The sequence below is a fragment of the Vigna umbellata genome, chromosome 2 (assembly GCF_029865625.1).
Source record: "Vigna umbellata cultivar VRB3 chromosome 2, Vumbellata_1.0, whole genome shotgun sequence".
Lineage (NCBI taxonomy): Eukaryota > Viridiplantae > Streptophyta > Magnoliopsida > Fabales > Fabaceae > Vigna > Vigna umbellata.
Window position 1 is genome coordinate 45,940,108 of NC_142166.1, and position 261,346 is coordinate 46,201,453.

At 31.8% G+C, this 261,346-nt stretch overlaps 23 protein-coding genes and 1 pseudogene across 40 annotated transcripts; 12 read left to right on the plus strand and 12 right to left on the minus strand.

Annotated features, from left to right (window-relative positions):
• The first annotated feature begins 12,023 nt into the window (after positions 1 to 12,023).
• LOC124825685 (FCS-Like Zinc finger 10) lies at positions 12,024 to 14,711 on the plus strand. The gene is made up of 3 exons (XM_047298358.2): positions 12,024 to 12,360; positions 12,771 to 13,889; positions 14,151 to 14,711. The coding sequence occupies exons 2-3, from the start codon at positions 12,784 to 12,786 to the stop codon at positions 14,305 to 14,307; spliced, it is 1,263 nt and encodes a 420-aa protein (XP_047154314.1). The 5' UTR covers positions 12,024 to 12,360; positions 12,771 to 12,783; the 3' UTR covers positions 14,308 to 14,711.
• Positions 14,712 to 23,573: 8,862 nt separating this feature from the next.
• Positions 23,574 to 30,203, minus strand: LOC124825684 (CHY-type/CTCHY-type/RING-type Zinc finger protein). 11 transcript variants are annotated; one of them, XM_047298355.2, is made up of 13 exons: positions 30,047 to 30,190; positions 29,819 to 29,926; positions 27,381 to 27,635; positions 27,209 to 27,296; positions 26,708 to 26,767; positions 26,563 to 26,595; positions 25,499 to 25,576; positions 25,178 to 25,221; positions 24,829 to 24,869; positions 24,631 to 24,713; positions 24,439 to 24,530; positions 24,242 to 24,353; positions 23,574 to 23,989 (listed from the first exon to the last, which is right to left on the minus strand). In XM_047298355.2, exons 3-13 carry the CDS (start codon positions 27,572 to 27,574, stop codon positions 23,879 to 23,881), a joined length of 936 nt encoding a protein of 311 aa, XP_047154311.1. In that variant the 5' UTR covers positions 27,575 to 27,635; positions 29,819 to 29,926; positions 30,047 to 30,190; the 3' UTR covers positions 23,574 to 23,878. The 11 variants fall into 11 exon arrangements, with proteins under 11 accessions (XP_047154311.1, XP_087963208.1, XP_087963212.1 ...); XM_088107082.1 differs by having other exon boundaries at positions 27,381 to 29,065; XM_088107086.1 differs by adding an exon at positions 29,020 to 29,065 and having other exon boundaries at positions 29,819 to 30,176.
• A 6,883-nt stretch (positions 30,204 to 37,086) lies between these two features.
• LOC124825682 (uncharacterized) lies at positions 37,087 to 42,133 on the minus strand. Of its 4 annotated transcripts, XM_088107090.1 has the most exons (9): positions 42,063 to 42,133; positions 41,638 to 41,909; positions 40,454 to 41,114; positions 39,937 to 40,136; positions 39,593 to 39,837; positions 38,133 to 39,287; positions 37,954 to 38,032; positions 37,621 to 37,857; positions 37,087 to 37,512 (listed from the first exon to the last, which is right to left on the minus strand). In XM_088107090.1, the coding sequence occupies exons 1-6, from the start codon at positions 42,111 to 42,113 to the stop codon at positions 38,569 to 38,571; spliced, it is 2,148 nt and encodes a 715-aa protein (XP_087963216.1). In that variant the 5' UTR covers positions 42,114 to 42,133; the 3' UTR covers positions 37,087 to 37,512; positions 37,621 to 37,857; positions 37,954 to 38,032; positions 38,133 to 38,568. The 4 variants fall into 4 exon arrangements, with proteins under 4 accessions (XP_087963216.1, XP_087963217.1, XP_047154306.2 ...); XM_088107091.1 differs by lacking the exon at positions 37,954 to 38,032; XM_047298350.2 differs by having other exon boundaries at positions 37,954 to 39,287.
• Positions 42,134 to 45,096: 2,963 nt separating this feature from the next.
• On the plus strand, positions 45,097 to 46,736 carry LOC124825681 (molybdate transporter 1 pseudogene; annotated as a pseudogene).
• A 15,495-nt stretch (positions 46,737 to 62,231) lies between these two features.
• Positions 62,232 to 69,108, minus strand: LOC124825680 (uncharacterized). Its single transcript, XM_047298348.2, has 5 exons — positions 68,875 to 69,108; positions 66,078 to 68,704; positions 64,191 to 65,927; positions 63,387 to 63,642; positions 62,232 to 63,306 (listed from the first exon to the last, which is right to left on the minus strand). Exons 2-5 carry the CDS (start codon positions 68,628 to 68,630, stop codon positions 62,747 to 62,749), a joined length of 5,106 nt encoding a protein of 1,701 aa, XP_047154304.2. The 5' UTR covers positions 68,631 to 68,704; positions 68,875 to 69,108; the 3' UTR covers positions 62,232 to 62,746.
• Positions 69,109 to 75,710: 6,602 nt separating this feature from the next.
• LOC124825679 (syntaxin-32-like) lies at positions 75,711 to 79,728 on the plus strand. The gene is made up of 5 exons (XM_047298347.2): positions 75,711 to 76,249; positions 76,518 to 76,768; positions 76,854 to 77,029; positions 77,878 to 78,075; positions 79,495 to 79,728. Exons 1-5 carry the CDS (start codon positions 76,015 to 76,017, stop codon positions 79,652 to 79,654), a joined length of 1,020 nt encoding a protein of 339 aa, XP_047154303.2. The 5' UTR covers positions 75,711 to 76,014; the 3' UTR covers positions 79,655 to 79,728.
• A 1,263-nt stretch (positions 79,729 to 80,991) lies between these two features.
• LOC124825678 (syntaxin-32-like) lies at positions 80,992 to 86,865 on the plus strand. 2 transcript variants are annotated; one of them, XM_088107094.1, is made up of 6 exons: positions 80,992 to 81,068; positions 81,154 to 81,494; positions 81,563 to 81,813; positions 81,903 to 82,075; positions 84,049 to 84,237; positions 86,493 to 86,865. In XM_088107094.1, exons 2-6 carry the CDS (start codon positions 81,263 to 81,265, stop codon positions 86,650 to 86,652), a joined length of 1,005 nt encoding a protein of 334 aa, XP_087963220.1. In that variant the 5' UTR covers positions 80,992 to 81,068; positions 81,154 to 81,262; the 3' UTR covers positions 86,653 to 86,865. The 2 variants fall into 2 exon arrangements, with proteins under 2 accessions (XP_087963220.1, XP_047154302.1); XM_047298346.2 differs by having other exon boundaries at positions 81,019 to 81,494.
• Positions 86,866 to 90,563: 3,698 nt separating this feature from the next.
• LOC124825677 (uncharacterized) lies at positions 90,564 to 92,877 on the plus strand. The gene is made up of 3 exons (XM_047298345.2): positions 90,564 to 91,348; positions 91,977 to 92,238; positions 92,490 to 92,877. Exons 1-3 carry the CDS (start codon positions 91,028 to 91,030, stop codon positions 92,873 to 92,875), a joined length of 969 nt encoding a protein of 322 aa, XP_047154301.1. The 5' UTR covers positions 90,564 to 91,027; the 3' UTR covers positions 92,876 to 92,877.
• A 2,560-nt stretch (positions 92,878 to 95,437) lies between these two features.
• On the plus strand, positions 95,438 to 130,230 carry LOC124825676 (protein TIC236, chloroplastic). Its single transcript, XM_088107095.1, has 23 exons — positions 95,438 to 97,623; positions 98,195 to 98,393; positions 98,529 to 98,588; positions 99,377 to 99,481; positions 102,666 to 102,806; positions 104,547 to 104,609; positions 107,185 to 107,415; positions 107,507 to 107,590; positions 107,978 to 108,135; positions 108,324 to 108,846; positions 109,822 to 109,992; positions 110,130 to 110,189; positions 116,713 to 116,835; positions 117,272 to 117,544; positions 119,228 to 119,293; positions 119,677 to 119,805; positions 119,888 to 120,712; positions 120,791 to 121,071; positions 121,247 to 121,503; positions 122,403 to 122,644; positions 122,778 to 122,945; positions 123,603 to 123,872; positions 129,731 to 130,230. The coding sequence occupies exons 1-23, from the start codon at positions 95,747 to 95,749 to the stop codon at positions 129,875 to 129,877; spliced, it is 6,453 nt and encodes a 2,150-aa protein (XP_087963221.1). The 5' UTR covers positions 95,438 to 95,746; the 3' UTR covers positions 129,878 to 130,230.
• A 652-nt stretch (positions 130,231 to 130,882) lies between these two features.
• On the minus strand, positions 130,883 to 134,633 carry PPD5 (PsbP domain protein (Mog1/PsbP/DUF1795-like photosystem II reaction center PsbP family protein)). The gene is made up of 11 exons (XM_047298343.2): positions 134,473 to 134,633; positions 134,222 to 134,385; positions 133,975 to 134,083; positions 133,482 to 133,531; positions 133,183 to 133,250; positions 133,013 to 133,111; positions 132,596 to 132,655; positions 132,417 to 132,476; positions 132,274 to 132,328; positions 131,867 to 131,916; positions 130,883 to 131,220 (listed from the first exon to the last, which is right to left on the minus strand). The coding sequence occupies exons 1-11, from the start codon at positions 134,550 to 134,552 to the stop codon at positions 131,122 to 131,124; spliced, it is 894 nt and encodes a 297-aa protein (XP_047154299.1). The 5' UTR covers positions 134,553 to 134,633; the 3' UTR covers positions 130,883 to 131,121.
• Positions 134,634 to 136,681: 2,048 nt separating this feature from the next.
• LOC124825673 (uncharacterized) lies at positions 136,682 to 138,848 on the plus strand. Its single transcript, XM_047298342.2, has 3 exons — positions 136,682 to 136,778; positions 137,069 to 137,870; positions 138,593 to 138,848. The coding sequence occupies exons 2-3, from the start codon at positions 137,082 to 137,084 to the stop codon at positions 138,698 to 138,700; spliced, it is 897 nt and encodes a 298-aa protein (XP_047154298.1). The 5' UTR covers positions 136,682 to 136,778; positions 137,069 to 137,081; the 3' UTR covers positions 138,701 to 138,848.
• An 853-nt stretch (positions 138,849 to 139,701) lies between these two features.
• Positions 139,702 to 142,206, plus strand: LOC124825672 (DNAJ heat shock family protein). The gene is made up of 3 exons (XM_047298340.2): positions 139,702 to 140,382; positions 140,914 to 141,296; positions 141,408 to 142,206. The coding sequence occupies exons 1-3, from the start codon at positions 140,218 to 140,220 to the stop codon at positions 141,844 to 141,846; spliced, it is 987 nt and encodes a 328-aa protein (XP_047154296.1). The 5' UTR covers positions 139,702 to 140,217; the 3' UTR covers positions 141,847 to 142,206.
• A 464-nt stretch (positions 142,207 to 142,670) lies between these two features.
• LOC124825671 (uncharacterized) lies at positions 142,671 to 148,836 on the minus strand. The gene is made up of 5 exons (XM_047298339.2): positions 148,676 to 148,836; positions 145,879 to 148,247; positions 144,802 to 144,922; positions 143,904 to 143,954; positions 142,671 to 143,817 (listed from the first exon to the last, which is right to left on the minus strand). Exons 2-5 carry the CDS (start codon positions 148,200 to 148,202, stop codon positions 142,867 to 142,869), a joined length of 3,447 nt encoding a protein of 1,148 aa, XP_047154295.1. The 5' UTR covers positions 148,203 to 148,247; positions 148,676 to 148,836; the 3' UTR covers positions 142,671 to 142,866.
• A 15,637-nt stretch (positions 148,837 to 164,473) lies between these two features.
• On the plus strand, positions 164,474 to 167,710 carry LOC124844245 (serine/threonine protein phosphatase 2A 57 kDa regulatory subunit B' kappa isoform-like). Its single transcript, XM_047321140.2, has 2 exons — positions 164,474 to 166,239; positions 167,032 to 167,710. The coding sequence occupies exons 1-2, from the start codon at positions 165,085 to 165,087 to the stop codon at positions 167,368 to 167,370; spliced, it is 1,494 nt and encodes a 497-aa protein (XP_047177096.1). The 5' UTR covers positions 164,474 to 165,084; the 3' UTR covers positions 167,371 to 167,710.
• An 856-nt stretch (positions 167,711 to 168,566) lies between these two features.
• On the minus strand, positions 168,567 to 174,394 carry LOC124844250 (cyclin-A2-2-like). 2 transcript variants are annotated; one of them, XM_047321144.2, is made up of 12 exons: positions 174,255 to 174,394; positions 173,227 to 173,562; positions 172,743 to 172,965; positions 172,273 to 172,406; positions 171,828 to 171,920; positions 171,510 to 171,643; positions 171,048 to 171,123; positions 170,870 to 170,946; positions 170,200 to 170,233; positions 169,965 to 170,114; positions 169,732 to 169,866; positions 168,567 to 168,976 (listed from the first exon to the last, which is right to left on the minus strand). In XM_047321144.2, exons 2-12 carry the CDS (start codon positions 173,503 to 173,505, stop codon positions 168,914 to 168,916), a joined length of 1,398 nt encoding a protein of 465 aa, XP_047177100.1. In that variant the 5' UTR covers positions 173,506 to 173,562; positions 174,255 to 174,394; the 3' UTR covers positions 168,567 to 168,913. The 2 variants fall into 2 exon arrangements, with proteins under 2 accessions (XP_047177100.1, XP_087963222.1); XM_088107096.1 differs by having other exon boundaries at positions 172,695 to 172,965.
• Positions 174,395 to 178,185: 3,791 nt separating this feature from the next.
• On the minus strand, positions 178,186 to 180,764 carry LOC124844241 (glucan endo-1,3-beta-glucosidase-like). The gene is made up of 4 exons (XM_047321135.2): positions 180,390 to 180,764; positions 179,226 to 180,300; positions 179,029 to 179,132; positions 178,186 to 178,700 (listed from the first exon to the last, which is right to left on the minus strand). Exons 1-2 carry the CDS (start codon positions 180,463 to 180,465, stop codon positions 179,231 to 179,233), a joined length of 1,146 nt encoding a protein of 381 aa, XP_047177091.1. The 5' UTR covers positions 180,466 to 180,764; the 3' UTR covers positions 178,186 to 178,700; positions 179,029 to 179,132; positions 179,226 to 179,230.
• A 7,373-nt stretch (positions 180,765 to 188,137) lies between these two features.
• Positions 188,138 to 196,172, plus strand: LOC124844244 (protein TIFY 8-like). 2 transcript variants are annotated; one of them, XM_047321137.2, is made up of 6 exons: positions 188,138 to 188,625; positions 189,369 to 189,556; positions 189,674 to 190,110; positions 190,225 to 190,315; positions 195,220 to 195,448; positions 195,763 to 196,172. In XM_047321137.2, exons 1-6 carry the CDS (start codon positions 188,418 to 188,420, stop codon positions 195,849 to 195,851), a joined length of 1,242 nt encoding a protein of 413 aa, XP_047177093.1. In that variant the 5' UTR covers positions 188,138 to 188,417; the 3' UTR covers positions 195,852 to 196,172. The 2 variants fall into 2 exon arrangements, with proteins under 2 accessions (XP_047177093.1, XP_047177094.1); XM_047321138.2 differs by having other exon boundaries at positions 188,141 to 188,625; positions 190,228 to 190,315.
• Positions 196,173 to 203,514: 7,342 nt separating this feature from the next.
• LOC124844240 (gibberellin 3-beta-dioxygenase 1-like) lies at positions 203,515 to 204,767 on the plus strand. The gene is made up of 2 exons (XM_047321134.2): positions 203,515 to 204,007; positions 204,125 to 204,767. Exons 1-2 carry the CDS (start codon positions 203,520 to 203,522, stop codon positions 204,675 to 204,677), a joined length of 1,041 nt encoding a protein of 346 aa, XP_047177090.1. The 5' UTR covers positions 203,515 to 203,519; the 3' UTR covers positions 204,678 to 204,767.
• Positions 204,768 to 207,330: 2,563 nt separating this feature from the next.
• Positions 207,331 to 208,674, plus strand: LOC124844247 (gibberellin 3-beta-dioxygenase 1-like). The gene is made up of 2 exons (XM_047321142.2): positions 207,331 to 207,853; positions 208,019 to 208,674. The coding sequence occupies exons 1-2, from the start codon at positions 207,363 to 207,365 to the stop codon at positions 208,566 to 208,568; spliced, it is 1,041 nt and encodes a 346-aa protein (XP_047177098.1). The 5' UTR covers positions 207,331 to 207,362; the 3' UTR covers positions 208,569 to 208,674.
• A 12,834-nt stretch (positions 208,675 to 221,508) lies between these two features.
• On the minus strand, positions 221,509 to 225,449 carry LOC124844246 (putative 2-oxoglutarate-dependent dioxygenase AOP1.2). The gene is made up of 4 exons (XM_047321141.2): positions 225,205 to 225,449; positions 222,358 to 224,998; positions 221,953 to 222,286; positions 221,509 to 221,861 (listed from the first exon to the last, which is right to left on the minus strand). The coding sequence occupies exons 2-4, from the start codon at positions 222,729 to 222,731 to the stop codon at positions 221,622 to 221,624; spliced, it is 948 nt and encodes a 315-aa protein (XP_047177097.1). The 5' UTR covers positions 222,732 to 224,998; positions 225,205 to 225,449; the 3' UTR covers positions 221,509 to 221,621.
• Positions 225,450 to 233,331: 7,882 nt separating this feature from the next.
• Positions 233,332 to 234,710, minus strand: LOC124844243 (putative 2-oxoglutarate-dependent dioxygenase AOP1). The gene is made up of 3 exons (XM_047321136.2): positions 234,289 to 234,710; positions 233,820 to 234,150; positions 233,332 to 233,729 (listed from the first exon to the last, which is right to left on the minus strand). Exons 1-3 carry the CDS (start codon positions 234,666 to 234,668, stop codon positions 233,496 to 233,498), a joined length of 945 nt encoding a protein of 314 aa, XP_047177092.1. The 5' UTR covers positions 234,669 to 234,710; the 3' UTR covers positions 233,332 to 233,495.
• Positions 234,711 to 237,057: 2,347 nt separating this feature from the next.
• LOC124844248 (putative 2-oxoglutarate-dependent dioxygenase AOP1) lies at positions 237,058 to 238,384 on the minus strand. The gene is made up of 3 exons (XM_047321143.2): positions 237,978 to 238,384; positions 237,491 to 237,824; positions 237,058 to 237,406 (listed from the first exon to the last, which is right to left on the minus strand). The coding sequence occupies exons 1-3, from the start codon at positions 238,355 to 238,357 to the stop codon at positions 237,170 to 237,172; spliced, it is 951 nt and encodes a 316-aa protein (XP_047177099.1). The 5' UTR covers positions 238,358 to 238,384; the 3' UTR covers positions 237,058 to 237,169.
• Positions 238,385 to 245,999: 7,615 nt separating this feature from the next.
• LOC124838631 (paramyosin-like protein) lies at positions 246,000 to 252,262 on the minus strand. Its single transcript, XM_047314281.2, has 11 exons — positions 252,054 to 252,262; positions 251,808 to 251,973; positions 251,166 to 251,246; positions 250,798 to 250,911; positions 250,468 to 250,647; positions 250,093 to 250,172; positions 249,367 to 249,406; positions 249,140 to 249,247; positions 247,635 to 247,715; positions 246,822 to 246,944; positions 246,000 to 246,243 (listed from the first exon to the last, which is right to left on the minus strand). Exons 1-11 carry the CDS (start codon positions 252,197 to 252,199, stop codon positions 246,196 to 246,198), a joined length of 1,167 nt encoding a protein of 388 aa, XP_047170237.1. The 5' UTR covers positions 252,200 to 252,262; the 3' UTR covers positions 246,000 to 246,195.
• Positions 252,263 to 254,129: 1,867 nt separating this feature from the next.
• Positions 254,130 to 258,464, minus strand: LOC124838630 (putative 2-oxoglutarate-dependent dioxygenase AOP1). Of its 2 annotated transcripts, XR_015784400.1 has the most exons (4): positions 258,044 to 258,464; positions 257,514 to 257,844; positions 256,160 to 257,428; positions 254,130 to 254,453 (listed from the first exon to the last, which is right to left on the minus strand). XR_015784400.1 is itself a non-coding variant. In XM_047314280.2 (3 exons), the coding sequence occupies exons 1-3, from the start codon at positions 258,421 to 258,423 to the stop codon at positions 257,189 to 257,191; spliced, it is 951 nt and encodes a 316-aa protein (XP_047170236.1). In that variant the 5' UTR covers positions 258,424 to 258,464; the 3' UTR covers positions 254,130 to 257,188. The 2 variants fall into 2 exon arrangements, 1 of the variants encoding a protein (XP_047170236.1); XM_047314280.2 differs by having other exon boundaries at positions 254,130 to 257,428.
• Positions 258,465 to 261,346: the final 2,882 nt, after the last annotated feature.

Genomic DNA, 261,346 nt, shown 5'->3' on the forward strand with positions numbered 1-261,346 from the left:
TTTATATTAATCAAAAAGTACATTTCTACTTCATTTCTCTTTTACTTTGTTTGTTCTTTTACTTTTTCTATTTATTTCGCTTTTAAACGACCTAAACAACGTACATATACGAGAGAAAGAAAAAAAAATTATGTATTTTGTTATTTAGTTGAAGTAAAAAGAAAATAAACGCTTTAAAATAAATTTTGAATAAGGTCTTTCTTTTCTGAGTTTTTTTTCTTGTTACTAAAGCGTGACAGAGCAATATGTAATGATTTGATAATGTTTTTATTTTATTTTTTGCTGTTGATTTCTTTCGTATTTTTGTTTTATTAAAATGTAAAAAATAAATTAATCTAAAAGTATTTTTTGTTAAATTTGATTTTCACATATTTTAGAAATAATTAATTTTGTAGAAAAAGTATCATTTTAAAAACAATTGATTATAACTATTTGGAAGTACTTTTTTTAATTAATGAACGAACAAATTAATCAATTAGTTTTAATAGCAATGATAATTTTATTAAGTTAACTCAAAAAATCTTTGAAGGAAAAGTGTTTTCACGTTTATAAATATAATTTCATATTTTTCAAATAAAGAAATTTTGGGTAATTTATAACTCTTTTTAAATAGTAATTTTGCACATTTAATTTGTTATGAAAATAAGTTTTCAATATTTAATAATAAAAGGTTAATCACGTTATAAGACAATTCTTTGTAAAATATATCACACACAAGGAATGTTTTTTCTCTCTTACAATTGGATTTGATATATTTGTACCAAGTGTTTGGTATGCTATGTAAGTAATTTAGTTTTTATATTACATTTGTAAATATTTTTGAAGGTGTTTCAAGAAGTAGTTTGCGTATCTTATCTAATTATATATATATATATATTTAAATTCAGATTTCAACTATAAACTCATAAATATAACTTGAATTTTTCTAATTTATTCTTCTATTTCTTTCTTCATTGGCACTGAATCAGACGACATTCCTCCATATGCTCCCGTATGACGAATTATACAATCATCGCACATACACAAATACAAACAAGTAGGGTAAGCTAACATGCAACCAATCATTTATAAAACATGCATAATTACTTTGATACACTCAACAAACCTCATATAATAATCATGTCAGACACCCTCATACCATCATACAACAATCGCATCATAGATACTCATCCATTACTTTGATACAGTCAACAAACCTTATATAATAATTATGTCAGACACCCTCGTACCATCATACAACAATCGCATCATAGATACTCATACCATCATACAACAATCGCATCATAGATACTCATTCCACAATACCACAATTACTAATAAACACTCATCCCACAATACTTAATAGACACTCGTTCCGCAATACTCAATAGACACTCATTCCACAATACCCAATAGACACTCATTCCACAATACCCAACAGACACTCATTCCGATGATATGTTGATGAGCGGTCACGGGAGGTTATGCACTTGTGATGCCTTTTACTTCCTCTTACAAATACACTTCCAAAATACTTCATACCATCCACAAGGTTAGTCCTCAACACTATGTCCAAAACCGGCACATAGACCAGGACCTCGTGCCCCTCTCAGCACATAATTCATCCTTCTCTACTTGAGACTGGATGATTATTAGAGTATCAGGATAACCTCCAACTACATGACCCTCAACATCAACATATACACAAATACCATATCACTACTGAATCTCTCCACGAGACTCATACCATGTTCATATTCCTCAACTCACATTATACCCTTACAAAATCTCCCCATAATACTTATATCATGTTCAGATGCATAAATTCAAATCCAATATAATAAAATATAATCATCACAGAAATCATATAAAATGAATATATCACAAAATAAATTAACAATACTAAAATATCACCATAAATGGTCACCGGAGAAGAATCAAATGTTTGACGAATCAAATTCACCATAAACGTCAGTACATATGACTAGTCACAACTTACTGGATTTGACCAGGGCTGCTCTATGATCAGTGATGTACCAACTTCGATTTTTAAGATTCTTCTATCCTACCATCACAATTACAATTCATAATTCCATATCTACTACAATAACATGAATTCATCAGACATTTTTATTCCAACGAGATATATTGCACAATAATTTAACAGTACATAATCTGTTCAACAAGATTTAAGTTAAAAACTTGTCGAGTAGACTTCTAGGAAAGAGAGGTGCGTCACAAGACAACTTAAGTACCAAGTCTTTCCTTAGCCAAAGTGTTCCTTAACTAGTTTTAACAAATTTCTTATTTACAGATTCAAAACAACAACATATAATATTAAAACATAAATTCAATATAGATAGATATATAACAAGCACATATGCTTTTCATTAACAATATTCACACATTTCAAGACATGAATAGTAATAAAACAATACTAAATCATAATATAAAAGCTTAGAAAGGTTAGCTCGCCTACCTCTATTCCAGACTTAATCTCTTGCTCAAAATTTTTTTCCCCGAAAACCCTCAAGAACCTCTACTCTTCTTGCAACTTAAAATTTCTTCCTAACTCTTTCTTCTCTATTTTTCAAGATTTCTCACTTTATTCTTCATCTCTTTGTGTAGAATAGCATCCGGCTATTTATAGTCCAAAAATTTTACTATTCAACAATTTTTTAATATTATTTATTATTTTAATACTATTTTATTATATTAATATTTTAATCACATAAAAAAGAGTTTGAACCCATGTTCTTGAAATCACCACAATTTTCTACCAGTTAAGCTACCGAAATTTCTTATTTAGCTTTCCACATTTTATTTTTTACATAAACTTATTATATTTTCTATTCACAAATAAATTTATTACTACTAGTAATAAAATTATTACTATTAAGATAAATATTTTTTCATAAGTCTTACACTCGGATATAAAAAAAAGTGAATTAAAGAATAGAGTTTATCAAAGATTTGATTAATGAAATAAATAAAATCAGTTTCAATATATTAAATGTAAGATTACTCTTATAATTAAAATTAATATATTATTATTATTAATAATATTTATCATAATTATTTATTATTATTATTATTATTATTATATATATATATATGTATATATATATAATACATCAACCAATACATACACATGCAGCACACAAGAAAACTATATGGACCACGAAACCGATCCCCATATCAACTAAACTCGAGAATCGATTCCCTAAGGTTGTAAATTATTTTTAGAACTGATTCTTCTCACAATAAAATAATTGCAGTTCGATACAATCATCCCCAAATTTTCTGTGAAAACTTCTCACCCTTCACCTCTCTCGCGATTCATGGAGTGACAGGGAATCGATTTCCTCATGTAACGAATACATAAAAAGTTATAGAAAATAATTTTCTCATGAAGTTGTGTAAGATAATTTCATAAATAATTTGTCATCTCATAACCTTAAACACACATGATATAGACACTCTTTTAAGTATAATTATTCACTCAATGGAAAAATGGAAAAAGAGAAAAAGAAGAAGAAAAGTCTTAAGGAAGACGCCAGTGATATTAGAACACGTGCGCAGAGGGTGGGTCCGGTTTGTTGCAGAAGAAAGCAGCAGAATGAGAGATAAAAAAAATGATTGTAGAAGAATCTTGCAACGAGGACGGTTGGATTATATGGAGATAAGCGAAGAAGCACACACGTGCCTGGTTACTGTTGAACCTCTTTCATAGACACAGTGAGTACTAAATCATGAAAAGTAGAGTGAAGGAAAACGACAAAGAAGCAAGGACTGAGCATCATAAAGTTAGAAAGCCCATAAAATACACTATGCTATTCCTCACTTCATGCCACTTTAATTCTTCACTCACCTCACTTTTCTCTTACCAGTCACCACCACTCCCATTTATCACCACACGGTATAGTCTGAATTCAATAATTATCCTCTCTCTGTTCCTACACCAATTACCCAATCCTCTCTCCCTTTTTTTACCTTCCCATTATTACCAACATCTTAGCCCTAAAACCTCTCATAAGTTGGAGGTTTTATATTTTAAAAAATATAAATAAGATAAATAATATTCTTAAATTTATATTTTTAAGATTTTGAATTATTAGTGAAATCTTAATCTTTTATATTTCTTTGCCGCGAATTTTCAATTAACAGTCAAGTATATTGAAATATATCAGTAGAAGAATATGTTGTTAATTTATACTTCAGCCTGTATTAATAAATAATTACAAGAGTGTTAGTTAAATTTATTCGTGTGAAATTCCTACATAATAATAATGAAAATTTTAATAGTAAAAAGAACTGTTTAAATTTTGAATATATTCAAAATTTAAATTGCATGTTTTCTCACAATTTTACACGCATATGCCTTCCCACACACATATATCTTGTGCTTTGTAACAATGTAAATAGTATTTTTTGGAATTAAATATACTTTTTGTACTTCAAATATTATAAAATTGATCTTTTATTTTTAAATTAAATTATAAATATTTAGTCGTTTTATTTTTTAAAATAATGTAAAAGAAATTTTAACAAACTGTATATAAAGTGCTTTTCAATTTATAAATAGAATTATACAGTAAAATATAATATAATTTTAAAGTTGAAAATACTGTTTTCTATAGTTTTATAAAAATGTATAAATAAAATATTTTATAATTTAATTCAAAAACAAAATATAATCTTTTATAATAATTTGAAAACAAAAAAATATTTAATTTTTTTTACCAAGTTTTCTTTTAACATGTTAGATATATTTGTGGAAAATAAAAACACATGTGCGGAGAGTGGAAACTAATATATGTCTCGCCAATATAAACCTTAACATGATAAATTAAGTTTTTAGCATAATGCGTGGAAGAAGAAGAAAGAAAGAAAAACTCCTAAAAATCTCGTTTTGATGAGAAAGAGAACAAGTCTGAGCATATACAGTATCTGAAATGTTGGTTAACCAATTTATTAACTTCCATCAATTTTTCTGCTACTCCATTCATCTATATAAAAAAAATTTACGTTCATTTTCATGTCTAATTATTTAATTATATGTTAAAAGGTGACGATACATTTATAATATTTATAGTTTTTTTAGGTTAAATATTTCTTAAACACTAAGTCTATATGGATCAAAGGATGAGAATGAGAATGTGAAAAAAAGGAAAAGAAAATAAAAGAAAAGAAAGAACAAGTTTATTTTTATATATTAAAAAATAAGCTTTAAATTTAATTTAATTTTAATATAGTTTGTAAAATAAGATTTATACGATCTATATATTATAATTTTGTAATTTTTTTTTATTTGATACAGGGTATAAAATAAAAGGAGTAATATAATAATTTTTAAAAATTGTAAAAGAAAATATATCGACTAAATATATGATTAATTTATAATTTATAAATGAGCGTATTTACTTCTTGTTTTTATAAAGTTTAATTACTTAAAGTTCATTAATCATCTACCAATATATGAAATTGTATAATTTTAATAAGAGAATGGGTTGAAGTTAGAGTAAAATTAATTTAAAATATATAAATTATTATAAATTCATTTTAAAAGCTTAATTTGAAAGTTAGGTTTAAAGTCATTTTTTAATAAATATTTTTACAAAATAATCAAATTATTTGTATAAATTAACTTTAATTAATTATTAATTTAATTTTTCTTATTACTATTTTTATTTATTCAATATTCAAATTATTTGTATTATTGTTATTATTGTACTTTATTGTTTTTTAATTATTTATTATTAATATCATATTATATATTATCAATTCTTGAATATATATATATATATATATATATATATATATATATATATATATATATATATATATATAATCTACCCCAATTTATGTAATATATTAAATCAGCTTATACATGTCATCCTATTCTTTTTGTTACACCTTTATGATTTTATTCTTCATTACGCCATGTAAGTATTTTGAATATTACTAATTAATTTTTTTTTAAGTAGAATTTAAAATGATTTAATTTTAAGTAATTAAATTATAACATCCAAAAAATACAGTGTAAAACCATATAATAGAATGATTACATATAATAATATTACAGCTCAGTTTTTACAAAAGATAAGACGTACGGTTAAGGCCGAACGACCTTACAAAAAGACTAGAAAATTAAAAACCGAACGTCCTAAGTAATTCTGACCGAACGGTTTACAAAAGCCTATACCGAACGGTCAAACAAAAGCAAAGGGAAAAGGTTATCGAGCGTTCACCTTACTATCAGACTACTATTGACCGAACGGTTCTACAGCTCGATCTTAACTTCTAACCCTACTAAGCTATCTTCCCCTCGTCCATAATCCAACACATTATTCCATCCATATCATATTCTCTTCATCTTTCATTATCAATCATCTTAATTTCATCTTTCATTATCCATCATCTCAATTTCATCTTTCGTTATCAATCATTTCAATATACCGAACGTTCAATCCTCACTCAGAACAAGAACGAACACTTGGAACGAGACAAAGAGGTATCCAGTTCCATAATAGATTAAGACCTAGAGGGTTACTATCGAGTTGAGAAAGAAACCGAGTACAACTATATATTCACAAGAACGAATGGAACGAACATTAATTTCAAAGTGAGCCAATTAAATGAACTGACTCTTGAGAGCTCCAACCGAATACCGAAAAGACCATGCCAAGTACTAAGACTCTAGGCCAGAACCAATGGATACAAACATTTCAAGACATTCAATGAATAATACTTAGAAGAAGTCACATGAAGAAACCGAACGCTTATGAATACTTAACTTATCTGAGTTTAACATCAAGAAAACCGAATGCTAGTCAATGACCGAACAAGGTAGAGAGAAAACTCTATTGAAGTTGGACGAACGCTATTTTCCTCAAGATAGATTATAAAAGAAACGAGTACGAGCGCTTGGTGTAAGACCGAGCGCTACTCAGTAGAGCGCTTGGTGTAAGACCCAGCACTATTCAGTACGAGCGCTTGGTGTAAGACCGTGCACTACTCAGTACGAGCGCTTGGTGTAAGATCGAGCACTACTAAACTTATAGTAGAAGGCTTGGTAAATATAATAAGATACCATTTGGAGTAGTGTTTAAGAATAAAAGAAAATATACAAATACATATATGTATAATTAAGTTTATAACTAAATACCGAAAACCAACTATGTTTGATTGAACGCTCATGCACAATATTTCGAAACGAAGACACTTGTCCTCAACTAGGATTCTTCCCAAATGAAAGAATCTAATTCTAACCAAATTCACTAGAAAAACCAAACGGTCAAGAACCCTTCAGTGACGAACGTACACTTTCATAGGGAATTTCATACTTTGAAATCATTTATCTCAATTAAATTTCTGAACATATATCTTCATAATTTCATATATTCATATCATAGTCACTTTTCATACTTCATACAATCCATATCATAGAAATTTCATATATTTCATACATCAGAACATAGCACATTTATATTTCATTTCCAATCATCAAATCAACGAACGTTCATGCATCACAGAAACATACAAATTAAATTAGATAAGCTTCCCTTACCTCTGAGCGTGAACGAACGTTCCTAGAGACAAAATACGGTTCACCACTACCAGTTCTTCTACCCTCAACGCTCGACAATTATCCAACTAAACCAAGTAAAACCAACACACTCTCAGAACCACTTATTTAGATAATGGTGATCAACATATGAAACCATAACTGGGTTTTCATGTCTAGGAAAACGAACGACAGAGTGAAGAGAAGGACTTACCAGCTCCGCTTCACAAACCGAACGGTTTATCTGGAAGCTCTTGACGCTATAAGTGCTTCTACGGTGTCTGAACGGAGATCGGAGAAGAAACGGTGATGATTTCGTAGAGAGAAGATGAAGGAGATTTAGAGATAAGGAGGAGAAAATGAAGTTCCAGAGTTTGGAGGAGAGGTTGCATGCAGAGAATGGCTTGGATTTCTGAAACTCAAAGTTTTCCTTCCAACGTCAAAACGAGCGTTCGCTCATCTGCCGACACCTGCCTTCCACTATCTGATTTCTGGATCCTCTTCGCTTGACACCTGACGTCCGTCATCTGAGTGTCGAGCCCCCTCTTGACACGTGAATTCCACTAAAACGAATCCTGAGTGCGTTTTAAATGGGTTCTAACATAAATTAATCTTATAAAATTTTAATTAATATACTTTTATAATAGAATATTTCAATTTTTTTTAAATATTTGTTTCCAAACAAACCATAAAAATGTGTACGAAAGAAATATCTTAAAATAATACAAAACTAAAAAATAGTATATATTTTTTAAAAATATTTAAGTTAATGCATTTTGGAGAAAATGTGTACTCATGGAATAAAACGTTTTTCATACACATGTATGTTTCCACTTGTATATATTTAAAGTACTAGATAATATAATATCTAAGATAAATTTAATGTATATACATATTTTTATTAATTGAAAATTTCCATATATTACTACATTTTTAAATAACAGGTCTTTAACGATGGATTTTAATCCATTTAAATTGATAAAATAGGATTAAAAAAATGTATAATATGTTTTCATGGTATAATTAAACGGAACTTAAATATTTTAATAATTCCATTAGATGAAAATATCTAAACATAATAAATTTCATCCCAAATTTATTTCAAACAAAAAAGATGAAGAAAATAATACACCACATACTTATGGATGTTCATAAGTAGCAATCAATGCTAAATTTATCACAAAAAGTGACACCCAGCAACAGTTCTAGCATTTAGCGTTAAACCTTGACACTTCTGACATTCATTGTCATTCTTCTTATGAAAAGTCACACTTGGTAACATCCTCCTACTTGGTAGTGTACTGGAATAAAAATGTTTCACAGTTGCATTAAAAGATGGTATTCAATGGTGTATTTGTTATCGCCCAATGCCAAAACATTCACATATTACTACACTCAACGATGCAAAATTGACACTCAGTAGTCTAAAATGCTCAAAGACCTACACAATGAACTAACGCTCAGCGTCAATTTGTGACCACTCAACATTGTATCAGATATAAGCAAATAAAATTTTGTGATTTAGGAAAAAAGGAATATGTCCAAATTATCAAATTGGTATTCCTTTAATAATACTCGGGTTATAAATAACATTTAATCTCATGACACATACAAACTAGTTTAATTAATCAGATTCAATTTTTTTCAATCAACACCAATTCAATCAAGAAAAACAACATAATAAACATCAAACTCAAACCAGATTCAGTAGATCAAACATCGTCATATTGTTCAATCATGCAAAATAAAATTTCAAGATATATATAACTTAAAAACAAATGCAATTAGTTTTACGCGAGAGACAAGTGAACTTGCTCTAAAGACTTCAAGCTACATCTATCTACAACAACATAAATATGATTGAGATACACTATTAAAATCACTAATCAATACAGTCTCATATAAATAACTAAAACAATACTCACATATAATTCATAACAGAAAAGACAAAAAGAAGAAGATAAAAGTCAACTCATGCACAGAGAAAAAATTGATGGATTCATTACAGAACTGACACCACAATAATTAACCCTGCTATTTGGTTTCTTAAAAAGAAAAACAAAAAGAGAAAAAAATCTTTAAAAACAAGTAAAAGCACTAAAAAATTTATTTAAAAAAAACAATACATATATTTTAAAGTAATTTGTTAATGATAAAACTATGTTAAAATATTTTAATATTAAAATAATCGACTCTTATTTATTTTTAAATTATCATCCTTTTTAAATATCATTTTCTAATTCCTATTACAAATATTTTTCAAGATTAATTGAAATTTATACGTTGTACGAAAAATGAATATTTGAATCTTATTAATATTATAGAGAAAAATTAAACAAAGTTTTTCTTTGATTGAACTTTATAAATAGAAAATAAACAACGAATCTCTATATTAATAACATTGCACAAGAGTACTAGATTATTGCATAAAAAAACAATCTTTATCTATATCTATATACTAAAGATTATTTTCCTTTTAACGTAAACGTTTATTTTTCAAATATTTTTATTTTAAATTAAAATAATTATTTTATAAATTTTATTAGTATTTTTTTTAATTTAACAGTTCTTTTTGGTTTAATCTTTTTCTTTTTAAATTTAATTATTTTATAAATTATAAAAATGCTACAAAATAAATAAATTATTTCTAATAAAATTATAGAAATTGTTTATATTCAATTTTATAGTAATAATAATAATAATAAAAAATATTATCATTAGAAAATACAGTGCATGTGTTTTGTGATGAGTAATGAAAATAGAGATAGAATTTAATTTATTGAGAGAGAAAGGAAACATCGAATTGAAATTGAAGTTTTGGGGATTGGGTTGCCTAGGTAGTAGATAATTGAAACGGTGCGGTTTTGTTTTAGCATCTTTTGCTCTTCTCCTTTAATTGTGTGATGGTTTTGTGGGCCCAGTTTGCCCAGTCAACTGACCAAGACCGTGACGCATTGTCAGTTCTAATTCAATCATCACAAACCCTATTTTGTCGTTTTCTCATCACTCACTCTCTCTAATCTCTCTCTGTTATAACCTTTTTTTTTGTTTTCCTTTTCTGCTGCCAAATGTTTCATCATGTTCTCCCCCACAAACAACAAATACATTTTTCACAAACTAATTAAATCATACCTAACTCACCATTTTAATAATACCACTCTTCAACTTTCTAGGATAATTTTTTTCTTTAATTAGGTGTTCTTTTTTCTTTAACATATTATTTTTGTTAAGCATTTCATTTCAGAATAAACACTATATATTACCACTTTTATTAAATATTATCTTATTTAATATGTTTTTAGTACATTATTATTAATTTCTATTCACTTATTATTAGTTCTTATACTATTTTTACATTTATTGTTTTTTATGCGATTCAAACTAAAAAAAATTAACATTATAAATTAAAGTAACAAAATTTCATTCCATCTTAGATGAAAATTATACATGATAAAAATTACAAAATAAAAGGTCAAGGAAGTACTATTTTTAATTTCATTAAAATTATACATGATTATCGTTTTCCATTACTTTTTTGTTGTTGTAAAAAATAACCTTAATCATGGTTATCATTTTCTGTTACCTTTCATCATGATAGTTTAACTTCTTGTATTTTTTCAAGGATAATTTTAATAAATATTTTCTTAAGAATTGTAAAATTAAAAATACCAACAATATTAAAAAATTGTTAACAAAATTCTTATTTAAAATCAAGATTATATTTTTCAAACAAAACAAAAGTAAGAACAAGTTTATTCCCAGACATCCCACATACTCTCAATACAAAATTAAAACTCCTTTATAAAAACTTACATTAATATTTAAGTAAATATTTAAGTTTTGCTTATAAAATACTAATAACTCAGAAGTTTAGTTGAAATCACACAGTTAAAGTAATTTTTTTTCGTTTTTCTTGATTTCAGTTAAAGTGTTTTTCAACCATCAAGATTTCTCGTTCTGTCTCAGCTTGCTTTTCCCTTTTGATTCGATTTCTTAAAATGATAAACAAAAATCAATTATGATATTAATTAAGATGTAAATTCAGTGACTTAAACGCAGGATTTAAGTAATTGAACATTTTTATTAAACACAGAATCCCAAATTAACGGATAAAGTAATTGTAGAATGAAAATAATAAAAAAGTAAAACTGAAAAGAACATAAGGGCATTGTTATGTAAATTTAATTTATGTACTACAACATATATTTTGGAAATAAAATTCATTGTGAATACTGGAGCAGCAGCCTACAATAAATTTTCAAGATATGTAAATGGAAGGCATCAATTATGTGTGTGCATATTTCTGCATAGAAATTTATGGGTGATTCAGACACTAGAGAGTAAATTGGGCAAAAGAAAAATCTGTTGGCAAGAGAAAGTGCAAACAGTTGTCTTAAACATTAGTTTAATGGGTAGTTAATTTAATTAAGACCATAACCCTTCACCTCATCCATGAATTAGTTTGCTAAGCTCAATTTCATTGCTAATTTAGCAAAAAAAGAAGCACCGCTTTGAAATGAACCATTGAGCAAAAATGGGGAAAGTACAAACGGAAAACAATTCTGTGGGCAGATAGATACAGTATTATTGTATAGTACATTTATTTAGAGAGAGAGAAAGAGAGAGTCTGTGTGAGAGAGAGGAGTATTTCAGAAGCTCACTGCTTCGCTGATTTTGAGGCATGCAAGAAGAGAGAGGATTCGTACTGCACAAGTTTCACATATCTGCTCTCTTTTTTTACTGTATTCGGGACTCAACACTCTTCTTCACACCCTCATCTCTGTCCAGTTTCCATAGCACAGAGAGAGAATAGGGTGGGTGGATTAGTGGTTTTCTTTTCCTTTGCCTTCTTCATTGTTCTTCCTTTTCATTCTCTGGTTTTCTTGATCCATGTCACCGATTGTATTGTTCCCTTTGGCTGTTTTCACTTTGGTTTTGTTAGTGTGGGGTTTTGTTTGTAGCTGGGAAGCTCACTGATCTTTCAATGACATAAAAAAGTTTTGTTCTTTCGGGGTTTTTTAATTCACTTTTTTCGCGATGGGAGTGAAATAGCATAATGATTGTGTTTGGCTTCTTTTACTTTTTTTTTTCTCTTCTGGGTTTTGGGGGAATCTTGCAATTAGTGTGACATTTTTTCAAAGTTGTGATTTTTATTTTATGGGGTGTGGCTACTTCTGTAGCATTGTCCGCTATTTGAAATTGGTTGTGTTTGTGTCGTGTGCAGGTGTTTTGAGATAATGCTGAGGAAGAGGAACAGGTCCGTGCAGAAGGAACAACACCACATGAGTAATCTGACACAGTGTGAAGCCAATTCAGAGCACTATTCGCAGACTCATCATGGCTTGGGACGCAACAACATCAAGCGACACTCAATTTTCAATGTTCCTTGTCTGTTTGTGGGTCTAGGTCCGAAAGGGTTGTTGGATTCTGATTCAGTTAGGAGCCCCACTTCTCCACTTGATGCTAGAGTTCTTTCAAATCTAGGCAACCCTGTTAGGAAGCCAAGATCTTCACCTCATGAAGGGCACCCAAGGAGTTGGGATTGTTGCAAAGTAGGTCTAGGCATTGTGGAGTCTTTGGAAGACTGTTCTAGGTTTTCTGGGAAAATTCTGCAGTCACCAGAGAGCAAGAGGGTTAATCTCAGTCCCCAAATGATGATCAAAGCCCCAAATTGCCAAATCCATAGGGATTTTCTTGAGGGATCCAAGTCTTTGCCCAAAGATTTTTGTAAGGCTCCTTATGCCCCTAAAAATGGATCTGTTACCCACAAGGGTGAATCTGAGTCCACTGTTCTTTTTGAGATTGGAGAAAGTGGCCTTGACCATGAACTGTTTGGGAGAACCAGAACCAGGTCTTGTTCATTGGACTCTTGCAGTCCACTGAAAGAGCTTTCTGGCTTAAACACTTCCTTCTCTGATTCAGACACTGAAAATTTTGCTGTGAAAGATGTGAACATGCAATTGTGCTCTCCTCCTCATTTTATTGGGGGAAGCCAGTACTCAAATACCTTCCCCCCACCTACAAAGTTGAACACAAACCCTCTTTCCATTAGCTCTTCTAATGAATTTATCAACTCTCTGTCTGCTACTGAGATTGAACGCTCTGAGGACTACACATGTGTGATTTCCTACGGCCCTAATCCCAAAACAACTCACATTTTTGGGGATTGCATTCTGGAGACTCATTCCAATGCATTCAAAATCCATGAAGAGAAGGAGAAGGTAGTGAACACTGTTGCTAACAGGTCAGGGACTCCAAACCCATATCCCTCAAGCGACTTCTTGAGTTTCTGCCACCATTGCAACAAGAAACTAGAAGAGGGGAAGGACATTTATATTTATGGGTGAGTTAGTTAGCCCTTCGTATTACAACATCTCTTTTATTTTGACTAACACCGACTCCAGATTCTCTTTTTGGGTTTTTTTGTGCTTTCTTTTGTTGAACATTAATGAACTTATGTTGAATTTTGTAAGTACATTATGTTGAACATCTCACATCATGTTCACATTTCTGATGTAATTTTAAGAAGCTAATACTATGCTATCAGTGTGTGTTATGATGATACTGAATCTGGTTGAGATTGGTATGGTTTGATATGTTGCAGGGGTGAAAAGGCATTCTGCAGTTTAACTTGTCGTGCCATGGAGATCATGATTGATGAGGAGCTAGAGAAATCCAACACCGACCCTCCTTGTGAAAACTCTGCAAAGCCAAAACTTGGTGAGCTACTTTTTGAAACAGGCATTCTCACAGGTTCATAGAAGAATTATCTGCCACATGCACCATTTGCTCCATGAGAATGACACAGGCACCTGATCATCTGTTCAGAAGGAGCTGTTTTATGTGCATCTTGTTAGCAGCCATGGATGATCGTTTTGTACATCATTGTGTCTAAAGCTGGAATTGGTGTTTCAGCTTTGTCATGGTCTTTGGTGAATTGTGACTCTCAATAAGTTAGTTTTGTTTTCCATATAAATAGAGATATATGTTATCAAACCATTGATAGCCTGCAGAAAATTAAAGGGTTGAGGTCTATTTTTCTGGCTTCCCCTTTTGAACTTTTCTTGCATTATCTCTATATTGTGTCAATGTATACAACCCAAAAAAAAAATATTTTTTTTAAACTTCTATGATATATTATGCTATTGTCCTAGTTTACACAAAATCTTACCTTTTCCTGAGCTTTTGGGCTGAAAATCGGAAAGCTGAACCGAGTGTGTTGGTGATAGAAGAAAATGCCTTGATTGAGCCTCCTGCAGCAGAATAAAGAGAGGAATATAGAAAAGGAGAAAACTCATCTCCCTTATTCTTTCATTACTCAGGCAAATACAACAGAGATGTGAAAATAACAAACTCTCAATAGATTCACTAACAAATTGAGAGCTCGTAACAAAATATTCACACGCCCCAAACAATCCCACCCTTCACAATTTATAATCAATTAAATATTTTGATAATCTACGGTTCTTGTTGATATATTTGAGTTAGATTTTTCATTGGGCCTCATGGTATTATTGAAATCTTTTTGTGGGCTTGAATTGTTATCATTACTGCTTTTGGGAGAATCACCTTGTCCGTAACTCATTCCAAATTTCCGAAGTAGTGTCCTTCGGAGTTAATCCCATCCATTGTACTAAAACCAATTCCGTTGGGGGTGATGTAGAGTTGTTCCATTTGGAGTCCAGTATAGCAATAGGACTAATCAATGGGTTGTTTCCATGTGTGGCAATCGGTAGATCAGCTTGTTGAAGAGGAAGGGGACCATGATGGGTCTTGAGCATAGAGCAATGAAAAACTGGGTGGATTTTGGAAGTTGAAGGCAGTTCTAGTCGGTATGCTACAGGTCCTATCTGCCCCAATATGCGAAATGGACCATAGAAGTGCTTACCCAATTTTGGATAAGTGGTTCCCCTTAAAGATTTTTGTCGGTATGATTGAAGGCGAACATACACCCAATCATTCACCTGGTATACAACCAAATGTCTCTTATTATCAGCAATTATCTTCATTTGATCTTACACCTTTTGAAGCTTCCTTCGAAGAGCATCTATCATGTCTTGGCGACTTGATAATAAAGAATCCACTGCTTCAACAGCCATCTAAGTAATGCGGAATGGAGGGAGGTTCCTTCGCGTATGTGACCTAAAAAGGAGACATCCCAATAGCTGAATGAACAGTAGTGTTGTAACATCATTCAGCGACCCCTAAGTATTTTTCCATTCTGTGGGTTTGTTGTGCACCATGGAACGAAGATATTGCTCAAGGATCCTGTTGAGAACTTTTGTCTGTCCGTCAGTTTCTGGATGGAAGGATGTACTCATCCGAAATTTGGTGCCACACAACCGAAATAATTCTCGCCAAAATTTGCTAATGAAAACGGGATCTCGATCAGAAACTAGACTACGGGGAAACCCGTGATGCTTACAAACCATGTCCAAGAAGAGTTGGGCAACCTTAATTGAAGTAAACTGAGTGGGTAATACTCCAAAGTGAGCACATTTGGAGAAACGATCAACCACCACTAAAATGACCGTATTTCCTTGAAAGAGAGGTAAACCTATAATGAAGTCTAAGGACAAATCAACCCACGACTCCAAGGGAATAGATAAAGGTTGGAGTAGGCCAAAGGGTCTTTTGGTTTCATATTTGGTTTGCTGACAGGTTACACATTGAGCCACAAACTTCTGGACGTTGTCACACATGCCCTGCCAATAAAAATTTTGTTGGAGCCACGATAAAGTCTTTGCAATGCCTGTGTGACCACTTAATGGTGTCGTGCAAAATTCTTCCAACAACAATGGAGTGAAAGGATTTTCACTCCAAATCTTTCCTTTATACTGTCGCAACCGGGATCGCGACGGGATGGCGAGTCGAAAAACAAACGGGATTAAGAAAAGATTTTGGAGTCGCCACCATAATTTATTATGGAAAAACTATGGAAAACCAAAAAAATAAGACATGGTCTGCGAAAAGTAGATTTTAGGTTCGGGAATCGGTTACGAGTAAGGAAGGTATTAACACCCTACTACGCCTGCCTAAAAGCAGTATCTTTAATTAAATGTCTTTTAATTAAATGTATAAAGTTGACGTGGTTTTGATAACTGTTTAATTTTTCCTTAAAAAAATAAAGAAACTAATAAGAAACAAAAATATATTTTTTTTGTTTATGAACTCGACAAGGAATGACCTTGCTCATACGTATATCCATTTATGATGGACAATCAAGGATCGCGTAGTTCTTTATGTAGAAAAATGATTTTGAGTTTGTTTTATCACCCATAAGGATTTGTGAGTTTCTGGCAATCTTGCCTTAATTGTGAATTAAATGACAACAAAACAAAATAGGGAAAGAAATGGTCTTGGTTGCCAGAAAACAAATTAAATAATATTCAAAACATTGATTATCAATATTATCAAAAAATTTGTCCATTTTAAAAAAAATCATATTTTCCTTTTTAAAAGCAACTGACGCAACAAATTATATTAATATACTATTTTAATTACTGTTTATAATTATTAGCATAATATTGATTCAAATAATTATCATATTAAACTAACATTTCAAAAATGTTGTGTCCGGTATTATACTTATTATTTTATCCCTTTTTACCCACAATTAATTATTATTCTCTTATTCTTTATTTTTAATTATTTACTTACCCGGACAAAATTGGGTGTTGCCGTATACATCAACAATTCTTGGTGGATACTATAGTTCTCATGACCATCAGGATCCATTTGTACTGCCTTGAATAATTGAGTAAATTCTGAACTCGTGTGTAGAGCTTTGCGGAGCTCCTCTAGGAACACAAAATGAGGCATGGATAGAACTAAAAACTGGCTGTTACCAAGGTCTTGGGGTCGTGAGAGGGCATCAGCTGCCTTATATTGAATGAAATAATCAAATCCTAGCAACTTTTACAAATAAATTTGTTGCTCAGGACTTTGAATAATTTGTGACATTAACTCCTTGAGGCTGCGTTGATCTGTGAGGATTGTGAAAGAGTGTCCAAGAAGATATTGTCGCCACTTCTTGATAGCATAAGTGATTTCATGAAGTTCATGCACATATGTCAAAGATCACATGAGTTTGGAACAAAATGGTTTAGTGTGAAATGCTATAGGATGTCCTTCCTGCATAAGAACTGCACCCATGGCCACACCTGATGCACCCGTCTCCAAAACAAAGAGCAAGTCAAAATTTGGGAGGACTAAAACTGGTGCCTCTGTCATGGCCTTCTTCAAAGTATCAAAGGCAGTTTGAGCTTCTATGGACCACCTAAATGCGTTTTTCCTTAGGAGAGTTTTAAGGGGTGAAGCGATAACAACATATCCCTTTATGAATCGCCTATAAAATCCTGTTAAACCCAAGAAATCACGAAGAGCTTTAATAGTGGTTGGTGTTGGCCAATCCACCATTGCCTGGATTTTTGAATGTTCAGGTGCAACTCCCGCTGAAGAAACTACATGTTCTAGATACTCTAACTGTGTTTGGGCAAACAAGCATTTAGAGTCCCTTAGAAAGAACTCCCCTTGTAACAATTATAGGAATGTTTGTTCTAATTGATGAAGGTGGTCTTCCAATGAGTGACTATAAACCAAGATATCGTAAAAAAAAATGATCACAAATTTGCGCGTGAACGTCTTTAGCAGTTCGTTCATTATGGCTTGAAAGGTAGAGGGGGCATTGCAAAGCCCGAATGGCATGACCGTGTACTCATAATGTCCATGATGAGTTCGAAATGCAATTTTTCTAATGTCTGCAATATTCATTCGGATCTGATGATAGCCTTGGCGTAAATCCAATTTTGAAAACCAAGAAGCTCCACCCAACTCATCTAAAAGTTCATCAATAGTTGGAATTGGAAAGTTGTCCTTAATGGTAATAGCATTAAGAGCACGAAAATCAACACAGAACTGCCAACTACTTCACAAGCAGTACCAGAGAGGAAAACGGACTATGGCTTGGCTGAATCATACCATTAGTTAACGTTTTCTCCACCTGTTTCTCAATTTCAGCCTTTTGAAAATGAGGGTATCTGTAAGGTCGCACCGAGACGGGAGCAGAATTGGGGAGGAGATGGATTTTGTGATCATTAGGGCGTGATGGGGAAGTGAGAGAGGTTTCTGAAAAAGCTTACAGTATTTGTGTAAGAGGGCAGAGATGTCAGGAAGGGGATGAGTAAGGATATTTGGTTGAGATTGTGAAGGTGTAGTAGGAAGTATTCTGATGTGGAAGAAGCCTGCGGCTCCATGTGTTTGTACTATGCGTTTAACTTGGTGGGCTGAAATGTCATTGGGCTTATGGGTGCATTGGCTGTGAATTCAACAAATTTTTCATTCTTGACAAATTTCATAGTGAGTTGAGAATAATCAGTGCAGATGGAGCCCAATTCCTTTAGCCACTGGATGCCAAGAACAACATCTGCACCTTTAATAGGAAGAACGTGAAGGTCTACTGCGAACATATGGCTCTGAATCATCAACTTAACTTTTGGACAAATACTATGGCATTCAAGTTCACTTCCATTGCCTACCATGACCCTCAATATGTTAGTGGGTTGGGTTGCCAAATTCAAGAATTTAACAACTTAAATAAAGTTATGAGTACTTCCCCATCAATTAAAATAGTGATAGGCTGTTTTTTAATGTGGCCCACAATCCTTAGTGCTTCTGGGGCAGGTAAACCAGCTAAAGCATTAAAGCTGATTTAGGCTTCATTACGTGTCATACTTCTTTCTTCTAAAAGAAGGGAATTAGGGTCCAACTCAAGGGCTGATGACTCCCCCTGTATATCGTCATCCTCATTTATGGCAACCAATAAAAAGAAATGACCCTTGCACTTGTGCCCGGGACTGAATTTTTCATCACAATTATAGCATAGTCCTTTCTCACGACGATCCAACATCTCCTCATAAGTCAATTTCTTATAATGTGTTTTAGGCGGTGTGGATAACGTTGCCGACGATCGTGAGTGTGGGGTAGGTAACAATGGAGGACCGGAAGAAGACATAATATGGGGACGTTGACGTAAATGTCAGCGTTGGTCATTAAGCTTATCCTCCTGTAGTTTGGCCAGAGCTATCGCCTGTGTTAATGATTGCGGTTGCAACGCTTGAACCTCATGACGTATATCCGAGTTTAACCCAGAAATAAAATCTCAGTAGAAAAGTAGCAGGAAGACCAATTATATGATTAGCAAACCGTTCAAATTCATTTAGGTAATCTTGAACCGTACCTTTTTACGTTAATTTGAAGAGAGAGCTACGTAGGTTGTCATAATACGAAGGGGCGAAACAAACCTCCAAGGCTTGTAGAAACTCATGCCAAGAAGGAAGCATGTTGTTCCGATGCAACCACTTAAACCAGCTAAGGGCTGGACCCTCCATATAAAAAGAAGTTATTCCTGATGATACTCGAATTGGGAGATATTAAAGATCCAGCCCATAGGATCGATTCCATCAAACTGGAGAACGTCTAATTTTAGAAAAGGTAAACGACGATCTTCAAGTTTTGGAGAGGGAGGGTCGTAAGGTAAGTTGGGATGCAATGGCATCCAAATGGTTGGTGATTTCACTTTGGTTGACGGTGAGCTTCAAGATGACTTCTTCCATATTGGTGATAAATTTGAAACGAGTATTGTGGTCTGTCATGTTCGCGTCGCGTCTCTCAACAAGAGCACCAAATTGATAGAAGAAAATGCCTTGATTCGAGGTCAAGGAACCTCCTGCAGCAATATAAAGAAAGGAATATAGAAAAGAGGAAAACTCATCTCCCTTATTCTTTCATCACTCAGGCAAATATAACAAAGATATGAAAATAATAAACTCTCAACAAATCCACTAACAAACTGACAGCTCATAACAAAATATTTCCTTCCCAAACAACTCCACTCTTCACAATTTATAATCAATTAAATATTTTGATAATCTACAAGTTCTTGTTGTATATTTGTGTTAGATTTTTCATTGGGTTTGATGGTATTATTGTAATCTTCTTGTGGACTTGAATTGTTATGAGTTGGGTATGCTTCATTTAGATGGTTTATGTGACTCCCATTTTGGTAAAAAAGTTTGCAAAGTTTAGAGAAATACATTTTATATAATGTGTAATTTCTTTCCAATATCCTCGTTTTCCTCAAATGTCAAAAGTGGATGTTCCTCATGTTTGAAATTACATTTTACTGATAAAAAACCAAGATCATAATGCAAATATATGTTTTCAAATCCATAATGTCTTGGTCGATATGATGTTAGGTTATAGGTCTCAAGCAAAAGGGTGAGAGTATGGGTTTTCTTGCAAACTAACCTACTTTTAAAATTAACAGAACATATATTTTTATTTTGTTACCTAACAAATTTTTACACACATTTTATAAATACAAAAATTAGCCTTTGTTATTGACTAAAAATATTTCTAAAATTGGATTGTGAATGGTGCAAGTGAAAGTGATGACAAAAAAATAATTTTCTTAATGGAAATGTTAAGAAAATATTAAATATAAAATGTATGTAAAAAATTGTTGGATATGTAAAATAATAGTATATCCTAAAAGAAACACGTTAGAAACAAGATTTGAAGGAGGATAAAGTGTTAAAGTGGCATCAATAGAAGTGCCACTTCTACATTCTGCAACCCCATGCTTTCTTCCCCAATTTCTTTAAGGGTGTTAAAAGTCCACAATACCCTCTCTTTTTATATAGATTGGCATAAAACTTATAGATTAATCATGGGCATGAAAGAAAGCTGAAAAGAAAAAAAATTAGAGATGTGAGGTTGATGATATAAATAGTATTTGTATAAATAAATCTCACCAGTATTTAGATGTGAGGATAATAAAGGCACTAAGTTTCCACACGTGATAAAATTAAGGAACTAGAATCACTGGATTAGAAACATAGGAATAAAAAATTGTATAATGTAAAAGTTGAAGAATCTGCATTGAAACCTTTATAAACAGCACCACCATTATCATGTAAAAGATTATTCTCTTATCCAGATACCAAATATGAGGGGAAAATACGAACTTATTTCACGAAATTTAAGACTAGAAAAGGTTACTGTTTAGTATACACCCCAAAGGTGATAATACAGTAAAGTTTTTTGTTTTAGCTTAAGAATGGATGAACAAGAGCAAATAATATTTTTTAAACTGAAAAACACTTAACCAGGAATCCAAAGACTATCTCGTTTTCATGGTCCTTGATTAAGGAGTTGTTTTGATACATTATTTATAATTTTCTTAAAGATAAAATTATCATTAAACTTCATAATAAAACAGATGTTACCTCAAATATTACCAAATGTTATGATGATTAACTCTATTGATGTTGAGATCAAAATACAAGGATTAATATTATTAATAATTATATTTTATAAAAGGTATATAAAATTAATTAATTAAAATTTATTATGAAGTAAAATAATTTGTTTTATTATACTATTATTTTAAAATATATTTTTATATACTTAAAAATTATAGTAATTGATTATTTTAATTTAAAATTCAATGTAATTTCAATTTCATTTTTCTATAAATTACTGGGTTATTTTTAAACCCATAAATTTTTTCTCTTTCATCCATCAAATCAATTAAAAAAATTTCACCCACTTTTTCTCTATTCAAATCACCTTTATATTAAATTATTTAAAAAATATTTTATAAGTTATTTTCTAAACATATAAATATGCAATTATTATTTTTAATACATTAATTAAATCAGTTAAAAAATATCACCCACTTTCTTCCAATTTAAATAACCTCACTTCATAGTGTTTTGTTTCTTACATCCACCCTCCTTTTAATCTAAAGGAAGCCTGAAAGTCTCTATAACTAATTATGAATCAAAACAACTTTTATTAAAGTTTTACTATTTGAATGCTTTTGATGTAAAAACGTTTAAATATAAATCATGTCATACCCAAATCAATTATTAAAATTAACTTGATTCAAAAGTACTATTATCAAATCCATCACAGTGACTACTGAGACTGAGAAAAAGAAAGTAAATACTCACTGTGTTTAGAAAACTTCTTCTTGCTACTCCATAGATACATTTCAACCTGCATTCCATGTGAAATAACTCATATGTCCTTGTCTACTTCCTCCATCGTCTTCCTCTTTCACATTCAAAAATGTACTTTTCATTTTGTATTTCAAAATACAATTTTTTATTCTGAATATACATTTTAGAATGTATTTTACTTTGTGTACAAAATACAATTTCCATATTTACATTTTAAAATTCAAAATAAAAAATAATTAAAAACTGTATAATTAGAAATATAAAATTTGTATTTCAAAACGTACAATCTAAAATACAAATGTTACATTTCAGATAATTTTCATTTATTTTATATTTTAAAACGTACAAGAATACAAAATTTATAGAGTTGTACATTTCAAAGCACAATCTTTATATTTCAGAATGTAAAACAATGTTTGTATTTCAAATTATGAGGTGCGGTAAGAAGCTGCTCTGTGTTTATATTAAGTGATTTGGGCCTCCGGTCCCCACCATAAAAAAACTCAAAGTATTGGCTGCACCTCTATATTTTCCTCCTACACCCTCAACTTTTTTTGTATCTCTATATCATTTTCTGGTTTTTATAGTTACTAATCTTGTATTTCTCTACATTAGACACGAGACAAGAAAAAGAAAAAGAAATAGTGAATGGACCAGCATCATCAACTAAAAGCACAAAAGAATTGTACAAAGAAAAAGAGAAAAATCATCCTTGAAACTGTTTCTTAAAGAGTGGGATGGAAGTTGATAAAACATTCTTATGACATTTGAAGTTATTTAATTTAAAAAAAAAATCCTTTTACAAGTAGCTTCTTCTTAAAAATAATAATTATAAATTTTCCCACATTCTAATAATAAAAAACTTTATTATGCAATCTAACTAAATCTAAATTAGAACCTATTAAATTATAAACTATTTGAATTCTTTAAAAAAAAATAAGGAACACAAATCACATTTCTTTACTATATAAAACAACTCAAATAAATTACTTCCGCAGATGTTCTAAGAAAACTAGGATAAAATTGACCATAGCTCAACTATTAAGATAAGATTGGCAACATGTTTATCAGTACCTGTAAGAACATATATATAAAGTAATAGCTAATTTGAAAGTTGGCATCACCCCAAACAAACAAGTTACACAATGAAAGACTGTAACACTAAAACTAAAAGGGTAACCGTAACTAGTTTGCCCCCAACCTGAACATGGTAACTGCTGAGCCACATGATAAACTATTTTTTTCTTACATGTAGTTTGGCTTTCGTGCAGTTGAAATAAGAATTCCCACATGTAAAGGCATTTCATCAGCCTCTTATTTGCCGTGTGTTGTAGGATTTGCAGTTCAAGCACTTTTGGGCAACAAGATGGTATTGGACGTGAGAAGTTTTAGTACAATCATTGCAAAGGATCCAAATCTGTTGAGAGAATATCACCTTTAGTTCTTCACAAATCAAAACGTCAGGTAACTTATCTATGTTTTCGATCCACGACAAATTTCTAAAAGTTAACTACTGATTCGTTATGCAACCTTCACCCTCTATCATTCTCCCTCATTTGCCCAGTCACAACAAAGCATCAATAAATCAAGGACTAGATATATTGTTGCACAGTTTATTATCATGAGGTCCTTATTACACGAGAGCAAAAATAAAAATAAAGATACTGACCATTTTGTTTCGATATGCTTCAGGCATTGGTGTAGCAGCAATCTCCATGTCAAACTTCTCCCAAATCATTGACATGTCACAAACTGACTTCGAGCAGAGAGGGCATGCATACCTGATGCAGAATCAAACCCAAAATCAGCTCATATACTGCAATAGGACTTCAAGCTGATAGAGGAGACAAGAGCTGTGATACTCACTGGAAATGTTCCCTCATTTCATTCAGGCAGCTTTTATGTATTGTATGTCCACAGGGCAAAACAAGGACATCATTCACAGATTCAAACAAATACTGTAATCACCAAATTTGTTGCACTTTGTCAATTCCAGTAACTTAACAAATTGGGAATTAGTCGCGGAGCTGCTGAAATAAGAGATTTGTAAAATGTTACCTCGAAACAAACGGGGCAATCGTGATGCATTGCTCCTTCCACACAAGGGTGACTGTTTTTCATTTGAGTTGGATAGCAACAACCTGTGCAAGGAAATCATGAAAGCATTATCAGTATGTAAATCATTTTGACACCATAGTGTTGACATTTAGCGTTTATTAAAACATAAACAACATGGGATAAGAACATATTACATACCACATTTGTAGCAGTGGAAGACATTTTCACATCCTCCAGTTCTGTATCAAAACATATCCGAATCAATCAGTCTGAATCTTGATACTAAATAAAGTCAATCTAACAGTGTACACTGACGAGACCATCGATATATAAAGGACACGCACAAGATGCAGTTTTAACCCTTAAGATATAGCTGAGCGGGTGGGGTGGGGGGTTTCAATATTTCAGATAATTTAACTTGATTCTCATAAACACATCTATAAGAAATAAGAAGCTTATGAAAAAATTAACTTCAATTTTAGTTCATATTTTTCCTTCTAAAATTAATGGTAGAATTTGTCCAAATAGACCCTTGCTCACTTCATACCTGCAAATTCCACAGCCACTGCAATGATATTGCTTCTTAGATACCTGCAGCAGACAAAATAAACAACACAGTTTAATAATGTAACACATTCTATCTAACAAATGTGAAAAGACTTCAGCATTACTGGCGAACATGCAACATAATGGAAATCTGGATAGTTAACAGTTCTTATAATCAGTTCAAATCCATCACTAAACCACTTATCTCAGTAGAGAGAATAGAATCTGGCTATTTAGCAGATAGAATAAATAGACGCATATACATAAAACAAAGTAAAAAAAATTAAATTAAAAATTAAAAAGCCCTGGATTAAGCACTCACATCATCATCAAAGAGCTTACACGTCCCACAGAAGTACTTGCCCATACAAACACCACAGTTAATACAGTTTTGCTGAACCTGGAAGCAGCATATATTGACACAAGAAAAACTACTTTAATGACATATTCTTAATAATGCAATATCAATATTCATAGTGATCTTATCGACGGTTTGACAAACAATGTATGAATAGTTCAGTAGTTTCAACTTAGAGGGGCACATTACCCGGTCATATCTAGAAGATCGTAACAAAACTAGTAATTGTTTACACTTTGCTTAAACCATCTAAAAGATATTTCATACAGTAAAAAGCTATAAAATTCCTTTCAATAATGAATCGTTCTGTTTATTTCTAGGCATATTAGCGCTCTCGCGTACTCACATGCAGAGGTCATCTCCTACCAACACATCTTACTAATACCCTGGTCCCCGGAAACTCAACAGAAGAGGAATAAAGAAGTAAACAAACACCTATTCTTGGTTAAGTACTCTCGAGATACTACTATCACTAAAAAACAATAAGAAATTAAAAGAATAGCTCAATTTTTTTACGACTACACTAGTTATTTTAACTATTAATAAATATGTTACGGTTTTTGTCGTGATAATTATATACTACCTATAGTCCTTAATATCAAGGATACTTTAGCAGAAATCGGTGTTCCTATTGTACAGAGGATTTCATAATTGCTACAAAACATTAAATTTCTTTTCTTTATTTGTCCCTATTAAATATTATGAATGAATGTGTATTCTATTAATATCTATTAATAGTAAAGGTAAGATTGGTACATTGATAAATGAATTAATTATTTTTATTGGTCAATGTGATTGTGTTAGAAGTGTCATTGTATCTTATGTACCATCGTGCCACTGTATCTTATATTTTAGATATTAGTTATGTCCAGGTGCCTGTCACAACAGCTAGTGCTTCATAGGTCATCATTACTCTATTATTTGACAAAACTTATTTAATCGCCTAATAAAGTGTTAAATCTTGCATTACCATTAACATACCATTGTGGAAGATTATACTGAAAGATAGCAAGAAAATCTAAACTCACCTCTTGTTCGGTCTCACAAAGTGAACATATAACCTGCATTTGTCGAGTTACTAATTAGCACTACTTCAACAGTGAAACAACAGAGAGAAATGGAGCACGAAATAGCGGATATCCAAATAAGTTATGTTAAAATAAATAAGGATACCTGTTTAACTTGATGGCGGGGAATATCGTGTCTGTGCTTCTGCTCAATGTTGATATTATTCTAGAAAATAACAAAATAACAGCACCAAAAATTAAAGGAATGCTAAACATAAAGGTTATACACAATGACACATTTCCATTCTATTCTCAGTTTTAAGTTATCATCTGAGTCAGCTTGAACATAATTTATTAGAAAGGACCCCACATTAAAACAGTAGGTCGAATTTACTTTCATTTGCTGTTCAAGTTTACAGAACCTTTTCCCGTAGGCAGTGCCACAAAATGGCCCCAAAATGAACAGGCAAGAAAATTTGAAATCAGTATTCGTTGGTTCTATGCATATTGCCTCAATTACAAGAAAACAAAAGAAAAAGAGAGAAGGGTTTCCTAATTTTAAAATAAGATGGAACCTTGTCATTAATGTCAAAAAGACAACAAGCGTAGATAAAGTATTTGAATAAAAACAACCATAGCGAAATACTAGGATGAGAAATCAACTCACTTTTGCCTCATTGTGACAATGGCGGCAATTAAAAATCTCATTGCAACAGGGGGCCCTAATACGGCATCTTCTCCGGTAATGTTGACATCTGCAGGAGAAACCAATGTCTTTTACAAAAAGAAAAGGGAATGCAAAAATTTAAATAGAAATAGTGTAGGAACATAGACTTTACCCATATTCCATATATCCTCTCTCACGCAAAGTATTGATCTTTTGGTGATCTGTTGATTGACTTGATTCTTCTCCAAGTATGTGCTCTTCGTTTGATGGTAGATGATTATACACGTCTTTCTCAGTCACATGCTTCTTGTCCTTGCAGTCAAGCTGCAGAGACTCAGAAGTGTGCAATACTGCCACCACTCCCATGATGCAAGCTATCTTCAGATAAGATTAAAAGCTATCTAGAAGCAGAAGTAAGCCTGATGATCTGCATGCAAGAAAGTATTTAGAAATAAGCCCAAAACTTCTAGAAGTCATATGTTGTCGCCCCCATCAAACCAGGTAAACACTGAATGCACTGTTGCTTTCTTCTACACTGCTGAAGATCAATTGAAAGCAGCAACAACAAAATTGAATTCAGGTTGGCCAGCTCCAATCAGTAATACTCCAAGAGGGAACACACCAAAACAAGAGCATACACAATAATTCTACATAAACCAATAGATTGCAACCAACACAATGATCACTTGATTTCTTGAAGAACTTCTGGAATCAAGTCCCAGTATACTGGAGCCAAGCAATAGACACCCCAACTATGTTTAGAGCAATATATCACTCGATCAAATATGCCTTCCAAATAATGAAGATGGAGTAATTATGTCTTAATTTTATTCTCCATGGAGGACCGGGCCTTCCATACTTGGCAGTTCTGCAAGACTCCTCCAAGAACTGAAACTTACCAAAAGCAAAAACTTAAAAAGGTTACTTTTTCAATTGGTCCCTAACTTGATAAATTTTTCTGAGTGAGTCCTCCAAAAACTGAAATTTACCATGGTATATTTTACTAATTATCAGGATACATTTGGAAGAACAATTTAATCAAGTTTCTAACACGCTTATTAAATGGGAGCTTAGTTATACAAAACTTAACTGCAAATTTAGGCTAAAAAGCTTATTTTGATAAATTTGCTCGTAAGACCTTTTCAGCTGAAAAAAGAGGCCTCCAAGGTCGCAAGACCAAATAAACCCCTTCAAACACTCACAGATGTTTTCATATAGATTATATTGGCTAACGCCATTTAGACCCCATTGATGCTTGTTTAAAGTCAATGCATGCCTTTTTGCCGTTGCTGCAATCGCCTTTATTATAAAAGTATAAATATCTAATCAAAATTTTACACACCAAAAAAGCTTAATTGAGAATTCAATGAAACTAAAGGACCAATAGTTTAACCTATTATTGAAATTTCATGCAATCTGCAGCTTGATAGATCCCTTTTGGTTAAATTCATTTTTTTTCTCCTTCTTCTTCTTATTTCAGTTAGTTTACTCGACAACGTATTCGTTCAAGGTCGTGACCCCTTTGCAAAAGGATGGTTCGCACTACTAAAAAGACAAATCCATATTAAAGATTCAAAATCATGATGTCCTTGTCCATATTCCAAATAGGTTTGTCTCTAATGGAAACTTCTCAAGGCCGTAGATGAAAAGCGGGACGGAAGAAAAAAGAACACGAAGATCGGTATATTCATAATGAGGAATGCTAACAGTCTCTGACACTCTCTTCCCAAGACTTGGTTAGAATTTATTAGAAAACATAATTTTCAGTGGTTTAATTTCTAAATCAGGAGAGAAAAATGAGTGGAACTCACCAGAAAGTGTTTTTTGAACAGCCGAAGCATCAAGCCAACCCTTTCACTGTTCATATAGGCAAAGAAGCAGATGCATAATCGTCATGAATTATGCAAAAGGAAATTCCATAAATGCTTCAACCAAACCAAATTTCTATCATATATCTTTTGTCGCCGCTAATAGAAGGTATTAAAGACAAACTAAAAAAAAGGTATTGTAGACAAAAGGCAAGGATACGGTAATAAAGATGTGCTTTTCGGGCAACTCTGCCCTTCATAAATACAGGGATAACGTTTTGATAAAGGGAATCCTCTTAAATTACAATACCCTGCAAAATATTTCAACTCAGTCGCATGCTACCGACTATTCTACCTCAAAACATTTGCAGTCACAAATCCTCTATATTATTCGACTGACAAAGAAGAGGTATAGAGATTCTCCACAATAGAACATCTCCATAAGATTAGTACCAAAACGCTTAATAATATTGGGTAGTCCAAGTGTCACCGTAATGCGATTATGCGACTCCACAAACAGAAAAGACGATTATAGTAATCGGAGAAGCAGAATCTACCTCTTACAGTTATAAGACTAAATACACCACTGTAAATAGCTGATTGTGATTCTGCGTTTGAATGCAGAATACACTCACGAGATTAATGGAAGAAATAGCAAAAGCAGAAAACGCTCAGACCCTGAATTTTCATAGATGCACATACATACTATCATACAATCTGAACTATATACAAAACAATAACATAAATGCAACCAATGCTTCTCAAAGCATTTAATAACACACAATTCAAGTCCAAAACTAACCGTCCATAAAATCATCAAACACCACAAAGAAAGCAATCCCACACATTTTGTCAATTGACAGCATCAATTCAACCAAGCTTTCCCGATACTTGAAATGATGCTGCATTTCTAGAAACAAAGCACAGAACAAACTTAAAGAGAATAGAAGAATAAAATAAGCACAATAGCAGGCAAAGGTAGCAAAGAAAGAAGAAGAAATGGTAAAAATTTTGTGACAGTACTACGAACTTTAGAGCCAGAGAGAGTGTTGGGCGATCCAATTCAAAATATAGATACGACGGTGTCCCAAATCGAAAGTAGAGATTGGTATCTCTCCCCTGACCCAGCACAAAAGGATGTGGAGGAGGAACACACAGGGAGAAAGTAAATTAGAATCACAACCCAATTTATAGGTCTGGCATATGCAAGTCCTTCCAGAGCTTTCTCAAACTTCCAAGACTACCCTTTTACATTTTGGATTTTACACATCTGAAATGTTTACATATAAGATAAGATTGGTTTTTCAATGCTCAACTTCACTTTATATTTAACATTATTTTTCTTTCTAATGGGAATGATTAAATTTTAATTTGAGAAAGTAAAATTGTGGATTGTTAAAGTTTCTCTATAAAATATTTATTTATTTATGTACAATGTGTGCCAGGACTTTTATCCCCTTTTAATATTATTATTGGAACAAGTTGAAAGACACAAGCCTATGAATCTACTTAAATGATCTTCTTATACAAAGTATAGAAATTTAAAAGACATAGTAGTTATGAAAATATTCATAATTTAAATTTTTATTTATAATAATTAAAGTATTTATATTATTAACTTATTTTTTAAAGTTGAATATAAATTGTTTAGTAATAATGAGGTAAAAATAGAAATTATAAAATACTTTTAAAATATTTTACTTTTAGATTATGTTAATTAAGTTATAAATTATTTTAAGGTATATATTTAAAATATTTTCTAAGTGAAGGAAGAGAGAGAAAAAGACACGTATAAAACTTAAAGAAGACACGAAGATATTTAGAGAGGACACGTGAACACACCTTGTAATGCGTGATAATGATAACACCGTTATCGCATAACACGACAATAGCACCGTAAATCCTGACATGGTCGGTTTGGATGGTATCCGCCCATAGTTTCCAACAAAATAGTTTTAATAGTTTTTAAATTTGTGCATGAAGATAATCTTTGACAAGACACAAACAATTGAAGTATATTTTTTAACAATTTAATTCAGTTTTCTCGCCGTCAAAATTATTTTATCTAACTATTGACGCGTTTCTCGATAAAAAAAAGTAAAATGTCAAAAAGGTGCATTAAGTAATTCTTATATTCTTCCAATAAGATAAGATATAATTAAAACTGAAATAATAATCCTTCCTTTCTTATTGTATGTACATTAGATCACTTTATCATGTACTTTTGTTTTTATTTTGCTTTTGCTAAGAAAGAAGAAAATGTAAAAAGAAAAGATAGCATTACTAGTTAATGATAGAGTTCATCAATGCAATATCAAACTATCATAATTAGTTAATGAAATAAGAGTAGTTACTGATTGAAGTTATTTAATGTTAGTTTAGTTAATGTTAGAGATAATCAGTAAAATATTATCATAATTAATTATGAAACTAAAAGTAAATCTAAAATTAACTCTAATGAATACAGATATTTATAAAATTAACTCCAATAAATACATATTTTTATAAACCTTCTATAGAGTTTTTTTTTTCGAATTAGTGACATCTAAGGTAACATTTTTTTGTTAAATAAATATTGAATAGTAAAATTTTCATATAAGATAGTTAAACTCAATTTATTTTATCTTCATTTATTTTTGTATTTTATATATATATATATATATATATATATATATATATATATATATATATATATATATATATATTACCTCCATTATGTATCTGATATCATCACATTCTATGCATATAAGATCATCTCAAACTATTACAAATACATATTTGATATCGTTTCAAATTGTGTTATGAATATATGATATCTTTTCGGACAATACTACATCATGTCAGTAAAGACATTTTGATCAAAAACTATTAAACTCAACTACAATAAACAAGAAGTTTAAGACATAAACGTATTTATATAACATTAAGCAAATTTACCAAGATAAATTATCTATAAGATTTATATATGACCAAGTAATAACCCATAAACCTACTATAAATAATATAATTCACAAAATAATTAAGTCACATAATTAAGTTAATTAAGTTACATGTTGATTTATTACAATATTTTTATTATCATCTAACCCACACCCTAACTTGAATATAAAAAAATATCTCAACTTAAAAACTAAAGATGAAGAGAAGAACTTGTAGAATTTTTGGATTATATAAGGACAACAATAATATTTGTAAGTAAAAATTTAAAATCTATAATAATAATAAGTACTACCTTAACAATAATTAATTTTTACTTTAAAACAGTAAATGTTACTTTAAAAGCAGTGATAACTTACTTGAAAAGCATTTTCTAAAAGAAATAATGATGACAGTAGAAATTTAACAGCAATAATAAAAATTATTATTATTAGGGTTAAATATGTTTTTCGTCATTTAAGTATCACACGATTTTAGTTTTAGTCCCTACTTAAAACTTTGATGGTTTTTAGTTCTCGTAGTTTTGAAACTCTTAGTATTAGTCCTTAAGAATGGATGGCGTTAAGTTTTAGTAGATGTGGCAAACGGCGATGCTAGGTTTGATGCCAGCTGTCGTGCCACGTTGATTGTTTCATTTTTCAAGTTGAATCTAACTTCGTCTTCTACGCCACCCAAAAGCTTCTCGTTTCTGCCCCTCGCCCTCCACGCCCTCCAGCAGCACCGTGGCCAGGAAGGTCCACACCTATGTTCTTAGAACACTATATACACTAGTAGTTTTTATGGCAATTTTCAGATGCCATGGCAGAAAGCATGAATTTCCTTCATCACCATGGAGATGAGAGCTAACAGTGCCATTTAGGATGTGCTCGTACACTAGCAGTAAGTCTCGACTGTGACGCAAAGTGCAGCCATAGAGGGACACAAGGTTTCTGTGTCGCAAACGTGTGAGAATATGGATTTCATTGATGAATGACTCCACTGGCCTATAGCTGCGCTCGAACAGGCGCTTCACTGCAACTTCACGACCATCTCTAAGTTATCCTGGTTGTTCAAAACCAAAAGTTATTCTACATAGCAGTTTGAAGTTATAATAGCATATTTTCTTCCTTTCTTTAGAATCACGAAAAAAGGTAATTTTTAAGTTTAATACTAGACGATTTTATATATTATAAAAATTTACTTTATTTGTAGTCTCTAAAGAAAAATTGTGAGAATGTATAGTTCTTACCCAAGTAAACAGTTCCAAAGCCTCCTTCTCCAAGCTTCCTAGCTTCATCAAAATTGTTGGTTGCCTCTCTGAGCTCGTTGAAGGAGAAGACAGAGATCCCAAAGTAGACACCTCCACTTTCCATGGACGTTGTATTTCTGAAGGAAGAAGAATAAACGTTTCTTGATTTGTTTTGGAGGCCTGAACGTTTCTTTCTTCCTTTCAACAACAAAAGAATAACACCAACCAAGGCAAAATCCCCAACCAGGACTGGTATTCCAACACATAACGCTGCAGAAAAAGGGCGAGGCAACAAATGAAACTTAAGTCTAAGAACATAGGTGTGGACCTTCCTAGCCACGGTGCTGCTGGAGGGCGTGGAGGGCGTGGAGGGCGAGGGGCAAAAACGGGAAGCTTCTGGGTCGCCGTAGAGGACGAAGTTAGGTTCAACTTGAAAAATGAAACAATCAACGTGGCACGACAGCTGTCATCACACCTGACCTCGCCGTTTGCCACATCTACTAAAATTTAACGCCATCCATTTTTAAGGACTCATACTAAGAGTTTTAAAACTACGAGGACTAAAAACCATCAAAGTTTTAAGTAGGGACTAAAACCAAAATCATGTGATACTTAAGGGACAAAAAAACATATTTAACCCTTATTATTATTATTATTGTTATTGTTAACTGTCGTAACAATTTACAATACCAATAGTTTAATATTATTAATATTGTAATAAACTCAAAGTAAACAAAGTAATAAAATGTTATTGATATAAAATTTAAATACAATAAATAGTAAATATTTTTTAATATTACAACACAAATTTATTATTTTAAATACAACAAAAATAAATATATGCATATAATACAATTAATCATTTCCAAAACATAAAATATATTAAAATCAAAGTTGATTGTTTGATTAATTAATTTATTAATAAAGAGATAAAATGTATAATAAATCACTTTTTACATTTATTGGAGTTCACTTAAACATAAATAAAATATTGCTTATATACACGTAAATATTAGTAAATGTGTTAAAATTTGATCTTAGCGGTAAAAACTTTGTTTATTTTAGTTGTAAATAAATTTATATTGTTCCTATTAATGAGGATTTCCCATTTATCTCAACAGATATCTTACTTTAATTTTTTATGAATAAAATTCTCGATATAGTTGGTCATTAATACTAACTTGAAAATTTTAGGTATTTATTTTTATACAATGCTTAACTTTTTTAATATTAAATTTATACTTAAATGTTTACTATATCAAAATTTAATGTGTTTGTTGATAATTTTAACTCAATTGCATAAAGTATTAAATTAAGAATCAAATGTCGGTATTCAAATATTTATTTATAATCAAATATAATTTTGTTCTTTAGCTTTACCTATAAATACATATTATGAATATCAAATACAGTTTTCATTCAATACTTAATTATTGTTTACCAAAAGTTCTTACAAACTTCAACATCTCTTCTATCTTTAACAACGAAACTAATAAGAATTTATGCTAAGCAATCCTACAAAATCTAATAAAAAAAATTATTCCTTCACATATAGTTAAAGTAACACTTTTCTTTCTTATAAAAATAGAAAAATATTTTTTTTTTTGAATTTCAAATATTCAAATTTACCAATAGAATACAAAGACTTACTTCACATTTTGAATTGCACCGAAAAGACTATTCATCCCAAAGAGGTTTACGTAAAATTTGGAGAAAAAGACAAAAAATACTGTTTTATTTGTCAAAGAAAGATGAAATATGGTATAAAAAATTAATTAATTAGTTTAATATATGTTAAAAAGTAGACTTTAAACCTAACTCACACACCCCTCACGTCGTGGTATATACATCATCTCAAGGGTGTCACTCGAGTGCAGAAGTAGATATTTTCACTAAGTCTTTATGGATTATATTAGTAACAAGTTTGGTACATACGATTTGTATACACTAAAAAATCCATCGGGCCGCCATTATCGGACCACATGAACTTTAAGCCTAACTCAACCTCACACAACCGACTTATAAGGTGAAATTTGCACTCACTTATATATCATAAATTGACCTTATCTTTAGTCGATATGAAACTTTCAACAAATGTATCATCAAACACAAACTTCATAAACTTTTCATTATTTCTATTCACTGTCTCAGAATTTCCAAATAAGAGTTTTTCAAGGATTGCCTTAGAGAATATTATGTTATAAGAAGACGTAGGTTTCTCCGACTTCCTATAAATAATAAATTTAATAGAAGGCATGGTCCTCAGACATGAATCTTTTCTTTTGCTTTCTGAACATTCATTCTGTTCTAAAGTCAATTTTCTAAGAAGCAATCTTCAACAAGAGAAGATGCACAGAATGAATTTTATCATGTGCACGCAAGAGTGCTACGTGGCAATGGAAAAAAAATCCATTTAGGTTGTTGCATAATTACCTAATCCGTAAGTAAACTATTACTTTAATTGAGTCGAAGCAAAATCTGATTGGTTGGAGTACTTCAAATAAACGTTGTTGCTTTCATGTGTTAACCTCTGAAGTCAAGATTGAGGATCCCGAAAGAGGGAGTGTGTACCTATGTGTATGTGCCATGTGGAAAGATTTGGTTAATCATATTCTCAATAATGCGTTTCATGACAAAGATAGCTTTTTCGAGTGTCAATCATTGAGAGATTTATCTAATAAATTGGTGAAAGCTGAAAAGGACTTTCGCAAACACAGATCAAATTGTAGTGTTGGGGTTTTGATTGCCACTTTGATAAGGTGTACTAGCTAGAAATCACGTAAAAAAAATGTATGAGAAACATGATTATTTTAACTCATACAATGCAAGCATCGTTACATGATTTATATAAGGACTAAGTTATACACGAACAGTTTTATGCAAATGCGTTCAAACTAAGGTTTGTTTATGGAAATTGTTTACCATACGTTATCGACACAAGAAATGTCTTAGTTTTTGGTTTGCGTCAGAGTTATTTCGATTTCGTCTAACTATTTTCTAAAGATTGTGTAACTTATGGAAATTTGTTAAACTTTCTAGTTTTGGTTGTACACTCAGTCATACTTATTGCCATTTGTATCTTAGGATGACGACAAAATATTCGCATGGAAGAAAAAAATATCAATGTAATTTTAGGATATTATTTTGATACTCAACAAAATTTTACCAACACTTTACATCAACTATTTTATCTTTCAATCCCTCTCTTTCTTTACAAATACAAAAATTGACCAGAACATCCTTAAAAATAAGTTGTAAAGTATGTATACAAATATATTGTGTGTGAAAATAATAATACACAAACATTTTCCATAATTTTATTTTCTTTTCACGTTTTACTAAACTTCGTACATGGCAAGAAGGAAATAAACTAGTAGTTTGTCTATACATGTAGGTATGAGATACATTTGTGATTGAAAAATATCTTTTTGACAATTTTTTTCAACCATCTATGTGGTAACTCATAATTAATTCATTTCAAATATACAAACCAATAAAATAATGATACATAGTCTATTATCAAAAAATATTAAAAAAAATTGTTAACATTATCATTTGTGATTTTCACTTAGTAGGTGAAATGAAAATGATGATCACTTATGAAAAACATTTTTTTGATTGCACTAACTGATAACTCACTTTTAAGATATTTTGAATTAATGTTTACATAAAAAAAAGAGATTGAATAGTAAAATAGTGGATGTAAAATATGTGTAAAAATTTGTTGGTGGAAAAATAATAGTACCAGTGACTTATTGTTAGGATATTAACTTTTACCTTTATTGATAAATAATCCATAGAATTACTTTTTTGTTCATTCCATTTACACTTGCTTATTTTCCATGTTAGTTTAATAACGAAGAGAGTATTGTTTTTTTTTTATTGATTTATTTAGGATACAAATGTACTGCTACCCTCTTAAATTTAAGATACCGAAATAATCAACCTTTTCTTACACTTAGATAAATTTCTAACTAAGAAAATGCTTAAACAAGTCAAAAAGCTCCCAAATGAGGATTTCTCCTTGAATAGAGAGAAAAAAGTACCTAGAAATTCAACAGATATGAAACTGTACAAATGGTTGATGCCTCAACCATAGAATCCTAGTTTCGTTTTTGAGATAGTAATATCTCTTTCAATGATGCTATTGTTGAACTTAAGTAGGGTAGATCGGCTAATTGCCAACACATGTCTTTTTCTATAATTTTCTTTCCACCCTTTATTATGTGACATCTAATGATTTGTCACCTGAGTATACTCCACCAAGAGACCATAACCGAAGTTGCGGGGAGCCTGGGAACCACATGAAAATCTACTTCAACAATCACGCCCTGAAAATTATCGAATCAATTTAGACATCAAATCCATAAACATTGTATGGTGAGAATAAAAAATGAAAATGTCTATTCCACTAGTTTACAAGTTGAATGGCTCCATACATGTAGGTGCCAGGGAACCACCACAGAATTGGTGGCGATTGTAGCACAGAAGTCAAAAGATCTCCCGAAAGATTAACAAGAAGACAAGGATGTAGATTTCAAAGCAACTTAAAGCTCAGAAAGAAATGCATCTGGTCACGGAATATCTACAAAGCCCCATCGTCAACCATGAATAACTTCTTTCTCTATTCTGGAGCATGAACTTCAATTCTTGTCTGTAGCTACCTTCAGGGCACACTATACAAAAACAATGGACCAAATTGCCAATTACAGCAGTCAGAAGACCAAGAACATTCCGGTTAGTTAAAAGGAACACCAGAAAGGAGTATTTACCAAGTGATATAGGGTTATAGAGATCATAACCCATTATGCTCAGTCTGGCAGTAGGGGTTTAGGTAGCTTGAATGAGGGTCTAAATTCAAACCTTGTTGTCATTATTGTACACACAAACAATGTATAGTGAATATAAAACAAAACATTAATCTAGTGTTGTTATAGATTTGATTGCTTACACTAACGGCATGATGGTTTGATCTGCAAAACCCCTTGACGTCTGAATGCATGTTAACAACCTCAACAAGACCCTGACTGTTTTGTTCGTTCCTTTTCATTTCTTTTGGCACTCTGGAGTTCATCCTCCCCAAAGTAGGGAAAGCATCTGACAAATATTGAGCCAGCCAGATAACAGACTCAAATATGCATTAGAGAAGCTTCCTCAAACTTCCAACAACCATGGGTCAAACTCCACCCTAAGCTGTATTTGGAAGGTCAATAATCTTTTTGCAAAAAGTCTTCTGGTTTCGTGAACTGAACAGTTCTGGAATGGGTACCTCCTTAAAGGCAATATTACATCATTTTTTTATTCTTGCAAATTCATTGCTTAAGGATAACAAGCCACGACATAGCCTCAAGTGGATAAGCTGAAAATGAGTTTCAACCCTAACATAGTCAATCTATTTTCAATATGGGCCAGTCACTGGATTGTTGAAAAAGCATAGGATTTTCAGCCATTTGAGAACTTAAATCAAGAGATATAGGCTGGAGCAATCCACTGTTGGACAAGTCTTCCAAGGCCTTAATGTCTTGTTGCAAACGGGCCACATGTAGAACGGTATGGTCCAGAACTAAAGGATCATCAGGAGGATTTTGGAGAAGGGTGAGCAAATTCTGTTTATAAACTTGAGCAGTCAATGACGGTTTTGCAACCTGCCGATGTCTACAGAAATTTGACACTTTGATGACATGTTTACAGAGGTTTCCCAACCTAGACCAGGAACAATCACAAAGTGAAAATTCTGAACCAAGATTCCAAACTGTATATACCAAGCTTCTGTCAGTCTGGGATAAAACTTTGGCAATATGGAGATTTTGTTCATCCAGCATCACGTCAACATCAGGAATATGAAGAGCATGATTCCAAGCATTAGGGGAGAAAGAATTGTCGCTTACATTCTCAAAATATCCTGTCTCTAAACTGTACTGATCCAACCAGTATAACGAGTGAAATTTGGTAGTTAAAGCATGGATTAACCAGTCAACTCTTAGCCAGAAATTACCACAATCCTCCTTCAGAAGCATAGATTTTAATGTTAGGTGATAGGATTCTATTGCAGCATGGGACTCAGGGGTTGTCACCGGGAATGATTTTATTGCATCAATCCACATATCTGCATTATAAAACACAGAGCCACGATATTCAAGAAACGGTATTAATTCTAAAAATACTCTCAAACGACTGGATACTCCACTAATTATAATAAAAATAATCAGCCAGTTGTAGAAACACTAACGCAATTATTGCCCCAAAAAACTTAAGGCACCTATCTGGTGGTGAGACTGAGAATGAAATGAATTTGGATATAAAATCTGAATCAGAATGTTTCAGATCAAAACTAATTATGATGTGTGCCTACAGCAGCAAGAGCAGATATTTCTTCGATGAATACAAAATGAATCATCAATTGAGCAATACCTATTCTAGTTTGCCAATGGTTTTTGAAATAGTCCATAAAGGCACACTGGTCAACAAAAATTTGAATAAACTCTTCAACAGAATCCATAGCATTTGGCCCACATTTTGTACAGTACAGAATCCATCCCAAATGCATAAACATCTCACGTTGCACCGCAAAGTTGCAGCATTTCTTGATGAGTTTTTTAATCAAAGTACGACGAACATGCCAGGCACATAATAGGACGCGGCACTGGAAAGCCTCTCTGCAATGAGCAAGATCACACTACATTTGCTATTCAGGTGGGTCTCTTAAAAATACAAAAACGTTTAACGAAACTAAAGAACCACACTAATCTCTTTACCTTATGATAGAAAATTGAAAAGATGGATCATCTAACAAAATAGCATTTGGCCTCCATCTGGGATCCTTCGTTCGTAATCTTTCAGATAGCAATACAATCCACTTATGAATAGATTTACCAACAAAAGATGAGGTGATGATCCAGGCAACCGGAATTGCATTTTGGGATGAATTGAAAACAAGTAAAGAACATACAGGATACTGTCAATGAGAATAAAGAAAAAACGTATGAGACATTCTAAAGTCCTGCAATGTTCTGCTGACGTAACTAATTTTTCCTCGTAACAAAAGATGGCCTGGGTGTGTAATATTCATGATTATATTGATGAAATTGGTTATTACTAATGCCCAAGGCAGATTCAAAAGATGACAATATATGTTTCTTCTAAACATGCACTTTTCCCATCTAAACAAGCTAAAAATCATAGCCTTTAGCCAGTCCTGACTTCATGCATAACTAAGTAATGAAATGTAAGTTCCTCGGTTGAAAAGGTAAACACAAGAGCAATGTGCAATACCTTGAGCTTTTTCAAGCCAAAACCTGAATGAAACGAAATTAAACTATTATTTCCATAACGGAGCATTTGTTGCAGCTGCCAATCTGTTTGTATACCCAACACAAATGGTTCTGAAGCTGAGTTATCTTGAAAATAGAAAACATGCTTCTGATGCCTCTGAACCCACATCTTTACACTGTGTTCATCATTTTCGTGTAGCTCATGTGAAGAATTACGAATAGTCCTTTCCATGTTACGTACATCATTTCGAGTGAGAAAACCATCACGGTTTTGGGGCCCACCTTGCTTCTGCATCTCCTCTGTATGGTGCTGTATTATCTTGTCCAAAGATATTCCAACATAAAGCAAAGACATCACTTTCTGGCGTAACTCATCCGAAATTCGTGGAGCATACATGGCTCTCGTCCCCACGGCATCCCTGTCAAGCAATCCATGACATGGTGCCCCTGATTTATCTACGTGCCTTTTTTGGTTATATATGATTAGTGCAAGGAGAGGCCTGGTGTAAAGTCTTTTAATAGTGAAATGGCAAAGGCACCCTCTCATCATGTGACGCCTCCCCGGCCTGCTCCCCTTCCCTGAAGCAGGCTTGGAGCTCATACCCTCCCCTACACCTGAGTCGCTGTCTCGGTAGTCTTCGGGACCATAAGAACACCAGTATCTAAATATCAATGCATAGTTTCATATTGCCAATTAGCCAAATCTGTTCATATTATAAGTCAACTGAGGCTTGAATCACAAATCCACAATTTGAGGGAAAAATGAATAAATAGTTTACATAGAGAGAAAGTTTTTATAAGAACTTCCAAGAGAAAAAATAAAATAAGTTTTTCCGTAAGCAAATATTAGCTAATGCACGAGTTAAAAATAAAAAATAGAGAAACTATATGAGATAGCCTCTACAAATTACCTTACACATTTTAGCTTAATAAACAAACCAATAAGTGTTTATAGAGAACTTTCTCCCAACAGCCCATATTGTCATTCAATCTCATGTGGCCTCTATGATAAGTTTGTTGATGTCTACAATATCTATCTTCAAATTCATATCAGTAATGGTTCCTTATCGGTTGAAATTAAACCCAATTTTACCTCTACACCAACCATACATAGAAATTAAACTAAGAAAATAGTTAGCATATTTTCGTAACTGTAATTTTGAATTGAAAGAAAACTAATCTTACAGAGTGTATTCAAGGTAACCATCAACCCTTGGTTTGGCAATGCTTCCTTCAGGTCTCTTCCTTCTTGATTCTATGCGAAAACTCGCAGGGCATTCGGGATTGAAAGATTCCCCTTTGACAAAATCATCAACTCTGGCAAAAGGAATGAGAGCAATATCATCACCACCTTGGCGACCACCTTCCAATCTAACCCAATTTATGTGAGCAGCAGAAAACTCTGTACAAAGAGGATCTTGCACAGGAAGGTTCAGAATGTCCTCCATTCTCGGCATCTAACATTCCCCAAACAAAATCAACAACTCAAAACATCACCCATTTTCAATTCCAATTAATGAATCATACATCATTCTCATTCTCCAAAATTAAACCCAAAGAATTCGTGTAACATTAATAGTAAAAATTCTTGAGTGGGAAATTCCGTTTACCTTGGTCGCATTCGCGTCAACGAAGTGGATGCAATGTTTTGAGATTAGCATATGTCAGGATCCGAAAGTGCTTATTTACATTAAAAGAGTTAATAAATTATGTAATTTAAAATATATTTTTTAAAAAAACTTTTGTGATTTGAAAATTATTTTTTATATAAAATAAAACTTTTAGACTGTATAATCTATTTTTCAAAATTTAATTATTCAATATCGAAGGTTTTTATTGAATGTGTTTATGAGGAATGGGTTATACATTTCGTTGTAAAATATCTTGTTATAACTTTTTCACTAATAATAAAATAATAGTATATTTCACTTATTTATTTATTGTAAAAACCTCAGCACAATCTCCTCTACCATTTTACTCTAAAATTTAAATTTTATTTTAATTAGAAAACAACCAACAGTTAAAGAGTAGTAAAAGCAATTACAAAGGAATGTAACACTTTCATATTTTGTGTTATAATTAATTCTACTTAATGGACTAAGAAAAATATAATACAAAATTCACTTCTAAAATGAAATATGAAAGTTAAAATACGAAATGAACTATTTTTGCGTTTTCTCTATCATTTTTCGTCTACGGTGTTCTCTCTCTTTTTCTTTTTTCCTCTACATGTTTAAAATTTTCTATTAGTGGGGTAGTGGAATTAGTAACTGTGGGGTGTAAAAAGCAAGAAGGTTGCCAGTCAACTTATGGGCTGAAAAAACAATGCCCTTTTACGGCCAACAGCGATGTTGGGATTCATGTTTTCAGTTTTGTTTGTAAGAAAACTAAAAGTGAACATTTAGAGAAACTTCTGAATAAGAATCTTTAGGAAAGAAAAAAAAAACTAAAATAAAATTTTCCATAAAAAAATTTGAAGCATAAGTTAAAAATAATGTTTGTCAATATTATACAAAATATTTCTCTAAATTAAATAATACATATATTAATTTTGACTATTTTCATACGAAGAACCATTCACTAAATATTCAAATTCAGTTCTGAAGCTACTTTTCTTATTTGGATACTTTCTCATCGAAAAATCATTACTTTTAGAAACACTGGTTTAAATTCCCGCATAAGCGGTTCGATTATTTTACTTTATTATGAGTTTAATATAAATTATTTTACTTTATTATGAGTTTAATATAAATTGTATGATAATATTTATAAAAAGTTCTTCATCAATAACATAATCAAATGCACGTATAACACAAACTATCAGAATATAAATTTTATATGCATAGTCATAAGTAGGGTAACAAGAATGTATATAAATGGATGAAAAAAAAAAGTGTAAAAGTTATCACAATATATTTTATTTTTTTTATACAAAATGCATATTAGATTTAATATCATTCCAACTACCAACTAGTTCACGGTTTTTTTTTTCTTTTTTGCGTTATTCTCGTTAAATAGCTATTTAAAAAAATGTTTTATTGGTTCTTGTTTTCTTTTTACGAATGAACTAATATACATGCATGCACATTTGTTGTAATTACAAAGAATTTATTTGTAAACATATTTATATAAATTATATAAAGTTTTCGAATACAAATAATTCAAAACGTGTATAATTTTCTTATGATAGATGTCCTGTAATATGATATATATTTAATTTGAGTTAGTTAATTTGAAATATAATAATTTTATTTTAGAATTATCATTCTAAAATATTAAGTATCAGGTGTTACAATTGGAATAAAATTTGAAAGCGCAAGAGAAAATAATATAAGAATTTCCCATATTATATGGATGTGGGATGAAATTTATGAAACGTGAAATAAATTACTTTTCCAAATTGAATAAATAGTAAATTATAAAATTTTCATTTAGGGTTTTAAAAAATATTTATTTTTATTTTTATTTTTAATATGGTATTTTGTTATAACACTTTAACATGTATCACACATTTTAATTTAATCAACAAATTTAGGTTTAATTAATTTATGGTTCACTTTAATATATATATATATATATATATATATATATATATATATATATATATATATATATATATTAAGTCTCAATATTTTTAAATAAAGTCAATTTAATTCCTTTTAAGCATGTTACGTATTAATGAGAAGAATCCCAAAACAAAAAATATTCAAATTTTTACGTATACATCTTTTACGTTAATATCAATTTAATGAAATTATTATTTAAAACATTTTAATATTAATTGAGAAAAAACAATTAAAGTAAATACTAAATATAAGACTAAATTATTAATTAATAAAATAAAATTATAGATAAAATGAGTTACATTAAAGTATTTAATTTATTAAACCTACTTTAAAAAATAATATTAGATAGTCAAATTAAAATCAATCTTAATTGGATAAAAAGGAAAGTTAATTTCAACTTATTTTCATTTATTTATTATAATATCACTTATCAATTACATCTTGTTAGCTCAATATAAGTTTTCTTCATATTCTTTTTTGATACTATATTTTTTTAATTGATTATATATAATTGATATGTTAGTATAAATTCCGATTTTAAATAAGAGTGATATTATTAAAATTAATATTTTTTATCAAAAATATTGTTTGTTTTGAAGTTTATACTTTATCATGATTTTATATTATATGAGAACATTGGAGATGATAAAAATAAATTTTAAAAAATAAAAAATAGGAATTTGTTTTCTAAAGCATTCACATAAACTATACTTTAGATTTGTTTTCAGTGAATTTTGTGATGTTGTTTATAGTAGATTCATAAAAGATATCCAATAATAAGAATTTTTTAGTAAAAATTATTTATAAGATAATCGTTATTTCTAATTTATTTTCAAATTCCAAGACAAAAAAATTTATGAAATTATATGATGAGCTGGATTCAGAGCACTTCAACAGCTTATATATTAACATATGAAATATAGGAAATATTTTTCTCCCTTCCAGAAACTCTCGTAACATAAAAATGGTAAATTAGTGGTGCAGAAAAACATTGATATGAAATGGAAACATGTTTTCGACAGTTACGCGGGTTTGGACAGTATAAAAACAGAGTTCCCTTTCACCCTTCTCATGCTCCATTCTTCTGCTTAACCAACACGCTCTCACTCCATTTCCATGGCAACACCCTCTCCAGCCGCAGACTCAAGTTCCTCCACCGTGCAGAAAGTGAAACGCAACCTCGTCATGCGTTCCACCTGGGCCGAACTAAACGGCGCCATGGGTGACCTAGGCACCTACATACCCATAGTCTTGTCCATAACCCTAGCAAAACACCTCAACCTCGGCACCACATTGATCTTCACCGGCTTCTACAACATCGTCACGGGAGCAATCTACGGCGTCCCCATGCCCGTCCAGCCAATGAAATCAATCGCCGCCGTCGCCCTCGCCGACCCCACCTTCTCCGTTCCCGAGATCATGGCCTCCGGCATCCTCACCGGAGCCACACTCTTGGTGCTCGGCATCACCGGACTCATGCAGCTAGCTTACAAGCTCATTCCTTTATGCGTCGTGAGGGGAATTCAGCTCGCGCAGGGCTTGTCCTTCGCGTTGACCGCGGTCAAATATGTGAGGAAAGTGCAAGACCTCCCCAAATCCACGTCTTTGGAGAAAAGGCACTGGCTCGGGTTTGACGGGCTGATTCTCGCCACACTATGTGTTTGTTTTATTGTCATTATAAACGGTGCTGACGAGGACCATGGTTGCCATCGCCAGGATCCAGATCAAGAAGTAAGCCGCGAAACCGAAGTTAGAAGCAAAATGAGGAAGATGAGAAGGGTTTTTTTCTCCCTTCCTTCTGCTTTTCTGGTTTTTGTGCTGGGTGTGGTTTTGGCTTTTGTAAGAAGGCCAAGGGTTATGCATGAGTTTAGATTTGGACCCTCTTCCATAGAGGTGGTGAAAATGTCTAAACATGCATGGAGGCAAGGATTTATAAAGGGTACTATTCCTCAACTCCCATTGTCAATTTTGAACTCTGTGATAGCTGTCTGTAAGCTTTCATCAGACTTGTTTCCGGGTAAGGATTTCTCAGTGACATCGTTGTCTGTAACTGTGGGGTTGATGAACCTTGTGGGAGGGTGGTTTGGGGCCATGCCATGTTGCCATGGGGCAGGTGGGCTTGCGGGGCAGTACAAGTTTGGAGGGAGGAGTGGTGGGTGTGTGGCACTTCTTGGTGCAGCCAAATTGGTGTTGGGGTTTGTGTTGGGAAGTTCTTTGGCTCACTTTTTCAACCAGTTTCCTGTGGGGATATTAGGGGTGCTGCTATTGTTTGCTGGGATTGAACTAGCCATGGCTTCTAGGGACATGAACACTAAAGAAGATTCCTTTGTTATGCTCATTTGTACTGCAGTTTCTTTGGTGGGTTCCAGTGCTGCTCTTGGTTTTCTGTGTGGGATGATTGTTTTTGTGCTTCTTAAGCTCAGGGATTGGACCAATGGGAAACCACTGAATGCTATTTGGAGGCATGAAGACCCAAATGAACAAGTGTGAAGGAGAAAATTAGGATATTAAATATGTATCTCATTATCTATATATGCTGTTGCTATCAGTGTCTTGTAGTGTAAATAATTGCATGACTTAGAATAAATCGTCTCATGCAAGTTTCTTTTTGTTGCCAATCATTCTAGCTTTTCTGGGATTTGACTGAAGTGTTGAAGTTTTAGTCATGTGTTGTATTTGTAAGGAAAGAATATAAATGTAGCTTCTACTTCAAGTTTAGCTATGGCTCTTATTCTATCTGTGCTTTTACATACATATGTAAAATGATGAGTATGATGTTTTTTTTTTTTTTGTTTTTTTTATTTGACTCTCTTATGTCATTCATTAATTTTTCACCCAATAATTCTTACCTCTGATTCACATCCATGGTTTTGGTTTTTAATATAAAAATATATTCTTTTACTTATTATATTAGTCCTAAAACTAGGTTATGTTTAAGTGTGAAAAGATTGTTTTCGTATCTTATTACTGGTTTCTTGTGAAGGTAACATTTTACTAATTAAGTTTGTTGTATTCTTTTTCTTTCATGATATCTTAATATGCATGAGGGTTGTCTTCATCAATCAAAACCATATCCAAGAAATTGTTGCATAATCCCTTTTTATATTGCTTTTTGGCTGGCATGGTTCAGCTGGTTCATCAAAACACTAATCATATTCTAAAATATCATTAATACAAGATTTCGTATTGAGATGTTATATACAATATCTCACTTTTACAACGACTTTACATTTAAGAAAACATAGAAAAACTCTCATATCAATAAATAATAAATTATGAAAATATTAGATAACAAAGGAAGACTCTATTATAAATATATATTGGTATCAAAGATAATATATTGATTACTATGAGTGATGACATAATGACATGGTAGTCATAATAGAATATGATGAACTCTGTATCCAATATGTTTTTATTATAAGAATATTAATCTCTTCTCAATTGACATTATCATTTTTATATTATTCATAAAATTTTAGAATTTTTTACCTCATGAATAAAAAAAAGTAAGATAAGAATCACATAAAAAAGAATAATAGAAACACAATTAAAAGAATATAATTTTTTAAAATAAATAAAATATTAGAAATTCAATTAAAAATTAATATATATATATATATATATATATATAATTTTCTATAAATGAGTTGACATTTATTATTTAAATATATACTTATTTTTTAAAACAAAAATTTGACCACAATAAAATCAGTTTCCACTTAAGTTAGTGAAATAAAATGAGCGATTAGTTGATCCAACAATAGATATAAACTAATTTACAAACATATCATAAAAATATATTTTGATAAATAAAAAAATATCAATACAATATAATTTTAAAAAATTACATATTTGCTTCAATACAATATATTACAACAATACAAAATACTTTAGAATCATCCTCTTTATGAGCTCTAATAATGTTATCTAAATATAGAGGTAAGTGTTTAAGAAGCTTTCCAAAATTCTCTCAAAAGAACTTCCAAAAAATCTCTCAAAATAGCAACTTTTGTTTTTATAAACTGTTGAGGAATACCTCTACCTCTTACCTCTAACTGCAAAGTTTCTTTCTTAAGGTGTGTTTGCTTATGTGGCTTTAGACTTCATGCTTTGGTGTTGTAACATCTAAGATAATTTATTTGAAAATGAGTCTTCATGTCTTAGTTCACTACTTGAGATTTCCTCGTCATGGAGGTTTTTTTTATGTGGTTCGAGTCTTAACTTTGATGCTTAATTGAATCAATGTCAATTTTTGTCACAAAATTACTTGAATTTCATCAAATTTTTTTCCACTTCGACTAAATTTCACCAATGTCAAGTTTTAATAAATTGTAAATATAAATAAAAATTAAAAAGGAAAAGACAGTATTTAAAGTTTGTTAGTGTTGTAGTACCGGCCGTTGGTCACGTTGGCTTATTAAAAACAAGAATTGATTGCTTTCAATCTCATCTCGTTTGTTGAATGTTTTATGCCGTAAATATTATTTTTAGTTATTTTACTTTTCTCGAAAATTAGTATTAATGATATTGTTCACTCGTGATGTCTCTTGAATATATAATCAATCAAATTCATGTGTATAAATGGAATAATATCAATTGAGAGACATTATAGTTCAAATTTAGGTAGGGTTTTTAAAATGTATCTTTTATTAGATACTTTGGTTTTAGAAAAAGAAAATTAGCATTTTAGCATACTTTTCTTTTTCACATTCTATTCTATATAAGTACCTCATGTAGTGATATGTCTTAAAATAATAATAGTTTCGAAAAGTTTTTGTTGTAGACACTTTATTCTTATTCCATGGAATTTTTTTTTCATATTACTTTTTTATATATTAATATTTTAATTATGTTTTTTTAAACTTAAAGTACCAATGTATATCATTAAAATGGTTGTAAAACGAATATTTTTGTAAAGTGAAAAAAGTATTATTTTTTTTCTAGGTAATATCTATCATGAACATGGATAGTATCTACCTACTATCTAATTTGTAAAAAAAAAATATTTATTACCTATTTTTTATTTATACTAATACTCGATTAAAAAAATATTTATAAATATTTTAAAATTTATGAGTATCCACGTCTTGTAAATATTTAAAAATTATATATATTTTATATTTTTTAAAAAAAATTACAAAAAATATATAAAATATAATATAAATTAAATTTTAGTTTTAATTTTAATTAAATTTAATCTAATAAAATATAAATTAATTTAAATTTTAATAAAATTTAACTTAATAAAATATAATTTTTTATTATTATTTTTTCAATAATAAATACACAGATAATATAATAATCATATCTAATCCGTTCGAATATTAAAATATTTGCTACATAAATGCATGCAAATATCACATTTTATCAGTATGTACTAAAGTTTTTTTTGCCATACGTATTATATATGTATAACATGTGATTTAGTAAGTTTTGCTGATGGAATTTGTTTTTATCAGTAGATTAGTCTATAGCTTACTCATACATATTTCATTCAAAGAAATCACGTTTTAAGGAAAAAAAAAAACATGAAAAAGTACTTCTGATCGAATTCAAAGGTAAAAAGAAAGAGTTGAAGTGGATTTAAGTTCAGGCTTTTGAATTGGGGAAGAAACTGGACTAATGTTTTTAACAAACAAAACATAAATGAAATTTCGATAATTGATTATAGTTTCTGTATCACAATATAAATATATTAAGAATTAAAATATGATTATAAATTATATAATTTCTACTCGTTATCTGATTTTATAATAAAAAATTTAACTCGTTACTCTTCTTCTACCTATCATATACTCACTTAAAAAATATTTACATATTTTAAAACACTAGTAAATATTCATAAATATTTAAAAAAATAATTTATAATTTTTTAAAATAATCTAAATAAAATTAAAGAAATATAAAATAATATAAATTAAATTAAATATAATTTTAATTTTAATTAAACTTTAATATTATAAAATATAAAGTACATTTTAATTTTAATTAATTTTAATTTAATAAAATATAAATTAAATTTTAATTTTAACTTTTTACCTATATGAATACATACGAATAAGATAATATCTGATCTGTTTAAGTATTAAATTATTCCTCACCCGTTTAAAATAGGGTTAAATATGTTTTTAGTCCCTAAACTATTGGCTGTTTCTGGTTTTCGTCCCTCTTTCAAAGTAAGGTACAATTTGGTCCTCATTCTTTTCGAAACGTTCATTTTAGTTCTCGAAATTTTGGTTTTAGTCCTCATTTGTTGCTAAATGAGGACCAAATTTTTAAACAGTGTTTAGTTTTTGAGGACTAAAACGAACGTTTCGAAAAGAATGAGGACCAAATTGTACCTTACTTTGAAAGAGGGACGAAAACCAGAAACGGCCAATAGTTTAGGGACTAAAAACATATTTAACCCTTTAAAATATCTGTTTATTACTCACAATGGAGTTTTTCCACTTATACATTTACTATTTCTAAATCTAAATAACACGATATAAATAACTTAAAATATCAATAAATTTATTATTTTAAATTTTAAATTAGAACCGATACTGATTACATTTTCGTCTAGGAATTTAAATCTCAGTTGGTGTAATATAGGGTCTGAGTTACGCATGCATTTTTATAACTGGTACTAGTGCTGTATTTGACCTATGTTGCTTTTTCTTTTAATTTATATATATATATATATATATATATATATATATATATATATAATCGATTTAATTAATATTAAAAATAAAATTATAAAATATTATTTTTTAATATGATACCTTTTGAATAACAAATATAAATATGTGAACCTTCTTCAAATTCATGTGTGAATAATTCTCACCCGAATACAAACAAAACGTAAAAATCTAGTTATTTGTAAGAAAAATTTCTTTTAACATAGTATTATTTATCCAGTAGATGATAAACATTTCATCTTTGTTATTTCGTGTAATAATGTATTACATTATTTTTGTTATAACACCTGTTCAGTATTATTACTATCATATATAGAACTGTTTGTTATTTTATTTACATGTATTTTATGCGTGTATGTATGATATTTCAGTTAATATGTAATAGTTTTTTTTTTTATGTTTTATATTGCTTGAACATAATGCATATGTGGAAAAAGAGAAGAAAAAAGCTTATACAAATTTGAACATGGGCAACAAATTTGATGTTAAGAAGGTTTATAATAATAAGAAAGGTGAACATTTTTTTTATATAAGAAAGTCAAGATATTATTATTAACTTTAAAAAATGATGAAAAAAAATCATTATTAAAATATGTACTAAGCTTAAATATTTGTAAATGAAGACGTATAAACTTTATTATAGAAAAAACAAGTATCCGTTTATTAATATGACAAATTAATAAGTGTTAAATATGTTTTTCGTCCTTTAAGTATCATTGATTTTTTGTTTTAGTTCCTACTCAAAACTTTGATGGTTTTTAGTCCTCATAGTATTGAAACATGTAATATTAGTCCTTAAAAATGGACGGCGTCAAGTTTTTGTTATCTGGCAAACGGCGAGGCCAGGTCTTCTGCCAGCTTCTGTCTTAAGTATATGACACGTTGTTTGTTTAATTAATGGAATGAGATTAAGTGATTGGCACGTGTGTGTGAGTGATTAAAATCAGATTACGAATTAGGGCTTGAAACCTTCCAATTGGGGAAAACTAGTTTCTGGAAACATTGTACTGGAAACCCTCCACTCGAAGCGGTCCTTGTGGTGGTCCTTGCGTTGGTCAATGAGTTGGGCTAAATTAGTTGACGTGGCAGCCAATAAACTATATTACGTGTTTTTAAATTGGAGCAATTAAATAATTAGGATTTTTAGGTCATAAATTGGGAATTTTTCATTCCTTGTAGGAGATTGACGTTCTCCCTCCCGACGTCCTCCAAATCCCGCATCCCCGCTCAGATTGACCCTCGTTGTATCCTCTCTCCAGGAAGACTCTCCCCCATTGACTCCGATCCTGTAGCCTCTACCTCCGCTAGCTCCCTCCCCCTCTTTGGAACTGTCGCTTCCACGATCTCCAGCATTGGTAGTCGACGACAGGGATGTGAGGATGAGTCTGAGAGGGAAGAACGATGGGTGCATGGTTCTGGAGGTGAACTCCGGGGTTTTGTGCGCGAATTCCAAAGTGTTCGCGGTGTTGGTAGAGGATTACAAGAAAGGGACTGCGTCTTGGAGTGGGAGTAACAAAGTGTGTAGAATAGAGGTTCCTGAAGTTGAGAACTTGGACCTATTCAGAGAGACAATTGAGCTCATGTTTGAAAACGACGATTGCTTCACCAAACGACTTCTTAACATCGGCGATACATTGACGTTTTGGAGGTTCACATTTCACTTTACTTTTCTATATACTGATAAAAAACATTTTCTTTTTTTAAATTAAATTATGGGTCTGTGTTGTTTTCCTTTGGAGGACTTCTCGTACTTATTAGTTATTCGGGTCTTTGATTGTTGGTATCAATCTCTTTTGTTGTTCTTATTTCATGTACTATAGTGCACTTGATGTAATAGTGCAAGAGTTTTTCAAGTAGAAAGCTTAGATGAAATTTTTTAGATCTTGTTTGTTGCTCCTTATACAACAGGAACTAGTTTTCATCTGAATAATTCATGTAGTAAAACTGTGAAATAGATTACTAAGATAAAACTTTCTTCGCTAACAATCTCTTTGAGAACGTCAATCTCTTCGAGAACGTCAATCTTTCGAGACGACAATCTCCTTCGACACTATCTTGCAATTCAACGAATGAAAAATCCCCAATTTATGAACTAAATTTCCTAATGTTTTTATTTCCACGATTAAAAATCCTAATTATTTAATTTCCCCAATTTAAAAACACGTAATATAATCTATTGGCTGCCACCTCAACTAATTTAGGCCAACTCATTGCACAATGACATTTCTTGCACACCTCACATCCACAGTCAATTCACCGTTATCAATTTTAACGACGGTAAACGGATAGGACTGAAGTCATACAATTTTCATAACATAAAAACTCAATGTCTTCATTTTTAAAACCGGATACTAAACTGAAAATTAGTACGGGGACAAAGTAAACATTTAAGCCTAATAATAATAATACTAATAAGACTATATATTTCTTGTTATTGTTTTACAAAATACAATTTAAAGTATTTCAAGAATACATTAATACTTGAAAATGATCAAATCATATTCCAAAATACATTTAAGTGTCAACTAGGATTAAAGATCTTTAACCCCTTAAGAATCTAAGAAAATTGTAATGGAGTTAATTTAACTTTCTCAAAGTGTAAGAACAAGAAAAGATATGGAAAACAAATCTTTGGTAACTTTCCAAAAACAAAGTAAAGAAATCAATCATTTAATGGTTATATATTCCAAGAAAGTTAGTTTATTTAAAGAAATATTTTCTAGAAAGAGGAAGAAATTCTCAATTTTTTTCAATTACATAATTATGTCTATATAGTAAAAAAAGAACAAGAAGAAAAATTAACTTTCCATTCTTAGTTAATAAATGAGTTCACCTTTCCCATTTAGATATGAAAATTTGATATGATTATAGTTTGACAAATAGCTACACCTTGATTTATCTTGCTAAATAATTATTATCCAAAAAATGATGCCATGACGTACACCATTTCCAACAAAAGGACCTTACCATTACTAATAGTATAAATGTTCTCGCTTTTTATAGTTTTTATTATCTCATACATGTCAAAGATAACTAAAAAATAATTGTTTATATGGTATACTGTCGTAACTAAGATTCTTTATTTATTAGGGTTTCTTTGTTAAAATGGACTAATAATTGTAGCCACATTCACCATATCAAATCTTTATATACTTCCTTTTTCTAGTTTAAGGAACTCAATTACTTAATCGTAACATGTATTGTTATTATAGAATAAATATAAATTTTTCATAAGTTTTATTACAATTATATTTTGAATTAATAATTAAATATTTAATAGCATTTATAGTTCCTATATTTATATTAATAACTCAATGTTTTTTTATTGTTTCTTTACTGTTTTCTAAAAAGACTCGGTATGTGATTCTTTATGATATATATAAAGTTATAAGATAATAAACTGACACCTGTTAATATAATTACTTACTATTATTTTTTATATGTTTATTGTTTAATCCCAAAGATAAAATATGTTAAAATGAAAAAAAAAACATCACATTGAACTTTTTTAAATATAAATAAAGTAAAAAAAATCAATTACTACTATAAATATAGAGGTCAAGAAAACTATTGAGTTATAATTAAATGAATTCAAACAAATAGAAAAGATAATTTCAATACACAAAAAACTCACTATAAAAGTAAAACAGTGCTAAATTGTAATATTTTTTATTGGAACTATGAAATTCCTGTGGTGTGAATTATTATAGATGAATGAATAGCCCTTTTTGCTTTCACTCTGAGTGATAATAATGCACTCTAGCAAGGTGAGGAATAAAAGAATAAAGATTATGAGTATATGATATGGTTTAGGGTTTAGGTCAAAATGAAAGATTAACCACTTAAAATGGCCATAATCGTATTAAAAAATTCAGATAGTTAATCTCCTACTCTGCTAGATTACCCTAGACTTCTATTCATCCACTTTCCATAAAAGTTGCAAATTAAGATAAAAATATTAACAAGATATAATACAATATCTTCAAACTAAGGTAAAAGATGAAACTTTAATGTCCCACAACTTATGCAAAAGATCCATCAAAAGCTAACCAAATGTGAAAGAAAAAGTCTTACAAAGATCCTAAATAAAAGGAATTCCTTTTTGGAGATATAAGGTTGGAAAAATATCTTTTTAACAATTTTTTTTAAACTTTATTAAAAAAATTTATGTGAAAATTTGTGATTGGTTGATTTTAAATATACAAAATTAATAAAGTAGTGACAATTTGTTGTTTAAAAAAGTTATTAACATATCATCTTAGTTTATTTTGATAAAAGTTGGAAGTAAATGTCACAGAGTTTAATTTTCTCTATTATAAAAGATTTAAGAAAAAAGAATGAAAAAATTGTGAATTCACTCACATATATATTGTCTTTGATTATTTTATAAAATTTGCCTTAAATTTTTATTTTATTTTTATATATTAAGAAAGAAAACCTGATTCTTTTAATTTCATTAAATAAATGAGCATATAAGAGTATGACAGATATTAATATATAGATAGAATTTCTTAACTCTTAAAATCACAACACAAACCAGTACTTATTTGTTGTGTTGAATATTTATTTTTTACATTACAAAGACCCACTTATATTAATAATTACATTTTTTTCCTTTATTTAAATTATTTTAAAACTTATATTTCTAATCATTACTATTTTTTCCCTTGATTTTAAACTTTAAATAGGAATTGGTATATCGCACTCTGCTAAGTTTATAACAAATTGTTATGTTCACAATGACTCTAATTATTTTTTGAAATATTGATTCTTATTGTATCTAATTTTTTCTTTGAGATTTGATTATTTTATATTTATAAGTAAATTTTATTAAAGAGTAATTAAGATATATTTTTGAATTGAATATATGTAGTTTGATTTTTCTGTTAATTGGGATGATGTGAATGCTATTTTGCATTGTTATTATTTATGTGTCTTCATTAAATATTTTTATTTCAGTCTCTATTTAAAAATATATATATCAAGTGTCTAAATTTTTTATATTTTTTAATTGATTTTCTATCATAATTATGATGATGTGACTATTTAATTTTATAGTTTCATATAACCATAAAAAAATGAAGCTCTAAAATTCTGATTATCTTTACGAAACATCACCATTTTGTGTCTCCACATGTTTCATTTGATTTTTATTTTAATATTTAATTAATAAAATAAAATGATGTTTTTTTATAAAGATAATCAGAATTTTAAAATTATTTTTATTATATATTATCAAAGTTCGTAATATTTTTCTTAAAATTATAAAATCAAACAGTCATGTTATTCTAATTAATAAGAAAAATTCAATTGAAAGTTTTTTAAACTTTACTAGATAGATAACATTAATTACAAAAAAAAAAGTTTGAAACTTAATTAACAATTTTTAGTTAAAACTATTTTTTATTGTTATATTTTTACATTAACTTTTATATATACACTATCATTTTAAAATTTTGTATATTAAAAGTTTCAATAAAATTAATTTAGAATATAAATATGTGCAAATCTTGTAAATGAGTTTTATGAAATTGAATTAAATTTAAAATTAAATTTTTAACATTTTATCATATTTTATTTTTATAATATATTGATGATATGTCATTTGTTTTGTGTATAATATTGATAATAAAATTTATTTATGGTTTAACCATTTCAGTTGTTCCTGTTTTTCGTTAAAAGTTATAGAATGATTTCTCATTTTTTTTGTCTAAACTGAATTTTTACTTTTGAAACAGACAAAAAAAAATTTTGAAAAAAAAAACACAGACGGAACACTTTAATTAATTATGTTAATACTGATAAAAAAATTCTAATCTAAAATAAATAAAAAAACTTTATTTTTTTATTCAAGTTCTCAATAAATACCAATTAACATTTTGGATTATTTTTTTATTAATTTTTTTAATTATTTATCTAATTCTATTTTAAGATAGAAAAATAAAAGTAAGATTCTTGAATAATCTATTAAGAAAAATAAAATAATGTATCTGCATTTGTCTTGAGAATGAATTGGATTTGGAATTGGTCCTTCTCTTCATTATGTTGTTTTAATGGCATAATGTAACGTTTCAATCATGGACACAGCATATGCAAAGAAAATGGCATCAAATAAACATTTGTCTAAAATCAATGATTTCTTACTTCTAATTGAACCGACTTTTGTCAGAATCATTTGTTCAATAGACAAGCACGAATCAAATATGAAAATTTGAGGTTACAGGAACATAAAATAATTGCAAAAACAGCTACACCATAACTTTTCATCACATTGCTGATGTCATCTCATCATTTATCCAGAGAATTAAACCCTTTCACAGACATTCTCCTTCAACCATGTTTTCGAATAGCTATTTCTTCAACTCAGATAAGTTGATGGAGATCCAATTTTAATGAAAATAAAGTGAATTAGTAATATATAAGTAGATATAAATTTTATTCTTATTATTTAATTATTAGTTGAATTATAATAAAATTATTTTAATATTTATTTATATTATAAAATTGATGTGTAAATTGAAATTTGTAGTTATATATATATAATATAAATTTGTCATATGTCAACTCATAGTGTCATTTCTTAAACCAAATCTAAAGTAAACTATTGTTTTAAATCTACGAGTCTATTTGATTACAAAATGTTATTTATATACACGTAAGAATTTGGGAGTAGAGATCATTGATGATTTCACCCATAGTTGAAAAGCAAGTTCAACAAACCATAAAAGTTAAATGTATTAATAGATAAATTTAACATATTAAATCAAACTAAATCAATATTTTAAATTTAACATATTAAATCAAACTAAATTAATACTTTTTTAATTTATTCTAAATCAAATTATTTGATAACACTTGAAAAATTGTTTTAATTTCATTTTTCAGTCTAAGTATGTTTCAACATTTTCTTTTCCATGTATAAATGAGGAAGGTCTATCCTATCTTCTTATGGTGTATGCTCTCTTTTACACTCTCTTCTATTCATTTTAGGTAGAGAAGTTTAATAGTATTGATTAAGAATTCTATTATCATCCTCATAGTGTTGGAGTTTTTGAGCTTCTCCTTAATCGGTTTCTACTTCTAAACTTTTCTTGAATTTTCTCTTCTTTTTGTCTAAGTGTTCTTAGCCCTTCCTCAAAGATGGAAAGATAAGTATCCCTTTTAATTTTCTTTTTTTCTTTTAAGATTGTCTCTTGCTTCCTCCAAAGTTTAAGTGATTTTAGCTCTTGGGCCACATTGTTTAAACTTGGTTAGGCCTCTTCACTAGAATCACTTCCAAGTTGGTAAGGAAGGAGATTTAGACATGCTTAGCTTTTTAGATGATATGCGCAAACAAAACTTGTATTTCAAAAGGAAATTCCCTAAGAGACTTAAAGAGATAAAAGGAGCTCAAGTTCACTTCCAGAAAAAGGAGGTGGATCATAAAGTATTAGTTAACCAAGTCTTTCATAGCAAAATTTACCTCAAGTCCTCTTGCACCAAACTTCTCAAATGGAATTAAGTTTGATACATAAGTGGACACACACTAAACTATAAGCCAATAAACTAAACTATGAATCCTAATGGTAAAGTTACAAGGACTTAGAACCTTCAAACCTTTACCAACTAAAAAAACGTTTTCAATATGGTAAAAAAAATGTTTTAATTAGGAGATGAGATTGAGTACTAAAGACTCTTCCAAGACACCTAATTAGGAGATGAGATTGAGCACCAAAGACTCTTCCAAGACACCTAATTAGGCCATGAGATACAAGATGAAAGAAGAAACAAATATAACTTAAAAGAAATACAAATAAATTGAAGGTCTTCCACCCAAGTGTTTCTCTCTTTTCTTTTCTTATCTCCTTGCAAGACTTCAAGATTCAATTAGGTCTCCACCATCTAGGATGCTACCTCAAGATGTTGATTCACCTCAAAAGGGAACCTACACCACAAAATATTACAAAACTCGGCCAAGAAAAAGCAAGAAAAAGGTCTTAAAACAAGCAAGGCTACCAAAAAGGATTTATAGATGACAAAATTGAGAAGACCAAAGAAGACAAACAAGAAATTAAGTGGTAAGAAATAAAGTTTAAACACACAAAATAAATTACCTAAAGAAAGACACTAGAATAGATGTACAAAACAAAAAAAAAAACTATAATAGAGATGGGTGCTTCTTGTCTTTGCAAGCTATGAACCAATGGTGCACTAAGGACACTCTTTTAGCATCAAAAGCCAAACTCAAGTTGTTGGACAATGTAGTAATATGCACAAAAAACAGAGAGCAAAATGCAGAAAAATTAATTCACCAAACAAGCTAGTAGTTGTGGGCAAATGCACATAATTTCCAACATATTTATATGCTCTTTTGGTATTTCTTTTGTAGCCTTTTCTTTGATCTTTTAACAATTCTTTTTCACTTTTTTTAAGTGCAAACCGATACCACTACACATACAAAACAGATTACATATTTTCATGTGAAAGCTCAAAAAGAACAAGAAACACAAAATGAAAAAAAGCCTACTAGAATAAAAAATAAAACATGAAACTCAACAAAACCTAAGAGAAACTTAACTTTAAGAACTTGCCAACGAACTATATGACAAGTATGAACTCAAACATGCAAAGTAAAAACACTCAAATGGATGTATATGGTGCAATTTTGAATCCAACTTGAACATATACTTTTGTGATTTTTTCAAAAGTTAAACTAAGAAGAAATGACATTAAAATGATTACACATGACTCTAGACAACATGGATGGATTTAAAAGTCAAAATGACCCAATATATCATGATGACCAAAACACATATATGAAAAAAGACTCAACAAAATATAAAAGTACACAAACACAAAAAATATATGAAATCTTAAGCCAGACGTTCGAGTGATTCAAAGAATAGTAAAAACTAGAACCATGAAAAATAAAGATGAAATGATGGACAAACAAGACAAGTGAGGATGATCCAAAGCATGAAGGTGAATGTGCAGAAGCAGTGTGTTTGTATGGTGGGAAAACTCTCAATTGGGATGTTAGAAGGATGGGATTGGTGATGTTTAGTGCTCTTAAGAGAAGTTGGACAACTCTCAAGGAAGGTGGCTAGAGGAAACCACATGGGATGCTCTAGCCATGACTTTGGAAACAAGTAAGATGGAATAATAAATTGCGGCATAACAATACTAATCTCAAAGTTGATTTACCGGGAGACACCTTTATTTATAGCCTTAAGGTGTCTTCAAATTTGTAGTTAAATTATCAACTTGGCTAGCTTGGAAACCAAGGCAAAAATCCTCCAATTAGAAGGAGGTCATGTGGCCACTAACATGAGAGAATCTTTTCCATTCCTAAAATGACACATGTCCATTACCTAAGGGAAACCTCTGCATTGGGAGCATGACAAATGACCACTCTTCCTCAAAGGTGGGACGCCCTTCTCTAGAAAAACGTCTCTCTTGGGTCAACATTGGGTGGTGACCTTTGTTGATCGAAATTGACCAAAACCCTACATTACTTGACCCATTATACAATGCCAAAAAAGGAAATCTTATATTACTTGACTTTTAATATAAGGTCAAGAAATTATTCATGATGGCTTAAGTAAATAACATTTTGCTTGGTCATGCTTCTTGTGATTGGACCCTTGGCTAAGGGTTTGCCATCACGGACCATATGTTCTCCGACCACTCCTTATACCTAAAAACATTAGTGATCCAGTAAAAGGGAAAATTTGGACTTGTTGTTTTTGTGATAAAAATATGATCGACCAACCGGGTTCACCACTACCCTAAAAAATCCATTCTTAAATTTCTTAAATGATTGAGAATATGCATCAACCAAGCAAATAGTTGGGTTACTTATTAGAGAAAACTAGATAATCGGATCCTTTGGTCGAGTAAGGTAAGAATGAAAGTAACATTCAGGTGATGGGAATAGGTAGGACTTAGCATATTAATTTAAACGCTTGAAGGCAACCCCCAAATATTTGTATGAAGTTGTGTTGGCACAACATTTAAAAGACAAAGAACACTCATTGTGAACTAATTGAAAGGTAATCTGGCATGAAGATGCAGGAAAAAATATATATACACATAGAAAAAGTGTTCCTATACTTCTCTCAACCATGACAAACATTATCTATGGCCCTTACTCTCCTAAAGACATTACATCCTCATATACCGTGCTCTCAAACGTATATATATTATTTAGCTAAGAGTTCAATATTCTTAACACCTAAATTAAAAAAAATGACTTTTCAACAAGAAAAGTACTCATTTATACTCATTTCCTCTTCGAGGTAGTTTGGACTTGACATGCTAAGGATCCTTATAAATATTGTTTTTAAGAAAAAAAAATGACATTCAAATCTAAAATCCAAAATAAACAGGGTCTCGTATGCAAATATCTCTATCCAAGCCAACGAATTTGTGGTAAATGATGAGCTAGTTTTCTAAATTTGATCTTGTATTAAACAGTATACCAAGTTGTCATAATTCATACTTGAATAAATGAGTTTAAAACTAATAGCATTTTGGTGAAACAAGTTCTAATACGGAGCATTCTCATCTATATTCAACAATTTGTATGTCTTAATTCATCTATATTCAACTGTCCAACTATGTTGTATCGTGAAGACAACCATCGCAGCTTAGCTTCAACTTCCCCAGCGGGGTACTTTTGCTATTCATGAGTAATTCACTGAGGCTCAATATGCAACAGTAATGCCAAGGCTGCAGTAGAAACAAAAAGGGCAAGAGATGTACATCACAAAGGGCTAAAGGAGCATTAGATAAAAAGAATAAATAATTGATCTAATATAGTATTTTCATATAAGAAAAAATATCAATGAAAACTAGTTTTTTTATTTTATTTTAAGTTGTTAATGATTAAGAGAATTAAACACGTATTTTATGTGTTTAAAATCATTATAAAATTTAAATTTACAATTAATTACATATTAACTTTCAATAAACACATAACATCTACATTTACAAAATTCAAACAAAAATAAAATTTAAAAAAATTGTACTATTTTTTTATTATTATACGTCAATCCCAAAAAAGTTTAGAGGTCTAAGAGTAAAAGGGTGCAGAAAGTAATTATCTACACTTGCTACACAGACAAGGCGAAACTTTGGACCAAATGGTTGCTTCTAACCCAAAAACAATGGTCACATTTCGAGCCGAAGATTTTAACTATCAGTGTAAGCCCGACATTGAATCAGTATCAGGTAATCCTACCTTCGGAATCGGATCTTCAGCATTTCATAAACTGCATTCGGTGCTGTTGCAACTATCATCCATTTAAATTTTTGCATTTATATACCAAATCAATTTTTATGATTCAGATCCATTATGGTTAAATTTCAACAGGATCCTAATCCGTGCAATAAAGTTCTCGCCGTTAACGCATTTGATATACCCAACCAAGATAAAAGACTAGCCATATATGAGAAAGAGGGTTGTAGATTTACAGGACCCTTCTCAAGGCTTAAAAATGAAATATAAGCTGGTTTTTGCTGCAAGACAAATTTCTTTCGATGATCCTTGTGCTGAAAAAAAAGGGCAATTGCGTTACTATTTTCATAACCACCAGCTATCTGGCGAATTATGTGTCCAGTTATGACATAAATAGGACTGCAATTCCATTCAAGGTGGTGTTGTATTATTTGGCCGATTTCTATTTTCATATTTAACATTTGAAACTGAGGTCAAAGGGAAAAAATTCTGTACAAAATATAGGCAGCCAAAATTCCATAGATCCATACCACGCAGATCAGCGCAACAACATTACTGAACTAGGCATAGCTGGGGAAGGTGCCAGCAAACCGTGCAAAAGAGTTGCACTTTGAAGTAACAAAACTACCTCCATCCCATTGATTTCAGCTCTCACGGCTTGAAGTTCAGTATAATGACAATGGGCCACAGCCATTAACAAAGTCAAACCAATGGCTTTGTCTGGTAAACTCACTGCTGAGTCTACTTGCTGCCAGCCCCTGTGCAGCTCAATTGCAAACTGGAGGGATCCATGAAGTTATCAGAGTCAGACATTCTTGTTTTATCTACCCATCACCATTGGAATCTTCAGAAGCTTTCATTGCTTCAGCGGTCACAAGAGCAACCACAGCTTTGTGAATTGCTAGATCCGCTCTGTAAAGCAATCTCTGAGCTCTCTCTCTCTTCATTCTAGCTATGCTAACTGCATGCTGAGCAGCTCCAGAGGCATCACGCACTCTAAGTTCATAGAGATCTGGACCATCAGTTTGATCAATCCCATGTCTCTGAGGACCATCCAACAGGTACTGCCTGTGGCCTGCCAAGTCATAATAACCCACATTCCACCTACCATCCCCATTTTTCTTCCCTGAAGATGAAATTCTCTGATTATAGGAATCATTATGAAACCCAAATGATCCAAATTTCCTTGACTTGTGCCTGTTATATTTGGGTATATGATTTCTGTCATAACGGTTGTTTATAGAATAATATCCCATGCTGCCAACGTCCCGGGGTGAGAATATCGGAGAGATTTGGGGCAATGGGGAATCATCCACCGAATCATAATTATGCCCTGGGAATGCAAACTTTTCATCACCATATGCCAACCCATTGAATCTTCGTCCTGAGGACACACCAAACAGATGTAAGGAGAATTACATAAGTTGTTCAAAATGTTAATCATCTCAAGAATGAAATACTCACCGTAAGGATGGAACCCATCCTGTTCATACAGAACATTGTTTGAATGGCCTGAGACCGAAATTTTCTTTTGTGATCGATGTTTTGATCCTTTGTTTGGTACTTCCAAACCTCTTGGTTTCAAACAGAAAGCAAACATAGCTGGCTTCTCCAAAGCCACACCCTTGTCCAAGCACCCATTAGAAATGGGAATATTATTCTTCGTCACGGCAACTTCCCACTCCCTCAGTTCATGTTGATATCTTTCCCATAGAGGTGGCTGAATAGAGCATAAAAAAATAGAGGTAAATTTCCAACCTTGATAACGTGCCTAAATATCAGGTGTTCAAAAGAAACAGACAATCTTGAAACGAAACAAAAGGTAAATTGCTTAACACCACCATACTTTAAGATAATCAATTGCAAAATCACAACGTTGAATACATTTCAATCAATAGGCAGAAATATAGACCAGAGGCACGAATGGTTTCCACATAGAGACATTCAAGCAATAAAAAGTGCTCACGTCAACCATCATCCTAAATAAACCAACGAATAACAAGTGATTTAGTAACAACTAAAAACACCTAGCATTACATTCGGCAGGCCTTCAGCTTGCTGATAGGTACAATTAGGGCAAATAAGTAAAAAATAATCCACTGCCGCACATATTAAAATCCCTTCCCCTTCACTTCTCTATCCCCCTTCCTATTCATGTGTAACGTTAGTGTATCATTCAAAATGTCATTAATCAGTACCAGCGTGAGTAACATTCCTAAAATAAAATGATAATATCATAAATTACATAGGTTATCATTTAGACAGTACCTGAAAATGTCGTATTAACGGCATTCCCTTCTTCTGCCTTTTCTGCTGCCAATATTCATAAATGATTTTGGTTACACAGAAGGGCCCAACATCAACAGTCAGTTCCTCTATTTCAGTTGGAGTAAAATGATCACGCTGCTGAGCATATGCAGCCTTCTCAAACATGTCCATTGTTTTCTCAAACATCTCATTGGAGATCCCATCCATGAAACCATTATCTTTCTCAGAATTTTGAATAGTCAAAATCCACTGCTCGTCTTCACTATCCAAATCATACAATACATGCAATGGATTCAGAGCCATCTCTACGTCTGTTTCAACTTGTCGAAAATATTTAGAGCCACGAACAAAAGTAGCTTCAGCTTCATTATCATAATTTTCTTCTATCAAGACAACACCAGGAATAGGTATATTTTTAACTGAAGCAGCACGGATGTTCTGATTGTAGCATTCCTCGTGCATCTCCTTGAAAACAGCCCACTGACTCCGATCAGGAAATTCTAAGATCCAATCCTTCCCTCCTTTCCACATCATAGCATGAGTGTAACGATTTGTTGATCCAGTCTGCAGAAACTGATGTGCTTTGTATGAATACCTTGTAATACCTGCAAGTTTTACAGAAAGTTTCCACTCGTTATGATCAAACAATTCTAGTACAACTCGAGCACCGGATTCTCTCCACCCCTTATCACCAAGGGTAATCAACACATTAGCACCACACGATAAGGCCTCCAGATTCTTTTCAGGACTCCTAGCAACATCCAATGATTTCTTCTCATTAGCCTTTCTAATTCGCTTGTGAGGCAACCCTCTCTGTCTCTGATAATGGCTTCTGTGCCTTGAATTGTAATCATACCCAGAAATAGGCACTGAATAATGTACTTGTGTCCTTGGTTTCTTAGGTCCACTGCTTAAACCATTGTGAAGAGAATCACCCTTCACATCAGACCACCCATGAGACTGGAATCCAAAAGATGAGGAATTATTCCTGTTCCGGTGCCAAGAACTTCTGGGAGCTGTTGGGTTGGGGCTGAGACTGACACCTCCATTTGCATTCCAGGAAAAATCAGAAGAGTGTTGAGCATCACGCAAATCACCATCACAAGGTTTCTCAAATTGATCAACAGAAGGTATTTGTACACTCAAATCGCACAGGAAAGAATGAGAATCATCATTGGCTTTAATCTTATCAGATAAAGAATTTGAAGGAAAAGAATGGTCAAAGTGACATGTTTGCCAGTCTGGTAACTGAACATTGCGATGCCTCTCAGAACAATCCAATATGGAAGTTCTATCAGCACTACGATCAATATTCTGGTAATTTTGGGAGAGAACTTGATCACTGCAATTAGATGGACTAATTAATAAATCTGGCTTGGCACAAGTCAATCCATCAGGCACCGCATCCTTTGACAAAGTAATCATATTTTTCTTCACATTAAATTCTGCATTCCGGTTAGAGCAATCATCGATGCTAGAGCAGTCATCTGTCATCGGACCAAAGTCTTCCTCATCATCTACCAGTGCATGATCACAAAAGCTAATATGAGCTACTGACTTTTCCATCAGCAACTTCAGATGTAAACTAATAAAAAATGTAGGTGCAGCAGCAAAAGAAAGTGAAAATGGAGGAATCTTCCTCTTGCCAGAGTCAGAATATTCACTGGTATCGGCCTGAGAAAACTCTCTGGAAACACCCATAATGTTAATCCCTGGCCTAATCCTCTTCTGCATGACCTGTTCATGCAAAATAACCAACAAAACTCAAATAGCAGTGACTGGGGGTTTTGGCAGTATATATTATTAAATATAGTACACATAACCTTGAAATCAGGTGAAGGACACGGAATTACCAATCAGCAAACATAACGAAGTTGGAGAAAGTACCTTCACTAACGGGTTCCCTCTGATGGACTTAATTGGATACTCACTAGATTGATTTTGAAGCGCCTGGATGTTATCATATGTGCATTCGGAGAGATGGAGCTGCTTACCGAGTAAGCAATGTCTCTGAAGTTTTGAATCTAAATACAACCATTTTGAATTCTTCACTCTGGAGAAATTGTAAAATGTGAAAACAAGAGGCTTCCTTATACCATAAACACTAGAAAACCTGAATCGGATCGATGTAGCAGGCAACTGCACGTCAATATACTTCCCCTGTTCAGCAGGTTGATGAAATAACCGAAGGACACAAAAGACAAAGGCTGCAGCCATCATCAAGCAGCCTTCAAATAAGAGAAACCTCAGTCCAGCCACATTATCAACAAAAAGCATCTCCAAATGAACTCTTGGCCACAGGCTCATAACTGTACCATACTTAAGTAGCAGAATAGCACGGAACAACCACAAATTCTCTAATTTGAACGAGCCATTCAACACAGATTGTGTTGGATACTTTAAGCCAAACTTGAACGTTGCTGAACCAGTTTCCAAAAAAATTTTTAAAACCCCCCCATTATGTGTGTAACACAATGGTCCCTCCATCTCACCCCTCACATCATTGGACTCTTTTACATCCATAGGCCCAACAGCCACAGGATCAAAAGAAATGGAACAAGATGCAGTCGTGTTAACATGTTTATTTAGAGAAATATGATGCAACATTGGGGTTGGCTTACGAAACCGCCTTCTAAAATAGACAATAGGTCGTTTGTCATCTTTAGGGCAATTGAAGCTTTGCAATGGAGACTTACCCCCAAAGTTATCACCTAATTTATCTTCTGATAAAGAATCTCTGGAAAAGCTGTTTTTCCCATCCCTCGGGGAACTCTCAACTAAGGGCCTCCCTGTTTTTACAGCTTCGTTGCATAGTGATGAGGCTGTACCTGGAAGTGTAATAGGATTTTTCTTTCTCTTAACCCCATTAAAGGCAGAAGATTTAAACCGATGGGAAGATCGAGCCAACCAAGAGATTATAGGCTCTGTGTCCATACAGCTTTCACCACAGCTATTATTCTCAGTAATCACATCTCTTATTTGCCTTTCTTTGCTGAACAGGCTTCCCTTTTGCTGGCCAGAGCTTTTATTTTTCCTTACTGCTCTTTTTTTCCCTGCTTTTCCAGGAACTTCACTTGGAAGTAGCAGGAGTTTGAACCTCTCCGTTTCGAGATTAATCCATTCTTCTTCTCGATCATCATATTTGACATGATGACACTTTGTTTCTTTGTTATAGTCATCGACAAGACCATGATACCAAATTTGGTCCAAAGGCCAAAACACCTTAATTCTCTGGTTCAGTATCCAATGTTTATCTAAGTCACCTAATGAAATTTCATAAAAGTGCCGCCTCTTGCGGGAACGACCTTTTTCATTGTATTGTTTCCTCGGTCTCAAGACTCTGCCAGCAGTATCAACTGATGCTGATTCTGAGCCTGAATGATACTTAGACGCACAACTATCAATATTCCGACTAGAAGAGATCAAAAAGGACAACCCATTTGATGATGGCAATGTAGAGGGCTTACTACTTGAACAAAAGCCAGCATAATTTGGATCAAATCGTGAAGACAGCATCCTTGCTGCATTCTCTTCAAGATTCTCCTCCTCATCTTCCCGCATATAATCAGATATTTTATTAGCATCAATCAGAGGCTTAACCTCTTTGGCAACTTTATTTCTATCTGGAGCCGAAGACTTTTGCTTGTAGTCAGATGTTTTACCATCATCAATCAGAGGTCGAGCCTCCTTGGCAACCCTGCCCCTATCTGGAGCCACAGCCTTTTGCTTGTAATCAGATGTTTTACTACTATCAATACGAGGCTTAACCTCCGTTGCAACCCTATTTCTATCTGGAGCAAATGCCTTTAGCTTTCTGTCCTTCTTCAGTGACTTCTTTGAGGAGGAATCACCACTCTTTACAGCAGATTTACTCTTAGTTCCCTTAAACTCATCAAAATCTCGTTTGTGTTTGATCTTTGACGACTCAATCCCCTTGTCCAAATCATCACTACTTAACTTAAGTATCTGATCACCATGGTCACCTGTATTACTAGACTCTCCAGCCAACTTCGGAGCCAAGCCAACTTCAATTTTCCTTCTCCCCACAAAATCCCTCCTTCGCTTTGGAATGTAAACATTTTCATCAAAACATAACGAGCCTTTATTCAGCAAAGTATTGGTACCTGATCCCTGCTTTGGCTCCAACTTTTGTTCGCACAATTCCTGCCTGCCAGGACCATGCCCTTTCTGAAATTCTTCATCAATAACCTTCTTGTTGCCAGCATCAGCATTCTCTAAGCTACTTAGAGACACTTCCTTTCTGGCCTTCTTTTTCTTGTTCGTATTCTCATAAACACCCCCAGGATGACTCCCTTTCCTCTTTAAGCCCTTCTCTGGACTCTCTTTTCTCAGTTTTGGTTTATACAAACTCTTCAGATCCAAAGATCTCGATTTTTTGGGAATTGCAGTACCATGGGTGCTCTCCTCTCTATCTTCCATGTACAATAAGCAGAACAGACCGAGACTCTACAATGTTCACATTCCATCATACATGACTGTGCGCTTTTTCAGATCTGTAACAACAACCACATGAAAAATCACAAAAAATCTCTCAAACAACGCAAAAACTAATATCACGATAACCATTCCCACCACGCACTGGACTAATTGCATTATAAAAAAAATTTAAAAAAAACATACCAAACATATTAACTTTAAAATCATAACGAAATAACACACTAACCTAAACCAACAACACAGCACGACACAGTCGATTCCTCCCCAAAACTCGGCGATCACGATCACGAAACATGAATTAGGGTTTGAATCCGACCCAGGCGATTTAAAACCCCCAATGAATCCCCAATTTTGAAATTAAATTCACCGACAAATTCGATTTCTACGTGTTTATATTTTGTTTCAAAACCCGCGAGAGACGCACGAGAAGTAGGGTTTCTTTTGGTTAGGCAAGTAAGGGTTTTTAGATTGAAAAAATACTGAAAATAATAACTAATGGAAATGGTAAATAGCATGAAAACACTCCAACACTGATTTGGCTCGACACGTGGCTCACTAAGGTCCACTTGATGGAAAACCCTTTGCATGGGGCTACTATTACCTGCTCGAGGTGTACAATTAGAAAATGGGACTGACCTTTTTGAAAACGTGCGCTGCTGATAGGAACGGCTAGGATTGAACTTGTTGACCCGAAGGTAACGAAGATTCCATAAGGTTCCAGAGGTTGCACGAGGCATGGGCGATAGGATTTATGCATACCGCCTATTCACGAGAAAATAGAAAGTAAAATAAATTTGAGTGAAATATCGGAAATGCCATCGAGGTTTTTGAAAATAGACCATGCAATCAGTTCAGTTCCACGACGACCCTTCAAGAGGTGTTAAATAAATATGTTTTTGAAAATAAAGAATAAATCATGTTCATTTTATTTTTATATTTTCTACTCTTTTAGTTTTTTATTTATTTTTCCTTACTAATATTCCTATTGGTTTAAAAGTTTTGTGTCCTTTTAGCTCATTTTTAACATCTTCAGGACTATTATAAATTATTGATGACAAAAAATAATAACAAATGTGTAAAATTTTATTGAATCAAAATTATGGTTAATCCAAAAATAATAATAATAAATTTCTAAATAGTGGGATAATAACATTGTAATAACGTTACATAAAAGTTTTGTATGGTAATAGTGAACTAAATCACATGTGTTCAAAAGAATATTTAATAAATAGTGAAAAAATATTATTTTCAACCCAAATATTATAATTGAGAGAATTGGCTGTGACAAATTAGTAACTTTTTTTTAGAAAGTTAGAATACACATAAACACAATGATTAGGTTGAAAATATTCCATTTAAAAGGAACTTTGATTAATCCAAGATAAACATATGTGTGTTAAGATCAATATATGATAGATTTATTGAAAGACAATTCCCCATTAGATAGGCTCCAAGAATGACACGATAGAGCTTGAGAAGATTGTCATTAATGCTTTGTTCACTTGGGAGAGAAGAATTAAGTGAGTGGATGGATTTGAAGAGATTTGAGGATGAATTAATTATTGTTTATTTGAGTGGATTTGGAGGTAAACAAGAGTGAATTTAGAAGTAAAGTTTACCAAGATTAGGGTAGGATTTGATTGATGTGACAAATAAATAAAATTTGTTTAATTGGTAGAAATTGAAGATTACTAAAATGTCCCTAGTTATTAATGTAATATAAAATGATAATTGTTAACGTTATATTTAATTGTAAAAAAGTTTATAAAGATGAAAAAAATAAAAATTATCTTTTAAAATAAATAAATATTATTTAAGTAAAGTGAAATAATTATGTTTAAAAAATTGGTTATAAGTAAATAACAAGTTTTATATAATAAAATATAATTAAAATTGATATAATATAATTAAATTTATGTAATACAAACATCTAATTATAATAAATTGAAAGTTCGACCTTCCTGAACTTACGTGGTAACATTTGTGAGGTGTTAGCATCTTATCAAGCCATGGGTTGGTGTGAAATTACATGCATATGTTCACTATACAGCTCGGGTTATATAATTAGACACGATGCAACATTATATTGAAGAATAAGAAAATGAGGAATTGAAGGAAATTGAAATAGTTGAAGCACCACTTTGAGAATACTATAGCAATTTTGTCAGGGCAAAAAAGAGATTTTCTTTTCATTCCCTCCAAATCGCGACATATTTGAGTGGATACGAAAAACCAACATCCCGCAATTACTCGCTTTCAAATTAATGAAAGCGAACACGAATTTAATTCACAATCTGTTTGACCAAATTTTTGTGCACAGTGAATTCCCTTAATGTGAACATAGCGTAACACCTATTATGACACTTTACTAAGTAACCTAATTTAGAGACAAGAGGTTTAGAAGTTATACAAAAAATTAAATGGTAAAGTATGCTCGACAATAATAAACAAAAGAGTTGTGGTACTTAAATAACCAATCTTCAAGGATGTCAATGTGAGGAAGACGTGGTTGGACATAAACCTTATAGTGAGTGAGATTTAAATACTAAATCATGCAAAGTTTAAGCATCATCACATTGACTATCTAAACTCATTTAATATCTATGAGGAACATCTTGAGGTTCATAAACGTGTTATGAAGCTCAATCAATAATAAGGAGTTGGATTTCACCATTATAGAAAACAAAGTGTTTAATAAGAGTAAGCACAACTATATGTTGCTTTGGTCTAACAAGCTCAAGCTTTGAAAGTCTTTTCAGTGTTGATGATGATTCAAGAAAATAAAATAGGAGGAAGAAAAGGAAAACAAAAGTTGTTTCACCTTAACCTAACTCATACAAAGATCATGAACCAACTAAAATTGACAATCAAGTATTTATAAGGATTAATATTTAACCTTGATGAATTTTGGACCTAACTAGGGTGTGAAAACTCATGTTAGCAAAGAAGTTATATGAACAAATGTGAAACTTGAAGGATGATGTTACCAATGATGAACCCTAAAATTTACAAAATTATGAAATAAAAATTATGACATGAAAAATTACAACTAGACGAAAAAATATATATAAAGGTAAGTTCAAAAAATAATTAAGTCCGACAACTCTTAAGAATAAACACATATAAATCAATAAATCTTTTATAAAATCAAATAGTTTAAGAAAAAACCTTAGTAGAGGAGTTTCGTGCCTCGAATGATAACTTAAAACATTTTGTTTATTCCATTAATTCCTAAATTATTCATATATTTTTTTCAAATAAAAAAAAACACACAACTAAGTTTCTAGATCTTTTATTTTAACAATTGAACATTTTATTCTTATTTTCAACAACAATACACTTAAGTAACACCTTCTTTATATGGGCTTCTAGATGTGGGGTCCCATCATGTAACTGCACCTCTTTTGGATTAGTTATAAACTTTTGCAAAGTTTCCTGGACCAATTTAGCTTTTGCTTTTGTTAAGAACCCACCTTAGTCTTGTATTGATTGTTAGACCTCCATTTGGTTATGGACTTGGATTTCATGGTTGTCACAGGCTTTCGTATGGCCAATGATGTTTTCATCATTCCCTTTTTCTTCAAAAGGTTTTGTCTTCAAATATAATAATACCTCACCTATATCAAAAGAAGAAAGATCAGTGACATTAAACTCACTTGGCCAATTTGGTTTGTAGGCATTATTATTATCTTGACTTTAACTTCTAAGCAACGTAAGACTATTAAATCTACCAAAACATAAACCTTTGAGTGGAGCTATGGAGAGAATAAAAAGTTATGCTTCGATCTTATTTTTTTCCTTAAACCCCATAATTTTTCACCAAAATTTCCATATAATTTTAATTTAATTTAAATTTATAATTCATAAGCATGGTTAATATGTTTTGTGTAATGGGTATATGAATTTCACCATTAATTTTATCCAAACTCATTGTTATAAATATAAAACTTTGAATTTTATATTTTAACACATATAATTATTTTAAGACAAATTTACATGAAAAAAACCACGTCATAGTTAAAACCTAAGAAAAAGTAATAACATTTCCACCGGTAGATTCAACTTGAAATATTATTTATCTCTCTTATTCAAAAATAATTTTATTACAGCTAATTTGTTAACCACTCACTAACTTATAGGGTAAGGTAAACATCCTTGACCCGTGTTTTAATCTTATTCAATATAATAAAAATATTTTGACTAATTTTTTTATTTATAAGTAAAACACTGCTAATCGTGTTTTTTTTTCATATCAAGAGCTTGTTACTAAAAGAAGTTGAGGGATTATTATGTTGCTAAAAAACATTAAAAGCAAAAAAAAAAAAAAGATTGTTGATTGCATCAAGTTGTGTTTTGTTATACTTGTTTATTATAATAAAAATTGTTCTTTGCTACTTTTATTTTTGTTGATGCTATATTATTTTCTAAGCCTTTAAGGGACATATTTAAAAATAATTTTACATTATAGATTTTTTGGTTTTTGTAAGAAACTTAAGTGGAAAATGAGTGGAAAAAGGTAAGAGTGTTGCATTATAGAAAAAACCAAACACGAGGAAAACCATCATTGGAGTGTAAACAGGTGAGTAGAGTGGTAAGGTCCATTACTTTCCTTGGCGATTTATCTTGAAGTGTGACAAGAGTAAGTGGTGATGGGAAGTTCTCAACTTGATGGAACTCAAAAGTTACTTATTGATGTTGTGACTGCTCAAATGCAAAGAATGATGAGACAAAATAATTAATAACTTTTTTGGAAGAATTGAGCAATTGGAGAATCAAGCGAATATTAATGAAAGTAATCCAAATGAAGATAGGAGGTGCGAAATAAGAAGAAGAGATAGTGGAAGGGATCATAGAGATGACAAAATTAAGGGGTGAAACTTACCATTCTTACATTCCAAGGGAAAAGTGGCCCTGAAGCTTACTTGGATTGGGAGAAAAAGATTGAACGATTATTTTTCTATCATGATTACAGAGAACAAAATAGAAGGAAAGAGGTTACAATGAGATTTTATAATTATGCTTTAATTTTGTGGGATAAAGTTTAAAGAGATAGAATAAGGTATTTGAGGTGGATACTTGGGTGGATATGAGAAGGGCTATGAGGAGGCGCTTTGTTCCTTCACATTATCATAGTGATGTGCGAGATAAGTTGGTATGTCTCACTCAAGCAGAAAATAACATTGAGTACTTTAAAGAGATAGAGATGTGATTAGAGCCAATGTGATTGAAAAAAGAGGAATAATTATGGCTCTTTTTATGCAAGGGTTAAATGCTGATATTCAAGGTGTGGTGGAACTACATCGTTGTGTGGAAATGGAGGAAGTTATTCATTTAGTCATTAAGATAGAACAACAACTTAAAAAAATGTGTGAAAAAAAGTTATTATAATCTTAATTCTTTAAGTTGGAAGGAGAGGAATAAGAAAGATGGTGGTGTTTCTTCAAACAGTTCCAGTGTTGTGTTTCAAAAAAAATATGTTGAGCATCATGATAAGCCAAATAAGGTTAATACTAGTGAGATAAAAAATTTCAAGTGTTTGGATAAATGACACATAGCTTCATAACATCCCACCATAAAAATAATGTTTTTTTTAAAGAGAATGGTGACTACACTACTGAATCTTCCAATTTTAAATCATCCAATAAAGAAGATAGTATGAATGAAAAAGAAATTACAAGAGACTTATTTATAATTAGGATGATGCTTTGAGGAATTGTAAGGGAATACGAGGGGATTCAAAGAGAAAATTATCACTAATCATGGATGGAGAATGATGTGGTCAATGCGAGGTTAGTGACAAAAACGAACTTGGACACTAAACCTCATCCTAGACCATATAAACTACAATGATTAAGTGAGAAAGGAAAGTTGAAAATGGACAAACAAGTTGATATTGTATTCTTCATTGGGAAATACGAGGATAACATCCTTTGTGATACAATTCCTATGGAAGCTAGCCATATGTTGCTCAAAATACCATGGTAGTTTGATAAAAAAAAAAAAAGACCAACATGATGGTTACACCAACAAATACACATTTCTTCATTAAGACCCAAAATTCACTCTTATACCTTTGTCACTAAAAAAAGTTTATGAATATCAAAATAAAATGAGAGAAAATAAGTGAGAAAAAAAATAAAAGAAAAGCAAGAAAATGCTAAAAAAAATGAGAGAGAAAAATAATCAAAAGGAGATAAAAAAAAAAGTGAAAAGAGTGGAGAAAGAAAGCACAGAAAACAAACTTTCTTTGTAAAAAAGTGGTGAAGTGAGGAGGACATTTTTGGCCAGAAATCAATGTACATTCTTTATAACATAGAAATTATTGCCATAAATACTAACCAAGATAAATGTATGGGTGCATTTCAGAAAAGAGTGATTCCTAACATAAAGGAAGTTTAAGCTTATGCCAAGAGGGGATAGTCCTTTTCAAGTATTGACCAAGATAAATGGTAAGACCTACAAATTAGATTTGCAGGGTGAGTATGATTTTATTAGCATTTTTTGTTGTTGTAATTTTTATCTTTTAATTAAATATAAAAAATGATGATTCATATGATAAAAACTAAATGCAAATATTAATGGACATCAGAGAATATTTATTAATAATTAATGTGAGATTCGATGGTCTTGTCTAATTTATCATATACAAGGACATACTTGTAATACAAAATTTACATGTATGAATTGAATAGAAAATTGAGTTTTATGATAAGAGTTTTAGAGTGATGTCAATATATTTTTTTTGACCTAAATATCAAAACTATCCTAACCTGATTTATCATTTATCATTATAAAACATTGCAAAATAATGTTTATAGTGATCACATGATGCTAACATCTAGCAAAAACATTTATTATGATATTATAGTGTGTTGAGTTTGAAAGTTAATTCAAAATGGGGTTTTACTCCTTATAACAATTCTTTGAAAAAAACTAAAATTTATATTTTTGGTTTTAAATAAAAATCTAAATAACCAATCTACTTTTGGATTATTTGCTAATAAAACCACTATTTATCCATTTTTTTTAAACAAAATAACAGTTGTAAGTTATAACTCTGGGATATTCAGATGCCAAATTAGACAGTTAGATGTTTGAAGGTCGGAAAGGAACAAAATGAAACTATCAAATTCATTCAATGCAAACAAACCACTATCCGCTACACCAATTTTCCAGATCCCCTTGTCTTCCCCCAACGAATTGCAACATATGATTCATTAACATACACACAATCACCGAAAAAAAATTCCAAATCCAAATTCAGTTTGAGTTTTACCCGTGTTGTTCACGTGTGCCTGATTACTTTCACGGATCTCAGATTCCCGGAGCCAACGGTTCCATTGAATTTCCAGGACGGGAAAAGAAAATGTACGTGAAAGCGGCACAGTCATCGTTCCGGGATCGGACGCATGAATTCCACAACATCACTGAGAGGTTGAAGAAGTCCGGATCAGGGCCCACTGGGCCCAGCAGTAGCAGTCATTCCAGATCGGAGGAACAGCGATCGGCGATCGCAAATCAATCGGATTTCAATAGAAGGGCTTCCAAAATTGGCTTCGGAATTCACCAAACGTCTCAGAAGTTAGCCAAGCTCGCCAAGTGTAAGCAAATGACGATACGTTTAGTTTAATTGAATTTAGGTTATAATCTTGTGATATGAAGTTATAATCCTGTTTTCATTGATTTTAGAACAAAATCATAGAATGTAAAATTACGAACTTATAAAGTTATAAGCCTATTTTTGTTGATTTTAGATTAAAATCATTGGATGCGTGAGGTCATGAAGTTATAAACCTACTTTAATTTATTTTACTATAGTATAATATGATATGAAGTTATTATGAACGTTTCTATTGTTTTGATTCGTAGTGGCGAAAAGGACTTCTGTTTTTGATGACCCTACCATGGAAATCCAAGAGCTTACTGGTGTTATTAAGCAGGATATCACTGCTTTAAACTCAGCGGTGGTGGATCTTCAGTTGCTGTGCAACTCTAGGAATGAGAGTGGAAATGTTTCTGTGGACACAACGAGCCATTCGAGCACCGTGGTGGATGACTTGAAGACGCGGTTGATGAGCGCCACCAAAGAGTTTAAGGATGTTCTCACCATGAGAACTGAGGTACTTTGTGGTGTTGGTGGTTTATTGTGTTTGTTTTTGTGGCTTAATGTCTAGCTACTAAGATCGTATTGTGTTTTGTTTTAAGAACATGAAAATGCACGAGAATAGAAGACAGTTGTTTTCTTCTTCTGCTTCTAAGGATTCAGCTAATCCTTTCATCCGGCAACGGCCCTTGGCTGCTAAGGCGGCAGCTAGTAGTTCTAATGCCCCTGCTGTTCCCTGGGCTAACGAGTCACCATCTTCATCTCAGGTGTTTCCCAAGTAAGTAAATTGTTTTTATTTGTATATTCTTTTAGTCTTGTAGTTAAGCATCTGGTTATTGTTCTCTTGACAATTTTTGTGTAATGCATGTAGACTAATTTGTGTGATGATTTTAATTGATGTTTTCTTATCACATGAATGTGTGTTATTATGTCTGATAATTATTGAGTGTATGATTTTTGTTGGAAGAAAGGAATTGGTGAATCTAAGTAAGACTAGTTGGCTTATTAATTAATATATAGTGTAAGTGTGGTTACAACTTACATGGATTTCATTATTTGTTTTCCTTGAGATGTTATTGAAGTCCAATTGAATTTTGCAGTTTTTTTTGCAACCACTTTAGCAATTTTAACTTCCAACTTGTGAACTTTGGCTATCCCTTTGATGCAATTGCATCAAACAAGCATAAGTTACATCGTATGGACTTCAATTGATTGTTTGGTTACAGTTATACTGGTTAAACAGTTTGGCCCTTTCAGACCTTTGGTGGCCTAAACTGACCCAAGAAAACTCAAGTACTTATAAATTTTGCCTGGCGAAGAGAATTTTGTTGGTCAAAATATAAGTAGGAAAGCAAGCTTGCCATTTTAGCCATTTTCCGTTGTTGGCTTGGCTCAATTCAAGAGATGGGAGTTGAAGTGACACGTATACCCCAAAAGCAGTGGGATCTTGGTCCGAATCAAGAGCATGGTTACTGGGCATGATTTGCGGATCCTTTACATTTAATAATAAAAGCTTTTGCTATGCTCTAATGTTTTAAGGCTGTTTCAGGTTCGGTCAAGTTCTGGCAGGAATTCTGGCTTCTTCCCAAAACTTTTATACTTTTCTCATAGCTTTTAAATCTGTAGGAAGCGAATGGACACGGAGAGTCAACCATTGTTGCAGCAGCAGCAGCAGCAGCAGCAGGATGTAGTTCCATTACAAGACAGCTACATGCAAAGCAGAACCGAAGCTCTTCAGAATGTTGAGTCCACTATTCATGAGCTTAGCAGCATTTTTAATCAGCTAGCGACGCTTGTTTCCCAACAAGGAGAGATTGCCATCAGGTATTTCATATGTCTCAATTGTGTCATGCCTTACTGTTTAAATTGCTTGTTTTGCTGCTTACTAAGTAGAGAAATAGCTTGCATAATAATTTATCTCCTATAAAGTACTAGCAAACTCAGGAGAGTAAAACATAGGTGGATTAGGTTATCTGTCTGCGGGAGATGATTGAGCTGTTTATTTCATGCTGACTCTAATGTTGGATGCCGTGCCATTTAAATTGCTTTCTACTACGCCCATGGTATCTTAGCGTTCCCAAGTCGAAGTGGAGAAGAAAGTCGTGTTAGGCTCTCATCAACGAACATAAAACTACTCTCTCTCTCTCTCTCTCTCTATACACACACATACACACACACACACACCTAACATAGATCCCTAATGAATTTTGTTTGTAAATTTGACCTTTAAACAAATGGCACCAGGTGATCTGTGTAGCTGATCTTACCTAGTAGGGTAAGATTTGTTTTGCCTTTTGTTGATGTTATGTCATGATAACTTTATGAACATTCAGATGCTCTTAGTTACTTAGAGGACTTAAATAATACGGTCTTCCTTCATTTCTTGAATTAATTATATATGAACTTGGACATTCCTCCTCCCTTGCCCCAAAGGGTCTGGTGACAATTAAAAATACTCTCACATCCTTGGTTGGTTGGTTTCGGGGAGGGGGCCTAATTAGTAATTACCAATGGAAGTTTATGTGTTCACTTTGTAGTTTCTTTTCTTGTCCCTCCTTGTTTATGACTTTTTTAAGAATTGTTTTTGGTTTCTTATTTAGTTGTTTATTTCTAGAGTATATTTTGGGATATCTTGGACGTTATTATGCATGGACATTGGAGTTGGACATTGTAGACTAATTAGTCTTTTCCAGATTTGCTTGTTTAATCTTAAACGGAGACTAGTTTCATGATATCAACTGGTGAAAGCACTAGAGGCAGTGACAGCTTAGTTTTTAATACACGTGCCTGCCAGTGCTGCTGGGATTTATCTGGTTACATAATTCAAGTTTTGAATACTTCTTTATCAATTTCTTAGTAATAGTATATGTGATTCCTGCTTAAAAGAAACAAACTAGATCAGCACCCGCTGTTTTGTATGGTAGAACAAAGTAAAAAGAGGGAGAGAGAAAGTAAAAACAGTAGGTGCAAAATCAAAAGAAACAGTGAATGGACAATGCACCATATAAGGACATATGGCAACGGTTGGACAAATTCTATGTTACTATAAATGATATACCAAAGTAGAAGGGAGAGAGAAAGTCATGGAACCATGTGTTCAAACTTGTGAATTTACCTGTAAAACATGTGTTAACTACATGTATACTTCGATTATTAACATGGTGAATTGACTTTTGCTTGATTTTTGTTTTTATATTGACCAATTGGGACATAGTGTGGTTAATAGACTTCATTAATATGCAGGATTGATGAAAACATGGATGATACATTGTCAAACGTAGAGGGAGCACAAGGGGCTTTGTTGAAATATCTGAACAGTATATCTTCTAATCGGTGGTTGATGATCAAAATTTTCTTTGTATTGATATTTTTCCTTATGGTTTTCTTATTTTTTGTGGCATAGACATTGGTATAGCAGAGAAATGAAAACAAACACACGAGTGGCAGCCTTCTGTATTTATTTAATAATTGATTTCATATTTATTTCTCCTAATATATATATATATATATATATATATATATATATAATCAAATTTGTTTCAAATATATTAAATTGTTATAATTTTATATTTTTATTTTTATATTTCTTCTAAAGTAGGATTTCTTAAATAAATTTGAATACTTTTTCTATTTTCAAATTTGTATGAATTTCAATTAAAAATTCTATATTTTTTATATTTTAAAATTTCTATTTTTCTAGTTTTAAAAATATTTAATAATTTTCTATTTTAAAATTTTAATAATTTTCAATTAAAAAAATTGATATTTTGTTATTTTTTAATTTTGTATTCTTCCATTTTTTTTTCTAAACAGAATTTCTATATTTCCATAGTTTTAAATATATTTTTTATATTTTTTCCAAATAGAAATTTATATTATTTTAAATAAAAAATTAATTTACATTTACAATAAAAAGCTATAGTTGAAGAAATAAAATGCTGTGAGTCTAGTGATAATAAAGATGTGAAAGAGTAACAAAAATCAAGTAAGTAATCCAAATAATTGTGTATGATTTATTTATAACGAATGAGGTGTATATTTGATTTATTATTAAAACTTTGTATTTCATTTAAATTAAGGAATTGTTTAAAGTCAACAATTATTTGCAGTTTTTTTAATTCAAATACAACTATACTAGAAATAATTAAGGAAAACATGTCACATATATATTTCAATAACTAATAAAAAACAAGCAAAAAGATATAGACAGATCAGCCACATATTTCAATTGATTTTATAAGGTTGAAGGTCAAAAAGAGAAATATTTTAATAAATGAAAGAGGGAGTTTTGTGAAGGGAAATATGAAAGTTTTTCACTTGTTGACACTGAGGATTTTCCTATGGAGAAGAACCGGAGAGAGTGTTGATAAATTTTGATACTTCATTTTCATTTTTACATAGACACATTAACATGTTAGTTAATTTGTTAAGTGATCTGGTAAGAGTTTTTATAGTCATACAATTTTTAGCAACATTATAATGAAAAGTTAATCAATAAATATTATATATATAAATATAAACTTAGCAAAATGCAATTTTACATTATCTACCTATAAAACTTTATGATTAACATGACTTCTAACATAATTATTGAAAGAAGAGTTATTAAACTTATTTATTATATCTAAATTGTATTGTAATTGTCTTTTTCTTTTTTATATATTTCCCATCAATAAAAATAATTTATTATAAAACTAAAAATAAGTGCATTTTGCAAGTCTATTTCACGTGTTAAAATTAGAAAAGACGAAACAGTTAACAATAACACGAGATCCTATCCCGCGAGGTCAGGGTGAAATGTCCAAACAGAGCTACAGGTTTTGCTGTAACGCAACATTTTCATTTCTAAAACTCTCTACTGCATAACTCTCCCAATTGCTAATACGATCCGATTCCAATTAGATCTAGGGTTTATCTTTCTCTGTAGTTCGCCACCTCTCGCCGGAAACTATAACAGAATTTCCGGCGCCGGCTTCAAGGATCTTGCACTGGTGTCTGATACACTGGCAAAATGCACTCCAAATCGGCGCAGTCATCGTTTAGGGATCGGACGCTTGAATTTCATAGCATTGCGGAGAGGTTGAAGAAGTCGGGATCAGCGCCGAATGGACAAAGCAGCAATTCATCGAGATTGGAGGAGCAGCGATCTGCAATTACAAATCAATCAGAGTTCAACAGAAGAGCTTCCAAGATTGGCTTCGGGATTCACCAAACGTCTCAGAAGCTCGCCAAGCTTGCCAAGTGTAAGCAAATAAAAGCCTATTTTTAATTGATTTTAGAACCCTATGTTTTGATTTTAATTGCTCTGCAGTGGCTAAGAGGACCTCGGTTTTCGATGACCCTACCATGGAAATCCAAGAGCTTACGGGGGTAATTAAGCAAGATATCACTGCGTTAAACTCTGCGGTTGTGGATCTTCAATTGCTTTGCAACTCAAGGAACACGAGTGGGAACGCTTCCACCGACACCACTATGCATTCAACAACGGTGGTTGATGACCTCAAGACGCGGCTGATGGGCGCCACTAAAGAGTTTAAAGATGTTCTCACCATGCGAACTGAGGTACTGTGCTGTGTTTGCGTTGTCGTACTTCTCTGTGTTTTTTTTCTAATTGCGGACGACACTGATGCGATGCTGATGTTTTTGTGAAGAACTTGAAAGGGCACGAGAATAGAAGACAGCTGTTTTCGGCCTCTGGTTCTAAGGATTCTGCAAATCCTTTTGTCCGGCAACGGCCGTTGGCTACCAGATCGGCTGCTAGTAGTTCTAATGCCCCTGCTCCACCATGGGCTAGTGGATCATCTTCATCTCAGTTGTTTGCTAAGTAAGTTATGCTTCCTCACCTGTCCCTTTTTACTTGTGTTGCTTGTGCAATAGTATGTGGTAAAGTAAGGGGCATAACAAAGATAAAAACGTGCTAAAACGAAAAAAGTGTTTGATCTGAATTGAATAGATAAAAATTGTGCATGAGCGGATGGTGGGAAATGGCGGAAAGCCACCATATCATATTGCAGATAACATGAAAGCATCGCTGGCAAATAGCAGAATTTGCATAACTGTTGAACGAAATCAATCATATCTATAAAAAATTGTTGTATGCAAATAACAACAGGCTTCATAAAAATGGTACAATATTAACTCAGAATGTTCAATTGTTAAAGATATAATCATGACTGAAACATTAAAAAGAGTGGGGATCTGGGACTGGACGAGGGTGTAACATGTAGTTCTACTTCCTGGCCTCTAAGCCGCTGTGGCAGTTGAAACCACGGTACCCATTGTGGTTGCCTGAGCCGTTTTTTCAGATGCTGCGCAGTGGAATCGTGGATCAGTGCATTTCTGCAATGTCATAGTGATGCTACAGTAGCTATTAACACCACCGATAGGAAGACAAGAAATTTGTACTTGGTTGTGAAAACAGTCATGTTTACTTCAATTATGCAAGATAAAAGCAAATATAACAGAATGCAAAGCGTATAAAAAATTGAAACTTTTTAAACTATGGTTGACCTCACAAAATTGAATTGGTAAGATAAGATCTACATCTACTTATTATAACTTTGTGATATCTCTAATTGATATGAAATCTTTAACAAGCCTCCTCACACTAAGACTAAACATCTCGAGTGTGGGAATAATAGGAGATCAGATAGTAGATGGCACATTAGGTCCAACAAACTTCATTAAGATAAACTTTGATAGCATCTTATAAAATAGGCTTTAATCCTAACTTAATCTCACAAAATCAACTTGAAATAAGGTTTACATCTACTTATATATTATAGTGTTATCAAATATTTAGTTGATGTGAGATCTTCAACGCAATTCAAATGACATTGATTGTATCGTCTCATTAGGAGCAATACCATTTGCCTGACAATCTTCTCTTATAATATATAATTAGGTATATCTAGACCATTACCCCCTCTCAACTATTGGATTCTATCATGAATCTCCCAAAGTATTAGTTGTAAGATTTTTTTTTTCATACCAATGTTCCGTACCTTCCAAATTCAATATCTCATAATTGAATGTCTGGAACAATTTTAAAAATATCTCCTAAATATGATAGTTTAATTTTCAATTCAAATACCCATAAGTAAAGCTAACTAGGGACCTTCATGCCAAAAGGTTTCTTGCTTGTTGTGCGAAAGTATGAGAGAGGATCATTGTATGCAACATTATCCTTGCAGATTCAAATTCAAACTTGTGACCAACTGATCACTAAGGTGCAACTTTTCCGTTGTGTTAGGGCTCACCCTCTTTAAGAGACCCATAACATAAAAACATGAGTGATTATATGAAATATAAAAGTTTTGTCCGCGATGCATAACATACTAGACATAAAGATAAATGAATATAGTAATCGCAAAAACTACAACATCTTTTCTCTTCTATTAGTATCTGCTCAGTAATATAAATAGAAACTTAACCACTTTATAACAAACAGGATAGTGATGAGAAACCTTGGAGACTTACACCACAAAAATTAGCAGTCTTAGTCAGTGAGCCTGAGCCCAAGGCCTTATAAACCCCATACCAGAATTCCATCCATTTGGATCCTAAGTACAAAACCTTTTCAATTAGAAGTTGAAATGTTAAGAATGGCCCACAAAAATGCTGAGCCTGGTTCTAGCTGAGAAGCGAGAACTACGGTTACAAGGCACAATTTGGACCCTTGTTTGAACAGTGGTCACTATTATTATGCTCCAATATCAAGGCTGTTTTTGGTCTTGATGAATCATATCTGAAACTATGATCTCACACAATTTTCTGGTGGGCCTTTTGAACCTGCAGAAAACAGGTTGATGGGGAGAGTCAACCGTTGCTGCAACAGCAGCAACAAGAGGTAGCCCCATTGCAAGATAGCTACATGCAAAGCAGAGCTGAAGCTCTTCAGAATGTTGAGTCCACTATTCACGAGCTTAGCAACATCTTTAATCAGCTAGCAACACTTGTTTCCCAACAGGGAGAAGTTGCCATCAGGTTTTTATATTTCTCACTCATGCATTGTATAGATGCATATTTATTGTCCTTTGTTGCTTTATTTAAATTGATATATTATATTGAAATTACAAGCTTACTTATTTATTTGTCCATTATGATCAAGTGAGCCTGTCTGTTATATTGACTTGACACTGATAAATTTGGCTTTTGACTTTTAACTTATAATATTCTTTGTAGCAAAGCATCACTTTGTTTTAAAGTATATTGGCTTTCAGATATATGTAGGAATGGATATTATAAACTAATTATTGTTTTTCCTTATTAAACCTGTAACGAGTTTTGTTATGATGATATGTTCTGGTGAAAGAGCTACAGGAAGTGAAAGCTTTGTTTTCATTTTTAGGACTGTTCCATCTTATGCTTGGATCTGTCTTTGATTGCATTCTCCTGATTTTGATGCTGCTGTTTTATTAAATTCTTAATCTATGTTTTTTTCTATTAAAGAAAAAATGATGAGCAGAAAAGTAGAAATGGGGAAAGTCCAGCAATCCATGTTGTCGAGCCTAAGGGGATGCTTGTTTTAAATTTGGGTAGAATTAATTTTGATAAAATGTATTCTGAATTGATAAATGTAGTTGGAATGTGTGTCCAAATTAATTTCAACTACAATTTTTTCTTTGAAATGCTTGTCTTATCACGTTGAGAGAAATTGATGAATTTCTGAAGAAGTTCTGGTAACTGGTTTTAACATGTAATTATATCTGTAAAACGTGCTAACTTATTCGCAAAAGTCCATGTTCAAACTCAAGGTAAAGTTTGTAAAATGTTGAGGATGATGAATATTTTCAATTTTTAAAATCTTGCTTAACTTTTTCACTTTTGGAGTTTATACTCGCTTTCTTTATAATTATGAAGATATTGCTAACTACTTTTTTTAATTTATTGATTTTGACTATGATATCAATTTTTCCCCAGTTAAATCTTTGTAATGAATTTTGGTGATAGATATCAGTCTATTATTATTAGTTCATCATGTCAATTCGCATGTCGGGGTGCTTAATGGGCTATTGCTCAACCTAACTCCAACTGCACCCTAGCCCCTAGGGTTTTAAATCGAACTCCACTAGAATTTAGAAAAATATTAGTAGAATCCGCACTATGCCATACCTGCCCCCTTAAATGGTTGAAGTCAGACAATTAAAATTAATCTACTCTCATAAAGTAATTTCTGTTTACTACTAGGGAACGTTTTGTAGAAGAAAAGTTTGTCTTATTCCGAAAATATAAATTGGGAAAAATATGTTTCGTATGTTTGGTTGACTTTTAAAAAGTAACATTCTTAACGAATGATATTTGGTCAAGTTTTCCATAAAACATTCTGAGGGAAGGAGGCGATATTCTAACTTTCCTGAGTTAAATCATGCATGGAAACAAGTTAAATATTTTAATAACACTACTCTTTAATTTCTATAAAAAAAATATAAATATTTTTGGCAATATTTTTGACAAACCAAATAAAATTTAGTCATTCCTAAGAATCATAATTTCCAGGATTCATGATTTCCAAGAATCATGATTCTTCTGGTGTATGGAAAAAATTCACCGGTATGAAATGTTCTCTTAACGCTGTTTCGTTTTGAAGAGAGAAATACAGGGAATAGAAATAAGTCGAGAGAAGAGAAATAGGTAAGAAACGGAATTGAATGTTTAGTTGTTTGGTAGAGAGCATAAATAAATGAGAGATAGAGATGCTTGTTTTTTAAAAGTTGTGTAATTTTATTTATTGGATAGGAAGTAAGGAGAGAGATAGAGATGGCTAGAAATAGTGGGTCGCACTATTTTTAAAAATTGTTTCTTCTTTATTCCTCCCCACCCTGTGGTTCTTTCTCCACTCAACCGAAGATAGCATTAGTGTTAAAGTAGTAAAGGTGAGTTAATATAATTGACCTTTAATATGTTGATACGGGCTATAGGAACCCTAAGTCCACACCTGACCTGTCCCATGGCAGAGAGGGTTTAAATTCACCAAACCCTCCCAATGCAGGTGGGGCAAATTGGGCACTCACGGGTCAGGGTTGGTTAGCCATTAACTAAGGTAGGGGTGTAAGACATGAGTGTGCCCTTCCGTGAGCTTTCTTGTTTTACGACCTTGCTACAATATTTTGAAACTATTCTAATTTGATGTGAACAATTGCATACGTTCTTTGATTGATGATAAGGTGAACCGACTTTTGCTTGTTTCTTGCTTTTATATGGAGACATTGGTGGGGTTGATAGAGGTACTTAATTTGCAGGATTGATGAAAACATGGATGATACATTGGCAAACGTAGAGGGGGCTCAAGGGGCTTTATTAAAGTATCTGAACAGCATATCTTCTAATAGGTGGCTGATGATCAAGATTTTCTTTGTATTGATATTTTTTCTTATGGTTTTCTTATTTTTTGTGGCATAGTAATCCCGATGACAGAGAAATGAAAACGAGGACACAAATGACGCCTTTCTTACTGGTGATAAGCGTTTTGTATTTCATTAATATTTCTTTCTCCAAATCTATATTCATTCCGGCAGATTTTAGCGTAGGACCAAGTTTGTCAAATGTTATACTTGTACGTATCGAGGTTGAGAACTTGGTGCATTGCATATTGTCGATTTATCTTTTTGTGAAGGATCGTGTTTTTATCACGGTAGATATCTTATTTTTATTTTATATTTATCTTTTAATTTTAGTTAATTTGATATTATTTTTTATTTATGTTTTGAGTTTAGTTTATATTTGTTTTATTATAAATAGAGGACCTATACAGAGAAGATTAATCTCATACTATTTAATATATATATATATATATATATAATAGAGACTTCATGTCACCGTGAGATCACAGCAAAGATGCTGTAAAATCAGCTTGTATAGCTATACGTAGAATAATAGAAAATAACATATCTTGCAATTTCTTTTACAAGTTAGCTTAAGTGGTGATGTCAAACTTTTCTCTTGGTTGTAAATTAATAGACATTTTGGATGGCTTAATGTACACTGTTAAAACTGTTTACACTTTCTTTGGACAAATATACCATAAATCCCATTCTAGTGTCAGCTGATACATGGACTCACCTGCTGAAACGGTTCCAAACACTACCATGAAAGTGTATAAAAGAGTTTAAATGAAGATTGTTTGGATTTAATTGAAGTAATTGTTTTTACCATATATTTTTTTTGTCAAATTGCTGTTTAAATGGAGTGATTCTAGTAATATAGGTGTCCTAATTTTATAAACTTATTTTTTGTATTAAACTCTAAAAACTTTTATAATTCTTTTTTTTATATTAAACTTGAATAACAGCATATACAATTAGAACAGTTGTCTCGTATAGTTTCAATTACTTTTTCAAAACTTTATAAAATAACTATATTATTTAAGATACTTTAATGAAAAGGGGTTATAAGATTCAAATTTTAAATTTGTGAATTTTTATATGATATTTGCAATAAAAATGTTGTAATCGATTTTTTTATATGTAAATAGAAAAGTATAAAGAAGTGAAAAGTGCGTATATAATGAAAATAAACTAAGTATTTAATTTGTTTTTTATTTTTTTTTGGCCTAATTTCTAATTTGGTTATTTAATTTTATTCGAATTTATAAAAAATCTAATTATTAATTTTCTTAATTTAGTTCTTTAGTTTTTAAAAAGAATTACATTTAGTCATTTTTTCAATTTGGTGTTTGTTGGTTTTTGCTTGATCATGAATGTGGTTAAAAAAGAATAAATTTAAGATTATGGAAAATTGAGAACAGAAATAACAAATGATTAGTTGAAAATCAAAAGATCAACAAACAGTCAAAAGAATCAAATTTCATGTCTTTAAAAAACTAAATGACTAAATGTAATGTTTTTAAAGAAATTAAATGATTTGATATTTTTAAAAACTATAGAACTAAATTGGAAAAATCAATAGCTAAACGTCTTTTTTTTAATTTAAATAAATCTGGAGAATCAAATTAGGATTTTTTTTAATGTTTCATAACTATTTTTCGTTATGGTGGATATTGTAATAATTAAATTTCTGAATTACATTAACTGTTTTTTTTTTATAATCATACAAATGTAATAGAGTGTATATTATTGTTAGTATTATGTAAAGGATATCAACAATACTAATTAATGATATTCAACTGCATGTTTTCCTCACAATATATTAACAACGTTATGATTATTTTTAATTTCCCTGAATTAAATACGTTAGTATATAATTTCACATATGTTTAAATTCCTCAAATTAAAAGAAGTTGATTTTAATCCCTGAAACTGCATAATTGTAGATCATAAATACTAAACTCGTTTTACTCCTTTAAACCTAATGGTTAGTAACTAAAAATTTGCTTTTCAATTTGAAGAAACAAAAATTATTTTTCTTTTAACTTTAAGGGCCAAAATCAAAATTATTCTAACTTTGAATGAATAAAAATATAATTAAACCTTAATAACATTACTGCTATTATTAATACAAAATTATCAATAACATTGTCGGTACTAATAATATATATAACTTTTTCAATACTAGTGTGTAAATTTGATGCTCATGATATATATTAATATATATATATATATATATATATATATATATATATATATATATATATATATATATATATATATATATATATATATATATATATATATATATTAATATGATCTAAAATAGTGATAATATATAATGTAATCCATGTGAAATGTGTGTTATTTTTCTATCTTAATAAAAAATGATAAAATTATTATTATTATTATAATTATATAATTAAATAAATTTGTTTAATTTTATTGTAAATAACTTTTATTATTTTTGTAGGTAGTTATATAATTAAAAAAATAATTAAGTTTACAAGACATTCAAGTAAAAAAATATTAAATTTAAAGAAGCGACCATTAAAAGTATAATTAATAAAATAATTATTTAATTTTAAAAATAAATTTATTTAAAGGATAACATTAAGAAACAAACATAAACATAAAATAGAAGAATTTTAGTTAAAAAAAAAATTCCCCATTCATAAAAAAAATACTTTAAACACATATGAATATTTTAATAATTTTTATTTATAAAAAGTTATTCAGATATCTTTAATCTTAAAACTTAGAATCCATAAATATTTTTGTCAACTAAAATTTGGTACAGTAAACATAATATAGATAGGAAGATAAAATTATTTTTTTCTATTTTATTTTTAATAATATTTTTAAATCATAACATAAATTCACAATGAAAATACCAAAATTTAAAATGAAAAATATATAAAATTTGACATAATAAAAATAAAAATAAAAAAAAAATCTGAAAATGACTTCCATGTAGATAAAAAACAATTATTTATATTTTAAGTACATTAAGGGTACGTGTTTCAAATACTTTATTTTACATAATCAATTTTTTTTAATTACAATGTAACTTTAATATATTGTATAATAAATAATATGTTTAATTATTTTAGTGTTATACAATAAATAAAATTATATAAAATAAAATAATTACTTAACAAAGTTAAAAAGCTAAAGTAAGACAGTTTGAGTTATAAAGTGAGTCATGTAATTAAGGATTTCGTCTTATAACTTTTCTTTTATACGTTTTCTTAACGATTTTACCTTTATTTATATGTATTATTTTATTATTTAATCTTTTAAATTTATAATTTAATTGTCTATAATAAAATTATAAAAATTATTTGTTTTATTTATTATATTTTTAATAATTATGATAAAAATTAACTTCCGTTGTTATCATATTATAAAAAAGTAGATATATATACACGTAACCAAAATGTATTTCGATATAGAGAAGATTGGTTCTGTAACCACCTTACACTTATGAGTGTTTATTAGTCATCATTATATAATAATTATTTAGAAAAAAAAAAGTTTTCGTGTACATAATTTTTATTCTTTTAAAAGATTATTTTAAATTAACATAGTTATTTTATCAATTCTATTTAGTTTATTTAATTATTTTTTAAACTAAAATAATTATTTATTATTTTATTCCTTTTGAATGATTATTTATTTAAATTTAACAGTTTTCAAAATTAAGTTAGTTATTTACATTAAAAGAACATACATAATAATAACAATAATAATAATACATGTTAAAAAAACATATTGACCTAGGAGTAATTAACTGCTACTTATCTTATAAAGAAACATTTATTTCATCGAGTATCTTATTGATTCGTAAGTTTAAATAAAATAAATTTAAAAAGTCAAAATTCTATATGAAAAAAGTTACAAGTAATATTAAAAAATACAAAAGTAAAACAAAATTGAAAATAAAAAACCCTATAAAAGCTCCTTTCTGGGGCTTGTTCCCTTCATTTCGTTATCTTCTTGTATTGTTATAACCCTAGCTCGGAAGAAGAAGAAGAAGAACTCGCATTTTTCTTCGTCCTTTGTCTGCGTCTCACTCATCCTCTCTCTTTCTCTCTATATCTTTTCTTCTTCTCTCCAAACCCTAATCTCCCGATTTCAATTCTCACGGTCTTCGCCCACAGCCAGATCTCTAACTGGCACTCTCTTTTCATCGATTAAATAACAAAATTTGGCTAAATTTCATTTTCATATCCTAAGCAACTACTAACGTTTTCCGCTGATTTTAACATTCCAGAGAGAACTTAGTTTCTTCCGTTGCTATTTTTTTTTAATTTTTTGTTGTGATTAAGTTACTATTCTGATTTAAATCGACAAACGGAGTCTGAATTTGGAGCGCGTGAGGAAAATTACAGGTGTTAGGGAAATCGCGTGTTGCGTTGTTGAGGAGTGTTTGATCCGAGAAAGAAACAATGGTGGGAGGTGGAAGCCGGAGGGATGAGGGGTCGTTGGTGTTGAACAACACGAACGTGTTTGCGGCGCTGGATACTCTGAAGAAGAAGAAGAAGTCGGATAAGGAGAAGACGAAGAGCAAGGGCTCGTCGACCAAATCGCAGGGCCAGTCCACCAAAACGGAAGCCCAGGTGTTTTGGGCCCCTGCACCCTTGAACGCCAAATCTTGGGCCGATGTCGATGACGATGACGATTACTATGCCACCACAGCGCCGCCCCAATCGGGGTGGGGCATTTCTGAAACTCATCACAGCAAGGATGATAAACACGGGAATTTTGAGGTCCGATTATTTATTTATTGTTTTGTTTATTATTTATTTCACTGTGTGGTGTGGATGGATGGATGGATGGAAGCACATGTATCGGTTCTCTTGAATTCAATTGGTTGCCTTTGTTGTTACAGGATATACTGGTGTTTAGGTTGTGGATGGTATGGGGGTAGATCACATGCTGAATTTACAATGCGAAAATAGAGTCTGAAACATTTTGTTGTTATCACTAGAATTATTGTGCTAGTTAAATTCTATGTGAATTGAAGAGTTAGAAATCAAGTTTAGGATTTGGAAGCTATGACTAGCTTCCTAGTAAACGTGACAAATTACATCTGGGATGTGGAACCAAACATGTTATGTGTATAAAGGTTTTGTTATAATTATGCTTTATCATTGGGTAGAATACATGATTTGGTTCTTTGTGCAATTTAGTTTGTCCTGGATTACTTGTTTCATTTGTTGGAAAAATAGAGATTCTTTGAACTTTGGAATTTATTGCAGGGTTTTTTTTTTGAGGTCAATGTTAGCATGTAAGTATGCAGTGCTGTGTGTGTATATGTTTGCATTGTATTGTTTATGCATGAATGGATCTGGTCCAGATTTGGTGCTTTATAGTTGATAAGATTTCTGATTACAGGACAGTGAGAGTGAGGAAGATATTTTGGATGAAGGGGATGATGAGGTGGAGGAAGAGCATGATCATGAACAAGAAGAATCGGTGAAATCTGAACCTGAAGTTAAGAAGGATGCTGAAGCTTCTGCGCCTCCACCAAAGGAGGCAGAAAGACAGCTCTCTAAAAAAGAAAGGAAGAAGAAGGAACTTGCAGAGCTTGAGGCTCTTCTAGCTGATTTTGGAGTAGCACCAAAGCAAAGTAATGACGGTCAAGATGAGTCACAAGGTAAACGTGTATACTGCATGCCAAATGGTTTTCAAGATTATAGTTTGCGTTTTTTGTTTAAGCAATTTGCATTCACAGCCTTTTCTATTTAACTACAAAAAGACAACTTTTTATTCAAACCTCTTTAATATATATTTATTTATTTATCTGAGAAAAATAAATTTTATGTGCGTGTTACGATATAAGTACTGAAGGCTGCTTATTTTTTATGAATCTTGCTCAACTAAGATTTTCCGAAATCGCATTGGCAGGTGGTCCTCAGGATAAGAAAGGTGTTGAGACTGATGGAGATGGAGAAAAGAAGGAAACCAATGTAGAGTCCAAAACTTCCAAGAAGAAGAAGAAGAAGGATAAATCTTCCAAGGAAGTGAAAGAATCTCAAGATCAACCCAACAGTTCAGACACAAACAATGGGCCTGATTTGGCCTCGGGCACTGATAATGTGGAGGAGGATACATCTACCGTTGATGTGAAAGAGCGTCTTAAGAAAGTTGCTTCTACAAAGAAGAAGAAATCTAGTAAAGAAATGGATGGTGCTGCACGAGCTGCTGCTCAGGAGGCTGCTGCAAGGAGTGCAAGGCTTGCTGCTGCGAAGAAAAAAGAAAAGAACCATTATAACCAACAGCCTGTGCGGTAAAAGAACCCTGCTCCTTAACATCAATACAGGAATTTGTATTTCTTGTTCATATGATGATGCCGAATAAACTGTGGGCTCTAGGCTCTGGTGAGAGTGGTCATGACTCTAGTCGTATTCCAGTGGACCTGGGAAATTTTCATCTAGTTTTTTCTTTTGGGGGGAAATTAGTGTTGTTCAGTTGTTCTGGACTTGCTATTTTGGCACAGAAAATTTTAGCTTTAAATATTACTGAACTACATTGTTGTGTATTGTAGTTCTTGTATGTCCTTGTGTCTGATCAGTGGTGAATTAGTTATGACTGCGAAGTTTATCTTTTATTATATAGAAAGTGCTGTGTTGTTTTATAGAGGCTATTTAACCCCGTCAAATCGATCTAATTTGTTTAGGTCCTGTTTTGGGTTCAATAAGAATAGTAGTGGAGAATGTGTTGTCTTAGCCACCGATTAAACTGAGGTGTCAAAATTAGAATACAATGTAGTTGGTGCAAAAAGCTTGAAGGTTTGTACTCATTAGATGGTGATGCGTTGCATTAAGTTGTAAGCTAAGCTTGGGTGGAGTGATTTGATTTCTTTCGTCTAGGTAGGGTTCTCTTCCATTCAGGGCATTTGGATTTTATAATCCTAAAGTGTTTTCCCCATAAATACCATATCAGTAACAACTTGTACCAGAACAAGCTATTTAGACCTGTACTTAGTAATCAAGCTTGATTTCAACCAATTTATTTTACGTTTTACTTTGACTAAGGTTAATTTCAGATCTATGAACACATTAAAAAATAGTTTGATATATATTATGTAAATGATGTATCGTTGTATATCATAAGTTACTATAGTAAAATTCTAAACCTAGGATGTACTTTGACGAAATTAAATCCTCAATTAAATATATCACAAACAATTTAGCATTAATAGAAAATGAAGTACCAACTCGTGCATTACTCGTAAGTGATAATTTATTTCTATATTTTTATTGAATGAAATTGAAGTGAAATTAATGAGACGACAGACCCTTTTAGATACGAGTTTTCGGTTACCAATAACATGTTTTTCGGACTGAGGCGTGGTTCCTTTCCTCTAAATTTTCATACAAAAGAAAAACATTGTTAGATAATTTGCTTTATTGTACTTTTAAGAAGATAATATTCAAAACTTATATTTTCCATTGTTAAAGAAGACACCTTGAATACAAAAAAATGTTGAATTATGTAAAAAATTTGTTTTTATCGCAAAATCAAGTAATACCGTTTTTATTTTTACTATTCTACTTAATTAAACATCCTATGAATAAATATAAATAAACTTCATACTTATATGTTGTATTAGAAGAATACAAATCAAGGTCTGGTAGTTAAAATATATTTATATTTTATTGTGTTTGTTACAAGCTTTCAATAATTAATTTTCTACTATAAGAAACTACATATGAACAGGGAAACATTTAGAAAGATGAACAATCACTAGTATTAATCAAACCATCAATTTACAACAGTGTAATAAAAGCAATTAAAATTTTATTTATATGAATCACATTCTTTATTGTAATTCGTAGTTTGAAAATTTATTTTAGGAGATGAAATTCCATGACAAATATGAACTTGACTTCCAAATATAATAAAAACATTTACTGTCTAATAAAATAAATACATAAAATAACACGACTTTTAAAATATTTTAATTATACGAAGTTACGTACAATACATATATTCTAATTTATGGTTTTATTAATAATAAGATAAAAAACACGTATATTTCATTATTAAAATATACAAGTTTTCTCACGATTCAGTGTCTATAGTTTATCAAATTTATCGACATTGTGATTTAAATAATAACCTAGTGAAAACATAGATATTATAGCTTCTGTTTCTAGGCATTTTGTTTTTAGTTTTAAAAAATAATATAAACTATTATTAAATATTGCAATTAAAAAGTTATAAAAGTGTATATATATATATATATATATATATATATATATATAAGATATATATTTGAAAATATTTTTGTTTGTTAGTTCGATATAAGTGATACTGAAAAATAAAATTTGAATAAAATAATGCAGAAACATTATTTATATCCGTCTTGTACGTAGAATAAAATTTTATTTTAAAAATTTGTATACACAAATTGAGAAATTTTATTATATATTGGTACAAACCATAATCAATAATTAGATGTATACACATTTGACACATACATGATTAGATTTAGAATTAAAATATTTGAAAATATAATATTTCTTTATTTTTTTAATCTAAAATTCTTCCTCTTGCTTCTATAAAAGTGGTTGGAATTGTTAGTTTAGAATAACTTTTATTAACTCCGTTTATAGAAGTTTTTACACGTTTATATAAAATACAAAAATGTTAAGTTATTTAATTTGAAGCAAAATTTAAATAGTTTAAGTAAAACCTTAGATTTTAAATTTACCAGTACTACACAAACTATATGTTTTTCCCTTTGCCTTTATTTTAAATATAAGATATAAAATTTTAAACAAAAGGAAAACCTTTGATTCTTTCTACCTACTACTAGTATGAATTTTTTCGTAAACGACAGCGTTAAAGGCAGTTTCTTTCTTTTTCATTTGATTTCCCTCAAGACAAGCAACGTAATATTCTTAGTGTCTCCTTCGATTCTTGTTCCTTCTTCTTACCACCTTACTCTCACACACACACAACTTCATTGTAATGGTTCCAACTCCACAACCCACAATCAAGATCTCTCACTCATTTGAGCCGACAAAGCAAACCACATTGATTACTGTTCGCTTCACTTCTCAAGCTCCATGTTCCATTTGGCATGCGTGTTTGCTACTGAATCCTTAAAGGGGCAGAAAACAACAGCTTCTCTTGGTTTATGAAAGAAGGAGACAATGAACACTTCATTTTTCGGGATTAAGCTTCGTGTTTCTTGGGAAGGTAACAACACTATCAAAATGGTTTTCCCCAGAAGCAAGAGATGCACCGTGTCTGTGATACATGGTTGTTACCCATTGAGGCAAACTTTTAGATTTTGTGGACAAAATGTAGACTTGTTGAGGAAACACCATGTTTCCGCAAGTGGGTGGAGGTTTAGATGTTTCAAGGAAAAGGAGCCACCTTTTTCTTTTAGTGTGAGTTATTTCACATCATTGTGGAAAGAGGGGCTCTTTTTGGTGAGGGCCTCTGTATACACTGTTGTTATCTCTGGTTTGTTATTATTGGTTTGGTTTGGAAGGAACAAAGCCAAGGGTTTCGTTGAAGCTAATATCTTGCCCTCTGTTTGTTCAATGATCAGTGAGTGTATTCAGCATGATGTTTGCTTTGGCAAGGTTACAAAAATCTCGCCATTGAGTGTAACATTGGAGTCGTGTTCGTTTGGGCCACGTGAAGATGAATTCTCCTGTGGCGAGGCTCCCACTGTTAAAGTTCGTTTTCGCCCTCTTTCGAGTCTGTGGAGGGGGAATTTTGTGTTTGATGCAGTTTTGTCACATGCGTGTGTCATGGTGGTGCAGAAGAAGGACTATAGTTGGTTAGGGATACCGTTGTATCAAGAGGGCACTCAGAGGCGGTTGTCAACCGAAGAAGGACTTGATCACCGCACTCGGGTGAGGAGGGTTGCACGTGAGGAGGCGGCAGCAAAACATGTGAACGAAAGGGATGATGCAGCCAGGGATGCTGCAGAGATGGGTTACTTTGTTTCTGAGGAGAATTGTGGTCCATCCAAGGGTGATGATAATTTAAAGGAGATTGGAACTCATTCAGCAGAAGGAACAAACTCCAAGGGTTTTTTCTGCATGAAGGAGGGGGAACATCATGGTCATCGTTGTGTGGACACAGGTGTCGATTATGACATGAAACATGGTGATTTGGAGAAATCATTTAGGGTGAAGTTCCCCGGAAAAGGACTAAAGTTTTGGTCAAGAATCATTAAAGGGCATGAAAAGCAAAAATGTAAAAGAAAGGCTAAAAGGAGTGACATCAGTGCATCTGGTATTGCTCTTAGAAAAAGAATTCTTGAACGTGGTGCATTTGCAGCAAATGCATATTTTCGCAGTTCATATGGGAAGTTTGAGCAGCCTTCATCATCTTCTAGATTTTTTCGTTCTAGAGATCATGATTCGCAGTTGGTAAAAAGTGATGTTGACAAAAAAGCTGTATCTGTTGCCAGTACTGACGATAATAGAAACAACGATAACCAAAATGGAACACAACTCAGAGATCTGGGAATCTGGTCTCCTTCTGCAAATGAAAATACCAATGGTCATTCAAATGATTTAAAATTTTCCAGTGATCTTTCTTCAAAAACAAGTGAGAGTAAACACGAACTTTTACAATCTAGCAAGGATGTCTCAGAACATGCCAATGCAAATATTCGTACAGAGAAAAAGGAGGAGTTGGGACATCACGTTGCACAAAGTCCAATTGATGTTAGTGCAATTAAGGGCCAAAAAGGTTTGGTTTCAGTGAAGCAAATGTCTCAGTTGGCTACATATTTTGAAGTTCCGTTCAAGACTTTGATTAAAAATTTTGGCTTCACCTCTTGTTTAAAAAACATTGAGGGGTTGACATCTTTCTTCCTTTCTGGTCCCATTGAAAAGTTGAAATCTGAAATGGGTCTCAAAGTTGAAGATACTGTTTCAGAATATGTAGATAGGGTAGATGTTCAGCAGTCTGAAGGCCTAAATAAAATTCTTCCTGTTGCATTTGATTCTGTTCATGTTAGAGGTGCAACTGTCATGCTGCTTGCGTACGGGGACAGGGAAGTCAGGTGAGATCTATTATCACTTATTATGAAAATGAAATGATGAACACAACTGTTACTAACTTATAGTTTTAATATGATATAGGTGTTTAGAGAGGTCACGCTAATTAGTAGAAAGAGAGACATTGAGTTAAACTGTGTGTTCTTTGAGACAACACGAATGCTTTATTTATAGTGAGAAAAAAAATCAACATACTAAATAAATGAGATTTGGCATCCTTTTAATAGTAAAGATACGATATAGGAATAAATAAAAAAAGTTCCTAATAATACGTATATAATTTGGATATTCTTAATTATGTAGAATTTGCTCCTTTTTTCTATAATTATAATAGTGTTCCTTGTGCTGAAACATATAAGTTGTCAGTGGCTAACTTACTCCAAATATATCAATCCTTGGTCCTCTTAGAGACTTGGTGAATATGTAACCTTTCACTAGAGTTGATTTTAAGCTTGTGCCTGGGAGGTGAAGTCATAGTTGTAAATATTTAAGAGCTGGTTTAAAATTGGATGTGAAGTCTTATTTTGGATATTATGATCGACATTAATTTAATTGTTCTCTATGCTTTACATTCAGGGTGATAGAGAATGTCAATGGCCATACGAAGTTTAATAACCACTACAACTCTATAAATTTAAAACTTAGTGGAAATTGCAAGACTTGGAGATCAGATGATAAAAGTGAAGGTGATGGCTGGTTGTCTGTTGACGTTTTTGTTGACACTGTTGAGCAGAAATGGCATGCTAATTTGAAAACTGACCATCTTTTTGTCCCGGTAAGGTATATATATATATATATATATATATATATATATATATATAGTTACTTTGAATTAATTTGTCATCTTCCTTAATTTCAATTAATTTGTACGGCTGGCATGTAGTTTATGTCTGGATCATGTTCTATGCAGCTCTTTGAAAGGATACTAGATATTCCAATTACATGGTCTAATGGGAGGGCCAGTGGTGAGGTGTTTCTCTAACCTAAGTTTAGATACTTTGAAATTTTATTTGGAAGTGTTGTAATGTTGATTTCAATTTCAGTTGTGATTAAATTCTAGTGTATTTGCTGAGTAATACTTGTTGCCGATTCTCAGTGCTGCTATAAACCTAAATCTGCCTCCTAAACTAGAATAATTTGTTTGAGTAAGACCTGAACAATGGCTTTGTTTGCTGTGCTTCTTTCCCTCCTTATTAGCTTTTATCAACAAAGTAAAACATAGTGCTTTCAACAACATATTTTGGTTTACCTAGATCCTGAAAGATATGTTCCTCTGCATTAGATTGGAACTATGATTTATCATTGGTGAGGCCAACTGAATCTTCAGTGTCCTTGGTTATTACTCTGGTCATATGGTTATCTAGAAAATAGCTTTCTTTTGGTTATAATCTCTTTCAAGTGTATTAAATATTTAATACTTAAAAGCTTAAGGAGTGTTTTATGCCCTTTTATAGCCTTCTCTAATCAAACATGCCTATATTGTGGGGGTCCTTTATAACTTTTTCCTGGATATGTGAATGGAAGGTGCTTCCCTTGTTAGCTTCACAGATTCAACTACATAGTTGATTATTATATATTGTATTTATGTTGTTTTATAAACACATCCATGTTATATCTTTTGGCTTAGGTTTTGAAAACTCAAGGATCTGATGTTATTACAAGTTCTTCATACTTTTGATTATTATCTTGGCAATGACAGGCTGCTGCTTGCTAATAACTGGATTTCACCTGCTTGATATATTGATTCCCTATATTTAGGTTCACTTGTGCATGTCAAAGGGTGAAGCTTTTCCAAATCTTTATGGACAGCTTGATGTAACGGGGTTGAACTTCCAAGTGTCAGATGCTCCATCTTGTTTTTCTGTATGACTTCCTCTCATCTACACAAGAATATCTTGTGAAATTCTTTTTTACCACTTGAAATTTCTTGTGGTATATTTTTTTATCCTTCGTTACATATTCGTTGTATTATATATTACTTAACAAAAGTATGCTTTATATCAAAGATGCACTTGAGAAAAATAAGGAGAGAGCAAATATATTTTAGAGATCTTATTCAATTTTCTCTTACATACTCATATTTATTTAGAAACTATACATTAATCTGTGATACAATGAAAGAGAGAAAAATGGTAAAGACACTTGTTGGACCCTTGGTACATTTATCTACAAGTGGGACCTTATGTACAATTCAACATTTTAATAAAGCCTATTCTAACACTGTTTCTCAAACTGGAGCACACAAATTTTATATACCAAGCATAAAACAAATAAGTTCAATTCAAGGCTCCCTCTAGGATTTTATTAACACTTTTGCAAGTTGATGATTGGAACAAAGAAAGGGAAGGGTGATAGGTTCTTGTGATCAAGAACCTATGGAAAAACACTCGAGAACACACAAAGACAATTTCTCTGAATTATACAGCCTCCTTTTATTGAAAAGAATCAACAAGAATGGTGATACAACGTAACCCGAGAGCTTAACCTCCCTCCAAAGAACTACAAGAGTTCCCGCCCAACAATAACACTCCAAAACTACTCTCAACCAACCACTAATCCCCCCTTTTATATCACTTACTAACAGCACTAACAGAAACTATTCCTAACTGCCTTGGCAGTTAGGCTCTGTGACTTTACCCCTCCTCCTATATACAATTAACTCCCTAACAAAGGGAGTAAAGAGGTATTACCAAAAATATAACCATAAGCACCTAAGTCAACTATCCATGAACTTTGTCTTTACAAATATTGTAAAATGCAAGCTGTTGACCAACTATGGTTCGTGGATGATTGTGCTAGGTTGTTGGATTTTAACCTCAAATATTATTGATATTCCTCACTAGAAAACTTTGGTTCAACAATCTTAGATTTCAAGATATTGACTGTCTTCCGCAAAGCCATAGAAAGAGTAATAGTTTCTTCAGTATGACCCATTATTTTATAATGTTGAGGACGACTCCTACCACCACCATCAGGTCCTCATCTAATGACATGACCTCCTTTTCCACATGCAGATACCATAGCACAGGATTTAGCAAATTCTTGAAATTTTCTACCTTTGAGAGCTATAACACGAAGAATTCGTGTTCTTAAGCTTTCAATGGTTTAAAGTTCTTGACCTGTTAAGATATGATCCCTAATATAATCAAAATTTGGATTCAATGCATGAAGGATCGTGAACAACTTCCAAGAACATCTTCAATCCTTCAATACCAGATTAACCTTCAACAATAAAAGACATCATATCATGATCTATTTGTTTAAGGGATGCTAGCTTGTGTGCAAAATCACAGAGCCACTGAATGCCATTTGCAAAATTACTCTAAGCTTTTTTCCAAGAGGTTGTGTATGCTTTGATAGTTGAGGGTTCCACAAATTTCCAGAATAGGGCACAAAGTTGAAAGTCCAACTTTTGTCATTATGCAGTATTTTCTTATGAGAACTCGCTAACATCTTTTTCCGAGTGATCATGAAACCAAAAGCCAAAAAACCAAAGTTCGATAGAGGTTGTCCAAGATAAATAATTTTTCCCATTAAGCTTTTCTAGTGTAATGGTTGAAGAACTTGAGAAACAGTGTGTTGCCCATAAGTCATTTATGATAAGAAAAGAGGGGGTAAAGCAGGAACTCTACAAAGAAAAAAGGGGAGTCAAACAATCAATCCGTGAGGAAGGGACAAATAGGGGCTGGAATGGGACATATAGAGGGGACAACGTATCCAGCTGTGCTGCACAATGTGATGGTTGGAAGATGGCACGTGGGCAAAGAGGCTGTGCATGGGAGCGTTTGAGTAATTTACATCTCGAGCGTGGGATTAGACATTTTTAATGTGTGGTCCGATAGGAGGTGGAACAATATGTCCAGGAAACAACAAATATCACTAGGATAGGCTCTAACCATGGCTCTGATATCATGTTAGAAGTGGACTTTAAGCTTAACTCAACACCACAAAACCGGTTTGTAAGATGAGGTTTGCACCCACTTATAAAGTATGAATTGGCCTTATCTCTAGTCGTGTGGGACTTCCAACAGTTTTTGCCTTTGAGACCCATGGGTTTGGCTGTCCCCAAAGAGACTCTCCTGATTCGGTGGTCTTTGGACGAAACTGTGGCAGTTTGAAAACAGTAGACAATAGCAGGCAGTGGTTGGATAACATTTTCTTTGCCGGAAAGACAGACAAGCAAAGTGGGATCAACTTGCTCCAATCCCAACTAAAAAGAGACTATTTTTTATAGAGCTTATCCAAGTCTCTCATAGGTTCTCATATTTATATAGAAATGGTAGATTCATTTGAGATACATTGAAAGATAGAAAGATTAGAAAACAAGCATCTCTGGGCCTAGGCACAACTCAAAACAACTTTTTGATAAAGTCTATTCTAATAGATGCCTAATGAGACTTTTATTTATTATATTCTATATGAATATTAGAAGTGTTGTTTACTTGTTAAATATGTGAAATTGTTGTACCAGAAACAATACTTTAGTTTTGGACAAACAACGATATTAATTGTGAAGACTGGGACGAAAATAACAACATTTGTATGGGTAATTGATCTATCTTATTTGATGTGATGCACTGAATGGATGTCTGAAATTATAATTTACATGGGATGAGGGGTCATGTTTGGTACAAACCCTAGCTGTGTAGGTTTATTTTAGTTTTTGTTTCTGCTAATGAGTAAATAGCCTGCTCCAATTCTTGGTGTGCGACTTTGTATTATCCTAAATGGTTTTAGTTGAAATTTGACATGGTATCAAAGCCTATAGTTAATCTTGGTAAATCATCTGTGGAGGGTTTTTTTTGGGAAGTCTGACGTGTCTGTCTCAATTCTTATAATGTGACATATCTGTTGAGCAACTTCATTCGATACCAATGGGTTTTAGATTAAATCTGACACATACTAGTAACTGTTGATGACTACTGGACCTTTGGTCTCGTATAAAGTGCTTAGGCATATTGATATTCAACAACTACATATTTCTGTTGCTGGCATACTTTAAATTAAAAGATGTTTTCTTCTCTTGTTTATGTTCTTGCACTTGCAGAACACATCAGGAAGTTTATGTTTTCGTGGTCAAAGTATATTTCTACACAATACAAGTGGCTGGTTTGGCAGTATTCCTCTAGAAGCATCTGGAGATTTTGGCATCCATCCTGAGGAAGGAGAATTTCATCTTCTGTGTCAGGTACTCCCGTATGTGTGTGCTTGAGTTCATAATTATTTATTTATTGTTAGAAGATAGCATGGTTACTGATAGAGGGCTTGGTTTTATACTATGACTTGATCCTATCGGTAGTAATATAAATAACTGCATTAGGTTATTGGAAAATGTGAGTAAACTCTGATAACACATTACTAACTGTCATTCTTGCATTTTTCTAGTCTAAAATTTTAAAAGTTGACATGGTATCAAAGCACTAGTATTCACCTTGAAGATTATTTCTCCATTCTGCTGTATTAGGTTTCTAGAACGTAGTTGTATGTTCTCCTTGATGTTTTTGAATTTAGAAAAGAAAAATAAGAAAAAAATGTTGGACAGGAAAAATTACCGTATTTCTTACTTGTGGAACCCTTACAATGAGAGTAAATAAATTGAGATACTAGGCTGATTCTGTACACTGATTTGAACCTAAGAATCAAGTCAAAATGATTCTTGATAAAAATATTGTTCATATAAGAGGAGAGAAATTATAGCATATCCTGATTCTAGCTGCACCAGAAAATTGCCTGGTTCTGTTTGATTGCACAGTCATCTACGCTCTCCCTGTATTTTGGTGATAGATATATCTTAGGGGATTTCATCTTAGAATTTGGACTTAGGACCTATCTCAACCTTACAAAACCTGTTTGTAAGGTGAGAATTGCTAAAGGTATATAAGTTCTATTTAAGCAATATCTCTGGTCAACATGGGACTAAACCACCACCCTTGAGACTACTATTAAAGGATACCCCAAAGTCATTAGTACGGTGGCCTAGGAGTGACTGCAATTAAGACAACTTTCCAACACTTATATTGATGCAAATTGGGTTGAATTTCTTGTGGTAGGAGGTCCACCTCTTGGTAACTCTTTGGAGGAAATCCAAGTTCATTGTAAAGCAAGAACTAGCATGTGCTTACAAAGATCAAGTGCTGAAGCTAATCCTAAGCTATGACTCTCACTAAAGGTGAATTCATATGTTTGAAACAACTTTTAAAAGTTAAAATTGTGTTGTGAGAGTAAACCTATGAAGCCAATTTGTGACAATCAGACATTTCGTCTAACCCAATCTTCCATAAACAAACTGAACATGTAGGAATTCACTGTCACTTTTTTAATGAATACTTTTGGAGAACTTAGCACATACTTCGTCAGGTTCAAGTGGTCTGAGTGATACTGGACTCTATGCTATTAAGCATTGCCTTAGGTTTGAGTCTTATGGATGGAAAAAATGTGGTTAGGAAAAGTAATCCCACAGGTGGCCAGTCAGGTTTTCTGATAAAGTAGTCATTGACAAAGCTGGTAGATACTTCTTATTAATAATATAGTTATAAAAAATTATCAATTGGCTGATTTGTTCTCATGTGGGGGGGGGGGGGCCAAAAATATTTTATATCTGCACTAAGCTGGATGCTTTTGACTATGGGGAAGTGTTGGAATCATAGCTAACTCGATTACAATTAGATTTAGCTCGCTTTAATGCTTATGTTCATTGTAATCTAGGAAACTGAAATAGTTTAATTACCCTTTCTTGTGAACAGTATTCTGTATTAATTATTTCTGTGTAGGTGTATCATTGAACTGAGTATGAAGCGTGCACTCTATAATATTCACTCATAATCAGTCTTCTATTGTTTTTGTCTTCAACTATTCTCACCTCATTGAATTTGAGGAAAAAGTAACAGTTTTTTCATCTTCCCTGATACATTGTTGATCAATTTTCCAGGTTCCTAGTGTTGAAGTGAATGCACTGATGAGAACTTTCAATATGAGATCTCTCTTGTTTCCTGTACGTTTTCTTCAGTTTGATGCATTAACTTAGACATGTTCAAGTTTTCTAGTAGATTGATCATTTCCATTTCTATAATTTTTTTCTTTCTTTATATTGCAGATTTTAAATCTGAAAACAGTACCATTAAAGTTTTATGCAAGTTTGTCTTAAAGTCATTCATAAACTTAGTTCATTGCTTTCAATTTTTCTTTGTTAATATTTTTTAATTGTGGTCCAACTGTACCATTATTTCTTTATACTCACTATATTTCATAGCTAACACATGGCTTTTGATAAAATTTAGGTTAGATTTTCTAAAGACTTTTGTGAAGCAGTAGCTGTCTATGACTTCTCATAGAAGTTAAATAGAATTTCAAAATTTGAGACATAATGTGCGTGATGTCAATTTCCACTGTCTCCTAAAAAAGTAATTGATTAAATTTGGTCCCCAAAAGTGTCTCGTTCTTTTGTTTTAGTCCTTTGTAATTTGGTCTGAACCAGTTTAGTCTCAAAAGCTAGATCATAAGGTGTGAATTGCCTAAGCCTTTATAAGCTTTACTCTACAGGAAAAATGAGATCTCAACAAGCCCCTACTTGAAAACCTTATTGTTAGAGCGGTACAAAGAAATGATTGCGTGTTAATAATAAACTAAGAGGGGTGAATTGGTTTCTTTTCGAAAACGTGTGTTTTTTAAAATTTTCTCTCAAATTAATCTTACTTAGCAGATAATTAAACAAATAAAATAGAGCAAGGGAAGAGAGAAATTTGCACAAATAATTTTTATACTGGTTCGGATCAAAAAAATCCTACATCCAGTTGCCAATCTCTCAAAGGGATTAATGTTCCACTATCACAAAACCAATAAACCTTACAATCACACAAAAAAACATGTTTAAGGTTTAGAAAACATCTCTCTTAAGACCACAAGAGATGATACTCACTTCTCCTGAACACCACAAAGGATGAACACCTCTTCTGAATGCTTCACGAAGGATGACAAACTTCACTTAGCAACAACAACACTCAATCATACCTATAGTGAAAGTTCTCGCTCTTGCCCACACCAAGTTACCAAAATCCCTAGTTTCTTACTTCACTATCGTTCAGAATAGAGTTGTTGTATGTTTGAATGAGAATCTAAAACTTCTATATAAAGACTTCACTCAAAGACACCTTCAAAAATTCGTTGTCAGACTTTTCTCATTGTGATAATCGATTATCTCACCTAGGTAATTGATTATGCATTTAATTAAAGTGCAACGACCAAAAATGTACTAAAAAACTCCAACTGCTAGTCGTGATAATCGATTATTTTAAGTCATAGATTAGCCATAATCGATTATCAATTCCTGATAATCGATTATCCAGATGTCATGTGAGTTTTTAGCATTTTAACAAATTTGCTTCGTGATAATCGATTATCTCTTTAGTTAATCGATTATTGCAGAGCATTTTTGAATCGAAGGAGATTTTAAAACATAAGATACACGGAAACAAAAACTACTCTAAGTCCTACACAAAATTCTACTTATTACAAAACCTTTCCACACACAATAAAAGTCTTCGTATATCTTCTTGCATGTGTGAGTTCAAGACTGGATTTGGACATCATCAACACTTTAATGCTTCATCATTTTGCTAACACTTACAATTTGATCCATATATTTTTATAAAACTGATCCCATAATGCCGTTAGAGTATTCTTGGTGCAAGGACCAAAACAAAAAAGGTATGTGATGTGTAGGGACCAAAATATAGTGTTTCTTGCAAATATGAAACAAAACGGAGTGTTTTTTTTCTGTCTAGAGGTTAAAAGGAAAAATGGTGTTACGATGGACACCATATTTAACACTGTTACAATCTAAATGAACAATAGGAATTGATTCATACATGATTTTCCTTATGGGAACCAACATGTTAGGTTATATTGGGACTAAAAGAAATCTATGATGTGTGGAGATCAACTTTATAATTTAACCAAATTAAGTATTAGCTTATCCAATATCAATTCTTGTATTTCTAATTCTTTTAGGAGTGTTCGTGGGTTGGGATGGGTGCCATTTGGGCAAACCCACTACCGAACCCACTAAAAAGTATTTTGGGTTGGGTTTCTACATTTTTTATGTTAAACCCTATCCAACCCAACCCATTTTTTAGTGGGTTGGGTCCATTGGATTAAGATTTTGAAAAGTTTATTTTCTTTTGTTACAAGTTGTAATTTTCAAGTATCAACCTGATTAAAAAATAACACAATCTTCACAAAAATGAATTCAAGGCTTCGAGTAAGCCAATAAGTCAAGTTATAACAAGCTTATCCAAACTAATTCAAGACATGAAAAGAAAAACATAATGCAATTTGTCCATAACTTAAGTATAAGAGTGAGTCTCGAGTCACCCATACTAAACTCATTATCCAACCCGTATAAGATTAAGTTAGTTTTGGTTGGGTTGGGTTTGATCCAATCATAAATGAAACCCCTAACTTAATTTAATTGGATTGGATTGGGTCAGGCTGGGTCAGGCTGGGTCATCTGGTAACCCGAGCCAATGAACACCCCTAATTTTTTCATAATCAAAGTTTATTGATTGCAGCTTGCAGGATCAATGACTGCTCTATTTAATTGTCAAGGCCCTCTGGATACTCCTATATTTGTGGGAACTGGGATGCTTTCTAGGACATCCTCTTCTTTACATGTGGACACTCCTACAACTGAAGCATCTGAAGTACTTGCTAAAAGTATGGAGGCTGGAGCATTGGCAGTATTTGATCGTGTACCTTTTTCACATGTATCTGCCAATTTCACTTTCAACACTGATAACTGTGTAAGTTGAAAGTGATAATAATTTTGCACTGGGTGGTTTAGAGTTTTGACTCGTTGTTTAGGTTTGGTAACACTTCCACTGCATAGCACAGATTGCTGATTTGTATGGAATCAGGGCAAGCCTTGTGGATGGTGGTGAAATTCAAGGGGCTGGGACAGTGTGGATATGCTCAGAGGTATGTTACTACCTGTAAACTATTTAATAGCATTTTTTTTTCTTTTCTTAGCCATGAAGTAGCATGCTTTTATTTAGCAAATAGTCACCACTTTATTTTCCAGTTTCCTAGAATGTATAGATGTGTTACCATGTTAGTACAATGGTGGATCACCAACGTTTTACCCACTTTACGATGTTATATTTATTTTTTACTTATTTATGTTAGAGGGGACTTCTTGGAATTTCTCACATGAAAGGTATTCACAAATCAGGATACTAATAGGTTTCATTGATTGGCTAAAACAAAATTTCAGAATGCGTGTATCTTGTCCCATGTGTATGCCTCTGCACCAGTTTTCTGTACAGATTTCCCTCACCCTGCTAGTGTATACTATTTTGTTCTCAGGCTTTGGATGATGACACATCAATAGATGCAAACTTCTCAGGAAGTTTTAACCTTGAGAAAATTATGCTTCGCTATGTGCCCAGTTATCATCACTTGATGCCACTCAAATTTGGGGTTTTGAATGAAAACACAAAACTTTCAGGATCTCTTTTAAGACCGTAAGATTATTCCTTTATCAGCTTTGATTGATTAACATTTAGTAAAATTGTTGCTTATTTCATTGATATTATCAATGACTTCTCCATTTCTTTATTATCAATATTTCTTGTTCTTCAAGTTGGCCTGTCCCAACTTGTTAATACTGCTTTCCTTCTCAGTGAGTTGTTATATAATTTTTTTATTGCAGGAGGTTTGATATAAAATGGACTGCACCGACAGCAGAAGGGTCTCTTAATGATGCTAGAGGAGATATCATAATCTCCCATAATTTCATAACTGTTAATTTTGCTTCAGCTGCATTTGATTTGTATGTGAAAGTTCAAACTTCTTATTCTGATGATTGCTCTCTTAGAAGAGAAGAGTTTAATGCATCGAGAGCCATTCCATTTATTGTTGGTGGAGTTGATTTTGATTTGCACATGCATGGATTTGAATTCTTTAGTTTGGTTACTCCTTATATGTTGGATTTTCCAAGACCTTTGGCTTTGAAAGCAGCAGGAAGAGTCAAGTTTCAGGGAAACCTTTTAAAACCTAGTACCACTATTATTGAACAAAATTTTGACAAGAACAAGAAACATTTGTGTATGTTGGAGAAAGGAAATGCATATAGTCTTGTTGGTGAGGTTTCAATCTCTGGTCTCAAAGTTAATCAATTGATGCTTGCACCTCAGTTATCTGGGTCGTTGAGTGTTTCTCCCGAATATATAAAGGTGATGAATAAAAGTTTCTCCTCGTAAAAGTTGTTTCATTTTGAGATATTATGAACTTAACAAACTTCCTGGTATTATCAAATTGTAGTACAGTTCTGTTTTTTTGGGATGGGGAGAGGTGTGTTTACAAAATCATGGACTAGGGTTCTAGTAAAGAGATTTTAATTGAATAAATATGGGTGGGGATGGGGGATATAAGTTCTTAGTGAAGGGTTTTAAATTCATGAGCAGTTAATTGGCTAATGACTAATGTGTTGAAAGAGCTGTTAACAAGTAATTGCTTGTTGACTTAATGAAACAGTTGAATGGTTAACTGTTCCTTATTAGCAATATTTTACCACGATTCCTTTTTGAAATATCTATTGATCATTATGTTTGATATTTTGATGGATGAAATCTCGATATCTATTCCCATACAGTGAATATGTTTCAATTAACTCTCACTCTCCTGTCACAACCAAAATCGTTGAGGATGTTTGGTATATAAAGCCTGGTGATAAGCTTCCTGAACTTGATTTATATGCAAGTGTTAAGTTAATCTGTAGATTTTCGTTGGATCTTGCTTCTTTCGAAAATAAATTTAAAAGGTTGAAGTTGGACTTCAAGGTGAAACTCTTCCAGAGAATTATGCAGGCCCCACCTGCTTATGATTTTTGTCACTTGGTTAAGGAAAGTGATTGATATGAACATAGAGTTTTATGTCTAGGTCAACTCATCCACATATTGATGTGAATTATCTTAAATGGGATATTTCTCCTTTGTACAATTTATAATATAATTTATATTTGTATTTTATTTCAAAAGGATTTTTTCCTCCTCAGATATCCATATTTAAAAATATGTAGTTATTTAGTTAAAGGTATACATCTTTGTGTCTGTAAGTTTCAAATATCCTTATGAGAAACAATTTCAAATTGTCTGGCTTTATTCTACATGTATTAGTTTTTCTAACTTCCATTCTTTATTGGAGTGTAGTTGAATGCCTCTGGTAGGTCTGATGAAAGTCTTGTGGTGGATTTTGTTGGCCCGCTACAGCTTAGTGGTGAAAATGGTCTGAAAAGTGGAACAGTGTTGTCCGTTTCCCTTCATAAGGAACAATTGAGGGCTAATGTAGATTTTCGACCATGTTATTCAGCTAGCTTGGAGGTACCTATATTTAAATATTAGGTCAAATGATTGAATCTAGATATATTTGATTCTATGCTGGCATATTTTCAGGCATGCATTGAGCCCAAACGTTGATGTTGATTTTTTTTTTTTTTTCGTTTTTCTTGTACTTTTAGGTATGTCATTTTCCACTTGATGAGCTGGAAATTGCTTCTCTCAGGGGAACTATACGTAGAGTAAGCCATAATATTACCTATTTGACTTCATAATTATTTATCATTCTTGTCTTTCCTAGACAGTCCTATGCATATTTTTATCATATGAAGTTGACCCAGTTTTCTCAGGGTATTATACGGTTTTCAGTGTTCTGCATGAGTTTTTCATGTGACTCAAGATCTTTTAAAGTAAATGCAAGAGGGCTTTGAGGACAATAAATGACTATTAGTAAGATACCCATCTCCAATGCTAGAAGATCAAGCATGAGTTATTTCTAGTTAATATCTCTAGCATACCTGCTAATGTAAATAAAGTCATTTGGGCTTAAAGGATTTACTCAAAACAGTAGGTTCTAATCAGTGTCATCGATCATCACCCAAAAAGCTCATATTATTTGGATCATCACCCAAAAAGCTCATATTATTTGGAGAAACTGTAATATTTTTATTAATAAGGAGGTATCATTGATGGAGGTAAAAGAAATGTACTTTTATTTAAGTATATAAAGGCATTACAAACTTATAATATTTGAAAATTGACATATACACCATAGTTTGTAAAATTAATTTTAAATTAAAATTCCTAAAAATAGGGAGTGTATCTAACATGGGGTATGTGGTGACTTTAAATTATTTTCTCCTGTTTACAATTAGAATAAAAAGCAAACTGGATTTTTGGAAAAGAAAAATGGACCTCAAATGAAGGAATCCCTTTCTATAGAGGTATGGGTATTTGATAGGTTCCTAATCAGAAACCTATGGAAAACACACTCCACGCACTCAAAACACATCGCCAAGAATGCTGTATAACCTCTTTGTTTTCAATCAAGAATACAAGTACAAAGAGCTTAACCTCCCCCTTCAGGACAAACAAGTTCCTGACAATCTGTTATTATCCAAAACCAATCCCCTCTACAATTAAACCCAAACCTATTTATACAAGTCCTTCCCCGCCTTTCCTAACTGCCAAGGCAGTTAGGCTAACTAATGTCTCTTCCTTCTCTCATAAACCAATAAACTCTTAACATTACCCCCCTCTGCTTCAGCAACCTTGTCCCCAAGGTTGAACTCAGGGTATTGATCCTGAATAGTCCCCACGTCTTCCCACGTAGCCCCATCTCTACCACCTTCTTGCCATTCCACCAAGACCTGCTGCACCATCTCTTCCCCCTGCTGCCTTTGCCTCTTCTCTAGAATTCTCACTGGCCAATAGGTGGGTCCCTCTGCTTGTAGCTCGGCAGGCAGCTCCTTTTCTATTCTCTTCTCCCCCACCGCTTTCTTTAATTGGGATACATGAAAAACTAAATGTATCCTGGCTGTTTCTGGCAACTGTAAGCGATAAACAACCTTTCCAATTTGCTGAATCACCTGGAATGGTCCATAATATCGAGCTGCTAGCTTGGGATGTAACCGCACGGGCATAGAAGATTGTCTATGGGATCTAATTTTCAAGTAGACCCAGTCTCCCACTTTAATATCCACTTCTCTCCTTTTGTTCGCCTGGTTAGCCATCAAATCCCGTGCCCGACGTAGATGGAATTTTAATTGTCTCAGAGCCTCGTCTCTCGTCATTAAGTCTTGAGCCACTGTTTCCACCACTGTCTCCCCTGGAACGAATCTACTCAAGGACGGTGGAGCCCGGCCATACACAATCTCGAACGAGGAGCACCTTGCCGCCCCCTGATAACTGGTATTGTACCAGTATTCAGCCCAAGGCAGCATCATCTTCCAGCTTTTGGGATGCTCTGAGTAGAAACATCTCAAATATCCTTCCTTTAATATCCACTTCTCTCCTTTTGTTCGCCTGGTTAGCCATCAAATCCTGTGCCCGACGTAGATGGAATTTTAATTGTCTCAGAGCCTCGTCTCTCGTCATTAAGTCTTGAGCCACTGTTTCCACCACTGTCTCCCCTGGAACGAATCTACTCAAGGACAGTGGAGCCCGGCCATACACAATCTCGAACGAGGAGCACCTTGCCGCCCCCTGATAACTGGTATTGTACCAGTATTCAGCCCAAGGCAGCATCATCTTCCAGCTTTTGGGATGCTCTGAGCAGAAACATCTCAAATATCCTTCCACAATGCGGTTCAAGACCTCTGTTTGACCATCAGTCTCAGGATGGTAGGCAGTGCTCATTTTAAGCTGGGTTCCTTGCATCTTAAAAAGTTATTTCCAAAACACACTTAGAAATAGGGGATCCCTGACACTAACAATTGACACAGGGATTCCGTGTAACCTGACTATTTCCTGGACGAAGACCTCTGCCACCGTTGTCGCTGAGTAGGGATGTTTCAGTGCTATGAAATGCCCGTACTTGCTCAATCTATCCACCACCACCAATATTGCGTCATAGCTATGAGATTTAGGCAATTTCACAATGAAATCTATACTCACCTCTTCCCACACTGCCTGAGGAATCGGCAGGGACTGTAATAAACCTTGGGGAGATGCAGCCATATATTTATGCTGCTGACATGTCACACACCCAGCCACAAACTCTGTTACAGTGTTCTTCATACCCACCCAGTAGAATAACTGCGCTATCCTTCTATAAGTTCGAAATACCCCTAAGTGTCCCCCTGTGCTTGTCACATGAAATTCCGCTAATAATTTGGGGATCCAGATAGATTTAGCCGAAAGCACCAACCTCCCTTTGTAGTGAAGCATGTCGTTCTCCAAAGTATATGATGCGTGGCAATTCGGGTCCCTCTTGATCTCATCAACTATTTTCTTTAGTGACTCATCCTCTTCTACTTCCTTCAATACTTCTTGGAAATCATGCCAATACGGTCTAGAGATAGCCTGCAATTCTAGTTCCTCAATACCTCTTTCCCCTTTTCTAGATAGGGCGTCAACAACCTTATTCGAGCTCCCTATTTTGTATACAATGTCAAAGTCGTAACCCATGAGCTTGGCTATCCAGTTCTGCTGAGTGTGAGTCGTGATTCTCTGTTCCAACAGGTACTTCAGGCTACGTTGATTTGTATGCACCACAAACCTCCGTCCAAGTAGATATGGCCTCCAATGTTGAATGGCCATTACCAAGGCCATGAGCTCTTTTTCATATATAGATTTACTTAATGATCCCTCTGACATAGCTTTGCTGAAAAATGCAATGGGTTTCCTATTCTGCATTAGCACAGCCCCCACACCAACCCCGGATGCGTCACATTCCACGTGAAATTCCTGATTGAAATCAGGAAGAGTCAAGACTGGTGCAGTGGTAATGGCTGTCTTGAGTGCTGCCATGGTCGTTCTAGCTGTTTCCGACCACACAAACTTCCCCTTTTTAAGCAATTCTGTTAAAGGCTTGGCCATCTTCCCATATCCCTGCACAAACCGCCGATAGTACCCTGTTAGGCCCAAAAAACCTCTCAAGGCCTTCAAATTTTTCGGTTCTTCCCACTCCAACACCGCCTTGATTTAATCCTTGTCCATCTCAACACCCCTTTCAGATATCAGGTGGCCTAGATATCCGATCTGCTGCTTTCCAAACTCACATTTGCTCTGGTTAGCTACCCATCTTTGCTGCTCCAATAACTATAGCACCGTTCCTAGCTGTTCTAAATGATCCTTCCACGTAGGACTGTATACTAGGATGTCATCAAAGAAGACAAGTACACATTTCCTAAGGAAGGGCTGCATCAAGTTATTCATTGCATTTTGGAAGGTGGCCGGCGCGTTAGTGAGTCCAAAGGGAATCACCAGAAATTCAAAGTGGCCTTGGTGTGTGCGGAACGCCGTCTTGGGGATATCTTCTTCTCCCATCCTTATTTGATGATATCCAGCCTTCAAGTCTATCTTGGAGAAGTATTTGGCGTCGTGTAGTTCATCTAGCAGCTCTTCTATCACGGGAATGGGGTATTTATCTGGGACAGTAGCCTTGTTCAGGGCTCTGTAGTCAACACAAAAGCGCCAGCTACGTTCTTCTTCTTCACCAATATCACCGGACTGGACTAGGGGCTCTTGCTTGGCCTGATGATCCCGGCTTTCAACATATCTGCCACTTGTTTTTCTATTTCCTCCTTCATAAGATGGGGGTATCTATAGGGCCGAACGTTGACGGGGTTCACTCCTTCCTTGAGGACAATGTGGTGCTCCATATCACGATGCGGGGGCAGGCTTTCTCTCTCCTGAAACACCCTATAGTGCGCCTGCAACACTGTCTTTAATTCAGCTTGCTGTTCCCCTGTCAAATCCCCAGTCCACTCACCACACCCCTCCTGCTCCACTAGGCCCAAATCCCACACTAGTACCCATGACTCAGCATCCACTAATTTCAACAAGGCCTTGGGTTCCACCAGTTGTCTGGAAAGCGCTGGATCACCCTTTACTGTCACCTTCTTACCCTTCAACATATATTCCATGGACATCTCCCCCCAGTTGAGCATAACCTTTCCAAGTTTCGCTAGCCATGCCACCCCTAAGATTACATCTACTCCCCCCAATTCGAACACGTACAATTCCTTCTCCACAGTGGCTTCCCCCAAATTTATTCGAATTTTCTTGCAACGTCCACGAGATATCCTCTTGTGACCATCCCCAAGGCTCACCGTGTATGGGTTTGTATCAGTTACTGCTAACTTCACTTCCTCCACCACCCTCCGACTAATATAGTTATGGCTGGCCCCACTGTCTATGAGGACCACCACTCTTCTTTCTCCAATTCTTCCTGTTAATTTCATGGTTCTGGGTGGTGTCAACCCCTCTGCTGAGCAAGCAGATAGTTCCATGGGCTTCGCATCCTGGTTCACGCCTTCTGTCCCTTCGTCCTCCTCGTCTTCCGCCAAGAGCAGCACTCACAAGCTCTTCTTCGAACAACGGTGACCTGGTGCAAAAGGACCCCCACACCGAAAACATCGACCTTCTGGATAAGGTAAATTTCTTACCATTCTCCCCCGATTGTCGCCTCCTTCGACGGTTCCACCTCTCATGCTATTCGCCGTCATCGGACCTTCTCTTCGGTTCGACCCACTCGCCTCCATTCCTCCTGAACGGTTCGCTGGTTGTCGCTCGACCTCTCCTCGAATGATGTTTGTCGAGGCTCGCGTACCCACTGGGTTCACCTTTAAGCCGTTCCAACCTCCTGCCCGCGCTCTGGATATTGCGTCTTCCACGTCCCGCGCGATCCTCACTGCAACCTCCAATTCTTGAGGATCTTGGATGCGGACTTGCCCCTTAATTTCTTCCCGTAGCCCAGCCAGGAAAAACCCTAACGCAAGTTCCTTCAATAAGCCTTGGGTCTGACCCAATAATATCTCGAAGCTCCTGGTGAATTCCTCCACCGACCCTTCTTGTCGCAGCGTCGCCAGCTGCTCGTACACAGTTCCTCGAAATCCCCCTCCGAAACGATTTATCAACGCCGCTTTTAAGCCAGACCAAGAACGGTTCTTGGCTTTGTCTTTCCAGATCTTAAACCAATAACTCGCACTACCTTCCATGTTAATGTAGGCGAGCTCTACCTTGTCTTCCTCCACCACTTTCTGTATATCGAAGAAGCGTTCCGCTCTGTTGATCCAGCTGTGTGGTTCTTGCCCTTCAAACCCCGGTAGGTCTACTCTTTTTCTCCAATTCTGTTGTATCCCCCCATTATCACGTCTCTTGTGATTATCGTTCACCGAACTATTACCCCCTTCAGAGTTCCCATCATGATTATTAGTTCCTCCACCCATTAGCCTCATCGATTGCTGCATGTCGTGTCGTATCGCAGCGGTCTCCGCCTTGATCCCTTCCACCGTGATCTCAAGATTCTCCAATTGTCTCTCCGTCTGGCTCCCCATCACTATCTCACGCCCCTCTTGATCCGGCAGGTCGGACCAAATGATAGGTTCCTAATCAGAAACCTATGGAAAACACACTCCACACACTCAAAACACACCGCCAAGAATGCTGTATAACCTCTTTGTATTTATCGTCAATCAAGAATACAAGTACAGAGAGCTTAACCTCCCCCTTCAGGACAAACAAATTCGTGACAATCTGTTATTATCCAAAACCAATCCCCTCTACAATTAAACCCAAACCTATTTATACAAGTCCCTCCCCACCTTTCCTAACTGCCAAGGCAGTTAGGCTAACTAATGTCTCTTCCTTCTCTCATAAACCAATAACCTCCTATCAGTATTTTTAAGATAAAACATAGTAAAGGTGCTCATAGACGAAATATGGATACATTGCATAAAATTTAGAGGAAAGTATTTCTAATATGCAACTTTGTCAATTTCTATCAGATTTGTTGTTTTTTTAACCTTTCGATCTCTCCCTTTTTCTGTTCATTCCTGCCTGAATAATTACATGGTCAAAGCATTATTTAATAATTAATGAAAATAATGTAGTACGTTTTAGCTAGTTGCCTTTTTTCTTTATTTCGGGGAAATATGCAACTTTTGACATTTTTATCTGATATGTTGCTACTTCATTTACCTCTTCACTTCTGCCTTTTTCTGTTCAGTCTTGCCTGAATGATGACTAGGTTGATGCGTTATTAATGGTCATGAAATAAAAGTAATGTGGTTTCTATCTGGTTGCCCTTTTCTTTTTCAGGCAGAAATCCAGCTAAATCTTCCAAAAAGAAGAGGACATGGAGTCATATCTGTACTTTGTCCAAAATTCGGTGGGGTGAACGGTGAAGCACTGGATGTGGCAGCTAGGTGGAGTGGAGATGTTGTGAGTTCCTAAGTTCATTCTCTTAGGTTGAGAAGTGAAAGCAGGCAATGTGACTGAATGCATAGTGTATTTTTATGTGGAGTGGGTAACAATTACAACAAAAATAATTGGCTAATTTCTATAATTCTTTGAATCCTCTAATTGTTTTGTTAACCAAAGATATCTATAATATGTGACACATTCTCTCAAGTTGAAGCATGTATAAATCATACGCATTGAGCTAGATAAAACATAATCAATTATAGTACCCCTCAAAGACTTAGTGAAGTCGTTTGCTGATTGACTATTGAAGTTGGCAAAATTAGTCATTTCATTTTGTCAAATTCAATTTTAATGTAGTAAGAATGGCATTAACTTGTGGTTATGTTGCACTAGTATCTGAACTGCACATTGTGCTTTTTTTTTACTGATTGTCACTTGATGTTCTATTGTTCAGATCACAATTGAAAAAACTGTTTTGAAACAAAGCTACAGTTATTATGAAATACAAGGAGAATATGTATTACCTGGCACTCGAGATTGCCCTGTTGACATAAAAGGAGATGGAATTTTAGAAAGGTTTTTGTCTGAGCATGTTGGTAGTGTTATATCTTCAATGGGTAGGTGGAGAATGAAACTTGAAGTTCCCAGAGCTGAGGTTGCTGAGATGCTTCCTCTTGCAAGGTTTCTATCTCGAAGTATGGATCCTGCTGTTCTTTCAAGATCAAAGGTTGTATATTATGCTTTATAATATATGTCATTAATTGACAGATTCTAAGTCAGTTGATTTAGATACTTTGCTTCTGATTCAATCTTTGTAACATGTAACTTGGTTAATTCAGGAGTCAAGCTGCATGGTTTATTTGTTACTCTTGAAAACCATAGATTACAAAATATTCACATATAAAGGTTTCAAGTTGATTAGAATATACTTTGGCTTCTCTGCTTCACCGGCCCTAACCCACACCAAAAACATTATTTTTCCAGAAAATTGGTAGATATAAAGCTAGAGGAATCCAAATTCAATTTTAGGTTCTTCATGTTGTTGACTTGTTTGTTTATCTTGTGGATTGAATTCAAATCAAGCTCGAGTTTGTCAGTGGTATCTAATTTTTTCTTGTTGAAAAATTTTAAGTCCTTTGAACTTTTTTCCTTGACCTGATAACAAAATATCTCTATTGATTAAAAAATGAATGTTGTTGAAAGGAGTAGTGACAAAATAGGTGACAATTGTACCATTTTGGTGCCATGTTCAGAAGGGAGAAACTGAGGAGTGTAATGAAGGGATACACACATGTATGTTCTAATTTATCATGAAGGGAGACAATAATAAGGAACAATCAATATGTATTTATGAGAAATATTTGGTTAGATATTTCTCTATCAAATCATATCATATCGTATACCTATTTAATGTAATCAAATCATCTCTTACACTCCACTCCCCTTGAGCCAAAGCATAGATTTGTTTCAAATGTCATCAACACAAAGTGGTTTGCGTCTAACAAGTGCAAACCTCATCATATATATGACAATTTTGTAAGGTTAAATTAGACTTAAACTACTTTAGTCAATGTGGAACTTGGGTTAGTGGGGTTAGTTCAGTTCCATCCATATTTAAGAAGTTATTTGATATGACATTTTTAAATCGGATAAAATTTTGGAGAAGTTATTGAAAAACAAAAAGAAACTTGTTCTAAATAGTTTTACTGAAAATTTAATTTTTGATAACCATTAGCATTAAGTATGCCATGTAGCCAACCCAGTTGAGTGGTGTAAGGCGTGGCTATTATTGTTGTTACTGATGCAGTAATGTTGCTAGGACTTTCTTTTCAGTGAGTATTGTAAGTAGTTGAACCCGTTCAGTTAGGATACCAATTCATTGTTGCAATATTGTATTGCTGAAACCTTTGTATGTGAAGTACTGGTTTTTGGAGGTTTAGTGTCATCATATTGTTATTAATTTCAAGAACTAGATGATGGAAGCCAAAATTAAATCTATTTACTTTACTGGACTTTAAGAAAGTAAACCCAAAAGTAAGAAAATGCATACCTAATTCAACTTAGTCATCAAGAATACACTATAGGATTGAAGAACCCCGAGTATATAAGTACTATATCACTATGCTTCTGTTTCTAATCAGCCTCTGTTTTGTTATAATTGTAAATTAGTAGAGCACTCAGGTTCAATAACATATTTGAACTACGTTTTTTCCCTGTAATTGTATGTTATATATATTTTCAGGTATGCATCTGCTGAACACTTTAATGATTGTCAGTCACCCATTACATATCTAGACTTTGTGAAAGATTATATTTTATTGCTTGTCATCTCAAAACCTGCTGTCCATACTGTATACTTATATTTTAAGAAATAGAATTCTGATTGTGCATGTTACAATGTCCCTTGTAGGATCTTTTTATTCAAAGTTTACAGTCAACAGGATTATATTCTATGAGCACACAAGAACTGCTTGAGGTATCATCGAACAATCATTATGTTGTATTTTATTTTCAAAGGGCACAATGCTTCATGCATCCAAGTTTGTATTTCCAACATGAAGGGCACATGTAATGTTTATTTATTGAGGACAGAACTTAGATGTACTTCTTCAGGTGCTTTTGGAGCTATTTTTCAATCCAAATTTGGGTTTTACCTCGGTAATCTATGTATTAAAAGTTTGGAACAAACTTCAATATAAATTACTGAGATAAAACGCCAATTCTAGTTAAAGAATAACACCAAAAGCTCCTAAATTGTATCTAAGTTTTGTACATATTGATTCATAATATTCATGATCCAAATGGCTTTCACTGCAAAATTTGATTTTTTTTTTGTCATTAATGACATTTAACTTGCAGTTAATAAGGGAGCTTCATGTTCCGTTGAATGATGTTGTTGAGCATTTCAGCCTTCCTGGTTTACTTGACCTCAAAGGTTGCTGGCATGGTTCCCTCAATGCCAGTGGTGGAGGGAATGGAGACACCCTTGTAAAAATTTATTTGTTTTTGCATATTGGGAGTTTTGCAAAATCTTCTACTTTTTGAAGATTGCCTTTCTATTCCATTTCAGGCAGAATTTGACTTTCATGGTGAGGATTGGGAGTGGGGAGAATACAGAACTCAGAGTGTCTCAGCAGTTGGTATTTATAGTAACGATGATGGTATACACCTGAAGAAATTTTTTGTCCAGAAGGATAATGCCACAATTCATGCTGATGGAATTTTCTTAGGACCTAAAACCAACCTTCATTTTGCTGTCTTAAATTTTCCTGTTAGTCTGATACCAACACTTGTACAGATCATTGACTCTACAGCAAATAGTGTTGTTCATTCTCTGCGGCAATTGTTAGCACCCATTAAGGGGATCTTGCATATGGAAGGAGACCTTCGAGGAAGTATAGGAAAACCAGAATGTGATGTTCAAATTAGGCTCCTTGATGGTATCATTGGTGGAATTGTTCTTGATCGAGCAGAACTTGTTGCCTCTCTAACCCCAACTAGTCGTTTTCTATTCAATGCCAAATTTGAACCTTTGATCCGAAATGGTCATGTACTAATTCAAGGATCTATTCCTGTTAATTTTTTTCAATGTAAAATGTTACAAAAAGATGTAGAATTAGATAAGAGTAGAGATACTTGGGTTCCTGAATGGATGAAAAAGAACATAGGGACCACAACCACCAACCATGCGAGAAACAAAAAGGTTTCTAGGCAAAGAAATGAAAAGGATTGGAATACTCTATTAGTAGAAAACCTTAAAGGTTTGAATTGGCAAACTTTAGATGTTAGGGAAGTCATGGTTGATGTTGATATCAAAGATGGGGGAATGAAGCTGGTAACAGCTTTAACTCCTTATGCCGACTGGCTTCATGGCAATGCTGATATCATGCTTGAGGTGGGTGCGGTAAATAATTTTTTTTCAAATAATTATTTGTATTTCTCTAAAGTTTTGACTAATCATTTGACCTAACAGGCCAGAGGTACAGTTGATCAACCGGTGCTTAATGGATATGCATCTTTCCGTAGGGCAACTATATCTTCACCTGTGTTCCGAAATTCACTGACCAACTTCGGTGGAACTGTGCACATGAAATCAAACAGGTTATCCATCACCTCACTGGAGAGTAGGCTAGGTAGAAAGGGAAAGCTACTAGTGAAAGGGAACCTTCCTCTAAGAACTAAGGAAGCAGCCCTTGATGACAAGATAGAGTTTAAGTGTGAAGTTCTAGAAGTGCAGGCAAAAAATATTTTAAGGTTGCTTCTTTAACTTATGGCACTAGCGATCTAAATTGTCTTGACTTATTAATGGATGCATCTAGCTGATGTGATCATTAAATCTCAAATATAATAGAATTTTGATAATGTAACTTTTATTTTGTTGTATGTTATTTGCTTATATGATTTTTATTTGAAAAACGTACTTTGTCAGTGGTCAGCTCAACTCCCAGGTGCAAATAACTGGTTCCGTATTGCAACCTAACATTTCTGGAAATATTAAACTTAGTCATGGAGAAGTATATTTGCCACATGATAGGGGTGGTGCTTCTACTAATAGATTCCGATCATATCAATCTGCACTTCCCAGTGGCGGCATTGATAAATCATTTGCTTCAAGATATATTCCACGGTATTTTGGCTCAGAATCTGCTTCTCCAATGGCCAAGATTTCTCAGACTTCCGGCTCTGGTAATACTTTACATGCTTGTTGGCTTAGCATGTAGTCTCTACCATTTCCTTATAATAATTCTCTAAATCAGAATGGACTTGCCTATTATTGCAAATGTATCACTCTCATGCCTCTTTCTATAACATTATAGTTGACTTTGGATTTCTGCACTGTTACATAATCTAATGACTGCATTTATTAAATCTAAATCATGCATATTCTTTTTTTCTCAAATTATTTTGTTGCTGCCAACTATGTGAAGTTAGTATTGTGAATTTGTGATCAATGTAACTAAACAAACACTAGTGAAGCACCACCAAGAAGCTAAGACCATTCTATCCCAGATTAGCAACGTTGGCAAGAAGCTGTCCTCTCTTCTATTGATTTTTCTCCAACCAAAGGCACTGAATTTCTTCATACGTAGCACATTTTGAACAAATTATTAGTATTAGCTCTGCCGATTATTGCAGCTGTCCTCCCTCAATATTCTCACACAGTTGAAATCAGTTTATGCATCTTAACTTTTTCATAAACTTTCTCTTCTAACTTTTCCATAAGCACTCACAAACTTAATTGAACTTGAATATAACTACAGGGTTTACAAGTTAATTTGCTGACTATTTTTTTGCTATGCTGTGTAGTTCATGATGCATTTGGAGATGCCAAGATCAATCATTTATGCAAGATAACAGAGAACAAAATCAAGATTAAAAAATAATCAATCATAGTAAACACCCTATCTTATACTCTAACATATAATATCCTAAAAACATCTAACTCATCACAAATTGATTGCTTTGTCTATACATGTGCTTGTGTTATTTGAAAAATTAATCAAGTTCACTGTGTGTTATTTTTAAGATTGGTTACTTTTTTTGGGTTATGATGATATTTTCCCTTGAAAAAAAACACACGGAAGTCAATGAATCAATTCAGGTGGAAAAGGATACGGAGGAACTGCAGATAAAACCAAATATAGGAATCTGCCTTTCTGATTTGAAGCTTGTGCTTGGACCAGAGCTGAAGATAGTTTATCCTTTGATTCTTAATTTTGCTGTTAGTGGAGAGATTGAGTTGAATGGTCTTGCCCATCCCAAATGTGTAAAACCTACGGGCAAGCTGGTATTTGAGAATGGTGAAGTTGATCTGGTTGCAACACAGGTTTGTGTGATGTTTAATTTCGCAACTTTTATGAACTGTAACCTGCAGTTTCTTCCAGACTAGTTTTGTCTCAGTTTCTTCCCTTACTTTATGGACTCAATTGTTTAGGTTGATAAAATTCATTTGAATGCAGGTGAGGTTAAAACGGGAGCATCTCAACATTGCAAGGTTTGAACCTGATTATGGACTAGATCCAATGCTAGATTTAACCTTGGTTGGTGCTGAGAGGCAATATAGAATTCATCGTCGAGCTAGCAATTGGCAAGACTTTATTGAACAGGATACACTATCACCAATTGAGGTAGATGATAGTGCTCTCTGTCATCTTGTATTAACACATGCAGTAAATCAATTACGAATTTACAAGCATTGTCAATGGCAACACAAAAATTCACTCATCTCACAATGATTAATAAAAAGAATGAAATATCATAATTGTATGAGCCAATTTAGTTATTTTGTGACCAGTTCACTAACTAAGCATTATCAATTAAGAGTTATAAATTGTAATTATATTTGAAGCTTGAGGTCCCATATCCTCCTTATTGGGTTTAGGATTCAGAATCAACTCGTCCATGTTGGTTTTGGAACAGACCCTTGAGTTGATTAAGCTAAAAAATTTCCAGTTGAACTGTCACGAGTTACATTGATTGAGGACCACTGTGTGAACAATAACATTCACTTTCACAGCAAATCTCCATGTGCTGCTAGATCCCAAAGCTTCTCTAATTAATTTAAGTTTTCAAGTTGGTTTATAGTTTCATCTGTGAAAGATCAATACTCATGATCTTTCTTTCTAGCATTTCACAGCAAATCTCCATGTGCTGCCAGATCCCAAATCTTCTCTAATTAAATTAAGTTTTCAAGTTGGTTAATAGTTTTTTCATCTGTGAAAGATCAATACTCATGATCTTTCTTTCTAGCAGCATGGTCTTGTTAATTGTTTCAACCCATGCAGGTTGCCAGAAGACTTGATAGCCAGTTAGCAGAATCCATTTTGGAAAGCAATGGTCAACTTGCCTTTGACAAACTTGCAACTGCTACTCTTGAAAAACTAATGCCACGAATAGAAGGCAAGGGAGAGTTTGGCCAGGCTAAGTTGAAGTGGGTTTATGCCCCTCAGATTCCTACTATACTTTCTGGTGCTACAGTTGATCCTTTCACGTTACTTGCTGATAATTTAACATTTGGTACTGACGTAGAAGTCCAGCTTGGGAAACGTCTTCAGGTAGTTATAATCAAATTACTTCATATTTCAAATCATTGCTTTCCAAGAACTGGATTTATTCTTGTTTCAGCCAAATTCTCTTGTCAATAAATCCATATCAGTGGAGGGAAATTGTTAGTTGTAGTACTTCTTTATTAATAAAGCAACAAATGGCAAACTTTATTTTGAACTTTTTAGATATTGTTAGTCACAATATCTTATATTTATCATATTTATGTGTATTTGCCATATTTCCCTGAATTACTCTTCATTATAATATAGTATTCGGTCTATTTTCTACACAGGGGGAATTACTCCTATGCCTAATTTTCACTATATTTAACAGAACTGATAGTTAAAATTTAATGGATAAGAACAAATAATGTATATATTAAAACACAAATATATAGTATAATTTCTGTGCTCTGTCTAATATATTATCAATCAGTAAAAAGTATGATAGGTGTTGTAAAACAGTAGTAGGATGCTGGAATTAATTATTCTCTCATTCATACTTTTGAAACAATACATAAGTGTTTAAAAAGAAACAAACTATTGTCTAATTAAGGTAAAAAATCTCCTGAAATAAAGTCTCTAAATCAGGAGATATCTACCCAATAATACCTGATCTTAATAAAAGGAAATCTGCCCAATAATTACTAATCCTAATCCCTTAATTTTAGGGATTAGACATAATTGCAGGATTACACATAATTGCTATATTAATTGCACAATAATTCACATATTCTGACACCCCCCCTCAAGCTGAGGAATAGATATTGGTCATTCCCAGTTTGCTTATAAGATCTTGGAAGATAGGGCTATTGAGACCTTTTGTTAACACATCAGCTACTTGTTGCCTGGATGGGACATACGCCATGCATAATAGACCTTCGTCTACTTTTTCTTTGATGAAGTGTCTATCTATTTCAACGTGTTTTGTCCGGTCATGTTGAACCGGATTATGTGCAATTTCTATTGCTGATTTATTATCACAGTACAGTTTCATGGGACCCTTCAAATCAACTTTCAAATCATCCAGAATAATTTTTATCCATAATAATTCACATATTCCTTGAGCAAGTGCTCTGAACTCTGATTCAGCTGATGATCTAGACACTACATTCTGTTTTTTACTTCTCCAAGTTACTAAATTTCCACCCAGGAAAGTACAATATCCAGTAGTCGATCTTCTATCAATTAGAGATCCTGCATAGTCTGCGTCGGTGTAGGCTTCAAGGTTCAATTTTTCATTCTTCTTGAATAGGATTCCCTTTCCAGGAGTGCCTTTTAAGTAATGTAGAATCCTATAGGCAGCTTGAAGGTGAGACTCCTTTGGTTCATGCATAAACTGACTTATTACACTTACCGAATGGGCAATATCTGGTCGGGTATGCGCCAAATATATTAATTTTCCAACCAGCCTCTGGTACATCCTTTTTTCTACTTCTGGTTCATCTCCAGATTTACTCAGTTTGTGATTGGGGTCCATTGGAGTTGTTGCGGGTCTGCATCCAATAGTCTTCGTCTCAGCCAACAAATCGGTTATGTATTTTTGTTGGGATATAAAAATTCCTTGGGTAGAGTATGCTACTTCAATTCCTAGAAAATATTTCAGTTTTCCAAGCTCTTTGAGATCAAATTCTTGGACTAGTCTTTGTTTCAATTTTTCCTTTTCTTTTTCATCATTCCCAGTTACTATAATATCATCCACATACACCAAAAGAACTGTTACCTTCCCCTTTTCTGAATGTTTTATGAACAACGTGTGGTCTCCTTGGCTTTGTTTGTAGCCAAATCCCTTCATAACTTTTGAGAACCTCCCAAACCATGCTCTAGGAGATTGTTTCAGTCCATATAGTGCCTTCTTAAGTCTGCACACCTTATTTTGTCTATCTCCTTCAACCCCCTGTGGGATGTTCATGTAGATTTCTTCCTCTAGGTCTCCATGAAGAAAGGCATTTTTAACATCATACTGTAGTAGTTTCCAATCAAAATGAGCAGCTAAGGATAGAAGAATCCTTAGAGTATTCATTTTAGCAACTGGTGCAAACGTTTCTTCATAGTCTATTCCATATGCTTGAGTGTATCCTTTGGCCACCAATCTTGCTTTGTATCGTTCAAGTGACCCATCAGCATTATATTTTACTGTGAATATCCACTTACAGTCAACAATATTCTTTTCTTTGGGTTTATCCACAATTTCCCAAGTGTTATTCTTCTCTAATGCTGTCATTTCCACTTGCATAGCATCTCTCCACTCTTTCTTTGCTAGTGCTTCAATAATATTATTTGGTATAACCACAGAATTCAAGTTTACAATAAAGCTTTTATGATTAGCTGATAATCTATCATAAGAAACATAATTTGAGAGAGGATAGAGAGGTTTTTTAGTGCAATTTCTAGTACCTTTTCGGATGGCTATTGGAAGGTCAATCTCATTTTCTGGTTCAGGTATTTCTTCATTTTCTGGTGCAGAACTTGGATTGGATTCATGGACTTGCATCATCTCTGGAATTTGCTTTCTCCTGGTGTAAACCTTGTTAAATCTCGGAGGATTGTCAGCTTCTATTCGAGTTGCTTCAATGGGGAAATCTGTATCCATAGCTTCTGATCCTCGTTCAGAATTATGTTGTATAGTTGGAGGCTCAGATCTGTTGGTTGTGATATATGGCAGAGTTAAGAACTCAGTATTTTCATGAGGGTCTTCTAGACATTGTTCTGTAGGATTGGTTTTGTTAAAAAAAGGTTTAGTTTCAAGAAAAGTAACATCAGCTGAGATATACCATTTTTTAATGATAGGATCATAACATTTATACCCTTTTTGTGTGGCTGAATATCCTAAAAAAATACATTTAACAGCCCTGGGATCCAGTTTATCTCTAGCTTGAACAGGGACATGTGCAAAGGCTGTACATCCAAATATTCTAGGAATCAATCCATTTGATTTCTTAAAGTGAGGAAAGAAATTATTTAGGACTTCTATTGGACTCTTATTACTTAGGCCATGAGAGGGAAGTCTATTAATAAGATATGGTGCAGTAAGAACAGCTTCTCCCCAATAATTTTTTGGAACATTCCCTTGAAAAAGAAGAGCCCGAGTTATATTGAGTAAATGCCCATTTTTTCTTTCTGCCACTCCATTTTGTTGTGGGGTATAAACACATGAAGAGTCATGGATGATCCCATTAGATTGGAAATACGAGGATATGGTTTGGTTGAAATAATCTCTAGCATTATCGGTCCTAAACCTTTTAATATTAACTCCAAATTGAGTTGTGATCATTGAGTGAAATATGGGAATGATAGTGCTGACATCAGATTTTTGTTTAAGCAAATAGAGCCAAGTAACCCTAGTGCAATCATCAATAAATGTTACAAACCAGCGGGCCCCAGAAATATTTGGTACTGTAGACGGTCCCCATATATCACTATGAATCAATTGAAAAGGTTGAGAGCTTCTATTATTGCTGTTGGGAAAAAAAGCACGAGTATGCTTCGCTAACTCACAAGTTTCACAATGAAGCTTTGAGATATCTAAGTTTTCATACAAATGAGGAAACATAAATTGTAGCACCTTAAATGATGGATGTCCTAGACGATAGTGATACAACCATAGTTCATCCTTATTTGTTATACTGTGAAGGGATTTTGCTTGGTTGGTTTGGGATTCTTTAGATACTTCCAAGTAGTAAAGACCATCTTTTTCTTTAGCAAGTCCAATCCTCCTCCCCGAGTCCTGTTCCTGAAAAACACATAGAGATGGGGAAAACATTGCAGAACAATTGAGATCAGAGGTTAGTTTCTTTATGGAGAGAAGACTGGCTGAGAGTTTGGGAACATGGAGAACGTTTTTAAGCATAAGGTTCGGGTTTACTTGGATATTACCATATCCTGCAACAGTAGCTACTGACCCATTTGCAACAATAATTTTTCTATTACTTGGTGAGGGTGTATAAGAATGAAACAAGTGGAATAAATGTGTCATATGATCTGTAGCTCCCGAATCCACAATCCAAGAGTTCACATTATATGAGGTATTCATACAAGAAGTTTTACCTGAGAAAACAAGAGAACATGATCCAGAGGGTTCCTCCATATTCCCCAATAGCTTCTTCAATTTCTTTATTTCTTCCATATTGAAACTGTCTACTGCTGGAGATTCTTTAATCTCTGTTTGTGTTATGTGCACTTGGGACTTTTGTTGTCCTCCACGATTCACCCACTCCTTTCCTGGAGGTTTGCCATGCAATTTCCAACATTTCTCCCTTGTGTGTCTCGGTTTCTGACAATAGGTGCACCATAAATTATCTCTATTTCCTTTCCATAGAGAATTAGGAATTTGCTCATTTCCTTTCTGCACCAGTTCAGGTTTGGTAAGTAGAGCAGACCCATCCATTGGTTGAGACTCAAGCATTACACTCCTTCGACTTTCTTCTGCACGAACAATAGAGATGGTTTCTTCTAGTGAAGGAGTATCCTTTCTCCCTAGAATTTGCACTCTAACTTGATCAAATTCAGGATTTAGTCCTGCAAGAAAATCATACACACGATCCTTCTCTATGAAATTCTTCAAGAGGATTGCATCCTCAGCACACTTCATTTCAAAAACTCTGTAGTGATCAAGTTCCTGCCATAGATTCTGCAACAGTGCCGCATATTCTGTGATTCCTCTGCTTCCCTGTTTTGTGGCTGCAGTTTTTATTTTGATTTCATATACTTGGGCAGCATCATTGGCTTTAGAATATGTGCGGTTTATGGAGTCCCAAATATCTTTAGCTGTATTAAGAAACATACAAGTGTCGCTGATGGTAGCTTCCATGGAGTCCCACAACCAAGACATAATCATGGAATCTTTTTCATCCCATGCTGCAAATGCTGGATCCTCCATGCTTGGACCATTTTCAAGGAGATGAACCAGGCATCCTTTTCCCTTGAGATAGGTTCTAACAAACTGGGACCATTTGAGAAAATTTTTTCCATCCAACCTGTATGACGCTCGGAGACCTTGGAGTTCTCCATTTTTGTGTGAAGGACTAGAGACTTCTCTACTTGATGTAGCACCAGACATTGTAATCGGATGTTAGGTTAACACAGCGGAAAGAATAACAGCAGCAATTAAGGCTGCCCCTTTTTTTTTTTTTTTTTTTTGGACGAGAATGGCAATGAAGGCCAGCAATAGTTGAGGAACGGCAATGAAGGCCGTGAGACAAAAAACAAAGACCAGGGCTCCAGGAAAAACCTAGAGCTCTGATACCATGTTGTAAAACAGTAGTAGGATGCTGGAATTAATTATTCTCTCATTCATACTTTTGAAACAATACATAAGTGTTTAAAAAGAAACAAACTATTGTCTAATTAAGGTAAAAAATCTCCTGAAATAAAGTCTCTAAATCAGGAGATATCTACCCAATAATACCTGATCTTAATAAAAGGAAATCTGCCCAATAATTACTAATCCTAATCTCTTAATTTTAGGGATTAGACATAATTGCAGGATTACACATAATTGCTATATTAATTGCACAATAATTCACATATTCTGACAATAGGTATGGCTTTTAAGGTAATTATTGTGAAAGTTAACAAACTCACCAAACAAGACCATTTATAATTAGATATAAAATATCTTTACATGGTCAATGCATGCATTATTTTCTCACGTCTAATGGTATAGGATTATTATTATTGACTCTATTGCATGATATTCCCTGAATTCAGTACTTCTTTGGTTATCATATCTCTGGTTCTTCTTACATCACACGTAGAATCATCCATTATTTGCTAAATTCTTTCAATGTTGGAACTACAGACTCTAATCGCACACTTCACTAGTAAAAGCTTGTTATTATCTAAACCGATTGTTTGTCTTCTTGCAGGCCAGAATCGTTAGGCAAATGAAGGACTCACAGATGGCAATGGAATGGACCTTGACCTATCAACTAACAAGTCGCTTGCATCTGTGTCTAAAGCATGGCTCATCCAAATGCATTCTTTTTGAATATACTGCTACATCCCAGGACTAACTAACATCTGCACCTTCCTTGGGAAAATTAGTCTCTACCTTGGCAAATGCAGCAGCTTAAATACATTCCAATATCAAATTTACCTCATATGTTATGTTCATAGGTTGGGACTTTTGAGGGTACTTTGTATTTGTAGAAGTATTTTGCTAAGGTTGAGCTTGTTAAAGGGTAGCTGCTAATTTAAGTAATAGTATGTCCCACCTTAGTTTCTTTTTGTAAAGAAATTCAATTGATGAAGAAAGGCATAGACAATTAGAATGAGGAATGCAGTGTAAGAGGTTGTTTCTTTCAACCTCACGAGTAAAAAACCATCGTACCATTTCAGAGATTCGAGGCAAGTGTAACATTTTTCATGAAGAAAATTATAAAAAAAAAAAACAATTGTTTTCACATTTAATTTTTTTGACAAAATCTTAAGAGACTAATAATTATAACTTTTTTTCAAGTAAAAAAAAAAAGTTATCCAATTGATAAGTCTAAATTCGATTTTTTCTGCCCAACTATTTTAGGCATGTAAAAAATTGTAGTTTCTCCTGAATCCTCAAATGTGTAGGTCCTTGGATTGTGGACTAATGGTACTCAAGCATGTCAAAGATATTTGGAAAGTATTTTTTTTTTTAAATTTCATTAGTTTAACAATTAATTGTTCGGGTTAAATTGAAACTAATTAATTCTGATTATTTATCTTTAGTTTCAATCATTCCTTTACTTTTATTGTTTCAATTTATTATAAATTCTAAACTACCAAACAGGCGAAGAATACAAAATATAACCGATTCCTTCTTTTTATACTAGTAAATTTCAGAACTTTTATTACGACTTAGTATTACGAAACATTACTTATGAAAAGTCTTGTTGATATTTTAGGTGAATAACAATTAACCTAAAAAGTGCTAAATATGAAATTGAGACGGATTAAATGATAAGACAATTGCTTTTCCCTAAAAAGTTCACATAATATTACAACAGTTTACAGAATATATATATATATAGTAACACAATCAGTTAAAATTAAGATTTTAAAACCTCTGTTTTATTATCTAAATGGGATTGCTAAATAAACGATGTTAAAGTACATTTAGGAATGATAAAAAAGAATAGAAAAAACAGAAATAGAAGGCCTCATGTTCTGCTCATCTCTTTCAGAGAATCTATTTCAATTTGCCTTTTTGGACCAACAATTAAATGAAACATAATTTTCATGCCTAAAAAATCACATGAATACGATAAAATAAAAGGAGTTTTCACCAAAATCTCCAGGGATCTTTGTAGGGAGGAACATAATTTTCCGTTGGACTAAGGAGACGAAATGAACCCACTGCCTTTTCAAGGAAAGGCCCCAGCTGCATTAAATATATTCTATGGTTAGAGCTACACAAAAGATAAATTGCTTTAAGAATTGTAGTAATACTTTGGGCCATTTTGAATAAACTACTCCACAAATAAAATGAGTCATAAAAGTAACATGTATCAAACTTCTTGCCCAAATCACAACTTGGTTCTGATCTCTTTAAGAATTCCTCTGGTAAATTAGAAATCAGAGACTGGTCTTCAAAAGGTGAAAGCTAATAAAAAAGGAACTTTAAGTTTAATTACTACCAGAAAATTATGGAACAGAAGATTTCATATGCATGCATTTAGGTAAAATCAAACCATTTGCATTCTTTTTACCTCTTTTAAACATACTGTTTCTTTTTTTCTAAAAAGAAAACCTTGACATTAATTCTCAGGTTGTATAATCACCTTTGATGGATGAAAAGGAAAAAGTCTGACATGTTCTCAGTCAGACCATTGTCAACTTAAAGAATTAGACATGCTTGATCATTTGACTGAGGCAGTGCAAGAAAAGTTCATTTTATACTGCTTTTATAAAATGTTGAATCTAATTCTGTTTTTATACTGCTTCTACAGGTTCTCATATATCATTTGAATCAATGAACATAAACATACACCAAGACAACAAAAGAGAGTAAGAGAGAGAGAGAGTACCTTTTCCCACCGTGGGCTGATGGTTGAAGCACTGATAGAGTACAAATAACCTGCAAGCAAGTGCTTAGTAGAAAAAGAAGAGAAGTTTTGAAATGCAACACCAAAAGAAAGATATAACTTGAAAACCTTAAAAAGAGAACAAAGAAAAACAACGGCATGTGAATTAGCTAATTGGTAATCCCATAAAAATATAATAAAGAGATATTTCATTTTATCTTGTTTTGTTTTAAGCCTCCATGGTAAGCCGAAACAAGTGTGGCTCTAATTGAATGAGAAATAGAAAATAGAACAAAATCATTTAAAAAGTAGCTTCGAAGCACTTTGTATGAATATACAGAGGACAGTCTCATATTAGATACACCAAGTTAGAAATAATCTATACCAATGAAATAAAATAGAAGATATACCATCTCTTTCAGCTGTTGAAGCAAGATAATGCCGGTAAGTGTTTGATTCATCAGTCTGTACAAGCAGGGTTTATAAATCAAAAGTCATTACACATACCACATCTTTCCATGAAAAAAAACTTCTATCAAAAGGCAGTACTTACTAGTCTCAAAGGTGCTTTACGAACAAGGTATTCATAATACCAGTACTTCTCACCATCAATCTGAGGAGAAGCAAATAAGCTCACTATGCATAAACTTCAACCTAATATATATATATATAGGGAGAGAGAGAGATCAAATATTGGAAACAAAGAAATAAAGATTGTTTTATGACGCTTACTTCACTAGAATGGGTATTGAGAACCGAACTCTCTTCTAAACGCTGAGTTGACGTAACTCGCTGCAAAATCTTGTTATCAGAATATGCAGCAGAGGTAAACTGTATTTTAACATCTTGGAGCACCATTTCTCGTTTGTAGTCAGTGAAAATCCTCAAAACAGAGAAGATTAATTTAATTTATAACAAAGTGTTTTACATACCATCCAACATTTATGACCATATACAACTCCCTGACTTCCAGGTAGGGATAATCCCTATTAACTGGTGAATGATAAATCTCTGAATTTTAATCAATACTCAGAACATTAGTAGTGGCATCTTGTGGTTTGAAATTATTCAAGAAGATTACAATTTTTTGTTTCTAATAAGAATAGTGTTAACACAAAAGCCTTTATTAACAAAGGAGTGGCCAGTTACCAGTGAAGATCTGTCAGCTAACACTGAATCAGCAACATCTTTTGCAGTCCATGTACTCTTATCCTTTGATTTTATATAGCTTGCATTTGGTGGACCTATCTGAATTTAGTATAAAAAACATGAATAGATAACTAAAACTCCTTCAAACAAGTATTAGGTTGAGAGAATACCGTGACAGAAATGATGACATTATCAATAAAGTCTACACGCTCGGACACAATGCGCAGGCGTGCATCAGCTACATGAAATTACACAGAAATTTTTATCCATAAAAGGAAAATTATGAAGCAAGCATCCAGTATCTTTATGCACAAGATCAATATTCACTAGTGAAAATTTCTACCATTCAAACACTTTAATCACAGAGCTGGTGGCAGTTGTTTTGTAACAAGCTCACAATGAAACATGACCTCTATCCTGAATTATTTGATGAGAGATTTTTGCCTAGCAAAGGAAAAGAGAAACTTACGAGAAAGTGGTGCAGCTGATGAATATCGCTCTGGCTTTCGGGATTCTACCCTTTAAATATATGGAAAGAGTTAGCTTATATAATGATTAAGGAAAAATTCCAGACAACTAGTGGAGATGTAAGCCAAATATAGGAATCTTAGATGCACTAGCACTAAGTTCTATCGGATCAAGTTCACTGAACAAATTAATGTCTTACTGACATTATTAAATGTAGTAAAAAACATTAGATAAAGTTGGAAGTTGAAACTACCCTTATCATTTTGCTTACTATAAATAAAGATATATATAAAATATGAGAAGTGCTTGTAACATATTTTCTAACACAACTTCTAACACACTTCTACAGAAAAGTATAAAATCGTAAGATTCCCTAAATAATATGTAAGACTCGCATTTTTTTGTGATTTCTAATTCTAATAAATTGTAGTGAATAGTAGTATGTTGAAAAGAGTGTTGCTAGCATTCTCATAACATGCATTTACTTGGCATACCATTTGAGGGAAATATTGTTGGAAGGCGACTCAACAGGGTACAGATAAGAATAGGCGTTTATTTCATCTAAAAACGAAGCCATTGTGGGCTCTTCTTCAGCAAGAGCCACTGCAAGACATAAAGAACAATGATAAAGCAAATGTGACTCAGTTGCATCACATAATAAAACACATGTCAAATGAAATCACACTAGTTCTCATAATCTCATCAAGCAGAAAATTCTCAGAGAGAATGCAAGAGAGGTACCTGAAAGTGGCCATCTTAGAGAAACCGAAGTCAAGCCTAACAACACCAAATCCCTTCTAAAAACCCTGTTTTGCGAAGTGGGTTTTAGAGCACAACATGAAAAACGTAGTCTTTCCTTTGATAATGGGAAATTGTGTGGGTTAAAGATAGCCCTGTTGTTGTTTCTGATTAACAAAAGCAAATGGGTTTAGAAAAAAGAGAGCAAATATGAACATAAACTAAAATTATTGAAAAGGGTTATGCAGAAGAACCTGAAGATAAGGTTATTAGGAAGAAGTGTAGAAGTGGGCAAGAAGAAGGAAAGGGAGAGAGAAGAAGAAGGTAAAACCATTGGTAGCTCTCAGTTGTGTCATCCACCACCACACTGTAACATTATCTCACTTTCAACACTTCCCTTTTATTACAACTTTTTTCTTCTGACATGTTCTTAGCAACACACGGGGAAATAGTTCACAGTAATATTTATCAGATACTATTATTTAATTTAGTTTGCATTTTTTTTTAAAATAGTGATAAAAATCAATTTAAATTATTATTTTTTCATTGTTTAACTTTATATCAACGTTTGGATACAAATGCTTTTGCCATAAATATTTGGTTTAATAGGTTCGGAGGTCCTTATATTTGTGGGTTCGTTTCAATTGGGTCCTCCAATTTTGAAAGTGATCAATTTGGTCCCTAATTTAACAAAATTGAGTCAATAATACCCTTTCCGTTAAATGTAATGGACGGCGTTAACTTTTTAAACATGTAGCATGTTGAGGCATCCTTTTATTTGCAGGTTGCATAGTTTTATTTGAAGGATGCTTCAACATACCACATGTTTAAAACGTTAATGCCGTCCATTGCATTTAACGGAAAGGGTATTATTGACTCAATTTTGTTAAATTAGGGACCAAATTGATCACTTTCAAAATTGGAGGACCCAATTGAAACGAACCCACAAATATAGGGACCTCCGAACCTATTAAACCTAAATATTTTAACAGTAATGTAATAATTTTATTATGTTATTACTGTGACTATTAAACAGTTTGGAAGTTTAATGATATAATTTTGATGAAACAACTTGGTAAGCAAAACATTGTAACAATATAAGTAATAGTGAAATCTTGTTTGTAATCTCTTTATTTCTGTAAGCGAATTTTTTTTATGATTTAAAATATATATATATATATATATATATATATATATATATATATATATATATAAAGAACTTGTCACTCGTTCACCAAAAATCATTTGTGTCACTAGTACTACCATATATTTTTTAATAAAAATAATTATAAATAGTTTGTTTTTCATTCGAAGCTTCATTCAGAAGTTGTGTTCGCTTCCGCGGATGGCACTGTTTGGGTCAATTTGCTAGCGATGAATAAAAAAAATTTTGTGTTCGCTTTAGTTGATTAGCTCGGATGGAAATGAAGTGATTTACGAGATTCATCCACTGTTCATTCACCCGCACATCTGAAGAGATTTGGAGGGATGATGATTAAATAGTCTGAATTGCCTCTGTTCTAATAATTTTATTACAGTTTAACACATCCACAGTTGATCTGGAGAAGCCGTAATCGGTTACAAAAGTATTGTAACCGGTTACAACTGCATGAACAAATATAAAGTAGAGGAGTAATCGGTTACAAGAGTGGTGTAAACGGTTACAGCTGCATGAACAAATATAAAGTAGAGGAGTAATCGGTTACAAGAATGGTGTAACCGGTGAATAGAGGAGTAATCAGTTACAAGAGTGGTGTAACCGGTTACAACTGCATGACTAGGGGCATTTTGGTAATCTTTAATTTCTATCAATTAAACTAATTTTTAAAATCTATCACATCAATCAAATCCTACACTAATTCTCGCAAATTTTACTTCAAAATTCACTCTCATTTACCCACAAATCCACTCAAAAAAACAACTAAAAATTTATCCTCAAATCCATTCAAATCATCTTTCCGAAATAATCTCCCCCAAATACACTCAAAAGAACAAAGCCTTATGTTAGTCAAAATTTTCCATGACTGATTTTCAATTAGATTGAAAATTATACAATGTTAAAACAAACACATACTAATCTAGAAAATAACAGGACAGAAATATTTTTAGAATTATCTTTATGATTCCTTATCCATTATAAGAAAAATGTATATTTAGCGAACTAACATAAACAAACCATTTCCATGTTAATTCATGCTAATTTTACAAAATTTCCTTTATATATAAACATAAGTATCACCCCAATCGATATGATTTAAAATAATTTAAAAAGTATATTTTTATTATATTAAATGAATTTTATTAGTATTATTTTTAACTAACTTGAAAATAGTCAATTTTGCTTATAAATGGCGGTTTATAAATAAATGTTGTGAAAATAAGTTTTTTATTTCACTCACCACAATTATATTCATTTTAGCTAATTTTAATTTTAATTAAATACGCGTTTCCACGGATGGATTGCCGCCAACACAAAGTCCTTTAAAACCCTTTCCTTCTCCCAAATTTCTTTACACTTCATTTCATTCCCCAATCTCTTTCAGAGTTTCGCGTTCAACTGGTTTGATCTTCTTCCCTTTCATTTCCAATTTCTTTTTCGTCTTTCACGTCGAAGCTAAATTTTTTTTTCACGAATCCGTCTTTTACATGCATTGCCTTGGAAAAAGGAAAAAAAAATAACTTTATTGGGGGTTTTGGGAATGGGTGTGTTATGAAATTTTCAATCTTTTTGGTTTCTTGTTGTGAAAGAACATTGTAACTTAAAGTTCATTCAGGGTTCCGTCGGTAACGACTGAATTTACTAACTTTGTTGCCTGAATTTCCTTGTTTTTGTGCAAATGGGGCTCCTAGAATCAAGTCCACAATGCCAGGAAAGCCTAATTTGAATCCACCTACACTCTCATGTGTTCCAGTCTCCGGGACTGAAGACGAACTAGATTCCAAGAATCACAAAGAAGGTTCCGGTAATCACGAAAAAGAAGGTTCCATGAATCACGAAGAAGAAGGTTCCAGGAAACACGTTGGGAAAGACTCCAAGACTCGCGAAGAAGGTTCCAAAAGTCACGTAGAAGAAGATTCCAAGGATCACGAAGAAGAAGGTTCTAAGAAAGAAGTAGAAGAAAGTTCAGAGAATTATGAAGAAGAAGGTCCTAAGAATCAAGTTGAAGAAGGTTCCAACAATAACGAGGAGGAAAATCCCAAGACTCGCGAAGAAGATTCCAAGAACCATGAAGAGAAAGATTCCAAGAACCTCGTAGAGAAAGACTTCAAGAACCACAAAGAAGAGGATTCCAAGGATCACGAAGAAAATAATTCCAAGAACCCCGAAAAAAAATATTCCAAGAAACAGAAAAAGAGTTCTTCCAAGAAGCTCGAAAAAAAAGATATCAAGAAAAAGCTAAACATTCCGTTGGTTGAGACCCTTATTCAAACTCGTGTCAGAAAACTTACCGAGTCTTTGCGTCAAGAGGAGCTCGACCGACAAGCTTGGGTTTCTTCACAAATGGCAGAGTGGCTTGAGGCAGAAGCTGAAATGGATATTCGATATCTAAAGAAGTCATTTCCTGATATTTCTCAACAATCCCTTACAGATGTATACCTTGTCAACGGTGGTGATCTGGGAGATACCTTGGACATGCTCAGCCTGCTTGAGGTATTTTTTTTTTATATTTCATTATTTTGTTCAGACTTCGTCGTCTCGAAGTTTTGTGGCTTTATGCATTCTTTTTATCTGTGTTGTGTATATTATATGTTGCATGAATAATTGGTTACGGTATGATGCTGAGTGGAAGTTTATATGTGAGATTATTTCTGGGTGGAAATACTTGTTCACAAAAATTACAATTAACTGATACTACACAATCCCATCCCCCTTTATTTTTGAATATTTTTAATTTCTGCGTGAAGGTTTTCACATTCAGTTTCCACTGCATTGACACAAAAATTGTTATTAAAACTCACCTTGTGATTTGATTTTTCAAATTTCTTTCTGTTTTCATTGGAGATATCTTTCTGTGCAAATGCCTAATTCTGTATCCTCTTTTTGTGATCTTGGGTACTTTTGTACACTACTTTAACTTTCTGTATGATTTATTGTGTTTGCATGCATGGCAATGCTTATAACTTGACGCAACGGAAAACTTGTTGTGTTCTGTGCAATACATTCAGATGATCAAGGGAACTAAAATGTTAAGAACATTCGTTAAAACTTCTCTCACCTATATGTGTTGCAGTAATCTGTTTCCCAGTACAATTAATTGCCAGAATTATCACCATATTGGTTAACTTAATTAGTCAAAGTCACTTCTCAATGTAATATATGTTCTACTTTATGTTGTAATTTCTGTCCATTAATTACATCTTTTCACCTTACAGAGTGATGACTTGGGGCCTTCTGAAATACCGGATATCGATGATCCTTCAAAACCTGTGCCAGCAGATGATGATTCTACTTCACCAAAAGAGAAGCAACCTGAAAAATAAGCCAGTGCTTCGCCAAATCTCAATAAAGCAATCAGCAAGTGTAAATGTAGGAAAGTTTATCTTTGACAGCACATTTTTTTTGTTTGTTTACTTCTGAGCTGGTTGAATATTATTTTGCTTTTGGTAGCGAAAGTGTTAAATTTTGCACTTTTCTTTGTGAAATAATTTTGATGTCTCGCATTGAAGATAGTATAATAAAAGTCACGAAGTTGCAATGCAATTCACCTCACTCAATTCTTGATTTTTTTTTAAATCATCTCTTATATGGACATCTGAAAAATACCCTTTAAGTCAAATGTTCAATTACTATCTAAAAATGTTTGTTTGTTAGACTTTTACAAACTTAATCTAGATTACTTTTTGAAAATATATCATGGTGTTGATTGGGGGTTAAAATAAGAATAGTGTCATTTTTTCAACATTTTCTTACTAATTCTTCTACTTTTGCATTTTATTTCCATCTTCCTCAAGAGGTAAATTTTGACACTAAATATGAACTCGTCTTTTCATGGGATTTTTCATTGTGCTCTTTCCATGGGAATTTGAATTTTCCTTTTATATTTTGTCAATAATTTTTTGGGGGTGAGGGCGTATAAATGTAATTTTATATTAGAATTTTGTTTTCGTGTGCATTTCATAGTTTTTATATTTTGAAGACATTTAATTTTATTTATCTTTTTGCTTAATATTTTACTAACTTGTTTTTTAATTAAACTTAATACGGTTGGGATTAAAATAAGAGTTTTTCTTCTTTTTCTGTAATGAAGGTGTTTAAATTCTAGTTGGAGAAGGTGGTATCAGTTGTTAAATATATTCTTTAGCAAAATTATATTGGGATGCAACTAATTATGGGATTTTTTATGCAAGAAATAATATAAAAATTATTTATTCTGGGACTTTTGTTTCATGTTAATTTTTCTTTTATAAATTGGGAATATTTCTTTGATGTTTGTTTATTGCTTGTAAAATGTTTCTACCACTAGATATATATGTATATCAGTTAGCATCCTTAGATATATAATATTTCAGAAAATATAATTTTGGTAAATAAAAAGCATACCATCAAAGAAACATTAACTAAATTACACTAAAACTTTTCAAATGAATGAGGTTTATTTGGAATTTAAGAAAAATGTTTATGGTTTAAAAGATTTGAATGTTTATTTGCCGTGGTTTATTTAGAATTCCCCGTTTAATTTCAATCAGCTCGTTGAAAAGAAAAGAAAGAATACACGTGCACCTCCACCCTTGGAACTGCATCCGAAATTTCCCTTGCAATCGCAAACCGACACATCAATTTCTAGATTTTTTTTAAATTGTTGTCATTTGATTTGATCGAGCTTTTTCTTCTCTTTTCATGTCACCTCGCATATTCAATCAACCCTCCAAGCAAGTTTTAAACTTTGGTGGACGAAGGGTTGTATATCGCAATCGGGTGTCTGTGAAAAGAGTCTTAATTTGAAGGTATTTGTTGCAATAATAGGGAGATATTCAAGTTTTTTGTGGAAAAAGAAAACATGGGTGTGGATTACTATGATGTGTTGAAGGTTAACAGAAATGCTACTGAGGATGATGTGAAGAAATCATACAGAAAGTTGGCCATGAAATGGCACCCTGATAAGAACCCCAACAACAAACAGGAAGCTGAAGCCAATTTCAAACAGATTTCAGAGGCTTACGAGGCAAGAAACCTTTCATGCTGTGTTCTTTTTAATGTCAGTTTTTAGCCATTAGAATTTAACAACTCCTGAAATAATTTGGTTGGTGAGAATAGGGAGGAAAAAAGAGAGAAAGAAAGAAATTAACACACGTTATTTCATTTTTTTTTTTAAATGCTAGTAATGTCATTAGGATTGTGAAAGGCGAATTGGTGATTTTAAATACTAATTGTAGAGAAATGAAATTGATGAAAAGCAAAAGTTAGGGGCATTGCAGGTTGTTCTTTTGTGGATTCTGCATCTAAGTGTGGTCATAAATTTCATGAAAGTGAACGTTTTCTATTAGATTGAGAGCTTTATGGCGCTCAATTGTCAGTTTTTTCATCAATATTACTTGAGATGGAGTTATTTTATCAACATCCACGCTAAAAGAAAAAAAAAATGTCATTGTTTTTGTATGTTGCTGGAATATAATCCAGAAGTAAATCCTTATCAGTTTGATGCATGTTTTTCCTCAAACTGTAGATGTAATGGGGCTGGCTTTGGTGAATTCAGGTGCTGAGTGACCCTCAGAGAAGGTTGGTTTATGATCAGTATGGAGAGGAGGGGTTGAAAGATAAGCCACCGGACGAACCATCAAATGGGTTCAACCCCAGAAATGCAGAGGATATTTTTGCAGAATTCTTTGGAAGTAGCCCTTTTGGATTTGGATCATCTGGGCCAGGGAAATCTAAGAGATTCCCCTCTGATGGAGGGACTACAACATTTGGTGGATTTAGTGCAAAGGATAATAATTTTCGATCATATAGTACTGGACGGGGGAATGTGCTAAAGAAGCCACTGCCTGTGGAATCCAAACTGCCTTGCTCTTTGGAGGAATTGTACACTGGCTCTACTAGGAAAATGAAGATCTCAAGGAAGACCGTGGATGCTAACGGGTATGTTAAAATTATGTCTTCTCCTTAACATTTTAAAATAAAACCATTGTTTGATAGATTTCTCAACACAATCATGCGATGAAAGAATAAAATAAATATGAAAAATTGCAGATGGACAGTTCCGGAAACAGAGATATTGACCATTGATGTGAAGCCGGGTTGGAAGAAAGGGACAAAGATTACGTTCCCTGAGAAAGGGAATCAAGAACCAAATCAACTGCCAGCAGACCTTGTGTTTGTGATTGACGAGAAGCCTCATGATGTGTTCAAGAGAGACGGGAATGACCTTATTGTGAACAAAAGGGTATCATTGGCGGAGGCCATTGGAGGAACCACAATAAACCTCAACACGCTTGATGGACGAAGTTTAAATGTTCAAGTCACTGACATTGTGAGTCCTGGATACGAGATGAATGTTGCAAAAGAAGGGATGCCAATAACAAAGGAGCCTGGTCATAGGGGTGATCTCAAGATCAAATTTGATGTCAGTTTTCCTACAAAGTTGACCCCAGAGCAACGAGCAGGACTCAAGCGAGCACTCACAAGTTGATCATTCTTTTGAATTGAGGCCATTTGGAAGTGTAGTCATCTATTTATCTTCGTACCTGTTCTTCAATGTTTCTCATATTTGCCTACAAAGCTCTTGGTTTTCTTACCATTTGTCTGTTTTTCTCCGTCATTTGTTATAGTTGTCCGTCGTTTTTACTTTTTTTGGGGGAGGGGGAGGGGTGTTCTAAGTGGGTCCTTCCGTTGCTGTACTTCTTTGCTGAAGATGTAAATATAATATAGGTTCTAAATTTCACGTAACGGTGGAAACTTAAGATTTGGGTATCTCTGGAACGAATCATGCCACGTGATGGTGGATTCAGATGCTTAATACTAAATCATAATTCTTTTATACAGAGTAAAATGTTGTTTATTGAGACAGCAATACGGAATCGTAACAAAAAATTAGACAACGAAAGAATATGCGAACCACTTTCGTTACTTCAGAACCCGAGTATACCTTTTCTCTTGTACTTTTAAACGCACACGTATATTCATGTATAATTCGGGTGATTATTTTACGTAAGAGATGCCATAACTCAAATTAAGTCAAATTTATGAAAATATCCCTAAGATCAAGAAAGGTAGCAACTACAAGTAATACACAGACTACGTTCATGTTTATATTCTGTTCAAAACCACGTTCAAAGACGATCCTAAATTTTCTCTCATTTACATTTGAGAATATTCTATATTATGCAAATGGGAAATCAGAATCACCCTGTATGATTGCTATAGCAAGCAGGGATCGAATCGATAGTCTGCAACTTTCGTTGAAGCAGTCAGAGTAATGAAAGCGCCATGAAAATCTAGAAGTAACGTAAAAACTAAAGCATGAAAATTGTTATGTCCCTCGCATTTATTCAGCGGAACACCTGTCGGTAAACAGAAACAGCAGAAAAATGGTCATTTGTTTAATGAGGCTACCAAAAAAAAAGTTGGAGACCTTACAATAAGCTTACATAATACAGATAGGAAAGACATTAAAAAATTAAAAGAGGACTGAAGTTTACTGCGAAAGACACTAAAATCCCCTACTTCTAGACACATTTTGAGGCCAGGTAGTGCCTTGAGAAGGCGCTCCGTAAGGAGGTCCACCTCTTGGCGGTAAATTGCTAGCCTGGGGAGAAGGAACCCATTGAGGGTCAAAATTTCTTTGCGTTTGAGTCACATTCACCGGGGGTTGCAGATATTGTGGTGTCATAATAGGCTGTTGTTGTGAACCCGGTAATGATTGATTCATAATGTGCGGTCGAAGATGAAAGTTATGCATTGTCTGTTGGGGAAGAAACGGATTCTGGGATGTTTGGGGCTGCCATTCAGGTATGTCATCATCATCATCATTCCAGGGTTGAATTGTCCCCCCAAATTTATCCTGCCAGTTTACTGAAGGTGCACTTGGTTTGTTTTGCCCATATTTGTATACAAGTTCTCTCATTTGTTCTACAGGACGTGCAGGTGGTGGGGCTGGGTTAACCGAGTGTGATGTAACCATATTTGATAGTTCCTTTGGTTTTTGGGCTAAGTGTGGTGGAATCGAACTACTGGAGAAATTAAACTCCGGCAGATCATCCTCGACTCGGGCAGCAGGTGGCCCAAATCCAGGAGGAACATCATCATCGTCATCATTCTCATTCTCAATGGTCTTAAGGTCCGTAGAGGGTACTGCTTTATGGGTGGAATTGGCATTCACATTTATATCTTGCTGTCTCCTACTGAAGTATTGTTGTCTTTTAGAGCTGTGTTTGTGGTGAGTAGCAGTGGTGGGTGATATAGACGTTAAATTAGTTTTTCTCCATACAATAATACCAATTAGACCATTATCAATAGAATTAACTGCCTCTATTTGTTCCTTTGGAAGTATGTTGCTCAGCATTTCAACTGTTTTCTTATGAGGTGGGCAAAAGTAAAGTTCTACTCCATGCACAGGCTCTGCAAATCCTACTCTCTCGTCCGAAATATACGAGTCAGCCACCTGCAAGCAAAAGCATCGTCTCATAAATAACAAAACTATATGCGTCTATGTAGAGATGAGAACCAAACCAACAAAACTATCATTACCTCGCGTAGAGTTGATTGCTCGTCCAACTCTTTCGAAAGGAAATGTGAAACCTGCAATAAAATGAAAATTTTTAATTTCACTTTGGCTCAGAAAGAAAGTGACGCGATAAAGTTTCTCATCAGTTACACAGATTTCCTTCAGAAAAAGTATAACATCAAACTGAAAGGAGTCTAACTCAGTCATTCAGCGTATTCAAATCAATTAGTCACGCTGGTGTATATTTATTCGATGTTACGACATCTTTATGGTACCGAGCATCTCATCGAGTCACAGTAAGTTTGGTCTTCCACTAAAAACAATAATTTTTGGGAGACTTTTCGCATTATTTTTAATACAGAATTCTTCCTTCATTTTTTTACCCCCTTTTTTCGTTGCGTCAAAATATTATATATACATACATACATATACATATGCATACATATACATATATATATATATTTATATATATTGAAATTTTCGTAGCATATCGCCCAAAGGAGGACATGAGAAACTTAGTTCCAGCCACTAGAAATCGTATTATAATTACCAAAATCGATTCAATCACGTAATACATATTCTAACAGTGACAAATTTTCAGAAACTACAGAAACACATTTTCATGGTTTAATTACTTGTCACTGCAAAGAAAACCTCAACCTGCCAGTCTCACCAATAAGTCGTCATTTCTCATGCACAATGCCCCACCACTTCACTGCCCCCTTTATCCCATCAGCAAGGAAAAAAAAGCAGAATAATTGTATAACTCAAGATAATTAAATTAAACAAGTGGTATAAAGTAGCATCAAACTGCGGCATATTTCCCCCATTTTTAATCACTTCTTTCTGTATGGATGGTGGTGAGATTAACAGACAATATTCAAACAAAGCTCTAGCACAACAAAAGGAAACTTGTGATACCATGATTGCACGACTCCTAGACAATCGAAGATCTTGAAGAAATTTCTCAAATGCATCTAGTCGAACCCTTCCCTTGATCTCGAGAAACCCAGGCCAGTCTTTAGCAGCAGTTTTCTCGCCACTTCATAGAGAATTATAATGTAGGATCAGTAAAAATCACAGAAAATAAGTATTAATTCTCTTTGAACAGCACAAATAAAGTTCAAAACTATATTTTCCAATATAAATAAATAGTGACAAGTAGTCATCAAACCAAACCCATCCAACTCAAAAGATAATACAGTACATTCATCAAAAGAGTTGTTCATAAACTGAAGTAATACAAACCAAAAACCAAAGCAAACAGACTAAAAATCTATTGAACAAAAAACAAATTTATCTTCTTGGATTGGATTGAGTTTCAAATCTAATTTTAAAAACCAAACTTTTGTAAACTTGCATAATTTTAATTATAAATTTTCCAAATAATTCATACTTGGAGAAATATATTAAATTACTATTTCAATTTATCTTTTCATTAGTTCATTATCACACTTACATCTCATTACAATGTATTTCAACTTTATATTTAAATTAATACTGTGTTTATGATTACTGTGTATTTATTGATTTGTTAATTCAGTACATGTTTAATGGCCACAAAACATGAGAAACTACAAGACTATTTTTCACAAATATATAAACACGAGATTAATTAATTGAACTGAGCTCAACTTGAATATAATTTTTTCTGGTCCAGAGAGAACAACAAATCACATTAACGTATAAAAATTTTAATGCAAAAGTATATGCAGGCTTAAACAAATATGTAAACATTAAGTCCAAACAATCTTGGAAATAATGGAAGATGATTACCGAAATGGGTCCGTTCTTAAATTTCACATCTTTACTACATACACGGTTTAAGAATATTTGTATCATACGCTATAGATTAAAAGAATGACACTATCCAATTCACGATCTTCACTATCTCAGATGACAAAAAGGAACAATAAAAACCCATATTATCCATGCATTAAAGTTCACAGCTATGTAGCAACTTATCATAAAGATATAATCAAACCATTAGTAGACTACCTCTTATAGAAGCTTATGACAGACTGAGTGGTAGACATATTGGGTTGAAGCATTCCCTCCCAGAGGCATTCACCCTTAGTGGGGACTGCATCCTTCGTATATTTATTATCGTTACCGTATCTCCCTTCGGCATGAGACTGATTGCCTTTGAATTCAGTATCGCTGGGTGCAGGCTTCACATTTTCGATTGACCTTTCCTTGGTACGACCATCAGTTGACTTCATGTCAGCTTGACTCCCACTATATCTCGTATCAGAAGAAATGGTCCCAGATTCAGCATCAGCCTTTTTCTCCTTTTCAGCATCTGAATTTACACGTGTGCTTTGAAACTTGTCAGGGGTGACAACAGCTTGCTCATTTGAAGTTAAATCAGAAGATTTTGATTTAGATCCAGCCCCTGAATCATCCTTGTCTAAAGCAGGTGTCACTTTCCCAGATTCTAGTGGTAAATTTTCAAAAGGTGGCTCAGAATGAAGAGATTCCATGAATTCATCAAGAGAGACAATTGGTGGAAGAAAATCAGGGTCCTTCAAGGCATCATCAGTCATAAGGCCCTGCATTGGATCGGTGCCGTCAGTGGATGAAATGGTAATGGAAAATGTATCATCCTTCTGTAAATTGCGCTTATCAGCATTAATGTTCACATCAGGTTTTGAAGAAGTGCCTTCCACATCCTTTTTTTCTGTTTGGCTTCTAGCCACTGAGGTTGTGCCACCGGAAACCACCTCAACGGATACATTGTCTTCATGTTCAACTTCCACTTGAAATTCACCTTTATGAGTCTTCTTGACCAAACGCCTAAAATCAACATCTGAATTAGGTAAAACCACCATTTGAGCAAGCTCCTCAGCCTTGGCTATACGCCACTGAGAGAGCTCTTTTGAAGCAAGTTCCTCTGCAGTCATGGAACATAATTGTTCAGGAGGAATTTGACCAAACATAACCCTTTCTCTAAGTTCAGGGTTATTGCGATCTTTTAAATTAAATAAAAGAGACCTCCCTTTCTCTTTGTACTTCTTATTCACACCTCCAAACAGTTTGAACAGTTCTGCTTCGATTTTTGAAGCCAAAAGTTCAGGTAAAGGGACCTCCTCCTTGCAACCTTCACCTGTTTCCTCAGGTTCTGATCTCTGCTCTATATTAGTTTGACTTTCCTTTTGATTTCCCACGTCAACCATATCAGATAATACCCAGGAAAGACCATTTCCCTGCAAAAGATCATCTTTCATAAAGAAACTGTCACTAAAAGGAACATCATCAGTAGTCAAAGTGTAACATGACTGGAAATCTTGCTTATCACAGTTCAAGACTTGCATAGAAGTCAGTATGCTTTCATTGTTTGATGCATTTGTGGATCCTGCTTCATAGTCCTTGTATTTTTCTGGAAAATCTTCTTTGAATGATGTACTCTGCATGTGCTCTGTCTCCACCCGCCCAACTGAATCAGCCTCAACAAACGAGGAATTCACTGATTGAGAAATACTTTGCTCCAGTGGACCATTGATGGATGTAGGTGTTGATCCAGAACATTGAGAGTTGTTCTCTAATTTACCTTGAGTATTGGTAGCTTCACCAGTTGGTGTATTATTGTTTGGGATCTGAGGTTTACCTTGTTGAGAAACCAAGGCCAGAGCAGCAGCTAATGAATCTCTCATCTTGGACCTAACACTTTCAGATGATTCAGTTTGAACCTTGGAGGACTGCTTTATCTGAGTATTCTGAGTTTTAGAATTCACAGACCGAGGTGTACTGGCTTTACCGGAGGTGCTATCAAACTGTGTTTTTCTCTTGCTAGAAGCTGCCGAATGCTGTATCCTGGAGGCAATTGACGAGGATTGCATCTGCGGAGAACCTCTATTTGATGCATTAGGTACTTGCTGCAACCAAGGTCTGTTTCCCATTTGTACAGCCCGCTTGTTAAAGGAACTACTGGATGATAGTTCCGTTGGTGCCTTGCGCTTGGGAGTTGCTGGCTGCTGCTGCTGCTGAGGCCCTGCGCTATTTGGAAGCCTCCCCATTTGCATGGACTGTTGGTTAGGGGAAAAAATTCGATGCATTCCTGGATTATTCGCTTGTGCTTCTACTCGCCCACTCTGCATGGTGGAAAGGGGCATGCCCTGAGACCTAGATTCACCAGGCACAGCTCTCAATAACCCAACATGCTCATTTGAGGTTCCCATAGGCTGTGAAACAATATCACTGGACACAGGAACCAAAATCCCCATTTCCATCTGTCTACCTGACGAATCAATCTTGTTCATAAGCGGCTCCAAACGAGCCATTTGCATACTGGGCATGGGCTCTGAAACCAGATTGTTAGACATTCCTGACCAGTACCATTAACCATAAATTGACAAACACACCTGAAACTGAAACAGTTTATAACACGTCACACACCCTTAACCAATAGACCATCAAATAAGCCACACAACAAACAAACAACAGATATCTAATCTAACCTAATACTACAGCAACCACAACAACAGTCTCGTTCAACAGAATACACAATACCAGCCCTAGTGTTGAATCAATGAATTACATGGTGGAACCCAGTATCAGAGCACCGATGAAATTAAATTGCGAACCACAATTAATTAATCGATTGATAAAAGCTTTAATTGAATAAAACCTAAAAAGAAAAACAACTCTTATCAATTTTCTCAGAAACGAATTCTTGCAATTCAATTGAATGTCGTACAAGCGAAAGAAGTATTATGAATGGCACAAACAAGTGTTACAAGCGAGAAAAGTAGAAAACCAATCGATAGAAGAAAATGAATAGAGAATTACGACATACCTTGATGAAGCAATGTTGTGATGAAGTGAACGGAAGTGGTATGTATGAGCGGCGCTGAAAGCTGAGTGCAACAGTGAAAACCCTAAGAGGATGTTGAACGGAGAAAGAAAAAAGACGATAACGAAGATACCCAAAGAAATAAACAAGTCACACAATATTAACCGCATCTCAACTTCCTGATTCTTCTAAAGTTTACCCTTAAAACGCATCGTTGCATTGTCTTTTTCATTCATTTTTTAGATTACATTTTAAATAAAAGCCTTCCCGAAGTATTATATATTATTACATTTTAAATTATACCTATATTTAATATAAATAATTTATGCATAGCGTTTAAATTTTTTTAAAGTTTATATCTGAAAACAAACAAAAATAAAGGGTATGATTATATTTTATAAATAAATAAAACTATGTGATAATTTATAAGCATGTAACATTCTTATAAAGTTATAATAATTGTAATATTAATATTTTTGAAGTATCAATAAATACATCAACTCTATAAACTAAATAAAAACATTTCTTTATATATTATAGATTAATTATTATTATAGTATTGTTATTAGCAAAAACGCAAATGGCATGGTACTACGTTACTGTATCTTTTCAATTAAAGTTATGTTACAAAAAAAATTATTAAATAGAATTAATTTCTCTAAACACTTACTATTTAATTTAATTATATTTAAGATGTAGGTAGTTTTTTCTTCAATCTACGTATTACTTTTTATTCCTCTTCTTTTAGTTTACTTTATTTTAGTTTCTTTCATTTTCATTTTCGCTTTTTACATTAGTGAATTTTACATTACAATTAAAATCATTTGTATATATCAAGTTTTAAAATCTCCATTATATATTACTATATTTAATGTTATATTAAAGTTATATCATACAAAAAAAATTATATGAAATCAAAAGAATTAACAATTATTTTTAATTTACATGATTCTCTTAATTTTTATCTGCTCTCTTATGTTCCATAATCTTTTAAATTGCTTTCTTTTTATTTTATTTTTTACGTCAGCACCTCTGATTGTGATTTAAAAATATTTTTATCGTAAAATAAGAAAATAATTTATGTATATGAAAAATATCAATTATATTCATTATATATTATACTCTCTTCAATGTTAATTTAAATAAGGCTTAATACCTCTTTTTGTCCCTCTTTATAAGTGAAATGTTCAAGTTCGTTCTACCTTTTTTTAAAATGTTTAATGTGGTCCCAAGTTGTGAAAAAATGTCCAATTAAATCCTTTTTGGTCACGGCGTTAAATATTTAACGATCCAGCTGACAGCGTGGAGTAATCTGTGCAACGTGGCTGTTTACCTTCATAACGTGGCAGTGGCAGTGATTAAAAATTCTGAGTTAGGGTTTGGGTATTCGAAATCGTGCCACCACCATCAACCCCTTGAGCAGCGCCGTTTTTGCGAGCTCCTTCGTGTCATGGAAGAACCACCAAACACAGCAAATCGCACCACGCGAAAGAACCCAGAGTCGCGAATACCTAATCGCAGAAACCCTCCACGGACAGATCCAACGCGACCCAGAACAGCCACTACTGCTTCTCCTCAGAACCACCATCATCCACCTCATTACCTTCGTCCAATCCAGCACGCGAACCCTAAAATCGCAGAGTGTCAATCCCAAACCGCAAGAACCACGCAAAATGCAAATTGAAACCACTCAGACGCGAGTTCAGAACCCAATTCGGTTCTCCATTCGAAAGCCACAAATCAGAATCGCAATACCTGCAAAACCCCAATTCGTTCATCAAGCTTCTCCAATTGCGTTGCTCAAGTTCGTCCTCCCATCCCAACTCACGATTTCGGATACCCAAACCCTAACTTAGAATTTTTTAATCACTGCCACTACCACGTCAACAGCCACGTTATGAAGGTAAACAGCCACGTTGCACAGATCACTCCACGCTGTCAGCTGGATCGTTAAATATTTAACGCCGTGACCAAAAAGGATTTAATTGGACACTTTTTTCACAATTTGAGACCACATTGAACTTTTTAAAAAAGGTAGGACGAACTTGAACATTTCCCTTATAAAGAGGGACAAAAAGAGGTATTAAGCCTTTAAATAATTTAGGTGTACATAGAGGAGAGAGTGGATGGATTATATATTAGGAAAATAATTTTAATATGTTGTTAATTGTTAATTATTTTATTATAATAATAGTTATCAGTTATGTCATAGTGTACTGCACAATATTCAGAGTAAACTCGATAAAAGTTTTTTCGTATACAATTATATATATATATATATATATATATATATATATATATATATATATATATATATATATATATATATATATATGGGGTTTGCTAACGCGCGTACGCCTGTTTTTCAGTTGGTACATTTTAGCAATGTGTACCGGGTTTTAGTAGACAAAAATATCCTTATATATCATGGATTCTATGTTTTAAGGTTAAGGGTATTTTAATAATTTTCATTCTCAAAACTAAAAAAAAAAAAAAAAAAAACCCCAAACCCTTACTCACCTCTCTAGCCCAATTGAAAAAATCAAAAACACTTGTGGTTAAACAATCTTACAAAAAAATGATTTTATAATGAGTTTTCATCTTATAATTTTTGTCTTATCTAATAATTTCTTACAAAAAATAATTTTATAATGAGTTTTTATTTTATAATTTTTGTCTTTATCTAATTTTATCTAATTTTCACAAGCATAATGACATCAAAGGAATTGGTAATTGGCCTGGAAAAAATCAGAAACACTCGTTGTTAAACAATTTCTTACAAAAAAATGACTTTATAATGAGTTTTCATTTTATAATTTTTGTCGTATATAATTTTATCTATTTTTTACAAGGATAATGACATCCAAAAGAATTGCTAATTGGCCTGGAGGGTTTTTTTAGAGATGTTGATTCAACATATGCAGATGATGAAATTAGAGAGGTTAATGAAGATGGTGAAATTGAAGAGATCTTGAATGAACCTTTGGCTCAAGGTGAATATGTCAATGACTCAACTCTTTACAAAGGCAAATTGTTTAAAAACAAGTGTTTCTGATTTTTTTCAATTGGAGCTACAGTAGGGATGACAGAGAAAAGGTTGAAATGAGAGAGATGAAAGAGAAAGGATTGAAAGGAATGAGAGAGCTGAGTAAGGGTTTGGGGGTTTCTTTTTTTTTTTAAGTTTTGAGAATGAAAATTATTAAAATACCCTTAACCTTAAAACTTAGAATCCATGATATATAAGGGTATTTTTGTCTACTAAAATCCGGTACACATTGCTAAAATGTACCAACTGAAAAACAGGCGTACGCGCGTTAGCAAACCCCTATATATATATATATATATATATATATATATATATATATATATATATATATATATATATATATATATATATATATATATATATATATATATATATATATATATATATATATATATATATATATATATATATATATATATATATATATATATATATATACGTATAACAAAATTTAATTGATTTGTGATAAAAAGTTATTAGCAAATGATTGCTTTCCACGTTACATGCGTTATTTGGTAAACTTATAGCATTCTAAAAATTAATTTATCTTATACTATAAACTTGTTAAAGAATATATACAAAATTTATAATTATATTTCTAAAAGACTGGAGATACTAATATCTTATTTAAGATATAAATTTATAAATGAATTTCTATAAATAATGAATTTAATATAAGTTCTTCCCGACCTAATTCTGTACAACTACACATAGTGTGCGAGAATTCTCACGTGGTTTCTCATTCATGTTATCTTGGTATTTGTTATTTAATGGTATAAGAAAATATTTATTAATATATAACTTACACAACACGAATCACACAAACCATACAACAATCAAATATATTTATACTCATTTTGTATTTTATTAAAAAAAACATATATATTAAATAAGTTAAAGAGATCGAAAAAAAATAGCTTTAATGAAAATTAGACAAAAATTGAGTTGAATTATGGTGTTATTTTAGTTTCAAGAAAAATATTACTTAAAATCAGGTTATTTTTAGCTTTATTTTAAAGGTTAAATATGTTTTTAGTCCCTAAACTATTGGTCGTTTCTGATTTTCGTCCTGTTTCAAAGTAAGGTACAATTTGGTCCTCATCCTTTTCGAAAACGTTCGTTTTAGTCCTCGAAAACTAAACACTGTTTAAAAATTTGGTCCTCATTTAGCAACAAATGAGGACTAAAACCAAAATTCCGAGGACTAAAACGAACGTTTCGAAAAGAATGAGGACCAAGTTGTATTACTTTGAAAGAGGGACGAAAACCAGAAACGGCCAATAATTTAGGGACTAAAAACATATTTAACCCTTATTTTAACTTAAACAAAGAAATATTTCGCTTAAGTAGATATGAAAACGAAAACAAGACCTCTATTATATTTTTTTTTCAAGTAAAATTCTTTTAATCGAAAATATCATAATAATTAATCGCAAAATTAATCACCTTCAAAGCTATTTTAAAAAACATTTTAAATCATATAACTGCTTAATAGTTTAGAAGATAAGTTAAAATCATGATTGACTCATATATCATCTTTTACCATTTGAAATTAATTTTTTTTCCTTAACTCATGATATGCATGTTCACACTATAAGATATGTGAGTGGATGATGAGAACATGCTAGGTGTTTTTTTAAGAAAGAGTACGTTAAAGTATTGTGTAGGTAAGTTGGTGAGAGTTATTTGTTGGACAAATGGTCATGTGTTCATATTCTATGGGGTTCATAAAATGTTTTATTTTTGTTTTATTATGTCATTATTGATGTGTGTCGCGCAAATTGGATGCATATGATGATGTGTGTATGTTGTGTGTTTTAAATTTAGAAGTAGTTATTTGTGTCTATAAGAGGTGGTAGAAGAGACGAGGTTCGAGTGGTGTTCTGTTGTTAAAGTGGAAGAAAGTGAATGATGTCTCACTCGTAGGTTTTCGGCTTGTGCTGAGTATAGTGTCCGTTGTGAGCAATAATAATGTTGTTACTTATAAGTTCTTAAAGAGTAAGAAGATAGGTCCAAAATTGTCGTGAATGACGACTCAAACTGTCTTGTTTTGGTTAAACAATTGTACTATTTTTGTGAACAGGTTTTGTGCGGTAGGATACAAGAGAACGACACATGTGTTTGGAATTGGGTGTTTTAAATTCTTATTTATACGGTTGGCTTATTTTAACACAAATAATTGGCCTTATTACTTTAATACATCCATCTACTTTTAACATGCTATTTTCTGAGTTCTTACATCAATGCTTTCAAATTCAAATTTGAAAAGAAACAAAGATTTAAGATGAAAGATAAGATTTTTTTTTAAAAGGAAAACTCATGTATGTGTGTTTTTTTTTGGGTTATAAAATTTGTATGTTAAAATATATTTTTTTTAAAATAAATAAATAGCGGAAAATATCAATAAATAAATATTCAGCGACTAAAATTTAACAAATTTAATTGTTTTCAAAATAACATTTTCAAGTAGTAATTAATATATTTTCCATAAACAATTATAATATTAAATTTTTATTTAATGTAATTTTTTGTACTTGATAATTAGTATTATTTAGTCTAATTGAATAATGAAGAATTGGTACCTTCTTTTTCTTATTATTATTATTTAAGGGTTTATATTATTTGTAAAATTAATTAAAATATACTAATAGTGAAAAAAATTATTGAAAACTCATAAGAAAGATTCTATTGACTGTGATTAATCAAGCATTAAAATCAAGTTAAACCCCTTTAGTTATTCTTATTTTTGTGAGTTTTTCTCAGTTCAATCTCCTTTTTATTAGAATTTTCAATTTAGTCTTAAAAAATGCTAATTTGAGTTAATTAGACCCCTGCCGTTAAATTGACTTAACGGAGATTAAGTTTTTGATGAGCTGGGACATTGATGTGGCTAGTTTTTCCCACATCACTCTTGCCACGTTAGCATCATCAACCGTAGAAACCCTAATAGGGATTTCGAAATGGGATTTAGGGTGGTTGCGCGATTTGGTGATAGCGGCACTGGAGCACTGTGTGTGGAGGAATCTCGTGATGGAAGAGGAACTCGCGTCTTAGGGTGGCTGCGCGATTTGGTGATAGTGACACTGAAGCGGTTCTGTGTCGCGACGGAGATTAGGGGAGAACTCGCGGTGGAGGTTGAACACCATAGAGGGGATTGCGATTAGGGTTATTGGCATCTAGTTTGGGAGAGGATTGATTGTTTGCAGGTTCCTGGATCGTGGTGGTGTGAGAACACTCACGGTGGCTGCTTGAACATTTGTTGGCCTTGTGATGTTTGAATGACGACGAGGAAGGTTGTGCGATTTTGGATTTCTTGGCTGATTGATTTTCTGACTCTCGGTGGTAGATGGTTTCACGATGGTGAAATTGTTTCAAAGAAGAAACAGTGGTGGAAGGAGATGGAGGCGTTGTGGTGGTCCGAGGATGGCGCGAATCACGACCATGAATCTAGTTCTTTCTAGTTGTTGAAGGTGGTATCAGATAATGGGTTTCTGCGTTGCACAACATATGACAATGGCATATGAATATAGGTTTTTATGTGAACTGGCTAATACTAATAATGACATATGACAATGGCATATGAAAAAGGGGTTTTTGTGTGTTAAAAGGGGGTGTTTCTCTTTCTTTTTGCCTCTACTTCTTCTTCATCATACCAACTTTCTTTTTCTGCATCATAATGATTAATAATTACACTGGATAACGTATGGGTGATTAATGATTGCAAGAAATTCCTTTTAAAACGAAATTATTGGTGTATGCAGAAATGCGACTTGTTGGGGCAAGGCGAACGAAGGGTGATGATATTAGTGAAGATGATGCACCAAGTACTTCAGGAAGGCAGTTTCTGGAAGGTGCAGATGGTAACTTGCTTCATGCAGATGTTCCAAAGGTTGTTGATGGTTTAGTTCCTTGTTTTTATTCTGTTGGAGATTCTCTGGTAGTTTACAATTCAAGCTTGTTGAAACATTATTGATACAAATTTTGGTTTTATTTATTTATTTACTTGGATGTGCAATACATTGGTCAATCTCCCCTTCTGCTTATGAACCAACATTTGATTGGGAAATTGAGAGGGCACTGATATTTGGACAAAGGATACCAGAAACTCCTATATCGCAGTATGACATTCGTTAGATGTTGTTTCTGAGTAGAGTATATTTTGATCTTCATTTGCTGTTGTTTTGACACGGTGCTTTGTTGGTGAGGAAGATGATGCTGACATGGCAGGAGTGATGTGGCAAAAACTAGCCACGGTTCCAGCTCATAAAAAACTTAACTCTGTTAAGCCAGTTTAACGACAGGGATCCAATTGACTCAAATTAGCATTTTTTAGGACTAGATTGAAGATTCTAATAAAATCGAGATTGAACTGGAAAAAATCCAAAAAATAGGAACAACAAAAGATTTAACCTAAAATCAATTATTAATAAATTTGACATATATTAGTGAAATAGTATAATAATAAAATCCTTTTTAACCATTACTAGTGAAAAGATGTGATATAGATATGTATGATTATTTATTTTTTGTTTTAATTATAAACTTAAATATAAATATTTTTTATTTATTTTATTTGTAGCTTTATGATTACAAATTTATTAAATTTTTAAAAACGACTAAATAAAAATAATTAAATTCAAAGAAACAATTACTTAAAATTGATAGTCATCATTTTAGTTTAAAAAATATTTAAAGAGTAAAATTACAAAAAAAAACTGGGACACCAAATATATATATATATATATATATATATATATATATATATATATATATATATATATATATATATAAAAGTTGATTGATTGCAACAGTTATTTTAAAAACCATATATAAAATGCTTTTTATTTGTTGATGGTATATAAATCTTTATATATAATACGCATAAACTAATAGATTTATCCATATCAAATAAAATTAGTAACTGTAAATCGTAATATTAAAAGATATTTTAAGAAAAATGTTATTAAAAATTATAATTCAATTACTCAATTTATCTATGAATATTTGAAAAAAAATATTCCATACCCTACTTCCCATAGTAACAGACACTATAATAACCATAATAAAATAAGAACCAAATTTTTAGTTTAGATTTTATTCGTTTTTTCCAGGTGAAAACTAAACTGTTTAAGTGCTGACCATTCAAAAGACAAATATTTAAGGTTAGATATGCTTCTTCTTATGTCATAAATCCAACGTTTGTAAGGGGATATTCTTATTGGTCTTTATTATATATGTGACTATCCCTGTATGATTATTTACATATATTCTTTTAAGTACAAGCATATAAGAGTATTTATGGATATTTAAAAGAAAATTATTATAAAATTATTTAACAAACTATTTTTGTAAGGTCCTGAAAATTTATGGACTAGGGGCCTATTTTCTGAGGCAGCCAGGCCCAAAGGGCCAAAGGCACCATGACCTTAGAAGGGGTTGCTTCATTTTTCCAACTCTGAACCAATTTTATGTTCTTCTTTCTCTCTCTAAAACTCAGTTCCACTTTCCTCTTCCTTCTCTGCCTTCTCTCTACCCTTAAACTCATTTGAACCGTTGAAATTTCAAATAGGTGGTGTTCTTTCGCTCACGGAATTGAGAGCTTCCATTCTATCCGATTAGATTTTCAATTGGACGGGTAAGTCAAATTCTCCACTCTTCTTGATATTAGGGCATGCAACTTTACTGGTTGCATGGAGCTCATTTTGATTCTCTGTCGATTCTAGCTCTAAGAGATGTTTTCCATCACCCATTAGGTGGTTGTAGGTCACTGTTTGGATTTACGCTGTGAAGACACTGTTAGGACACTATAGTTGGCTGTACTGCTCAACTTCAAGGTAAGGGGAGCTAACTAATTATTCTTCTTTGTGTTGTTGAAACGTATAATGTATGTGTTTGATAAATTAGTTTTCTTGCTGTCTTACTGTTAAGTGTATTTTTATGGTGAGCATGTTGATTGGAATCTGTTGAATATGTGAAAGTGTGTATCCATGGTGTACTGAACCTTGTTTGACTTGGATGAGCATGTGTTCGTTGTACTGGTTTTCTGGATTGGAGTAAGAACTCTGGGAAATAGTTAAAATGGATGGTGAGTGGATACATGTACTGTTTCAGGTTACTGTGAGGGAAGTGGAGTACCAAAATTGGACAATTGGAGTCTAGAGTACCATAGGGCAGTTTGGATGACTTAGATAAATAACTTGGGACTTGTTGAGAGCATTGTGTTGGTAGGATAGAAGAATCTTAAAAACCTGAGTTGGCACATCCCTGATCATAGAGCAGCCCTGGCTTGGTCCAGTCAGTTGTGACTAGTCATATGTGCTGGCGTCGAAGGTGAGACTGATGCGTCCAGACATCTGATTCTTCTCCGGTGACCAATTGGGCAGTTGGGGATAGTTTAGATGAGTCAATGGAACTGGTGAGGGGTCAGAGAACTGAGTAAGTCTTGAGATAATGGTTGAAATGAGATTGGGTCCATAAGTTACAGGGATTGATGTTTTAAAAGGTAAAACTGGATTTAATCACTTTAGATTAGTGCTGGGGAGGATTGGAATCATCTAGACAAGAATAATTACACTTAATAATCGAATTGGAGGTCTTAGGAGTTAGCCAAGAGTCTTAGAACTGGTAAGTATTAGTGTGGGTGAGTGATTATGCAGAATTCGCATTCTGCCAATTATGTAGTGTCTCGCATAGCGAGACTAGAGGGTGCTCACTGTCTTGGAAATTCGCTGTGCGAGTTGGTGCGCCGTGCGAATTACCAAGGGGTGTTGCTCACTGTTTATGGACTCGCCATGGCGAATCCTGTCACTATGCGACTGGTGGTGGTCTGGGATCACTGCCCATTTAATTCGAAGGGCGAGTGAGGCGCATAGCGAGAACTTTAGGGAGGTTGGTCTCTGTTTGGGTTTCCGCATAACGACCTGGGTGCGCTATGCGAGAGGTTGAAGTTTGATGTGTATTGCGACTCAATTCGTGCGAATTGAGGTGTGCGCTGTGCGAAAGTCTCCTATCTTGCCTTGCGAGCATGATGCGCTGTGCGAATTCTTCTAGTGTCAGCCTTCTCTTTTACTCTCTCTTGCTTGATTCTAGTGTGTGAAGTGTTTGGCATATATAAAATGATCTGATCATGTGATTTATGTGGGATGTGTATGGATTCACTGTGAGAATATGATAGTATCTGGATATTCATGTATGGGTTATGTTTCAAAGTGTTCATGAACGTAATTTCATGGTCCTCAAGGAGAGGATACATGGTGGTGCTTGGTGGTGTGTAGAATGATTACATGGTAGCTCAGTCTTGGGGGTTTTCCTGACGCTCCAATGGTCTTTCATTCTCAAGTAGAGAGGATTGATCCATGTGGTGAGGAGTAGCAGGAGGTCCTAGTCTTGGAGGCTTCCAGTATGCTCCAGGGTGCGGAACGGACTAACCTCGTGAGTATGGTAGGGTGGAACCCATTAGCAACGGCTTTGCAAAGCAGTAGAGGCCACCACTAGTGCATAACCCGCCATAGCTCGGTAATCATTCTGGTTCGGACGAGTCGGTCTATAAAACAATGAGTCTTGTGATGTCGATGTATTATGTTTGAATGACTTTTACATGTCGTGTGTGATTGAATAACATGATTTTTTTTATAATTAGCTCACCCTTGCTTGTTTGTGTTGCTTGTGTATGTTTCTTCTTGCGATCATCCATTTAGATGAGAGCAGATGGCGAGGAGGTTCCTTTGAAGACAACTCTGGAAGTTGAGGACAATGTTGCTGCCTAGTCTCCTAGGATGCCCTTAGTTGATCTTATATTCTAAGATACTATTTCCCATTCCAACTTATATTTTATATCTTTTTAGAGTTTAAGCTTATATTCTGAAGCTACTTAGAGGATGACTGTAATCCTATTTACTCTCACTGCTTTCTTATATTATGCATGTGGACGTCTTTATTATATTTTTATTATATATGTTTTCTATATAATTGGATATCACAATTTTGATCATAAAAAATTATTAAAAAAAGAATTCGTATAAAAACATATAAAAATGATACCAAGTTATAAAAAATTAAATAATTATTAAAATCTAAAATAACTTTATAAAAATATATATATAAAACTGAATCTTCAATCAAAGTTTAAATAAATTCAAATAAAATACAATACATTATTATCATAAATTTCAAACAAATTATAAATAAACTTAAATTTATATAAATTCAAATAAAATTAAAAAATTAAATATTAAATCACGTTTAATATAATAAAAGTTTTTCTATTAGGTATTTCGATTAACAACTTCATTTTGTTCCATTGATTCATGAAAAATAAACAAATCAAAAATACTATATTATTATTTATTTTTTAATAAAATATTAAAGAAATTATCAACTTCATCAATGTTCATATTATATAAAGTTCCATGTTATCCATTTTTAATCTTGAAGAACAGGAAAAACATAATAAATTTATTAAAAATACATACGAAAGTATTTTAATAAATTAGATATTAACAAATATTATTATCCGTATTTGTTTTATTAACAAGTGATATAAAAAATACTTTCATTATTTGTGAATATTTATTTATAATATTTATTTCTTATTTATTACTAATTTTATCCACAAATATATACAAGTATCATTTTTTTTTACATTCTTAACCATAATTAAGTCAAGTAGGAAAACTCATTTATCATAAAAAAAAACACAAAGTGAATAATGAATATAGTATCTAATTCAGATAAACTTGGAAATTAAGAATTAACACATTACTAGTGTAGTAAGTAATGAAGTATTATAATAGGTAATATGTAGTGATTAATTCCAAAATTATAGAAAAGAAGATGTTTTCCAAGACAATTCTATTCATGAACAAATTTGAAAAATCCAGTTTTATAAAAAAGATGTTTTTTTGATAGAAATAAAGATTGTTCTCATAGAAATGGTTATCCTGTAGCTAGACATTGGACAAACAATATGTAGCAGTGCTAGAAAATGTTATAAATTTTTTGAAGCATCCAGCATAATACTTATTGCATCTTCTCCAAATATTCTACACTCTTTTTCCTTTCTTACAGTCATAACTCCACCTTCACCAATAATCCTTCAAATATTAAATCCAATATACAACCAAGTTGTTCTTTGAAACTCAAGCAGAAAAATCCTCCAACTCAAGCAAGCCTTCCTGGAATTTTCATCAAGTTGTTTTGGAGCTTTGGTGCACATTCAACTTCTCCTTTATTCAAAGTCACCACCAAAGTGTTAACAAGATAATAGATCATAAGAGAGAAAACTTTTTACTTCTTGAAATTTGATTAATCACTCACTTATCATATAAGAAATAAGTGTTGAGTTCTTATCTTTAGGTTAAAAACATTATCTGATACATTTTATTCGTTTAAAAGCATAATAACCCAACCTTAATACTTTAGATTGAATTGTAACTTGATTCACCCAACTTAAGATATAGACAATTAATATCATTAACAACAATCTCTTCTTTAATAATTGTCCATTTGAGAATCAAATTTATAAGCTTAGTTTTAACACCAATTTTTGAATAAAGTGTTTATTATTAAGCTAAAAGTTATAGTAAAGACAACTTTTTCTATTTAAGAATGATAAATGTACGTTAATTCTTATATCAGTTTAGACATTTATCATGTATTAAATGATTATATTTATAGGAAAAATAACCATTTTACTTTATAATTATAGAATGAGATATTAAGAAGAAGAAAAACAAAAAAATTGATGAATTTTTTATGATTTGCAATAATTTTTCGAAGAATTTAAGGATGATGTAGTTGAATTCTAAAATTTGCAACTGAGCGCTAATAAGTGGCTAAGAACATATATGAAATGTGACTTTTACATCTGAACTACAAGAAAATGGTGCTCAACATTTAAGGCAATGCATGACTGAGTCATAAGAAAGCGGTGTTCAACTAGAAAGACTGCAGAGACAGAAGAAAACCCTCCATGGAAGAAAACATCCGTAGCTGAACCCTAAAAGTTGGACTGAGCATCACCTAAAAATCTTTACAAATAAAGACCCCGTGTTCTCATTTTATAATTGAGATGATGATTAAATAAGTAGTAGTAAAGGAGGAATAGGTCTGTGAGCCTAGAGAGAATGTTCTTATTGTAAATTATGTCTAGATGTTGTTGGAATTGTAATGCAATATTCTATGAGTAGATAAACTTTCTTGTGTCCAGGTTTGATGTAATCAATTCTAATTCTATATACTTCTATTTCTTGGATATTTATCTATGCTTTCATTCAATAGTTTGTAGTTTGATTTATGCTTAATGTTGAATTGACAACTCATTTATTTAACTGGTTTAGATTGATTTGAAAAACTGGTCTCAAATTGCGATTTAATCAAATCATCACACCCATGCTAGAATCTCTCCAAGATATAAAGGGTGTGCTAGATCAAAAAATCCTACATTGCAAGAAATTCATTCAACCAGGAATGAAGGAATCACACTGAAGCTATTAGGTTCTAGTGATTTAGGGATGAACCTGAATTTACCTATAAGAGTACTCCCAAAACATTGAATGATTTGCATATTAAATAGATAAGATAATAGGTACAGTAGAAAAAAGATGAGATGAAGTTCAATAATAACCTTCACTCCACTTAATTTATATAATTTATATCATTGTCTATATTTACATCTACTCTTTATCAAAATCCAAAAAAACCTAAAAGCTTATTATTAATATACTTATTAAATGGATAAGAAATACCACTATGTGAAATTGATTACTAAGAAAACCTCATCAAACAGTGTAACAATCAAAACAATATTATTCAATATTAACTTGACCTATTTAACCTACATCAAGATATTCGATGTCATCTGGACTAATAGATTAAGAAGCGACACTCTGAAAACAAATAAGGAAATGATTCACCACTTAAGATGTGACACTAAAGATAAAAAAGTAACATATATTTTTATTCAATCAAGTTATAAGATTAATACAAGAGTTATATGTACATAGAAAGATTGTGGAGGAAAGGAACTAGCTTTCATTCCCAATCTCATGTCCAAATAATTAGTATTTGAAACAACTAACTTATTCTTGTTAAAATAAACTGTTCTTTTTGGATAGCATCACATAAAAGTTGGTCAAAATACTTACCAGTAGAAAAATATACTAACACTGGTTTGATCTCAAGCAATTCACCTTATACACTTAATTGTTGAAGTTTGTAAGGTATTAGATGATGACGACTTTTAAATTATTTATTTGGATTGCAACATCAACATTAAACTGTCTAAATTGTCTATGATGTATAATTTAAGTTTCTATTAAATTTGAAAATTTTATATTATATTTAAAATGTTTATCTTGCAAGAATCTTATTTCTTTTGTATTTTTTTTCCAGTCTTAGATTTTTCTTTTAACCTAATCTTTATCTTCTTATTTCTCTTTCAGATTTAATTCTTAGCTTTTTTACAATATAATTAAGTAACTTATGATTAAATAAATTTTGTATTTAAATAAGTTTTTCATCATGGAACATTGGCTTGTAACAATAACACAATTATATTTATAACACAGACAAACTCTTTAGCAGAAAATGCAGTATCAGTTCTATAGTAAATGTGTGGTTGGTAGTTTTCTGTGATATAAAAAACCACTCAAAATTCATCTTATTATATATATACTAGTAATGGATTAAAAAGATATTTATTTATTAAGATGAAGCAGATTCAGTTCATTAAATGACTAATAAACATAATTACAAGTGTGTACCCAACTGTGCAATACTTGTGTGTGTTTTTCCTAATTTTGGTTTAACAAGTTCCTAGAAACCAATAATGATAATGCTTAAAAATCACTAATCATAACATTAGGAGGTAGTTATAAGTATTTAGATAACTTAGGAAATTACCTAGAATAATTCATATGATTTGGTGTAAAGAACGAATAATTTGTTAAATAAATGTATATATTTAAGAGATAAAACTTAAAAGCTAATCAGAAACAACATCAGTAAGTGAAATAATTGTTAACAAAGATAATCATTCATGCGTATACTTTCATAGATTTAGACACTCAAATTTACTTTTCTTTCACTCAAATTAGATGTAATCATCACTTTAACAGATGACATATAGCTAAAATTACTATTGTTTTAATCACAAAAATAAGGAGATAATTTATCTCTTAATTATCTCAAACTTAATTAAAATGAATGTAAACTTAAAATGAATTCATATATATATATATATATATATATATATATATATATATATATATATATATCAGTTTTGAGATAAAAACTTATTTATTTGATTTACATGTGAGATTAAAAAAAAATCAAATAGACTAAAATTTGAGTAGATAAACATATATGAATTAGAAAGAGTTTATAAAACAAGATTTACATCAATAATCATGATTTGCTATTATTAGAACCATAATATCCAAACAAATGCCTTTCTGTAATTTTCTCGTCTGCAAGAAACCATGTCAAGTCCCTAGTTTTACAGGCTTTTTTACCTTTTCCTTACATAGACACAGTTACACGTGTTGGTGTCCAAATCCTATTCAAGTTTCTGATTTTTTTTTCCTCCTTCAAACCCTAACAAAATAACTAAACTTATAGATTAAATTAAATACATAAAGTGATTAGAATTATAGAATATTAGAAGAAGTGCCACTACTGTTTGATGATTTGATTAAAGGCCCCTAAACAAGAGAAAAGAAGTTAAAACCAACCATTACCTGTAGTTTTCTTGTTAATTTCCGAGTTCCATGACGGTGGATCACATTATTCAACAACAGAATAAGAAGAAACAGTGAGAGGATTTCATTATCTAAAAAGTTCATGTAACAAAACTTCGTGATCTGCATCTTCTCCACATTCTCTCTAACCATTTGTGCCCTAGAGAGAAATTAGAACCCCCTCTTTTCCCCATTCAGCATTTTACAAATTTTCTTTCTTTCTTTCTTTCTCACATTCCCGAGAAAAAGAAGATCCCATACGCCGAGTTTCTAATGATAAATCGTTAATTATTCCTCACCCTTTTTTGGAAGATGCATTTCATTTGCATTCCTTAACATCTCTCTCTTTCACAATCTTCAAGATTTGATTTTTCTTCAATGCATGCTGCTAAATAGCAAATTTTTTCTGGACCCTTTTGAATTTTTCTTCTCAATTTCATGCAACCCGTCTCACATTGTTTGTAATTTCTCCTACTTTCCTTGACCGAGATCTAGGGTTTCACCGTATGTTTCTCCCTCATTCTTCCCCTCAAGCAGAACTCATTGATTTTCGCGCTACATTGATTTGTCTTCTTTAATGGGTTTCGTCTAAAGTTTCCAAATTTACAGTTTTCACCTTCCGGGTCGCCATGCTGAAGCAATTCCTCAGCAGACTCCCCCGCAAGACACCAAAATCCGACTCGGACGAGTCATACCGAGCCGACCCATCACGCTCGGACGATTCCCCACGCGCCGCCGGCAGACACAATCGCACGCACGGCGTCGCCGCCGCTTCGAATGCTGCGAAACGGACATCCTCGTCCGCAGTTTTTCCGGCGAGCACGGTGTCGGTGATAGAACCTCTGGTGCCTTTCAAAGATGTCCCCAGTTCGGAAAAGATGAACCTTTTCGTGAGCAAGCTGAGCCTGTGTTGCGTGTCCTTTGATTTCACGGACCCTGGTAAGGACACGGTGGAGAAAGAGGTGAAGAGAAGAACCCTTGTTGAACTTGTTGATTTTGTTTCCTCTTGTGGGTCCACGAGGTTCGGTGAACCTGCTATTCTTGCTGTGTGTAGAATGTGTGCTATTAATCTCTTTCGCATTTTCCCGCCAAATTATAGGTCCAATCGTGGTGGTGAGAATGATGATGATGAGCCATCCTTTGATCCCGCATGGCCTCATTTGCAGCTCGTGTATGAGTTGCTGCTCAAGTTTATAACCTCTAACTGTCTTGATGCTAAGGTGGCCAAGAAGTACATCGACCATTCTTTTATCTTGAGATTGTTGGAGTTGTTTGATTCGGAAGATCCTAGGGAGAGGGACTGCTTGAAGACCATTATGCATAGGGTTTATGGCAAGTTCATGGTGCATAGACCCTACATAAGGAAGTCCATTAACAACGTGTTTTTTAAGTTTGTGTTTGAGACTGAGAGGCACAACGGGATTGCTGAGTTGTTGGAGATTTTTGGGAGCATAATTAGTGGGTTCGCTTTGCCATTGAAGGAGGAGCATAAGATCTTCTTGTGGAGGGTTCTGATCCCCTTGCACAAGCCCAAATCTATGGGGGTATACTTCCAGCAGTTGTCTTACTGCGTTACACAGTTTGTCGAGAAGGAGCCTAAGTTGGGGAGCATTGTCATCAGGGGGTTGTTGAAGTATTGGCCGATAACGAATAGTCAGAAAGAGGTGATGTTCCTGGGTGAACTAGAAGAAATTTTGGAAACAATTAACATGGTAGAGTTCCAGAGGGTCATGGTACCGTTGTTTTGGCGGATGGGATGCTGCATTAACAGTATGCACTTTCAGGTACGATTTTTATTCACTTTTTAGCTAATTTAGTTATTTTCATGCTTTTATATAGGAATGAAATCTATGACTTTCAACTATAGTTTGCATGGTGCTATCTATTCTGGCTAAGCACATTAGCAAATACTTCTTTATAGTCTCTACAAGATGTGGAGTAGAACCCTTGCTATAATATAGGGATGCGTTTCACACCCAGCTAATACAGACTCACGCATCAGTGTCATTTTTGCTGTGTTGGAAAGAACAATGGGGGATTGGAGTATGTACCCATTTGCTTTGTGATGACACAGAAATCCTGTCTGAATCAAAGGACACATTGTTTCACTGCCTGGCTTTTAGTATAAGCTACTCAACAGGCTTCAGAGTCTGGTTGATCCATCCTTAATGGGATTGATTCAGGAATATGTACATCATAGAGTAGAGACTAATAATAACAATGCTTAGCTTCAGGTTCAAAGTTCAAAACGTACTGCAACCTTTGTTGGGAGATTTTTCTGCCAAGGTTATTATTGAGTTGATTGCATTAATTTTGTTTTAGAGGTCACTTTATAGGATGTGAAACTGAAGTAGTTTGTATTCATTCTTGTTTGATTAGAGCTGTCCATGTTTTCTTAAAGTATGTTTGGCAACTTTCTTGTCTTTTCAATATAGGGACTGGCAACGGATCTAATTGCTGCAATTCCTCTCCATCTTCATTTGTTTTTGTATCTTCTGAGAATCACTTTGTTTCCTGTGACGTTTTTCTTAACTGCTGAAACATAACCCTTTTCTGTTCAACATGACTTGTTTCAGGTAGCTGAAAGAGCCCTTTTCTTATGGAACAACGATCATATTGTCAATTTGATTGCTCACAACCGACAAGTGATCCTGCCAATCATGTTTCCAGCCTTAGAGAAGAATTCTCAAGGCCACTGGAGCCAAGCAGTGCTCAACCTAACTCATAATGTTAGAAAAATGTTTGCAGAGATGGATGAGAAGCTATTCCTGGCTTGTCATTCTCAGTTTAAGGAAGAAGAAGCAATGCTAAACGCAGCAGAAGAGAAGCGGAAGGAAGCATGGAAACAACTAGAACATGCAGCCAGTCTCCAGCCTGTGATTGGAAATACCGCAGTTTTAGTGTCTCCAATTTGATAACCTGTAACTTATGTATGAATGTATCTATGTCAGAAACTCAATCCCAATCCCTTTCATCCTGATACGGTGGAAAACCGCTAGAAAAGTGGTAAATGGCTGTTATCTTTAAGGTTCCTACATGCATTTGATGCTTATAGCAGCCAGATGTTGTACCTCGTAACATGCTTTTGATTGCCACTGTATGGTAGTAATTTATCTGCCTCCTTCTGATAAGTGATGTGAAGGACTATGCAGTGGATCAAACCATTTTCTGTATAAGCCTATTTCCAAAATCTGCTGTGCTTCTGAGCCTTTCTCCTTAATCACCAGTAATTTCCATACAGGCATTGCATATTAAGATATGTTAATAAACTAATGAATTATATACATTTGATTAAGGTTCCACCTCGTTAGTATTTAAGACTTGTGTTCCAATGTCACGGTGATGTAACAATTTTTTGTGCACTAGGAAGAAGATACTAAAATGGAGATGGAATCTGCACATGGGAATGATATAAATTAAAATATGTTAGTTTTTCTAATGTTCTTGCTTCAAATTGAAAAGTAGAAAACAGTATTTCCATAAAGTGCGACATTTCAATCATTCACTTGTCTTGTCTGGTTCTTCTGATGAAAACTTTTATAAATCTAAAGTTTCTTGAATACACGCTTTTATAATAATGACATGGTTATTGTTTCTGATTTCATTTCTTTAATAAAAAAAGGCTTAATTTATAATGTTAATTACCAGACAATAAGTACAGCAGAAAACATCAAAATTGCTCGAAGATCATTGAAAATAAAGTTTGACTGAAGCCATTAGTTATTCAGAATAAAAGTCGGTCGTAATTTCAGTCAAACTACATTTGCAATTTTGAAAAGAAATTAACCAGCGACCACACTTGTTGGATCAGTATTCACGAAGAGAAAATTATGAATTTTGCAACCCTACCAGCGAAAAGCTTCTTTTTCTTTGGCGTTAAAAGCAAAAGCAGGACTTACATTACAGTGGCTACTTGGGTCCAGTATATTCTTTTTTATGGACCTACACTGGAATAAGGGGGGTCTCAATTCCTGAAACGTGTTTTCAACAATTTGTCCAAATTTCAATACTTAAAAGATTAAAATATAAAGCAAGTGCATGGTTTAAGAGACTCAATGTGGATGAAGTCAGATAATAATTACAATAAAGCTAATGTTGTACGATTTATAAATAGAAAATAAATTGTATGTAATTTAATTTGCATTACATACATAAATGTTTGTTTCGGTACAAAATATTGAGACCAACTATAGGGCTTTGTTGCATCATGACAACCTTAAAATGAAGCCTACTTGGTGTTAGTACATCAACTCACTCTTTGAACTGTATCATCGGCAAAAATTGTTTTACAAAGAAATCTGACCACCTTAAACATGTAACAATTACGGAACAGACAGCAAGTGGGTGATTGATGACAAAAAAGAATGGTAAAATATATGCAACTGATGATGATTATCAAGCATCACTGCCACAAACTGTGAAGTCATCCATTAGTCTTTAGGGAACAGCCAAAAACATTTACACTTGGCCCTGGAAGAGTGACTGCACCGGTTTTGGGGACAAGTTTGCCACACAATTGAACTGTCACATGAAACAAAAGTCACTGTTATTTAATTATCTCAACACCTTTTTTCAGCAACGATAAGGACGTGCATATTATTTTGCCTGTTCAAACGGGGAACAATAAAAAGGTAAAATACAGAATATGAACCCCTTAAACACTCCATTTTCCAAATAATTATGTAACTTGACATGGATTAAGTAATACAGATGAAGACTATAAATTGGTCCTGCCATTACCAAAGCTATACTTTATACATTTTTTTTTTCAGTTGTTACTTGGAAAATTTTAGAATTAATTTATTCACAACATATAGAAAAAAAATCCATGTTTTGATCTACTCAGTAAACATATCTTTTTCGTTTTGATCCCTACGTAAAATTAATTCTAACACTGCTACAACTTCAACAAATGGTATTTACAACATACCCATGAAGATATATTCCATACTGGACATATTTGACAATGACAAAAAAGGTGCCTGGAAAATGAGTACAATAATATTATGTCTCGTGATCTTTAGCAATTTTGGTGAGGCTGAGAAGTGGGGTTAAAAAGTTTAGTCAACTGAAAGAAGAGTGGTTGAGATTTTCCGAAAATATTTACAGAGAATAAAGTAAACTATTAAAATGATTTGAAATTTTCTTGTAAGTTCAAATAAATTTGATTGAACTTCTTCAAAATTGAAAATACACAAGTTGATTTCATTTTAACTACTTTTCTTTCTTCTGTGAGGTTTATCTAAACAGAATTAATTAATGTACAGAATTCCAACCTTCTGTAGTTTATACTTATCGCGAACAGCATTGAGGGGACAGCCTTTGGAATTAAGTTGCAAATCTTGCAGTTCAAGAACAACAGTTTTGAGCTCTGAAGCTTTGTAGTTTGTGTAGTGCTCCAAAGTTGGATTCTGCAAATACATGCGTGAGACTTTTAAAATTTGTTTACTTCTACATAACGGTCAAAGGTGAATATTTAAATTGCAACCAAGCAATCAAGAGTTCATACCCATGGATGTTCTGAATCGTTCAGGGTCCATCTGGCAAGGAACACGGCAGATGCAGCTACAAGGGAAGGAAGAAACTGGAAGAAGCTATATTCAACAAGAGCAAGCTCTGCTAAATAATTTGCCAAAAATTCCAGTTCAACACAAGGAGCCTGTATAATAGAACGAAATCACCAGTTCATGACCTTTTCAATGTTTAATAAATTGTGGATAAATAGTGTATAACAACTCTAGTACCTTGTAAGAAGATTGTGCTGCTTGGATGTATCTCCTGAAAACCAAGAAAAGATAGTCATAATTCAGCCAAGGGAGGTTTTCCAACAAAAAATGGATTGATGAAGCATCTCAAGAGAAAATTGTTATTACAGTAAGATATACCATACTTGAATTACTAAGAGGATAAGATAATTGCACATGACTTTAATTGGTCATGTGGCTAAAGACTAATGATTTCAATTAAACATTTCTACTTTAATTCTTATGAAAAAAATTAAAAAGTCATACGATCTTAATTTTTTCTTAAGAAATGATAAAAAAAATACTCAAAATTAATAATATTCATTATTTAAAAATAAAAAGTTACAGGTACCTTTAACGAAACATACAAATAAACACAAAGTAAAATGCAAGCATTTTAGGAATCATCAATTATCTTTCAGTTTTGTCAGTTCAAGTCTTTCTCTATATCATTCACTACCGTAATCTTCATTTTTTAAAATTGAAATCCCAAAAATAACTCTCAAGAAAATCTTAATGCCTCTGTTTTCTTTCTTTGGAATCAACAAATGAATCGCTATTAAGTTAATTCTACTATTTGATTTGATATGACTACTACAAGAATGCCACTATAGCGGGCTACTTTAAAACCATGTGTATTCCTATGTAAATGTAAATACTGCACACATACCTCAGAAATGTTTTGATTGTGGGAACAGATAACTGAAAATGAATCACATTCAGTACTTCTCTCTCCATTTTCAGTACCTGTCAGATAAAGCCAAGTGTTGTATAAATCAATCATCACGAACACTACACAATAAAGAAAAAAAGATGAAAGATTCAAGCCGTGCTACCAAATACAGTACCTCTTCCTTTGTGTATGTGTTATCTGTGATGAAGCAGAATTCTTCCACTCGAGGTGGGCACATCTCTTCGTACTTTCTTCAAGTCACAAAAGAAAAGAAACACATCTAAGATCAATTTTTTATTTATATAAAAAAAATAACAATAGACATGATATCATAAATTATTATACTTATCAGCATCTCCAAGTACACTCAACCAGAATCAAGTGTTGCATGAATAATATTAGAGCTTCATTATGTATTTATGAATGTCTAAACAAATAATCATTACCAGTATGTTAGCCAAACTATAGAGAGAATAATGAGAATAAATTACACTGTAAAAAACCAGTAAATACTGACATTGTACTTTTTAAGGCATCTCAGTTTTATCAATTTAAGGAGAAGCATGAATATGTATGTATCAGTTTGAGCTTGGAAACTTCAATATTAACCAGAACCATTACAAATTTCGGTACTTACGATGCAATTAGCATGCTAGTAACACCCAGCAACTGTAGTCTTTGCTTCTGAATGAATTTAGTTGATAGATACCGATCAATGAGGTTCACTGTCAGGTAAAGGGCATCTGGAACCAATCTGTATTCCTCAGAAACCTGAAATGAGATAATAATAAAATTACAGATTGTGTATTTCAGGAGCATGATGATGAAATGTAGATATTCATCTTATTCCCAAAGTCCTATAATTCACCACATTTGGATTGAAATGCAGTAGATAAAATCCATCGTATGTACTCAAGTTTACAAATCTACATAATGCTGCAACCATGAAACTAACCTCCACAAGCCAATCTACCAGAATTCCACGCATGCTTGGATTAATATCTGTCTGCAACTTCTCCATGTAGTTGGTCAATGGTTTCCTTTCAAGCTGAAGTCATCCACCAAAACTCACTGTCAATTTTGTTGTGGTCAAAGTATTCTTCTCTTAGCATTATAAGAGTGTTACTTTGTAAAGTTCTTTTATCAACCAATATTAGTTATAATAATACTATTATTTTACTAAGTGCTATCCAATAATACTTGGTAACAGTGGATGTATTCTGGGAAAACAGTATTATAATGCAGTCAGACTGGGACAATAGCGAAAGCAGCAGCTTATGCTTATATAACCATTCATAATATTGTTTAACAGAAGCTACTGAAGTTGTCACCAGTTAGTTACATTAACTAATAGTGGCAACCCATCAGAAAAAAAGCAATTACATCACTACATCACAAACCTCTGAGACTCGAATGTTGTTGTACATGTCAGAGGCATAAGAACTCCAAATTTGAGGATCCCTTAACTCTGAATCAATGTCCACTATATCAAGGGAGTTTGAGGTTCCTGACTTCTCAGAAATCACATCTACATCTGTATAATCCAACAAGAGAAAAAAACAATAATTACAGGATCCTAACTTAGATAACTATTTTTATTCAATATCAAACGAGCAATCATGTAAAATAACACTGTAACTCTTTGAAGTAGAAAATTCTTTATATAAAAATACTATTGTTTCCATTCTCCAACTGTAAGGATAAGAAATGCAGTTCAAATAGTAACCTATGTATACAGTAAATTAAGTCCTTGGTATGTTCAATCAGAGTTATAAAAAAGTCCATTCGTACACTTAGAGATTTAGTCTGTCTTATTACACACCTAAAGTCTGTTGCATACGGGCAGTAACGCTTGAGATTTTGGAAATACCATTTTTTGAAGAGCTCTGGACTTCATCGGACTTCACAGAATCTTGCATTGACGGCTTGGTGCCTGGTATAACACGTTCACTTATGGAGTCATCGGATTCTACCATCCTTATTGTTGATAAATCTTCAACTAACTTTGCTCTAACATTCTCTTGTGTTGATGAGAATTCAGAGGTAATACCTGAAGCTAGTTTTGTGCTTTTCTTTGTATAAACTCCTTTGGCCTACACAATAGATGGTCAACCAGCATCACCAACATAACATAAATGATTTTCATACTTTCGTGTAGATGAACTTACAACTTAATAGAATTATAAATATTATTTTGTCATGAGCAAATAAACGATACTGGATCAAATGTTTCTATTCTTTCTAAGGAGAATAATTCAACAGAAACAAATCTTTACTTCCCATATCACTACAGTTGTAAAATATTCATGATTTGAGCTCTATCTTTGATGACAAAGCGAGTGGTGCATGCTTACCATAAATTTTGATGCATTAGTACACTTATCATGTATATTTGTTACATCTGTCAGAACTGCCCTTCTCTTATTTTGGATAAGAGCAGGAACAACCACAGAAGTTTGATCTCCAGAAGCGGCTGCTCTTTTGGAATTTGCTCGAGACATGTTTTTCTGTTCATTTCCAGAGGAAGGTCTTGAGGGGGGAGGAGGAATTCCTCTCATAGCTCTAGTCTTTGCTCTGGTGATACGGATTGGACGTTCTTCATCTTTGGCACACGCTTTATCTACTTTATCCATTGCTTGTGCCTAGAAGAAGAGCAACCCAATTGTCTCAAATGAAAATCTAGCTCATACCTGCTCTTCAAACACCCATTTAACATCCCTTCGTCAGATAATACCAACATTTAAAAAAAGTACATAAGAATAGCCTAATGTTATAACATGAAGCACAACAAAAGGCTTAATCTTTGACTTGATTTTGTTTAAAACCACAAAATATTGTGAAATGGTAATTGTTCCACTATGACTACACTCCCCTGCTAAGCCACAAGTCAAAGCCGAGAAATTCCCACAAGGTATGCCCCAGATCTTTTTGTCTTAATATTTATTCTTTCTCGTGACACAATTTTCTTCAGCGTTGAATGAAAAATGCTGATGCTGACAAGTTGTTGAGAAAAGGTGTATGAACACATTCACTCAACCCTGACACAAATACAAAAGTAACCACTGAAAACAATTTTCAAACAACACGCGATCAAAAACAAAATCCCTCATCATCTTCATTCTCTTTAGTATTTCACTCGACTCAAATCCGAAAAATTATCAGATAAACACCCACATGCTTAAAATCTCCCCCAAAGGAAAAAAGTAATCAAATTTACGTAAATTTAACAAAGTAATGCAGCTGGAACCAAGATCCATGTGGTGAGACAGAACATCCTTAACAGACTGGAATAAAAACCTCAAAAGAACAATATACTCATAAACATAGTATAGATTGAAGAAAGAGAGAAATAATTATAAATAAATGATACAAGGTTTGTTACCTTTGAATGGGAAGTGAGTGTTGAAGAAAAAAGCATTGTGGTCGAAGGAGAATGAGAATGGTTGATATATTATATGCAGAGGAGCGTCAGTGAGAGCGGGCGGGATAGGGACACAGTTCAAAACTTGAAAAGTGGCGACCTTTCACCTTTTCTCATTACGTCAAATCAACTAAGTAATTGAAATTTCTGAAAAAGACAAGTTTTGTTTGTGTAATAGTTATAATTTTCTACAACATTTATTACACAGCTAAAACTAATAATATTATTAATTGTTAATCACAATACTCTTATGAAATGTTTTTAAATTTAATTAAAATGAATGTATGATGTACAAAAATTATACTTGAAAATGGCTGTGTAAACTGGTTTTATATTATCATTCAACTTCTAATTATTACATATTAAATTTTGTAATCATTACTTTAAAGTCATGTCAAAATTGTTTCCATTAAGTTGGGATGATCGTATCCTAGAACATGAAAATTGAAAATATGGTTTTTATTATGATGTTTACCTAATTCTAAAAGGACAAATGCATAAAATATTAATAAGATATTTGATATTATAAATTGGGGTATTAAAAAATTGAATTAACCAATATTTTTATATCTATTTTAATAATATTTTATTTCTACGTATAATGATTTTTTTTTTATTTGAAGAGTAATGGTAAAAGCCAACACTATTCAATCACGACTAGTTTGTTTATTGTTGATTTTAAGAGTGATTACAAATTAAAATTCAAGTGAACATTTTATATAGATAAATATTTTTTAATAATTGTTTACTCATTTAAGATTTATAATTAATAGGACAATTTAACAAGATTTTCTTTCCAAAAACACTGAAGGAGTTGTTTCTTTAAAAGTTATATAGTTTTAATTTTAAGTTAATATTTTATTATTAATTATTTAGTCAGTGCTATAAATTAACGTTTTTGTTAACGTGCGTGTAAAATTACGTTAATTATTAATTGTATGAAAATGTCTAGTATAATTGGATTTTAATTCTTAAATAATTTATTGAATTATTGAAGTAGTTATTTTTTACATTTTGACTTGTTTTATACAATGAATAGTGGAATTATCCAACTTTTTACGGTAATAAAAAACTAGTTAAAGCAATTATAAAAACAGTTCTAATAAAGTAGTTCTCAATGTGAAATTATAAGAAAATGCGTAAAAAACAGTTACAAAATGTGTATCACACCATGCTCAATTGTTATAAATATTATTAACAAAATAATTTAATTTTGAATTATACTAAGGTCTCACCTGGAAAATTTTGTAAGCTTCAATTTTTTTTTTATAATTTGATATATTTACCCATTATTATACACATTTTTATAATTCAATTTGAGTTTGGACCTAGCAAATGCAAACATTTCTTATAACGAGTTAAAAAATGGATTCTAATTAACAAAAAATATTATGATGTTTTTCTTTTTTTTTTATTATGGATTCTTCAAAGAAAAGTACAAAAAGTTAATATTCATAAATAAACTATACAACAAATTTAAACACTGGTCCCAGACAATCCAAAATTTTAAGTAAATGTGTTTATGAATCCATAACAAGAACTCGAAGATATCCAATCCTTTCATATTTTACTATTTTCTATAACAATATATGTTATATCCTTGTGTTTAGTGTACTCGTATCATCTTATTTAATCATTAATTATATTTTTAACAAAACACGGTTTTAATAATTAACTATTTATTATAAATACTATATATATATATATATATATATATATATATATATATATATATATATATATATATATATATATATATATATATATATTAGATATATAAGTTTTTAGTCAACTTTCTGTTATATATTAGAATATCGCGCTCTCATCTACATTTATATGTCAAAAAACAACAACAAAAAATTAATAAATTACTCATTTTTAAAAAAAGTAATTTACATTGTAAACAAACATATTCAAAAATTCAAATATATATATTAGTAAACAATATTTAGAATATAGTGTTAAGTTTAAATTTAAAGAGTAACACACAAAAACAAACATATGATATATTTTTATATAATAAGAAAGACTAAACGTATATTTTTATATGTTTTTTTAACAATTTTAATATTTTTTTTAACATATTAACTTGGTTATATGCTGCTCTTCGTCGTTGATGATGAACATTAGGTTAGGGAGACAAAGCATCACGTGGTAGAAATTTTTCCTTTTTAGAAATTACTTAAATGTGATATATTTTTAAAAAATTATGAGAGTGAATAAATTGTATAAAAGTGACAAAATTTTGTTATAAACAAGTTGTGTCATGCTATCAAAACTTTAGTTCAATTATTTTTTAAAGTTGAATTTTTGTTAAATTGATACAATTTCAATTGAAAGTATTTTTAACTAAAATCATATTAAATTGACATATTTTTTTATCAAAAATTATTTAAAATTGTATCAGTTGATATGATTTCGTATTTTTTTTTTAAATTTATCTCATTTTGAAAAAGAAAATACACCATTTTACGGTTTTAATATTATTTATTTTTAATTTAACTGATTTTAAAGATTTTAAACATTAAATGATTATATTTAAAAAATTTTATCACAAAAGAGATTATGGCAATAAAAAAAGCTATCACAAAGTGTGAATCCACAATTATACCATTCAATACAAAATAAAATAACCCAAATTTAACAGTTAAAAACAAGTTAAAAAAACCTTGTTACTAATTAGGTACTATAAGATTCAGATAATTTTAAATTAAGATTAAGAGGACGAGAATGTAATATCACCCAAGTCTTTATTATCTCTTGCACAAAGGGATGCCTAATGTCATAACAAAACAGTCATAATAAATTTCTAATTAATTAATTAATGTATCCAATAAGATAAATAAAAATAATATTTATTTTTATATATTATTTTTTTAATTATAATTAATAATTTAAGTTTAATTTATAATAATTATTTATTTAGAATATAATAATATTACTTATTTATATCTTTTAAATAATATAATAAAAATATTTTACTTTTTTAATTAAAAAACGTGAATTTGTGTATCAGTTCGCTTTTAGTTCCTATTTAATACGTTAGTTTAACAAGTTAAGCAGGACTAATCAAAGCAATGATAAACTGAAAACATCTATTCCCTCAAATTTTGACAAGTTAACTTGTGAATTTACATAACAAAAGTTATTTTTCCATTCCTACTTAAAAATCTTTATCAGAAAATCTTAAATTGTTAGGACTTAAATTTAAGTGGTCAATAATTATTACAAAGTGCTAGCTAAAACATTTTTAGAATATTAATTAAAAAATAAAAAATTGTTAAAGATATATGATAACAATTAAAAAAATTATAAAATAGCATACTTTTGTACTATTATTTATTTATTTTGTTATTGTTTCAGAAAAACTCATAGACTTGTGTTTGACCAGTTTATTTTTCTTCTAAAATTAACTTTTAAGTTAAAGCTAAAAGAACTCAAAGATGTTTGTCAAATATTTTTAGCTAAAGTTTTCCTTTTAGTCAAATGTTATCTGGGTATATATCTTTTATACAACTTAAATGTCGATTTATGTAAGATAAAATAATTTGGTAATTAAAACTATATTATAAAATAAAATATTGTGAAAAAAATATAATTTACATAAAAAATTATTTTAATAATAACTGAATAAAAAAATTATATTTTTTTATACATGTCAAAAGTTACTTGAGTTAATACTATTTTATTTTCATGACTAAATAATATATAGCACGAGTCAACGTTTTAGCTCTTTTTCGTTTCTTGTTTTACTGTCTTCGACAGGAGAAATTTGTTAGAAGATTTAACCATAAAAATCAGAATTTATGGAAAGAGTTTGAGTTATAGTAAGACTAATTTCTCACTGCTTTTTCATTAGAGGAACCAAAGAAAACACATAATCAATAAAAAGTAGAAGATCGAATATTTTGAATTTATATAAAAGAATCATCGAATTTCATCAAGAAATACATTATATACTGAATAGCACATCGATGCTATGAGATGGCTAACAAAAAGAGGGAAGGAAAACTAACTAAAAGAAAATACAAAATCCAATGATAACTAAACAGACACTTCAACACTAAGAAATAGTATGTTAAACAAGATTTTACAATGTTAATCAGTAATGAATACTTCATTGCTATCTATGTAACATAATATGTTCTTCATTCTCCAAGAAAAAAAGTAGAGAACCCAGTAAAACTTTGTTTAAAACCTCTCTACTCTTAAATCTTGCACAGTACAATTTTCTAAAGATATGCATTTCAACATGCCTCTGCTGAGAACACAGCTTGTTTGCTGGTTTAGACTGGTGAATCCAATTTGTCTTCCCATAATGAAGAGTTTTGGTTTTGACTTTTATGTCCAAAGGATTCAACCAATCATTCCAAAGGGATATCATAATCTCATCAACAACAAGCAAACCTGTGATAAAAATTATCCTTCAGGCTTTAACATTTATACGAAATACTGTGCAAATTATAATCTAAATCAGTTCTGCTGGAGAAGAAAAAAACTAAAGTAACACTTAATCACTTGGAATCCTAACTCTATGAATTTACAGATTCTTCCCAAGATACTATCATACCATTGTTACAAATGACTCCATATATCTAAAATCATGAAAAAAAGTGTATAATCTCATTTGGGTATGTGAGGAAGTCTGAATCATAAAGAAAGGCGTTTGAATTATCGATTAGAAAGACAAGGATAATAGTAAAAGATATACACTTATGAAAGTAAAAGAAATCACCTCAGAAAGATCAACCACTTCAGTTGCCACAGTTTTGAGATTCGAAAGCTTGAGGGTTGGGTGTCGTTTCAGCAACATTTCCGAATTTCACAGGTTCTAAAAAACTGAAATCAAGCTTTGAGAATTTTAGAGAAACGGAAATAATATTTAAAAGGAAAATTGGGAAACAAGAATCGAAAGGGCAAAAAAGCAATTACCAAATTTAAACCCATGATGTACAAATGAAGTTGAACACGATCATGAATGAGAAAAAAACTTTATAATAATCTCTATCACCAACTACAGCTGCATAGCTCCTCATTATCGGGATATCATAAACTAGAGTCATATTGGGCCAGAAGAGCCCAAAATTCCTCTCACAAGTTGGGCCGGGCTTTAAATTTTCATCAAACAAAGCAAAAATATAGGTATCGAAAGTTCTGTTAGGCATGAGTGGTGTTCCAACCCCAGAATTGACGTGTCGTATGAGATTTCCATTGTACTCAGAAGCAATCTTCGGGCCAACACCAATTTGGGCCGGATCACAGAGGGAGGGCCAGCCCGTTTCGGCAATGACAATCTCAACGTCCTCAAAGCCCAAAACCTTCAGCGCGGAATAAACAGCATCGAGTTGCGCGTCCAGCATGTTGGTGTATCGGAGATTGGTGTTGTCGTCGAATACACCCGAATTGGTCCGAAAGAGTGCATAATCAAGGTTGGTGGCAGAGGATCCGAAGAAAGGGTAAGGGTTAACCATGAAGGGTGCATCGGAATCTTTGAGAAAACTAAGCATGGGTTTGATAATGTGCATGTCGTAGCCTTGTCTGAACTTGGCTGATGAGGGAGGGCTTGAGTTTGACAAAATGCCCAAAGAGTGTGGAGTTGAGACTTTAACGTTGTTGTCCAACGACGCTGTGACGAGGGCCACGTGAAGGGTTTGCATGGCGGGTACGAGGTTGCTGATGAGGAGTTTGTTGGCGGTGGAGAGCACTTCGTTGCCGACGAGGATTCGGATTAGTTTGGTGGCGGGGAGGAACGGTTGGACGTTGGTTTTGAGCCATTGCTGTGCGAAGGTTAAGTTAGTTATTTGGGGGATTTGGTCGTTGGGGACAGTTATGGTTACCTGTATGCCGGTGTTGGCAAAAGCGTGTAGAATTTCATGGTTGGCGTCGAAGATTCTGACCCTGTTGATTGTGGTGGATTTGGAGAGGAATTTTGCTACCTCAGAAGGTGGAGGAAGGTTGTTTGCGACTGTTCCATAATTAACACCGATTTTTGCAGTTGCATGTGCTTCTGTGAGGTGGTTAAAGATGAGATGAAGAATGAGAAAAAAAGTTGAAATAAGGGAATGGAAAATTGATGAATTAACGTGATGGGATTACCTTGGATAAGAGCGAATGCAACGAGAAGCAAAGTTCCATTGAGTATTGAAGCCACCACAAGAGGGGTTTGCTCCATTGCTTCTTAGATGTGATAGAAAAAGTAGTCAAATGGATAATGGTTGGTTAGTTTGAGTCTATGATGAAGTAAACTTGATGAGATGCTTTGCTTTGGGTTCCGGTGAGGGGACATCTTTTTTGTGTTTGCTTCTCTTTTTGCTTTGAATCTTCCCTTTCTTTCATCACATTCTGTTGAAGATTACATAAATATTCATACTGGAACTTAGTAAAATCATTGCAGACATTAAAAGTCTCCTATATGCACTTAGAAATCAAACTTGAAACTTTGAAAAGCTTTGAAAGTAAATCTACTACACATTAAGTTTGAGCCCTTGTAAGAAAATAAGTTATTTTCTATGTTGGTAGAAATGAAAGTAGGGTTAGGGAAACTTGTTATAGAATTCATTATATTTTATATTAACCAATGAGTGTAAGGAAAGTAAAGAGGAAGAGAAGGGAATAATCTTTCCTTGGGAAGATGAAGAAGGTTTTGTGAAATTGTACGTAGAAAGACTCTCCTTCCTAACAAGCAATCTTGCTCTCTTAATAAACATAAACAAAGGGAGAAAGGAAGTAATGGATATACAATCATTCCTTCCATCATTCAGAGCAACCTCGAGAGTGTGTTAATTTCTTCTTCAAAATATAAATAAAATATCACTTCTTTTAAATATTCTTATTTAAGAAATTTTTTTAGCCTATTTAATGATATTTTATTCCTACATGTTTTTAGCCTAAAGTTTATTTTAAGGTTAAATTTCACAAAAGATACAGAGATGACCCCATTTCATTTGTACAATTTTTTTCTTCCTTCTTTCTTTATAAACTAAAGCGCAACCTCCATTGCAACTCCCTTCATCGCTGAATGTCACCGTCCTTGCATCGATTTTGTTATTGAAGCTACGCCACAGTTCATCACTATCTTGCATAAAGTTATGTATGTATAAGAAGTTTAAACAGTATATATGATTTGAGATTTTCAATTTTTATCAGAAAATAATATATATTTACATTCTCATTGATCTCAATTTTTAAATCGTGTATATCATAACAATATATATTTATTGGATATTAATTGATGGTTTGACTTGAGATTTGATCAAATTTCAACAAATGATCGAAAATCAATCTAATGGGGTTTTCTTTAGTGGGCTAAGCAACAACACAACGTATGCACATGTTTCAATAGCCATATTTATCTTAATAATCAATTAGAATTTCAACCTTCACAAAAAATTCAACTGGGGTTCATCATTTCTGATTGTTTTTTAATTATTGAAGAAAACGCAAGAAATTTCACGATCTAACTCATTCCAAAATATTTAAGTGAATAATCTCACCTTTTTTATTTTGTGCTAATTTCATTAATTAATGTTAACCATCAATGCCAAAGCTTACCTTCCCATACCACTCATTTTTTGTTTGTTTGATGGTTTGGGGGTAAACTTCCAAGTTTTTTACTTTTAGTAGTAGATTATAAATTGAATTTAACTAGATTAGCCACAAAACATCTTAAGAGATGTAATGGTAATTATAATATTTAACCAATTTATCTTTTATATATAGAACAAATGGATGAGAGATGAGAGTCACGTATGGTATTATGAGCAGTTGTTCTCAGTTCTTGGAAAACGTACGTAATACTTACTCCTACCTCTTGATTATATATATTCATGAAAATGTTTTCAATGCACACAAAAAAATTAAATATTTATTACTTTACGATGAGAGCCGACCGGTCATGACATCACCCTATAGACGGACACTTATACGAATACACCAAATGTCAAGTCAAGAGAGGATATACTCAGCAAACAGTAAACACACTAAGGCAATTGGGTTGAAGCACTACCGGACGACTATAAGCAGGATGTCCGGCCTCCTACGAAGATTAAGGTAATTAGTACTTAAGGGTATTAGGCTGAGATTTGACCGTGATTAAGATCTTAGGTCAAATGGTGGTAGATGATCGAATTTTACTGTGCATTTATTACTGTTGCATTGAGCTACCGAACGAATAACTTACTGACTTTAGCATCGGAGAACTTTTGGCAAATACATCTCCGAATAGTGAAATGAAGACAAAGATTTGAGTTGGTCATCATACGACTTCATCGAAAAAATTGTATAGGTATTGAAAGTGACTCTGTACCCAAAACAATTACTAAAAATAAAATAAGCCAATATCAATTTAAAAAGATCTTAAAAAGTTAACCGGCCTTTTTTTACCACATATAATTCAAATGATGATGTCTTAGAATAACTGATAGAGGATTACTGAATATGGATATAAACCTGTGTAATGAAATTTTCAATACCTTAAATAACCTCCAATTTCGCAGGAATTATTAGAAATGAGTTTATTGAAGATATAAATGTCTTGAAGGAGAAATATTGCAAGCATCATCATAAAACATAGTTTTATATTGCCAATCTGTTGGATTTATGTTGTTGTTCATTTGGTTGGCGTATATAATTTTATGGTGTGATTTTTACGTCAATCAAAGATAAAATTCAATTTATCATATATAAACCGAGCAAAGCTTACTTACATATACTAAGTGTATTTTGGTTTTACTCGTATTTGTACGGTATATATTTTCATATTTTATCTTTATGTTCAGATACCGTGATAAATTTTCGTCTCAAAATTATTGTAAATCCGCGTGACTAGCAAATGTATTTTCACACATATAATTTAACATTACTGTATTGCATGATTGTCGGTTTACCATAAACAAAATAATCACTGATCAATGAGACGTATAAATAAAACATCACTAAAACTGAACGATAAGGAGTCAGATTAATTGGTGAATAGTCCAGGTGATTAAATTTTAATATTAAATAACTTAAAAATATAGTATGATTGTTAACAGTTGTAATTAAATTATTATTAATAAAAATTTATTTTAAAATCTATAAATATAAATTTGAAATATTTGTTAAATGTAAAACACTGATTTTCATATCAAAATATCTTTTAAACAGTTATGAAAAAACTTAAAGTTAAAAATAACATTAAATCCTTAAACAATTTACTTAATATTTAACGTCTCGATCCTTGAAAACAAATCTGAGTGCCTAAAAGAGTGACACAAATATTAAAACAAACACACCTAAATTTTCTCTAACATGAAATTTTCCCGAGAGGACATCAGTTTCCTGAGAATGCACGCATGCTGAGTTAAAGAAACGAAGGACATGACCAAAAGTTTTCAACTTGATGTCGTTTGTCCCTAATGTAACACTTTGCAAACGTAAGATAGGTGAAACAATATTTAAATAGTTCAGAAAGTTTGATTCATTAATTTGCTGAACTCTAAGGACCCATAGAAATTGCTAGAGTGAAAAAAAGGGTTCACCACAAAATGTGTTAGGTAGCAACAAGGAGCAATAATTGAAAATTTGAATCCATGGCAGCAGAATAAAATATTTTCTGTAAGCAAAAGTAAGAATCACTCGATTATGTAAACCAGTATTGCTGGTAAAAGTAACAATCATGTTTATGCATGCAAGGGCCATACAACTCTTTTTCCTAAGCTTTTCTAAACTGAGATATTTCATTTTGGTCCTGCATATATTTATTATTGATAATGGGAATGAACGATAAATAATATTTTTAGAATTTGACCTGTTTGGTTTTTCTCAACATCTTGTCGTATACTATTGCTTATGTCTTATAATTTTGTCTTTCTCCTTCCACATGTTTGAGATGTATCAGATTTCCTTTTAATACCATTCTGCCCAAAAGTATCTTATCTTTGTTTTTTATTTAATGTATGCGTCCATATTCTTTCACTGCTACTTTTTCTACTCTATCTATCTGTTCAATTTGTAGTAGTACCAAGTACAAACTTTGTTATTCATATCCATCCTCTGTAAATTTACTAAAATTATTTTAAGTTAAATATGCTTTTAATTCTTTAATTTTTATGTAAAATTAAATTTATTTATATTTTTTAAATTATTTTTATCTTTAAACTTTATTTGTGTATAACTACACATTGATGGTAGATTTATTATTTTTAAAATTAGAAAAATAATATAAAGTTTTGAACATAAATAAAATATAATTTCGCATAATGTAAGAAGTAAAAATATATTTAATTCAATTGATTTTTAAAAGGTTACAATAATTGTTAGAATCACAATGGTTTTATCTTCAAAGTTGTTTCAATCAAAGAAATAAAACATATTTAAATTTATTTTTTCAATTATTAACTAAAACAAACCTCTAGTCAAAATTTAAAAAACGAATGTCAAATAATAATTTAAATAAATATTTCTCTTTAACATTCAAAATGGTTTTTTAAAACAAAATAACGAAGCTTTAAGCTTCGAAACATACAATATAACCAAACTATATAACCAATAGGATGATTATTGTTTTAATGAACTTTAAGCTAAAACAGTAACACATTATATAAAATAAAAAATAAATTTAAAAAATTATCATTTATTTCCCGAGAGAATGAAATAGTCGTTCAAAAAATGAATCCTGGTTACTTTACATTTGATTTAAGGCTTGTATCATGAATTCAAAAGTGAGTCCTAATATCATAAATCTATTAACTTGGAGTCTTAAATTAAAGATAACAATGTTAATTCTTTTATAGGTTAGAGTGATGTCTCATTAATAATATCATGATAATGATACTTTAAAAATAGTTTTGACAACATTTTAATATTATCTACGTGTTATTTTGTGATTTAGTCCAAAATTATTCAACAATCAATAATAATAATAATCATAAACATCAACATGAACTAATCACTTAATGACACATAGATAATGTTAAAATATTGTAAAAGAAATATTCTGAAAATATCATTATTCTTAATAATAATAATATTGTGTGAATAAACTAAAAACAAACGTGGTCTTAATTATGTCAATATGTTATTTCATATTTTACGAGGACAGCCAAAAGTTTCAAATTTATGTTTGTAAAAGTAAAAGGAAAAGAAAATGGTAGGAAACAAACTTTCAAGGTAAGTTTGACCAGTTGTTATCTCGACTTTAGAAGAAAATAAAAGAAAAGAAAAGATAGAATAAAACTTAAATTTTTTTACCTATTATTTGTCATACCTTATTTCAAGTAGTTTTTATTTTATAATATATATAGATTAGATATATATTAATGGAGTTGTGTAGAAGGAGGACAAGTGGCTGGTATCATGGTCTCATTATTATTAGTGATGTCACGTATAGAAATGTTGAGTTTATAGTGACACTTTCCAATAATTTGTCAAATATATTAAATAGCTATTATTATTATTGATTGCGAACTATGCTATAATAATATATATTCCTTTCTATATATAGTCTACACTAATTGTTAGGCACTCACTCCAATGCCTATGCAAATTCTCATTCCTTTTTTAAAAAATCATCTTTATTGGTGATTTTTGTTTTCCTATGAGTATTTCTTGCAAATGAAAATAACAAAAAGTAAAATAATTTTCTCATAAAATAAAACTTGTTTGTGTTAGTAAATAATTGATTTTAAGGAATGCTTAATATAAGCTACTTTATATAAATTTACTTATCCATAATACTTTTTTGTATAGTTTATTGTTTTGTGTTGTTTAAAATAACAATGCTATGCCGGCTAGCTCAAATTAAGCTAAGTATTTCTAAAAAAACAATTATTTATTTAAAAATAAAATAATTTTTTTATCAAAAAGACAAAAATTAGAATGTTTTTCATTAAAAAGACAAAAAAAATATTTATTTTAAAATTACAAGATTATACACAGAGATTAAAAAATGAAATTTATTCATTTTTTTAAAATAAACATTTAAAAAAAATAAACACACCCAAGTTAACTTAAAATTACCATTTTTTTTCTTAACGAACGAGAAAACGAAGCAAGAACTAAAACGTTAAAGAGTAATTATTTATATTTAAAAAAGACTTGTTCATAATACCTTTTTTTTAAGTAAAACAAGGTATGAACATTCAATAAAAACAATTTCATAATATTAAATTTCTCAGTTGCAAAACAACCTGTTGATAACATTTTTTTATTAAAAACGAGTAGGCTTTTAAATTAATTTTAATTTATATTATAAAAAGCATATTTTAAAATTAAATTTGTATTAACTCTTCATTAAAAATTATTTATTCTGAGACTACAATTTTTAATTTTATCTATTTTTTAAATTTGGTTTAATCCTTTTCGACATCCCTATTTATCCACTAGCGAACGACCGCTCGTCCACCAGAGAACGAACGCTCGTCGACCTCTTACTGCTGGACGACCGTTCGTTCCACACTGGACGAGCGTTCGTTCGGTGGTCGACGAGCGTTCGTTCGCTGGTGGACGAGTGTTCGTTCGTCATTTCAGCATCCACTCATCAATTTTTTTAACGCCGTCCAGCCAACTTAACGGAAAGGACTCAATTGATATCAATTTTCAAAATTAAAGACCATTTTGATACACTTTAGAAAACGAGGACTCATATGAGACATTCGTACATAAATAGGGATGTCGAAAAGGATTAAACCTCTAAATTTTAATATTTGTAAATATATGTCCTTTGAATTTGTATTTCATCACAACTGATTCTAAAAACTATATAATTTTTATTAATTAATAGTTTCGCATAACGTAGAATAAATATTTATTTTATACAATTAAAATTTATATTAAATCAATTTCCAAATATAAAAATCATATTCTAATTAAAATTTGTAATAAATGTTTTAAAACATTTAAGTTCTATTAGATTTATGATACATAATTATATAACGCATAATTCTATTTTAAATTATTGATAATTTTTTTAAAACGTATTGAAATTCAAATTAGAGTTAAAATAATTAAAATAACAAATTCGAGTTAAAATAATTAAAATTAAAAGAAACAAGAGATTAATAAATTGAAAAACTCGTTAAAGTAAAGATCCCAATGAGAGTTAAAAGTATTTTGTTCAAGACAACTATTATAAGTTATACATAAAAAAAATCCTTTTTTTAAATAAAACCGAACTGTTAATGGATAAAAAATTAACTACTTATTTATTTTAAACATTAACCATCTTTTTTTTAATCTAATTGATTTTCCCAGATATCAAAATATAAAAAAATTTATTAGTTTGAAAATAGGAGAAATCATTAAACAGTAAAACAATTTTTATTTTGTTTGCTAATTCCTGTTTGTTAATTTCTAATGTTTAGTTTTTTTAGTAAAGATAGAATAAGTAAAAGAATGATTTTTAAGCAATAAATTATTAGACTTTATATTAGTATTTTAACTTCAACTAACTTCATAAGGATAAAATGAATTAGGATAAAATGAAACAAATTATACATAGTTTTTTTTTGTAATTAAAATGCAATAATTAAGTTGTTTAAATTTGTGTAATTTGACATGAGGAGGAATTGGATTTTTGAAATCTGCAGTTGATGAAAAAAGAAAAAAGAGGAAAAAAAGTGAAATTGTGAGTATTTAGAAACAGGGAAGAAAGTGTAGAATGGTGATTGAAGTAGATAAGAAGTGCAGTTAGATTTAAGAAGGAAAGAGAATGTAATCACATCACATTCTAAAAAGATGCATCTTTTCTCCAATTGGAGCATGATTATTAGTTAGCTCAATTATTTGGCTCTCCAATGTGAGAAGGGAAGAACAAAATCTGACAAAAGTCACAACAAGTTTATCATTACATATATACCCACTCACACACACTCACAACACAACCAAGGACAGCATAACAGAGACAGACATGCGCCCATTAAAATGAACAGAATACATTAGCCCAACAACATTTGCGAACAAAGAAAGAACCTTTTGCTTTTTTTCTCTCTCTCCCTCTCGGAAAAGGACTGATTCTCTCTCCATCTCTGTCTTTTATCTTTCTTTTTTAAGAGATCGTGCTTTTGCTTCTTGTTCTTCTTCTTGGTCTTCTTCTTCCCACCTATTCACTCACTCACTCACTCTCTGTGTTGGTGAGATGGGTATGTCATGGCTGTGCTGCTGAGAATGGCTCAGCCTCACAATGGCAACACCAGCAACACTGTCAACCAGACTTTGGTCCTTCATGACTTTCTGGGCATGAAGCCCGCAGCTGATTCTCCAAAAACCACCGATGTAAGGTTGTCGGAACCGTCTGCCTCCGCCTCCTCCGCTGGTGGGCGTGGCCCTTTCTCAGCCACCTCCGACATCGCTTCTGGTGAGTGCTATTTTGTGGTTTCACTTTTCGGCTTTTGTAATCAAAGGTGAAATTTTTTTAAAAAATAAAAAAAATTGAGGGCCGTACTCAGGGCATTACCCTTTGCCTACAAGAGCTTGCTTTCGTTAGCATTGAATCTCATCTTTCACTGATGTTTTCTACCATCTTTTTTCTTTTGGTGGGGGTACTTTTCTGACGGATTAGTTTAGTGAGATCAGTACTGGGTTAGTTTAACTTCACATGGTTTTTCATAGTTTTTTCCCTTTGCTTTGTGCTTTTTTTTTTTCTTCACTCTCTAATGTTTTTTGACTTTTTACTAGCTAGTGTGTTTGGTTTGTTTTTCCTGGTATGTGAATATATACTCTAATGTCAGGGGTTTCAGTGTGGTGTTTGATTTGGCTATTTTATTCTCTCTTCTGGAGTATAATTTGGTGTACTAAGTGGGAGGGTTGAATTCGTGCTGAAAATTTCTGATGTTTTCAGTAGAAAAGTGTAATTTTCTGTCAACATTTGTGCATTGGGGCCATAATGATGATACGGGGTTTTAGGTATTTATCACAATTATTGTGATTGTGTTGTTTCATTTTCTTTTCTTTTATTGGCCTTTTCATCTATAAATGGACGTTCTGACTCATTTTTTTGAATTGTTGTTGAAAATGCAAATTATTTATGGAAATTTCTATTATCTTTTGAGGGTATTCGTTTCTATGAACGTAATGTTTTTCGTCTCATCAATTTGGTAGAGAAACAGGTAGGAAACCATCTTGAGGGAGTTCCTTTCTATGGCCCGAGGAGTGATCTTTCTGGTGCTGAGATCAGTAACAGATTAGTGGGAAGCAAGAGAAGTAATTCTGATTCCGCTTTTACTGGTTCCTCCAGAGATGCCTTCCAAATGGTCCCTGATTCATATCAAAACTCACATTTGATGAAGGTTGATTTTATTTATTGCTTATTATTCTTTCCCAATTTGCTTAATCTTCAAAAATGAATTGAAATACTTCTGCTTTTGTCTTCTTTGCTTTACATCTTGAGTTCTGATTTTGCACAGGTTCTCCGCCATGCAGCTGGAGATAGGTCTAGAAGGCCTAATGATGAGGAAATGTTACTTGGTATGCAGTCAATGAAACAATCTTCTTCTCAGATATTTCAGCCTCCCACCAGCACTAAGATTGATGCCAATAAGTGGGAACGATCTATTCTCATGAATGTTGGCCCTTCCATGCAGTATCCACCCCGTGGAGGGCAATTGGCACCTTTTGTCCACCAAATGGCCTCAAGCAAGATCAGGGATACCAATGCTGGCCCTTCCTTCATTTCTCAGTCTGCTGCTGATGAAGGATCTAGAACTGGAATCAAGGGCCCTGGAATTTTAAGTTCTATAAATGTTGCTGCTATGGGTGCTGAGAAAACTTCTTCTGCTGTGATGCTTGGTGGCAGCAGGGCAAAGCCTGGAAGTAATATCATAGAATCATCCACGCCTCCAAGGTAAATCTTTCTTGTAGATACAGTTGCTGAATTCCCCTTGGTTCTTTTGTTTTTTTCTCCATTTACATTTGAAAAGGGAGAAGTTCCTTGACTTTATGCATTTGGTATTGACAGCAGTCAACCCACCCTAACTTCTGCCAGCCGTCAGATGACTATTTTTTATGGAGGCCAAGCTCATGTTTTTGATGATGTCCATCCTCATAAGGTCTGACCTCTGATTGTTAGCATGTCATATTTGTATGTTGCATTTAGTGTAGTAACAACAATGACAGTAGTCTTAATTAAGATGAAATCACAGGGATTAGACGATATATATACCATTGATCTCAGTTAAAAGTCAAGTTCTTAAGAATATTATTCACCATATGATCTCTTTTCACATGACTCATGTTTTTTATGATTTCCTCCTATGTCCTTGTTTGGACCCCCTCTATCTATCCCTTTTATGTTTCAATCACCAAATGCTTTAATTTACTCATTTCCAACTTTTATCTCTGTCATTTTCTTCTTGTTTATTGCAAAAATCATATACTCTGTTTCCAATTTTTGTTTCCAAAGTTCAAGTTTATAATTACCTACTTTGATTCCTCTGTCAAAACTCGTTTGCTTGTCAGATTTGTATGTTGCCCTAAAATTTTTGCCCAAAAATTTAATCTGTGATTATTACAGGGGTATGTATAAAACTGTTTGCATGATTTCGCCTAATAGCTTAACCTTTTGGGATTTTTTGCTCATGATGTGATACTAGGGCCTCCAAAATTTTAGTGGTTCGGTTTGTGCATAATGCTAGCTCAAAGGGCTCTTGTGTGGGGGTGTACGTGTTAGACATGTGATATAAACCATTCATCTGTCTTAACTAAATAGTTTAAGCTTTTGGGATGATTTGACAATCACTTATGGAGACCACATTTTCTTCAAAGCCATATGGTAGTCAATTTTAAGTGCTCATTCGAACTTTTACTATCATTCTGGTTTATCTGAAAAACATGTTTTGATATTAAGAGTTGATTTCCATACCACACTTGTACTGTAGTTTCTACAATTTATTTTAACTAGTCACTGCACTATCTAGTTTTTGTTTTGAACCTATAATTGCTGCTTGATAAGACTTGATACCAACCAATAACACTGCTGAGCCAATAATCTGGCTAAGATGCTCTGCCACTTTCCTGGATTGAAAACTATGGATTTATTTTGAGTCTATTTACTATAATAAATATAGATTACTGCTTTGTCTTCTGGAAGATATCCATTCACTGCAACTAATGTTCCTATTTAATAAATCCATGTTAGTTAAGCATAGTATATTGATGAATTTGGAAAAGTCTTAGTTCTTGGAAGTTGCTACACATTTGATTGCTAGGAAAAGTCTGCCGATGACCATTCTGTTGAAGGTCTATTTGAGCAATTTTCATCTATTTGATGTCTCCAACAACCCTGAGTTTCCATCCATGTTTTGTGAATTTATCATGTTTTCCCTTCTAATGGGTTCATTTGTAACAATAAGAAGAGAAAAAAAGTTAGTCAACATTTGTGAGTTTTTGTACAGAAATAAGGTTATTGGCCTGTTGTTGGACAAATAAAACATTCTTTAATACAATAGATGATTAAAAGTTATATTCCCAAATTAGTATATGGGTATGCTATCACCATTTGCTACTGTAATGAGTTGTTCTCTAGTCATTTTGAAATACGAATATAAGAATATAGAAAATGGAGTCATGTGACTAGATAGAAATGGAGTCACGTGATCAATTGTTGCTGAATCAAGAATCCAAACACTTTGAGACACAGTAGAACAATATTGAATGTACTCTTACCTTTCATGGACATGGTATACAATCTAGAGAACTTACTCATTGATTCAATCATAATTCTCAAATGACTAAGTCGTCCTTATAAGCTTTCATACCATACACTAAAAAGAAAATTACAAAACAAAGATATAACAAGGGGAACCTGTTTGGCAAAAGAACCAAAAAACTCATTTACTCAAATCACAACCACATGAGACATCAACACCTCTTGGAATGGGCTCATGAGATTCTGTGTGTTGTGGTGGTGAGTGGGTTTTGCCTGAGTTAGGTGTGTGGGCTCAATGTGCCGATAATGATGGTAGCACGTGACAATGTGTTGCAACTCTATATACGACATAATTGCAAATGTTGCGATCGTCGAAGTGGGGCGCATCTTTCTGGCTTACCATTGACGTTAACAACGGTGATGATGACTATTTATGTGTCAGTAGAAACAAGCTTTCCAAGATTTGGAGCTTTGATATCACTTGTTGGGCAATCCAAGAGCAGAAAACAGTAAAGGGATCTTTGCCAATGGGCCATGAGCCAACAACACTAGAACTTGACATCACCTTCAACTTGAAATCTTAAGGTTATAAGTTTGTGGGTCTTACTTGTACCACCACAATTGGATACATCTGTTTAAAATTTTTATTAGAAAGACTATTGATACAGGGAATCCGGAAATCTAGGATCTATCACCCCACTTTGTATTTTACTTGTTTGATCCAGTCACCAATAAACCTTGGCCTCTGATGCCTACTTCAACTATGCAATGAAATGCAAAATTATTTTATTAATAACAATCACACCGATTACATTCTCATCACTTTTGTTTATAACAGTCAAGTTCAAACTCTTATCAATAAGAAAATGAAAATATGTTAAAATGAATAGAAAGATTCTAAAGATATTTTCTCCTAATTAATATGGAGATATTGTGAATATTTTTACTCGGCTCATAGGTCTGGACGCCTAGAATGAAACAACCTTCTCTAGTAGCGTCACTAACAATTCACTATTTGGAGAACAATATGAAACCATTCATGAGCTTCCACATAATAGCTTAAAAGTTTGGAATATATAGTTCATAACAATATGCTCTTTGACCTAAAATGATATATTAGGAGCAAGTGGATGCAAGTCTGGGATGTCATTGATTATTTTGTGTTCCAAAATTTGTTTGCGTTTACTATTGGTTTGCATCATTTTTGTCTCTTATATTATAGATTAATTCAATTGAGAAAATATGCCTTTTATGCTTATTTTTTTTTATATAAATCTCTCTTTATTTGCAGATATATTGTTAACATTGAATTGATTACTGATTTGTTGGTTTTAAACTAGTTATTGTTATTGTAAGTGAGTAGCATTGTTGGTCAAAACCGATTGGAAATTACATAATCGAGTAAGAAGTTAGTTGTATAAAATTTTATGATTTTCAATAAAAGTTAACCAATGGTAGAAATTGTATTGCTAAAATTTGTCTTGTAGTTGTGCAACCACCACCCTTGATTTAAAACTAATTTACAAGATTGTTCAATTCAAAATGATAGACACATCCCCACTTGATGCACATTTTCACTTACAAGAATCTAAGTATCTGTGCTTGTTTATAATCATTACCTTGATTATAACTATTGGGAGTTTTTTATGACTACCCGTCTAAATGCTCCCAATATGTGGAGCTTTGTTGACCCAGGCTTATCAAATTAGGAAACGCAGGCTTATGACAAATGTCAGATGTCCAATTCGGAAAGTGTTGAAGCATTTGTCCAAATCTCTATGTAAATATTGCAACTTTGGTTTTTGTGCCTTCTCTACACTTTTGCATGATAACTTCAAGGTGTTCATGCATTTTTAGCAATTTTGCAATTTTCAATTTTACCAAAAGTAGAATAATCTACTCCTTGTTGGATTTGAGATAGAGCCAATTGATCCTTCTTTTGATTTTCTGCACTTGCTTCATCTGATAAGCCCAAGTCAACAAACAAAGCTCCAAATATTGTGAGCCTTTAAATGAGTAGTCATCAGTAACTCCCAATAGTTGTAATCAAGTTTCCTATCTAGTTTGGGACCTGACCATATAATATTATAATTGAATGCCATATCTCACTCTCTTGTAATATATCTTTTATGTCCATGAGAACTCTTGTTCCTCACTCACGATATATTTCTCTTCTCTATATGTGTTTTTTTGTATATCCACACTCTCTTTTAGACTCTCACAATAGCAATGCTCTATTTAACCAGTTCTGATACTAATTTGATATCAGTTGGTCATAATAGCACTTTTAACTTTCTTTCACACTCACCAGTCTTAACTTTCTTACACACTCACGTACATAAATTGTTTAGAGGAAAAGAGAGAAGTTAATATTGAATGTTTTGTATTCTCTTACTCTGATCAGAAACACAATACATAGCCTTTATTTAAGTTACAACAAATAATAAATAGAAACAAAAAGAGAAAAATTAGGTAGACTTTCTAATGATCTATAAATAAAGGAAAATAATAAGGAATGTCTTCAAAGCATAAGACTCGGTACCCAATTTGATTGAATTCTTTCATGTTTGTTTATAGTCATTACCTTGTCATTGAATGGGATTAGGTGATGTGTGTACACATTTATGACATGTTTCATGAAAGGAAAATCAAATAATGTAGGCACGATACAGCTCACAGAGTTTGGAATCCTAATCCTATAAAACCAGTTTATAATAACTAAATTTTCTGTCAATATGGTGGGCGCTTCTGATTTCTGAGTGGAGAAAAGGGGCAAATACCTGTAAAATGACCGTTAATAATTTTATCTGAAAGAGATATCTGCTGAAAGTTATTGTAAACGTGAAAAAGCAACAGTACTATGTGCAATCCGAAGAATTTTGAGGGGTTGTCATTGTAATTTATTCTAAAGTGTAACAAACTTGTGCAAATAGTGTATAAGTGAAATAGCCAACTACAGCAACCACCACCAAGCAAGCATTATCACACTATGCGGAATTAACTACAATACAATCACTACATGAAGCAGTTGATCAGAAACAATTGGAAAATCTGTTTTCATTGTTTCACTTGTTTTCCAATGTCTGCTGTCCACTTTGCATAGTATCTAGGTTTGAATATTAAGTGTAAGCAAGCTATGATATTTTTGCAAGTTTTTGAAAGCATGTAGGTTGGCTTGGCCTTCACAGCCTCCTAATTAGACTATCTATTATTTTCACTCTGTTGGGTCATTCCACTTATTTGAAACTTGTATGCATACAAAATAAGCAATATGGTTTTGTGTTTTATCATGACTTATGCATGCAGGCAGATGTTATAATGGCTTTGGCCGGGTCAAATGGCGGATCTTGGTCGACTGCCTTCTCGCCTAAATCTGCTATAAAAATGGTTAGTGATGGGAACTTGCACAGTGGAGAAAATGAAACAGGTGGAGTGAATAATGTAGCCTTCCCACAGGAGCTTCATGGGAAACTGTCTATTACTGCAAGTTCTAGCCATGCCATGGGGCCTGGTGATCGAGTAACTACTCCTGCAGGTATGATTTGGCTACATTCTTTTTGTCATATGATAGCTCTCAGTAGTGTTGTTTTTTACACTCTAACCTCATAACAACAGGAGAATACTAAAACATCAAAATCAGTATCAATAAATGTATTTTGAAAGCACAACAGATAAACAGTACAAGAAAACCCAGTAGAGAATCCAAATTCATGTTGACCTTATTTGGCTATGCTTTCTAAATTCAGCATATCAATACAGTATGGGGATCATGGTTGGTCCAAAACTAAAGTGGTCTTTTTGAACTGTTGAATTTGTTACTGTTTGACATTGTCGAACATCTGTTCATAGGGGCACACCAAGGTAGCGTTTTTGCTAAAGATACCAGAAATCCAGTTCAACCATCAGATCACAGTTCTGAAGACAAAAGAGGACAATGATAGAGTTTGAGAGCAAAAGGTTGTGTTTTTATTTATTGGGTGGCTTAACAGTTTTCTCTTATCTTGATTCTCTTTGGGGTATCATTCACTTTCGTCAAATTTTCTCCAGATTTTTCAACCCCCAATTCGGTCCTTCTCCCCTTTTGCCGATGTATGTGGGGAGCAAGTGTAGGATGATTGTTTAAAGAAGCTAAATAGATACACCAAATATGATTTATGGAATGCTTTGAACATTAGAAATATCTTTATTGCAAACAGTCAACTTATTAGGAGTTGATCTTTTTTGCGAATAACTTAGATGAACGCTGAGTTATGCCATTACTTCTCGTCCATTTAAATACTATCAAAGAAGGTAAAAATATGATTCTACTTCTGACTTCTGATCATTGTTCACTAAACTGCACTTTATAGGCACATGAATGGATCAAAATCACTTCTGTAAATGAAAAAAAGATTTAACTTTGTCTAACTCGTGGGTGAGATGGTTAACACCATAAACTATGGCCTTACTCCTTTATATAGGTGACAAACACCTTCTACTTGCATCCTTCAATTGCTTTGTGGCAAAAAAAATTCCTATCTTTGGCTTCACATATATGATGCACAATACTATATTACATGTGTATTTCATATTTCAAGATGTTTTTTGAAAAATAATAAAATACGATGTGATATTTTGTATATTAAAAAATATACATATTTTTTAAAAAAATGATAAATATATAATTATTATTATTATTATCTAAATTCAAATTAAAATAACATATTAAACTTTATCAAAACACAAAAGTTATAAATTATTGTTATCATAATAGAAATTTGTAGATTAGAGACGTGGCATATAGATGGGCAAGTTGACACAAATTAAAGTATTGGTAAAGGCTAGCAAAGGCTAATGGTGTACATTACCAAAATTTAAGTCCAATCTAGATATAGATATTAAACTAATATTTTAAGATGAAGTAGAGTTTATATCTTAAATGCATTCATGTTGATTTGGTTTTTTTTACTTGTACTTTTTTTAATACTATATACAAAAGTATATACTTTTTCTTCAAAACCTAATGCTTTCCCATTTTCACTCCACTGCCCCACCACACCCCAAACCCCCACGTTTCATTTTCTTAATTCTGTCTTTCTCTCTTCCTCTTCCTTTTATTTTTTAACTTTTTCTTCAAACCCTAATCCCTTCCCTTTTCACTTCTCGGCAGCACCACACCCCACTCCCACATTTCATTTTATTAATTCTCTCTTCCCCTCTTCCTTTTCTCCTCCTCTTCCTCTCTTAGTACGCTCCTCTTGGTGCTTCTTTTGGTCTCGTCAACACTTTGAAATCGAGGTATGTGTTGCTAATGTTGTGCGCGAAAGAGAGAAAGCATTGGAGACCTCAACAGGAATGGGTCTTCAACGGATACCGAGATCCGTTGAAGGTATTACGGTTTTCTACAGATGTTGATATGAAATAAAAGGCTGATCATGAAGAGAATTGGTGAGAAATTGTTTGGGTATACGATTATGAAATGATATGCAATACATATATACTACAACCAGCTTTTGCCTTTAAAATATATTGTTGGAGAGATTTGTCAAGAGCAAACATGAATTCAGGAAGCAAAACTGCATGCATGGGTATTATTGGCAACATAAAGAACGCTTCCAAGTCATCCATGATTCCTAGAATTTCAAGAGCGAAAGGAGCAAAGCGTTCTTTATTCTATGAGACGTGGAAACACTTTATCCTCTTCTCTAACTACATTCTTGTTGTTCCATGGATCAAGTTTCTGCTTCAAACAAAACTAGGTTTAAAAATTGCACAGGCATTCATCATTAAATCATGAATAAATCAACAGAGTAAATGATTTCCCATTGTGGTTTAATCAATCATATATATTAAATTTATTGAATTTTATAGAGTTACACTTGATGCTTCTTTTGGTCTCGTCAACACTTTGAAATCGAGGTATGTGTTGCTAATGTTGTGAGCGAAAGAGAGAAAGCATTGGAGACCTCAATAGGAATGGGTCTTCAACGGATACCGAGATCTGTTGAAGGTATTACGGTTTTCTACAGATGTTGATATGAAATAAAAGGCTGGTCATGAAGAGAATTGGTGAGAAATTGTTTGGGTATACGATTATGAAACGATATGCTAACCTCCATGAAAACTCCATGAAAACTAACATCAAGAAAGATAACGAGTGTTTGTGCTTGGGGAGAGAAGTTTGAAGGACGAATATCAACATCCATTTCTTCTTCGACGAGTGTTGGTATCCGTGCACGGATGTTGACGTTTGTATATTCATCTGTTTATATATTGTTGAAGGGCAAAGAGGAATTGGGAGGTGCAGGAAGCGGTGTGTGGTGGTGGAGGAAGTAACTCTCTAAAATTAAACATGTGTTTGTTTCAACCAATAGAAAGCCCAAATGCTCATTTGCATCACTAAAACTTTGATGAAAATAGGCCTTTTGCTTCCTGTATTCCCATAATTACTAATTACACCTCCACAATTTTTAAAATGACTATTTTATCTTTTATAATGGTGATTTTTGTTTTGAAAATATTTTGGGACAAACTATATGAAATTTTGAAAATATGATTTCCAGAACAATTTCTGAAATAGGATTTTCAGAATAAAATTTTCAAAACAAGTTATTTCAAAAGCTTATTCTATTATTTTTTCTTTTCTCTGGTGGAACACTGTAATTGCGGATACAACGGAGAAGAAAGTAAACACAATGATGGCAGTGAGTGTAGTTACGGTGGCAACATGGTGCAACGAGAGAAGGTTTTTCAATCCTTTTGCTGTTAATATAAGGGTACATATAGTAATCATGGGGGTGCAGAAGCAAATGCCAGAAAGTAAATAAGGAGATGTTGTTGGCTTTGGTGCCCCTGGATTGCTCAAAGGAAGAAGCAAGAATATATATATATATATATATATATATATATATATATATATATATATATATATATATATATATATATATATGTATGTATATATGTATGTATATACATATATGTATATACCTATATATATATATATAGATGGCAAGTGTTTTACAAATTTCTCCAACAACACCAATATAATAAAATTTTAGCTTTTTAAAAATAATTAGAATATATTGTTAATATAATTTTTTTAGAAAATTTTATAATGATTATTTATGTTTTTAAATAATTTTCTGCATTAAATTATTTTACAAAAATTATAATTTTTTTTCAATTACTTTAATAATTAAATAAAAATTATTATATTTTTTCATTCTATCCAGAATAAAAGATATATAGTTGGTGCACGCTAAATTAAGCGTTACATTGTTGGCCAATAAATTAAATTATTTCATTTTAAAGCGAGTCTCAAATTTTCATACATAATTATACATCGCATCTAATTTCTTTCCTGTGTACATTCACATGAAACCATAATATAATAAAACCAATGATATAATAATAATTGGGAACTTAGAGATACTTGACATGATATTTAAAAAATAAAAATAAAATTATAAATAAGCGTAAGAAGTACACATTAAAAAAATAATTTTAAAATATAAGTTTATGTTGGTAAACAACATTCTTAGTCAACGTATCTTTAAACTTTTAACAGTTGTGTATACTGAAAAATATTATACAATTCAAAAGTCTCCATAATTTGTTTTTTATGAGAATGTTAGTCAAATCAAATAGAATTATTATGAGAGACATTCAATTTTCTAGATTTTTTTTTTCATAAATATGTATTTTTTAAAAGTATAATAATCTACTTATAATTAAGTTTAATGAAAATGAATTTGATCACTCTAAATAGTAAAAAAGAAAAGAAACAAAAAATTCCATTCTCACCCTTTCTGAATTAGCACACTAATAATAGAAAAATAATTTTGTAATGGTTGGTGGTGGACACAGCTAGTGTTGACGATGTAAAGAGTGAAAAATGAATAATTTGGTTTTGTTAATCATGTAACACATGAGTCACACCAGTTCCACTTATTTTTCATCATTCAACAATTTTGGCTTTTGAGAGCTGCATGCCAAACAATCTGTCTTAATCTTCTCCACTTGGAATCAACAGATCTGAATGGAAGTTTAACTTTCATATTAAATAAAAATAATAATATCAAATAAAATATTCACAAATTAACTATTTTAAGATTTTTAATTCAATATGTTATGGATGCCTTATTTGAAGTAGATGACAAAATAGATCACTTTGGATGAATCCGTTCATCAAAATTTGACAGGTCAGATTAATTTTTTTAATTTAATACTCCATTTTAATTTAACTTATCTGTCAAATTGAGATGTCGATATGAGACAACTTATTTCTTTAATGAAAATAAAATAAAATGTAATTTTAAATGTCGATTTTTGTATATTATATTATTTAAAAGAGGTGGATATAATAATGTTATAATTTAAGTTATTCATATTTATGAATACAATTTTAACCATTAATCATGATATAACAATTTAATATGTAATAATTATGGAATTTATTTGATTTAAAACATTAATTAATTAAAACTAGTGCTGTCAAAATGGGTTGAAACCCGCGAGCTAATCCGGCTCATTACGAGTTTGAAGTAGGTTGGGTTTAAAAAAATGTACTTTTTCAATGCGGGCTAGTTTTCAACTCGGCTCACTTAGAACTCAGCTCACCGGATTCAACCTGTGGTGAGTCGAGTTGGTTCACCAACCCACCTAATTTAATTTAATTATTTATTATTTTTTGTTTTAATATTAGTAGTTAGTATTTTTTTTTTTAATTTTGTAGATGGTGATAAAGAAGATGTTTCAAGAGAGAAAATTATTATAGATTTATCTATTCAAAACTCTAATATTATAAATGATCGTGATACAAAAATTATCAATATTAAAAACTTATTTGTTCGCCTTTTGTACATGTTTTTGGATTACGTTTGAATGATATGATAGTTTTTTTTATTCATTTTGAATTGCCTTTGGAGTTTAACATCATTTTAGTGTGACATTTATTTAGATTTAAATTAAAAAAATTTATAATTTTTTTATTTTAAAAAACACTTGTAATTAAATGAGACAGTGAGTCAACCCGTTTAACCTATCAACCCGTGGTGAGTTGGACTAGATTCGAATTTTTTTAACTCGCTAATAAGTGAGCCGAGTTAAGTTAACTCCTAAGTGACCAACCCGTGGTGAGCCAGACCAGGTTGAACCAGGTTACTCGTTTTGACATATCTAATTAAAACTGAACAAATATTTATAATGCACTTTTAACATCTATATATAATTCTTTTCTAAAAAATATAAAAAAAAAGTGATAAACCACCCTATTAGTTTATCCGTTCATCTTTTAACAAGACGAATTAAAATTTCTAATTCATTTTTTTAACAAGGTACTCCAACTTAATTTATTTTTATAAAAAAGATGATCAAATCAAAATAAGTTGGACTACATTTTTGACTGATTTAATTTAAGTTTCTAGACTTTGTCATTTTCTATAATAATTTTTTTAAAAATTAAATGGAGTTGTTATAGGTAGTCTAATCTAGTTTGACTCGGTCTATTATGAGTTAGTCACTTAAATTAATTCTAACTAGTTAAAAAAATTTGAATCTAATTCCGTCTATTATAAGTTAATGGATTAAACATTTTAGTTCATTAGTTACAATTTTGTTTCTTTAATTTAAAAAGAATTATAATTTTTTTAATTAAAATCTAAATAAAATTCAATCTAAATAAAATTTAAAATCAGACCTAAATACAGTCCAAAATCATAAAAATGTAATACAATTTAAATACATTTAAAAATAAAAAACATTTAAAATTTGTATTTTTTAATATAATTTAATATTTAGAATTTATGAATAAATTAATGAACCAATCTAAATTACCACACATTCAACTAAAACAAACTAAATTCTTAATAAATTAGGTTAGTTTTAATTCGTACCAAAATTTGTAATTTCCAATTCAATTCAAATTTATAGAATTTTGACCCGTGAATTTTAAAAGCAATTTCAGAAGTTTATCCAACCATACCTCATAAATAATAACACCGCAGAAAGATAAACGGATAAACAAAATAAATGTTCCTCGGCAATGTAATATTAATTAGTTTTGAACTGTAGCCTGATGTAGTTAATGTAATGTCTCGGAATCACTCTTTTCATTAATTGATTTGAAGCATAAGCACACTTCTTAATGTGTTGTCAGCATTAAACAATATTAATTAAGTTCAGAGAATTAGCCACTTGCATAACATGCAACCTTTCTCTTCACCAATAACATCTCTCATCTCCTGCAACAAATATACTTAAGGACACAAATCTAAATAAAACTCTCTTTCTTTTTTTCTTTTACTTTTTCATGCTATTAAGACACTTTTCCGTTATTAATTATAATATTAGACAACACACGTTACTTTCACCCTCCTTTGAATGATAAGACAACAATATACAAAGGAAAACAACATGCAATGGAAGATTCTACACAATAGAGGCTATACTGTTTGCATTATTTATTCAACAACTATATATGCTTAATGTTGTAAATATATATACTTTATTTTTTTTTTATTTTTTCCTTTTAATCTTACTTAATTATTAAAAATTTAAGTCTTAATCTAAATCTTATATTAAATTGAAACAAGTAAATATAATTCTATATAAAAATAAAAGATCCATTAATTTATTGTTTTAAAATTTTAGACAAAAAGTAATATTAATTTTTTTATGTGATTGAATCAGATTTTAGCAAACTTTCTTAATACTTCCAATAGTGATATCAGATAGTTCGTTTTTGGTAACCGGCTAATTAATTAATTTATAATTAAAATTGAGCCAAAATGTGTTTTGGCATGTACTTAATTTTTTAATCACCAATTTTCTGCGTTATTTTTTTACACAATCATGCACACGCTGTAGTAACTAACTTATCGGTAATTATAAGAATCTGACGCATAGTAAAACTAATACAAGAGTTAAGCATTGATGGGTCCACCACTTATTTATTTTGTTTCCCAAGAGCAAGAAACAGACGCAAGCGACCATTTTCTGAAGTTTTTAAAAACCAAGTATCTGATATAACAGAAAATAAAAATACTTTTAAGTCCAAAATACTAAATTTTTTTTATTGAAGTAATTAAGAAATTATCAATGAAACTTATTTCTTTCTATCTGTTCACTCATATTTAAAAGGATAAACTTGAAAATTAATGGCTTTTCGTTCTGTAAATTGCAGAGGACAACCCAGACATTGGCTTTCCGTTTTATAATGTTTAAGACTTTGGGATGCTAAAATCTCTACCAATACTTTGTTCCTTCCTTTGTCATTTTCATAAATATTTTCCCAAATACCAAAATTGAGATAATGCAACCGAATAAGGTAAAATTTATCTTGATAAAAATCCTATAATTTGAATTTACCTTTTAAATTTGAATCCGATTTTGTCTTTTGTTTTGTAATAGAAAAATTATTATTTGATATACATAAATTTTTTACATTAATTTCACATTATTTTCTTTTAATATAAAAATTTATACTTTTATAAAGTATGAAATGAATGTAACAGTGTCATGTTCGTCTTTGTAAAATAACAAGAGCCAAACTAGTCCCAACCGGCAACTTTGTGTGCCTATATATATCTATGTATCTTTCTACATCTCTGCATACGAGCTTAACGAAAATGAGTACTCTGAACGAAGCATACGAAGCACACACTCTTACCCTTGATAATATCATCCCATTAGACTTTTCTTCTTCTCCGAGTTTACCCGATTCCCACACATGGTCTCAACCCATTGACGATGATGATGGTGATTTCTCATTGAACGATCCTGCATCATCATCCATTCCCATCATAGACCTGATGGATCCCAATGCCAAGAAACTCATAGCCCTTGCATGTGAGAACTGGGGTGCCTTCCATTTGAAGAATCATGGCATACCCTTAGATGTTTCTCAAGGGGCCGAACAACAACTCCATCGCCTCTTCTATCTGCCAACTGAGCAAAAGATGAAGGCTCTCAGATCCCCCGCTGGTGCCACTGGATATGGCGTCGCAAGGATTTCACCTTTCTTCTCCAAGTCCATGTGGAACGAAGGTTTCACCATCATCGGTTCTCCCTCTCACGATGCAAAAAAGTTATGGCCCGATGATTATCAACAATTCTGGTAAGTTCAACCATCCAACGTTAAACTATGTTATGTTTTTCAAACACACATGTTGCATGTTGATTACAAACAAACACTGATATACATATATATATATATATATATGATACTGTGCAGTGAGACGATGGAGAAGTATGAGAAGCAAATGAGGAGAATAGCAGATAGACTGGCAGAAATGATGATGGAGGTGTTGGAGATTTCGGAGAAAAAAAGGAAGTGGGTTGGTGCAAGCGACGTGAGTGCAGCTCTGCAGTTGAATTTCTACCCAACTTGTCCCGAACCGAACCGGGCCATGGGTTTGGCTCCTCACACAGACACTTCCATCTTCACAATTCTTAAAGCTAAATCGAGTGGTCTTCAAATCTTGAAGGAAGGAAAGTGGATCCCTGTGCACCCTCACCCCAACACTCTGATCGTTCACACAGGCGATTTTCTGCGCATCATGTCCAATGCACGCTTCTGCAGCCCAACTCATCGCGTAGTGCCGAATGAGAAGGACGAACGTTACTCCATTGCTTATTTCTATTCTCCACCCACAGATTACGTGGTGTCTCCGTCGGTGACCGGGGATCTTAACTCCGTTGCTCGTTTTCGTGATGTCACTGTGAAGGAGTTTATTGGGATCAAGGCTCAGAAATTTGGAGAGTCCCTCTCTTTCATTAGCACTTGAAACTTATTTCATAGTTTATCTTTATTACCTGCATGTTCTGGCTTTTTAGTAAGACTAATAAATTTGGTAATATCAACATCGGTTGCATCACTTCCTGTGGAATTCCAAAATAAATACAAATTGTTGGAATGGTTCACTAATTAGCTTATGTTTAATTTTAATAGTATGGAACGTTGGTAAGATCCTGCACAGTGAAGAATACTCATGTATTTGTTATTACTTCTCACCATGGTTGTTTTTGTTTTCTTAAAAAAATCATTTTTATTTATGAAAAAAATACAAAAAACTAATACAAATATTAAAAACTTTATTAAGAGAATATAGTCTCGTGATTGATTCAAATGGGCTACAAAACTCTCATTCAATTGGTAAGAAATAGATGAGTTATGTTCCTCATGGAACTAATATAGAGGTACCTTCACAGATGAAGATGAGTTTGAGTTCCTATCAGATCAGGACAATGTAACAGGAACAACTCAAAGAACCACTAAAACTATCAATGAAAGATTGTGATGCTTAGAAATTATAAGTTTTTTTATTGACTGTAAAATGAGATTCGTGGTAGAAATTATTTACTTTGATTGGTAGAAAGTTAAAAGTTAGCATACATATGGAATCAGTAATGACAAATAATTTAGATATTATCCATCCTCGTTTGTGTTTTAGACAGATAATTTCTATATTTTTTATTGGATATGGATATAAATATGAATAATATTTGATTAATTTTTTCAATTATGTATGATAATGATAAATATATGTATATATTTATTTGTCTTTTCTTCATTCTAATATTTAACTTGTTATGTTTAAATTAATATATATATTATCTTAGTATTTAGTTTTATTATTTTCTTTTTTCTTTCATTATATATTTTTTCTATCTCTTTTAATTGTTTGATTTATTCTTTATTAATGAATTTTACTTATATCTTAAAAATACTTTAAAAGTTCAAAAAAATAAAAATGTATGTTAAATTTTAATTATTATTAGTTTACTTTTTTTTTTGTGTAATTTCATTTATATCAGTGTTTTAAATTTTTATTATAGTTTTTTTAATTTTATTAATCTCATTTCATTAATATTTGTAAAATTAATAAATATTTTAGTTATTATGAAATTTTATTTCATATTATAATTTAAAATGTATAAAATTATAATTTATTTCTAAACATTTAGTATTAGAAAACATAATAGGTCTTTTTAATTAATTGATAATAAAATAGTAAAAATATAATACCTGACTGCACAGATAAAAGTATATCAAATAGGTAGAGATAAGGATATGATAAAAATGTTATACTTTTTTTTAATCATAGTCATTAACTTATTATTAATTATAATACTCTTACTCATGTAAAATTAATTAATGCAATAGATAAACATTGATGGTCCACTTATTTATTTAGTTTCTCGAGAGGCAAGAAACAGACGGGATGGACCGTTCTATACAATTTTTTAAGTTGTTGAAAACAAAATATATGATATAACAAGAAAATAAAAATAATTTTTACGTTGAAATATTTTCTGATTTTTTTTTCAAGTAAGAAGTTATCGATGAACTTATTTCTTTTCATTCTTTGACTCATTCAAAAGGATAAACTTTGAAAATCATAGCTTTTCGTTCTGTAAATTGCAGAGGAAAAGCCCAGACATTGGCTCTTCCTTTTTATAATATTTAAGACTTTGGGATGCTAAAATCTCTATTAATACTTTGTTCTTTCCTTTGTCATTTTCTTTCATTTTTTCCCAAATACCAGAACACCTCCCAAGAAATCCAATACCCGCCCCTTTTATACCTAACCATTTTAACCTAATAATTCTATTTTAATACATAAAATAATATTAACACATTCTATTTTAATTTCAAAGTTAATTTACAAAAAATAAAATTTAACTCTACCTATAGATAATTTAGTTTTGTTCGATACGATAATACATTTTTTCACAAGACATCCAATATAAAAACTGAAGAGATTAGAATCTACTTCATGATTACAATAGTTATATGTTTAAACTTAAAGTTTGTTTCTACTTTATATACTATATTTTAACTTTTATCTACATAGAATTTCTTCTAAAATGTTTTGAATACTTTTTCATCATTAAGCCATATAGGTCATGAGTTTATCAAGGAGAAGTGTTAGATCTTAAAAAAAATATATAAAAAGTGCCATAATAGATGTATAAATTTTGTTTAGAGTGTGAAATACATAAAATATATACTAAAACTAAAAATATACTAATTTATACACATAAAAAAGAATTGGGAAGCCAAAGCTCTTTTATACTCTTCTATGCTTCATCGTTGTTTACGAGAGAATTCATTAGAAAGATCTAATATTGATTAGATCTAAATTCAACTCATATAACGTTATTTTTAACTCAAAATATTAAGACAACGAGTATATAAGTTATCAAATATTTAATTTTATCATTTTTACTTTATGTAAAATTTAGAATTAAATTTGCAATTCCAAAGAATAATAGTTTTAATGACTTAATCACTTAAAACTCTAACATATTATTAATGCAAAATTTATTTAAAAGAATATTTGTGAATTAAAATTTGAAATACCCTAAACTTGTCTAGATCGGGCACTTTGTGTGCCTTTTTATATATATATATATATATATATCCTTCTACATCTCTACTATCTGATCTGATTTGGAGTTTGAGCTCAATGAAAATGAGTACTCTGAATGAAGCATACCAAGAACACCCTCTTACCCTTGGTGATATCATCCCCATAGACTTTTCTTCTTCCTTGAGTTTACCCGATTCCCACACATGGTCTCAATCCATTGATGATGATGATGTTTTCTCATTGAAAGATGCTGGATCATCACCCATGCCCACCATAGACCTCATGGATCCCAATGCCAAGAAACTCATAATCCTTGCATGTGAGAAATGGGGTGGCTTCCATTTGAAGAATCATGGAATACCCTTTGCTGTCATTCAAGGTGCGGAAGATGAACTCCAACGCCTCTTCTCTCTCCCACCTCAACAAAAGATGAAGGCTCTCAGATCCCCCGGTGGTGCCACTGGATATGGCATCCCAAGGATTTCACCTTTCTTCTCCAAGTTCATGTGGCACGAAGGATTCACCATCATCGGTTCTCCCTCTCACGATGTAAAAAAGTTATGGCCCAATGATTATCAACAATTTTGGTAAGTTCAACCTCAAACAAACACCTTTTAGCTATCTTATGTTTTTCAAACACACATGTTGCATGTTACAAACAAACACTGATATATATATATATATATATATATATATATATATATATATATATATATATATATATATATATATATATATATGATACTGTGCAGTGACAAAATGGAGAACTATAAGAAGGAAATGAATACTTTAGCGGAGAGTCTGACAGAAATGGTGTTCGACGTGTTGGAGATTTCTGAGGAAAAAAGGAAGTGGATGGCTGCAAGCGACCTGAGAATGGCTCTGCAGTTGAATTTCTACCCAAGCTGTCCCGAACCGAACCGAGCCATGGGTTTGGCTCCTCACACTGACACTTCTATCTTCACAGTTGTTCATGTTAAAGAAAGTGGTCTTCAACTCATGAAGGAAGGAAAGTGGATCAATGTGCAGCCTCCGCCCGACACTCTCCTTGTTCACGCCGGCGATCTTCTGCACATGATGTCCAATGGACGCTTCTGCAGCCCACTTCATCGCGTTGTGCCGACTGTGAGCAAGAAACGTTGCTCCATTGCTTATTTCTACTCTCCACCCACAGATTATGTGGTGTCTCCATCGGTGACCGGAGATCTTGATGCTGCTCGTTTTCGTGATGTGACTGTGATGGAGTATATTGGGATCAAGGCTGAGAAATTTGGAGAGTCCCTCTCTGTCGTTAGCATTTGAAATGTGTTTCTTTAATTTATCTTTGTCTACCTGCATGTTGTAGCTCTTCAGTTACACTAATAAGTTTGGTATTAGCAAAATAAATGAAAATTGTTCCAATGCTTGACTTCTTAGCTTATGTTTGATTTAATAATAAACAACATAGGATTTAAGAAAAATTATAACAGTGAAGAATACTATATTCTCAACATTGTTGTTTTTGTTTTCTTAATATTTATGAAAAAAATACAAAAACTTAGATGACAACTAGAACCATTCAAAACGTTATTAAGAGAATATAGTCTCGTGTTTGATTCAAATGGGCTACAAAATTCGGAAAGAAACAGATAAGTTATGGATCCTCCTGGATCTAGTATTGAGGTAGCTTCACAGATGAATGAGTTTTAGTTCCTATTAATTAACTATATTTTTAGTTCTTAAAATTTAACATACACAAATTTAAAAAAAAATATATTTTGACATAATTTTTTTAACAATATTTTTAATACAATACAAGTATTATTTTTTTATTGCTTTATTATTTATTTATTATTTATGCTAACATATTTTAAACTTAATAAAAAAATAACACATTTACTGTATCAAATATTTTTAAAAAAATTTATATTATTATTTCTTTAAAAATTAATAAATAGAAATTTTATAATCCAACTATATTACAATTTTTTAATGTGTCAAATAGTATTTTATACTTATATTAAGTTATTTACAGCCTATACAAAAAAGAAAAAATAACATTATTATTAGATTAAAAACACTATATTTATTTTTTTAAAATAGAAAAAAGGTATTATATATAGGTTAATTAATTTCATTTTTAAGAGGATGTGTTTTAAGTGCATTTATTATCTTTATATCTAATATTAATGATTATTTAATCAAATATTTATTATTAAACTAAAAATTATAATTTTTATCAGTAAAAGATTAATCTTGTAATAATAATATTTTAAGTAATATTTAATATTTATTTATGACTTATTTCACCCAATTAATACTATTATACAAATAATATCATCTATCATAATCAGAAAAAGTTTTAATTATTCTTTTTATTCATCAACTAACTTTATTTTTACTAATATTATTACATATATTTAAATATTTTCAACGGCTAATTCTTAAAAAAAAGAATAAAAAATGAAGGGAAACGTTGGAACTTAAACATATTTAAAATAATTTGCGTTTTTTTTTAGAAAAATATTATATATAATAATATACAATTTTTCATTCAATGTTTTTTTTTCTTAGATAAGTTGTCTCTAAATAAACAATTCATCTTAGAACAAAAAAAGACAATAAATATTGATCATCACCTTAACTAATATTAGAAGTTGAGACTTTTGAATATCAATATGAAATGAACTTAATTTATAATACGTAAGGTTAGTTAATTATATATATTATATTATAATATAGTGAGGTCGGTGTTGGAGTTACGTAGAGCATGTAAAACACTTTGAAATTGATAAGAGATGAAAACTTGGAAGATTCATGCATATTGTAATGCAAGACTGAGTCATTATCTGTAATAAAAATTCTGGTATTGTTATAGTTCTTCAAAGACGTGTATAAAGATTTGAAGAAGAAAAACATTTACTGGTTAAGAAGACTTTTGACTACCAAAACATGTGAAAAGAAAGGAGATTCGTAGACGAAAAACCTACAATAACACTATCCCAATTTCAAACCCCTTCATCATACTTTTTTTTCAGAGTTTCATCACTGAAAACACAGATTTTTTCATAAATAAAATTTATTGATTATCAACGTATGTATCAATGTATATTACCGTGAAATAGTAAATCCAAATCGAAAACATATTATTTGATATAGATGGAAGCATTCATTCTCATTTAACTTTTGAAACTGTAATGCATTTAAATGACCACTGTCTTATTCATTCACACCAATAACATATGACACGCTTCTCCAAATGAATACAGAAGATGGCCAGTAATATAACATGCAACATTATCATCTTCTGCAACATTATTTAACAAATCAAATTCAATCAAAAATCGCGATAAAAGATTTTAAGAGCTCAATTGTCATAATTGTATAAATACATATAGATGGACCAATAACATAACATGCAAGATTTGTTCCCATTCAATATCATCTCTGTCCAATAACATAACATGCAGCATATGTACTTAATAGTAATTAACACACCCTTAAATTTCCTTTCTTGATTACAGAAAAGACAATTAACTTTTTTTTCTCTCTCCTCTGATCCTGATCCTGTCCAACGCAGCAGTTCTTTGTCAGTGCTATCTTTATCTCATATCCTTCACATATTCTATAGTTAATTTTATATTAATTAAATGTTTAAACATAAAGGTGCTTCTCAAAAGTATGATTTGTTTGGATAATGAACAACGATATTGTATAAAATATGTGAAAAAAAATAAAGTAAAAACTATAAAGAAACTGAAAAAAACAAAATAGTAAGAGAAAGAGATAACTTATCAAAGTAAATAATTGAAAATAAAGTTGTTGAAGTAAGTCGGACAGGATTACAGAAGCAGCAGAGAATGGGGGAGGATTTTCAATTTATTTTATAATATACCTCATTTAAGATGAATGACGTAGGAAAACAAATTAAGATTTTTTTTAATATTTTTGTCCGCACTTGTTCATTTTTTTTTTCTAATTCTGTAAAGTATAAAACTTATTGTATCTACTTATTTTTCATATATTATATGTTAATTAAAAACAATAAAATATCAAATTATTGTTTAGTTTCATCTCACATGTTCTATTCCATTTTTATAATAAAGAGAGATAACTCTCTGTTGCTTTATTTGACACTAAAATAAGAGTTTCATACTTGTCTTTTTTTTTTAAGTTGTTACACTCACTAATTTAATTTAAGTGTTATATTTTTTGTATGTAAATTCTTTTTGGGAAATGCTTATATTCTTGTATGAAAATTATGTTTGAAAAAATTATGTTTCAAAATGTTCTATATATATTTATTTTGTTTTCTAATTAGTTGTCATTTACACAATATTATTTTCAAATATATATACTATATTATATTATATATATATATATATATATATATATATAAAATATGTTCACATGTTTTATTTCATAGTTAATTTTATAAAAAATATAATTTTAACTATAAGTTTTAATAAAAAATTATGAAATCTATGAATAAGTTAGATAAATTTTTATTATATACAAAGAAAGTTTATATTTATGCATTATATTACAAAAAATAATAATAAATTAAATTTAAATTATTGTGAGAAAATATTTTGAAGATAATATTATAAGTCATATATATGGATCTTTATATAACACTTTTGTATATTATGTAATTTTTTTATATATTTCATTTTATAAAAAAATGAAATGAAATAACATAATATCGTCAAACTAATTAAATAAATAAGTTAAATAATTAAAATTAAATTAAATTGGGTGACACATAATAGTAATTAATAAGGATTGATACATAGTATTAAAATTCAAAAGTGAAAATAATTAAGTAAAATAAATCATTTTACATCATTATAAAAAAATATGAAATAAAATGACGTCATGATTGAAAATATAACTATTAAAAATATTGAAAAGTGTACTTTCAGATGAGCATATAAGAGAGAAAAAAAAATTAGCGCGAAAGAGACTTGATTGATGTAAATTATAATAAGGTGTGGACGAACAATTAAACCATTTATAAATAAGTTAACAAATGAAAATATATTCTTTTAATTATTTCAAATATTAAAATTGATACATTTACATTTTCAATAATAAAAATTATAAGTTTGAAATAAGTATTTTTTAAATTTAAATTAAAAAATAAAATTAATATTAATATTTGAATAGAGTGATTTGATGTATAAAGTCTAAAAAATTATTTTAATATAAATATATAAGTTGTATTTAGCCTTAATTACTAATTCAATCACATTTTGAATAAGAAAAACATTGTTCAATTAAAAACAATTTCGGATTTAATTGAGTGAAAAAGGAATATAAGAATGAATACAAGATACTATCATGTATGAACATTGATATATGTGATAACTGATAACTTTTTGGCAAGTATACCAAATCGTTCCAAGTAATACAGTGAATAAGTAAAAGTATCGTCTCCCAAGGGACTTGTGCAACACATGACAATTCTTCCTTTTATAACTCAATTAGACATCAAAATGCACAAAACAACACAAGAAACTATTTTTGGTATTTTATCAAACAGTTAGTGTGCAAGAAATTATATTTAAATGAAACTTCGTTGGAATTGGGTTTCATGAATCATATGAATATAAAACTTTGTTCAATATTTCATTACTTCATTCAAACATTCACATCAAGGCATACTAGTCCTAATCCCTTAGCAACTAGTTCTAAATTAATATATTAAAATGTTAATCCCTTAGTCAATTTAATATACAATTTGCATTAAGTCCGATGTTAGGAATGATCAAGTTATTGAGTCTATTCCTAGATCCCAAATCACTTAAGTGCTCTATCTACGTCCATGTTCAAAGTTACTTTCCAATAATCAGAAACATTCAAATAACATTATATTTCCATACAATGATAGTAAATTCAAGAAAGAGCATATGAACGAAGAACAATATATTGAACAGGAAAATTACATCAGAGTAAGTTCATTACATCCAATTCCAACGAAAGAAAAACTACTCCTAGTCATCTAAACGTACACATTTGAAGCAATCCCTTGCAAAAAATGGTGTCTTGATGCCTTGAAGTAGTCTCCGGAAGTTCCTGAGATGTTTTCGTTTCTTCCTTTTGTCTGGAACTTCTTTTCGAAGAGAATGTTTCTGTCGCTCTGTCACGTCTTTTAAAGCCACTTAAATTCATTAATTCGCTTAGCGCACATGTATTGGTGCGCTATGCGAATTTTGTGTAACCGCTGCCCCTCAACTGATGTTATTCGCACAGCGCACAAGTAATGGTGCGCTATGCGAATTTCCATTTCCTGGCAGTGCGAATTTTGGCTTTCGCTTTGCGAAAATTGGCTGACAGAATCTAAATAATACATCGTTCCCTGTACAATATTTTACATAACAATCTACTACCTATTACAACTTTTCAATGAGGAACAACATGAATAATTACAAGATTGAGTTCATTTATAAGTATAAAAACAACTCTTTTTCACACTTATCAACTCCCCCAAACTTGAACTATTTCATGCCCTCAGGAAATCACATAAGAAAATGAACATCATCACCACAGACATTTGACATTTTGATAAAATGACTCTGCACATCAGAATAATCATATGCATTCCCAAAGATTTCAAACAAGTATGACATGATGCATCACTCATAAAATCATCTGTGCATAGAATATGAACAACCAGATCAGCATTTATCATTACTCACACTCAAGTGTTTGTCCTCACATGACAGTAGAATTGACATAGAACTTCCTCAGCTTTTTGCATTTCATTTGATTCACACACTTTACACACTATTGGTTAAGTCCAAAGGTCTTTTCAGGTTAAGGCTTGGCTTGGCTAGAAAAAGAATCATGGTTTTTCTTGGATTCAAAGACACCTATTAAGAAGAGAACAATTTCAATTCCCAATCCAGTACTCAAATCCCAAAATATATCATTCATCACATACCATTTTCTTTCACAGCTCAACCTTCTTTTTCATTTTGAGCTTTTTTTTTATCATATTTTTTTTTATTGATCTTTTCTTTCCACAAACTTGAATTCAACCTTAACCTCTTTTAAAACATAATACATGTTCTCTTCTAGGGTGTAAGGTAGGATATCATCTAATAGGCTCAAGGTGGAAGGAAAAAAATTTTCAAGGCTCAAAAGGGTTCACAAATGTATCACAGTGTCTAAAGGTAGGCTATCTGGCCAAGTAGCTATATAATCAATAATAAACAGGGCCTTTTTCATCCTTAACCAAAAAGTGTGTGTATATACGTAGAATCAAAATCATGCAAAACCCAATTCCATATCTAGACAACTCAATATCTCTCAATCAATATATGCTCTCAACACTCACAGATCTGGTCATATTCATACACACAGATAAAAAATTTTAAGCACAGCCACCACAAACATACATGTCATCATCCTCAAGAATCACATAACGTAATCAGGCAATGCCAAATCATTAAATCAAAACACAATTGTCTTTACAACCATAAACATAAATCAACTATGTTGAACATACATTACAGAACATTACACTTAACAACGAAACACAGAACTTACCAACACAGAAACTTCAACCATTTCTTTCAAAAACTAAAACATAAAGATAAAATTAAAAGTAACAAGAAGTGAAATAGAAAAATAAAATAAAAACACAAACAAAGAAATAAGGAAAAGAAGAAACAAAATTGCAGAATGTGAGCACACCAACCAAACAACAATTCCAATATGCAAAATGATTGAAATGGATTTCTTAAATAAACTCACTCAGATCCCTCTTGTTGCAAGGTCACTTAGTACTCCCCTTTCAGCTGTTGAAATCCCGTCCCTAGGATCTTCCAACAACTAGAAACATCTGTTGACAAACTGCATAAAAGAAATTCAAACAAAAGAGGCATACAATTGACAAAGAATTCCACTTTCCCTGTTTTCTGAAGTTAGAACACTCAGATCCCTCTTGTTGTGCCTACCTAAGTATGACAAACCCTCACCCAATCCCTTGGTGTAAGAAGTCCATCAAACTTGCCTTAAGTTCCAAAACACTGAATCCAAACACACAACCCCATCCCTGGTGATTTGCACATTTGGTTTGATTTAGTTAGTTCCGCTACTGAAATCTCATTCCTAAGAACTTTCAATAACAACATCAAGCTCTAAAGCGTACCCCGAGACAAGCATTAAGTTCAAACTAAATCAATGGAAAGTCTTAAAAAACTAAAGTCAACTGTATACACAACAACATTAAAAAGGAAAATTCACAACAAAGTCTAAAAGAGTCATAAATGCCCAAATTGCCTTGTGTTGGAACACAAATCCCCGGCAGCGGCGCCAAAAACTTGATAACTTTTTGGCAAGTATACCAAATCGTTCCAAGTAATACAGTGAATAAGTAAAAGTATCGTCTCCCAAGGGACTTGTGCAACACATGACAATTCTTCCTTTTATAACTCAATTAGACATCAAAATGCACAAAACAACACAAGAAACTATTTTTGGTATTTTATCAAACAGTTAGTGTGCAAGGAATTATATTTAAATGAAACTTCGTTGGAATTGGGTTTCATGAATCATATGAATATAAAACTTTGTTCAATATTTCATTACTTCATTCAAACATTCACATCAAGGCATACTAGTCCTAATCCCTTAGCAACTAGTTCTAAATTAATATATTAAAATGCTAATCCCTTAGTCAATTTAATATACAATTTGCATTAAGTCCGATGTTAGGAATGATCAAGTTATTGAGTCTATTCCTAGATCCCAAATCACTTAAGTGCTCTATCTACGTCCATGTTCAAAGTTACTTTCCAGTAATCAGAAACATTCAAATAACATTATATTTCCATACAATGATAGTAAATTCAAGAAAGAGCATATGAACGAAGAACAATATATTGAACAGGAAAATTACATCAGAGTAAGTTCATTACATCCAATTCCAACGAAAGAAAAACTACTCCTAGTCATCTAAACGTACACATTTGAAGCAATCCCTTGCAAAAAATGGTGTCTTGATGCCTTGAAGTAGTCTCCGGAAGTTCCTGAGATGTTTTCGTTTCTTCCTTTTGTCTGGAACTTCTTTTCGAAGAGAATGTTTCTGTCGCTCTGTCACGTCTTTTAAAGCCACTTAAATTCATTAATTCGCTTAGCGCACATGTATTGGTGCGCTATGCGAATTTTGTGTAACCGCTGCCCCTCAACTGATGTTATTCGCACAGCGCACAAGTAATGGTGCGCTATGCGAATTTCCATTTCCTGGCAGTGCGAATTTTGGCTTTCGCTTTGCGAAAATTGGCTGACAGAATCTAAATAATACATCGTTCCCTGTACAATATTTTACATAACAATCTACTACCTATTACAACTTTTCAATGAGGAACAACATGAATAATTACAAGATTGAGTTCATTTATAAGTATAAAAACAACTCTTTTTCACACTTATCAATAACGATATTGCTACATGACAATAACGCATACATGAGATATGAAAAAAAAAACTTAAAAATACAAAATCAAATTAAAAAATGACGTTATCGTCATTTATAAACATCTAACGAAAAAGACTAACTTGAATCAATTCAACACAAAATGAGAGTTAATTAAAAAATTATAACATCTCATTTTGCTAGTATAAAACTACTAAAGTAAGTGCTACAAATATGATAACAGACGAGAAACTTGAGATTTCTAAAGTTGAAGACTTACTCTGGTGTTGCTGAGCACCAAGGCTCTCAACTGTCTAGTGCTCAAACACTACTGAAGACCACGGAGCGCCACAACAGAAGAGTGAAAACCCAAATTCTAGCCTTCGTTGTCCTCTATCCAAATGCTTAACATGGATTTCTAGATATTGAGAATGCTTTAGAAACATGTTTTTAGCTTAAATTTGATATATTACACCAACTTGTCTACTCTAACTTACCTAACTCATTTCCACTCCTTTCTCATGTAGAAACTGACAAGCTATTGTTTAAACCAATAAGAAATGATCAAACTACATACCCAACACCCTATATTTCAGCACATACCTATTACTTTAAAATCTCACTAGTTAAAACCATTTAAAACACAACTTATTGACTACCACCCATTTATAAATCATATATATGCAAACTCATAATTCAAACAAGTTTCAAATGACCACAAGACAAACTCTAAAGTTCAGTTTTCCCTCTTTTTAACTATTATTTCAAAATCTCACTTATCCAAACCTTTTTTTTAACACAAACACAACCTATAATTATACCCAAATGCTACTTCTCCAACTCAACATCATATTTTAAGTCAATTAAGGCCCTAGACAAGTTTCAATTGATCAAAAAGACAACTCCTAAACATCAGTTCTCACTAAAAAGTCACCCCTCTATAAACTTACATGGCAAAAATTCCTATCCAGACTAAAAACAGCTCAAGAACATTCCCTTTTTACCATTATTAATCCTATAACAAGTTTGTACCACCTAGGACTCCAAAAACAACTGATGTGTGAATAAAATGTAATTGCATTCATAACTTAGTTTAGGCCATTTGCATACATAATTGCATTAATTGAATCATTTCATCATACATTATCCTTGTTTCGGATCATACATGGGCATTTTTCGTTTTTTTTTGTAGATTGGTGATTCTAAGTGTCAAAATCACAACTTGGGATGAATTGAGGTACAAAATGCAGATGCAAAACAAAGTTCCACAACCTGTGGATTTTGCTCCAAAATGCAGATACAAAACAGAGAGTTCCACAACCTGGCTGTGGACAGTTCCACAACCTGTGGATTTTGCTTCAGGAAGTACATAATTGAATCCAGAGAAGAGCACAAGCAGATTGTGGATTTTTCCATGAGCTATGGAATTTTTTAGAGCAATTACTAACCTCTTTTATGATGTGGATTTAAAGAGATTTAAATTAAATAGAAATTAAGGACAATTACTTAGAGAGAGTAACCACTCTCTTAAAAAGAGGAATGAGGGGATTAAAGGGGGTATTGAAAACGTAAAAAGAGGAGGAGGAAAATCTCACGAAGACGGAGGAAAAAAAGCTTCAACACTTCTTCTTCTTCTTTTGGTTTGCATTTTGAATTTTTACATTATGCAGAACTAAAGTCCCTTTTGTTAGAGGATTGATGTAATACTTTTGATTATAATTTCTGAACCTTTTCAATTGATGTTTTGTGTTAATTTTAATTGTCTCAGTGATCTATTTATGTTCTAATGTCTATTCTATGAACAGTTTCACAATTGGGAAATTGGAGATTGTTTGCAATTATAAATAGAACATATTAGATGTTGTCACAATTGGGAAATTGGGGCACAACTAATTAGTTTGTAATTGAGATAATAATTGTTCTTCATGATTTTATTGAATTTTGTAACTGACCTAAGGGATTCGGGGTTCAAATTGAATAGATAAGTTTATCTATCTAAGGAATTAGGGGTAAACAAGCTCTTAGTAAACTCAAGTGGATAATTACAATTCACACATTAATTTGAAAAGGGGAGGAAGTTGTATGAAAACGTATGAAATCAATTCTCTAGCATTGTTTATATTATTTGAATTCCAATCACTTGTTTATGTTCATCATTTAACTTGATATTTTTATTGCTCAAAATTACGTGAATTAGTAATCTAGTACTCAACTCATTCAATCCCAAAGGACGATATTTTGTTACTACAATAACGATTGGTACACTTGCCAAACGTTAATCAACAACAACATTCAAAGTACAAGGCAATACCAATTCATGAACATACATGACAGCCATTCAACAATAATTCAATTTCACGTGTCGAACAAGGTTGTTACAAATTATTCATCTCAATTGATCACATATTAAATCAAACATCATTCTCACAACATGACAAGTATACATTCATATTGCTCAACACAAAAATAAAACAAATATCAGCTTCCCTTACCTTTTTAGAGAACCCTATTTCGTTCTCACAGCTTAAGGAGCTCTATCTATACCTATAGACAACATAAACATGAACAGGATATACCGTTAGGATCACTGATCAACAAAGAGTCTTATAGAAGATTCAAACATTACATGCAAAATAGTGTGATCCACATGCAAGTGAAGAAAGCAAGGATCAAAGAAAAATGGTCCAAAGTTAAAGTACTCAGACAAAGAAAGTGATCAGTCTGAATAGATGAGCTCGTTGCCAGGATCACTCCTACGACGATCTCAGTTCTTCAATCAGATGAGCAAAGAAGAAAAACACCAAGAGAGAAGTCAAAGAATTTAAGAAAAGTGGTTTTTAGAGAAATGATGCGTTTTAAAATAATGAAATTCGTTTATAACAAAACTATTTATAATAAAACTATTTAATATTAAAATAATCGAGTCTCACTATTTTTAAACCACTACCATTTCTAAAACATAAGTTTCTAGGTTTGTTCATTCTGTTTAACAAAAAAAAATTTACATCCTCAAAAGTTCCATCATCAAATAGAAAAAAAAAGTTTTACTATTTTTTTATGCTATATATATATATATATTATTCAAATAATTTCAACTTAAAACCAATAATATGAGGTAAATTGATGCATTCATTCTTAGATGAGTACTAATTATAAGATCAGTGTTATGCACAACAAAAAAATCCAAATGTTTGCTTACAAAGCATATAGTTGCTGAATGTTTTGGTATACTATTTAATGTTATTTTCATAAATAGATTATTTTATTTTATATTTTTTTATTAAATTAGAATCTCATATGTTATTAGAAAATATTATCGTGTTAGTTGTTAACCTTTTATTAATGTGTTTTATAGATTTATATTTAATAAAGTTTTAGTTTATTATATATGATAATATATCGGAAATAATTTTAACAAGATAAAATATATGAATAAAAACTTAAATAAAGAAATCATATTAAAATTTAGTAACTAATAAAGAACAAACTTTGATATGAAATGATATTTTTTTGTAAATGATATAAGATGTTGGAACGTTTGGGTTCAGGGGCGAATTCATACGCCATTCTAATAAAAAAAAGCTTCTTTTAAATGAAAAATAGAATAAAAAAGCTAAAAACTAAAACTGAGGAAACTAGTAATCTGTTTTTTCTTTAAGATTTTTTGTGAACAACATAATGATAAGAGAAAATAATTAATTTTTATTTATGTAATGTAGGCATTTTGAAGATCATTCTTACTTTACTCGCAACTTCTTTTGTTTCCTCTCTAACAATTTAACTTTTCTTTAGGCTTAATTATCTTTCATCCCTAATAAACTTAAGAACTTTAAATAAATTTTTATAATATTAATGCCGTAAAAAAGAGTTAGAATATGCAGACTAATCTGACCTACCAAGAGTTCGGATCGGATTGAGTTTGAAAAAAAATATAATTTTTTTATAGAAGTCAATTTTTAACTCGGTCCACTTATAACCGTGCTCACCCGGGTTGAATCCGCGGTGGAGTGGATTGACTCACTAATCCAGCTAAATTATTTATTACTTTGTATTTCAATATGATTAGTTAACACTTTTTTATTGTATTGTAGGTAAGACAAAAAAAAATATTTCATTGAAATATTATAGATTTATCCAAACTCTACTATTCTAAATAGATAAGTAATACAAAAATATTAATATTACAAACTTATTTATTCACTTTTTGTATTTACTTTTGGATTGTATGGTATTTTTTATTTATTTTAAATTATCTTTAGAATTTAACATCATGAATAAGTTAACCAATCTATTTAACCCACGAATGCAATGGATCAGCTGATGAAGTTACCTGTTTTGATAATGTATTGGATAATTGATAAACTTATATCTTTTAATTGAATATGTTATTTAACTTTTTTTGTTATTTTTGTTAATTTAATGAATGACTTTAATTACATATTTATTGCCATATGAAAATTTATAATTTTATTATTTACAATTTTATAATTAAAATTAACATACTTATTTTAAATATAATATTTATTATACTGGAATATCTAATAAAAAAGTGAACAACATAATTAAAAAAAACATTTAACCTATTTTTATTTGGTTTACTCGATTCGTCGTACTAATTATTTTTTACAACCCTAATTGTGATATTAAAACACTCACAAAATAGTCTAGAATCGAAGGATTAGTTTCTTTCTTGCATTATTTAATTTTATATACCATGCTGCTGCATTCAGTAAGCCTATTTTTTGAACATGGATTCATAAATTGATGTTAAAGAAGCAAGATTCGATGTGAATGTACAGATTTGAGTGGTAAAGCAATTTCTGTGACTCACTCTTAAACTTAGTGCTGCAACTGGAATAGATCTTATTGAAAAAGAGTGATCTTATTGAAAGGTGGTGTAATTATTCTCTGTTATCGACCACTCATGCTTCCATTCAAACATACAATAGCTTTCAAAGACCAGCAAACACTTGAAGTGCATCGTCTTTGAGATTTGAAGCATAGTAACTGAAAAACTTTCCATAATTGAACGGACGATAACGAAGAGGATGAAGTGTGTCATCTACCAATTCACGAGGCTCAACAATCCCCTCCTCCTTTGGTTCTGCAAAAACTCCAAACGAGTATCTCTCTCTCTCTCCACTCACCTCCACTCTATGCGTCGCTGCATGAAGCCTATCATTGCTCCATGCCTATTCATTCAGTAACATATACTTATAATTATTACATAAGAAGAATTCAGTTCATTATGATAATTATCAAACAATATAATTTTCTCTTTACCTTCAGTACATCACCAACCAAAACCACAAAGCCATGTTGGGGTATCGTTATTTCAGTCCATTTGCCTGTTTTGGATAACAGCTGCAAACCTTGGACTCCATTGTCGCACAAAAAGGTCAAGCTGTTTTTGTCGGTGTGAGGGAACCTCGTAACCTGATCATAGTCATTGTGGTTTGCAGAAGCTTTGTACTTGTTGAAACGTATATTATTAGAACTCTTGATGCTTTCAACATCTGAAATGTAGTTCTGAGAAACACCATAACCCTCCATAATCATTTTCAAGACGAACAAGCTTATTTCTGACATCTTTAAGCTCATACACTCCAATGCCTCACTGCATTACCAAAGAAAATATTGAAAAAATCATGCATTGATTGCAATTAAAGTAATGAAATAATAAAGTACCGTAAAGGTGGATTTCCTTGAGGCCACATGAGGTTGGTGAAGTTCTCAATCTTAGCAGCATCGATCCCAAAACTTTCATAGTTAAGATTCTCGAAGTTCTTGCGGTTGTAAGTATTGAAAGGCTTTGGACTGATGTGCTGCCGCTTTGTTTCTTCAGGTAAATCAAACAATGGTTTCATACTTTGAAATATGACTTCACGTGCACCCTTAGTACTCATCTCATCATACTTCATGATGAAGCAGCCATAACTCTCACATGCTTCTCTCACTTTCATGCTCATCTCTTTCCACTCTTCACTCCCTTCTTCTAGTGTCTCCCCTCCCTTGCAAAAATTAAAACATGGTAGCACCATAACCTCCTTCTCAGATGCCATTTCCCTCTCTCTCTCTCTCTCTCTCTCTCTCTCTCTCTCTCTCTCTCTCTCTCTCTCTCTCTCTCCTTCTTGCTGTCTATATCTCTCCGTTATGGTGGGATCTAGATGGTGATGGAGTTAATATAGTGTAACGATAAGAGAGGAAGATATTAATAAACAAGTTTTGATAGAACGGGGAAACCCATGTATTGTGGGAATTAAGAATGGTGATGGAACCTCCTCATGTAATGTCAAAACTAACTATGTTAAAACATTTATTTCATCAGTGAGAAACATTTTCGGTTTCACCCAAAAGAAACTAAAACAGAACATTGTTTTTTTAGGAAGCTCTTTTTAATGCTTACGTAAGTTTACTTTTGTTAATGTCCATTGAGTCAAGAAATGAAATTGGAAATCGAATCATGCTAAAATTAGATATTAATTATTTAATTGGTCTATTTCTTCTCTAAGCAAAAGTAAGTTTACTTTTGTTAATGTCCATTGAGTCAAGAAATGAAATTGGAAATCGAATCATGCTAAAATTAGATATTAATTATTTAATTGGTCTATTTCTTCTCTAAGCAAAAGTAAGAACGTGAGGGAAAAACATATAATACTACTTAGATTTTCTTCTAATTTCACAAGAGAGAAAATAAATAGGGATTGTAAAAAAGAAAAACAATTAAAAAGTCTCTTTTATTTATTAGAGATAGGTGTATATATATATATAAATATTATCTAAATCAAATATGTGAGTATGAAATGTAATTACATGAGATTAATTGTTAATTGAATTAATTTCATAAGAATAATTTGAATTCTATCATACTCCCTCAGTCTAAGTGAGAGATTAAAAAACACTTAGACTGGTCCAAAAATCATCAAAAAGAATTTTATCACACTCCCTTTTCATATTGTTGATTGATATACTATGTTTGTAACAAATTTCATCAGCATCAAATTTTTAACTCTTACAATATTAGGTCCTATCCATTCGAAAAAATTATTTTTCATAATTGTTAACGGTTGAACTCGCTTCTAGTCGCATCAAAGCCAACAAACTCAGTTTCCTCACTAATGTAGTAGAGGGATAACCAAGGATCAATCCAAGGACTCAACTATGATTAAGTTTTAGAATGTAGAGTTAATCTTGCTTTTTATTTTACTAATTATCTAAACTACTAATGCAAGGTGGGGTCATAGAATGAAAACAAAGAAATTAAAATGGAAAAGAAAAGTTAAACTATAATCTGCTTTAAAAATGTGAAGTGGAAAATGATGAGGCAAACTAGATTAGTGCTAAAAAAAATGGATAAAAACAGAACCTAAAAACTAAAGCTGATTAAGAAATCACAGTTTAAAGGAATAAAGAAAACGAAATTTGAATGAGCTATACTATCACATAGAAATGATCAAATTAAAACAAAATTTCCAAAGAATGAAAGTCAGATAACAGAACCTAAATGGAAGGAAAAGTAAAATCACAATCTGGACTAAAGACTATTCTAACATCAATTCAACAGAAACACTAAAAATCAAAGAATCAGAATAAGGAAAATTGGTTAGAATCAAGAACTGGAATCAAATTCATATAGAATCAATTCACATAGTGGTTGATCATATATCATGAAGACATTCTTTTAAAATAAGCCCATTACAGGATCTTAAAGTTCATTTCCAGAACTTATAAGTCAATGATCATAACTCAGTTAATCAAAAACACAATGAATCTAAATCAAATTCATGCTCCTAATCAATATCAGATATGTAATCTATTCTAACGGCAAATAAAACCTACCATCTACGCTAAAACATATAAAATCCTAATTAAAATCAAATAACAAAAGATACTATATGATTTACAATATTTTTTTTCATTCATTGTCCTCATCTCCAACTCCAGAACACATTTCGATAATGCATGTTCACTGTGGAGTCATATAATTCCCAAAGGAATTTCAATTATGCGAAGTTATAGAGTCCCAATCAATTTTCAAAGTAAAACCATTGACAGAAGCTGTTCTATTAAAAAACGATATTTTTATTGGTGGAACTCACCTCCAACTCGAGAAGACATCTCGATATGCAGAGTTCCAGAGTTCAACTCATTTTTAATGAAAAACAAAAAACACAATTACATAATCACACAAGAAAACGGAAATATTGAAAAAAATAAATCAACATAACAGAATAATAAAGCACTCAACACAGAGAAACATCAATATAAAAGAAACTTTATTAATGAGAAACGAAGAGTACCGAAAGAGGCGCAATCGCGATCACCACGGCTGTCACCACAGTAAATGTTCGGTCAAACGCAAGAAAAACGAAAACCTACCCTATAAAAAGCGTAAACCCTAAGCTAAAAATGAATGTAAAACTGTAGAGTAGTCTCCGTGTTCTGAAAAAATGTCATGAAGAAAACCCTTTATATAGGGTTGAAGAAAGAAGATAAAGAAAAAGAGGAACCTTCTTCAGTACGCTTTGAGCTTACCCATCGGACGGTCACCGTTCTTTCCTCGCGAGCTCCATCTCCAGTCATCTGATCCTCTGCACGTGGCAGATCCGGTCAGCTCTTCTTTCTCACCGGTCAGCTCCGGTCATCTTCTCCGGGCAGGCGATGCGCTCCAGCTTTTCAACTTGCTTCGCTCTCTCGCTTCTTTTCTCGAGCAAGCCCTAGCTTTTGGGTGATTTCTCTCTTTGCTCTGCCCTAGCTCGATGCGTGCAAAAGGGAAAAATGAAGCCTTCGAATATTGACCCTCAAAGCAATGGCAGCCACTAAAACGCACAGTTTCACTAATTGGACTTCAGCCCACCAGCGTTTGCAACAACAGCGCTCCCAAAACGCGTCGTTTCACTGAAGTGAAGTCAAACCCTGCTGCGGCCCAAATTTTAATCAATAAGCACCTCCAACGTCTCCGTCTCTAAAAATTTCATTTTTATCCTAACACATGTATGTCCTACTTTTTTTTTTAAATTTTATTTTTAACTTTTTTCTTTTCTTATTAAAAATATTTTAATAAATATTTTTTTTATTTTCTCACCATTTTAATAATAATTCTATTTTAATTTAACATTTAAATATTATTTAATATAATTTTATATTTTAATAATTATTAAAATATGATTTATATTATAATAATATCTATATTAAAAGATAAAAATAAATTAATAATAATAATAAAATAAAATTTGATTTAATATATTCAAATATATTAAATTAAATTAAAATATTAAAATAAATTAAACAATTATTAAATTTTAAATAAAAACATAAATTTCCAAAACTTGTTTATCGATATCAAAATAAGTTTTGTTTTTCATTTAAAATTTAATTAAAAATTATAGGATTATTTATTATATTTTTATATATTAATAATTATTAAAAAATAATAATTTTATTAAAAATAATAAAAATAATAATAACTAAAATAAAGTGACAATAATGAAATAAAAATAATATTAAAAATCACATTTAATATATTTAAACATATTAACTTATATTAAAATATTATATTAAATTAAATAATTATTAAATTTAAATAAAAATAAATATTTATTTATTGGATATTCATATTTGTATTATAAATTTACCGGATCTGTATATCCGACTAACACATATTTCTAAAATTTTGATTTTATTTAAATTTTAATAATTATTTAATTTAATTAATATTTTGATAAAATTTAATATATTTAAATATATTAAATGTGATTTTTAATATTATTTTTATTTTCATGGTTATTTTTATTTTTTAATAAAACTATTATAAAAATATAAATCATATTTTAATAATTATTAAATTATAAAATATAAAATAATATTATAATTTTAAATTAAATTAAATATTGCTTAAATTTTAAATAAAAAGATTTTGATATCTGATAAACAAATTTTTAAAAGAATTTGTTTTTATTTAAAATTTAATAATTATTTAACTTATTTTAATATTTAATATAATTTATTATATTTCATTATATTAAATCAAATTTTATACTATTTTTACTTTTATTATTTTATTTTTAGTATTTTTTATCTTTATTATTTTTATTTTTATTTTTTTAATATTACTATTATTATAATATAAATTATATTTTAATAATTATTAAAATATAAAATTATATTAAATAATAATTAAATTTTAAATTAAATTATATTATTATTAAGGTGATGTAGAATGCCTCTAATAAGAAAGAGAATAAAATAAAACGATGTTTATCAAAGTATCTTTAACAGGAAAGATATGAAAATAAAAAGATAGATGTGCAGGATGTTAGAAGGTTAAAATTGAAATTTTTGAAGGTGCACGATGAGATGTTAGAGGTGTGGGATGAAACACTCAAATAGCAGTGGCAACCGCGCCTATTCTTTCCTAAGATCGGTCCAATTCTCCAAGCATGGCAGCAGGTTACTCCCTCCACCACCACCACTTCCTACACCTTCCTATTCTCATTTTGCCCTCCAGTTAAACTTTTTTTCTTATGGAGTTGACATAATAAATCAAGATTAGTTGAACAAGGCATTTCCCTCATTTTTCTTTTTTAAAAGATTTGTTTTATGTAAAATCTACACAAATAAACATTTACAATGTTCATAAATTAAAATTTACAAAAAAAAAATAATAAACCACAAACAAAAAAAATTAAAAGAGTTGAAACGTGAAGTCCTAAATGGATATGGGAAATCCGTTCAACCTTCAACAGATGTCAACATCCGTGGACAATTCTCAAGATCCGTTGAAGGCTGAACGAATTTCCCACATTCGTTCAAGCCTTCGCGTTTATCTTCTTCCTCTTACACATCACACCACATACATCTATTTATAGAGCACATATACAAAAAGAACAAAAAGAAGGAAGCTTTAACCACAAAAATGTGCAAGGGAAGAATAAACGAAGAGAAAGAGGGAAGGAATAAGGGCTCTGTGTGTGTGAAGAAGAGAGGAAGATAGAAAGTAAAGGGGTGAAGGCTCTATGTGTGAAGAAGAGAGAAAGAGAGAAAGAGAGAAAGTGAGGGGGTGATGTTTGTGTGTAAATAGAGACAAAGAAAAGTGAAGGGATGAAAGCTGCAGAATTAGGGTTTTTAAAAAGGTAAATAAAATTAAATGGTAAAAGTTAAAAGATTTTAACATTTTTGAAATAAGAAAAAATCTAAAAAGATATAGAGAGCAGTTGGGTGTTGGAGGGAGTAACTCTCGAATCTCAAAGCCTAAGCAACCAATGTAGCAGCCAAGCTCATATGCATAGTGTGGCAACAACGTTTTGAGTAGGTAAAACCAGTCCTCAATGTCTGACCAAAAATAATCAACCCAATCCCAAGTGTGGCATCAACTGCCAAGGGCTTCAGCCCACTCCAAAACGTGACCATCTTCTTTAAGAGTATTACTCCCTCCACCAGCACACAATACTCCCTGCACCTCCTCAAATTTTTTTATTTCTAAAACTATCCTTAGGTTAAAAGTTTATTACTTTTACCATTTAAGATTTTTTAAGTTATCTGAAAATCCTAATTCTACCTCACTTATTCACTGCTATGTTGCACCCCCACTCCTACATCTCATGGATTCTCTTCTCTCTTTCGTTTCGTTTGAGTTCTTCTCCTCTCTTCTTCTTTTCCTTTCATTTTCGTTCATTCTTCTCCTTTCCGGTTTCCTTTTTTGGTTTCATTGCTTCCATCGGCGGTTGATTCCTGGTGTGGAGGAGCGTTGTTGTTTCGTCAATGAGTCTGTGAAGGCCATAACGGAAATGGGACATCCGTTTGGTCTTGAACGAATACCGACATACGTTTAAGGCCTTAAAAAATCACATTCTCTTCTCACCATTTATCTCTCAGATAATTTATTGAAATCATCTATTGTATTTCATTGGTTTTTCAACTTCACCACCAATCTTCAAAGCCTTTCCCTTTATAATAACTTGGTAGACGGTCCCATCCCAGATGAATTTGGGAAAGTAATGAACTCTCTTGAAGCTCTCAGCCTTGGCAAAAACAAACTGAAAGGCGGGATTCTAGCTTCCTTGGGAACATATGCACATTAAAGATATTATACCTCAAGAGTAATAGTTTGAATGGGAAAATTTCTAGCTTCATTCAGAATTCCTCAAGGTGCAACATAACACTTGAGATACTATATTTATCTAATAACTTGATTTTTGGAAAACTACCTAATATTTCAGTGTTTAAATATTTGCGATATTTGTATCTTTCCAACAATCAATTAACTGGAGAAATACCAGAAAGCATCGGGTTGCTTTATAAGTTACAGTTTCTTCATCTTGAGAAAAATTATTTGGAGGCGATATCAATGAATTGCATCTCACAAAGTTGTCCCAATTGGTAGAACTAGACTTATTAGACAACGGAAGTGGGTATCCGTTCAAGGCCAAACAGATGTCCCACTTCCATTGTGTCCTTCGGGTTCTCTCTTTAATATTTAATTTTTTAATTTTTCGTTTGCTGGAAGCTTCACATTGATGGATGGAAGGCGAATCGAAATGGCGATAATGTGTTGATAGGTGTGGTGAGGCAGAACTTCAAGGTAAAAGTTAAAACAAAAATTAAATATTACCGAAGGGTAAAAAGGGAATGGGGAGGTGAAGGGAGAAGTGTGTGGTGGTGGAGGGAGTTGATGAGTGAATAAAATGTAATTGCATTCATATCTTAGTTTAGGCCATTTACATACATAATTGCATTAATTGAATGATTTGGTCATGCATTATTCTTGTTTCGGATCATACATTGAGATTTTGTGTTTTTCTTGTAGATTGGTGATTCTAAGTGCCAAAATCAAAATTTGGGAAGAATTGATGTATAAGATGAAGAGATGAAACCAGAGAGTTCCACAACCTAGTTGTGGATAGTTCCACGACTTGTGGATTTTGCTCCAAAATGCAGATGCAAAACAGTGAGTTCCACAACTGAGCTGTGAAAGTTTCCACAACCTGTGGATTTAGCTCAAGAGAATAGAAGACAAAACAGAGTGTTCCACAAGTGAGTTGTGGTTTTTACCGCAACCTGTGGATTTACTTCAGGAAATGCAGAATTGAAACCAGAGAAGAGCACAAGCAGATTGTGGATTTTTCCATGAGCTGTGGAATTTTTCAGAGCAGTTACTAACCTCTTTAATGACGTGGATTTAAAGATATTTAAATTAAATAGAAATTAATGACAGTTACTTAGACAGATTAACCACCCTCTTAAAAAGAGTAATGAAGGGGATTAAAGAAGGGAGAGAAATAGAATTGAAAAAGGGGAAAAAAAGATGAAAAACGACGCAGGAGGATAGGAACGTTCACGCCACAACTTCAACACTTCTTCTTCTTCTTCTTTTGGTTTGCTTTTGAATTTTACATTATGCAGAACTGAATTTCCTTTTGTTAGAGGATTGATGTAGTACTTTGGATTATAATTTCTCAACCTTTTCAATTGATGTTTTGTTAATTTTAATTGTCTTAGTGTTCTATTTATGTTCTAATGTCTATTTTCAAAATTGAGAAATTGGGGATTGTTTGCGATTGTAAATAGAACAAATTAGATGTTGTCACAATTGGGAAATTGGGACAACTAATTAGTTTGCAATTGAGATGATATTGTTCTACATGATTTTATTGAATTTTGTAACTGACCTAAGGGATTGGAGGTTCGAATTCAATAAATAAGTTTATCTATCTAAGGAATTAGGGGTAAACAAGCTCTTAATAAACTCAAGTGGATAATTATAATTCACACATCAATTGGAAAGGGTAGGAATTTATATGAAAATGTATGAAATCAATTCTCTAACATTGTTTATATTATTTGAATTCCAATCACTTGTTTATGTTCATCATTTACTTTGATATTTTTGTTGCTCAAAATTACGTGAATTAGTAATCTAGTACTCAACTCATTCAATCCTAGAGGACGATATTTTGTTACTACAATAATGATTAGTGCACTTGCCAAACATTCATCAGGAGTAACTCTCCTTCTTTAATCTGCAGCCCAAGTTCCAGCCAGCCCAAAGCTATCAGCGGCCCAATTATAATGTAGTAAACTAATTTCAGCAGCAGCCCATTTATTAAGTAGCTTTCAAATTTCTCACAACCTACAAAGATTAAGGCCCACTCCTAAAATTAGCCCAAGGGCCTTCCTACAACAAGGAAAAGAAATCAATCCAAAAATTAAAGAAAAGAAAAAGAAATTTAAGAAAGATTTTTATTAAAGATTTTCAATTTTTTTTATAATTATTAACAAAATCTAAAAATTACACCTAAAACCTATTTTTAACTAAAATTCTATAAAACTAAAAAGTTAAAGGAAAAACCTAAAATCATCCTAATTCTACCCAATTAAAAACTAAAATACACTAACAAGGACTTCTAGACACAGAAAAACATGTAAATTTGGAGAGTTATCACTAACACACATACAAAGAAATCTAACATTATAAGTTTGATAAGATTTCAGCTTGCATTGGTCTCTGAAATACATGTAATGAAATTGGTCACAGATAATCAAATCAAATATGCATTCAGAGAACAATACAAATATCTCAACCGAAATTTTATCAAACTTATCCATAAATTCTAAAGTACATGTTATAACAAATTATGAAAAATAATTTTTTCAAAATATCTGATCGGGCAATTTGAAATTTAATACAAACAATTAAAAGTTTCATCATTTGTGTTAAATCTCAAACGGAAACTTCACTCAATGATTTCATACTACAAATATTCAAAATTTAATCAACAATATATTGCGAAAATTCAATCTAAAAAGTTTACCTAACATGACAATAATAATTAACACAAGAAACTTAATCAATCATGTGTATAATAGAAAAACAAAAAATCACTTCCAATAATCAATAACCAATAACTAAAGTCATATCTCAAATAACCAATCATACTCCCTCAGTTTAAGTGAGAGACTAAAAAACGCTTAGACTGGTCCAAAAATCATTAAAAAGAATTTTATCACACTCTCTTTTCATATTCTTGATCAATGCGACGTTCATTCATCCAATTCTAATTCAAACTATGTTCGTAACAAATTTCATCGGTCTCAAATTTTTAACTATCACAAGGTTATTAGGCCCTACCCATTCGAAAAAATTATTTTTCATAATTGCTAACACACATACAAATAAATCTAATATTATAAGTTTGATAAGATTTCGGCAACATTTTGCATTAGTCTCCAAAATACACGTAATGAAAGTTGTCACCGATATTAAAATCAAATATGCATCCGGAGAACAATACAAATATCTCAACCGAAATTTTATCAAACTTATCCATAAATTTCAATGTACATGTTATAACAAATTGTGAAAAATAATTTTTCCAAAATATCCGATCGGACAATTCGAAATTTAATACAAACAATTAAAAGTTTAATCATTTGTGATAAATCTCAAACGGAAACTTCACTTAATGATTTCATACTACAAATATTCAAAATTTAATCAACAATATATTGCGAAAATCCAATCTAAAAAGTTTACCTAACATCACAATCATAATTAACACAAGAAAACTTAATCAATCATGCATAAGAGACAATGTATAACAGAAAAACAAAAAATCACATTTCCAATAATCAATAACCAATAACTAAAAATCATATCTCCAACAACCAATCATATCTCAAAACTAAAATTCACATATCCAATAATTAATAACCAAAAAGAAATAATCAATCACATATACAATAACTAATAACCAATAACCAACCAAAAAATTAACTTTAGGATTGAAAATGGATATCACTAAAAGAATGGAGGGAAAGAGTTTTTAAATAATGGATATTGGGCACAAGCAATGGAGAGGGAAAGCGTTTTGTATGCTGCCTCCAAGGAGTGGGCACAAGTAATGGAGTAGGCACAGGCAATGGAGATTGTCCGTCAACTCGCGCACAATTGAGATATTTTCACAGGTTAATCACGTCTGTTTAGTGGGACTGGATGTCAAGTAGGCTTTAGATGTCGGCTACGAGGGGCCTTAGATGTCTAAAGTAAATAAAACAATGACTTTTCAGTTCTTTGACAAAGAGTTTGATGTAGGATTTGAGGAAAACTGATGTCTAACATATATTTGACGTCGGGAACCCATGTAATCGACGTCTAGAATGGAACTTTATTTATAAAATTGTCATTGATATTTTTTACATTGAGTATTTATTGGTTAGACGTTAAATACTATTTTTGTACGGGTGTCCTAATAAATTAACCACTTATGAAATTGATATTTTAGAAAAAAATATTATTTTCTTCTATAAATGAGACTTTTATTTTTACTTAAACTTCTAAAAAAATTTCCATAACTCATTAGGCAAAAACTGTTCACACACAAGAAAAAAACATCTTATTTATGAAAGTATCTTAAATAAAAAGTTTGCTCGAAATTTCTTTAACAAAGTTCATTTCTTTCATGCTTTAAGATTTGTTTGAATTCAGTGCTTCTTTTGTTTTTTTCAAAATCTTCATAAATAATCATTGAAAGATTTGAAGGTTACACAAACACAAGTAATTACATTATTTTGTGAGAATCATGTTGCCATGCATGTTGCTTCAAATCTGGTGTTACACAACACAACTATTGATTTTCATTTTGTGCATGGATAAGATTCAAATAATTGGTGTACAATTCAAACCACCCCACAATGAAAACAAATAAATAATGTGCATATATAATAGATCTGAAAAGTTTTATTAATGCAAAAGTCCCTCTAATTATTCTGCATTACATATATAACGAGATATATGCAACAATCTCTGCTCCTGTTCATAAATATCGCTTTCAAATAGATGCAAATTGAAGAGCCTCCATGGGATTTGCAACATAGCTGTTGAAGAATTCTCCATAAGTGAATGGACGATAACGTAAGGGATGAATGCTATCCACCAACTCATCGGGAACCTCAATTTTGATCTCTTCCTTTGCGTTTGCAAAAAGTCCAAATGTGTATCTCTCTTTCACTCCTCTCAACACCACTCTGTGTGTGACTGGATGAAGTCTCCCATTGCTCCAGGCCTGTTCATTCATGCAACTTCTTTTTAATCATTCAATGAATCTATATATGGTCAAAGAGTTTCTATTCTCTCTACTTATATATGCATATACCTTTAGTACATCACCAATAATGACTACAAAGCCATCACGTGGTATCTCCATTTCAATCCATTTGTCTGTTTTGTTTAACACCTCAAGTCCTTGAACATCTTTTTGGCATAAAATGGTTAAAGTACTACTGTCGGTGTGAGCTGGAAGAACAGTTTCGTATTCATTATTGCTTTCAGAAACTTTGTATTTCCCCAATCGTGTAAAGCTCGAGCTTTTCATGTTTTCGGCATCTGAAATGTAATGTTGGGGAAGACCATAACCTTCCACAATCATTTTCAAGACAAGGAAACATAGTTCTAGCATCTTTAAGCTCACGGTGTTTAGTGTCTCACTGAAAGTTCAAAAGGTAAATATAATTATAGTACCAATTTAAGGAATAAGAGGTCTAATAGTAATGATTCAAAATAACTCATAATTCAGAACAAAATCAAAATAATAAAGTAGAAGTAAGAGAAGAAGTTATAAATACCAGAAAGGTGGGTTTCCTTGTGGCCACATGAGATTAGTGAAGGCTTCAGCCTTATCAGAGAGAGTAGTATCATCGATGCCAAAGCTTTCAGTGAGGGGAATGAAAGGGTTCTTGCCAGTGTAGTTCCTATAAGGCCTTAGAGTTACATATTGGTGTTTCGTTTCTTCAGGCAAATCAAACAAAGCTTTCATGTGATGAAACATTTCTTCACAAACACTCTTGGGGAGGATCTCGTCACACCTTAAGAGGAAGCAACCGTAATTCTCACACGCTTCTTTCACCTTCTTGCTCATTTCTTTCCACTCCTCACTCCCTTCTTCCAATCTCATCCCACCCTTGCAGAAATCAAAGCATGGAATTATCATATTCTCACTTTCCATTTTACTTTATCTTTGGCTTCTTTTCTTACACCCAGTTCTGTCTTTTATATATATAGAGTTTGTCATACAAGAATATCAACGAGTCAAAGTATTAGCCACCTATCCTCACTAAAAAAACATATTGTGTTTGTTTACTGCTGAAATTTCTAATAATTATGATAATCTTCAAAATTATATAGGTTAAAAACCATTTGTAAAAAAAAAATTAAATGCTCCTTAAATTGTTAAAAAATAAAATTACAAACAATTAAAATCGGTGACAAAATTACTTTTATTTATATAATGTTTCATCATAATAATTAAAAACCGTCAAAAAGCATAATTATTTTAAACCAAAATAATTATTTTACCAAATTTATTCTAAGACATTGTCTTTTAAAAATTTATCTTTTTTTTTTCGGTTTGACTTTCTTTTTCTAAAATTTAACTATTTCTAAAACTAAAATAACTATTTATAATAAAAAAAATTATCTAAAAAGCAAAAATTACATACAATAAAATTATAAACGTTATTTAAGGTTATTTCATAACTATAATAATAAAAATTTATTATTTTTTGTTATTATTAAAAAATAAACATACTCATAATACGTGTCTTCTTATTAATAATGACAATAATAATGATCATAATGATAGATAATAATAATATTGATAAAAATAATAGTGATATTAATGAAAACAATAATGATATAGTATAATATTAAAGAGATACTTTTATGATTTTATTTAATAACATTGTGGTCTTAAATTATACCTTTTACTTTTTTCTGTAAGAAAATAATAATAATTATTGTTGTTGTTTTTTCATATATCTTCTTTCTATTTAAATAATATGTTCTTTAACTTATCTTGTATATATGAATTATGTCACTTTGGATTCTATCATATCTTGTATATATGTGAAGTCTAATAATTATGTCATTTTGAATTGTATGAATTAAGTAATTAATGTGATAATAAATGTGCAGTTAAAAATCTAATAATGTTATTTATAATTTTTTATTGACTTCTGTATTGAGTAACTCTAATTACGATCTAATTTTGTTTAAATATAATTAATAATATTTTAGATTAATTAAATAATTAACTTAATTGATTGGTCTCTTCAACTTGTATTTGAATTTTTTTTCTTGCAATAGACTTTTTAACGCTTTAATTACTACCAATAGAATTTCATGCATTTTATTTCTTTTCGTTTTAATTACCACCAATAGATCTACATGCATTTTATTTCAAGTAGACATATTTATTGTTGATGCAAGTTTTTTATTTTTTTATTTGAAACATAGGATGAGAACCTATTTTTCCATCTTCCTTCCTTTGACCTCCTCACTTTCCCTAGTAATGGATCCTTTCCTTTGTTCTGTGGCATAATATCACTTTTAATATTTTCTTCCATTCTTAGATATATTATCTCTTTACAGTGGCTCGTAAGAAATTAAACACGTATGAAATTGATATTTTAGAAAAAGAAAAAAATATTAGTTTCTTCTATAAATGAGACTTTTAATTTTACTCAAATCTCTAAAATTTTTTCCTTAACTAATTGGGCAGAAAGTCGTTCTCACACACACAAAAAAAAATCATATTTGTGCAACTATCTTAAATAAAAAGTTTGCTTGAAATTTTTTTAATGTTCTTTCAAGATCGAATATATTTGTAAAGATCTTTCTATCACTCATTGTCTTTCTCTACTCGGTGCTTGTCCTCAAAAACTCCAGATACAGTCACAAAAAAGGGAGATTCCTACAAAAGTGAGTTCTTAGTTAGAGCTTTTTGGTTAAATCTCAGTTAATACAAAAGTGAATAGTAAATTATTATTTGTATTATATTTATAGTGTTTTACCTCGACCATAGATTCAACTGGATGAACCATAACTTGTATGGATCATTAACTCACTGGCCCAATCACCTACCAAACAAGTTTCATCTTTTGGCTAAGTTTATTCATACGTCTTTGGATATGCGTCTTTTGGATAAGAGACATCAGTATCCGGTATCTAAGTTGTGATATCCAACCATGATATTCAATGTTCTATTATGATAAGGATATAGACCTTACATGGAAGAACCACTAGGTCCCTAGCCATATACAATATATTTAACAAAGTCAATTTCTTTCATTTTTATGACTTCAAGCTTTGTTCTTAAATTCAATGCTTCTTTTGTTTTTTTTTTCAAAATCTTGATAAATAGTCATTGAAAGATTTGAAGGTTACACAAACACAACCAATTACATTGTTTTGTGAGAATCATGTTGTCATGCATATTGCTTCAAATATAGTGTTTCACAAAACAATTATTGAGTCTCATTTGGTGCATGAAGAAGATTCAAAGAATTGGTGTGCAATTCAAACCACCACAATAAAACAAATCAGTAATGTGCATATATAATAGATGTGAAAAGTTTTATTAATGTAAAAGTCCCTCTAATTATTCTGCATTACATATATAAGGAGATACATATAGCAATCTCTTGCTCCTGTTGATAAATATCGCTTTCAAATACATGCAAATTGAAGAGCCTCCTTGGGATTTGAAACATAGCTGTTGTAGTATTCTCCAAAAGTAAATGGACGATAACGTAAGGGATGAATTTGGTTATCCACCAACTCATCGGGCACCTCAACTTTCATCTCTTCCTTTGGGTTTGCAAAAAGTCCAATCGAGTATCTTTCCTTCACTCCTTTCAACACCACTCTGTGTGTGACTGCATGAAGTCTTCCATTGCTCCATGCCTGTTCATTCATGCAACTTCATTATAATCATTTAATGAATGTATGGTAAAAGAATTTCAATTCTCTGTACTTATATGTATATACCTTTAGTATATCGCCAACAATGACTACAACGCCATCATCGGGTATCTCCACTTCATTCCATTTGTCTGTTTTGGATAACACCTCAAGTCCTGGAACATCTTTTTGGCATACAATGGTTAAAACACTGCCGTCGGTGTGAGATGGAAGAACAATTTCATATTCATCATTGCTTTCAGAAACTTTGTACTTAATCAATCGAGAAAAGCTCGTGCTTATCATGTTTTCACCATTTGATGAGATGTAATGTTGGGGAAGACCATAACCTTCCACTATCATTTTCAAGACAAGGAAACATAGTTCTAACATCTTTAAGCTCATGGTCTTTAGTGTCTCACTGCAAGTCCAAAAGGTTATAATTACAGTACCATAATTGAAATTCAGTCAAATTCAAGGAATAAAAGAACTAATACGAGTGATTCAAAACAAGTCATAATTAAGAAGAAAATCAAAATAATAAAGTAGAAATAAAAGAAGAAGTTATAAGTACCAGAAAGGTGGGTTTCCTTGTGGCCACATGAAGTTAGCGAAGGCTTTAACCTTATCTAAGAGAAAAGTATCATCGATGCCAAAGCTTTCAGAGAGGGGAATGACAGAGTTCTTGCCATTGTAGTTCCTATAAGGCTTTGAAGTTACGTATTGCTCTTTCGTTTCATCAGGCAAATCAAACAAAGGTTTCATGTGATGAAACGTTTCTTCACAGACACTCTTGGGGAGGATCTCATCACACTTCAAGATGAAGCAACCGTAATTCTCACACGCTTCTCTCACCTTCTTGCTCATTTCTTTCCACTCCTCACTCCCTTCTTCCAATCTCATTCCACTCTTGCAGAAATCAAAGCATGGAATCGTCATATTCTCACTTTCCATTTCGTTCTATATGTGGTTTCTCTTCTTATTTCTATCTGCCATATATATATATTATATATATATATATATATATAGAGAGAGAGAGAGAGAGTTTGTCAAACAAGTGTTAGTACATAATTACCCTTCTACCACTCTTAATACTCTTAATAGGCTTTGATTTTAACAAAATATAATATAAAACGACACATTAACAGTTTTGTAAATTTTGAGAATATATAGTCAAAATCTATATCATCTTGAAGCCGTATACCCGTTTCGATTTCGATTAATAATAACGAGTCAAAGTATTAGTCACTTATCATTTTTACAAAATTGAAAAATCTTTGGTAAGACAGATTTTTTTTATAATAATTCACAAAATATACATGGTATTTTTTTTATTAGGTTTAGGGTACATTAACACAATAATAAATTAGTGAAAAAAATTAATGTATATTATATCAAAATATGATTGAAAAAAATCTATGTCAAAATAATTTATTTTAAAAATATATTATGGTTTGTGAAAGTTAAAAACTGTTACAATTAAAATAATCCTCAGAATTATATATGCCAAAAACCATTTGTAACAAAAGAATTTAAATGCTGATAAAATTGTTAAAAAAGAAAAACAAAATTACTAACAATTAAAAGCCGTCACAAAATTATTTTTATTTATATAAAATTTCATGTTTGATAATTAAAAACTGTCATAAAAATACAACTGTTTTAAACCAAAATAATTATTATACTAAGTTTATCCTTTAAGAAAGACATTAACTTTTAAAAACTTAACTCTTTTTTCGGCTTTACATTTTTTCTAAAATTCAACAATTTTTAAAACTAAAATAACTATTTATAATAAAAAAATTATCTAAAAAATAAAATAAAATTATAAAGGTTATTTAAGTTTCTTTTTTATTACTATAAAAAAATTATTATTTTTCATTACTATAAAAAAATAAACACACGTAATGCATGTTTTTTAATAATAATAATAATAATAATGACATTAATGAAAATAATAATAACAATAATTATGATATTAATTATGATATTAATTATGATATTAATAATAATAATAATAATAATGAAAATAATAATGATAATAATTATATTAATAATAATAATAACCATAAAATTTAATTTACATTCTTTAATTTACATTCCTTTTATAATAGACTCTTTCACATAATTACTACCAATAAATCCACATGCATTTTATTTCCTGAAGTAGACTCCTTCATTGTTGGTGATTTTTTTTTATTTGAAACAATATAATTTTTTATTCAAGAAAAATATAAAAGTGAATATAAAAATATAGATATATAGAAATTTTTTTTCAAATTTTTTAATTAAAAAATATAAATTTAAAAATATAACAAAATATCAAACTTCTTAATTGAAATTTTTAAAATAGAAGAAGTATTAAAAATTATTAAAAAGGTTTTATTTAGAAAACAGATAAACAAATATAACTTGGAACTTTCTATGCAAATTTTTTATTTATTTACTTTCTTAATTTTAAGAAGTTTGAAAATTATAAATTTTTTTTTTCTATTTGTTTAAATATTTTGAAATGTATATTTATTTATTGGAAACGACTAATTATAAGTTTAAAATGTTTATAGTGTTACCTAACTTTTTATTTTCTAAAGATTAGTTAGGATTATTTAACTAAATACATAAAATATTACTACAATAATTTTTATTTTTATTTAGTTTTAATTTAATTGAACAAGAAAAACATTTAAAAATTCAGTTTAGAATTTGATTCCCTGATAACAAAGCTTTTGTTGATTTTTTTTTTTAGTGTAGAATGATCACATTATCGAATTCTGACTTAGAAACAAAGCCATGTTGTCCTGTAGGTATTTCTCACAATGTGTTATATTACAAAAAAATGAATTAAATTATTCCATAAAAAAAATTTTAAAAACTGCATAAAAAAATTTATATATATATTAAAAAAACATCTTTACATTTAAATACCATAAAAATAACCAAATTTATTTCAAGTATATTTTTTCTAAATATTTAATCAATTTTAATAATTTTTTTATTTTATAAATTTCAATTAAAAAATGTGATATGGTGTTATATTTATAAATTTATATTCTTATATTTTTTTTTCTAAATATTTTTTTCTAAACAAAATTTCTATAGTTTTCTAATTTTAAATATATTTTTTATATATATTTTTTTAAAAGTTTAAATTTTTTCAAAATAAAAAGATTGCGTCGACAATAAAAAGTTTAATTGTGAAAAAAAAATGCATATAGATCTAATAATGGTAAACACATGGACCACTTTTGAATTTTATTCACGGAAGTAGATTATTAGAATTTATTTTAAAATTAAACACTTTTATTATTTAAATACAATTTCGTTTTGATAGAGATTGACTTCTCATAATATTTTGTTTTCTAATTTTGCGGATTTTTTGTTACTGAAATTCTGGCTATTTTGGAACTAATTTTTAAGAATATTTTTTCTATAGATTTATATGTTTATTTATAAGAAATAATTTTATTAAAATTTAAGTATTTTTTATAAATTGATAAATTGAAAAATATATTTAATTTAATATTTATAAATTAATTAAAAATAAAAAAATTGAAGATTGTTTATAATAAATAAGCTAATTTGAATATATTGTAGTTATGATAATAGAGAAATTATCATAATAAAATATTTTAATTATCATAGTCTTTTGTAAATTTAATTTTTATAAATATATATTTATTTTGTTAAGTAATTTATGTAATAATTTTTTTTTGTAATAAGTTATAAAAATTAAATTAAATAATAATATAGCCAGAAATATTTGAAAAGTCTTTAGTGTAAGGTTAAAAATTAATAATATGAATATAAAACATTTAGGTTTATTTATAAAAAAATTATAGGTTTAATCATTTAGAATATCCTAGGGTTTTCTCAATTAAGTTCTCGTATTGTAAAATCTATCAATTAAGTCCCTAAATGTGAAAAATTAGATCAATTAAGGGTTTGTGCGTGACATGGTGACATTACTGATTGAGTATGCGTGGCATGGTGACATTACTGACATGACAGTGTATGATCAGTTAGAAATAAAATGATTCAAAACGCAATGTTTAAGTAAAAAACAGTTAACAAATAAAAACGTTGCCTTTTAGTTGAGTGAAAAACGTTTTAATTATTTGGGGGAATTTGGAAAATTAAAAGGGATTTGAATAAAATCCGAAATTGGAAGACTGAAATCCCAGAAATGAAACGTCTGCCTGAGGAGAGCAAGAACGAAAGAAGCTTTCACATCTCCACCAGCGAGAACCAAAGGAAGTCGCTCCTCCATGGAAGCACCGGAGAAGAAAGAAAACAACCAGAAAAAGGAATTTCATGGAGCATCACTTATGAACGCTGAAGAGCATGACGGTTTGAATTTGACTGACGTGCTTGATTTTGAAGAGATATTAGTCAGAAAAAAAAGGAAACAAAATATTTAATTTGAATTGTTTGATAGAAAATAACAATTTGAATTTGAAATGTATAGTTGAATTTGAATTTGAAACGTATAGTTGTCCACCATAATTAATTTTGCAAGCTGGTGAGGGGACAGACACATGTACAAATGGTTTTTGCAGCGTGAACGCGATACCAGATCTGCGAGTGAAAGGGTTTTGCCATTGCCTGCATCTGCACGAGCTGAACCTAGGAAAAGAAGAAGCTTCTCGATGTGGTTCTCCCACACATTTTACAATACAAGGACCTAATTGAGAAAACTCTACAAAAATAGGAATGTTCTAAATGATTAAACCAAAATTATATAAAGAAAATTATTAACAAATTAAATTATATATTTTTTCTATTAAGAACTTTTATATTTTGTTATATTTTAAATTTATATATATTTTATTTTCAATTATTTTATAAATATTAAGTTATATATATATTTTTTCAATTTGTATTCACATCAGTTCATTAAAAAATGAATTTAATAAACTAATTTATTATAAATGAATATACAAATCTAAACAAAGATAAATTACACTGGTTCTCATACGTATATTTTCATAATTTTATAATTTCAAAATTTTATAGCTTTAATATTTTGCAATTTTATAGTTTTATAATTATTTCATTTTTATAATTTCATAATATTATATTTGTATATTTTGAAATATAATTGAATTTAGTTCATTTATAAATAAAATAAACAAATTACAAAATTTGTTCTGCTATTATAAATATTATTTAATTAATAAAATTGATTTAAGAAGATTAGTTAAATTAAAAGATGTATTAGATATTAATAATTTAGTATAAATTTTATGAAAATTATATTTTTTTAGAAAAATTAAATTTATAAATAAGTTAAAAAAATAAAATACAGTCTTTTAATTATTTCAAATACTAAAATTTAACCATTAACAACTTTGCATTTACATTTTTAACAATTTAAAAAATTATAAACTTAAAATAAATATTATTTAAATTTAAATTAAAAAATATAATTATTTTTAATATTTGGATAAAATAATTTGATGTATAAATTCTAAAATATTATTTTAACTTATATATATATATATATATATATATATATATATATATATATATATATATATATTATAATGAGACGTGATTACTAATTTAATCTCATTTTCTTTTAGGAAATAAACGACATTGTCCAATTAAAAAAAATTAGACTCAATTTATTAAGTTAATAATATACTCCAAACTCAAGCACACTTGCATGTAAAGTTGACACCCAGGAGGGGAATATCACTATCATAATACTATTGAGAGCAATTCTGTCTGCACCTTCGTAGTCTCATTCTCCACCTCAAATTTTTTTCTTGATACGTACCTTTTTTTTTTAATTAGTTACCTTTTTTATTCTTGTGACAGAATAATAACTAACATCTCTCTCTTATTTAAAAAGAGTAAAATCCTACGTCCCTTAGGTATCTCCCCCGATTTCCCTTTCCTTTCCTCTCTCCTTCATTGTTTTAGTCTTTCTTCTATCTCTCTTGTGCCTCTTTCATGGTGTGTGCCTGTGATCATAGTGGCGCTTGTTCTTGTGATCATTTCTCCATTTAGTAAACATTACGAGAGGTTCAGAAGCCTTAACCTTAATCATATTTCGAAAGTCTGGCATAAGCAGGAAAGTGTCATCCACCTTTGTAGAAAGCGATTCTCAAACTTCACAGTTTGTAACTCCAATACAAGGTTAAAGTCTTCTCGAGGAGATGTCATATTTTAATTATCTGACATACGATGCAATCTGGTACCCATATAAGTCACATAGGATTATTCATCTATTCAATGTGATCCTATGTTTTCTGGGTGGATTAGACACAGTGATATGTGTCACTGACATTTGCTTAAGCGCGTGTTAAGCCAATTCAAATATGAGCAGATGATACTATGATATGATTGTCAAGAGTCTTCCACAGACATTCTAATCATTGATCAATGTTAGTTGTGGTATATTAAGCATGCTATAAACCATGTCGTTCAAACTGATTATCTATTTAATCTATTTATAAGACGTATTGTCAAGATCCTACACACCACACCATGATTTTTATCTATTTATTAGACTTATTGTCAAGATCCTACACACCACACCATGATATCATGTCGTGATGTCACAAAGAGCACAATAACATGTATTACCAAAACCCTACAGATAACTCATACGTCAATAAAGGTGGTTACAATATACGTGAAGACAATATCATCATCTGGATAACACTTTATCATTATATATATATTTTGTTTATTAATACTATTTATGTAAGAATTTATTTACTTCGACTATTTATAGGATATTTTGGCGTTCTTGTTTACTCACAACATAGAAAAGCAAAATCACATATTAAAAATTAACTAATAAATTAAAACAACAAAACATATTACGTATTAATTAATAAGTAAATAAAACAAAACATTCAAAATTAAATACAAAATACAAAACATAAACATATTATAAAATAAATAAATTAATTAAATTAACACATTAAAATTAAGTCAAAAAGAAATAAAAACCAAAACATATTCAAAATTAAATAAAAAAAACATAAAAATATTCAAAAATATATATATAGACACATTATAAAAATAACTAATAAATAAAAAACAACAAAATATATTCAAAATTAAATAAAAAAATAAAACATAAACATATTAAAAATAAATTAAATATAAAAAAAACGTATTAAAATTTTACTAAGAAATAAAAACAACAAAATATAACATTTTATAATAATTAAAAAAATTAAATACATTTAATTTTAAAAAAATTTAACCAACTTTCGGAAAAACCTTAATTATATATATTTTGAATTAGGATTAAAACTTTCAAAAGTCAATTAGGGCAAAGCCTTAATTATATTTTGAATTACAGATTAAAACTTTCAAAAGTTGATTAAGACATCACCGTAATTCAATGTAGATAGGAGCGTTAATCGATTTTTGAAAACCGACAAAACCACATAGGAGCGTTAATCGATTTTTGAAAACCAACAAAACTTTAACTGTGTACGGTTAAGACTTCTGAACCTCTCATAAAACTAAGGTTTAGTAAACGGAGAAGAAAATCACAAGAATGAACACCACTACAAGCACAGGCACACTACGGAAAAGGGAAGACAAAAATAATGGAGAAAGGAAGGGAAACCGAGAGGAAGAGTGAAAGAGATATGTGGGAGGTGTAGAGTTTCACTGTTTTTATATAAGAGAGAAAATAATATTAATTATTATTCTGTCAGAAGGACCAAAAGGATATTAAGAAAAAAGTTAGAGGTGCAAGTCTACTACGGAATTGTAGGAAGAACTCCTCCACTATCGATGTGACAATAATACTCCATGAGATATTGATTTAACACAATTTTTTTTATAAAACAATAAAATAAAATAATAAAAAATACTACAAAGTGTGACATGTACAAAGATAACATTAAAGCTATGTATACAAATTCAATGAAAAGGACTAATTTGAATCAATTTAATACAATAGAACTTAAAAAAAACAAAGGAAACAAATTGAATGAAAACAACAAATATGGACCTAAGGATGATTTTTGTTTTTCTAATATTCAAGCTGGATCCTTTTTATAATGTTTAAGACTTTGAGGTATTAAAACCTCTTCCCAATACGTTGTTCCTTCCCTTGTCAAATTCATTCATATTTTCCTAAATACCAAAACTCAAACTCATACCAATGCCCTCTTCTCACATCTACCATTTTAATCTAATCTTTCTTAATTAATAACATCCATACATATCCTTCCAATATATATATATATATATATATATATATATATATATAATACCATTACCTTCTCCTCATCTTTTAAATTTTTGTACACGATGAAACGTAAAAATTCAAACTATTACGAAAGTTCTAACTGTTGAGAAGTCTAAATATTATCTTAGCAATGTAAAAAAACTACTTATGTTTTTTGTTTGAAGTGAATGTCTAAATAGATAATAGATGGAGATAAATTTGAAAAAGAAAGTAAAACACTGTAATTGGTATCTAAGAACAAAGCTTGGAAGTCTTACAATAATTCTAGTTTTGTTATGCTTCCAGAAAGACGTGTATAAAGAACTGAAGAAGAAAAACATTTAGTTATATATATATATATATATATATATATGATGTAATATTACTAGGATCTTCTATAGAGTTACAGAAACCTCGTACAAAAAAATAATTCTAAACATAAGGAGTGGTTTATATTAGTTCAAAATAAAATTGCAAATAAGAATGAATGAATGTGAAACATGATAACTGCAACTCATGTCATACCTCATGGTACAAAAACAAGCATTTTGTTGTGAGCATGAACTGCAACCGTTACTTTGTGCACTTTTCATTTGTCTTGTGGGCAATTTTCACTCTCCTTCTTCGCACATTGGGCCTGGTCATTAAAGAATCCTCTTCAATAAGTCCCCCCGAAACGAAACCCAATTTATTATCATTTTGTGGACAAAAAAGTATTTCAACATAATTGTAGTTTTTCATTTTTTTCTATTTTTTTTAACATCATTTTTTTGCTTAACTGAATATAAAATATTATACTAAAATAAAAAAATGTAAACAGATTTAAGTCAAATAAATAATACAATTTAGTATTAGATGAGACAATAAGAAGAAAGACAGAATTTATAACAAATTTATTAAAATTCTCAGGCAATAACATTAATAATAAGGAGAATGATTGAGGGTAATAATAATCAGATACAAGGAAAAACATACTCAGTTCAGTTCATTAAAAAAAAATTATAAGCTAGTTCATTTAAAATAAACACTTCTAACTACTGTGAATATGATTTCTTACTCACAGTCCACACATGCACTGTCAAGTGCCAATTTATTCTTAAATTAACCGATTCTGTTATGGTATACACACAGCAATCAATTATGGAACGCAACGCAGAATTAGCACACACAAAAATCACCAAAAAGCCGTGCCATCGGATGACCAGAAAAGCTAACCTGAAAAGCTTTCGACAGGTAATAGCAGCGCTTCCTCTCACCGACTGCTGCAGCATACCTTCCCTTCAGATCATTGCGGATTCTTTCTTCTTCTTGAAGTCCTACATGAACCTTTTCTAGCTTCTGCACATAAGTGCAGCAGTTAAAGCTCTTATGAAAAGCACGTTCAGTGGACAAATATAAACAGAGTTAAAGTCTACTAAAATCCTAATGACATGCTAAACAGAAAATATGAAGATTTTTTTAAATAAAAATTATAAGGGTTTATCTCTAAAAATTACCATGAAACTGAACATTGTGCAACAAAAGTATCCTTTAAATTATAACTATATTAATGATATAATAATAAAATCAATTTAATTATGTACTGTAAGAAATTATTAAAATTTTATTTTAAAACTAGTAATTAAAAACATTAAAAAGTCCTGTATTGTGATATCGCTAAAATATTTACATACCTCCCATCCCATGTTAGGGAAATAGAAGCCGAAATTTTTGCTTATAAAAGCTTCTGCTATCTGTGTCTTGCGTTCTTTTTATAATTCGATGACAATTTCTAACGGAAAAAATAATGCGACGGCTCATACAAACAATTTATCCCTAATCATATTGTTCAGTGTTCTTAGAACTATTAAGTTAAAATCAACACTGACACATATTGTTCAATGTTCTTAGAATTATTAAGTTAAAAACAACACGACACCCATTGTTCAATGTTCTTAGAATTATTAAATTAAAATCAACACGACACTTAAAGAGCTGCAGTTAACCCTTCCAAATTTATCACTTGTGAAAGCTAGAAAATAGGATTACCTGTTGACTTCCCTTGACAATTCCTTCCATGGAATGAACTAGCTTTATACGCCCATCGGTGCTACTAAAGGCCTCTTGAAACTGCAACCAAGTGAAAAGAAACCCATTAACAGCTAAAACTGATTATTAGATTAACATAAAAGAAAAAAAAAACACATTTTCCCTTAGGAAAAATGAAACACTGGGCCAAATAGTTTTTATTCTCATTGGATGGCGACAGGGTGTAGTGGCGGCAGGCACCCAGCGGATCAAGAATTGATACCTAAACCTTTTTTAAAGTAATCGCACATTTTTCTTCAAATATATAATCAAATATTAAGGACATTAAAAAACAATAAAATTGTGACCTAAACCATAAAGTTAGACAAAAACACACCCTCAACCCGAGTTCGTGGTGGGTAACTACTTTCCAAAACCCCGCCCCTACCATTTAATGTATTGAGGAAAACCTGGAACCCGTCAAACCCAATTAATTGGGTTTCTTCTCGTCAAAGTCAGAACAGGGAATTGAAGGCACGTATGAGTTCTTTCGCCACTCTAAAAGACTTAGAGGTCAAGAAAAGCCTCAGACCAGAATATTCTGCAGAATCCCATTGACATAGGAAAGTGGTGATTAAATCATCTGTGTCTTTCCAATAGCTTAAACTATTAGTCATTCAGGACAGTTGGTTATAATATCAGAAAGCAGTAAGGAGTAACGATCCATAAACTGATATATATAACATGCCCAAAATATAAGATGAAAAATAACCCAAAATTAAATACATTCACATGCTAGTAATGGAGAACAGAAATGAAATCGTGAAAGACCTGAGAGAGCATTTCATGGAACGAATGGAAGTGTAGAACAAGGTGCAAGAGAGAACACGGAACGGTAAGAGAGTTAACTGAATGACAACAGAATATAATGTTGGAGATGGTACCACAGAAAAGAGGAACGCCGACAACACCAGGAAGGTGCTAGCAAACATCAGAAATGACCAGGGACAGCAACAGAGAACAGCAGGCAACGAATTTCAAAAACAAAAGTGAAAATTTGTAACTTCCACATGAATCTTCATCCAATAAATTAACTTTTCATATAGTTGATTCATGATAGACAATAATATTAATTTTTAGTACTTCCACATCCAAAATATTCTAAACACATGCAACATCAGAATTTATAATTTGCCACTAACACATTCTTCACTCAGAGGCACTCCCAGTACTTTTTGTTAGTGCCATGTTCTATGAACTCCCTCTGATCTGGTCCTCTTTTTTTTAGTTATATAATCTTGTTATGGTGGTTGTATGTTTAAACAATGAGTTTTGGTTAGTAATTATGAAGTCTACTATATTTTTGAATAACCTTTTTTTTTTCTGAGCAATTGCATGTGTATGGTGTTAGAAAGCTGCCTTGGTCGTGGATACCCTTAATTGGTCTAAATTGAGGTCCCCTTCAACACTACCAAACCAAATGCAAGGAAAATTTCAGAGCATGTTTCCACTTCTCCAATGAATACCTGAGAAATGATCGAATTCAACAAAGATGCTTCCTTTAACATCAGTTCTTTTATTTCCAAGAGTGCATTGTAGGTAGCATAGTACTTATGAGTTTGTCGATGTTTTCCCTGTATAGGAAAAACCACGGACATGATCAGATGAGCAATTAAACTAGTACACTCCTGCTAACTTAACTTTTATCTTTTTTTTAATAATAAACGTTTTTTCATTAAAACAATGCATCAACCTGGATTTGCATATACAGTTCGGAGAGCCGACACTCATACCTGCAGACACAAATGAAGAAATATCCTGTAAATAATATATTTAAGCTACAAGTCCGTTGCACATGTTATTGAACCTGTCATACATGCATGGGATTGTTTTCCTATCTTCAATGCACGAGGGTCCAAATATACTGTTTTTTAATAGATAATTTTCATAATTCAACTTTCTACTTTATCTATTAAAATGATGCCTTAGTAGCAGGGACATAACTTCCACATGAATTAGTGTATCTTAGAGACGAGCAGGCTTATGTAAATTAATTGATTAAACTTCCCACCCAATAGGAACGTATTAGAAGGTTAAGGAGGGATGTGGTATCTTTCTACGAACCTATCCAATTTCAACCTTCTCAGTCTCTCCCCATCTAGTCATCAAACTCTCTCAAAATGTTTAGGAAACAAAACTTGTAGAAATTAAGAAATTTAAATCTAAAAAATTATCATGTTGAGTTCGTATTTTTTCCTACATTGAGTTGAAGATGAGCTCAAATTGCAAAAAATTTAAATTATTGTACGTTGTTAAATAGTTTCAAAGAGTAGAAGAGCGTTGAAAGAAAATATCCTGGGTTAGTTAAATTGTAAATAAATTACAAGTAGGTAAGAACATATCAAAATTCATTGGCAAAGAGCTCCGAAAAGTATGATGGAAATTATATACAAATGAAAGGTGAAAGAAACAAACGTACTGGATGACTTCTGATTGGCATGGTAGGTCATCAATCTGACGTCTTAGTGCTACAATATTCCTCAATCTAGCAGCTAGTTGCTAACAAAAAGGGAAAGGTATGGGGTTTGTAGTAATTGAAACAATGAAATATGCAATGGTCAAGAACTAGTAAAGGAAAGCTTAAGGTTTTAAATAGCAGTTTCCAGATGCAACTGCAGCTGCATTATTGCATTTTGGGAATATTTTGCAACCATGTGATGACCGCAATTTCATTAAACCACATGTTCCATAATTTTAGTAATTGCAGGGAAAAAACAACAATTCAAAATCATCAAGTGCCACAAGATGAGAACAAAAGAGTGGGAAACAAATCCACTTGTTAAAACTGGTTTACCTTTTTCATCAAATCGACTTTTTCAACTAATTCACTAAAAGAATTAGGTAGTCCATCAGATAGATTCCTGTTATTACTGTAATTTGTAATTTGCCTCTCTAATTCACTAATATCAGCTTGAAGTTCTGAGTGTTTAGAATCGCGATTGGACTGAAAGTAATTTTCCTGCTTTTCATGATCCTGAACCAACAGTGAATGAATGACATTAGCAACACATGACATAATATTATATTTTAGAGCAACTGCTAATTAAAACTTAGTTAAATCTCCTGCACCAACTGGACAGTTTGAGAATTTTGAATATCACATAAATTTAAAGAAACAATTCACCTTCAAAGACGTCATTAAAGATATTAACTTCTGTGCCGAAGAATCAGCACCCTCATTATTGATTCTCTCTTGTAGAGTAGTTAATTGCTTCATAACGTTCATCTTCTGCTGATTCTTTAAGCCAAAATAACATGCCCATTCAATAGCAAAACCAAATAAATTTATACAGGGCATAGATGCAAATGCTGCTAAGGATAGCAAAATTAGAAATACAAAAGAACGGTTGTCCATTTTCTGTTAACAATTAACAGATTCGGCAGGAGAAGCATTAAACTAACAATCAAAGAAGATTAAAATGGGGGAGGATGGGGCATTTTGTAAAAAAAAAGAGCCAGTTTCATATCTAACATCTTATCGATCTCACCAACCAGTTCATCCAAGTTGCCACTCAATGCCTCAATCGAAGTCCTGCACTCATCCACTGCAACGGTATTTTCAGCATGAGAAACCTATACGAAAAATCAGCACTGTATTAAACAAGTTATAAACACAAAGCATATTTGGATAAAGGTTGAAAAAGCTATTTCTATAATTAAGTTTTTAAAAACTACTTACAACATTTCAAAAACCGATTATTAGAAAATACAGGTGAAGAAAATACCGAGTTCAATTCTATACACGGATAATCAATGAGAAATCATAGTTAAATATCTGTTAATTGACTCATTAGAAAAACCAATCAACTTAGTATAGTCTGTTCGGATACATGCTATAAATGGTTTCGAGAGCTTTTCCATTAAAAGTATGGAATTTTGAAAATCCCTCTGGCATCCAAGCACACTATAGATGACATTATAAGTTTTGTCACCTCATATACAATTTAGTAAACAATATATTACTTTTTAAAAACAGTTTCGAAAAACAGAAACAAGCATGACCTAAATAATAAAAAATAGTTCAAAACCCACTTCAAGCTTCCCTTTCATTATTTCAACAATTAGGCGCATCATCAATCCTTTTTCACATTATCAGAACCAAAACTTTGATCACTGTAAGCAATAGTCCTATACCTCACTGGCACAATGTTCTTGATTTTGTGGAAGGTGTGACGTAAGCCACTGAATTACAGGAAAAAGAGCGTCGGCTTCGAGATCTTGGACATGAGAGAGTCGAAGACGGTGAGGGCATCCAACTAATTCTAAAGATTCCTCAATGCCTAGTGTTTTGTCCTGGTCTCTGCAAGGCGAGTTAGGGGAATTCAATGCAGAGAAAACCTCAAACGAATTGATTGAAAGAAGGGAGAAAGAGAAACTTGCGTTATGGCGGCGATGCACCAAGAGAGACCGGATGCCACTTTTTCAGACGGTGGCGCATCGGAGTCTGTCGCGTGGACGAAGCCCGCGGCGTAGAGAAGATCTAGAATCTTCTGGATGGTGCTTGCGTTTGAGCCTTCGTCGTCCATGCTCTGCTCTACCCTTTCTTTCGTTCTTTCTTTCTCGCAACACCGAGTATTACTCCAATCTTTCAAATACATTATTCTTTCTTTTTATGCTTGAAAAATATATTATTCAAATAATTTCAACTTAAAACCTATAATATGAAGTAAATTGATGCATTCATTGTTAGATTATTACTAATTATAGGGTCAGTGTTATGCACGACAAAAAGGTTCAAATGTTTGTTTACAAAGGTATATATAGTTGTATAATGATTTTGTATTAATGTTACTTTTATAAATAAATTGAAATTATTATTTTATTTTATATTTTTTTATTAAATTAAAATGTCATAGGTATTAAAAAATATTATTGTGTTAGTGGTTAACCTTTTACTAATATGTTTAATAGATTTATATACAATAAAATATGCGTTTATTATTTATGATAATATATTGGAAATCATTTTTAACAAGATAAAATGTATAAATACAAACTTATATAAAGAATTATATTCTAAGTTAGTAACCAATAAAGAACAAGAATGCTTGAAACTTTGATATGAAATGATATTTTTGTAAATGATAGATAATAAGAAGATTTTGGAACATTTGGGTGAGGAGGTGAATATTCTTACGTCATTCTATTCAAAAAAGCTTTTTTTAAAATGAATAATATATTACAAAAGCTAAAAGCTAAAAGCTAAAAACACACGAACTAATCATGTGTGTTTTTCTTAAGATTTCTTTTATGAACAATGAGAAGAAATAAGAACTGTTTTTTATATAATAAGTAATCTAGGTATTTTGAAGTTCATTCTAAATTCACAAATAACTTTTTTATCTCTAACAATTTAACATTTTTTTTTTGTAAAACACTTTTATTTTATTTTCTTAACTCTAATTAAACATTATAATTTAGTCAAATAAACAACTATATCGTATATTAATTTATTTCATACAAATCATTACAAGAAAAAGATAAATTTTATTCAACTTTAACCAACAAACGAATGCTAAGACAAAAAAACCCAGTTATCACTAACAAAAATTAAATTGTGTTCAAACTTATTAATACCATATTTTGAAACGACATTGTTAAATTTTTTAACTCCACCAAAGTGATTATACGCCCTACATTTAATAATTAGCTTCAACCAACAAATATTTTTAGTATATTTTCTTACAGTGGAGAAGGGTGGCAACTTATTTTTCCATCTTCCTCTTCCTTTCACTTCCTTACTTTCCATAGTAGTTGACCTTTTCTAGACTACTGTATTACCTTGAGCCTTTCCTTTGTTTTGGGGGCATAAGAGCACTTTTAATATTTTCTTCCATTCCTAGATATATTAGTAGCTCAGAGGAATTAACCACCTATATGAAATTGATATATAAGTTAGAAAAAACAAATTAGTTTCTTCTATAATTGAGATTTTTATTTTTACTCAAATCTCTAAATATTTTTGTATAACTCATTGGGCATAAAGCTATTCACACACACAAACAAACAAAAATCTTATTTGTGCAACTATCTTAAAAAGTTTGTTTAAAAAATCTTTAACAAAATCAATTTCTTTCATTTTTATGGCTTCAAGCTTTGTTCTTAAATTCAATATTTTTTTTTCAAAATCTTGATAAACAGTAATTGAAAGATTTGAAGACTTCACAAACACAATCAATAACATTGTTTTGTGAAAGTCATGTTGCCATACATAAGTGTTACACAACCACTAGTGCAAAACAAGCTTTTTAAGTATGTTATTTCGAACTTTTTAAGTCTGTTTTACAACAGACTTAGATTCGACAGACGTAAATTTTAAGTTTGTTGTTGACCAACAGACTTAGATCTTCGTATAATTATAAAAAAAACAATAAATTTAATTCTTTTGTGACCATAAGAGACTTAATTTACTATATATATTTTGTATTTTATTGGTTTAATCATTAAACCAAAACATACAACAAATTTTTCATATCATAATATATATTTTCAATTGTTCATGTCTAATACATAATAAAGAGTTCTAAAATCAAAATAAATAATAAGATGTCTATCTTAAAATTTGTAGTTTAGAGAAAGTCTAACTTAAACACATTCCTCCACCACTACTTTTTAAAATTCAACAATATGTATATGCCCAACAAGTCATTGCACGTAGACTCCCCTGCTTCCAATGCTTCGAATCTTTGGTTGATGATATACATATGAAGTTTTGTGAAATTGTAGGCATGATAAACAAGATGAACAGTGGATTCATCATCCATTTGCGAACCTGTAAAGCTGAGATTCTCCATACAAAAATTTATGACAATATGCAAACTGGAAAAAAGAATTTACAAGCATATAGGGTCATTTAGAATGAGATCACTCATAGCCTACCAATTTAGTATATAATAGCTATAATAGTCTTTGAGGGAAATGAAGGAACTTGGTCCTGAACCCAAGAAATCAGGTAACTTAGGCTTTGAGTAAATGCAAAAGTTAATATATTTCATACTTCTCAATTTAACGTCAAACAACATCAATTGTTGTCAAACTAAATAGATAAGATTTACACCTACATTTAAAGAATACAAGAATAACAACACATGATTGCTTATAAAATATAGGCAAACAAATAAAATAAATAAATAAATTTTAGATTAATGCACGTAAGATGGTTTATCAAAAGCAATGAGTGAAACTAAGTGGTATGACCCATCTGATGCAAGAAAATATGACCTTATGGAGAAAATTGATACGTAAGGAATTGCAACGGTTATTTCACCATCACTTAATGAATACCGTGAGAAAAGAACCCCTTATAACATCATAATAGCTTAGAGAACGTGTATCACATCTTATATTTGACAAAGAAGCTTTTCCATTCATTCTCAACACTGATTAACAATATATATCTAGTTATATTGCTCGGCCAACCCCTAGCTACCCTTTTTCATTCAAACAGAGTCCAAATCCCCCTTAAACATATATCCCCATAAGCCAATTCATTACAGACTCAAGGTTTAACTCTTTATATCATATTATAGCACACACAACATTCATGACCAGACAACCCACACATAACAAGAGCATTTATAATCAGCTTATATTAACTACACATATAGAGGAACATATTAAATCATTGATCACATTACAAAGCCCACATTTACATGCTCGAAAGATATTAGCAGCGTTAGTAAGCTACACTAGTCAAGTTAAGCTAGATGAATTAAGTTAAGTGAGTTAAACTCTATTCACACAACCAGCAGCCACCATTCCTAACTGATATAGCCATATAGATTTCTATGCTTATGAACAACCAGTTAAGTTATTTCACAGTAAATTATATCTTACAAATTATCATTCATCCAAAATTCATGTTGCAGCACATAACACTCAATAGATCTAATCTCTGTTTATATCGCAAATTCCTAATTCGTGCAAGCAAAATGTTTTGTCAGACATATATTTCGCACTGAACTAGTCTGCAAACAATCTCAGTAACTTCATTCAACACAAACATTCTTTTTAGCCCACATAGATGCATTTAAACCTCATCACAGTAAAGCAAAATTCTCTGAACATAATAGTTCCTTCATTTTCTAGAAGTAAATTACCAATCTCATTAAACAACAAGCTCACACCATTCGGACACTCTAGCTTACCTCTATCTTAGCTTGACTTCTGCGCAAGTATAAAATGCGATTTATGATACCATTTTCGGTCCAACTACGAATACGCCAATGACCAAACATAATAATGAGCAAGACAATAAACACAATTCTATGTCACTGAGAAAAGGCATGCTTCGAATTCATAATAGAAACAACATAAGAAGTTTTTTCCTCAGAAACACAACCTACTACAGAAACACAACCCTACCACGTTCAGACGTTTAAACCCATTTCTCCTTATCACCTTTCTCTTTTATTTGAACTCAAACAGAGCATAGTTCTAGAACAACCTAAGAAAATGAAACAAGAACCAAACAACAAACACCATACCTGGAGCTTAGTTTGTCTTCTCCAGAAACACCCCTCCACCAAACCCCGTAACTTCACATGTTCCGTACTCCAGAAACACACCTCCACCAAGATCCTTGCTTTTTGTGCCTCCACCATTCTCCCACGGAAGCGAACACATTATATTGGAACTTGAAGTGGTCGCCAGCTCGAACGGCGGCGGAGTCGAGAGCCTGAAGCGTGCCTTGCGAGACCTTGAAGCTGCTATCCTTCAAGAGATTCAGGCATCATTTGACGAGCAAAGTGACTTTGACCCTCTTAGAAGCTTCAAGAACATTGGGGAGGCGCTCCACGCCAACCATCCTCTCTTCTTCGCGTCCTTGGCGCGTGGGATTTCAAGGGCTTACTCCATCGCGGAGCATTCGAATCTAGCGCGAGAGGGAGGCAAAGGAGGTTATGGTTGCGAAAACTTTGTAACATGAACCGGTGTTTACGTTTTTTATTTGGGATGAAGTATTAGGTTTTTTTCAGTGAGTGAGTGTAAAATATTTGAGGAAACTGAAAAATATTGAGGGAAAGAAAATAAGTTAGAAAGAAAAATATATTATAATTTAGAAAATAATATTAAATTAAGTCTATTAACTAAAGTAAGACATGTAAAATAACACATTTTTAAGTCTTATAGAAAAGTAGTAGATATGTAAAAATATTAATTTAAGTATTAGAAAAGTATCAGACGTAAAAATACTAAGTCTGGTAACAGATGTAAAAATTTCATTTTTATTTACAAAACTGTCAGCGCATATTTTTTAAGTCTGTTTTTTTTGAAAAAGACTTAAATTCACAGACTTTTTTGCACCAGTGAACACAACTATTGATTCTCATTTGGTGCATGGAAAAGATTCAAAGAATAGGTGTACAATTCAAAACACCCCCACACTAAAACAAAATTGTGCCTATATAATAGAAGTGAAAAGTTTTATTAATGTAAAGGTCCCTCTAATTATTTTGCATTACATATATAATGAGATATATGTAGAAATCTCTTGCTCCTATTCATAAATATCGCTTTCAAATGCATGCGAACACTTCAAGAGCTTCTATGGGATTTGAAACAAAGTAGTTAAAATACTCTCCATAATTGAATGGACGATAACGTAAAGGATGAATCTCATTATCCACCAACTCATCGGGAACCTCAATTTTCATCTCTTCCTTTGGGTTTGCAAAAAGTCCAAATGAGTATCTCTCTTTCACTCCTCTCAACGCCACTCTGTGTGTGACTGCATGAAGTCTTCCATTGCTCCATGCCTGTTCATTCATGCAACTTCATTACAATCATTTAATGAATGCATGGTCAAAGAATTTCAATTCTTATGTACTTATATGTACATACCTTTAGTATATCACCAACAAGGACTACAAATCCATCATGGGGTATCTCTAATTCAATCCATTTGTCTGTCTTGGATAATACATGAAGTCCTTGAACATCTTTTTGGCATAAAACGGTTAAAGAACTGCTGTCTGTGTGAGGTGGAAGACAAATTTCACATTCATTATTGCTTTCAGAAACTTTGTACTTGATCAATCGTGAATAGCTAGAGTTTTTCATGTTTTCAGCATCTGAAATGTAATGTTGGGGAAGACCATAACCTTCCACTACCATTTTCAAGACAAGGAAACTTAGCTCTACCATCTTCAAGCCCATGGTCTTTAGTGTCTCACTGCAAGTCCAAAAGGAAAATATACACAAGGGATTCAATATAAGTCATTATTATGAACATTTTCATCATTCAATTCAATTAACAGAAGTACTAAAATCCAGTCTTTCATCTGAATTCAGAATATTGATACTTTAAGAAAATAAAAGAAAATCAGTGAGTGGGAGAAAGAAGAAAGTAGAAGAGAAGAAATTGTAAGTACCAGAAAGGTGGATTTCCTTGTGGCCACATGAGGTTAGTGAAGGCTTCAGCCTTATCTGAGAAAGGAATATCATCAATGCCAAAGCTTTCACAAAGGGGGATGACAGAGTTCTTGCCCTTGTACTTCCTATAAGGCTTTGGAGTTACGTATTGTTGTTTCGTTTCTTCAGGCAAATCAAACAAAGCTTTCATGTGATGAAACATTTCTTCACAAACACTCTTGGGGAGGATCTCATCACACTTCAAGATGAAGCAACCGTGATTCTCACACGCTTCTCTCACCTTCTTGCTCATTTCTTTCCATTCCTCACTCCCTTCTTCCAATCTCATCCCACTCTTGCAAAAATCAAAGCATGGAATTGTCATATTCTCACTTTCCATTTTGCTCTACCTGTGGCTTCTCTTCTTACACCCAGTTTTGTCTCCATATATATAGAGTTTGTCATACAAGGATATCAACAAGTCAAAGTACGAGCTAGTTTAAATACTATTATACATATGTATTTTCTCTTTATTAATGTCAATTTCAAGTGAAATTAACTTTAAAGAAACACGATATTCATATTTAATATATTAATATTATATATAATTAGTTCTAAAATACATTTATTTTTGCATAATATCAATAAAAAAGAAAGATCAAACCAACGTTCAGGTGTCGAATGCCATCTATAAAGCAGATAAAAAGCTTATATAAAATAATGAAATGGATGTTTAACTGGTTGAATGTGTATTCAAGTGATGAACCAAAAACTACATCCAAAATGTGGTGGCAAAATTTGTTGACTAAGCGAATGTGCCATGAAACAACTTTAAAGTCAAAAAATAAAGAAATAGATTTCGTATAATAATTTATCATAGCGTGAGGCTTAATTAATGCATAATATTAATTTTATATGAAGAATTAATACTTAATATTTTTTTTAAATCTTCATTTAAAGGAGTTGCTATAAAATAATAATAATAATAGAATCTTGTAGAATTATAAGGAAGATGGATTAAATGAACTTAACGAATAATTAAGATTCCCTGTTATTATTTAATTAAGCCCGTTTATTTTATTCTTTTTTTTTTCAGACACATAACGCTTAGAAAACATTTAATTAGAAACTTTCATTTGATAAAGATTCTTAGTAATTTTATATCAAATGATACTCTTACCTTTATTTAAAAGTTCAACGAGAGACTTTGGTAAAAAAAACTAGATCTTGTTTTTAAGAAATTTTATTTTATGTTAAGTCCTTTTGTTAAGAAAAATATTTTTTTAACACCTAATTTATTTTCTTAAACAACTATTTTGACAATTTTTTTAATAATAAAAAGTATTAAAATTTTAAAATAAAGTAATAATATGCGTACAATGGTTTGTATAAAGTAATAAAAATGTATATATATTATGAACTTTTCAAAAGTGATATTTTAACATTCACAAGAAATAAACCCACTTACCAGCTAATGTATTAATACATTAATTAGTTATATATATTTAATTGAAAATACTAATATATGTTATTATATGATTAGAAAATGAATTATAAAGTTGATTTTTTTTCTTATATATATATATATGTGTGTCAAAGAGTATATTTTTGAAACTTGGTTAACTTTTTCCTTTTGTCTTTTATTTTTGAAAGTGATGAAAATGATGGTGCTTGCTTGGGAAGGTTGCATTAAATAAGATAGAGAAGTTGGACATATCTGTAGTTATGTGTATATTATCAATGAACAGCTCATGCCAGATATGAGGAAGCTGAAGTCAAAAGTAGTTGCATTGTTTATCTTCAGATGTTTCTTACTCAGTTGAAGCAAGACATTTTTTTGTCCTTATTTAGTTGTCAAAAGGTAAAACTTCAACATTAAGAGTCTAATCTAAACGATGGATATCAAGTCCCGTGTTGATCATGGAACAGTGTAATTCTACACAACTGTTAATTTGTGTCACATATAGAAATGTGTAGAATCGTTTAACTGATATCTGTTTTTGTCTTCTTTTCTCTGTCTGTTTTTCTTCCAAGACAGTTAGAAGAGATAGATATTGAGATGGAGAACACAGACATTGATGCAATGGTTGTCTGCGGCAAAAAGGACAATAGGTGGAACAGGGGTCACGTAATTTAAGTATATTTGTTTGTGATATTAATATCTGCCTTGTCATCCAACAGGTCACAACAAGGACATGGTTCTACAGTGTTCCAAAATAACACAACCATATGCTCCTTGTTGTGAGAATGTGTCAGTTTCTCTTTGCTGGTGGTTTTTTCCTGATGGGAGAGATTGTACCAAAGATGAAGAGTTCTGAAATGGGGACCAGGTGTTTATACATTATCATACCTTACCTGTTGTCACTACCTGTTTCCACTTTAAAAGTTTGATCTTTACAAATGTTACGTTGTAGTATCTCTAGGGCTAGGTTGATCAAACTCTCTTACTTTATAGGGTAGCAGGAAGAAAATAAGTAAAAGACAAGACTCAGATACATATATTTCAAAATTCCATGTTACTGATTTGGGGAGGAGAGAGAATAACTTTGATGGTTCTGCATAATAAGGGATGCAAAATAGTTGTGTGTAGCAGTCTTACAAAGAAACAAGAGCATGTTTATTATGAAATTAATGATGAAATTTGGGTATGGTGGGTTGAAAATGTTGGCTTGCAAGTTGGTGATGACTTGGAATTGAAACTGACAGCCCCTTATATATATATATATAGGAGTTTAAGTTTTGCAGGACATATTCTGAATATTCCATTATTAGCCACAAAGATGTCAAATTTAGGTGTCTGAATTATGGTAAAATTTCTTGCAATGAATGGAAACTGCAAAATCCTTGCATTAATAGCACGTTTGGTAATAAAAACCATCTGTCAGAAACGTGTGAAGACATGGATCGATCAAGATAAGATTAAAATGAATAAGCGCGTAAAATGGTATACATATATATAATCAAATTACATAAGTGCAAGTTATGAAATATTAAAAAGGAAATTATACAAAACATAAATTTTATTGTTATAAATTTGTTAAATAATAATATCATATCATTATTGAATATTTATATTTAAATGATATCCAACTTTAATATATTTTAAGAATAGGTTATATATTTATGATTTTGATCAAGTATTATGATTTTGCTAGGATTAATTTTCCTATTTAAGGTATTGTCTAATTTAAAGTTTGATAAATTTTTCATGATTTTATTTTTAAAATGGACGAGGAAGGTTAAGGAATTTATATAAATATATATAAATTGATCGTAACTTTAATTTTTAAGTAATGTAGAACAATTAGATATATAAGATTAAG

Bases quoted from the DNA above. Each gene is read 5' to 3' on its own strand.
- LOC124844243 (XM_047321136.2), bottom strand. From the start codon at position 234,668: ATGGAAAGTGAGAATATGATAATTCCATGCTTTGATTTCTGCAAGGGT. The intron at 234,151-234,288 runs GTATTTATAACT...TTGAACTTTCAG, and splicing joins CAAGGAAACCCACCTTTCTG to TGAGACACTAAACACCGTGA. The intron at 233,730-233,819 runs GTATATGCATAT...ATGAATGAACAG, and splicing joins TTATTGGTGATGTACTAAAG to GCCTGGAGCAATGGGAGACT.
- LOC124825672 (XM_047298340.2), top strand. From the start codon at position 140,218: ATGGGTGTGGATTACTATGATGTGTTGAAGGTTAACAGAAATGCTACT. The intron at 140,383-140,913 runs GCAAGAAACCTT...TGGTGAATTCAG, and splicing joins AGATTTCAGAGGCTTACGAG to GTGCTGAGTGACCCTCAGAG. The intron at 141,297-141,407 runs GTATGTTAAAAT...GAAAAATTGCAG, and splicing joins AAGACCGTGGATGCTAACGG to ATGGACAGTTCCGGAAACAG.
- LOC124825673 (XM_047298342.2), top strand. From the start codon at position 137,082: ATGCCAGGAAAGCCTAATTTGAATCCACCTACACTCTCATGTGTTCCA. The intron at 137,871-138,592 runs GTATTTTTTTTT...TTCACCTTACAG, and splicing joins ACATGCTCAGCCTGCTTGAG to AGTGATGACTTGGGGCCTTC.
- LOC124844250 (XM_088107096.1), bottom strand. From the start codon at position 173,505: ATGGATAAAGTAGATAAAGCGTGTGCCAAAGATGAAGAACGTCCAATC. The intron at 172,407-172,694 runs GTGTGTAATAAG...TGGATTATACAG, and splicing joins CCGTATGCAACAGACTTTAG to ATGTAGATGTGATTTCTGAG. The intron at 170,115-170,199 runs GTACTAGAGTTG...TCTATTATACAG, and splicing joins CAGCACAATCTTCTTACAAG to GCTCCTTGTGTTGAACTGGA.
- LOC124825677 (XM_047298345.2), top strand. From the start codon at position 91,028: ATGGTGGGAGGTGGAAGCCGGAGGGATGAGGGGTCGTTGGTGTTGAAC. The intron at 91,349-91,976 runs GTCCGATTATTT...TTCTGATTACAG, and splicing joins ATAAACACGGGAATTTTGAG to GACAGTGAGAGTGAGGAAGA. The intron at 92,239-92,489 runs GTAAACGTGTAT...TCGCATTGGCAG, and splicing joins CGGTCAAGATGAGTCACAAG to GTGGTCCTCAGGATAAGAAA.
- LOC124825679 (XM_047298347.2), top strand. From the start codon at position 76,015: ATGTACGTGAAAGCGGCACAGTCATCGTTCCGGGATCGGACGCATGAA. The intron at 76,250-76,517 runs GTAAGCAAATGA...TTTGATTCGTAG, and splicing joins GTTAGCCAAGCTCGCCAAGT to TGGCGAAAAGGACTTCTGTT. The intron at 77,030-77,877 runs GTAAGTAAATTG...TTAAATCTGTAG, and splicing joins TCATCTCAGGTGTTTCCCAA to GAAGCGAATGGACACGGAGA.
- LOC124838630 (XM_047314280.2), bottom strand. From the start codon at position 258,423: ATGGAAAGTGAGAATATGACAATTCCATGCTTTGATTTTTGCAAGAGT. The intron at 257,845-258,043 runs GTACTTACAATT...TTGGACTTGCAG, and splicing joins CAAGGAAATCCACCTTTCTG to TGAGACACTAAAGACCATGG. The intron at 257,429-257,513 runs GTATGTACATAT...ATGAATGAACAG, and splicing joins TTGTTGGTGATATACTAAAG to GCATGGAGCAATGGAAGACT.
- LOC124825680 (XM_047298348.2), bottom strand. From the start codon at position 68,630: ATGGAAGATAGAGAGGAGAGCACCCATGGTACTGCAATTCCCAAAAAA. The intron at 65,928-66,077 runs GTACTTTCTCCA...TTGCATGAACAG, and splicing joins GAGGGAACCCGTTAGTGAAG to GTCATGCAGAAGAGGATTAG. The intron at 63,643-64,190 runs GTACTGTCTAAA...TGCTCTATTCAG, and splicing joins CGTTAATACGACATTTTCAG to CCACCTCTATGGGAAAGATA.
- LOC124844247 (XM_047321142.2), top strand. From the start codon at position 207,363: ATGAAAATGAGTACTCTGAATGAAGCATACCAAGAACACCCTCTTACC. The intron at 207,854-208,018 runs GTAAGTTCAACC...GATACTGTGCAG, and splicing joins AATGATTATCAACAATTTTG to TGACAAAATGGAGAACTATA.
- LOC124844244 (XM_047321137.2), top strand. From the start codon at position 188,418: ATGGCTGTGCTGCTGAGAATGGCTCAGCCTCACAATGGCAACACCAGC. The intron at 189,557-189,673 runs GTTGATTTTATT...GATTTTGCACAG, and splicing joins AAAACTCACATTTGATGAAG to GTTCTCCGCCATGCAGCTGG. The intron at 190,111-190,224 runs GTAAATCTTTCT...TGGTATTGACAG, and splicing joins GAATCATCCACGCCTCCAAG to CAGTCAACCCACCCTAACTT.
- PPD5 (XM_047298343.2), bottom strand. From the start codon at position 134,552: ATGGTTTTACCTTCTTCTTCTCTCTCCCTTTCCTTCTTCTTGCCCACT. The intron at 134,084-134,221 runs GTACCTCTCTTG...TATGTCTTGCAG, and splicing joins TCTAAGATGGCCACTTTCAG to TGGCTCTTGCTGAAGAAGAG. The intron at 131,221-131,866 runs GTACTCTCTCTC...TATTTAATGCAG, and splicing joins TCAGCCCACGGTGGGAAAAG to CTGGGGCCTTTCCTTGAAAA.
- LOC124844248 (XM_047321143.2), bottom strand. From the start codon at position 238,357: ATGGAAAGTGAGAATATGACGATTCCATGCTTTGATTTCTGCAAGAGT. The intron at 237,825-237,977 runs GTACTTATAACT...TTGGACTTGCAG, and splicing joins CAAGGAAACCCACCTTTCTG to TGAGACACTAAAGACCATGA. The intron at 237,407-237,490 runs GTATATACATAT...ATGAATGAACAG, and splicing joins TTGTTGGCGATATACTAAAG to GCATGGAGCAATGGAAGACT.
- LOC124844240 (XM_047321134.2), top strand. From the start codon at position 203,520: ATGAGTACTCTGAACGAAGCATACGAAGCACACACTCTTACCCTTGAT. The intron at 204,008-204,124 runs GTAAGTTCAACC...GATACTGTGCAG, and splicing joins GATGATTATCAACAATTCTG to TGAGACGATGGAGAAGTATG.
- LOC124844246 (XM_047321141.2), bottom strand. From the start codon at position 222,731: ATGGCATCTGAGAAGGAGGTTATGGTGCTACCATGTTTTAATTTTTGC. The intron at 222,287-222,357 runs GTACTTTATTAT...TTGGTAATGCAG, and splicing joins CAAGGAAATCCACCTTTACG to TGAGGCATTGGAGTGTATGA. The intron at 221,862-221,952 runs GTAAAGAGAAAA...CTGAATGAATAG, and splicing joins TGGTTGGTGATGTACTGAAG to GCATGGAGCAATGATAGGCT.
- LOC124825684 (XM_047298352.2), bottom strand. From the start codon at position 27,574: ATGGGAGTGGTGGCAGTATTGCACACTTCTGAGTCTCTGCAGCTTGAC. The intron at 26,768-27,208 runs GTGAGTTGATTT...GTTATTTTCTAG, and splicing joins ATTGTCACAATGAGGCAAAA to AATAATATCAACATTGAGCA. The intron at 24,870-25,177 runs GTATGAAGTGAG...GTTTTGATACAG, and splicing joins AGTGGCTGTGGAATTTGCAG to AACTGGAGGATGTGAAAATG.
- LOC124838631 (XM_047314281.2), bottom strand. From the start codon at position 252,199: ATGGACGACGAAGGCTCAAACGCAAGCACCATCCAGAAGATTCTAGAT. The intron at 250,648-250,797 runs GTGAATTGTTTC...CTGTTGGTTCAG, and splicing joins CTTTAATGACGTCTTTGAAG to GATCATGAAAAGCAGGAAAA. The intron at 247,716-249,139 runs GTATTCATTGGA...ACTTGGTTGCAG, and splicing joins TGAATTCGATCATTTCTCAG to TTTCAAGAGGCCTTTAGTAG.
- LOC124844245 (XM_047321140.2), top strand. From the start codon at position 165,085: ATGCTGAAGCAATTCCTCAGCAGACTCCCCCGCAAGACACCAAAATCC. The intron at 166,240-167,031 runs GTACGATTTTTA...GACTTGTTTCAG, and splicing joins TTAACAGTATGCACTTTCAG to GTAGCTGAAAGAGCCCTTTT.
- LOC124825671 (XM_047298339.2), bottom strand. From the start codon at position 148,202: ATGTCTAACAATCTGGTTTCAGAGCCCATGCCCAGTATGCAAATGGCT. The intron at 144,923-145,878 runs GTAGTCTACTAA...TTCTCTATGAAG, and splicing joins GTCATAAGCTTCTATAAGAG to TGGCGAGAAAACTGCTGCTA. The intron at 143,818-143,903 runs GTAATGATAGTT...TTTTGCTTGCAG, and splicing joins AGCAATCAACTCTACGCGAG to GTGGCTGACTCGTATATTTC.
- LOC124825678 (XM_088107094.1), top strand. From the start codon at position 81,263: ATGCACTCCAAATCGGCGCAGTCATCGTTTAGGGATCGGACGCTTGAA. The intron at 82,076-84,048 runs GTAAGTTATGCT...TTGAACCTGCAG, and splicing joins TCATCTCAGTTGTTTGCTAA to AAAACAGGTTGATGGGGAGA. The intron at 84,238-86,492 runs GTTTTTATATTT...CTTAATTTGCAG, and splicing joins CAGGGAGAAGTTGCCATCAG to GATTGATGAAAACATGGATG.
- LOC124825676 (XM_088107095.1), top strand. From the start codon at position 95,747: ATGAACACTTCATTTTTCGGGATTAAGCTTCGTGTTTCTTGGGAAGGT. The intron at 98,394-98,528 runs GTAAGGTATATA...TGTTCTATGCAG, and splicing joins CTGACCATCTTTTTGTCCCG to CTCTTTGAAAGGATACTAGA. The intron at 116,836-117,271 runs GTGAGTTCCTAA...TCTATTGTTCAG, and splicing joins CTAGGTGGAGTGGAGATGTT to ATCACAATTGAAAAAACTGT.
- LOC124825685 (XM_047298358.2), top strand. From the start codon at position 12,784: ATGCTGAGGAAGAGGAACAGGTCCGTGCAGAAGGAACAACACCACATG. The intron at 13,890-14,150 runs GTGAGTTAGTTA...GATATGTTGCAG, and splicing joins AAGGACATTTATATTTATGG to GGGTGAAAAGGCATTCTGCA.
- LOC124844241 (XM_047321135.2), bottom strand. From the start codon at position 180,465: ATGGAGCAAACCCCTCTTGTGGTGGCTTCAATACTCAATGGAACTTTG. The intron at 180,301-180,389 runs GTAATCCCATCA...ACCACCTCACAG, and splicing joins TGCATTCGCTCTTATCCAAG to AAGCACATGCAACTGCAAAA.
- LOC124825682 (XM_088107091.1), bottom strand. From the start codon at position 42,113: ATGCTAATCTCAAAACATTGCATCCACTTCGTTGACGCGAATGCGACC. The intron at 41,910-42,062 runs GTAAACGGAATT...GGGGAATGTTAG, and splicing joins TTGACGCGAATGCGACCAAG to ATGCCGAGAATGGAGGACAT. The intron at 40,137-40,453 runs GTATTGCACATT...TCTCATTGACAG, and splicing joins TTGGCTTGAAAAAGCTCAAG to TATCCTGTATGTTCTTTACT.